General features: G+C 43.0%; 1 protein-coding gene and 1 long non-coding RNA gene across 10 annotated transcripts; one reads left to right on the top strand and one right to left on the bottom strand.

Annotated features, from left to right (window-relative positions):
• Positions 1 to 62,473: 62,473 nt before the first annotated feature.
• LOC128843676 (uncharacterized) lies at positions 62,474 to 66,792 on the bottom strand. Its single transcript, XR_008446329.1, has 3 exons — positions 65,559 to 66,792; positions 65,152 to 65,261; positions 62,474 to 62,548 (listed from the first exon to the last, which is right to left on the bottom strand). It is a non-coding gene; the product is annotated as an uncharacterized LOC128843676 (long non-coding RNA).
• A 198-nt stretch (positions 66,793 to 66,990) lies between these two features.
• Positions 66,991 to 203,509, top strand: KLHL13 (kelch like family member 13). 9 transcript variants are annotated; one of them, XM_054039796.1, is made up of 10 exons: positions 66,991 to 67,131; positions 84,017 to 84,125; positions 85,670 to 85,728; positions 104,861 to 104,932; positions 159,449 to 159,590; positions 166,560 to 166,692; positions 166,983 to 167,179; positions 181,949 to 182,744; positions 197,762 to 197,875; positions 200,447 to 203,509. In XM_054039796.1, exons 3-10 carry the CDS (start codon positions 85,709 to 85,711, stop codon positions 200,932 to 200,934), a joined length of 1,962 nt encoding a protein of 653 aa, XP_053895771.1. In that variant the 5' UTR covers positions 66,991 to 67,131; positions 84,017 to 84,125; positions 85,670 to 85,708; the 3' UTR covers positions 200,935 to 203,509. The 9 variants fall into 9 exon arrangements, with proteins under 9 accessions (XP_053895771.1, XP_053895773.1, XP_053895775.1 ...); XM_054039798.1 differs by lacking the exon at positions 85,670 to 85,728; XM_054039800.1 differs by lacking the exon at positions 104,861 to 104,932.
• Positions 203,510 to 271,320: the final 67,811 nt, after the last annotated feature.

The raw sequence follows: 271,320 nt of genomic DNA, 5'->3' as shown, positions 1-271,320 counted from the left end.
GTTATTATTGGCCTGTCACGCTGCTAGGCAGCCCTGCCTCAGCCAAATTCGCATGACTCAAGTTAAATACAAGGTCCCAAAAAAGGAAAATAAGCAGTTAAGTCAGTCAGCGCCCCACTCATCCCTTCCCCTTCTCAGCCCCCCACTGCCTCCCTTTCACCAACCACAGCCCGCACATCCCCCCACCTCCATCCTGAACAAGCAGCATGGAGCTAATGCACCAGTGCACATTGGCGTGCAGATTGCAGTGATGTCATTTCTGTTTAAAAATTACTCTCAGATTGATTGTTCCCGGTGTAGATTATCCAGTCACATACAAACATCTCGCAGCTCCCACTTACAATTGGATGCTATTCCTCCCTGACTGGTGAACACCAATGCAAGAGGGTGTACAGAAATATGTGGAGGATGATGCAGGGAATCCCCACCCACCCTGGATTGATTATTAAAGCAGATGGCTCAATAACACATAAATGTGGTTGGTTGTGCAGGATGAGGGGGGAGCTAGGTGGGTGTCCCCCAGGGGTCTGTACTGGGACCAGTACAATTCAACATATTCATAAATGATCTGGAAAAAGAGGTAAACAGTGAGGTGGCAAAGTTGGCAGAAATACAAAATTACTCAAGATTGTTAAGTCCAAAGCTGACTGTGAAGAGTTACAAAGGGATCTCACAAGGCTGGTGGCTGGGCAACAAAATGGCAGAAGAAATTCAATGTTGATAAAAAGTAATGCACATTGGAAAACATAATCCCTATACATACAAAATGATGGGGGTCTAACTGAGCTGTTACCACTCTAAAAAAGAGATCTTGGAGTCACTATGGGTGGTTCTCTGAAAACATCTGCTCACTGTACAGCAGCAATAAAAAAAAGCGAACAGAATGTTAGAAACCATTAGGAAAGGGATAGACAGAAAATATCATAATTCCACTACATCTCCACAGAAAAACCCATACCTTGAACACTGCATACAGTTCTGGTCCCCCCCCCCTTTCAAAAAAACATATATTAGAATTGGAAAAAGGGCAACACAAGCGATTAGGAATAGGAAACAGTTTCCATAAGAGGACAGATTAAAAAGGCTGGGACTGTTCAGTTTAGAAAAGAGATGACTAAGAGGGGCTACGGTAGAGGTCTAATAAAATTGTAAACAGGCAAGTGTGTTTTATCCCTTCACATAACACAAGAACCAGGGGTCATCTATTGAAATTAAAGGCAGCATGTATAAAACAAAACAAAAAAAGGGGAAGTACTTCGCACAATGCACAGTCAACCTGTGGAACTCCTTGCTAGGGGATGTTGTGAAGGACAAAAGTATAACTTGGTTCAAGAAAGAATTAGATAAATTAATGGAGGATAGGTCCATCAATGGCTATTAGCCAAGATGGTCAGGGATGCAACCCCATGCTCTGGATGTCCCTAAACCTCTGACTGCCAGATGCTGGGACTGGACGATAGATGTTGGAAGGGAGTCATAGTTGATCACAAGCTAAATATGAGTCACCACTATAACACTATTGCAAAAAAATAAAAAAATAAACCATCATTCTGTGATGGATTAGCAGGAGTGTTGTACGCAAGACACAAGAAGTAATTCTTCTGCTCTACTCTGTGCTATTAAGGCCTCAGCTGGAGTATTGTGTCCAGTTCCGGGAACCACAGTTCAGGAAAGATGTGGAGAAAGTCCGGACAAGAGCAACAAAAATGATTAAAGATCTAGAAACCATGACCTATGAAGGAAGATTGAAAACACTGGGTTTGTTTAGTCTGGAGAAGAGAAGACTGAGGGGGGACATGATAACAGTTTTCAGGTACATCAAAGTTATTTCAAGGATGAGGGAGAAAAATTGTTCTCTTTAATTTCTGAGGACAGGACAAGAAGCAATGAGCTTAAATTGCAGCCAGCGTGGTTTAAGTTGGAGATTTTTAAGAGCAGGTTAGACAAACACCTGTCAGGGATGGTCTGGATAATACTTAGTCCTGCCATGAGTGCAGGGGACTGGACTAGATGACCTCTCTGGCTCCCTTCCAGTCCTAGGAGTCTATGATTCTAAAATAATGTTTTCTTTTTATTTTTGAAAATGTAAATGTTCTGGTTTAATATTTTTATTTTGGGGGATTCCCCCTTTCTCTTCCTTTTTTACTTTTTCTACTGGAAACGGAGGGGAAATGGTAAGAATGTATTGGAAAGTGGGGAAAACACTTCTATATTTTATTTTTCAAGTGTCAAAAATGGATTTCCCACATTTTCTTACTGTTTTTCCCTGGTTTCCAGTGGAAAAAGGAGGGGAGTGTAATAAAAAGAGAAGCGGGGGGGGGGGGGGGGAATCCAAAAACAAACCACAGAAAACCAAAATGTTTTCGTTTCCGAAAGCCAAAAATGAAATGACACTTCAAGATGAAATAAAATGCAAAATTTCCTATAAAAAAATCTGAAAATTTTCAGTTGAAAGAATTGTAAAAGGAATTTTTCCTGTTGAAAAACAATGTTTTTTTGTGACCAGCTTTAGCAATGAACATTTGAATCCAGCGAGAGACAAATTCTTTGATTCTTCATTTTATATTATATATATTTATATTCCTGCCTATGAGATTCATCTTATGTGGACATTTTCCATCCACTACCAAATAATCAATGGATAAGGCAACAATAGTTCACTGTAGGGAGCTAACTTCTTTCTGACACATTAAACATTCCTTTCATTTTGCACCTGCACAGTAATTTTGTAAGTACATGTTACTGAACCAAAGCAGAATTAATTTATCAGCACTTGCCAAGATGACATGCTGATCATAATTGTCTTGTTACCTTGTGCTTCCCCCACAGCTATCTGTTAGGGCCACCTGTTTTCTTTTGTTGTGTTAAACTTAGGTTGTAAGCTCTTTGGGCAACCTCGTTATGTGTCTGTACAGCACATAACACAATGGGGGTGGGAATCCAGGCACTACTGCAATGCATTAGTAATTAATTCATAATAAGGCAAATATTTCTGGCCAGGGCTGGAAGCTGAATGGTGGGTCTTTGTAACTTAGGCTAAACTTCTTAACTTTTAAATACTTGTAAGGATCCTCATTCTTGAGGAGTGGATAGTCTCCTCTACTTCAGAGTTTGTAAGTAGTGCATTTTAAGATGATGACAGTCCTTCATCTTTCCATACAGTACCTTAGCCCTCAATCCTGCAAAGACTTGTGCATATACTTAATTTGATGCACTGTGAATATTCCCATAGCCTTCAGTGAGAAGTCGCCAGGGGCTTTCCCTACACAAGCGGCAGACCGGCTTTGAGAAGCACTGCTCTACATAGCATGTGGGTTTAGGCCAGTCTACACAGGAGGCTACATGGCATGCTCACAGCATACATCCAGAGGAAGGGTTGGGCCTTCAGCTCCAAAAACATACACCTCTAGCATTTGAAGACACACCTGGTAGGTTCTCATTTTCTCTGGACTTGCCAGTGACTACAGGGTGACATCACTCACCAAAAGGCAGTAATGGGTGAAGGGTAGCAGCCCACCAGATGACGATGGGTTGTGGGGGGTGGGGGGAAGATGAGGAGGGAGGGCACCGGGCACATCCTTATGCAGTTTTTGTACTTCTTCTAATAAATAGATAAGGTGGGACCTGGCTGGAACCCAGCACTTTTATGTAGGAAACAATAGGGCAAATATCCCATGCAGTAAATTATTGACTAATGATTCAGTGTTTAATACACAGCTCGTATTCCTATTCTGGCAGTCAGCATGACACATAGATTCCGTTAAAGACAATAGAGTGGTCTCTAAATTATTAAAGCTAACGATGTAATCTTAATTGGAAAGACAGACCTCTACAGAAGTTGAAAAAACATGAAGAGCTTCTTGAATTTAGTACTTTGCCAATAGCTGACAGAAATTGTGAAGCTGAGTATATTGTTGCCCAGAGGAAATGATATCGAAAACATTATCATCTTAAAGATCACCAAGAGCTCAAGTCTGGATTTTACTCAAGTATAACTCCATTTACTCCTGCTTTGTACAAGCTTAAGATTAGAATCAGGCCCAATTTCCTATATGTAGTGATCTTTGCCCTCACATTCTGAAAACTCTCATCCTGTGCATATCTGAGAAGATTCACAGTGTTAGACACTATAGGAGGTCAGTAGGATTATTACCACAGCACTAACAATCAGCAATCTAAATTTCCTTTATCAGTTTGGACAAGTATAAAGTTGCATATTACAAAGGATTTTTTAGAGAAGTCATTAAGCATCAGCAAATCTATTTGTTGAGTGGGAGAGGCTAGAAAGGAAGGCGTGCACAAGATTTGGCAGCCACAATGCTATGTTTCTGCCAAGTTCATGGGAGCAAAACAGAAGAGTGTCTTCTATGGTTTTAATCTCACTCATATTTCTTCAGGGTGCGGTCAGGTGTTTTCAGTTTGTTTTAAAAGGTGAATATTGTTAACTTTCCTGTTCCCAGTCCACCAGAACAGCACAGTTTGGGTGTAGCAGGAAGGGCCGTCTCTAGGGTGGTGCGGGGGCCTGGGGCGGAAGTGACAAATCCATCACTTCCAGGACGGACCCATCACTTCCAGGACCAACCACGCCAGTCAGTCGCACCAACCCCCCAAAGTGCAGGGCCCGGAGCATTCGCCTCGATTTACCGTACCGTAGGGATGGCTCTGGTAGCAGGAATACAGTTTCCAGAGATATAGTGTACAGTTCGTGACTGGTATTACACATTATTCTGCCTTTTTTCCCCCCAATCCAAGCAAATCTTTGCAGATAAAACTTCCGATTGGCATTGCACACAGCTGTGCTGAATGCTTTGGCAGCAGGTAAGGAGAATAATGATATCTGTAACTGAGAATTAGATTGTCTGGCTGAGGCTGGATTAACTACAATGCAGCCCCAATCTGGCATGAGGCTATGACCCCAGCTATACTGGTCTACCCCAGCAACCAGGCTGCAGCAAATGGCCACATGGCCCTGCTGCGAACGGCACATTTCATATTCACTGAATACTCATAGACGGCGAGGGAGTGGCACTCACCTAAGCCAGAGGTGAATTTGGCCCGAAAGAAGCAGAACACCTGTGTGCTCAAAGCAACTGTCACTGCAGAAAAAAATGAACAGGCCAAGGTTAATAATATGGTTAAAGTGTCCTTGGTAATGCCAGTAATCTTAAAAATGTTCCAGATCAGTCAGCTCTCCTGTGGCTGTGTGAAAGGGGAGCTGCACGCCAAAGGTAGAGAAATGAGTTCCCTGTAGTAAGTGCTGAGTGCACAAGACTTGACTAAATTTACGGCCCTGGCATTCCTGTCCAGGCAGTAAGAGTTCCCCGCTGAGGCGGTTATGACATTTTGGTCTAAGGAAATCAAACAATCTGTCGATACTGCCTTTCTGTGGACGTGCCTGAAACATATCCAAGGAATGCCCCAGGGGTACCGCTAGACCCTGGAGTACCCTGGGCCTCTTCACTGGCTGTCAAGGCTCCTGTCCCTTATCTAGCTATTAAGGCCCTCAGGTTGTGGCTGCCACTGGAATTCTCTTTGTAGAGGTGTGCGTGTGTGTGTGTGTGTGTGTGCGTGCTCACGCACACGTGCAGAGGAGGAATTGTGTCACAGAGTGACCAGAGTTGGGGGAGGGATTCTATCCCTGTGTGTGTTGATACCTGAATGCACGTCTGCTTTACTCTGCTTTTTACTAACATGGAAAATCTGAATAGAGGAATTGATTCTAATCTTTTCCTGCATAAGTCACGGGAATTGTAGATAAACACTTTGAAGTATGAGAGCCTGGCGCAACACAGGAACGCTGCTCTCCGCTCGCTTGGGCATTACATAGGACACTGGGAAACAGAATGCCTTCTGGGGTAATGGAACAGATGCTTCAAGAACAGGAACAAATGGGCTGATCTCAGCAACGCGGTCAGTCACACGGATGTCTACTGAAAGTTTTAAGGCAATAAAAAGGTTGATGTAGAAATGGGCTTTCTTGGCATGATGAGGATTATCATAAAACACTGACATAGCCAATTAACACAGCACTTTACTGACCACCTGGCGAAGTCCAGGCCCCAGACACTTGACAATCTACATAAGACATGACCCACCAACAGAAGGTGAAACGTCAGACAGCCGTGCAGGAGAGGCCCAGGGCAAGAGAAGAAGGGAGAAAGAGTTCCTGAAAAGGTGGGTTTTAAGGAGGAATTTTTGCAGGATAAAGTGGGTGCTTTGAGGCTAAGGGGGTGGGGAGGGGGACAGCATGATGGATGGCCCAGAGCTGAGAGCCAGAGGAGGAGGTGAAGGGTGAAGCAAGAAGAGCCACTTGGGAAGGGTGTAGAGCATGGCAGGGGGTGTGGAGGAAACAAGAGCACAAATGTACGTGGCCCGACAGGCAAGGACAAGGAGCTGCAGTTTTCATGTGGGAAGCCAACACAGCCATTCCAGGGGACGAGGTCACATGACCGGGCACAGCCCCCGGTAAGGGGGCACAAAGGTGGCTTAGGCTGTCCCGATTCTGGGCTGCTCCAGAGCCTGGGGTGCTGGGGCTGTTCTAATGGGCAGCAGCCGTTCTCACGCTGCCTATGGGCTGCACCACAGCCTGGAGCAGCGCACGTGCTCCACGGTGCTCCACACTGTGCATGCATCCCCTCCTCCCACAGGGCCAGGGCTACTGAGGGAGCAGCGTCGGGCCACTCAGTTGCCCGGCCCTACCCCTGTGCTGCGGGAATGCTCTCCCAGTTGCTTATGGCTGCTTTACCGCCCATCCTCCTCCAGGGCAGTGCACAAGGGCTGGAGCGAAGACAGGTTTCTTCGCCGTTTCCGTCACATACTGCAGTAGTAGCCTGGAGCACCTTATTCTTTAGCTGCCCGTTAAAAATGAAGATGATCTGATGGAATAGGGGTGAAGCTACACACCACTGGATGGTGTAATCCATTCACTGTCTTCTAGGAAATGTCACAGCCACCCACGAGCTCCCATCTACCCCAGCCAGTATATATATAAAAACAACCAATAAAAACCTGTAACACCAGCCATCAGAACCAAAAAGCTGCAAACAACAAAAGTAGCCCAAGCAGAGTTTTTACCCCCAAAAGGGAGGGGAACCAGAGACTCCACTAAGGCCCCTGGGGACTTTGCTATGGCTACTCGTTGCACATGGAAGGCACTCAGACACTAGCGTGATGGGTGGCAGCTAGGGTTACCATTCGTCCGGATTTACCCGGACATGTCCTCCTTTTGTGTGCTAAAAATAGCGTCCGGGGGGAATTTGTAAAGCACTCACAATGTCCGGGATTTCCCCCTCCCCCGGCAGAGCGAGCGGCTGGGAGGGCTGCAGGAAAGTCCCGGGCTGGACTCCGGAGCAGCTTCCTCCTCCCACCCCCCTCCTCCTGCAGCCCGCTCTGGCAGTCCTGTGCAGGGCCAGGGACCGGGTTTTGTTGTGCAGGGCCAGGGACCGGGTTTTGTGTTGTGCTGGGGAGCTCAGCCATGTGTCCGGCTGGCACAGAGCCCAACACCCTGTTCTGAGCAGCAGGGTAAGGGGGGCAGGAGAAGGGGCAGGGAGGTTCTGGAGGGGGCAGTCAAGAAACGGGGGGGGGCTTTTGGAGGGGAGTGGAGAAAGTTTTGGGCAGTCAGGGTACAGGTAGGGGGTAGGGTCCTGGGGGGCAGTTGGGGGGGGTCTTAGGAGGGGGCAGTTAGGGGACAAGGAACAGGGAGTCTTAGGTAGGGGGTGGGGTTCTGGAGGGCAGTTAGGAGCAGGGGTCCCAGGAGGGGGCAGTCAGGGGACAAGGAGCGGGGGGTAGGGGGCTGGGAGTTCTGGGGGGGGGCTGTCAGGGGGCAGGAGTGGGGAGAGGGATCGGAGCAGTCAGGGGACAGGGAGCAGAGGGGTTTAGATGGGTTGGGAGTTCTGGGGATGCTGTCAGGGGGCAGGAGTGTGGAGAGGGATCGGAGCAGTCAGGGGACAGGGAGCAGAGGGGTTTAGATGGGTTGGGCGTTCTGGGGGGGGCTGTCAGGGGGCAGGGGTGGGGAGAGGGATCGGAGCAGTCAGGGGACAGGGAGCAGAGGGGTTTAGATGGGTTGGGAGTTCTGGGGGGGGCTGTCAGGGGGTGGGGAGTGGTTGGATGGGGCGTGGGAGTCCCAGGGGTCTGTCTGGGGGTGGGGGTGTGGATAAGGGTTGGGGCAGTCAGGGGACAAGAGGCAAGGAGGCTTAGATAGGGAGTGGAGTCCCGGGGGGCAGTTAGGGGCAGGGGTCCCAGGAGGGGGCAGTCAGGGGACAAGGAACGGGGGGAGGGTTGGGGGTTCTGGGGGGGCGGGAAGTGGGAGGGGCAGGGGCGGGGCTAGGGCGGGGCTCCTCCCGTCCTCTTTTTTGCTTGTTGAAATATGGTAACCCTAGTGGCAGCATAAACCCTAAAATAGAGTTCTGGGGCTGGTTTTGGACCTCACGCTTAGCTGGAAAAGGTGCACGATAGGCAGCACGCCACAGCGCAGGGCATGCCCCTGTCCCTTCATGGACACCGAGTATCAAAACACTGCAAAATGCTATCCCTGCCATCTCCCGGATTAGAACCGCAGTCGAATCAGAAAGCTGTTGGGAACTCTATGCTTAATCTGTCCAGCTCTTCCAGATGGTACCAGTGTCCTCTTAAAGCCATGTTTGCTCTTTGCCCCACCAGTACCAGAGCAACTCTTAGCCTCCGCGGTACTGTGCCTGGAGGTGGGAGCTTCTGAGCAGGGCCGGCTCTAGGCACCAGCGTTCCAAGCATGTGCTTGGGGTGGCCCTTTTCAAGGGGTGGCACTCCGTTTTTTTGCTTCGGCGGTGGTGCTCCGCTTGGGGCAACAAAAAACCTGGAGCCGGCCCTGCTTCTGAGGCCCTTGACCTGCTCAGAGAGCAAGGTCTTTTCAAAGTGGATGCCTAAGAGAGGGGTTAGTGTTCCTCTTCTTGGGAGCCTTTCTAGGGGAGTGCTGAGCTGAGGTTGAAGAGGCATTAGATACCCCTGAAGACTAATGTACAGGGCGGTTCTCCTCACCTGGCTCTGAAGCAGATCGAAGGGAGGGGCCCATCATTAACAATTGCAGCTTGATTTCCTGGCTCTTTCTTGTCCTGGATTTGAGGGCTAAACAGACGTTACACTTCTGTGGGACTTGTGACTTTCCTAAACAGTGAGCGCACGTAGAGTGTCCATCACTGAGCAGGACAGCCTTGCGGTACGTGAGGCAGCGTTTAAAACCCAGGGAACAGGACATGCCTCTCCCAGCGAGGAAGGGCTCTGGCGAGGGAGGAAATAAACAATCCTCCAAATAAAAGTCAACCAACTAATAACATGAAGCTCAGCTAAGCTCAGCAAAAGCAAAGTAGCCAAGGCACACTCAATGCAGACAGGCTAGGCTCCATCTCAGGCCAACGCAGTTGAGAAGGAACTGGGGGCGGTTCACCTGCACAGCTCTGTATAGCCACATGCTTGAGGAAGCCCTGAACTTTGTGGCTCTGGTCCCACTAAAAGAAACAGTAGGGTCTGAAGTGGCTCAGCAGAGTCTGGGTCAAATGGCTGAGGTTTCCCTAGGCTAATTAGAATCATAGAACCATAGAATCTCAGAGTTGGAAGGGACCTCAGGAGGTCATCTAGTCCAACCCCCTGCTCAAAGCAGGACCAACCCCAACTAAATCATCCCAGCCAGGGCTTTGTCAAGCCTGACCTTAAAAACCTCTAAGGAAGGAGATTCCACCACCTCCCTAGGTAACCCATTCTAGTGCTTCACCACCCTCCTAGTGAAAAAGTTTTTCCTAATATCCAACCTAAACCTCCCCCACTGCAACTTGAGACCATTGCTCCTTGTTCTGTCATCTGGTACCTCTGAGAACAGTCTAGATCCAGCCTCTTTGGAACCCCCTTTCAGGTAGTTGAAAGCAGCTATCAAATTCCCCCTCAATCTTCTCTTCTGCAGACTAAATAATCCCAGTTCCCTCAGCCTCTCCTCATAAGTCATGTGCTCCAGCCCCTAATCATTTTTGTTGCGCTCCGCTGGACTCTTTTCAATTTTTCCACATCCTTCTTGTAGTGTGGGGCCCAAAACTGGACACAGTACTCCAGATGAGGCCTCACCAATGTCAAATAGAGGGGAATGATCACGTCCCTCCATCTGCTGGCAATGCTCCTACTTATACAGCCCAAAATGCCGTTAGCCTTCTTGGCAACAAGAGCATACTGTCGACTCATATCTAGCTTCTCGTCCACTGTAACCCCTAGGTCCTTTTCTGCAGAACTGCTGCCTAGCCATTCGGTCCCTAGTCTGTAGCAGTGCATGGGATTCTTCTGTCCTAAGTGCAGAACCAAACTCCTTTGTCGTGAGGGAAATATGTTTGTTTCTTTTGGCAAAGAACTGCACTAAGCATTCGAATAGCATCTAATGCCCATACTGATGTGAGGCTCCAAATTGCACTGCTACTCGCTTGCTGCTAGATAGAAAAACAAACAGCTGAGAGAACTCTCAGTGGAGCTACCCATCTGCCTCTTCAGCTGTCCTCCCAAAACTCAGAGTGCAGAAGTACTTATGTTTAAAGAGTTTCCCTGCTACTTTATCATCTTAGCCTTACAAATAAAAACATTTTAATTACACAGATTTGATGTAAAGACTTGTTCGTTATCCGTTATTACTGGCGTGCTGCCAACTTTTGCATGTGCAGATGAGATATATCTCAATCTTTGCGAATGCAAATATTCTGTTGTCAGAAGTGCCATTTTTTATTTTTGTCTGGAACAGTCCAGGCGCGCGTGTGTGTGTGTGTGTGTGTGTGTATGTGTGTGACTATATAATGGTTATCATTTTGTTTTCTGTGGCCTACCTCTTTAAATATCTAGGAGTCAGCTGCCATTTTATGAAGCAGAGTTGATACATCATTCTACAGCAGCACCACACAGTGTGGTCTCTCCTGGAAACTGCTTTTGTTGTTCCTTGTCTGTTTTCATGAAGCTAAAATAGAAGTTCTTCACACTAAGAAGTAAATGAGGTCACTGTTTATGCATGGAAAATTTGTGATACAGACAACTTTCTTTTAATCAGTGTTGGCAGGTTTACAAAGTTATAAAATAATCCAAAATTAAGAAATTCAAATACATTTTTATAAAATAAAGGAAATATTTTCTAACACATTTTTTGTAAAACAATCTCAGGCTTGAGAAAGAATATTAAAGATTAATAACATAATTTAAGCAATTGATTTTGTCCACATTATCCCCACTGGACCCGCACTCAAACCAAAATGGCTGTGTTCAAAAAATTCTCATGAAAGTCAATTGAACACTATGATTGACACCACAAAGTATTTTGAAATTATTGTAACTTTATATGTTATAATACTATAATGATCAGCATTAAGAAAATGTTCCAGTTCCCAATTGTCACAAAAGTGTTCAAGGACGTTGTAGATGTTTGTCTGGGAATTGCCTCCTCCAAAAGGTAGGTGGAGAAGGGGAACCAGGCTTTCTTGGGTTACAGTTGGAAGTTTAGACAAAGAGCTGTTCCTGTGATGGAGAGAGATCTGCTAGGCCAGCAAGAATGAGAGGACTTCATCACGCCACTTTGCTTCAAAGGACACAATGTTTGGGCTGTGTGCAGAGCCACTAAGAACACAAGAACGGCCATACTGGGTGAGATCAAAGATCCATCTAGGCCAGTATCCTGTCTTCCGACAGTGGCCAATGCCAGGTGCCCCAGAGGGAATGAACAGAACAGGTAATCACCAAGTGATCCATCCCCTGTCGCCCATTCCCAGCTTCTGGCAAACAGAGACTAGGGACACCGTCCCTGCTCCTCCTGGCTAATAGTTATCGATGGCCCTATCCTCCATGAACTTATCTAGTTCTATTTTGAACCCTGTTATAGTCTTGGCCTTCATAACATCCTCTGGTGAGGAGTTCCACAGGTTGACTGTGCATTGTATAAAAACATACTTCCTTTTGTTTGTTTTAAACCTGATGCCTATTAATTTCATTTGGTGGACGCTAGTTCTCGTGTTATGAGAAGGAATAAATAACACTTCCTTATTTACTTTCTCCACACCAGTCATGATTTTATAGACCTTTATCATATCTCCCCTTAGCCATCTCTTTTCCAAGCTGAAAAGTCCCAGTTTTATTAATCTCTCCTCATTTGGAAGCCATTCCATACCCCTATTCATTTTTACTGCCCTTTCTGAACCTTTTCCAATTCCAATATATCTTTTTTGAGATGGGGTTACCACATCTTCATGCAGTATTCAAGATGTGGGCGTACCATGGATTTATATAGAGGCAATATGATATTTTCTGTCTTATTATCTATCCCTTTCTTAATGATTCCCAAGATTCTGTTTGCTATTTTGACTGCCACTGCACATTGATCGGATGTTTTCAGAGAACTATCCACAATGACTCCAAGATCTCTTTCTTGAGTGATAACAGCTAATTTAGACCCCATTGTCATGTGACAAGCATCCACTCTCTAGTCTTTCAACTCTTTCTTCTAAACACACCTTTCACAAAGCCTATCACTGAAACCACCACCCTAAGCAGCTCCATTCTTCATCTGTATGACCCTCACAAGCTGCTGCACTGGTGTGTAACGAATGCACCTCCAGGTCATGCAGAGCACCATGACTCTCTGTTGTATGTTGTCTTGGACAGTAAGCTTCGTAGGAGTGTATGTGTGAGGGAGTTCATGGCCGTCCCTCCCCGTCAGTCTCAGAGGGAGACCACACCCCCTCGCTACAGTGTGGTATATGAACCTATATAGAGCAGATTAGCTTCATTTTCAAGGTGACATCAAGAGCAAAAAATAAAGTAAGTAGCTATAATTAACTACTTGTTTATACAGCTTGGTCACTGAGCTATGTGACAGTCTGATGTAGAGCTGCTGCACTCCGGATAAATAATGAAAGAGTGGCTGGAGCAGGGGGACGGGATCCAGGGTCACCCCCCGCCCAGGCGGGGGCAGCTAACCACTGGGCTACAGAGTCATTCTCTCTGGCCCAGTGACCACTCCACTGTGGGCGAATGGTTAAACAGTCAGTGAGCCAGAGAAAGAGAGTGAAGTACGCTCTGAAGAAATGTGTGGGCAGAACACTGCTCTGGATGTCACACATTCTAATGCTAAGGCACAATAGGATGGGTTAATTCTGAATGTGCAGATTTTCCTGGGTTTAAATCAGATCTTGATAGTTACTCCTATACCATGCATCCGCCTACTGGTTTAATTTTAGCCATGTACAGCTAAATGTTCACTCAATGCTGTATTATTAACTAATTTAAATGTCACAGTCCTAGATGAAGCACTCCACACTGGAATTAAATTAAGGGTTTCTGCTTTCGTCAAGGTCTAGGAAAGCACAGTTTGCATGTTCTACAGTAGCAGCAAAGCCAGAATTACAGCCTGGGTATTCCGTCTGCTTGCACGACTGACACGAGAGACAGCAACAGTCCAAACTTGTAAAGGCTGAAGCCAAGACACAATGGAAAGGCTGTAAGTGATTTTAGACCTAGCTTTGGAGGTAAGAGAAGGAATAGTTCCCAATGTTGCGCTGGGATCTGCTAGTGTGGACTCCCGTTCCTGTGCAGAGTACCACTGGGTCTCTGCCTGGGCATAGGGGTTCATGCTAGTGTGAGGCACGTCCCTCTTGGTACGTGATGCCCAGAGGAGCTGACACTGCTACAGCTCCCAGCTGGAAGACCCCCCTGGGAGTCCTTGACAAATCTGGCCCTTGGTGTTTTAGTAGCTCACATTCTGGGTCAGGGAGCTGCCAGGTTCAGGCCCCAGGTGTGACTGAGACGATCGTCACAACTCCGGCAGATGGCACGGCAGGATCAGGGGTTCAGTAAACATTAATTTAGCACAGACGAGGGATCCAAGCCAACCCCCTGGACTGCAACGATCCAAAGTCCTTTTCACGCAGGGAGAGGAGAAGCACTACGATGGCTGTGTGGGAGGAAAGCTAGAGCTGCGGGTAAATACACCCGTGCCCCGCAACGCTGGCGCTGCCCTGGTGGAAAAACACCAGTGGGAGAAGAGAAGGAAAAGACGAGTGTCGCTAAGGTTGTGTCTGTCCTGCCACTAGAAGGAGGCCCCCTGCCGTTGCCATCAGGCTCATCTACCCACTTGGGGGAAAGACCCTCTTAAGAGGGAATGTGTCATCCTCTGGGGATGAGCGCATGGCTGGTTTGTGCGATGGACTGCTCTCACAATAGCTATTGGGAGGCGGCATGGCCCAGTGGATAGTGCAGTATCCTGGCCACAGGAGTCTAAGTTCTCCCCTTGACTCTGGCCCTGACCTGTGTGAACTTGGACCCAGGCTGTCTTGTCTGCTTAGCCTGGGAGCTCTTCGGGGCAGAGACTGCGTTTGTCCAGGACAATGAGGCTCCACCCTTGTTTGGCATTATGCAGTAATACAAATAATAGGAAAATGGAACTGGATAGAAAATGAAGCCACTCCGCGTGCCTGATGGGAGGTGAGAAGATCCACCTGCTGTCAGAAGGGAAATGTTTAGCTGTATTACCACGAGAGGTCTGCCTAGGGACGTGGCCTGTTAACAGCTCTTTTCTACAGTTTGATACAATGTAAGAGCCAACCAGGACGTTTTCAGTTCTCAAATTGCCTTTGCTTTTTTTCTTATCCTCCTAGCCACATTCAGGACATAATGAAATTCCCCTTCCTTTCTTCAGCTAATACTTAAAAAAGACAACAAACAACACTAGGAACTTTTCCAAGTGGATATCATGTGCACGCACATACACAAGCTTGCTACAAAAATGCTTGAATAGACCTTCACTCCTGAATATCTCATTTCCCCCCCCCAAAACCCCTTTGGCAGATTCTGTAGCCCTTCACTTGTTCTGCAGATTATTCCTTTTAACTAGAGCTAGTCAGAGAAGGGTAAGTATTGGCTATGGAAAAAAATTCAAAAGAAACTCCCCCCCCCCTAAAATGTACATAGACATTTTCCATTTTTTCAATTAAAAATATTTTATGGATTTCAAAAAAGTTTTAGGCTTTTTCAATGAAAAACCAGAAGATTTAGAAAGTAAAAGTTTTCTGAAAAACTTTTGCTTTGAAAAAAGACCATTTCGGTTGCCAAACGTTTTTAAAAGATTTTGACCAGCTCTCCTTTAAACAGATTTTGTTTTCTCTGCACTCTTCTAGGCCAGGTCTGCCAGGAAGTTGCAATAAAGTTCCTAATAACAATTATAGGGGTCCTAGTGCTGCCTGGCCCATCCACTTTTCACTGGGGTAGACCCCACCCCCTTCCCCCCCGAGGTCCCACCCCCTGGCCAGGGCCGCGGGGAGTTAGGGGGTAGGGACACAGGCAGGGGCCTGCTTTCGGCCCTACCCCACCCTGGGCGGGATCCCTGGCTCCGCTCTGGCTTCTGGCTTGGCTGGGTGCAGGGCCTCAGGGGGGGAGAGGCTGGGCAGGGGTGGGGCCTCAGGGGGGCCCCCGGCCCCCCCACTTTTGTGAAGGCTCCAATGCCCTTCAAGGCCTGTCTTGGGCAGCGCTGCTGTCATGCTGTGTGATCATCTAACAGCAGGTCAGGATCCAACAGCACCCCAGGCTATGACAGATGCACACCCCCTGCAAAAGGGGCAGAAAGAATTCTTGCCGGAGCCCCCAGTTGCTGCCCCAACTTGCCGCCGTAGGAGCTAGGCTGCATGGGACTGTATTTGAGTTCCCCAACTGCAGCTAGTTTGACAAGTGAAGCAGCCATAGACAAGCAGGAGTCGATTGAGTTACACCAGAATCCATGCACGGGGATTCCAGCCAACCCGGAAAGGGTGACGTGCTCAGACCTGCGTCTCCAGTGAACCGGCTCTCCTTGTTTAGCCTCGGTCCTACCAAAACGATATGTAAACGGTGGGCCTTATCCAGCTGCAGTCACATGAACGGGGGCTGGATCAGGACCTAGAGACCAGAAAAATGCATCCTCCTCTGGGGGGAAAAGTGCCGTTTGTTTACCAGCAATCAGAAACACCAGCAGTGGAGATTGGAAATGGAGAAGACCACACCCTGCTAACATCTCCAAATGTAAATGATCAGGGCTGCAATGTGACTAGGGCCCCAGGACAAACATTCCCCACTGGTGACTAGAGACACAGAATTATTACTGGTTTCAGAGTAGCAGCCGTGTTAGTCTGTATCCGCAAAAAGAACAGGAGTACTTGTGGCACCTTAGAGACTAACACATTTATTAGAGCATAAGCTTTTGTGGGCTACAGCCCACTTCTTCGGATGTAGTCCACGAAAGCTTATGCTGTAATAAATGTGTTAGTCTCTAAGGTGCCACAAGTCCTCCTGTTCTTTTTGAGAATTATTACTGACCACAGGTCGGCAGGCCCTCAGACTTACACCTCAACTGAAAGTCCGGACAAAGGGCAGCAGAGTATCTCTGCAAGCAAGGGTCTAACCTAGCCTGCCGCCAAGGACCACAGAGCCTCCCTCCTTCCCAGGAGAGTGCCCCTCCACAACCCCACAATAACCTGCAAATTAGCTGGTTCCCAGGTGCCACGCCGGCCTGAGGGCACTGGCTACTTTCCAAAGGGGAAGAGCTACAAACACAGCTGCAAGGAAGGAAGGGGGTCAGTTTCTGAGAGGGAAGCTGCTCCAGTTTGCATGTGGATATAAGGGATCGATGGAAAACTATTCAGAGTTTGCTTTTCAATACAGCACCAGAGGGTGGAGCTCTGGCCTCATGCTTATAATCACACACGGGTTTAAAAAAGGAAACTTAGTGACAGCAAGAAAAACTACGAAGGGCACCAGGGTTTTCTTGGGTTATGTTAACAATGTTGGACAGAAAAGCAAACTCTAACTGTGAAGTACTGGTTTTTCCAACACCATGCAGACCTTATGATCTATAACAGTGCAAGACAGTAACCTGAAGGAGATTTCCTAGGGCAGTACTGTATTTAAAAGCCTACATTTAAACTGTGAATCCTAGGACACAAGAGAAAAATAATCTGAAAACCAAGGCTGAGTCTTAAAAAATACATCAGTCACGGAAAAAGCATAGTAGATGCCCATTAACGTGGTTTTCTTAGAAGACATCCCTGTGAACTAAGCCTAGACATGGTGGTGGTCTGATTGCTATGGAAAGTTGCTAGTGAATTTTCAGAAATAGCAATGGAATATTGTTTGCAAAGGTACGGTGTCATCTGCACAAATGGCAAACTAATGACTGTGCTGTGATTGCTGCTCTGAGAGATGAGATTGGAGGAGCAGGATGACTGACAGCACATACACGCATCCCTCTTTTAAAGCATTCAGGTGCAATACTGGGTCGGCCCCTGCACTTACTCAAGCAAAAGTCCCACTGAAGTCCAGGCAAATCTTTTCCGAGGAAGGACAGCAGAACCGGGCCCATTGTAAATATCTCATGAAGGCTCTGGTACCTTTCAGCACAGGGATAGCCAATGACACACCTATGGCGCGTCACTTAGTGCCTGATCCTGCAGCCCTTACACGCACCAGTGATTCTATGAAGTCGATAGTGTGATTTGCCTATGTAAGCACTACTTGTCTGAGTAAGGGATTGAAATATTGGGCCCTTGTTCTTTACCCAAAGCAGATTGGGGCAGCATTGTCACCTCATTTCAGTCAGATGTGAGGAACCATTGTGAAAGGAAAAAACAATATGTAGCTTCTTCCATGAACTGCAGACTAAGAGAAGTGATTTGAAGTCCAGGAAAGTTGTCTTGACTTTGCCTACTGACATGAGTAGAATGTGTCCTGCGCTTTGTGCCTGAAGACCTGTTTGCATGTTCATCATTGCCTTGTGATATCCAACAGGAACCTTGATTGCCTCTTAATAAATGGAACCCCAGGGGAGTTTCTCCTGCTCAGTTTCTATGATTAGGCTCTTGGGACCAATTGCAATAATAGAGCCAATGGGTTAGCAATAAAATGAGCTCAGGTTTGCCCCTGACAACCTGAAGTTTTGACTTATGGTTTATTTATTTTTTTAAATTTCAAGTTTAAAAAAACCCTCAGACCAGTTTGCACCAAAATTTCAGAAAGAGTGAAAGCTAAATTGTCCCTGTTCCCCTACAGAATCCATTTTAAACAGAGTAATTCCTAAAAGTTTAACTCTTATCCTGAATATCCTGGTGTGACGCATGGCTAGAAAGGGTTAAACATCCTGCAAAGTAAGTAACCCACAGAAGACATGTGGGGAGATAATGTTTGTGTTTTTGTGTATTTACATATGTATTTGTAGGGTCCACAATGTAATCAACAGTCCCTGTCTCTGCTGTATTCTGATATCATTTACATGAATTGTAAACACGGGATATCTCATCTCTCTTTGAAATGTACTGTGAATGGTGGAGGAACAAGCAAATGGCCTTACATTAATTCGCAAAAAGAAGAACAGGAGTACTTGTGGCACCTTAGAAACTAACAAATTTATTAGAGCATAAGCTTTCGTGGACTACAGCCCACTGCATCCGAAGAAGTGGGCTGTAGTCCATGAAAGCTTATGCTCTAATAAATTTGTTAGTCTCTAAGGTGCCACAAGTACTCCTGTTCTTCTTTTTGCGGATACAGACTAACACGGCTGCTACTCTGAAACCTTACATTAATTCGTATTGCTAAGTACCCACGATGGACCTCCTTCAAAGTCATCCTAATTCCCTTTTGCTCCCCAAGGAAATCCCAACTTGTCAAAGAGGACATGAAATTATGTAAAGATCCTTGGGTCCTGATTCTGTCATCTCAGATCTGCTTAGACTTCATCAGGGGACATTTGAGTCGCAAAACTGGGGTCCCAGTTATGCTGGGACACCCTGAATATGAGATTTGGACATTGGACTATGACCTATGAACTGAATTCTAAAGGAACTCTTTGTAACTACACAGCTCACCACCTCTGCTGTAAATCTGCACTTCAGTGAACTGAACTCATGTCTGTATTTATATCGATCTTTTAACCAGACTCTCTCTCTTCTGTTTTTTAATACATTTTAGTTTAGTTAATAAGAATTGTCTGTAGCGCGTATTTGAGTAAGATCTGAAACATTTGTTAACCTGGGAGGTGATGTGTCCGATCCTTTGGGATTGGTAGAACCTTTTCTTTTATAGGATGAAATAAGATTTACAAAAATTTTCATCATATTTGATGTACCTGGATGGAGGCCTGAGGCTGGATCACTTTAAGGGAACTGTGTTGTTTGGACTTCTGAGTAACCAGTGAGGTAATAAAGAAGCTGTTTTATGCTGGCTTGGTGAATTGAAGTATTGGAATATCCACCAGCTTTTTGGTGTTTATCTATCTTATTCTTTGAAGTTCACCCTAATTGAGTGACCACAGCTGGTCTCCACTAGGACCCCGGTCACACCTGGAGTAGAGGAAATATTGTCCATTGCAACCTCCTCAAAGGAGACAACGTATACAATAAGAACAGGAGTACTTGTGGCACCTTAGAGACTTATTGAGTCTTATTAGAGCTTATGCTCTAATACATTTGTTAATCTCTAAGGTGCCACAAGTACTCCTGTTCTTTTTGCGGATACAGACTAACACGGCTGCTACTCTGAAACGTATACAATGTAGGTTTCACCAGTGGGCTAAAGGATAGAGGAACACACAAGAGCAGGGAACATGCACTGCTGGCACTGGTGTGTAACTCTCCTTAGAGATTTCCCAAGGCATGGCATACATTGCATTACCCATTTCCTCAGGCAGAAGAAAAAAGGTAACTCTGCCAAGATAGAAGGGTGCAGCTTCTCCTGTAGTAACAGGCTGGCAAAGTGTATTACCGCAGGTTATAAAAGTGATATTTACTGTAAAGAAAATAGACCGAATATGTTCCCCAGAACATGGGATAAAGCATCTCCCTAGGTAAGAGAGACCAGGCTGCGTCCTGCTGGGACTCGAGTGCCTCGGGATGGAGGCTGGGGTTTTGTCCTCACCTCCACTCCCCTCAATAACCCATGAGGAGTGTGGCTTGGCCATGGTTTTGCCAGTGTTTTTCCCAAAGGGGGTGGCAGTGCTATTGTTGGCATGGCAGGCCTCACCGCATAGCACTGTTGCAGGTAACTGATGTATGTGTGTAAGTAAAACATTTTTATTAAAGCTAATGTTTAAAATCAAATGTACACAAGTTAAGAGAGAAGGCCCTGTACATCTGGGGTCAGGCTTGAGTTGTGAGGGATTACAAGTGCCGGTTACAAGGATCACGAGATACCTACATATCACATAACCAGCATAGGCCCAGATTGGGGAGCGGGAGTTTTTAGAGCATCAGTGGATAAGTGGGCTTGGGTATGCCACCCAAGCAATGTATTAAGTGTCCAAGTCAGTATTGGTGTAGTGAATAAGTACATGGGTGAAGTGCATCCCTTGATTTGTCAGGGAAGGAAGTGGGTTATTTCCCTGGTCAGCCTTCTCGGTTACTCGACCTGGTACTGGCGGTGTCCCATGATGTATTCCATGTAGATGTCTCTGGACCACCTGAGGGTGTCTGACACCATGAGCTGTCTCATGAGCCGGGCGTAGCGCCGACCAACTCTGCATACTCTCAGCACTGGCTTGTTGTGGGGGTCCCACGCACCCAGGGCTCCCACGATTAGGGCGTGAATCTAGACCTCGTAGCCATGGGCTCTCAGGGTTTTGGGCAGCGGGGTGTATTTCAACACTTTCCGAGCTCGGAAGGTACACTTAGGGGTTGTCCAAATGGAGAAATTGATCAGCGTAGCCATAGAGGAATAATTATACAGTAGTTACGCCAGTCAATTTCCTCAAGGAGCCGCTATTCCAGAGTTTATGTGACTTCTTCTGACTCTGCATCCCTAATTTCTGTTCACCCAGGAAGCTGACCTGCAAGGCTCCAGCCATCTGCTACTGCCGGGCGAAGGGGTGGTCCTGGTGTCAGAATGAGACACTGGTCCTGGAAGAAGGGGCAACAATATAATGTGGTAAGTCTGGCGTGGATCTCCCCGACGGCAAGGCGTGGTGTCACTGGGGTTCTTTGTCAGCTAGTTGGGTCTTGGTTTACTTAGGGTGAATATTGGTGACTTTCTGTAATTAATCCTTGGAAAAATGACATGAACTCAAATAAAAACAATTATAGCAAACACGCTCTCTCACACCATCACCTCCTGTCTCCTGAATAACAGGCCATAATGTAATAGCTGTTGTATTCATGCTATCCTAGCTGGGAATTGCTGTCTGCTCTCAGCACACTGCAGCCTGCGGGGTCCTAGCATCGAAGCTCAGAACTGGGCGAGCTCTGAGTGTTTGGAAGCAGAACGAATCTGAGGCAATTCAGTCTGACAGGGTGGGGGGCCGCCTGTAAGCGAGAGCTAGAGGACAGGGGAGGCTGACAGGGCTGGCTATTTAGCTTACATCACGCTACAAATCATACCCGGCGTGATCTTTAGTGGCCACTGTCCATTGGCAGTCAGAACCCCGTTAGGCATTTGTTTTGACTACTGACTTCCAGAGCGTACCAGCCTCCCCCCTGAACCTCAGGCCGCAGGGCAACACTGCCTATCTAAGCCACGGCCTGCATCAGAGAAGGGTGGAGACAGCACTAGGCTATGAGGGGCCGGGTGTGGGCAGGGCCTCCGGCAATACAAGGCCTCGAGCTGGGATGAGGGAACACACAGGAGCAGGAAGGGGTAGGTGCCAGCTCACATGGGCAGAGCTGATTGCTAACAATAGCAGTGTAGCTGCATCTGCCCAGAGAGGGAGGGGCTGGCTGCCCTGAGTCCAATCCCGTCTGAAACCCTAGGTACTTCCGCATGGCAGCTAGCCCATCCCTCAGCTAGCTACAGCCCAGCTCCAGGGTAGACTTACCCATTGGGAAGGGCCCTGCTACCCCCTTCCACAGGAGGAGATATGTACTCCTCCCGGCATGGGCTAGCCCAGCTCCGGAGCTGATGCAGAGAGAGAGGTTACTGTTGTCTCTGTGGGGAGTCCAGGGTCATTGTTTGCAGCAGACTGTGCCAGTCCTCATGCTCTAGAACAGGGGTAGGCAACCTGTGGCACGCATGCCGAAGGCGGCACGCGAGCTGATTTTCAGTGGCACTCACACTGCCCGGCTCCTGGCCACCGGTCCGGGGGGCTCTGCATTTTAATTTAATTTTAAATGAAGCTTCTTAAACATTTTAAAAACCTTATTTACTTTACATACAACAATAGGTTAGTTATATATTATAGACTTCTAGAAAGAGACCTCCTAAAAACGTTAAAATGTTTTACGGGCACGCGAAACCTTAAATTAGAGTGAATAAATGAAGACTCGGCACCCCACTGCTGAAAGGTTGCCAACCCCTGCTCTAGAAGCCTGTAGTTGTGTGTGGACCCTGCACAGGGGCATAAGCTAAAGGGAATGTGCACGTCCTCCTAAGCCCTAATTTGTTTTTACAATAAGAGAACGAAGGTCTAATTCTACCAAGCCCACAAATACGGCCTTGCCTATTTCTGAGGCCAGTGCCGGAATACCAGCTCTCTAGGCCAGTGATACTCAGACGGAGGCTCGCAAGCGGCTCTTTAATGCATCTCCTGCAGCTCTTTGCAGCACATGCTATTAAAACACTGTGTGATTTCATTCTTAACCCATCGACGTTATTAACCAATCTGGAGGCGTTTACTATATTGTCGTTGATAAAATAATAATACTCGGTCAGTCACTTTGCTGTGAGACTAATATATATGTATATAGACTAAATATTTCCCCATCATGCTGTTTCAATCTGACTATATCCAATGAAACAATGAATTCACACTGCTGAGGCTCTTTTGGGGAATGCCGATTGCTAATTTGGCTCCTGAGCCACTGAGAGTCTGAGTAACGCTGCTCGTCGGGCTTACATCTCAAAGCAATGGGTCCAAGGAGAGAAGAAAACACATTCATTCCCTGATAGCACATTGCATTCAAAAAGCCCAGTGCATGGCTGCTAGTATGAACTTACATCTTGGAGCAATGATGTCAGTCTCTTCCAACAGAGAAGTTCAGTAGCTTCACAGAAGTCAGCACTGCCCCCTCACTGGTGCATCTGGTTTATGAGGGCTCAGGCGTAAGGCCAAGTACCTGCTATTTTCAGCACTGTTCAGAAACAAACAGGAGTTGCCCGAAGCAGTTCAGAGTAAAGGCAAACAGTGACATTCTGGGGAGGGGAGCATAAAGTCGCAAACAACACCTCCGATGAAACTTTATTTAACCAGACAGAACCTTTACGCTTAGAAGCAACTGCCAAATCCACCAAAGACCAAATGTCAGCCATTGCCCTTTAAAGCCCAAGACAAATGACCACACTAAAGGACACATTACAATAAGTAAAGCTGAAATTGTCATGAGTGCTCAGAGTAATTGGAGGAGATGAATGCTGGTTAGCCCCAGCTTTGGGCTGATCACCGTGCTGTTGTGAGGTCCAAATGTTTGGAGTCAAAATTAAATACCTAGCACAAGACACTGTGACCAGTTTCCTAACAGAGCCCAAAGAGACAATTTCCTTTTCTTCTCTAGGGCATCATGACATCAACGATTCAGCTGCTTCTAGTCATAAACAAGCTGCACTAATTAATTTTCATAAATAGCTTTCTCAAAGGAAGAGTGCAGTGTATACCTTGGTGCAGTTATGTTGGGCCAGCCAGCCATGACTAAACACTTAAGATGTGAGCACCCACTGTTCAAAAAACCCAGAAGAAGCAGCGTGAGCTCCCACATACTTAATGTGCGAATTCTGGTTTGAAATTAGACAGCTATGAATGAGCTCCTTCATATACAAGATATGCCAAGAGACTGGTCCAAATCTCCCACCTGTTTGCCTTGTGAGAGCATATGAATGGCTTGGCCGACCTGTCCAATCTTACCGCTACCTGGTGCATTTCTATGGATGACGGGGGTTATTATTAATAGGATTGCACTGCCATACGCACTGCTGATCTGACAGGACCACCATTGCAATGGGAATGGTACAGTATTGCTTATATGCTTAGCAGTCCAAAAGGCCAGCTAGTTAAAATGTCTGGAAGGAGGTTAGCCAATGGAGCAGGAACACTGGGAGAAAGGCCATCACTACAGACACAGAACTAATGCATACAAAAGTCACCACAACTGACAGTCACCACCATAGAGATGTAGGAACTGGCCTGTGGACAGGTCTAAGGGTTAGAGTCAGGGGCATGGAATGAGAGCTGGGGTCAGAGCCCGGTGCCATGCCGGGGCTAAAGCTGGAATCAGCATCACAGGTAGGGTGTAGGAGCAGGGCTCTGGAGCAAGGCAGGGCCTGGGAACAGACAGGGCCTGGGATGAGGAGGGCAGGCAGGTCAGCAGGGCTCAAGAGTCAGGCAAATAAGCTTCATCTGCCACTGCCAGGGATTCGCTTCATTGCTCAGACAACTTCCCGTCCCTCTCTCTGGTTTAAGTAGTGCATCCCAGCCAATCGGTGGGGCTGGACGTCTCCCCAATCCGGAGCTTCATGGACGGGCCCTTTGTGAGCTAGAGTTTGGCTAGTCCCATTCTCCGGTGGTTTGGATGAGAGCCCCGGTCTGAGCGATAGCGGAGGATCCACCGGCCTGGGGTTGAAACTCACAATCCCTCCCCAGGAAGGCATATGAGTTCTAGATAATCAGGAGTCCCTCATGGTTAGCAACAGGACAGGAGGGTAGTTTGAGCCAAACAGCCTTCCAGTATTTGTCTACACTAGTCAGGGATAACTGGGTGGATACTCTTCTTCTGGAAAAACAGGGGCCTTTTTCCAATTTAGCTTAATCCGTTTTGGATTAAGCTAAATCCAATTAAGCTAAATAAGTATCCACATAGAGAGCTATTCCGCAATAGTTATTCCAGTCAGTGTCCCTGTGGAGATAAGTCCTAAGTCCCCAAGTACTCTAATCCAAGTGCTTCGTAGAGCCATTGCATCCAATGGGCTTCTGAAATCAGGGCAGAATTTGGTCCTATATATTCGTATAGTAGGGATACATTCGGTACGTACAAGGAATATACTTGGTTCTAGGCACTGGCAAAGCAGAGTAGATCAGCTGAGGTGGCTGGTTACAAGCTTTTGAAATACTTAGCATGAACATCCCCACTGCCTTTGTTACTCTCAGCCTGTTCTCCTGGCCAAGCACAGGACATGTTGCGCAGTCTGGCATGCAGTAACGCAGCTGTTCTCAAACTGTGGGTCGGGACCCCAAAGTGGGTCGCGACCGCCAGGGCTGGTGTTAGACTTGCGAGGGGCCAGGGCCAAAGCCTGAGCCCTGCTCACGATGCACTCCCTGCCCCAGGAGCAGTGTGTAGCACCTCACAGGGGGCACTGCCTGGCCCCTTTTAGCTGGATTGGCAAGTCTCCCAGAGGGCAGGTCTTTGACAGAGGGTGGGAAACTGTGTGAGAGAGAGAGATCCTGGGGCAGAGATTTGAACGCAGGTATCTCCCACTCTCCGGCAAGTGCCCTAACCACTAGGCTACCGGGCAGTCTGAGGTGGGGACTCCCCAGTCTCTCTTGTTGATACTATTCTACTTTATGTGACATACTTAATAGTCCATGGGCCAGGGAAAGCATGAGAATGACTCTTCAGCCAACGGAGAGGGGACTGTAGCTGGGCCATGGGTGCGTATCCCTGCTCCCCATCAGGCAGAGGGGGAATTTGAACCCAGATCTCACCCGCCAGCCTGGCGGAGTGCTTGAACCTCTTGGCTCTGGGTTGTAAGGGGGCGGGGGTTGCATTCAGGTTGTGTGCAGGAAAGGCCTAGCTCCAGAAGAGGATTCGTGGCTGTGCCGCCTGAGCAGAGGGAGGTGCGGAAGTGCCCTGGAGGGGTGGAGTTAGGCCCTTCTTCTCTCCAGGGCCTTTCCGTGCTGGTTTTGGTGAATCCCATTCTGCGGTGCCTTCCTCTCCCTAGGCATGGTGTAAGGAGCTGGAGCGCCTCGCATGAGGCTGGGGATTCCACTAGGGAGCAACGTGCCGAACCATTAGGCCTTGTGATGCTCAGTCCATCCCCACTGCGGATCTAGCCCCAAATCTGCAGCAGCCGAGAGGCAGTGTCTCCCTGGCATGCTGCTCCTACCGCCCAGCCCTGCTGTGAGAGAGCCCCAGACCTGGGGCCGGGGTAGGCCAGAGGACGCGTTCTGAGGGTGGGGCAGGAATAACCACTGGACTGGGCATGAGTTTCCCACCTGCACCACCAATGGCGCACGTGAACTGGGAGGGGACAGGAGCAAGCACTGTAGCCAGAGAGAGCCGTGCCGCCAAGGGAGATGGAGCGCCGCGTCCAGGACTCCAGATAGACGGGACCCAGAGGCAGGGTTCTGCACAGACTTCTCCACGGGTCCCTTCATCCTTTGCACTGGCCCAGCCTCCTTCCCCCTCAGGCAGATGTCCTAATTTTATAGGGACAGTCCCGATTTTTGGGTCTTTTTCTTATATAGGTTCCTATTACCCCCCATCCCCGTCCCGATTTTTCACATTTGCTGTCTGGTCACCCTACATGTTTTAGCGCCTCATGCAGGAATGTAAAACAAGCACCGTGGTTTTTTCACTCATGCTTGGCGCATGGGGAATCCCATAAGCAATGCACGCCCTGGCTCCCCTGTATCGGAGACCCGATCCGACTCTGCTCAGCGACAGGTACTAGCCGTAGTTCCAGCCCTTGTGGCACTTTTGACCTTGGTAATGAGCCATGAGACACACAAGAAGCCTAGTTTTCAAAAGGGAGATGCTGAATCCTGCTGCCTCAGCCTCGCCAAGCTCCCGCGGCTGGACGCTCACCCGGCTGCGGGTTTGGGTTCACGTGCCGGACCCACATACCCTTAAGCATCCCTTGCTCCCAGCAGTCTCTTCCCTTGGCCTCTCTGGCACACATGCTGATCCCTTCCCCAAAGTGGAAGCTCACAGTCCGGACAGTCCAGCTGCCCGAGGCCCCCAAGGCTGACCCCTCACATCCCCAGTTGTTGAAGCACACCCTTTTCCAGAGCTCCAGCCTTGGCGATGCACCTCTTCGGGGACAAAGGAAGCAGCTAGCATACAGGCTTTGGAAGGGTTCCCAAAACCCAACCACTCTCCCCTCTAGATAGCACAGGGGTGACACAGATCTAAACAACACAGCAAAAACCCCTGGATGCCACTCCCTGCCTCATTTCCCTCACCACTCTGGAGCATGCCTTGGGTCAGAGCCATTTGAGGAGTCCAGAGCCCACCCCCCAGCCTAGGCCTTCTCCTCTGCAGCCAGTTTTCTTCTTCCTCAGCTGGTCCCACCCTTAGAGGTCCCCTATGCAATGGAAGCACACCCTGCTGTTCCAAGCTTCCTTCATCTCTCTGAGGTTCCCCTGAGTTCTCCTTTTTTCATGCCTTCAGTCCCACCCCGAGCCATTGCCTCTCCCAGAGTTCAGGCCTGGAAGAATGAGTTTGTCCGAGCAGCAGCCCACTCTTTGTCCCAGCGGGCTTCCAGGTGACTAGGGGACCATCAAGGTTTAACCACCCCCTTTGTTCGCCCTGTCCAGGTGCCAGTAAGCTCCCTCACCAGCCCCAGTAAACTCAGCCTCATGCCCAGAGCTTTCAGGCTCTTCCCTCAGGACACAGTTTATGAATTCAGCTAAAACCCCCGCAAAGAAACCCAAACCAAAGCCATTCCCCTACCCAGCACCGCCTGCAGGGGCCTTTCCCTCTATGCCTCCTCATCTGCTCCAGGGCCATCACAGCGGCCAACCTCCCTCCAGCTGAGCTCTCCCAGCCCTTTATCGGGATTGCTTGCCCCCTGCCCAGCTGCCGCTAATAACTGAGTGGGGCTGGCTGGTCCCAGATACCTGGCCCTTAAAGGGGTATGCCACAAGCAAGAATTTCTCTGATTCTTTCCCGTGAGTTTTACCTCACCAGAGACGCAGACACAGCAGCCAAGCCCCACACCCGTACTGGAGTTTGCAGTTGGCACCAGATACACAGCCCCCAGCCTCACACAGAATTCATAAAGTGCATGGCCAGATTCCCGCTACTCCTGCTAAGTACCCTCGTGCCTGACCTGCCGGAGAGCAGCAGGGACTAGCGATCACAGAATCATAGCGCCAGAGGGTTAGAAGGGACCGCCAGGGCCAGCTAGGCAATTCCCTGCTGAGAGGCAGGATTTGTTGTGTCTAAACCATCCAAGACAGGTGGCTCTCCAGCCTCCTTTTGAAAACCTCCAGAGAAGGAGCCTCCACAATCCCCCTAGGCAGCCTGTTCCATTGCCGGGTTTTTCCTGAGATGAAGCAAATACAAAGCTGTGGGGAGAAGGTGGCAGCTGAGCGCCCAGTTCCCCCCTGCCACTCCCACAGTCATTGGCACTTGTGCAGAGTGGGTGCCCAGTGCCCTGAGTAAGTGGTGAGTTCTGACTGCCTGGCCCAGGCGTGAATGGCTGCATAAGGTACAGGGCCGGGGAGAGTCAGGCGCCAGAACACCCAGCCTGTGTAGATAACATGAGAAAATGAATTTGCTGCTGACGTCGTCCTACTTCCCTGAGGACACCAGGTCACTTGTTGCCCAGGTGTAAATGGGCTGAAATCAGTGGAGCTCCACAAGGGACAGGCGTGGGCCATTCTATCTGCATTCCCAAAAAACGGCAAAACAAGCCCTCGGAAGCAGCAGTCCTGCCTCCCAAGAGGTCCCTGCAGAACTGGAAGAGAGGAGGTGTTGGAGATCTTGACTGGCTGCATTGACAGCACAATGTACAGCAGTCACACTTAGCCAGCCTGTGCTCTGTCGGCCTCCAGCTAGCACTATAAATAGCTCAGGTTCATGAGTGCTGAGTTCATCACCGAAAAAGAGCAAACAGATGTATTTAATTCACACCAAGCCTTGCCTAGTCTTAGCCCAGAATTTAGCCAGGACTTATTATCACAGGTATTATTTATAGAGCACACAAGTGTGCTGGACAATCGAGTGCAATGGAACCACACAGGATGTCAGAGGGGCAGGGACTGTGCCAGGGGGCGACTCAGACAGCCGTGCCTAGTTACTTGTAATGACGTTCAGGGACAAAGTAAATGGCCGCATTTCTGCTGGAATCGGAGCTGACATTCTTTTCGATTCATAAAACGTCATCAGCCAACCGCTGAGGACATCTTCAGCCAACCGCAACCCACTGGGCGTCAGGATAGACCAGCGCAAACACACAGAGAAATGACCTCTCCCCAATGCAACCCCTGAGAAAACCCTGGCTAAACAAAGAAGCCTTCAGAACGCCCTAAAGGGCAACATACTCTGGCTCTCTCAGCCCAGCGCGAGAGAGTGCCACCGATGAGGGGGCCCCACCCAGAACACCCTGATCCCAGTCTCAGACGTGCCAATCTAGGCACTCTCAGGTATGCGTCTCAGCTAAACTCAGAAGCTGGGATGGAAAACGTGGAGAGAGGCAGGTCTGAGATACACTGGACCCAAACCATTAAAGGCTGTCAGCGCCAACAGTGATGAATTGGAGCATAGGTGAAACATGCTCAGGGTGAGAAGCCTGGTTAGCAGACTTTTGCATTCTGCACCAACTGGATTTCTGGAGTAGCCCCATCCAGAAACCATTGCAGTGACTCAGTCCAGACATGACAAAGGCAAGGACAACTGTTATGAGGAGCACCAGTAAAGTCACACACTCTTCTTGCCAAGCACATTTGCAATCTAGTTCAACTCTGATTTGAATCAAACCTCTTTCTATTGATACCTGTTCAACGAACAGTTCCACAGGCCAGTATACAGGTAAGAATAATAAATAATCCCTAGCTCGTTTCATCAAAGCACTTTACAAAGGAGATCAGGATTTTACGGAGAGGGAAATGAGGTACAGGGAGGAGATGTGACTTGCCTAAGGCAAGTGGTAGGCCAGTGGCAGAGCCAGGAAGAGAATGGAGGTCTCCTGAGACCCACTTCAGTGCACTATCCATTACATCACATTGTCTCCCCACTACTGGTGGCACTGAAGTCTAGTTCTGTATTGGGACCGAAATTAGCATTGAATAAAATTCTAGATGAGCTGTGGATCAGGAATAAACCAGAACACGGATAGGAGCCAGGCTGGATTTCTCTGGGTTGTTTAATTTAGACAGGTGCCAGGAAGAGAGGTGCTTTAGGAAATACTATGTGTACAATTCTGAAGGATGCATCTGGCCCTCGGCCTATTGAAATTTTAAACCCACTGTAATCTAAACCACTTACCTCTGATTTCCTATTCAGCCAATAGTGATTGTTTTATTTCCCCCTATTGTACTTTATTAGCTCTAAAGAGCAACTATACTGGCTCACCCTAGGATTCCTCCCATATTTTACACTGATTTATACCGACAGAAACCTAGTCACGAATGTGAAATGGGGAAATCTGCTTTGAGTCCTTATAATCCGAACTACTCTGAGGCCGAAAAGTGCCTGGATTTACATCCCAGCAGACATTTAGCTAAAGCAAAGATCACATACTATTGAGCTGAGTGCAGGCAGCCCAATTACAATGCAATGTTTATAATCAAAGGGCATTACAAATCTGATTCAAGTGCTTGCTGCTGCACATATACCGATAACCCAAAAAGTCCTGGTTTGCAAAAGGAACATGATGGGGAAAATGCTAATGTGGCTTTGTTGGCCTATTTCCACTGGTAAACCAAAGCCCCAAGAAACAGAAAATTGTATCGAAATAAAGAAAAGACAAGTTGGTTCTACAGAATGGCTTTACTGCCTTGTTTGAAATAATTGCAAAGTGATAGAAAGGAAACAGAAGTGGGGAGGAACAGTACACAACACATGGTACTCTGGGGGGATTGTTTCTAGTTTGGTAACTTGCAGCCCACAAAGAAAAGAGAGATCCTATGCACCTGGATCATAACTAAGTCTAAATAAGCCATATAAATGCAGGAAGAGAGGGGCTCACTTCTCAACATCCTACACTCACAGGTTCGCTCATTCGGTTGTACCATTCCAGGAGGCTCAGTTAGTCTGCATAGCTCCTTATAACAGCCAGCACTGTGAGGATCAGCGCCTTTATCGCTGTTCACTCTCAGGTTTCAGAGTGGCAGCCGTGTTAGTCTGTATCAATAAAAAGAATGAGGAGAACTTGTGGCACCTTAGAGACTAACAAATTTATTTGGGCATAAGCTTTCGTGGGCTAAAACCCAATTCATGCGCAAATAAATTTGTTAGTCTCTAAGGTGCCGCAAGTTCTCCTCGTTCTTTTTGTTCACTCTCAGTTACTCGAAAGCTCAGGACCACGTTGCAGTCTTCTCACCAGAATTACAGACAGTAAATGACGATTTACTCAAAGATTTGGGGGCTATTTTGCTCGCTCTTGCATTGTACCTTTCACGATACAACATCAAACAAAGAGCAACTGTATTTTGAAAAAACAGTCTGCTTGGTAAATTGAGAACTGTTGTTCTGAAGGTGGAGGATTCATCTTTATCTTGAAGGCTGCACTGTTTCTCCCCGGCGAGCAGCTCTTCCTTTAAACTTATCTTCTCTCCACAGGCTGGTACACTGGATGTCTAGCCAAAAATTCTGAATGCTAAAATACAACAGCTTCCTCTGTGAATCCCATTCAGGATTGAAAATGTTGTCAGATTAGGTTAAAGAAGGGGTCAGATTTTTTATTTACATTGTTATTTGCACTCCTATAATGTTATTCATTTGTGTTTCTCAGAGCACCATATAACTGAAATGTAGCCTTACATGACTGTGAACTACATGGGGTTACTGTATTATGAGGTATGCTTACTACAGCAGACCCAGATCCTGCAATCATATATGCACAGGCTTACTTCTATACATTATGAGCAGCCCGATAAAGGTCAATACTTCCACTCCCAGTGCATAGAGCGAAGTATGTACACAAGTCTTTGCAAGATTGGGGGTTAATAGTTTTATGAATGGGAATCTTAAGCCCAAATCACCCAGCAGGCTAGAGGTAGTGCTAGGAATAGACCTCTTGTCATCAGATTCACAGTCCAATGCTCAAACCACTAGATCAGCGGTTCTCAATCAGGGGTACACGTATCCCTGGGGGTACGCAGAGGTCTCCCAGGGCATACATCAACTCATCGAGATATTTGCCTAGTTTTACAACAGGCTACATGAAAAGCACTAGTGAAGTCAGTGCAAACGAAGATGTCAGACAATGACTTGTTTATGCTGCTCTATATACTATACACTGAAATGTAGGTACAATAGTTATATTCCAATTGATTTATTTTATAGTTATACTGTAAAAATGGGAAAGTCAGCAATTTTCAGTAATAGGGTGCTGTGACACTTTTGTATGTTTGTCTGATTTTGTAAGCAAGTAGTTTTTAAGTGAGGTGAAACTTGGGTGTGTGCAAGACAAACCAGCCTCCTGAAAGGGGTACGGTCGTCTGGAAAGGTTGAGAACCACTGCACTTGATTGCATCCCATTTGTCGTTATGGAAGGCTGATAAAAAAAAAACATGGGTAAAACAGCAAAAAGTAGTAAAAATAAATAGTTTTTGCACCTTCAATTTGTTTGATCTCTGAGAACTTGGTAATGTTGTTTATCCTGATTATCTGTCTCTATCTGCATTATACCAGATTGTAAACTCTTGGGACAAAAATTGTCTTTTTCTTCTCTGGTTTGTGCAGCATCTAGCCCAGCCCAAGGGGTCCTGGCCTACGGCGAAGGCTGCTGAGCAATAGGAAAATACAAACAATAAATACAATAGCAGCTTGATTTCTTTTTAGCCTTTAACAAATAAAGCTGCTTGAAGTTATGCTTTACAATCAGAAATGCCATCATGTCAGTTAAGCGGAGGTGGCTTATTTCAAATAGTTTATAAAACACAAATCAACTTCCCATGTTCATTTTTGTTTGGGGAATCTTCTTAGAAAGCATTGAGAGAAATGCTAATAAAAGCCAATGGATGTGAATTTGTTGTTGTTGTTGTTGTCGTCTTCCTCTAAGTATTCAAAAGCAAATATCAAACCAACAGCATCTGCGTATCAGGGACATTTATTTTGAGTAGAGCTGGATGAAATTTTTTTTGTGCAAAACCATTTTTTGCTAAAAAAAAAAAGACAGATTTGGGTCAGCCAAAACAATGTGTGCATTTGGGTGGATTTTGGCAAAACGCTTAGGCCGACATTTTTTTCATAAATGTCAAAACAGTTCACTTCAGCATTGCCAAAAATGAAACATTTGGAATTTTCATTTGGGAAAAGCATTTCTTTTCTGAATGTCCCTGAATTCTATTTTAAAAACAAAATGAAATACGGTGGGTCAAATTAAGTGCTTTGTTTGACTTGAAATGAATTTTTTTAGATTTGCTGAAAAAACTGACACATTTTAATTTTGGATCAACCTGAAACAATTTTTTCTGGTTCAGCCAGTATGTCAGGGGACCGGGTCGTAGGTGGTCATGCCTAGTGGTCGGTCCAGGAGTCAGGCCTAGTCGGAGTCCAAATGCCAGAGCCAAAGGTCAAGACAGAGCCTGAGTCAAGAGTTGGAGCTGAGGACTGGAACCAGATTGCCGAAAGTCAGGGAAGGCAGGAAGAGGCCGGAGCAAGGCTGGGTGCAGGGCAGGATCTGGGCTGGAACTGTGGAGGAGCAAAGCAGGAACAAGGCTTAGAGAGACAGTACAGGGAGGCAGAGAGTCCATGGGCATGTGCATTGAGCAACCTGTGAGGAGCTGGTGTTGCTGAGCTTAAGAATCAGCCTGCTGGCTTCCTCAGCCTGGCATCAGGCCCGCAGCCTCGCTGGCTTGCTAGGGCATCAGGAGTACTGAGCAGGTGCAGCTGAGGGCCTTATTCCTGACACAGTGAGGCAAAAAGTTGGATATTTGTACAGCTCTACCTGTGGGGTGCCTGGAGTCCTGTACGCTGGAACAGACCATCCGCTGCTGTAAACGGCTATAGCTCCATTGAGGTCAATAGATATATGATGATTTACACCAGCTCAGCTAATTGATTTTATTCTTGTAGTACCACTACAAATATCTCGCTCGAATTAAGAATGATTTCCCGTACCTTACCTTCTTTGGAAGGTTTGATACATGTGTTCTGCCTGATGTTTTTTGCTTTTTGGTTAGTGTTTGTTAATTATAAAACCATAGAAAGGTGGGGTTTTTTTTTTAAAAAAAGATGGAGCCTTTTTGTAGCACTGTTTAGGACAGTAAGTTAATTTGGGCTTCTTACGAGCCAGAGGCTAGCGTGGCTATTTTGAGTCACCCCACTATTTTTATAAAATGAGTGTAGTTCACCCTCTCACAGGGTTGGTTCATTCATGAATATTGCCTCTTTCCTAGATGCATTGGAACATTTATCTGACATTGCAGCCACTCAGTCCAGGTGCTTATGTGCAGAAGAGTGCGTTTCTGAGAATGCCATTACAGCATCTCACGCCATCAAGTACTCTGGTAATTTGGTTCTACCGCCAGGTGGGCCCGGATACCGTGCAATCTCTCTCTCTAGGAGCTAGCTACATACTGGGCACTCTAGCTTAATGCACAGCACTTCCCGAAGAAACAACAGTCATTTGCATGCTGAAAGCTCTCCGTTATGTTTAGGAATGAACAGAGCCTTTTAAAATTCCTTCTTTCTAAGCCAGTTCAAGTTTCTCCAGCTATCTTGTTGTGTCCCACCCCTATTGAGCAGAGACCTGCCCGAGAATGCTTTCTACAATGACTCTGAAAATTGAGTCAAAGCCACAGAACTATGTAATGGAGAGGCAGCGGAGATGGCCCTTCACAATAAATTCCTGCCCTCCACCAGCTAGAAATGTGGTGTTGACAAGATCCAGCAGGGCAATTCGATTGCGGTGTTCTGGGTGTTCATTGCTTATGCTGGCCTTTTTCTGCAGGCTCATGTCAAAAATCCCATCTTCTTTAATTTTCTTAGGAGTCCTGGTTCAAAGCTGCTTGTCACAGGGGTCTCCGCTGGGGCGCTTCCTTGCAGCTCATCTGGGGATTAGCTCTCAATGGGTCTGACACCCCCTCCTTCGGTTGCTCACTCTGTGGTGTCTCTCTGGACTCAGGGTGCTCCCTCTTCATGGCTTGGCCCTCCAGCCAAGTCACTATAGTTTTCTCCTTTTGGGGTGTCAAAGTCTCTCAGGACTAACTATCCCAGGCAGTCTTCAGCTCCACAGCCCAGACCATGGCACTTCCCCAGCGGCTGGTAGGGGAACCCAGGCCCACCCTCTACACTGGGTTCCAGCCTCGGGACCCCCCGCCCAACAGCCACGGTCTGTCTAATCTCAGACCCTGTTGCTGTTTCCCTGGGCTCGTTCCTACCTTCCCTTCTCTGCCTTCTGGCCCCCTCTGAGTTGCCACTGGAGCTTCGTTTGCTGCCTGTTGCTACTTCACCCTCTCTTGGGTTCTTGTCCGAGTCTGTGTTCCCAGGCAGGATCCCAGGGCTTCTGCCCCACTCCTCTCTAGGGAGTGACTGCAGAGTTCCTCCCTACACTCCCCTCTTACCACCACCTTCTTTATGCCTGTCTCAGCTCCTCCCCCAGCTGGGCTTCATCCACCATTCAGGCCTCGTCAACTCTGACTCTCCTCCAGGGGCAGCTTCTCATGGGGTTAACTGGCCCTTTTTCCCCACTCAGGCCTTGGTGGGGTAGACACCCCAGCACACCGAGATACTCTACATCACCCCCTGGGATAAAAGCATGAAGGAACGCTCAGTGCTAAGAAAAGCCCAGCTAAATGGAGCAGAGTGAACGGGTAGGTGATCGGCCAGCGTGGTGTGTAGTCCTTCGCATATCTGTTTGTATAAGAGAGGCTGCTTCCTCCTGGGCAATATACATGGAAATGTGGTCACGTTGTATTTCAACAGTAAATCGAGGACAAAAGTATAATCCAAACTCCTGGGTGTCACCGGGGGTGCTCCCCTCTGGAATTCACTTCCACAGAAATCTGTCTGAACCCGGTGACAGGTAGAACACATTATCTATGGTTCACATCCTGGGGGCTGGGTAGCAAGAGGAGGACTCTTTTTACAGAAATGCTGCCGCTAGCATTCAAGCCACGTGCAAACAGAATGACTTCTTCATGCCTCCTCCAGTGTCTTCTCTCCTGCCACCGGTGCACCTCCCTCCACATTCCAGGCAGGGTGCTCCGGTCCATGCCAACCTCTGTTTGTGGACTCAGGATTCCTGAGGAGCGGGGGTGGGGGATGCCAAGGAGACATGGTCACCTAGGTGTGCAGCATCGAACCACCTTAGAAGGGGCTGAGCAGTCCAGAACTCTGACAGGGATGCCTTGATATTCGGGTGTTGGGGAAGGAGAAAGCATAGGAAAATATCTGGAGAGCAGGCGCTTTCTGTGGATGTCCCAAGCTCTGTAGGGTTGGCGCCAAGATTTGCCCCAGATGCTCAGGCATCACATGGTCCCCAGGCCACAGCCCCACCCCGTCTGCACAGACTCTCACCCTTTTTCTAGAAAGGGAGAATGAGTCATGACGTTGCTTGGAGAGCTTCCTGCCCTTGGCCACTTATTATCTCGGTCAGGGAAATACCTAGAAGTCACATTGTGCTAAATGCTTTACAGACTTCAAATAAAAAGACTGACAGCACTTGTCTCAGAGAACTTAGTCTGATGTCAAAAAGGCAACACCGGGCCAAGACAAGCCAGACTTTGGCTGATTGTGTCTAAGTGATTTATGCAGCATTCCCGGCAAGCCCCGTTTTGAATTTCTTTATTGTTCTTTCTTGAGCAAATCTGGTTACAAATAAAGGCCCCCATCCTGCAATGAATAGCACACGGCCAATGCCCCTGCAGAGTTCGGTACAGGATCAGTGCCTCAGATTGGTTTATCTAATCTGGCTCCTTCCCAGCCATGTCCCCATGCAATATAATTTCCTCCTTCCCTGGCCTATAATTGGAGTGATTCACTTGAGAATGTGCAAATTTTGGTATTTTATAACCTTTTGTTAAGGTCAGATAAGCTGAATTCATTTCAGAATTTAGGGTTTTGTTTCCTAAGCAGAGTATGATTTCATTGACCTTCTAACAACTGGCTGCGGAGGCTAAATTCATATCCAGAATAATAAGAAATAGGAACCCCAGAAAGTTAGCCAGTCGGAGGAGTGAGGGACAAACTCTGGAACACATTTCTTTTTCCTGGCTGTGGAAATCACCTGCAGTTATAAAAACTGCTGCGGGGGTAGGCTGATTTGAATAGGGCCAATCACTAGCAGTTGAGGATTTAGTTATTCATTGTATTAACACTGCATGAGAAAATACTGCTCTCAGCTATTGAGCCAAGCCTCCGTTTCTACCTCCCTCCCCAGGGGAAATTAACCTCCCTATAGAGGAGCTGCACAGGGTTTTCTTCTGCTCTCAAACCAGAATGGAAGAGTCCAAAGGCCTTGGACTGGGGTGACTTTGACTCCAAGGGGACAGGTTTCACATCTAAACCATCACCAGCAACAACGGTCTTTTCAGGCTGGAGAGCTGTACTTCTTTCTATTTGCCTTCTGGGTTTTATTGGACCTTTAGGATTCATATTTTCAACTAGTAGGGCTAGAAATTTTTTTAAATGAAACCCAATATTCTCAAGTAATCAGATGACTCAAGGAGCCGGGGCTTTGAGAAAAAACACCAAAGATTGCAAGACTCATGATAAAATAGTGAGAGCTGGCAACACTTGAGTAGAATGACTTTAATCACCCTCTAGCATACTGTATAAGGGGAACAAGGCTACGGCTAGTAATGGGCCTTACGGTTTTGTTTAAAGATGTCAGGCTTCAATTTCTTAATAACCAGTCACACATCATACTAAGCCTGCCATTTCCTTAACTCACGTGTGCAGGAAAAACGGTAAGTCACAACAGCATCACCTACATGACATCCCAGACACTATGTTCTCAGCTTTCTTACAAAGCTGCTACTTTTCTCAAGTCAATTTCCCCAACCAAGCCCAGACAGTGGTACTAAACAAGAACAGTAATTAGGCTGGCCTTTCTTCCATTTTTAAGCTGGACAGTCCTGTTTTTAAATGGTTTGTCCCCGGTCTGGTATTGAGTCAAAACTGGTCCTGGTTTGTCCCATAGCATTTTGAAGTGCACTGCTATGGCCTCGCTGGTGTGTCCTTGCACGCAACGCTTCAGAATGGCATCTTCCACGTGGCGTGACTGGGGCAGGGTGCCCTTCAAAATGGCGTCCTCTGTGCAGTGTGACCTCATGCACACTGTGCATGGTCATGCCGGTAGGGTCAGGGTCATGCCATTCCTACAAGTCCCAGAATGTCCAGTGTTCTGGGGATATCAGTCTGAGTGGCCACCCTAAGAGTAATACATCACATTTTTCAACCAAGAATCTTAAGGCACTTTTCAAAGGTGTCTAAGCAGCCGTTTCATTATTCCCAAACTTATTTGTTGTGCATTTTTCAAGCAGCTTCTTTGCTGGGTGCAGTTTTGACGTGCCCTATTCTATTAGAACCGAACACTATTATTTTATAAATTGGTCCGGAGGCAAACACATCAGTGAAACTAGATATAACCCACCTGCAAAATGGGCAGAAGAAATAGATTGTAGCAGGATAAGCAGCCAACAGGAGGGTGTATATGAAGGTGTAAAATCCAGCACGTCTACCTAGCTTATATCTTATATTGCCTGGTGGTTGCTGCTATAAGCCCACCCTGCCCCGGCTCTGGCATGTAATCTACAACTACTTACCCTCATTTGTGCTGACTTTTCTACGTGTTACTTTCACTACATCTAGTCTGAATTTGGCCCCAATGGTTTATACATCCAGAGACTTGCAAAACTATTTTAAGTGACTGTAACCAAAATCTTTAGAAAAAAGTGTCAAAAGGTATGAAGGGTGCATGCAAGCAGAAAGGTGCCACGAGTTTTCAAAGATAATGGCCAATGGCTCTGCAATCACATCAGCCAACTCCCTCAGCACCCTCGGATGCATTAGATCTGTCCCCATCAACTTGTGCATGTCCAGCTTTTCTAAATAGTCCTTCACCTCTTCTTTCACCAGTGAGGCCTGCTCACCTCCTCCCCATACTGTGCTGGCCAGTGCAGCAGTCTGAGAGCTGATCTGGTCTGTGAAGAACGAGGCAAATAAACCTAGAAAATGATTAGGCTATTCACAGCCATGTTCTTTGAGGCTTCCCAGCAGCTCCCCATCTCCCCCATGCCTCCCGCAAGGTCCCTGCCAATGTGACCTGGGAGAAGATTCCTTCCTGACCCCAAATCTGGGGAGCAGTTGGTCCCTGAGCATGTGAGCAAAACTCACCTGGCAGGTATCTAAGAAAGAGAATTCTCTGTACCACCTCAGAGGTCTAGCCCACCAAACCTGAGGTCCCATCTCCAGTTGCAGCCAATCTCAGAAGCTTCAGAGGAAGGCAAAAAACAACCCACCAAATATATCTGGCCAATTGTACATTAGGGGGGAAATATCCTCATGCTTTAGGGGACAGCAAGACTTGATTATGGTCATTGTTTTAATGCAGAGCAGCAAGTGTTAAGAGCATGCCAAAGTCAAGGCAGAGGATCCCGTTCTCCTCATGGCCCAAGAAGGGAGGAAAATGAGCTGGGGTAGTCATATAGTCACAGGACAGAAAGGGCCAACCCATCCTCCCGCTCTGCCACACACACACACCATATCTAATCTCTTCTTAAAGAGTGAGCCAGGGTGAGTCCACCACTCCCCTTGATAAGCTGTTCCATTATTTAACTACCCTCACAGCTAGGAAATTATGTCATGTTTTAAAGCTGAATTTATCCAATTTCAGCCACTGGATCTTGTGCTGTCTCTGTCAGCAAGGCTGAAAAGCCGCCTACTATCAGATCTCTTTTCCATGTGTAAATATCTAGACCCAGTGATCAAGTCACCTCCCAACCTCTTCTTCGATAAACTGAAAAGACTGAGCTCCTTAAGGCTTGTTTTCTGACCCTGGGATCACTTTTGTGGCCCTTTTGAATTCTCTCCGGCATTTCCACATCCTTCATGAAGCACAGACACCAGAAGTGGACACAATATTCTAGTAGCAGTCTTACCAATCCTGTGCACAGAGGCAAGATCACTTCCTACTTCTGCTTCTTGATATTCCCCTTTTTATACATCCAAGGATTGTACTGACCCTTTTTGCCATACCACTGCAGAGAGAGATGATGTTGTGGCAATTGTCCTCCTAAATCTTCCTCCGAGTCTCTGCTTTCCAAGTCCCCTCCTGTGGGTGTAGCCTGCAGTCTAGATTCCCAGATGTGTTACCTTGCAACTGGCTGTATTAAGGTGAATTGTATTGGATTGTGACCATTTTACTCTGTAACAGTAATCTAACCTCCTTATTATTTACTACTCCACCAGTCTTTATCAGTTGCAAACTTTACCTCCACACATTTCACATTATTGTCTAGATCACAAAAAGAACAGGAGTACTTGTGGCACCTTAGAGACTAACAAATTTATTAGAGCATAAGCTTTCGTGGACTACAGCCCACTTCTTCAGATGTCTCTAAGGTGCCACAAGTACTCCTGTTCTTTTTGTGGATACAGACTAACACGGCTGCTACTCTGAAACCTGTCTAGATCAGTGGTTCTCAAACTAGGGCCACCACTTGTGCTGGCTGCTCTTCCTGCAGCCCCCATTGGCCTGGAGCGGTGAACCGCAGCCAGTGGGAGCCGCGATCAGCCGAACCTGCGGACGCAGCAGGTAAACAAACTGGCCCAGCCTGCCAGGGGCTTTCCCTGAATAAGCGGCGGCCCTAGTTTGAGAACCACTGGTCTAGATCAGAGGTTCTCAAACTGGGGAGCTGCACAGCTGGCATGAGAAACTTTAGGGGAAAAAAAAGCCTTACTGCGCACATTTTACCCACAGCAATGAATAACTGGCCAAGCTGATTCCTCCAGACTGATCAGGTCCTCAGAAAACACTTTGACTCTAGATGGCGCTGTGCATTTTGACGGATTTCTGTTAAGCTTCCATAGCATTATAAAAAGTCATTGCCACCTGCACATTAATCTGTTTGCTATGACGTAGTGGGCACATTTAATTATAAGCATCGACCACAACTGCAGTTTTGCATTTGCTCTTATTACAACGGACCCGTGGCTCTGTTTGAATCAATGCCTTACTGTTTTCAACATTTAGTGAGAGTTGCATGTTGATTTTTTTTATCAGTTTATGTACTTGTGTGGTGGTGGGGTAAACTACTACAGACACAAAGAAGGGGGGGGGGGGGTGCGATCAAATACATTTGAAAACCACTGGTCTAGATCATTGATAAAAGTATTAAATAGCATTGGACCAAGAACCAATCCCTGGGGCCCCTGCTTAAAACAGTTCTGGTCATTGATAATTCTCCACTAACAACTACATTTTGAGATCTGTTAGTGACCCAGTTTGTAATCCGTCTAATCTGTGCTGGGCTGGTTCCATATAATGCAAGGTTTTTAATCAAAATGTCATGCGGTACTAAGTCAAATACTTTGGAGAGATCCAACAATACTGTATTAACAAACACAGTTGCCTTTACCAACCAAACCTGTCAAAAAAGACTAACAGGTTTGACAAGAAATACTTTCGGTGAAACCATTCTAACTGGCATTAGTTATAATTAACCTCTAATTCTTTGTTGGCAAAGTCCTGGATTAACCATTCTATTATTTTTCCTCAGGTTGACTGTGGGCTAATGAGTCTATAGTTCCCTGGCTCATCCCTTTTACCATTTAAAATATCTGTGAAGTGCTTTTAATGGTCCTTAAAGGGCAGGCTGCCCTGTTACAGTGTGAATTAAAACGGATTTAGTTAATCTGATGTGTGCGGACACTCTCATTTCAGATTACCAGTCCCACAGGAAGATTAAGATTTATTGGGGCCCTGGGCACAAGGAACGTTTGGGCCCCCCACACCTCCATTGCCACAGGGCCCCGCGCCCCTGCCAGACCAGAAGCCAGAGCTGGGCTGTGGTAAATGCTGCCCAGGGAGCCTGGGCCACTATGGAGAGCCCTGGACCCTCCACCTGCCCTGGGTGGTGCACCTCGGGGGATGGGGACAGGGGCTGCTCTCGGGCCCTCCAGCCCTCTGCCCAGGGAAGACGGAGGGTCCGAGGCTCCCCTCAGCAGCATGCCCTCCCTGGGAGGCTCTTACCATAGCCTGGCTCCGGCTTCTCTGGCCAGGGGGTGGGGCCTCAGGGGAAGAGGAGGAGCATGGGGTGGGGCCTCAGGGGAAGAGGAGGAGCTGGGGGTGGGGCCTCAATTCCAGTGCCTGTGGCCCCACCACTTCTACCCAGGTTCCAGAGCTCCTTCCGAGCCCCCAAATTGGCCAGGGCCCCTGGGCACAGGCCCATGCGACTGCCAGTGTCCTGTTTTGAGTTAGCTTAAATAAACCCACTTCAGAGGAGAGCATCCACACACGGATTTGCACTGTAGCAACCAAGGGTGTGAATGAAAAGCAATTAGCTATTTCAGTAGTAGTTTATGTGGAGCACTGGAGACCAGCCCCAAGGCCCAAAATGAAGGCGGTCTCTCCCCCAGTGTCACATTGTTTGAGAGACACATTTTCTTCTATTGGTGGAGGAAACACTTCTTAGCGCCACAGGGTATAAATAACTGTGGCTGAGAGTGTAACAATAGCTTTGCCTCTTCTATGGTGGAGTCAATAATTTCACACCGAGTGAGCACAAGCCAGTGAAATAATAGGCAAAGCTGATAAGAGGTCCCTTCAAGCCTATAAATACAATTATTCTCTGCAGCTATATGTGGATGTTCAAATGAGTTCCAGTCTCAAGCCAATGGCAGAACAGAAACGGGCAGTCTTTATGTGCTGTTTCCTTGGGGTACTTACAAACAATTGGAACCTGCCCCAGAAGGAGTCTGAACGTTTTCCCCAGCGTAGTTTTGTTGCTCTAAAGATTCTGTTTACTTTTTCTGCTATAGCCCAGGTCCCACTGTGGTACTGATAAAGATGAGCCCTCTCAGTGCACACGAAGGCACTAATGTTCTGTTGTCGCTCTTGCCATGCAGTACAAACGAGCAGCCAGGTGTTTGTGCAGTTGGAGAAGTGGGGTGTCATTCCAATTGCATTTTCATTTTTTGGAAGCAGCTACTTTTTTTAAAAAAGAGGAATGGAGTGAACAGAAAGCAGCCCTGCAAGCAATCACAATGTGTTCGTAGCTCTGCCAAGATCTACAAGGCACAGCTGTGCCGCAGAACTATAGTCAGCAGTTTGTACTTTAACTAGACTCCAAACAAATGGCCGGTTAATGGCACAGCCTCCTGGCTAGTGCTGTGTGAACAACCAAGTTTTGGTTCTCTAGCAGTTCCGAAAAAACAAAAATTAATTTAGGATCAAATGAAACATTTAGTTCTCCCTGAAACAACAAAACGTTTTGTTTCAAGTTTGAGCTTTTTTAAAAGTTACATTTTTAAAAAATAAAATTGAAGGAAATGTCCAAATGACAAGCTATGTCAAACTGAAAAAAAAAACAAAAAGTTTAGCTGCGAAAATGTTGAAATTCAATGTTCAGATTTCGTCAGGGTTTTTTGTGACTCAGACAACTCAGCGACTTTGACGCATCGACCACAGAATCTTTCATTTGACCTCAGTTTGCGTTTTTGATGTACACAAAAAGTTTCAACCAAAATATTTCACCCAGCTCTATTCCCGACCTCCACTCCTTGAGCTCTGCCATACCTTCCTGGTTGTGCCCATTCAGATCTGCTTTTTATGAGGCTCAGGACCAGAATCCCCTAACCTCAGGGCCAGAGACATGTACAGCCTACACATTGGCTGATGATGCGTGAGTCACAGGCATGCAGCATGCCATAGTGGTACAGAATGACAACATTAGTGCAGGAGAAGGGGGGGATCTTCTCTGCCCCCCTTCTCCGTGTGTGGATGTTCATTGACAGGCCAGGTTGTGCCGTTCCATCCAGGCTGGCAGAACCTTATGTCCACGTCAAGCCACATTGACTTCACTGGGGCTCTGCAGAGGTGTGAAAAGCTGCCTGCAGGATTGGGGCCTTCGTTTGTGCTAGGTTGGCTTAGCTGCTTGCCTCTGAGTAACACTGGGCTGGAAGGAGCAGCAAGAGCCCTTCTCCAGCAGACATGTCAACGGGGACACTGTACATCATTCAGAGTGGAAATATCGCACTGGCATATTGTGGTCACTTTAGCACTAGTTTTCCTCTCGGAGCTTATTTCTCCAGTGGCTGTTTTTTCTACCTTCTTGGCTCTTCTTTGGACATATTTTGGGCTCTGTGTTTTATCTCTGTTTTATTAAAAATAATACTAGAGGGGCTTAGAGCACTTCTCCCAAACACAGCAAGACCCTATAGCTCTAGATTCAAATGCTGCAGGGTTGGTAGTGGAAGCCATTGGTGTTTTTGCAATGTTCTGGTAAAAGAGTGTAATACTTGTTTTTTCTTTAAGGGGTTACGGCTGCTATAGAAGCAGCAGCAGCAGCAAAAGTGGCAATGGACGCCTCGGCTGTCAAAGGCAAAAACCGCTCGACTGACAAGTGACCACCCACACGACAAGTTCACAGAACCATCCCTGTGAAGCTTATCTCAGCTGAGTCATTCTGTGAGTATCTCACATCATCTGAGGTCAGTGTGATAGGAAGTGGTCCCTATGCAGCGCTGGGCAAAGCGTGTAATGTATGACTTTATGTCAGGCTTTGAATGCAGCTGCATTTCCTATGCATGTTCCTCTCTCTCGGCCCGCTTTATTGCCTTACATTTTAAAGTACAGTTTTGACCTTTTGTGCCTGTTTTAGTTTATCAGGTTGCTGGATAGCCTCCAGAAATTGTCACAAAGTACCAGGCTGCCTGCATCCCCTGAAATTCATGCATCTCCTCTTGGGGATTTGCTTGATTTACCCTTTACATTTTCTCTCCTATAATTTGACCTGTTCTCCTCTTCATTTTTCACTCTGTCTCTTGTTCTCATTATTTCCCAATAAAGGAATTCATGAAATTGCAAGAAAACAGCTCTTTTTAGGTCTTCCTTACCTCTGCCCAGGTAATACCACCTTTTGATGTGAATGCTTTCCTTGGCTAAACGAAAGCGGATAATGCCAGTACAAACTCCAGAAGACTGGGAAAACACAGAGACTTGCAGGAATCTTTGATCTACCACATTTCTTTGCTTGAGGTATCATTGCTGCTTAGCAACAGTGATTATGACAGGATTCTTGTCAGCAGGACCGAGACCTCACATAGCAAGGATAATGACTGGCTTCCGAGCATTTAAAGTTGCTTTCAGTGTTGCTGTTGCTGTGTTGGTCCCAGGATATGAGAGAGATAAGGTAATATCTTTTATTGGACCAACTTCTGTTGGTGGATGGTACAAGCTTTCATACTACACAGAGTTCTGCAAGTCTGGGGAAAGAAATCAGGAAAGGATTTTAAAGGCAGCTGCTACCTTTGTACTTTGCACATGGTCCAAGAGAGGACCAGCAGATGTCCCTAAAACAACACAACTAAGGGGCACGCACAGACATATATGTAATACTGTGTGTAGAATCTTAAGGACATAAAGACCATGCTGTCCATACAGAAGAGGTATGAATACAAGAAAAGCCGTGGCATGCTTAGTCTCTTCAGAAATTAAGAGTGTAGATGTTTTCCTGCTCTAGCAGAAAGGAGAGTGACTTTACCAAGGTGATGCTCAAAGACTAGTGAAAGGTCAACTTGCAGACAAACAAACAAATATCCCACCCCGTAGACTAAAGTGGCCACTGCCACCTGGAATTCATTTAAGGTATCGCTTCTATTGATCATAGTTTCTCCTAAACCAAGGTCAGTGTCGGTCTAACACTAGCGATGCATTATTCTTCAGACACCTTGCTAATGCTGTGTTATGGGTCTGCGGCCGAGTACAACAAATTACATGCATAATTTCCAAATACTATGGTACAGCTTCAACCATTTGTACCAAACCAATTTCCATCAAGCCTTTCCAACCTACCCAGAGCAAAGGGCTTTGCTCCTGTGTCCTTGGCAACGCTCTCCCCCAGTTCAGCAGTGGACTGGATGCCAGTTGTCTGCCTGGATACTACTGCTACTCCCTATTCCCCCCACAATTTCCCAGAGGCCGCTGCACTTCCGTGTTATTATTATTGTTTGTATTACAGTTGCACCTAGAAATCCAACCAAAACCAGGGGCTTTCGGGCTAGGTGATGTATAAACTGATAGTGAGATTCATAGAGAGCTTACAGTCTAAAAAAACACGCAAGACAGCAGATGGGAGGGGAAAGAGTCACAGAGAGGTGGAGTGATTTGCCCAAGGTCACGTAGCAGGTCAGTAGCAGAGCCAGGAATAGAACTGGTCCATTTCACTGCTTTTATTCGGTGGGGGCAGCAGTGAAATGGACAAAAATCATGTCAGTTTGAGCTGTCAGGGATCCTGGGGAGCATATATAATTTTGGAAACACCATGTTTCAGTGTTTCTTAACCAAAATAGTTGAGGATTTTGATTCTGCAAAAAGTTGAGGTTTTATCTTCATCCCTATTCAGAACAATCCTCCCCCACCCCTGCCCAAAACTCGAAGTAGTCTCAGAATGGAAATTCAGTTTCCCAGAATCCTAAGTAGAACCCAGGTCTCCTGACCACCACTCCAGTGACCAATCTGCTAGACCACACAGCTTGCATAAAGTGTGTGTGTGGGGGGGGGATCCCTTGTGCATATGGAGCCTAATCAGGTGAGATTCTGAGCACCCTCAACTCCTGCTGATGTCAATGGAAGTTGAGAATGCGCCGCACCTTACAGGATTGAGCCTGTTGTGTACAAAGCCCTTTAAGATGAAAAGCGCTATATAATCAATTGATAAAAATGCCATCACTTTGACATGTGGTTTGACTGATGTCCAGCCTTGTGCATTTGTTAACCATTTATATTTAATGTAAGGTACGATAGCATTTTAAAAATGATGATAAAGTTCAGCATGTCTCACTCTTTCATTTAGGCTCTTTTATGCACAGAAAACAGTCTCTAGCTAATTTAAAATCAGCTGCATATCACTGACTGAGGAACTGGAAACCAGCAAGAGGAGGGAATCTGTCAGTTCACATCAGAATCCCAGTGTATACAAACGGGCATAGCCATTGATCTCCACTCAAGAGAAAGATGCTAGGGAGATATTAGCTCTTCATCTCCCAAATGAACAGAAACTAGGGTTTGATTTCTTGCCTTTTATTCTCTTTAGAAATTTTTCTATCTCACTTTTGGAGACCTCCTGTTCCCAGCCTCCCCAAGCAATGAAGTAGTTTCTGTGCACGGGGCAGCTATGCTGTCAAGATCACTTCTGAATTCTAATCCCGTATTGGGTCATTCACAGCACACCTCATGAATACAGCCAGCACTGGAGAATGGGAGGAAGAGGGGCATTTGTAATAGGGACATGCCATAGCAAGATGTAGAGTTTTTTTTTTCCTATACAACTGGCCTTAAGTGGAAGCATGGTTTAAATCGCTTCTCACCCCTACAGGGACCAGATTTCCAGGTCATAAAGGACTCGTTTGTTAGCTAGCTGGTATAACTGCTGCAAACTGGTCATTAACTTCTAAAACATTTTTGATTTAAATATATATATATATTCTAAAGCAAGGGCACTTCAAGAAGCTGGCCTATGAAGTTTTACCCGTTCATATATTCCATGAAGATTAAATTAGTCATGAAATATTAGTTTATTTTACGTGGGTTATTGCAGAAAGGTGCCGGACTGGCAACCCTGGAGGCTAGGCTTAAGTCTGTTCAAGTTAAGGTGACTCGGGGATACCAAGAAAGATACGTTCTCTAATCTTAGATTGCTTTTACTGCAGTGACTATCAGAAGACCAACACAGTCATGCCCTACCAAAAGGTAGGAATATAGCACACAAAAAGACATGATGTAAATGACCATAAAACAACAGAAATGTAAAATGCCAGAAGAATCTTATTCGCCTGGCCCCTCCAGCTTATAAATGGAATGACTTCCTCCCTGTATTAGTCATAGAATTATCTGAGGAAAGATGGGACAAGTGAGATGGACTGATTGAAAAAAATGACTATGTGGATAACTTCTGTAATAGCAATGCAGCAAAAAATGGAGCAATTGTTGAACTGCAGGAGTCACTTATTCAAATAAATGGGATCTCTGGGGTTGGGGGGGTTTGGAGGAGGGAGCGTGTCTGTGACAGTGGAAGCTGCTTCTACTTAAGCCCCAGCTGGGTCCAGCAACCACACCCTGGCCAGGCTCTGACCTTTAATCTTCCCCTTCCTAGCCTGTTGTCTCTGCTCTCCCCATTAGTTTGTTTCCTGTCTCCACTACTGACTGTCTGTTCTCCCATCCCTTCTCTGCTCTGTCCACTTCCTTTCCTTTTTCTCTGTCACTCCATCCCACACGGCCTGTGCTCTTTGGTCACTCTGGCTGAAATTTTCAATGTGGTCAGGATTTCACTCTCTTTTCCTAGCCACTTTCCCCACCCCCTTTTCTCCCTTTCTCAAAGGGTTTGGGGAGATGCCATCCCTTGCCACCCTGCTCCTCCTACCTCTTTTCCACACACCCCTCTTCCTCTCCTTCCTAAGGTGTTTGAGAGATCCCAACCTCCTCCCTCCTGGCAGTGAGTACCTTCCTGTGCCCTTTAAAAATAAATGGATAGAAACTATTTAAAAGTGAATTGATTTCTCGAGTTTGTATATTCCGTTATTTATCAAACCCAAGACATTGGTGGGAAAGGATCAGACATTCATATTTACCCAGTCATGTGTATTTCTACGTGACTAAGATTGTTATATACTTTCCTTGAGTTCAAATTAAAATAGAGTCTTTTCTGCCCCTCTCCCCATCCACCCCTATTCTCATTCTGACTTTATACATACTGTATATTAACTGAGAACAATAGAGCTTAAAGTGAACATGAAATCATGCATAAACTACTGCTCCATCTGCCAGGTCTTATTAGAGGGTGATTACTGGTGCTGTTGCAATAGCATTTTGAGTCAGGGTTATGGTTAAATTGTAGCTCTGAAGGAGGCAGAAGTATCCACAAACCACTGGCTTCACAGTTAGCCAGCTGAATGTGGTGCAATGCAGAAAATTTCTGTATACTTTCCTCCTGTTGTGTACTGACAGGTGTCTAGAGAAGCACAGAGAATGATGCATCCTGGCCTCACTTAATCTCTGGGGCATCTAGATAACGAAAAATGTTGGGAATGGGGAATATGGCCAATCATTTCTAGAATTTGTTCCTCTCTCTTACATTTAACTTTTATCTTTATAGTTCCTAGAAGGAAATATGTTAGAAACTGGAAAGATGATGAACAGACAAATGCATGTACAGATCAAATATATTTAGAGCTGCCACTGGTTTGTCGTTAAGCACTGATTGATTCCCAGTGACGTTAAGAAGGCCCAGGCTCACACATTGTTATGGTATAGCCAGCATTATTTAGCTTTCACACCACTGGACTTGCTTCTAGAAATTGTTTTGAGCCATCTTTGCTAATGGCAATTCCTTCCAAACTGTAGCAGCCCCAACAAAGTGCAGACACAGTTTGCCTGTCACTTTATGGTATAGGGGAAGAGTCTGGATTTACTCTGGGTGGAAGAGAGATGAAGGCATGCAAATATACAGGATGAGATCCAATATCTTGGGGAAAATTCTGTTTGTCTTTTGGTTACCTTGTCCTCCCAAACAAACCCCCGACCCCCTATTCTAGCCGCCTCTTGTATCCTGTCTCACTAACACCTAGGCCTGGTCTACACTGGGGGGACAGTGGGGGGTGGGGAGGGGGAATTGATCTGTCACGCAACTTCACCTACGTGAAAAAGCAACGTACTTAGATCTACTCACTGCAGTGTCTTCACTGCGGTGAGTCAACTGCTGCCACTCCCCCGTCAACTCTGCCTGTGCCTCTCGCGGTGGTGGAGTACAGGAGTCAACGGGAGAGTGCTCGGGGGTAGACGTGATAAATCGACTCCTGCTGGATCGATCGCTGCCCGCCGATCCGGCGGGTAGCGTAGATATACCCCTAGACTGTGAGCTCTCTGGGGGGAAAACTACTTTCTTTATTACATGTCTGTACAGCATCTAGCACAGTGGGGCCCTGATCCCTGACTGGGGTTCTTAGATGTTACTATCATAAATAATAATGACAAGGCAGCAGCCTCTCAACTGGGTGAGGTGGACAGGGGGTCTTTATTTCTTTCTGGGGAGCAATGAAATGTGGGAAGACAGTACTCCATGCTTGGTCCCCTCATCCTTCCTTTACTCTGCAGACACACCCACTGGAATTCCAGGAGGAGGCTTCCAGGGAGGAAATCTCAATGAGGATGGTGTTACAGAGATATTCCCTGATTGGACATGGGGCAAATCCTCAGAGATCTGTGCCCAGCCCAAGGGGATCTACAGAAGGCCAGAGCAGTGCTGCCAACTCTCATGATATCTAATGTTTTTCCTTAAGGCTCCAGCTCCTGGAGTCATGTGAACTCAACTTTCATTTTTTAAAAGATAAATTTCTGGCCCTCCTGGTTGCAGAGAAGAGCTTGAATAGTGACTCTTAGAGGTTCAGAAACCAGGCAGCATATAGAAGAACCCCAATTTTGTTATTTAAAAAAAATCTCATTATTTTAAAGCCAATTTCGTAAGTTTCGGGGGCCTGACTCATGATTTTTGAACACTTGGGGTTGGCTGTACTACTGGAGCCAACCAGATGGGGCCCTGCACCTTTGAACTGGTTCTAGCCTGACTCCCCCAGCTCCACTGGAGACACAACATGGGAGACAGCCCCTTACCCAGCTGCAGCTAGGAGCACCAAGGTGGGTATGAGTGGGAGTGAAATAGCGTTGAGGGCTCCATGGGAGTCCTGGGATGGAATATCTTTTCTGACCAAGCGCCCCAGGACCAGAGGGGACTGGCATCATACAGCCACATGGCCTAGCGAGGCTTTTCCCTCCCCTCTCCAAGCACGTTCCCTCTTGGGACTGGAGGATCTTGGGGGACACTATCATGGATCTCAGCGAAGAAGGGGGGAGACAGGGCCCTGTTGTTAAATAGATATTTCATCTCTGCAGGGCAGCTTTATCTGTGAGTCTCATGATTAACCTGGTGCTTTAGGACTGGCTGTGGATTGCATCTGCTGGAGTATTCTAACAGGGGGAAGTTGCTAAGGACTCTTTTCTAGAGTTCTGTTTGTCTGAGAACCTTCTGGGAGGGCTATGTTCCTTCACTATTGGCCCCAAGAGTAAATCATATTAAAATATCAGTTGAATAGAAAATGAAAGCACTCTGGCAGCATCAGTCTTGGGGGGATAGATTGAGATAAGGAGCACTGCAACCTTGTCTCAGTGTATGTGACTGGCCCATTCAAATGTATCAGAACGCAGCAATGGGCCCTACTGCTTGCAGGTAGAGAAAGTCATATTATTTGGAGTCACAATGCCACCAAAACCTTTCACATTCCCATTGTCTTCATGAGAGTATTTGCTGCTGATCTGAAAGCAAAACAAAATTGTAACTGTATTTAGAGCTGTGTAAGCCCAATAGATAAATATATACACCTGCCAGTTTGTAAAGAGACAAACTACAGAGACAGAGCAGTCCATTTGGTCTAAATATATTCAGTTATTTCAGCTAAAATTAGTTAGGGACAGCAGCACATGAAATAAACGAGATACCATCATTTGATTTTAATGTCTTGCTGCAGGCTAAAATTCAATTAACATTCAGATGTGCTGTGTTAAAGTGCAGTTCCCCCCCATCCCCCAGGAGCTGCATAATAAAGAGAAAATGGCATCCACAACATCTGCCTAGAATTCTGAACGTCAACAACAACCCCAGAAAGTGTGGGAGCTGCAGTGCTGCAGCAGGAGTAATTTATCTTTTCAGGCCCCCTTGCCAATAATATGGGGCATCAACGAAGCATTTTTGCAGAGTCAGAAATTTGTGTTTTTAAACCCTAGGCTTCTTGATTGAAAAAACATTGGAAATTTCCCAATTATTTTTCTCCCTCCTAAAAGGACAATTGATTATTTTAAACGTGAGTTGTGAACCAATAAGTGCAGTGGGTCGAAACAGGCTCAGCAATCCTTTGCATTCCTAGAACACAGAGGGGTGAGAAAACTACAACAAAAACTGCTCATGATAGATAAATGTTTGACAAGCTGCAGCCAAGTCTAACAATTCTGTTGCTGGCAGGATCGTCATGTGGTGTAAAAATCAACACCCAAAACCACAGCTTGCTCACCTCTATAGATTTTACTAGTTTAATTTATGCAGCCTCTAGTTACAGCAATTGCATCTGAATTTAGTAATATACAGTATTACCAACCCCAAACATCCAAAAATCATGAGTCAGACCTGCCACCCCCAAATCATGAGATTGGCTTGAATATCATGAGATTGGAAAAATGTGGGACTTTTTATCCTTCTGGTTTTTATGTCTTTAGGTTTCACATTTTCAAACTTTTCTCTGCAACACTGAGGGCTAGTAACTGATTTTTTTTTTTAATGAAAGCAGAGATTCCAGGAGTTGGGGCTTTAAGAAAAACGCCAAATATTATGACACTTGTGATAAAATGCCACAACAACAGCTGGAAACACTGCATAGAAAACATGGCAAAGAAAAATAAGATACAATACGCAAGTGATTCCTTATAATGGTAGCTTTGGTCCTACAACTAAGTTGTTTGCCACAGAAATTCAGTGTGTTTGAATGTACTCTGTATAGGTTCAATTCAAATTTTAATACAAACTGCTATAGAAATGACTTGAAAAAACAAGTTTAGTCTCCCTAACATCAGATAAATAATATCAAGGCAAAAATGTAGTGTGCGGTTTGTGCTGGGCAACCCACAGTTATTAGCATGGCGAATTTTTCTTTTCTTATAAACAGGTTTACACTGAGAAGAATAAACTCCGGGATTCAGATGTCACCATGCATAAGTCTGTGCTGAAAACCCCTCCCCCAGGATTTCCTCCCACCAGTCACAGCTTCTAGCGCATGTGTTACAATGAGAGGTACCTTCCCTCCAGCCTTGTGTGGGCCTGTGGGGAAAATGGACGCAAGACTTAGGTCAAAGAGGATCCTTCACACTGCTGAGAGCCCCTCTCCTGGGACTAGCTTTCCCGAAGTGGGCAGGAAGGGGATGGGTTCAGGTCCTCTATGCAGGCTAGAGCAGGTCTAAGGGTCACTCTGACTTGTACCCTGTTGCAATAGCTACAGCGGGGATAGCAACCAATGACACGAGCTAATTTTCAGTGGCACTCACGCTACCCGGGTCCTGGCCACCAGTCCGGGGGGCTCTGCATTTTAATTTAATTGTAAATGAAGCTTCGCTTCTTAAACATTTTAGAAACCTTATTTACTTTACATACAACAATAGTTTAGTTATATATTATAGCAGGGGTAGGCAACCTTTCAGAAGTGGTGTGCCGAGTCTTCATTTATTCACTTTAATTTAAGGTTTCGCGTGTTGGTAATACATTTTAACGTTTTTTTAGAAGGTATCTCTCTCTAAGTCTAAACTATTGTTGTATGTAAAGTAAACAAGGTTTTCAAAATGTTTAAGAAGTTTCATTTAAAATTAAATTAAAATGTTGATCTTACGCCGCCAGCCTGCTCAGCCCGCTGAGTGTGTGTGTGGGGGGGTTCAGGGCAGAGGGCTGGGTGTTGGGAGGACCTGAGGTCAGGGCAGAGGGCTGGGGTGTGTGGGGGTGCAGGGCCATCGCCGGCAGGGAGAGGGAGGGTGAGGAGGAGGGGCCGGACTGCACCACGTTGTGGGAAGAAATGGGGGAGGGGGGAAGCTTGGCTGCCGCAGGACCAAGCTTCTGCCTCCTGCCCCCGCAGGGGAGAGCGGGGGGAAGGGGGGATGAGTGGGGCCGGGACCCCCCCCTGCTCTCCCCTGCGGGGGCAGGAGGCAGAAGCTTGGTCCTGCGGCAGCCAAGCTTCCCCCCACCCCCGCTTCTTCCCACAGCGTGGCGCTTTCCTGCCCCTCCGCCTCCTCTTCTCACCGGGCAGGCAGCGTGCCACTCAAAATCGGTTCGCGTGCTGTGTTTGGCACGCGTGCCGTAGGGTGTTGACCCCTGTATTATAGACTTATAGAAAGAGACCTTCTAAAAATGTTAAAATGTATGACTGTCATGCGAAACCTTAGATTAGAGTGAATAAATGAAGACTCGGCACACCACTTCTGAAAGGTTGCCGACCCCTGAGCTACAGAATGGCTGGGGCCTAAGACTGTCCTGGCCACATCTTCCTCCCTGCCACTGGGCTCCTGTGGAGGTGGCAGAGAGAACACAGCTGCAGGAGGGCTACATGTGGAGTCTGCACAGCAGTGCTGCCCAATGGGCCCAATGTCTCAGCTCCTGCTAGGGCAGTGCATGTGAATGGTTAATTTAAGTCCACGGTAGGACACTGGGCAAGGGGCTGGAGAAGGATCTAAGCAGAAAGTGAGCCATGAAGGCCCAGCTTTATGGATAGAACTGAGTCTCTTTCATTAACTTCCATTTGGTGTTAGCAGAAAACTGCTCTGTCATGTGACAATCGTACAGAAACACTGCCCAGTAACATGAGTCTGTAGCTGTAGCTACCTTCAAGGCAGTAGGGCTGAGCAAACAACAGGAGGGAATTTCACTCCAAATGAATTCCTATTTTTTCCACTGAAATTCAAAAATGATACCTACAGCTTCTCTTTTTCTTTCTCTGTCCTACTACAGAGATTAGATTTGTTTCTAAGGTTATGTCTACACTGTGAGCTAGGGGAGTGATTCCCCTGCTTGGGTATACATACTTGTGCTATTTCTCATTGAGCTCGTGCTAGTATACATAGCAGTATCGCCATGGTAGCATGGCTAATGGCCGCACCAAGTACGTTCCCACTACACAACATTGCCTCTGCTAATTCCTGTAATTGGGAAGTCTGCTCAGTCCTTCTGAAAAACTCATACAGCTGCAGCACAGCTAGTTGGGATTTCTCGGCCCTGTTTCCATTACTTCTCAAAGGGATTTCAGAAATATTTGCTCTGTATTTGAAAACTGCAGTGGTCCAGACAAACTGAAGAGCAATCTAATAGGCTCTGGCATACTACCCATTTTACCTCTAATTTCAAATTTAAGGTATTTCTGCATTTCAGGCACAGTATAAACAGGATTTCACTGTGTCACACAGCTCATTATTTAAAAAGCAATATTTTAAGAAGACATCAGGGCACTGCAGCTGCAATCAGTACTAAAGTAATGAGCTTCTAAAGTGATTGACCTGTTCCCCCTCAGTGTTTAATGTGTTGCATATCACTTATAATTACTGTGCCAATAGCGATGGCCAATGCTTTACAACCCTCGCCCTGTGCTAATTCATTCTGTCTCTTTGATAGGAGTGTCACAGAGAGCTGGGAATTTCAGCCAAAACTCATAGGATTGCGAATCTTAAAATTCAAGTGTAAGTTCATATCTAGAAATGAGACAAGCAAGGATTTTTAGAGGCAGGCTTAGACACGGCCATTCCTTCAGATGCTAGCCAATAAAGTGGTATTCCCAGGAATAACATCTTAACAGTTTTACACACACTGATGTGCACTGGGCACTGCTGTAGTGAAATCCTCAGGGATACAATGCCACCAGCCTTGTCCCCTAAAACTAACATATAGACACACCGCAATGCTCACAGTTTGGGAGCTCCCTACTAGGTAGGGTATTCAGTGACGGCCTGATAGACTTGTCACTTAAGAGTATCTCCACTACCATATATCCATGTACAGGGCCAGATTGTGATGCCTTTACTCACGTTGAGCAGCATCTTTCCTGACTTCAGTGGAAACGCTTGTGGGGAAAGGTGCTATTCAACATGAGGACAGATTGCACAGCCTAGCCCACAGAAATTTTATATTCAAACATGTTGTAATACAAATCGACATCTTATTGGTTTGTAAAAAGCAACAGAGGGTCCTGTGGCACCTTTAAGACTAACAGAAGTATTGGGAGCACAAGCTTTCGTGGGTAAGAACCTCACTTCTTCAGATGCAAGTGACATTGGTTTGTGTTACTGTCTTTTTTACAGTATATGAACATCTGATGCCTTGCTTGACTGACCTGCCATCCCTAACTAAAATATTCCTGGGCTGAGGGGGGAGTAGCATTTTCCTTGCATTGGCTGGTACAACAAAGATGATTTTTTTTATCATTTTACAGTTTTAAAAATTAGGTGACAGAAAAAAACCAAGCACATAGGGTGTTGTGAGAGAGACCATTCAACAAGACACTTGTTTGGAGGGGTGAGTCTTTTATGGTTGCTTCAGTTCACACCATGCTGAGTCCAAGGATTTTAATTATCTTACAGGGAATTTTTGACCGGCTTCCTCATTTTTGAAAAAATCCTTCTTTTAAAAGTTTTTTTTTTTTGGTATATCTAATCCTGTCCCTATTCAATTCAATTGTTTGTAGGTTTTAGGATAACTTATTTATTTATCTCTCAACAAGAAATAACTTACCAAGGGCATGGCTACACTTGCAAGTTAAAGTGCATTAAAGCAGCCCCAGGCGCCCTAACTCCTGACCCATCCACACTGGCAAGGCACTTAGAGTGCCTGGACTCTGCAGCTGGAGTGCTCCTGGTAATCACCTCCACGAGAAGCATAACGCTTGTTGCGCTTCGGCTGAAACGCCCCAGCGTCAGTGTGAACGAGGTGTTGCATTACTGCACTTTGATCGACCTCTGGAAATGTCCCATTTTCCCCTTAAATCAAGTGGCCACTCTTCTCATTGTTTTGGAATCGGCTGTAGGAATGCGGATATCCCCTTTCAAAGCTCTGTTTCTGACAGCTGGCATGCTTATCTGCTCCAGGACAAAGCAACCATTAGTGTGGAATGTTGCTTGCTGTGAGTGTGTGAGAGAGAGAGGCGGGGGTAGGGGGGTCCGAACTTACAAGACAGCATACTGACACACTCTCAGCACCTCCAAAACCTACTCTCTTTCCCCCCACATAAACACAACACACTCCCTGTCACACTCCACCCCATCCCCCACATTTGAAAAGCACGTGGCAGCCACTTGAACGCTGGGATAGCTACCACAATGCACTGCTGTTTGTGGCATTCCAAGAGCTGCTAATGTGACCACGCCAGTGCGCTTCCAGCTGAGAGTGTAAACACTCGGCAGCGTTTTCCCTGCTGCCGTCTCCGAAGGCTGGTTTAACTCCCAGAGCTCTACATCTGCAAGTGTAGCCATGCCCCAAGTAAACCCTATACTGATGCTACTGCAATCTAGCCTGACAGTATTCACTCTCTCATTCTCTGTAACTGGTTCCTGCCTCTGACTGTGAGAGAGCCTGTGAGCTTAATATGTCCTATATTGCTCTTAGGATGATCATGATGAAGCACTGCTTAGTATCCTGCAGGACGTGTGGAACTTCATACCTCCTGCTAAAGCTTTGCCCAGAGCACACATAATGAATATTCTCTTACTGTCCCCATAATCAGGTTTATGAGTGGTATGGGGCATATTAAGCTCCTTCACTACTGGATCAGCCAGAACTGATTGATGGAAAACTCCCAAAGCATTGACATTTACTATATTTGGTTCACTTGGAGCCATCGATCTGTTCTTGTTTGGAGCTGGATTTGGTAATGTATTTCCTGGCAGTAATCAATAACACTGGTCTACAATTTTTGAGAAGTCGTCTGCTTCAGAGATAAAATGTGCTATTTATTATGTATTTTGATGTGCTGAATTCAAATATGACAATTAAAACAACTGATTGGCTACTGTTTCTAAGATATTTAAGTTTTTACATTTTATGTCTATGTATATTGTGTAGATAGTAGAGTTTTAATCATAAATTGTAAACCTAGGTCTTTTCATGTGTTTATGGTTGCTTTACATGATAATATTTCACCTGTCCTATTTATGTAACACTTTAAAAATCAGCAAAAGGGTTATATAAATAAAATGTATTATGAAACAAAAGGCAAAAAACGATTATGTACATAGTTTAGTCCTATTCAGTGTCTACTCGGCGTTTCTTGGCTTGTCTCTTGTATTCATTAAATGGAGCATCTCGTCACTGTCCAGCAATAATCTGCAAGCATTGATGGGCTCCATTTGCCCTGATAGCGTTTCTCCATTGTTGCAATGTCCTGGTGAAATCGCTCGCCGTGCTCGTCGCTCACTGCTCCGCAGTTCGGTGGAAAAAAATCTAGATGAGAGTGCAAAAAATGTATCTTTAGTGATATGTTGCAACCAAGGCTTTTGTATTCCTTGAGGAGGTTTTCCACCAACAACCTGTAGTTGTCTGCCTTGTTGTTTCCAAGAAAATTTATTGCCACTAACTGGAAGGCTTTCCATGCCCTCTTTTCCTTGCCACGCAGTGCATGGTCAAATGCATCATCTCGAAGAAGTTCACGAATCTGAGGACCAACAAAGACACTTTCCTTTATCTTAGCTTCACTTAACCTTGGAAATTTTCCACGGAGGTACTTGAAAGCTGCTTGTGTTTTATCAATGGCCTCGACAAAGTTCTTAATCAGACCCAGCTTGATGTGTAAGGGTAGTAACAAAATCTTCCTTGATTCAACAAGTGGTGGATGCTGAACACTTTCCTTCCCAGGCTCCAATGACTGTCGGAGTGGCCAATCTTTCTTGATGTAGTGGGAATCTCTTGCACGACTATCCCATTCGCGGAGAAAACAGAGTACTTTGTGTATCCAGTCTGCAGACCAAGCAAGAGAGCAACAACCTTCAAATCGCCACAAAGCTGCCACTGATGTTGGTCATAGTTTATGCATCTCAAAAGTTGTTTCATGTTGTCATAGGTTTCCTTCAGATGGACTGCATGACCAACTGGAATTGATGGCAAAACATTGCCATTATGCAGTAAAACAGCTTTAAGACTCGTCTTCAATGAATCAATGAACAGTCTCCACTCATCTGGATCGTGAACGATGTTGAGGGCTGCCATCACACCATCGATGTTGTTGCAGGCTACAAGATCACCTTCCATGAAGAAGAATGGGACAAGATCCTTTTTACGGTCACATAACATGGAAACCCTAACAGCACCTGCCAGGAGATTCCACTGCTGTAGTCTGGAGCCCAACAGCTCTGCCTTACTCTTGGGTAGTTCCAAATCCCTGACAAGGTCATTCAGTTCACCTTGTGTTATGAGGTGTGGTTCAGAGGAGGAGGATGGGAGAAAATGTGGGTCCTGTGACATTGATGATTCAGGACCAGAAGTTTCATCCTCTTCCTCGTCTGACTCAAGTGAGAATGATTCTGGTGCATCAGGAACCAGCAGTCCTTCTCCGTGGGGTACTGGGCGTATAGCTGATGGAATGTTTGGATAATGCACAGTCCACTTTTTCTTCTTTGACACACCTTTCCCAACTGGAGGCACCATGCAGAAGTAACAATTGCTGGTATGATCTGTTAGCTCTCTCCAAATCGTTGGCACTGCAAAAGGCATAGATTTCCTTTTCCTGTTCAACCACTGGCGAAGATTTGTTGCACAAGTGTTGCAGCATATGTGTGGGGCCCACCTCTTGTCCTGATCTCCAATTTTGCAGCCAAAATAAAGGTGATAGGCTCTTAACCACAGTGGTTATACTGCGCTTTTGTGATGCAAAAGTCACTTCACCACAAACACAGCAGAAGTTATCTGCACTGTTCACTTTGGCTAAACAGAAATGTGTCCCTTTGCAAAAATCAAACACTGACAAATAAGAGAGCACGACACTGTATGATTTCTAGAGCTGATATAGGGCAATTTGTTCAGCAGAGTGATGTAAGCTTCGTTATGATTGCATCATCCATGACTTCTAGGAATAACATGATGCAATTCATATCATGTATGACGCAATACCAGCTTCAGATTGCATCATTCATTGTTTTGCCTAAAAAGCAAGTACTGTCCAAACCCAGTCATAGATTTATTCATAGATCCAGTCAAAGATGTATTTTAGTCATTTCTGGTTTAAATTGAGATCCCTTCCCTTTATAACTCACTTATCCTCCGCCATTCCCAAGTCAAGGGTCGTATATACTGACCCAATAGCATATCTTGAAAACTAGAGCCAATCAACCATTTTAAGCATCATTTTCGTTCTCAGTGACCCAGAATTAGTAAAGTTTGACTACATTTATTTCAGAAGCATTTTGGCTGCAGAGCAGTGTAATTATTTTATATTCAGTATGATACTTAATTGTGAGTAAACCAAAAGACAGATTGCTTGAATATAAGAACTATTGATTGCCAGCAGAAGGCACACTTATCAACTAACTTTCTGAAGAGCAGGAATATGAAACTACTCTTCTGTATTGCGCTGATGACACTGGGAAAGTGACAAATAGCTCTTCTACTCAAGCATGAATGGATGGTATTGAATCAAACTTGCCACATCTTGGGTCAAATTCTACTTGCCTCATTCACATGAGCAGGGACATAGAAATCAATGGGAATACTTGAATAAGGCAAGCAGGGTCTGGTTCTTAATAGATGCTTTATTATTTTTAAAGTCATAGATAGCAATCTTTTTATCCTGCTTAGATACTATGGTGATAGATGATTTACTAATACCGATAACTATTCTCTGTTTCCAGTTTGCTACTCTTAGTGCACAAGGAAAAACAAGAGGCCATGCATCTAGGGCCGGCTCCAGGCATCAGCCTGGCAAGCAGGTGCTTGGGGCGGCCACTCCGGAGAGGGGCAGCACGTCCAGCTATTCGGCGGCAATTCGGCGGACGGTCCCTCACTCCCGCTGGGAGCGAAGAACCTCTCGCCGAATTGCCGCTGCAGATTACGATCGCGGCTTTTTTTTTTTTTGGCTGCTTGGGGCGGCCAAAACCCTGGAGCCGGCCCTGCATGCATCACCTCCTTCTGTGTGGAAAGAAATGTCCATAAAGAGCTATCAGTGGTGGCCAAACTATTCCTGTTACGCCTCCCCCCCTTACCAGTAATGGAATCTGTCTGTGACCTCCCCCCAACCCCATTACAGTACAGTTGGCTCAGCAGAAGAATTTGGGCTGAAGGCGGAGCTGGGGACGGAGGAGGAGCCGGGTCTAGAGGTGGAACTGACCTGGGGGTGGAGAGGGAAGGAGGGCAGAGCTGGGCTGGGGCCGGAGAGAGCTTTGGATGGGGTGGGAGCTGGGTAAGGGGTGGAATGGTGCTCCGACTGGGACCAGAGCTGGACTGGGGGTGGAGTGGAGTATGACTGGGAACAGGGCTGGGAGGTGCTCCCAACATGAGGACTGGCCCGGGCCCCGCCACGCACCCCCTGAACATTTCTCCATGACACTCTCGGGGGCACGCCCCATAATTTGGGGACTACTGAGCTAGATTGTGACTTTGCTAAAAGCCCTGTGTAAAGGGCAGTGCAGAACCAGATTTTGCCTCACTGAGCATCCGTGGTGTCCCCTTACACCAAGGGGAAATTATCTGCACCAGACCTATACCTGGCACAGATTCCTTCCCTCTCCACTCTAGATCAGCTGTACTGGTGGATGCACTGGGGGAGAGGCTCTGCCCTCTTCTTGCCCATCTCTACCCACTTGCCCAGAAAGGATGACAGCGGCCCTATGGAAGGTTCTCCCACCCTCCCCCTGCACTGCTACTGGCATTACGGATATGCCAAGGAGTAAGGATGCACCTTGTGCCCCCTGCTCCCCTGAGCAAGTGTCTAGCCAGCATCATGCCTATGCCTATAATACCAGTTTTGTGCTTCAATAGGAAAAAGCCTTTTTAGATATTTGAGCAATAGGATTAAAAAAATATATATTCCACATTCTCACAGCTGACCAAGAGTGATATGTGAAGAAGGAATATCATTTGTCACAGGGGAACAAAGGCATATAAGCATGTAATGCAACACTGTCTAGCCAGCTGAATACAGAGTTTAGTGAGATGAAAATAGTTTTCTATCACTGAAAGTAATTTTTTACAGAAGGTATTATAGCAATTGGTCAACTAGAACAATAAGGTCTTCCTCTGAAGACAGCAATTAACCTATTATTTTAGCTGACCCTTTGAACTTGTGCTCTGTAAATGAGAATGTGATTAGTTAACGAGTCACAAAACAGCCAAAACTTTCATTGCCATCAAACCAAAGCTCTGTTCATTCTGAATCTTGCTGTATGGACATTTTAGTAAAAGAGCCATTGATGGAACTGATGTTAAAAGAGCTATTGTAGTAGGATGCATATTTGAAACTGAGTACAGTACAGTTAGCCTTTTGCATTGACATTTGTTGGAAGCATTGCCATGCTGTTTGCCATTTGAATAACAAAAAACATTTTTTTTCATAATTTTTTGCCACAGTGGAAAAAGACAGAGAGGGAGAAAAACAGAGGGAAAGGGAGGATGAAGCAGCAAAGTTGATTTAAAGTATCACATGAAAAAATAAGATTTCCCATCTTGATAAAATCTTCTTTTGGGAAAGTCTAAGTCTGGATACAAATTGATGCTCTATTAATCAGTAACATTACTAATACAGTGTAAGGAGTGTGTATGGATGGATGCAATCAAGTGAGCTATAACTGAAATTTGTTGTAGGTGGTGGGAGGTGGGGGAAGTGTTTCTAGAATCAGAAATACTTAAAATTAGTGACCTTTTATCAGAAAATATTTTTTTTTGTTTTTACCTGTTGACAAATAAGCAGCTGGTTTCTTCCTTTAGAATTGTCTTCCTTTAGTTCAGTTGTTACTATGCCATGAATGTATCCACCTATTCAGCACAGAAAAGAGAGCATTCAGGCCCTGATCTTGTAGGCACTTATGCATATGCTTAACTTTAAACATGTGAGTACTCCCACTGACTGTAGCATGATCAGCAATTTAAATTGTAGTGTTCTTAATGAACCCTAAACATAATTATAGGTAGCTGAGCTGTAATAAAGCTTAGCTTCTCATTTAACAAAGCTTCTTGTTGAGCTTTGTAACAAGTAATATTGTAGTTTATGACTTAAATCTGTTAAATTAAACCAAGTTCCGTTTACACCATGTGTTGCTTGGGGCCTGGAGTGGTAGCTATGCTTTAATTTTGTTTTCTTGACTAAGCAGTTAAATAGTAAATACTGTTATATTAGGAACATCATTGACTGAACCTGGTTCTCTCTCCAGCCCTTTGCATAGTCAATAATACCAGGGCATAGCGTGTAATCCATTACTATTCTGATTAGTAGTGTTTTGTGCTCACTCTGTATTCACTTAGCACTGCTGTAAAGGACTACAAAAGTTACAGAGCCACAGAGAATCATGTGGTAAACAGTCTCCTTTGCTGAAAATACACAGATGAGTCTAAAGGTGGAAAAGCAGGTAGAGTGAATTAGCAGCCTTTTGCATCCCTGAGATTGGAGTTAAGACATCTAACAAAATGTCTAATTAATAGCCATTATGACAGCTAAATTTGTGTGGAAAATGTTAGCATTAAACTAGATAAGGGACATACAGCCTACCTCAGCTGTTATCTTTTCAGATTAATGATCAAGCATACTGGCAATTAAAAGGGGTACCTCAGAAAGCAGGAGTGATCTAATAAATGAAATATGGTTTTTGACAACAGAGTTAGGGTGTGAATATAGTATTAGCATGGATTCCAGCACATGCAGTGATACCTGATAGTAAAGTGGTGAATAAAGAAACAAAAATGCTTTAAAAATGGAGAAATTGATATAAAGGTTCCTTTGAGTAAGCAGGAATTTAAAAGTTTAGTTAAAAAGCCTTAAAAAAGAATAGCGGAAATTGTGGACTAAGGAGAAAAGAGGAAGAAGATTCTGTGAAGTATGCCACAAAATAGAGGATAATGTGTGGCTCCAAAGTTATGAAAGCATCAGTGAGGTGCCCATATTTAGACTGTTAACTGGTCACTGTGGTTTGAATAATTTATATTTATTGAATAGATACAAAGATGGGTTATTAACACATGTAAAGTTAAAGAACCAGCTGATCCCTTGATATGGGAATGCAAGAGAGTTCCCACGAAAGAAAGGATCTTTATGAAGAATGTAGAGCAGTTCTCAAACTTCACTGCACCACAACCCTCTTTTGACAACAAAATTACTACATGGGAAAGGGGGCTGGAGCTTGAGCCCCGCTGCCCTGGGGGCTGGGGTGGGTTTAGGCTTCCGCCCCGGTCCCAGCAAGTCTAATGCTGGCCCTGGCGACCCCATTAAAATGGGGTCGTGACCCACTTTGGGGTCCTAACCCACACTTTGAGAATCACTTAACATGACATAACATATTATGAGGGGTTCCGTGAGAGTACTGGGAAGGTGGGGTGACATTAAAAAGCTCTTTGTTTCTAGAGGATATACAGCAGGGTAAGAGAGTGTAGTGCCATAAATGTACAAGGTATATTGTATGTGGTGATTACAGACTCAGCCATAAAGAATAAAAAGAATCACATCCAATATATTTATGAAAGAAACATAGTGGGTGAGGTAATATCTTTTATTAGACCAACTTCTATTGGCAAAAGGGACAACCTCTTCAGCTTCACAGAGCTCTTCTTTAGGTCTGGAAAAGGAAATTAGACTGTCAAAGCTCATTATGAGGGGGCAGAATGTTTAGCATAATGATTTCAGATATGTTGTTGGGCACCACTTAAAATGAAGTGGGCAGTTAACACCTCTGCAGTCATTGGACAATGGAGGGTTAGTAGGTAGCAGGGTGTGTTACAAGTTGTAATGGGCCATAAAACCAGTGCCTATTACATCCAATATTTTTTAGTCTCCAGCAGAGTTATGAATTTAAAGTTCCCAGGCCCATCTTTTGAAAGTGTGATGCAGGTACAGAAGCTGCTCCAATAAAAGATATTATCTCACCCACCTTATTTCTCTCATCCTGGGACTAAGCCCTAGTCTACACTACACAGTTAGGTCGACATAAGGCAGTCTATTTCATATCTCATCCTCAGTGGAAAACTTACATGGTAACTCTGAACATAAAAATAACACTTCTGATCAATTTAAAATGCAAAGGGAAACAATTTATTTTCATTTGGCTACTATATTTCTTATTTTAGGCTCGGACTGTAAAACCATTCAAATTTGTACAGAATATAACAAGCTCAAACAAAATGAAATAGAATATCTGCCAAATATCTCATCTGATGTGACTATTACCTATTTGCTCTCTCTGCCTTTCTGTCTTGTGCACAAGTTAGTATGTAACACAAAAGGAGAATGTGACATGCAGGGAAACAGTGGACTGTATGCACAGTGAGGGTGATGTTAGACCACATGGTACTTCAGGGGGGACTGAAGAGCCTGCAATAAGCATTAACTCTCCTGAACAAGGCGTATATTGCCTCTTCTCGCATGACCTTACCAGCACTCCTCCATTACAGCAGGCACTCCCATAGCAAATACCTTCCTCTTTGTCCATCTCTCCTTTCTTGCACTATTGTTTTGTTATATTCCTTTCCCCTTGATACATATCTGGGGGGGGGGAAAAAGACAATCATCATTTTACAGGAATAGGTGAAGAGCACCTAAAAGTCTCTAGGAAAAGCTTAAAATATCACATCTTATAATTTACTGGTTTGTATATTGCAGAAGAGCCCTATTGAGGATCCTGGCCTCATCATACTGGGTATTGTATGAACACATACTTTCTTGTAAAGCATCACAGGTATGGCATGGCACTTTACAGGACAGTAAAATACAGATGTTTGCACTGACTAGGTTGCACTACAAAGCCTGCCACAAAGAACTCGCTGCAGGATCAAGACTTACAGTTAGAAGTCACATGCATGATAGAAGATGAGACAGTGAGAGGCCTGAGGAGGGTTGCCACAGGTTAAGTTTGTTGTACTCCTTATAGCATATGCATCGTATCGGGCCCTTTTGTGTCACAGGGCCATTTCATTTCCCGACTCTTGGTACCTCACATGGTTCAGCCCTGCTGACCCTGCATGTTACTTGGACACTAGGTGCTGCAACAAGCAGATCTGCTGATGCAGATGATGGGTCAGATGAAAACCCAGGATGAAGTTAGGCCACATGCATGACCCTAGGTCCCTCTTCCTCCTTGTACAGCCATCATGTGAGGAAGCGAGTGTGTCCCAGGCAGGATGAGTCCGTATCACTGTCCTGTTACAAGGTGAACTCCGAGGCCCAGATTGATCAAGGGCGATTCCAGTTGGAGAACACTTCAACCTCCCTGGACACTCAATAACAGACCTAAAAGTAGCAATTCTTCAATAAAAAAACTTCAAAAACAGACTCCAACAAGAAACTGCAGAACTGGAATTAATTTGCAAACTGGACACCATCAAATGAGGCCTGCACAAAGACTGGGCGTGGATGGGTCATTCCAAGAACTAAAAACTACGTTTCCTATGCTAATTTTCCCCTACTGTTACTCACACCTTCTTGTCAACTGTTTGAAATGGGCCATCCTGATCACCGCTACAAAAGTGATTCTTCCTCTTGTTGATAATAGCCCACTTTAATTGAATTGTCTCATTAGAATTGGTAAGGCAACCCCCATCTTTTCATGTACTATGTATACAAATAACTTCCTATTGTATTTTCCACTCCATGCATCGGATGAAGTGGGTTTTAGCCCACACAAGTTTACGCCCAAATAAATGTGTTAGTCTCCAAGGTGCCACAAGGACTCCTCGTTGTTTGTACCTCAGTATTGTGACACTAGCACAGGTTTCCCTCGTCTACCAAGGCCTACGTGAGTGATCCCATGGCGTCCGTGGCTGAGCTGGGGACCAGCAGTAACCCACTCTCAGGGGAGCGGGTGCCCCCCCAAGAACCCCAAGTCTCGGAGCCCCACGAGGAGGAGCCGGAGATGTCGTTACCAGCATGACTGGGGAGGAGGGCAGCCGCAGGTGTGACCCCACGGCCCGGCCGACCCCAGAGCCGAGTCCGTCTTCTCGTGAGTCCTTACGGGCCAGCCAGAAGGGGACGTGGTTTGGGGATATTGGGGGTTGAGAAAACAGGTGGGGAATTGCCCCTCCCCCCTTCCAGAGCCCCAGGCCCCTGTCTCAGGCTCGCCCGAGCTCCAGCCTAGGAGCTTTCCCCCCCCTCCCCTCGCAACCGCCTTGCCCGTAACTCAATCCCGACCCCCCGCGCAGGCGCAATGGCGCGCGGCCGCCATCTTGGCCGGGGGCGGGGCGAGCGGGTCCGGGCGGGGGGGGGGGGGAGTCTCCCAGTCCGGACTCGGGACTTTTGAAAAGCTCCGGAGCGGGGGGCCGCGGGCTCCGGGGCTGAGCCGCCGCCTGAGGCCGGGACCGAGCCGACCGGCGCCTGCTTCTCTCCGGCGGGGCAGCGCCGGCGCTTCGGCGTCCAGCGGGTGAGGCGGGTTGGTGCCGCGGGGAGCGGGCGCCCCTCGCCAGGGTTGGGCTGAGGGGGCGCCGCGTACCCCGCCCCCGGTGAGCGGGGGTCACTGCGCGAGGCGTGGAGAGAGGGTGACTGGGGGGGTCGTTGTGCGCGCCCGCCCGCGCGGGAAATGGGGGGTCGCCACGCGAGGGGCATGGGGGGAAGGGGTGACAGCGGGGAGATTAGAGGGGTTCAGTTTGAGCGCGCGGGGGGGTCACAGGGGGTGACTGGGAGGGTAGAGGGGGCGTTACTGAGCGCGGGGGGGTCACTGCGCGAGGGGATGGGGGGTGACAGCGGGGAGAGTAGCGGGGTTCAGTTTGAGCGCGCGGGGGGGTCACTGCGTGGGGGGGTAGAGGGGGTGACTGGGGGGGTAGAGAGGGAGGGGGCCCTGTGTCTGTCTGTCTCTCCTCCCCCTGCTCAGGAAGCTGGGTCCCTCTCCCCTTCCCCAGTTGGCAGAAGTGCCATGCTGCTTCCTTCCCCCTCCAGACAGACCCTTCACGGGCACAGCCCCCCCCCCCCCCGACTCCCCCTGCTGCCTTTCGCGCCCCGTTTCGGGTGCCGGGGGCAGGGAGAGTGCCCGGGATCCATTACCGCGGTGCAGAGTAAGTGGAGGGAAATAGAGGTGTCTGTGACAGTAATTGACTTGGCTGGTCTCCCTCCCTGCTCTGCAGTTAGGCCCCGCTCTGTTCCTCCCTGGGCACTCTTCAGGGCTGTTCACGGCTTTATGAAAATGTGCAATGCTAACTTGTGAAACCCTCTGAGCTTTTAGCACCGTTCCTCTGTACAACTTCAGAGATGCCCACATGCACGGCATTTACCTTGTTTGCATGGTAGAGGGGAGGAATCTTTTTTTCTAACAAGATACTGTATTGATACCAGCTTTCTGAGCTGCTGCAGTCAGCATCAGAGGTATTGTGCTTCAGATAGTCTAGAGGTGTGATTTATGTCTAAATATTGTACAGAATATTACAGAGAAGCCTCAGTAATTCTCACTTTGCTAGTCTATACATTTGGTAATCCTCATCAGAAACCTTGAGGAACTCTCCCCATTTCTCAACAGAGATTTCATAGCAAAGCCAATTCTGTAATCCTGTTTAATATTACTAAAGTGTACTACAGACTATTTTAACATGTTAAGTTTGGGTGATGATTAAGACTAGCCCACATGTTTCAAAATAAGTGTGTCTTCAAAAAAAAAAAAGTGTGTTCTTTTATTCCCTAATATGCAAAGTTCAGCAAACTGCAGTGGATCTCTAGCACACATTAGCATGCTGCGGTGCATCCAAGAATACTTACAGGGACATTGTCAGGTTGAAACTGCTTTCCAATAATAAGCTCACTGTAGTTTTTCCCTGAGTTCCAGCCAGTTTTGCTTTTACATTTCCTTTTTAAAATACTTTCCCCTACAGTTTTGTAATCAAAAGGGAAAATAGTAGTGATGAAGGCCCCAATCATGCAGAAAGAACCATGAAGTTGAAACCCTGTTCCCTCAGAAAGTGGATGCAAAGAGCAGACACTGGAGATCCCCTCTGTAGGAATGGGAAACTGACTACATTGTGGCAACAGTGACATTGGCTATACAGGGAGTGCGGTTGCATGTACAAAGTAAAGTAATTTTTCCATAATCTCTTTAAATAGTAGTAACCAGAGATGTTGTTTGTTATAACAGCAAGTAAAAAAAGGCACAAAAGTGATTTAAGTTGATGGTATCCCATTTGCAAAATCTAAGATTCTCTGCTTTATCTTTCTGAGCGCTTAAAATAAAATAAAATAATGGAGATATCCTATCTCCTAGAACTGAAAGGTCATTGAGTCCAGCCCCCTGCCTTCACTAGCAGGACCAAGTATTGATTTTGCCCCAGATCCCTAAGTGGTCCCCTTGAGGACTGAACTCATAACCCTGGGTTTAGCAGGCCAATGCTCAAACCACTGAGCTACCCTTCCCCCTGCTTGTACACCCTTCCACTTGTGTCAGTATAACTTATGTTGCTCAGGGATGTGAATAAGCCACCGAACTAAGTGCTGGTGTGGACAGTGCTGTCGGCTGTAGAGTCTTCCCCAGATGCACTATGCCACCACTGTAGTGCTTCTAGTGTAGACTAGCCCTAAATGTAACACAACACCCGTAGGAGGTATTAGGCAGTGGAGGTCAAACCCTGGACCTTTGGCTCTAAAAACATGAGCCTCTACTAGCTGAGCTAAAAGTCCCTGTTATGTTGCATCAAAGGTTGTAGAGATTTGAATCTCTGTGTGGGACAGCCATATTGATCATGGGTTATATAAACAATTTGAGAAATTAAAAGTTTGTTTTAAGAACTAGCTATATAAAAGAGGTGATGGTATTAGGTTTTAAGTATCAATGCATGTCAGTAGTAATACATAATTTTTTCATGGCTCTTGAATAGCTTATGGGAATTGACTCAGTTGGGCTCCCTCAGTCTAGGTTCCACTGAATAGGTGTCCACTTAACAATCTATCATCACCACATCTGACCTCCTCATGAGTCTCAGCAGAGGTACCAAGGATTGAACAGATGTGATGGATGAGTCCTTTTCTACCTCAAGACGGCGTCTATTCTTGATAATTTTTAAAAATTATCTCACTATGCTGCACTGGTGGAAGACTTGTTGCAGATGTTTTTATCACTGAATTTTTTTATTCTAGTACACCTCTACCTCGATATAACGCGACCCGATATAACATGGTAAAGCAGTACTCGGGGTGGGGGGCTGTGCACTCCAGTGTATCAAAGCAAATTCAATATAACGTGGCTTCACCTATAATGCGGTAAGATTTTTTGGCTCCTGAGGACAGCGTTATATCGAGGTAGAGGTGTATTTGTGACAAAGGATTACTAAATCTGAAAGATGAAGTATGGATAAATCTCAGAAGATTTGAGTGTCTCTGCTAAGTATGCTTCTTCTGTATCCTTTTGTGGGCTATGTCTTCACTGAAAAAAAAGGTGTTTACAATAGGGCTGTCACGCGATTAAATAAATCGCGATTAATCACATGATTAAAAAGTAATCACGATTAATTGTGCGATTATTCACACTGTTAAATAATAGAATACCATTTATTTAAATATTTTTGGATGTTTTCTACATCTTCAAATATATTCATTTAAATTACAACACAATACAAAGTGTACAATGCTCACTTTATATTTATTTTTGATTACAAATATTTGCACTGTAAAAAACAAAACAGTATATTTCAATTCACCTCATACAGGTACTGTAATGCAATCTCTTTATAATGAAAGTTGAATTTACAAATGTAGGATTATGTACAAAAAAAAACTGCATTCAAAAATAAAACTTTAGAACCTACAAGTCCACTCAGTCCTACTTCAGCCAATCGCTCAGACAAACAAGTTTGGTTATAGTTCGCAGGAGATAATGTTGCCTTGTTTACAATGTCACCTGAAAGTGAGAACAGGCGTTCACATGGCACTATTGTAGCTGGCATTGCAAGATATTTACGTGCCGGATGTGCTAAAGATTCATATGTCCCTTCATGCTTCAGCCACCATTCCAGAAGACATGCGTCTATGCTGATGACATGTTCTGCTTGATAACAATCCAAACCAGAGAGGACTGTCACATGTTCATTTTCATCCTGTGAGTCGGATGCCACCAGCAGAAGGTTTTCATTTTTGGGTGGTTCAGGTTCTGTAGTTTCTGCATCGGAGTGTGTTCTTTTAAGACATCTGAAAGCATGCTCCACGCCCCATCCCTCAGATTTTGGAAGGCACTTCGCATTCTTAAACCTTGGGTTGAGTGCTGTATCTATCCTTAGAAATCTCACATTGGTACCTTCTTTGTGTTGTGTCAAATCTGCTGTGAAAGTGTTCTTAAAATGAACATGTGCTGGTTCATCATCTGAGACTGCTATAACATGAAATTTATGGCACAATGTGGGTAAAACAGAACAGGAGACATACAATTCTCCCCCAAGGAGTTCAGTCACAAATTTCATTAATGCATTATTTTTTTAACGAGCATCATCAACATGGAATCATGTCCTCTGGAATGGTGGCCGAAGCATGAAGGGCATATGAATATTTAGCATATCTGGCACGTAAATACCTTGCAATGCCGGCTACAAAAGTGCCATGCAAATGTCTGTTCTCGCTTTCAGGTGACATTGTAAATAAGAAGCAGTCAGCAGTATCTCCCATAAATGTAAACAAACTTGTTTGTCTTAGCAATTGGCTGAACCAGAAGTAGGACTGAGTGGACTTGTAGGCTCTAAAGTTTTGCATTGTTTTGTTTGAGTGCAGTTATGTAGCAAAAAAAAATCTACATTTGTAAGTTACACTTTCACGATAGACTGCACTACAGTACTTGTATGAGGTGAATTGAAAAATACTATTTTATCATTTTTACAGTGCAAATATTTGTAATCAAAAATAATAATATAAAGTGAGCACTGTACACTTTGTATTGTATGTTGTAATACAAATCAATATATTTGAAAATGTAGAATAACATCCAAAAATGTAATAAATTTCAGTTGGTATTCTATTGTTTAACAGTGCGATTAATTGTAATTAATTTTTTTTAATTGCAGTTAATTTTTTTGAGTTAATCACGTGAGTTAACTGCGATTAATCGACAGCCCTAGTTTACACATCAAGATAGCTATTTCGATATAACATCTTAGTGGAGAGAAAGCACAATAGCTTTTATCTATATGTAGTTATTTGAGGTGCATGCCAAGTAGGGTGTGTAGATTTGACCATGACTAGCTACAGCTAGGTAAAAACTACCTTTATCTTATCTTATCTAGGACATTACATTGAGGTACATTGATGTAAAACCACGCTTATTTCTTACAGTGAAGACGTAACCTAAAATACCTTCCTGAGGTTGTACTTGTAGCTGAATTCAGATTTCATGCATCCTGAGGCTGTTTACTTACTGTGTGAGACTTGATATTGGCAGTGACAAAAGGGCTCCACTGACCTTCAGAGAGCTTTTCATAGATGGGCTTATTGGGGAACCATAGTGAGGAAGTAACTGACCTGTTACTAAGTGGGAGTGTGTTTGGGGGGGAGGGAGGGAAGGTCGTATTTGAATTTCAGTGGAAAAAATTTGCAAGATGGACCAAAATTTAGATCTGTGCTATGGTTCAAATTGATTTGCCTATATCTGCTGAAAACAAGGTGGAATGGCATCTCAAATAAGGCTCTCCATGGCCAATTCAGGGTGTTGAAATAGCCCACCCTATGGCTATTTATTATTTGTATTCTCTTAGTTCCTAGGAGCCCTCGTCATGGACCAAGGCCCCATTGTGTTAGGCACTCTGTGAACAGACAATTTACAATCGAAGTATAAGACCCGAGACAACAGATGTATACAGATTGGGGAAGTACAAGGAAACCATGTGATAATATTAGTCAGCATGATAGGTTGTGATCTCAGCACATCTGCAGCCTCCCTGCCCATTTAGAGAAACTTACGCCTTTTAAAAAAAGCAGATCATGTGCATGAGGTCTCTGGAGGGAGTGTAGCAATTGAGTTATGTTCTTAGAGCTTAGGCTTTTTTGCTGTAAGCTCAGCTATAGTTTAATTTAAACTCAGCTGTAGGAAACAAAACATTTTATTTCCTTTCACGGAAACAGACGTGCTTTGTTGTAGATACTAATGACACAGTACAGTCATATGATTTCTTGTGGCTTTTGTTTTAAGTTCTTCTTTGTGAATTATGCAGCAATTATTGGTGTATACCATAGTTGTGAAATCTTTGATGAAAAGCAGAGACTTGTAGGGGAGACTGGATTGGAATTGCACGAGCTGAAATTGTTCAGTTTTGGGCTTTATGGGGAAAGTCGGAACTTTAAAGATGCTTAGTCTTTTGGGAAAAAGGGGTAAAGAATCAAAATTAAGAGTATTTTGTTCTTTCAGTATTCTTGGTGTGAAAAATGAACTGACACTAAAACCAATTTTACCAGTGTATACAATTTAAAGATTGCATCCCAAGGCTAGGACTTGATAATCTGATAGAAAAATGAAAAGTTAGAATTTGGTGAATGACCAGCTGCAAATTGGCTTTACAAGAACTGGGGGAAAGTGGGTGGGGTTTTCTGAATGATGGGAGGTGGAGGGTAAAGAGTAATATGTAACTTTCACAGACCAGCAAGCCAAGCTGCAATGACTTAAATCAGGGGTCTCAAACTTCATTGCACCACAACCCCTTTCTGACAACAAAAATTACTACACAACCCCAGGAGGGGGGACTGAAGCTTGAGCCCGCCCGAGCCCCATTGCCCTGGGTGGAGGGGCCAGAGCCCAAGCCGCACCACCCGGGGGGCAAAGCCCAAGGGCTTCAGCCCCAGGCAGGGGGCCTGTAGCCTGAGCCCCGCTGCCCAGGGCTCAGGCGTCTCAACCAGTTCCTCACGATTTGTCAAAATCAAATCTAGAACAGCCTCTCCCCTAGTAGCTTTCTCCACCTTCTGAAATAAAAAATTGTCTCCAGTAAATTCTTAGAATGGATTGGATAATCTGTGCCCTGCTGTGTTATTTTCCCAACAGATGTCTGAGTAGTTGAAGTCCCTCATCACCACCAAGTCCTGTGATCTGGATGATTTTGTTGTTTAAAAAAAGCCTCATCCACCTCTTCTTCCTACGTAGGTGGTCTTATCACCCTTGTTTTTTACCCCTTTTATCCTTACCTAGAGACTTTCAACAAGTCTGTCTCCTATTTCCATTTAAACTTCAGTCCAAGTGTTTACATTTAATATATAAGGCAACACCTCCTCCCTTTTTTCCGTGCTTGTCCTTTCCGAGCAAGCTCTACCCTTCTATATCAAATATTCCAGTCACGTGTATTCTCCTACCAGGTCTCTGTGATGCCAACTATGCATAGTTGTGTTTATTTACTAGCATTTTGAGTTCTTCCTGCTTATTCCCCATACTTCTCGCATTAGTATACATACATCTAAGATACTGATTTGAATCCCCCCCCCCCCCCCAGTTCTGTCTTGTCTCTCCTTTATCCCTGCTATAACAGCCCAGGCTCCCCCCAAATTCCGACCCTTCTCCCAGGTCTCTGTTTTTGACTTGCCTGTGGGCTTTGGGCACCTGCACCCTTTGAACTTTAAAGCCCTCCTCACTAGGTTAGCCAGTCTGTATCCAGATATGCTCTTCCCCTTCCTCGATAGGTGCCTCACAGCCAGGCATTCACCTCCAGCATACATCTGTTTTAGTCTGGGTCCCTACCCTTGACCAGGTCTTGTACCCATTCAGAAAGATGGGAGAGGCTGAATGTTTTAAGTAGCAGCAACTGAAGCAAGAACTAGAGGAAATCAGAACTCACCATGTATGAATTCAGTGATTTAATTTTGTATCCATTTCAGTTCAGTGGGACTTTGTATCTGCATCCTAGATACCAGGGAAAGGTGTGCATTAGAAATGCCTGAAATGTGTGGAATGGTGGGACAAGACCGTCTTGCTCTTGCAGTGAGTAAACTGACTTTCCCTCAGGGCTAAGAAGGAGGTTCCACTTTTCCACTCAGAGTGGAGATCAGGCTTAAATAACTGCAGGAGTCAGTAGTTAACTCTGTTGGAAATGCTGTACCCTGGAGGTCTTTAAATAACATCTACAGTGAATAATAGCTTACAAGCCTATGTGGTGGTATTTTCTTTCTTTCTTCCCTGAGTTTTGTTCTGTGTCAAAATTAACTTGGATGTCTGGGACTGATGAAGCAGAGCTCTGTATCACAGAGGTAGTCCTGGATGCTGGCATAAGTGCAGCAAGACAGGTGTGAAGTTATGGCCACATACAATTCTTTTAGAAAGAAAGTAATGAAGGCACAATGAAATAGTTGATGCTGCATTCTTAACTACTCAATAGTGTTGGCCAGTCACATTAATACAGGTGTACTGTTATCTTTTTAAATAGCACTGAGGGATGATGTGGAAAGTTAATAATACCCAACATGTTTGTTAAGGTAGTGTATGTTAGTAATACTCAAAACATCTAATGCATTGTGTAAGGGTTACTTTGTTGGCTGCTAAAGCAATTTTTGGAATCCTCCACAGTTCTCATAAGATTTACATGAAGGAGCTAATGGGCATTTTTAGATGAGGAATTGAAAAATCTGCTTATACAGATGTTTAATTCAGCTAGCATGAGCATGGTGTTCTTCTCTTCTGGAATTTGACGTTTTATAGATGACCATTTCTTCTTGGTTTATAGAGTCCAATAGAACTAGCACTTTTGAAGGCATACTGTACTCTTGACAGACTTATGGAACTAAGTGATAAACTTTTATAAAGGGGGGCTTCGAATATTCTGTTTATGTTGCTGTTAGTGCTGCGATATTCTCAACTTTTGGGCTTTACAGTATGTGTAAAGTATGTAAGAAAATATCTCCCAATGAAATAGATGTTTCTACAATAGGTATGCACACTGCATGCTGTGTACATACTTTCCCCATATATACACATGTGGTAGTCGGATTCTTCTACTATAGCCATGGACCTCCAATCCCTTAATTTATATTTAAATTAACACTTTTGTTTTAGTTTCACTGGCACTGGAAGCAGCTATCTCAAGATGAATGATTTTTCTTTTTATGATGTACGAGATACTGCATGTGGACCTAGTGATGTACTGAATGTGGGGAAAAATAAGAATGGAATTTCAGGTTGTTGACACTAAATGTCAACATTCATGGGGATAGAAGCTAGAATAGCTGTTTTTTTATTCCAGGAAATATTCAGTTGGAAAAAGCTAGGTACACCTCTACCCTGATATAACGAGACCCGATATAACACGAATTAGAATATAATGTAGTAAAGCAGTGCTCCGTGGGGGCTGCGCACTCCAGTGGATCAAAGCAAGTTCAATATAACGCAGTTTCACCTATAACACGGTAAAATTTTTTGGCTCCCGAGGACAGCGTTCTATTGAGGTAGAGGTGTATTGGAAATTCGCGTTAGTACACAGATGTTGGAATGATTTGATATACACTTTCTGCAATGATACTGAACTGATATGTGTTGTTTAAATCATTTCTCCTTCAGGGGTTAAATGCTATTCCTAAAAGGCTTGCCCCATCTACAGCAATTGAGAGAGTTGAGTTTGTGTGCAACTTTCAAAAGTACCTTAGTGATTTAGGAGCACAAATCCCACTGAAAGTCAAGGGGACTTCATACTCCTAAATCACTTAAGTGCTTTTGAAAATTGCACCTTTTTATCTTTAGTTTGTTGCAAAAACTACTTACTACTCTGAAGTCCTCCTGTTAATTGGGAAACATTACTTATAGCTTGGTTACTTGTGGATTCTTAAATACTTGAGATGAGTTCAAACTTGACACAGTTAAAGGGGCCTGATGTTTTTCCAGAAAGTGCTGAGCACCTGCTTTCTGAAAATCAGATCCTTTAAAGTGTCTTAAATTGGCTAGCCAAACGTGGAAGCACCCCAATTGCTAATCATGTCAGTGTGTGCAAATGGTAATGAAAGCTAGTTACTTTAGAGGCTATATTAGTAATAGTATCAGTGTGGAAACGCTAATTCATGGATTAAATGGCTGTCTGATTAGTGGTGGTGGTCCACTGTTGGAGTCACAGGGCAGAAAAATAGTTCTTGTACTCTTTCTGTAACTTGTGCCCACATATATATGTGGTGGGGGTATTAAAAATGCCTAACTCTCTCATATATGTATATACAAGTACACAAACAAACACAAATTTAGTGTGATTCACTGCTACTAATGGGAGACAGGCTAAACGACATACATTAGGGTGTTTATACACCAATGCGAGAAGCCTAGGTAATAAAATGGAGGAATTGGAGCTCTTGGTCCAAGAGCTGAAACCGGATATCGTAGGAATAACAAACGTGGTGGAATGACGGTCACGACTGGAACACAGGTATGGAGGGGTATACGCTGTTTAGGAAAGACCGGAACAAAGGTAAAGGTGGGGGGGTGGCATTGTATGTCAACAGTGAAATAAGCTGTAAAGAAATAATAGTGGATGGATTAGATAACACAGAGTCCGTCTGGGCAATACTCACACTGGGTAATAGGACTACTAGAGCCTCTCCGGGGATAGTGATTGGAGTGTGCTATAGACCGCCGGGATCGACCCAGGATATGGATAAGGAACTATTTAATGTGTTTAGAGAAGTAATTACTAATAGAAACTGTGTAATTATGGGGGACTTTAACTTCCCGGATATAGATTGGGGCACAAACGCTAGTAGTAATAATAGGGCTCAGATGTTCCTAGATGTGCTTGCTGATCAATTCCTTCATCAAGTGGTAGCTGAACCGACGAGGGGGGAGGCCACTTTAGATTTGATTCTGGTAAGCAGTGAGGACCTCGTTGAGGAAGTGCTAGTGGGGGACAATTTGGGCTCCAGTGATCATGAGCTAATTCGGTTTAAAATACATGGGAGGAGTAACAGAATTAAGTCAAAGACTAGGGTTTATAATTTTAAAAAGGCCAATTTTAACAAATTAAGGGGACTGGTAAGGGAAGTGGATTGGGCAAACGTATTAAGGGATCTAAAGGCAGAAGAAGCCTGGGATTACTTCAAGTTAAAGATGCATGAGCTGTCGGAGGCCTGCATTCCAAAAAAGGGAAAAAGATTACAAAGCAGGAGATTTAGACCGAGCTGGATGAGCGACCGACTCAAAGGGGTGATTAGGAAAAAACAGAAAGCGTACAAAGAGTGGAAGAGGGGAGGGATTAGTAAAGAAACTTACCTTAGTGAAGTCCGAGAATGTAGAGATAGAGTGAGAAAGGCCAAAGGCCGTGTAGAGTTGGACCTAGCGAGGGGAATTAAAAGCAATAGTAAGAGGTTTTACAGCCACATAAATAGGAAGAAAGCAAAGAAAGAAGAAGTGGGACCGCTGAAGACTATTGCCGGAGAGGAGATTAAAGACAATCTAGGCATGGCGCAATATCTCAATGAATATTTTGCATCGGTGTTTAATGAGGCCAATGAAGGTATTAGGGATACTAGCACCGCTACAGAGGGGCATTCGGGATGGGGGATTACCGTATTCGAGGTAGAAACAAAACTTGATTGCCTTAATGGGGCTAAGTCGGGAGGACCGGACGATCTTCATCCGAGAATATTGAAGGAATTGGCGCGGGAAATAGCAGGCCCGTTAGCGATAATATTTAATGAATCTGTAAACTCGGGGGTGGTCCCGTTAGACTGGAGAATAGCTAATGTGGTTCCTATTTTCAAGAAAGGGAAAAAAAGTGATCCGGGTAACTACAGGCCTGTTAGTTTAACATCTGTAGTGTGCAAGGTGTTAGAGAAAATTCTGAAAGAGAAACTAGTTGAGGACCTGGAGGTTAGTGGCAATTGCGATAAATTACAACATGGTTTTACGAAGGGCAGATCGTGCCAAACGAATCTGATCTCCTTCTTTGAGAAAGTAACGGATTTATTAGATAAGGGAAATGCGGTGGACCTAATATACCTGGATTTCAGTAAAGCGTTTGATACTGTACCCCATGAGGAATTATTGGTTAAACTGAAAAACATGGGGATCGATATGAAAATCCAGAGGTGGATAAGGAATTGGTTAATGGGGAGAATGCAGCGGGTCGTATTAAAGGGTGAACTGTCGGGTTGGAGGGAGGTTACTAGTGGAGTGCCTCAAGGTTCGGTTTTGGGACCCATTTTATTTAATCTATTTATAACTGACCTCGGGACCGATTGCAGGAGTGGGCTGATAAAGTTTGCGGATGATACGAAGGTGGGAGGCGTTGTAAATTTGGAGGAGGATAGGGATATCCTGCAGGGAGACTTGAATGAGCTTGTGAATTGGAGTATCAGAAATAGGATGAAATTTAATAGTAAAAAGTGTAAGGTAATGCATTTGGGGATGACTAATAACAATTTTAGTTACAAGATGGGGACGCATTGGTTAGAAGTAACGGAAGAGGAGAAGGACCTAGGGGTCCTCGTAGACCGCAGGATGACTATGAGTCGACAATGCGACGTGGCGGTGAAAAAAGCCAATGCTGTCTTGGGATGCATTAGGCGAGGTATATCTAGTAGGGATAAGGAGGTCCTGCTCCCGTTGTACAAGGCGCTGGTGAGACCTCACTTGGAGTACTGTGTGCAGTTCTGGTCTCCCATGTTTAAAAAAGATGAACTCAAACTGGAACGGGTGCAGAGAAGGGCCACTAGGATGATCAGAGGAATGGAAAACCTGTCGTATGAAAAGAGACTAGAGGAGCTTGGGTTGTTTAGTCTGACAAAGCGAAGGCTGAGGGGGGATATGATTGCTATCTTTAAATATATTAGAGGGATTAATACAAGGGAGGGAGAAGAATTATTCCAGCTTAGTACTAATGTGGATACGAGAACGAATGGATATAAACTGGCCGTGGGGAAGTTCAGGCTTGAAATTAGACGAAGGTTTTTGACCGTCAGAGGGGTGAAATATTGGAACGGCCTTCCGAGGGAAACGGTGGGGGCGACGGACCTGTCTGGTTTTAAGATTAAGTTAGATAAATTTATGGAGGGAATGGTTTAATGGTAAAACATAGTAGTCAAGGAAAACCAAACAATGGTAGGTAAATCGTATAATGGCTGACAGGGGTCAGGCTGGTGACTCTTGCCTATATGCTCGGGGTCTGACTGATCGCCATTTTTGGGGTCGGGAAGGAATTTTCCTCCAGGGCAGATTGGCCGAGCCTCTGGAGGTTTTTCGCCTTCCTCCGCAGCATGGGGCAGGGATCTCTAGCAGGAGGGTCTCTGCCGATTGAAGTCACCTAAAACAGGATTGGGGACTTCAACAGCAGAGTCCAGGGAAGGGGTAGGGACGGTTTTATGGCCTGCAGCATGCAGGGGGTCAGACTAGATGATCATAATGGTCCCTTCTGACCTTAAAGTCTATGAGTCTATGAGTCTATGAGAAAAGTATCTCTCTTAGAAGTGAAGTAGTTTAGTAAAATTTAGATTTACTTTCATAAGGTACAGTAAAAGTAGGCAACCTTTAATCCATTTAACAAAGAGCCTTCAGTTTCTACTTCAAGGCATGTGGAATAATACTTTGTAAAGTAACTTAATGTCTAGCCAACTATTTTAAGACGTTTGCTCTTGCAAGGAGTAGGCCAGGTGAAATGTTTACTTAAGCAGCCGTGTTCCTTTATTCAAGAAAGGTAACTCTACTCATATTTCCAGAAGCACAACCTAGTGTTACTTAACCACTTCAGTTACCCATTTCAGTGCTGGCTAATATGCTTGAGATGTTGGACAGACCAACTTTTACCTCTGCTTTATGCTTGTGGAGTATAGGATTGCAACAGCATGTTGCTGAATGTTCCAGGAACATCTTCAGTCTTCTCTTCAATGAGTTTTAATTTTCATTATTATGGTAAGTACGGCACTGAAAAAGCTCTGAATGGGTTGATGTTGATAGGGTATTGATCCAAAAATTGTGTAGTAATCTTAAGTAACTTTCATGTCAGAAAAACATGGCTATGCTATTTCTGTGTTTAGGCAAAAAGCATCCAGGACAGGGGTGGGCAAACTATGGCCCGTGGGCTACATCCGGCCCGTGGGACCGTCCTGCCAGGCCCCTGAGCTCCTGGCCCGGGAGGCTCGCCTCCGGCCCCTCTCCTGCTCTCCCCCCTCTCCCGCAGCCTCAGCTCGCTCGCTCCACCGCTGGCGCAATGCTCTGGGCGGCGTGGCTGAGAGCTCCTGGGGCAGCGCAGCTGCAGAGTCCGGCTTGACCCGGTGCTCTGTGCTATACGGTGGCGGCAGCAGCGTGGCCCGACTCCAGCGCCGCTAGCCACCAGTGCTCCAGGCAGCGCGATAAGGGGGCAGGGAGCGGGGGGGGGTTGGATAGAGGGCAGGGGAGTTTGGGGTGGTGGTCAGGGGGTGGAGGTGTGGATGGTGGTCGGTGTGGGAAACAGGGTTGAATGGGGGCAAGAGTCCCGGGTGGCAGTCAGGAAGGAGAGGGGATTAGATGGGGCGGCAGGGGGCAGTCAGGGGACAGGGAGCGGGGGTGTGTGGATGTGGGAGAGGTCCCAGAGGGCCGTCAGGGAACAGGGGGGTTGGATGGGGCAGGAATCCCGGGGGACCAGATAGGAGGTGGGGGCCGGGCCATGACTCCCTCCCCTAACCGGCCCTCCATACAATTTACAAAACCTGATGCGGCCCTCAGGCCAAAAGGTTTTCCTGCCCCTGATCTAGGTTATCTTGTGGTGTCACATGGGTCCAGTTCTTACACTGAAATGGATTTATATCAATACTATTCAAAAATATAATTTTCACCTGTTTACAAATATATGGGGAATGTAACTGTAGATTCAAGGCAAGATATAAATGGGTACACTATAAATGAAGATAGCATTCAGATTGCTGATTGTGGTTTCTCTGTGCTTTAGAAAATTGGATCCGTGCTTCTTGAGCCTGGATTAATCAAAGCTAGGGACTTGTTCAGTTGTGCTGCCTTGAGGAAAGTATTCATGCTTAAATGAGCAGCTGAACTCTGGAATCTGGAGTACATACACCTTACTGCTCTTTGTAGTCCTCCACTCAAGTGAGCATATCCCACATGATCAGTTTTTCTTCAGATGGACTTGCATTGATAGACTCTAGCCATTACCATTATTTAAGCCTGCATATATAGTGAAACTTGTTTTTGATTACTATTGGGTTCCCTTTCTTGACAGTTACAATACCTGTTGGACTACTGTTAACCAAATCATCTTTCAGAGAATAGTTATTAATTTGAAGTCCTGTCCTTTTTTCTTGTGTTAGCAGTGAACAAAAACACATTTTTAGGGCATAATACTCAGCTGTTCCTTGTCCTGAGCCTTGGGGTATATCAGCACTTAAAACAGTACAGCAGGGCAGCTATAATGCTCAGTGTAGACACTACCTATGTTGACGGGTGGGTTTCTCCTGTTGGTGTAGGTAATCCACCTCCCTGAGAGGTGGTAGCTAGGTTGATGGAAGAATTCTTCTGTTGACCTAGTGTTGTCTGCACTGGGGGTTTAGTTGGTATAGCTACTTCTCACGGGTGTGGATTTTTCACAAAATCTAACCTGCCTCTTCAGCATTATTGATAATTCTACCATTTCCATCTAGTAAAGGACCATATTAGGTTTTTTTTTGTTCCTTATATATTTAAAAAACTTCCCTCCTTATCCTTAACTGTGCTGACTATCGATTTCTCCTTGTGTCCCTTTGCTTCCCTTATTAATGTCCTGCAATTCCTAGCTTCTGATTTATGTTCAATACTATTAACTTCCCCTTTCTTCCATTTGTTATTTTATTTTTTATAGCTGTCTTCCCTTCCCTTCTAAACCAGCTCATTTTTTTTTTAATCAATACAGCATTTGTCATATATTGTGGGATTTTGTAGTTTTGGGCATCTATTAAAGTGTTCTTAAATAATTTCCAATTATCACTTGCATTTTTCTGATTAAATTCTTCCTCCCAGCTGATTTGGCTCATAATTGTTTTCAGCTTTGTGAAATTGGCTCTTTTCCATGTGTGCATGTATATATCACTGGTCTGGACTGTATTCTGTTTGCACATTATAAATATGATCAAGTCATGATCACTTGTATGTAAGCGACGATTAATTTTTAGTTCTGTGATTAGTTCCTTTCTATCTGTGGAAACAAGGTCCAATATAGAATTCCCCCATGTTGGATGCAGTACTTCTTGAGTTACAAAATTGTCATCTATAATATTTAGAAATTCTAAGGCTGTTTTAGTATTAGCAGCATGAGACCTCCAGCATGCGTCACTCAATTTTAAGTCCTGTATAATCACGCTGCTTTTTTTGCCTACACATCATAGGTCTGGTCTACATTAGGGGGCGGGGGGGATCGTGAATAACGTAGCTGAAGTTGACATACTTAGACCTACTCACCATGGTGTCTTCACTGCGGTGAGTTGACTGCTGCCGCTCCCCCGTCGACTCTGCCTGCACCTCTCGCAGCGGTGGAGTACGGGAGAGCGTTCGGGGGTCAATTTATTGCATCTAGACTAGATGCAATAAATCGACCCCCGCTGGATCGATCGCTGCCTGCTGTTTCGGCGGGTAGTATAGACATACCCAGAGATGAGTAAGGAGCCAGTCATACTGTTTCCTAGTGTGATTTATTTGGTGTCTGCTACAGACAATCAACACCCCATGTTTTACTTTATCTGTTAAGAGATGAAGCATTCTTCCGAGTTTTCAGTTACTTGGAAACAGGTAATGCCAGAGGGCCACTCCCTTATCTTTTTTGCCCATTCAGTCCTTCCCAAATAGGTTATAACAATTGGTTTTTAGTAGAGCCCTGCTTGGACACAAAATTTGTATCTGAATCTGATCCGCAAACATGGTCCGCAGATTTGCAGGGCTCTAATTTTTAGCATTCCAGTCATAGGAATCTCCATTTGTACCTTGATCCAAAACTAAGCCAACCTCTGTTTCTCTCCATAATGCCTTGTCAGGCAGTGACTCTTGGGAAGGTTTAGGAGGGCTCACTACCTCGTTCAACCACGGATTACAAAGTTGAGTCTAGGGTTTTTGCCCTGCCAGATATATTTGGAAACAGCTCTGTGTAGGCCCCTAAATGCTACTGGAACAGCTAGGGGAATGTATTAGAATGAATAAAGCCATCAAGCAACAAACTCCATTCTAATTAGATTAACTTTTCTTGTCCATTATACAGACAGGACTTCACATCCAGGTTTGTTTTATGATTGTAATTTGGAGAACGGCATTTTGTTGAGTGTCTTGCTTTTGGAGAGTGAATTAATGATTTTGTTTTAGTGGTGAAGATTGATAGAATGTGATCTCTAGCAGCAACATTTTGTGTTTGTTTTTTTTAAAAATTTATTTAGTGGACTTCTTCTCTTTGACGTAGGAAAACCTCAAGGTCAGTTGAACCAGTAGCATGTCCTGAGGTGCAGCAGCAACAGAAGAAGCAGAGAACAACTTTGTTCTTCTAGCAGTGGCAACAGAAGTGACTACAGGCAAGTTAGAGGTTGTTAAAGGATTTCTTTTATATGGTGCCATTTTTGGTAATGCCATGTTCTAGGTGTTGCTTAGAACACAATGAATTAATAAGTAATGCTTTCATTTTATTCATGTGAATCACTTTTAATGTATGTGTCTGATTCCCAGTTCCCATTTAAGTAAGATTCTAGATTAGTGTTTATCATGACTCCTACTCCTGAACAGAAAGGCACCCCTTAAAGTTGAAGTTTTTTTTTTTTTTTTCAATTGGTATAGGCCCTTGTTTGCATGGAGGTATTGGTATAGGGAGCTTTATTTGTTAACAGAGGCTGAGTGCCTGAGGGATTTGCAGAAACTGCTAATTTTTTTTTGTAGGACTGATCCATGAGCTTTGTGGTGTATTTAAACAAATGTGCCATTTTATAAACTTTTTATGTGAAATTATTTTTCACTTCATGCACATGAATAATACAACTCATTTAACACCTATAAATGCAAATGAGAGAACAACCTGTTCAGAAGGTGTTTTAGGACTATACAGCTCAGTGTACCATCTTCCATAAAAGTAACCGATATAAAGTCCATATAGTAGCAAATTTTTGTTGCAGTTTCTTTCTTTATAATACAAAATAGGAAAGTAAATAAGTTCAGAACTAAAAATAAGAGTAGTTCAATGGTATTACATGCTTTGCAGTGTATGAGTTACAATTCTGTGTTAGTTGCAAATAAAAGTAGTGGGCTTTGGTAAGTAAAATTGCATCAGTTTGCCCTTTAGTAAAATCTGTAAATTTAAATTGAGTTATGATTGAACACTAGAATCAATCTCTCTCATTATTTTAAAGGTATTTTAAGATTAAACCTTTGAGAATGAAGAATGGGGGGTTGATACTGTAAATGATTGTGGTACATTTAAAAAATATGGCTCATAAAAATTGAGGCGTTTTCTTCTTTTAATGTGCATATTTTATATCACACTGGTAATTTAGGCTGGTTCTTCCCTTCACACCTAAGATAGTCACAGCTTAGGTTTTAGTAAATTGTTCATGGGATAGATAGGCAGGGTCAGGCACAGCTAGGTTAAACCATGAGATTAATTTGAAAAATCTAGGGCCTGTAGTTTCCCTGCTCACTTGATTAGTTTTCATAATTCATCCTCCTTCCCACAGCAGCAGCAGTAGTCAGAGGTGTTGGAACTAGGGGGTGCTGGGGGTGCAGCAGCACTCTCTGGCTTGAAGTGGTTTCTATCATGTACAGGGTTTACTGTTTGGTTTAGTGGCTCTCAGCACCCCCCCTATACAAATTGTTCCAGAACCCCAGCAATAGTAATGTAATATTTGCCAACAGAAAAGCATTTTTTGGTTTCTCTTTCATTCTTTTATCCCTAAGTGTCAGTGGGAACAGTTGGTGGAACAAGGAAGGAGAGAATCAGTTAAGTATGAATGATTTGGGCAGAGCTTGCCCTGCTTTGCTAAAATCTTTGGGATCTGGGAATCTACGCTCTATTTCTTGCTGTCAGTCTGTGACTTTCTGCTCCACTTTTTTTTTGTATGTTCAACTGCAGGTGTATGAACAGCACAGAAGATAATTTTGCTTTTCAGGGATGATGTGGAGGGACACTTTGTGAGTAACTGTGTTTAAAAACAAAACTTTACTGTGTAGGAACAGAAATGAAATTGAAATTGAATTTCTTTTCCTTATTCCATGTTTCATTAAATCTGCTTTCCATTTATGACAATTGATCATTCTTCAAGTCCTCATTAAGCTCAGAAAAAACATGAGTTTGAGGTGCAACTCTTGAAAAACAATTTAAGGTGAAGTTTGGATGGTGTCTTAAAGTTGTAGAACTAAAAAATAGATAATCTGTACTGTTTGATAAACAGCCATTGATGGCAGTAACCTTTCTATGGTGACTGATCCACTGATGAATTTTAGTGTTAACCATGCAACATAATTTGCTCTATAGATATGAATGATATATAACCTGTGAAGCTTGTTCTGTGGATGATCTTTGGCAGGATTAACAAGATACTTTAAAGAGTCCCTTCAAATAATCTTCAGTGGCAGTGCTCCATGGTAGAAGGGTTGAATTAGCCACCTAAGGATGAGCTTTCTTCACTACTGCTAATAGGTCCATGTCAATTTATGAATTAAATCTCTAATTCTGATTGAGGACTCTGACTTGTACCACACTAAGCTGGTATAGTAAAATTCTATAATACCATTCATTCTGAAAACCAGCTTTTCACCCACGCCCTGAAATGCAGCAGCAGTATGACAGGACACAGACACTACCCCACAGTTCAGCACAGGAAGTGAAGAAAAACTACCATAGTCTTTTCGCCTCTAAGGCAAAAGGAACGATCTATAAATTTAGTTCTAGTGCTTGGGTCACTTTTCTGAAACATTTACTCATGTGAAAATGTATGTCCTCTTTAATGACCTTAAGTGTTCAAAGCCTTGGTCTGGTGCCTTATTTGACACAGTAACTCTGTCAGTATGGTACTTCCTAGTGCCACAGTGGAATACTGAGTCATCAAGCAGCTCTTTCCTTCGAACCAGCAATTTCTTAGCAGTAATATTACTGTAGCCTAGAGTAACAACTCAAAACTGTATTGTCGCATTACTCTAGGACTTTGTAGTAGAAGAGTCCCCCAACAGCAATACTATCATTTTGCTTAATTTTACTTTCATATAGTATAAACATGCTGTGTTCCTTAGGGTGGCTTCTGAATATTCCTACTTGGGACATGAGTTAATCTCTTTCTTTCTCTCTCACCCCGTCCCCCACCGTGGGGTGGGAAAACCCAGTTGAGTTCTGGGAACATTCTAGAAAAGCAGTGCCTGTTGAGACAGCTTGAGTGCCTCTTCATGGCACTAAGCATCTGGAGCTGAAGTATTGTGAGGCCTTGTTAACCCCGATCACCTCCGTTCCTTCCTTTCTCACTGACTAAGTGCAGTGATAGGAACTTGAACTTCACACTCAGAATTTTACTTTTATCAAAAATTCTGGTTAGCTTGTTATAATTATTCTAAACTTGTATAGCGATTACGTAACCAGTTTTTAATTCATTTGGATCCCATTTCACGTGATTTTGAATTCCCGTGCTGGTTCTGCCTTTTCTTCTAGAATCCAGTCTTAAGATAAAAACAGACTTAAGCAGTATATTTTGTGCCTCTCCATGTTGGAGCTACATGCACAATTTCATGGATAACATTGTTCTGCTTACTGTTCTGTAACTAATAGAAAAAACAGATTTAATTCCTAGTAGTGTTAAATTAGATTAACGCTTGACTTCCTAATTTGGCGATTGATTTCAGCCAATGTAAACAATGGGTGCTATTCCCTTTGCTTTTAGTCAAGAAGGAATCAAGAAAGTATTGGCTTCCAGTCATCTTCCTGTTGGCCCCTTTCAGGTTCTGCTTGCCATTTCAGGAAGGCTGATTGACAGTTTTTCTATGTTCCATTGCCCCAGTTGGTACCTGGATTCCTTATGAATCAGGAGAAGGAATCGCTGCTTTTGTTGATCCAGGAGACTTCAGCTTCAGTCAATTGGGTTGATTTGATTTACATGGTGTTCTTGGGCCCATTCTTCCTGGCCAGGGCTCATGTGGACTTGCCATAGTTGGCAGACTGTAGAATTTAGTAGGGGCCAGCAACTAGGTGACTGCACCTCACTTCTCTGCCCAGCATCAGTTCAGAAAGACCAGGAGCTGCATCCTGATCAGTGGAGCCATCAGCGTGGATAGCAAGGAGGAGATTCCATCGATGGCTTTCATATTGAAATAGAGATAAAGGAGCTGTGCTACCATTATGCTTCTCCTTTTCAGTGAGGGCGCTCTTATACTCTGGAGTTTAGCCTACCGGAACAAGGCTGCTGCAGCTTCATGACCTCTTCCTAGCAGAGAGCTTTTTTGACATCCTTCCTGTTCTTCCCCCAGCAGAGGAACAACCTCTAAAGCCACCTCCCTTTCCACCACTTCTGTAGCATCCTTCTGTCTCTTCGGGGCCTGCCATTGGTTCCCCTGCAGTCAAGATGGTGCTTTTCAACACAGGAGGGTACCCACTGGTGGCTTATCTGGTTTCTCACATCTCTGAGGTTCAAAACATTACTCCAGTAGAGGTTAGGTCTCTGGTTCAAGGTGGTGAGCTATCTGTTTATGCAGTGGAGTCTCTAGAACTTGTCCTCCCCGTCTTTCCTCCAAAATAGTGAATTTGGGATACTCCATCTTTTAGATGACTCCGCTTAGCCGGGAAGTTAGGGGCAGTCAGACTCATACTTTGTCTAGAGTAATCACTCAGTGGATGATGACTGTTCACAAAGAATCATTTATGCTAAGCTTCCACAATTGGTTTGCCGGAATCTATCAAAGTTAAACTGCTGATTGCCAGAGGACATGGCCAAGCACATGTTTTGGTTTGTTCTGTCCTGACTCACCAGGTTCTGTGCTCAACTATGGAGAGGGACATGTTTTCAAAATTCAAGCTCCTGCCTCTGCTCTTCAAAGATTTGAGGCTATTTAGATGTGTCCCAGACTCTGCTCTCAGGATGTTTTAAAGAAGTGGTGTAGCCATGTTGATCCCAGGATATTCGACACAGTGGGTGAGAGATCTTTTATTGGACCAGCTTCTATCGGTGAGAGAGAGAGAAGCTTTTGCACTTACACAGAGCTCTTCTTTACAGGTCTAGGAAATGTACTCAAATGTCACAGCTAATACAAGGTGGAACAGATTGTTTATCATAAGTAAACACACATTGTCAGAGACATTCAATTCAAAGTGAAGTGGCCAGTTAACACCAAGATAACTCTCACTACCTAGTAGCCCATGTATGCAAGAACAAATCTACTTCCTCCTCCTTCCCAGAGAAACAAGCATAACTTCTGATGAAGTGGGTTCTAGCCCACGAAAGCTTATGCCCAAATAAATTGATTAGTCTCTAAGGTGCCACAAGGACTCCTCGTTGTTCTCTCTAGCAGTCTCTGGTCAGTCCAGACTGTAAATTTCTGGGCTCAATGAAGGTTGTACAACCTGCACTACTTTGTTCACTTGCAAGAGGGAGTGTCCGTTTATGACATGGAAAAAAAATGGCTAAGAGAACATAGTTCTAGTCCAGTATTTTCTAATTTGAATTTCTGAAAACAGTTAAGTGTAGTAAAATTTGAATTTGATTAAATTGCTTCATCAAAAGTAGAGTGAGTTAACAAGTGTCACATCAGCCTGGACACTTTGGAATTACTATGTGTTGAGATTGGATTAAAGTATTCTCGAACTATCAGGGGAATCTAGTTTTATTTAACTACATATAGTTTATAAAACTATTTGTTTTAATTAAAAAACCACAAATGTATTGATGAAAAAGAACAGCTATGAATCAGCATAACTTATAAATATTGACTTCATTTAACTATAGTAATTTTCAAAGCAGGGCTAACTGAAAAATAATCTTGGCATAGGAACATTTGGGCTAGTTATTTGATGCTAGCATTTGATGCACACAGATGGTAAATGGTTACTATTAAAGTCTTTTAAGTAAACAAAGTAAATAGATTTCTGCTTTCAGTAACATATGGTTACGTCAGGTATGCTCTGATTCTTAAAATGAGATATATAGCAGATAAGGATTACAGATATTGACACCCACCATTAAGAGTCTGTCTGGATTTGCATACAGTAAGACTATTCTGTTTCAGACAGCATAAACAGGTGCAATAATAGGTAATATCTTTGTGGCATTTCTTGCAAATTGTTATGGATCAAGATGTATGAGGATAAAATAAAAGTGGGGCAACTGTAGGTCAGGCTGATTAGTCCTGGGAGGTGGGAGCCAGCATATCTGAGTTGTTTTTCCCAATTCTGCTACTGACTTACCAGGTAACCTTGAGTTTAACTTCTGTTGTAGTATCTTTGTAAAATAGTGGTGCTGCTTATGCAGTTTTACAATGTACTTGATCTATGAAAGTGAATGTTATCTAAGTGTGAGTATTACCACTATTTTATTTTGAGAAAATAAAGCTTTTGGTAATATCTAAATTGCAGAAAGCTGGAGACCTCAAAATATTTAGCAAGCAAGCTTCAAAGACTTACTGAATGTCTGAAGAAATAAAAATGGATTTATAAATGAATATATTCACACTGCAATGTGTACTTGCTGAATTTGGAATCAATTTTTTTTTAAATATAGTTTAAAAAATAGAAATCTGGTGGTGGTGATAAATGTGTCCTCCTTCAGCAGTATTGTTTAGTTCTTAAATTCACAGCGTTTTTTAATGCTAGATCACGAGTGAACTAGATAGATGGTGTTGAACCTAAAGTTGTGCAAAGAAGACATCTGACATTAAAAATGCATGAAACTGCATTCTGTTCTAATGGCTCTGGTTCACGCATTGAGCTTGACATCTGAATTAGGGTTCCTCATTCTCCTTAATATCTGCCCATGTCTAATTAGGAGACTTATTTGTGTAATATGATTTGAAGCTTTATTTCAGCTGTGGCTAACAGTAATCAGTAGATTAAGGGAGTTTGACAGGTTGGACAGTAAAACTCAAAAGCTTGTGTTTCTCACAACAGACGTTGGTCCAATAAAAGATATTGCCTCATACGCCTTGTCTCTCTAATGTCTCTCTAATTATGCCATGCATAACATAAGCTGTTCAATTTGATGACTGGAATAATCGGGTCTTCTGGCTGTTCCTAATATTAGTAACTACCTAAAGATGTATTCTCTTAAAATAACTTACAGCACCTGGCTCATCGATATTGGTTTGTCTGACACTCTGCGGAATAAGATAACCCAACTCTCAGTTCCCTTGAATTAGCAGAGATAATGTGTTTGTTTTTTTTTCTTTTCTTTTAGCTTTTTACCATTTCTGTGGTTTTGCTGCAGTGTATTTTTTCCAAAAGGGACTATTCAGTTAATCTTGCCTTTGTCAATGGGATCCATTTTAGTGTGGTCTCTGCCTAATATACCTCTAATTATTTCATCAGATGAAACTACATTCATAACCGTATAGCTGTTGACTTGCTCTAGCTCTTTGACTGGTCTAAGCCTATAGTGGGTGAAAAGCAAAGACTCTCTGCAGAACATTTAAGGTGTATGTGTATGTAAGTACCTCATATTCTATAGCATATTTCCCATTAAACTTTTTAAAAATATTTTGTTTCAAATTTATTAGCAGCAGAGCCAACAAAAAAATCTGTGGAAAATATTGAGTTTAAGATTTTCATACATCTTGCCACATAAACTTGCTCTACTTTACAAATCAAAAATGTGTAATGTTGCTGATCAAAGACTTCATTAATAAGTCATAAGGACCATACTTAAATTTATAAATACACACACATGCTCTCAGGGAGATTACATCAAATGAAGACAGACAACTAAATATTGACAAATGTTATAAGTACTTGCATACAAATACAAAAAGTTTAAATACTAAGATGGGTGAACTTGAGTGCCTAGTATTAAATGAGAATATTGATCTAATAGGCACCACAGAAACTTGGTGGAATTATGATAATCAGTGAGACATGATAATACCAGGGTACAAAAGGAATAGCTCAGTGGTTTGAGCATTAGCCTGCTAAACCCAGGGTTGTGAGTTCAATCCTTGAGGGGGCCATTTAGTGATTTGGGGCAAAAATCTGTCTGGGGATTGGTCTTGCTTTGAGCAGGGGGTTGGACTAGATGACCTCCTGAGGTCCCTTCCAACCCTGATATTCTATGATTCTATGACAGAGTAAGTTACACTGATTGGGAAGTGCCACTATATGTGACAGAGCATAGAGGCAAATACAGTAAAAATCTTAACTGAATAAAGCAGTACCATAGAGACTCTATGGATGGAAATTTCATGCTTGAATAATAAGAGTATAGGAGTAGGACTATAGTACTGACCACCTGACCAGGATGGCGGTAGTGATTGTGAAATGCTCAGGGAGAATAGAGAGGATACAAAACCAGAAAACCAATAACAGGGTATTTCAATTATCTCCATTTTGACTGGGTACATGTCACATCAGGATGGGATGCAGAAATAAATTTTTTAGGCACCATTAATGACCGCTTCTTAGAAAAGCTAGTCCTGGAACCCACAAGGTGAGAGGCATTTCTTAATTTGGGGGGGGAGGGGAAATGCCAAAGAAACCCCCAAAGTAGCATTTACATTAAAAAGGGGAACTATACAATGAGGAAGCTAGTTCAACAAAAATTAAAATGAACAGTCACAGGAGTGAAGTGCCTGCAAGCTGCATGGAAACTTTTTTTAAAAACATCATTAGAAGCTCAAACAATATGAATCTCTTCTTCCACCCCTCCCTCCCCCCCCCCCCCAAATATGCCACCATGGCTAAACTGAGCAAAATAAGCTATTAGAGTCAAAAAGGCATCCTTTTAAAAATTGGAAGACAAATCCTTGTGAGGAAAATAGAAAGGAGCATAAACTCTGGCAAGTCAGGTATAATTAGGAAGGCCAAAAAGAACTGAAGAGCAACTAGTTTCTGTGTCTTTTGCTAACAGCAAATTTCAAGTACAGCAGAAGCAGAAAGTCTGCCAAAGAATCAGTGGGGCTACTGGAAGATCAAGGTGCTAAAGGAGCACTCAGAGAAGACAAGGCTGTTACGGAGAAGCTAAATGTATTTTTTACATCTGCCTTCACTGCAGAGGATGGGAGGGAGATTCCTGAGCCATTATTTTTAGGTGAGAAATTTGAGGAACTCTCTGAGATTGAGATGTCAGAGGAGTCTTTGTAACAAAGTGACGTGTTATACCGTAGTAAGTCCCCAGGACCAGATGGTATTTACTCAAGAGTTCTGAAGAAACTCGTATGAAATTGCAGAACTACTAACTGTGGTATGAAACCTATTCCTTAAATCAGCCTCTGCACTAGATAATTGGCGGATAGCCCCTGTAATGCAGAGTTAAAAAAAAAAAAAAAAAGAGCAAGCACAGCAGAGATGATCCTGGCAATTACATGACCATTAGTCTAACTTCAGTACTAGGTAAATTAGTTAAAACTATAGTAAAAAAAACCAGAATGATCAGACACAGAGATGAACATGATATGTTGGGGAAGAGTTGACAAGGCTTTTGTAAAGGGAAAGCATGCTTCATCAATATCAGAATTCTTTGAGGGGCTCAACAAACGTGAGCCAAGGTGATCCAATGGATATTCGTGTACTTGAACTTTCAGAAAGCCTTTGACAGGCTTTTATCCCAAAAAGCTCTTTAGCAGTCACAGGATAAGGGGGCAGGTCCTTCCATGGATCAGTAACTGCTTAAAAGACAGGAAACAAAGGGTAGGAATAAATGGTCTGTTCTCAGAATGGAGAGAGGTATAGTGAGGCCCCCAAGGATGTGTATGGGGACTAGTGCTGTTCAAGGTATTCTTAAATGATCTGGAAAAAGGGATAAACAGTGAAGTGGCAAAGTTTGCAGATATACAGAATTACTCAAGATAGTTAAGTCCAAGGCTGACCGCGAAGAGCTACAAAAGGATCTCTCAAAACTGGGTGACTGGACACCAAAATGGCAGATGAAATTCAATGTGGATAAATGCAAAGTAATGCACATTGGAAAACATAATCCCAACTATACATAAAATGATGGGGTCTAAATTCGCTGTTGCCATTCAAGAATGAGATCTTGGAGTCATTGTGGATAGTTTTTTAAAACCATCCACTCACTGGGCAGTGGCAGTCAATAAAGCTAAGAATGTTAAGAACCATTAGGAAAGGGACTGGTAACAAGACAAACTATCAGGCCCCCATATAAATCATAGTATACTCCCACCTTGAAAGTGGGTGCATTTCTGGTCACCCAGTCTCCAAAAAAGATATATTGGAAATGGAAAAAGTACAGAGAATGGCAACAATTACTAAGGGTATGGAACAGCTTTCATGTGAGGAGTGTTTAAAAAGATTGGGACTGTTCAGCTTAGAAGAGAGATGATTAAGGGGGATATGATAGAGCTCTATAAAATCATGAATGATGGGGAGAAAGTGAATGGGGAAGTGTTATGTAAAGGGGTACAAGAACCGGGGTCGCTCAATGAAATGAATAGGCAGCAGATTTAAAACAAACTAAAGGAAGTACTTCTTCACACAACACACAGTGAACTTGTTGCCAGGGGATGCTGTGAAGGCCAGACATATCTAATTCTTTTTTAAACTGTTATAAGTTCATGGAGAGTAGGTCGATCAATGGCTATTAGCCAAGATGGTCAGGGACGGAACACCGTTCTTGGAGTTCCAAAACCTCCAATTGCCAAAAGCTGGGACTGGATGGGTCATGGGGTGATTGACCTGTTCTGTTCATTCCCTCCAAAGTATCTGGCTCTGGCCACTGTCAGAAGACAGGCTCTGGGGCTAGATGGACCATTGGTCTGACTCAGAATGGCTGTTCTCATGTTCTTACACCCCCACACCCAACTGAAAACTTCATCAGACAGTAAAGACTCTCTGCCTTTTATTACTCCATGGTCCAAGAAACAGGAGTCCAGGGTTTGGCCCTGCCAGGCAACATATGCGGTAGCTTATTTTCAGTACTATTTTCCCCTATTCTTATAGAAGGGTAGGTGCCAGATTACAAATTTGAAAATAGCCAAGAATGAAAAGGAGAGGTAAAATCCTATAGAAAAACACCTGTCAGGGATGGTTTAGCTCAGTGGTTGTGAAACTTTCTTTCTGCCAAGGACCCCTTTGGCACCTGATTAAATTTCTCAAGCCCCCTTTCATTTAATATTCATAAATTTCATGTTTTTCTTCTATTAGTTAGGTTACTTTACTATTTAAAAAAAATAGTTAAAATAAGACTCACAAAGGAACCAAAAGAAAAATGTAGTGCAAAATCTTGTCCTGCCAACGGTAAAAGTTACAGATTACCATTCTGGTGTGCCCTACTGCAGTACTCCAAACCCCCGCATAACCCTGTGAAAACATCCGCTCAGTGTGGAGCAGTAGTCAAAAAAGCTAACAGTGTTTGGAATCGTTAGGAAAGGGGTAGATAATAGAGTAAATATCATAATGCCACTGTTTAGGGTGCAGCCACACCTTGAATTCTGTGTGCAGTTCTGGTCAGCCCATCCCCCCACCGCCCAAATATATAAGAAATGGAAAAGGTTCAGAGAAGGGCAACAAAATTGATTACAGGTATGAAACGGCTTCTGTATGAGGAGAGATTAAAAGGGCTGGGAGTGTTCATCTTAGAAAATAGATGACTAAGGGGGGAATGTGATAGAGGTCTTATAAAACCATGAATAGGGAAGTGTTATTTATCCCTTCACATGACGCAACAACCAGGGGTCTCAAAGAAATTAATAAACAGCAGGTATTAAATACACATGAGGAAGTGCTTCTTCACACAATACACAGCCACCCTGTGGAACTCATTGCCAGGGGATGTTTTCAAGGCCAAAAATATAATGGGATTCAAAAAAGAACTAGATAAGTTCATCAAGGATAGGTCCATCAATGGATATTAGCCAAGATGGTCAGGGATGCAACCCTGTTCTCTGGGTGTACCTAGCCTCAGACTCCCAGAAGCTGGGACTGGATGACAAGGGATGAATAATTGTCCTGTTCTGTTTGTTCCGTCTGAAACATCTGGCACTGTCCACTGCTGGAAGACAGGATACTGGGCTAGACAGACCATTGATCTGACCCAGTATGGCTGTTCTTATGTTCATGGTGGACTCCTGGGGGTCTGAGTATCTCACTTTGGAAACCACTAGTTTAGGTATACTTAATCTTGCTCCAGCAGAGGGCGGAAGCCTAGATAACATCTAAGGTCTCTTCCAGCTCCACATTTGTATGATTTTATGACAACTCAAAGTTTTGTGGCCCAAACAAGGATGACAAAAAAAATTGGGAGGCAAAGAAGCTAGGAAAAGGTAAGTTTGTCAGGGATTAATACAGAGTTATGGGGAAATATAAATTTGACTCTAAACCCTTAGAAACAAGGCCCATATATGTCTCCCAACGTGTTTCTAGAGGGCCTAGTGCAGCAATCCCCACTTTTGACTTGGGCCTCTTGGCAATATTGCTCATAAGGCAAAGCATTACTTAATAAAACCCTTCTTCCGCCCATCCCTTACATCTGCATAAAGTGAATCCTTCTGTGTTTTTTGTTTGCCTTGGATTAGAAGGTTAGTAAAATAATGGTCCCAAAAATACTGTTCAGAAAATCTCTCAGTTTAAATGGGGATGTTTCGTGATTGCTAGTTTTCTGCACTGCCAGTTGAAAACATTAGTATATTCGGAAAGCAGTCTCTAGTAAAATTGAGTTTAAATTTCATTTAGTACGTAACAAGAGAGCCACTCCAGACACTACAGTGCTAATAAGCGATAGTCACCTAAACACTACCCTGTACCGGAAACCTACTGACCGCTATACTTACCTACATGCCTCCAGCTTTCATCCAGACATTACACGATCCATTGTCTACAGCCAAGCTCTAAGATACAACTGCATTTGCTCCAATCCCTCAGACAGAGACAAACACCTACAAGATCACTAACAAGCATTCTTAAAACTACAGTACCCCCCTACTGAAGTGAAGAAACAGATTGCCAGAGCCAGAAGAATACCCAGAAGTCACCTACTCCAGGACAGGCCCAACAAAGAAAGTAACAGAACACCACTAGCCGTCAGCTTCAGCCCCCAACTAAAATCTCTCCAGCGCATCATCAAGGATCTACAACCTATCCTGAAGGACAATCCCTCACTCTCCCAGATCTTGGGAGACAGCCCAGTCTTTGCTAACAGACAGCCCCCCCCAACCTGAAGCAAATACTCACCAGCAACTACACACCACACAACAAAAACACTAACCCAGGAACCTATCCTTGCAACAAAGCCCGTTGCCAACTCTGTCCACATATCTATTCAAGGGACACCATCATAGGACCTAATCACATCAGCCACCATCAGAGGCTCATTCACTTGCACATCTACCAATGTGATATATGCCATCATGTGCCAGCAATGCCCCTCTGCCATGTACATTGGCCAAACTGGACAGTCTCTACCAAAAGAATAAATGGACACAAATCAGATGTCAAGAATTATAATGTTCAAAAACCAGTCGGAGAACACTTCAACCTCCCTGGTCACTCAGTAACAGACCTAAAAGTCGCAATTCTTCAACAAAAAAACTTCAAAAACAGACTCCAACGAGAAACTGCAGAATTGGAATTTGCAAACTGGACACCATTAAATCAGGCTTGAATAAAGACTGGGAGTGGATGGGTTGTTACACAAAGTAAATATTATTTCCCCATGCTAATTTCCCCCTCCTGTTACTCACACCTTCTTTTCAACTGTTTGAAATAGGCCATCCTGATTATCACTACAAAAGTTTTTATTCCTCCTGCTGATAATAGCCCATCTTAATTGATTAGTCTTGTTAGTGTTGGCATGGCAACACCCATTTTTTCATGTCCTCTGTGTATATATATCTTCCTACTGTATTTTCCACTCTATGCATCTGATGAAGTGGTTTTAGCCCATGAAAGCTTATGCCAAATAAATTTGTCAGTCTCTAAGGTGCCACAAGTACTCCTTGTTCTTTTTGCAAGCAGAGGTATTTTTAAAAAGTAGATAAAATCAGGATCAGAGTATTTCCCACTGGCCCTGGTTATATGCCTGAATCTTATTGATTTATTTGAGTGAAATAGCAGTCTGAAACACAAGTTCCATTGTACTTTTTGTATGGAGTCTGTCTACAGCTCAGTACTTAGTTGCTGTGTGAATAAGCAGGCAGTTTTTATTTTAAACTTCTATTTTGCATAAATCTTCCTTTAAAATTTGTCCAGAGGAGCAGAATTACTTGGTTTGTCTGATGTTTCTTGTTGCCAGACTGTGGCTGTTGGAGAGTTCAAGTTATGCAGTCTGATTCTCAGACATGGATTGACTTGAAAGCCAAGATCCTTTAGGGTACAGACGCCTACGTACTTAGACAATGAAATAATCCAATTTTTAGCTCGGCAGCCCAGGAGCGTGTTGTGTTAGACCAAATGCAAATACTGCATAGCAGCTGGATTTGGCAAGAGCAATTTCAAGCTTTTAGTATTCCATGGCAGCACAAAGTGTATATTGTTTTTTATTTATTAAACAGCTTTTGAGGCTTATTTTGTTATATTTAAGATGTCTTATTTTGTTAAATACAAGACTGCTACATCTACCATGAAATAAAGATTTTTGGATTATGGAATGTTCATGATACTGTACTGGATGATTTCAAGGCATATAATGAGAGGAGGGGCAGGCAACCAGGGTTACAAAGGTCTGTTATTCACATTGCTATCTTTTGTTTTCAGTGCTAACTCTTGTCCTTGGTATTAATAATTCAACTTTGAACTACTTAATGAATTGGATGCTTAAATTTGCTTTTAAAAAAAATGTCTTGCTGTAAAAGCTAGCTTTTAGTGTAATGGTTTATGCATAACTTTATTTAAAATTATATGTACCATCTTAAAAAAAAAGGTTTTGTATAACATAGTTCAGTTCAATGGACTATTCTAGTAGAGTAAAACAAAATTTTAGGTGTTTATTTCCTGAAATATCACTTGTGATCAATAGAATATCTGTTCAGATTTCCTCAACATATAATGCTTAATTGACTGTACATATGTTAAATGCTGAACCTGAATGCACGTTAGTGTGGACTGTGAAGTCTGCTGATGATGTGAGTGCCAGTCACTTCCTTAAATTATAGACCTTGGCTTATCGCAGCACAGATGGAAGCACTCTTCAGTGTTTTGAATCTTGAGTAGAGAAATCCTGAGAAAATAGTTTCTAAAAATTGTATATTTTAATTTCAAACACTCCTCTTACTGAAGGAAAAAGTGGTAGTGAAAAACCTTCAAAGATTATAGCTGCTGGTAAAATGGTTCTGGAAAATGTTTTTCTCATGTCTCCATAGTAGTCATTGATAAGTGACCTGACACAGTAAGTATCATAATACAATGTAGGATTTACATTTGACTTCAGAACATAATACCCTCTGTAAGAGAGAAGGGTCTAAATCTTTATATACTACTATCATGCTGGCTGAGTGCTCAGCCATTAACTTACATCTCGTGTCATGTTTTCAATTATTTGTACAGGGTTTTGGAAATATAAAGTGCTGCATTAATAGTTACCACTTACCCGTGTTTGTGATGCTTGCCTGTAGTATGTTAACCTGGCTGTCCTGGTTAATGAGAGGTTAAAAACAGTCTTTTTTGTAAAAGTACTTTGGCTTTACTCAATTTCTAATTTTTAAATCACTGTTCCTAATTAAATGACCATTGTAATTAAAGAAGAAAGACTTTGAGTTCATCTGCTTTTTTAAAGACAGTGTATAGCAGCTTGAAAAATCTACTAGCTCTGGGCAAGTGGGAATCTTGAATCTTCAAGCTCTGCAGAATCAAAGCTTTCATTAAAAAAAAAAAATCTAGCCCTTAAATATGAAAAGTGTACACCAATTCAGTTCGATATTCTTCAACCTGCAGAGAGCTCCATTGTTCAGGTATTACAGTAGTGTTAGGAGATTTCAGCTGGAGTTCATGATCCCACTCTCATGGGCACTGTGCAAACAAAATGAAAAGACTGTTTCTGCCTTCAAGGAGTTTACAAATCAAGTATAAGAGAGAACAGGTGGAGGTGGGGGAGGAGGTCATTATAACCACAATAAGCAGCGATAACAGCACACCAACTGCCAGTCCGTTATTAAGTGTCTTGTAAGCAGGCACCACAGCCTAGGTGAGTTAAGGTGAGATGTGAAGAAGAAGAATGTAGTGCATTTATGGATTTTTAAAGGGAGCTCCTCCCATATATAAGGGGTTGTATGGGCAAAAGCATGGCTTTGCTTGTTGGGCAGTTTGACTAATGGAAAATAAAGGCTGACATGCCTGGTGTGGCAGAAGAGGGCATAGATGACTCCGTACCATGTAAGAAATGGGGCAGAGCTAAGCCCTAAGGGCCTAAATACAGAATACAAATAGTTCATTCTTCATGTGGTGGAAGAGGAGGCGCCCCTGGAGGGATACACAGAATGAGGGTTATCATGCATGAGATGACAATCCAGGAAGATGTTTGCCCCAGTGTTTAAATGAATTTAAGGGCAGAGGGGCAATGTGGCATTTGTCTAGACCAGAAAGGAGTTTTCAGTAGTCAATTGAAATAGATCAAATTTAGCTGTGTAGAAGTCAAAGAAAGATGGCTTTTGGAGATGTTGTTAGGGTTAGGGTTGCCAACTTCCTAATTTCTCAAAACCAGAACCCTCCAGCCACCTCTTCCAACACTCCGCCCCTGCTTTGCCTCCCCCACCCCCCAAGGCACTGTCCCTGCTCGCTCCTTCCTGGTAACTGCTCTCCCCTTTCCTCATCGCTCAAGAGAGGATGTGACTAAAAGTTATTTCTGATGCCAACATGGCTTATGTGAAAGTTACCGTTCTTTTTCAGTGACACATGAAGAATTTGGCGTTCACCAAAACTCAAGAATACCCTAGAGTTGAGAACTAGATACAGGGTTGACATAAGTTACCTCTGATTTATCTCATGGTAGTTAAGATGCTGATCTTTGAGACTAACTGCTAACATGTAAGGATGATGGAGGAAATATTCACAGTTCAGTTTATGGTGACAGAAGGACTTTGGTGTATTGTTGGCCTCCATTTGAATGGAAGTAGCAATCTCTTGAGTGCTAGTTGAAATTTTCCTTACAGCCCTAAGGGTATGCCTGCATAGCAGTCCTGTTGTGTAGACCTATCCAAATTGGCTGTATCTAGCTTACTGGGTACCACAACATGGGCTTCAACTCGGGATGTACAAGCCTGCCTGGAACCCTGGATAGTTATATAAGGTAGACGTCGACAGTGAATGTGATTGGCAGTGTATAGGGTACATGTAGCTATGTGTTACAGTAAAAAGCAAGCTGCGTCCACACCATGGGGTATAACTACACATGAGTGAAAGGCTCCAGCAGTGAGTAGCTGCTCTAGCGAGCCTTTCCCTGTGATGGGGAAGGACTCTGGCAGCAGGACACTACACTGCTAAAAATAGTTGTGTGGACAGGGGAGGCATTGCTTGTTCTTGTAGAGAGATGCGTAGGGTACATAACCACAGGGTTCAGGCATGTCTTTACTTGCCTAAACAGTGCCTCACCAGCTACACTGCTCTTTGTAGCTGTGCTAGGGGGACATGCTTTGTATGTACTCTGTGTGCTGCCATAAGGCTTGCAGTGTAGACGTTTCTGTAGGCAGCTAGGTTGTGCTGAAGCCCTGGATTACAGCTAGCTGGGATGTGTGTACACAAGCTACAGTCACATGACATGAGGTGCAGACCTACCCTAAGAGTCGGAGGAGGAGAAATTAATGCTCTTGTAGTAGTAATCACAGAATTGTCACATCAAGAATTCAGAATAAAGCCTGAACTAAGTCGTCCCTCCCCCGCCACCTGGGATTCTCTCACCTCTGCAGCATTTCAGTGTTGTCACAAGTTATTTTGCTTTAATAAATTGAGCTAACTGGTATCTAAACCTTTCCAAAAATGGAGGTTTTTTTGCCTGTTGCCGGTAGGGAATCTCACCACAATTAGCCTTGCATATTAGTAAACATTGATTATTGCTTTAAAGACACAGATTTTTGCCCTATTTATTAAGTATATTTATTAGGTCACTTACATCTTGAGGCATCATTTATTCAAACTAGAGAGTATAAACCATGTTTAATGTTTCACTTACAACATTTTCAACAGAATGCAAAGTGTTTCACAAGCATACATTGAAATATCCGTTTCTCTGTGAAGAATATAAGCATCCGGATTAAAATTTACAACTTGGGTGTTGGTAAAAAATCAACCATTTATTTAGTTACCTAATTTTCAGAGGTTCTGAGTGTTCAAAATTGCCACTGAAGTTGCAGGGAGGTGACTTCAGGTGCTGACAACCTCTGAACATTTTTGGTGTTTTACACAATTGCCTGGTGTTGGGTACTCAAGTTTAAAACAAATTTGGCCTATAAACATTTAACATAGAAAAACTGAGAGTAAGTTGCTGAAGGCCACAGTGACTCAATGATAGAGGCAGTTGCAGACTAAGTGAGTTGACTTCTAGTCTCCTGCTGTAATCAGTACTATTATTCCTCTGTGGTAAATTGGATAAGGGCTTACTTAAGAAGGTGGTTGCAGGAAAAGTGGCAAAACGAGGCATCTCTATCAATTCTGTGAGGCTTTTTAGCCAGCTGAATTAGTTACCTAATGGCATCACATGCATGATTAAATGTAAATTCTGCTACTTGCAAGAGAGCTAGATACGTTTGGGAGGAGAGTGAAGAAGGGCCTTCATTCTGCTGTTTATGCATAGTTTGTAGGTTTGAATACTAAACGTTTTATTTCCTCTACCCTTAAACTATACAATATCCTGGACCATGTGAATTGGTCTAAAGAATCCAGTCAACTTTTAATTACCTGCCAGTTTACTGGCAATTCCCCTCTTCTCCCCCCCCCCCCCCCCCAACTTGTGCATACAGTATTTCAAGTTAGTATGAGGATGTGGTATATGCTGATTGGGTCATACTTTTTATTGCAATGGGAATAAAGTAATTGGGAAAATTTGTGGGTTTTTAACAAGTATATTCAATCTAGGGTATTTTTTTTTTAAAAGGTGAAGAAACCGAATGTTTTATTTGGCTAAAATCCATACTCTGACAAGTATCAGAGGGGTAGCCGTATTGGTCTGGATCTGTAAAAAGCAACAGAGAGTCCTGTGGCATCTCATAGACTAACAGATGTATTGGAGCATAAGCTTTCATGGGTGAATACCCATTTCGCGTCTGACGAAGTGGGTATTCACCCACGAAAGTTCATGCTCCAATACATCTGTTAGTCTATAAGGTGCCACAGGATATTCTGACACTTCGTTTGGAAATAGACCTCTGCTAGCAACCAAATTAAAAAATCAGTGTTCCTTTTGATATTAAATCTTTTGAAAATTATCCAAACTTTGAGAAAATCTCAGTCTTCTACAGTTTATTTGCTTATCCTGCAGAAAGCAAATAATTACGCAGTTCTCATTTATTTGTTAACTTTACATACTACTGATTGATTCTGCAAACACATGTGAGTAGTCCTGGTGAGTTCAGTGATACTCCTCACATAGTTACTCACATGCATAAGAATCTGTAAGGTCGTGGGGTAAGATTAAATTTAGCTCTTCCATTATAAACTTGCATTTCCAAAATTTAGTTAGTTTTGTTTTTGTTTTTAAATATGCAGTGCAAGATACTAGCTGAAGAATATTTCTTGGTTTGGATAAAAATGTTTGTCCGTTATTGATAAAGTTACCAATTTGTATTCTAAAAAAGGTATTTAAAATCTACAAGGGGTCGGGTCTTCATTTGTATTCTTGCATTGAAACTGTTAGCTGCATCCCACCCACGATATTGTACATAATGTGCACGAGAAAGGCATTAATTGTATTCTAAATAAAAATAAAGTTAGCATTTGATGATCTGATGTTAAACTTGCCCAGTAACTTTTTTAGAAACACATTAATATTAAAGTATTGTGTTCTTGAGATCAGTATAATTTTAAATACCAAACATACACTTTTTATACATAAAATCTATACTTTTTTTTGTATCGCACAGCTCAAGGAAGCTCTAATAATTGAGAAAGTTAGGTAAATATTTTAATGGTACAAAAATAATTGTGGCTCTGATTACCAAAACCCTGACTTCAAAGTTACAGCTGACTCTGTAGCTTAAACTGAAAACATTTTCGAAGTTCCACAACAGTAATAAAGGAGTGACATGGCTCTTTTTTTTTTTTTCTATTTTTTCACAATTTTAACTAACGCCCTTTTGGCATCTCAAAGATTCTTTTAGGAGAGAATTCTTAAATGGATATTTAAAAACAATTTCATATAACATGACTGTACAAATTGCAAATGGGACATAATGTGGTTTCAATTTTTGTTTTGTTTTTTAAATATTAAGATGAGGGAATATATTCTTAATGACTTCCAAAAATATTTTTGCTACTTCATTGTTGACAGGGCGGAATGTGACCAAACAGGCTAACCGGTTTCTTAGCAGTCCTTTCTAGTTGCACAGACAGGATCTAAATGCAGTACCTTGTAAAAAGTTCTTTGACTTCAGGTTTGCCAGAGTGACAGTTATGCAGGCACAATAGGTGAGGATTTGAAAGTAAAATTGTGCTAAACTGGCTTAAATATCTTCTATACATTCAAATTTTGTGAACGAGATGGGGAGAACATAGTTCTAAGAAATGTTTCATTATGGGGATGACTATCTCTACTGAGGATTGGCAATTTATTTCTATAGTGTTGTTTAGATATTTATACTTGTTTACTTGAGACACTTTAGTTCATGAATAGTAATTTATAGTTGTTTTGCGTTGTAGAAAAATGGCTTTTTCTTCAACAAGGTACTGAAAATAGTTTCTAAAAGACAGACAATGTTAAAAATATGTTAAAAAATTAAAAGGGAGGGGGCGGTATGATGGCAATAAGCAATGGTTCACTTTACTGTGCTGCAATAAATTAATTATATAATGGATCTATTGTTCATTCTGTCACTCTGTTGTGCTTCTTTCCATTTAAAAGAAAAGCCACTTTTTCATAACAAAACAATAAATAGGCTTCATGAATCTTCAACAGTGTCTGCATTTTTAATTCCCTCGTGTTAAATACACTTTAGGATAGCTGCTCTTTTTTAAAATTACATGTTACATTTTATCTCATTTGGTCAACAGGGGAGTTACTAACCTTGACGGCATGGATCATTCTGTGCTCAGAGGGGAGATGTCAGCAGTGCTTCATGACAGGTATGTTTTATATAAGTAGCTAAAATCAGGCAGCGTCTTCAGTGCTTATTGTCAGGGTGGCTGCGATTTTTCTTAACCTTGAAAACCTATTCCTTTTTTCTTTCTGGAAAACCTTGAAGAAATCTGAAAAACAAAACGAAACAAAACAAAAAAGCCCCCCCCCCCCCCCCCCCCAACAAAAGCAAATGTTTTGAGCAATAAAACACACAACGCATAATATGCTACTCACTTCATAAGTTTATTTGTTCCTCAGACATAGAGTATGTGATTTTTCCAAAATGAAAAGCTTGCAGTTCTATAAGTAAAATGCAAGGAATCAGTTTGAGATCCCTCCCCAGTCTATCTAGTTAAGTGCACCAGTCTTTTGGAGCTGCTCTTGCTCTTTGTCAGGAACACAATCAGAATATGCTAAAGACACTTGATTGCTGGGCTGGTTGAGGAGGAATTCTGGTGTTTTTAAAACAAAATTATGAATTCAACTGCCCTGTTTTCCTTGATTTTTTTTTTCTTTCTTTTTTTAACTTCAGCTTTCTATTATGGATGCAGTTAACAGTTACCCAACCTTTCTAGAGAAACGGATTCAGGGTAGGAATCTAGACACTTCTCTTTATATACTAGAAGATGATAAACTCCAGATTGTTTTAGCAGCTGCATTTCAGCCTTTTCTTTCTGTTTTGAATTCTATCATAAACTCTGTTTGGGATCAATCATATTTTATATAATTGGAATGGTTCTAGAGTCCCTTATATAAAATCATAGCAATGTAGGACTGGAAGGGACTTCGAGAGGTCATCGAGACTATCCCCCTGCACTGAGCTGAACCAAGTAAACCTAGACCATTCTGAAAGGTGTTTGTCCAACCTGTTCTTAATACCTCCAGTGATGGGGGAATTCTACAGCCTCCTTTGGAAGCCTGTTCCAGAACAACTATCCTTGTGATAAGAAAGTTTTCCCTAATATTTAACCTAAATCTCCCTTGGTGTAGATTAAGTACATTACTACTTCTCCTACCTTCAGTAGACATGAAGAACAATTTTATCATCCTCTTTATAACAGCTCTTAACATATTAGAAGACTTATCAGATTCTACTACCATCTTCTTTTCTCAAGACTTAAACATACCCAGGTTTTTTTTAAAACCTTTTCAGGTTTTCTAAACCTTTCGTCATTTTTGTTGCGGTCCTCTGGGCTCTCTCCGGTTTGTCCACATCTTTCCTAAAGCGTGGCACCTGGAATTGGACAGTGTTCCTGCTTGAGACCTCTCTAGTGCTGAGTAGAGGCTACCTCCTCTATCTTACATTTGACATTCCTGTTAATACATCACAGAATATTAGCCTTTTTCACAGCTGCATCAAATTGTTGACTTATATTCAACTTGTGATCCACTATAACCCTCAGATCCTTTTCAGCAGTACTACCGCCTACTCAGTTATTCCCCATTTTGACGTTATGAAATTGAGTTTTCCTTCCTAAGTGAAGTACACTTTGCACTTGTCTTTATAGAATTTCATCTTGTTGATTTTTAGACCAATTCTCCAATTTGCCAAGGTAATTTTGAATACTAATCCTGTCCTCCAAAATGCTTGCAACACCTCTCAGCCTGGTGTCATTCACAGATTTTATAAGCAGACTCTCCACGCCGTTATCCAAGTCATTAGAGAAAATATTGAATAGTAATGAACCAAGGACAGACATAGACCCTCCTGGTTTGACAGCCAACCATTGATAACTACTCCTTGAGTATGGTCTTTTAACCAGTTGTGTACCCACCTTACAGTAATTTTATCTAGATCACATCTGCCTAATTTGCAGGACTCTGTCTAAAACCTTACTAAGATATCTCGCGTCTACTGTTTCCCCCATCCATTAGGCCAGTAACCCTGTTGGCTATTTCTTATAACCCTATTATTCTTTAATTTGATTGTTTAATAATTTGCTTGAGTATCTTTCCCCATCTTTCCACTTTTGGCTGACTGGTCTGTAATTTTTCAGGTTCTTTGTTCCCCTTTTTAAAGATAGGTACAGTGTTTGCCGTTCTCCGGTCCGCGGAAACCTCATTCATCCTCCATGAGTTCTTCAAGATAATTGCTAACGGTTTTGATATTGTTTCAGCTAGTTCCTTAAAATAGATGCTGTGTTTTGATCAGCTCTCCACATTGATTACAAATGTCAATATACTTATTGTAGTTGGATGCAGTGTAGAGAGAAATCTTCCACTGAGTGTCATTAAGAAGCTAGGACGTGAGTATACCTTTAATTAATCTTACCATGAAGCTCCTGGTAGCTGAAGAAGAAATTTCAAACTTAAGTGTTACTAATTCATCAGCACATTATAAATAGGGTGCAAAATACTCTTACGTCAATGTTCAATTAGCAGGGTATGAAACATACATGTAAGAAAGGACATGAATAGATTGTTCAGATTGTAATAGTGGCTTCATTCCTTTCCAGTATTACTTGGAAATAATCAAATAGATGTTGGTAAGTGACACTTTGTCTTGCTCTGTTCTGTCGCTTAATCCTGATATTTGTACTCTGGAGAAACCACAGACTAAGTGGTGCAGGTCTGTGCACTAGAGGGATATTTAACTGAAGAGTGGATGTACCAACCATACAACTACAACTTTAGAGTTTTTATTAATTTTTTTGTCTCATAACTCATTCTACTTTTTCTAAAAACAAAACTCATTATGGTATTTTCAGATACTGACTATATTTAGAATTGCATTATCCTTCATATATTAATGCTTCATTTACCTCACATACTGAACTGTAAGTAATTTGTTCTCAATTTCCTACAGCGATACCCGTGAGGAGTTTTTTTTAGTTGTTTCTAAATGTTCGTCTTCCTTGTGTGTCAGCATAACAGTATTTCCTTTGGGTTTTCCTAGACTTGAAGAAGTAGTTGAGACAACTCACCAGGCAGAGAAAATTTAGTATGCTTACAGGAATTATAGGTGCACTCTGTTTATATAAAAACAAAATTCTCTGTCTTAGAAATATCAGCATGGAGGAATTATTCTAATAAACTGCAACTGTCACCCTTTAAAAAGTGGGATAAGTAGTATTTAAACTAGCTGTGGTTCTGGGAGCCGCTACAGGGATCCTCATAGCATCTGTCTTCCATTGGAGGGGAGAAGGATCAAATCTGTTAGATATACTTGGAAAGCTTTACTTTGAAACATCACTAAAAGGCAATGTGTCATATGCACATGTGTTTTTTATACATGGATCCAAGATTTGTAGCTTATAACGGGTACAATCCATAATCAGAAATGCTTAAAATTATTTGTATGAGATACACAACCATAACAAGGGCATTTATTACATAATAGCCAGGTGAACTGTAGCTGTGTGTGTGTGTGTGTGTGTGTGTGACGTGCGTATTGTGACAAAGTTCCTCCTCTACCTAGGTGGGTCCTGGGCTTATTGGCGGATTTGCTCGCCTTACAGATTCACCATGTGGGTTGGGAAACAGCCCAGAGACCTTCCCCTCTGGCAGATTCTTAAAGGGCAAGTTGCAGTTGCTTTACAGCTTGGAATCCCCAGGTCTTTCATACACAAGTCAGAAATCCCTTTAGCCTGGATCCAGCACTTCCCCCCGTTCAGTCTTTGCTCCTCTGGTGTTTCCAGGAGTCTTCTTGTGTGGGGAGTGAAGAACAACAGATGAGATCACTCCCTGCCTTCTATAGCCTTAGCATACGGCGGGAACCTTTTGTTTCAAAGCTTGATTCCCAGACCGGTTTGGAAAAACACTGACATCCCAAGATGGAGTCCAGAATCATGTGGCCTGGTCACATGTCCTTGTAGAGTCATAGCAGCCATTACTTACAGGCTGTCTGGAATGTTCTCAAGAAGGCTCCACAGGTGGGGGATAAGCTTCTCCTGAGGCCTATTGTTCTCCCTAATGGCTCATTGCCCTGAATAGATCTTTCCCAACCAGCTGTCTAGGCTGAAAGTATCTTGTCTAGTGGGTGTTACTCAGGTGTAACTACATTTGAAGTACAGATACATAGTCAGTATTTTTAACTTCATGAAAGATAAATGATACATGCATACAAATAGAATAATCATATTCAGCAAATCATAACTTTTCCACCTTATATCACCATTCTTGCCTAAAATACATAATTGTGCAATAATCATGTCATAATATCACTATGAAGAATATGGGGGGCAGTGTCAGTCTTCTCAAACAAACAGTTGGGGCTTCCCAGATTGAACTTCTATTTTGCATGACACTCCAGATGATTGTATCTTCAATAAAATCAGTCTTGACAACTCCTATGTTGGATCCTGAGCTAGTTTGAAATTTTCAGGAGGTTCTTTTTCAAGGCTGGCCAACCAAACTAATACTGTTTCCCTCTTAATGGCATTTTGTATTTATATGTATTTGTTGGCGGTGTCAATATCAAAATTCTCATACATATTTTAAGAATGTAAAGTAAATTTAAAAATAAATTGTCATGCTTGACTTGCATGATTGATCTTCTAGATCAGCTTCTTCCCCCTCCCCCCCTCCCACTTGTAATCTTTGCTTTGATTAATAGGAGCACCAATCTCCTGGACAATTAGCTAGGGTAATCAGGAGGGCTTTAAATCAGCCACAAAGTGGGAGGCATTCATGGTACGCCAGCCTCACGGTATCTTGCATATGGCAAATCCAAGCACTGTGGGGCATGTCAGGAAGAAATTTTGAAATTGTTTGAATACCAGTGCTAGGAAGGTAGGTAATAAAATGAGTTGGAGATGTTTTTGTATGAGAAGAAATACGATATGGTTGATATGATACTCCTGAGTGAAATCCAGACCACTGAGGGGCTGTCATGCAGCCTGGGGTGCCTTACAGTGCTTTGCTGTTGTAACTCCCAATGTGGGCTCCTCACAAACAGCCAAAGAGACATTCAGGATGCAACCTGCATGCAGTGTACAGCTACAGCCCTGGTCCAACAACTCTGACCCCAGCAGCCTGTCAGCAAATACCAGCCACACTCTGGCTTCCAGCAGCCTCTGATTACTACTTGCAGAGTGACCTCAGCGCATTCCCAGTCCCCAATTTTGCCCCCAAACATGTGTTCTGCACTGTCCAACTGTCTCCTGGACACTCCAGAGATATTAAGCAGAGACGGATTAAGGTTTCCAGGGGCTCTGGGCCAGAGCAAGTGGGGGGGGGGGGGAGTCCCTCCCCAACCCTTTTTGCCCCAACCCCGGGGCCCTGCCCCTGTTCCACCCAGGGTCCCTCCCATTCTGCCCTCTCACTGTGGCCCCTAAACCCGTTTGCTACTTTCTGCTCCTCTCCCTCCCCCTGTGGCCCCTAGACCAGAGAAGCTATCTCCCTCCACCATGGCCCTAGGCCGCAGCAGGGAGCGTGAGCTTCCCCAACCCTGAGGCCGTGGCAGGTAGCGAGAGCTCCTCCAGTCCTGGGGCCACAGGGGTCCTGGTGCAGGGGCTTCCCCCGCTACTCCCTGCACTGCTGCTGGGGACCAGGGTCAGGGCACTGGGACTTTCCTTGCTGCCCCACAGCTGCTGCCAGGGAGCAGGATTGGGGGACGGGACTTTCCCTGCCCCGCCCAACAGCTGGGGCTTCGGGGCTCCCCCCAGTTGGCCGGGGCCCCTGGACACCGGCCCAGTGCCTAATCCGCCACTAATATTAGGTCTGCTGCCCCACTAAGGGGATCAGTATACAGCAGTCTGCCATCTTAAATGGAGTTACCCAAACAATTCTGGATTGGTTTTAATTAAAGAATAAAACAAGTTTATTTAACTACAGGGTTTTAGATGATTATAAGGCTTTCATGTCAGAAATGGTTACAAGAGAAAGATGAAAATGCTTTCTGAACTTGACAAACTAGACTTGGTTCAAGGTGAAGTTCTTACCACAGGTTCCCAGTAACATTGCTGACCAAATTCTCAGGACAGGATCTGCTCCCAAAGTCCAAAGGTTGTTTCTTTCTTTTTTCTTAGGTGAAAAAGAGAGCGATGGATAGGGAGAGACGTGGGGTGTCTTTGCCTCTTGCTTTTATAGTTCAATCACCCTTTGAAATTGCATTTTCCTCAGGGTTATTCCTAGGTAAATGTTAGTCCCTCTGTGAGGACAGAGTCTCGTTGTGAAAGAGGTTTCATGATGTTTGCTAAAATGTAGATTTTGCCTTGTCTCCCTCTTGCTGTTTCAAGGACCTTGTTTACTACTTGTATGTAAATTGAAGTAAACACATTCCTTAGCTGAAGACCTGCTTGACCAGTCCTGCCTAATCTGGGCTACGTGGGTTTGAACATATGCTACCAACATCATTCAGGGGGAATTTATAACTTTACATATAATGTTGCTACATACATTCTGCCATGATGATATTGACTAGAAAGTTATTAATTTTCAAATGATATCTTACAAGGCATATGTTGTACAAAGACTATTATAGTGGTGTGTGGGGTGTGAATACAGGGCTGCATTTTGTCAGTTGGTATGGCTGATTTAGTGGGATGGGTCTTTAATGTTCCAGTTTTAAGTCAATAGATACAACTTGTTACATAAGAATAGAAAAGGAAAAAGTGGAGTGTGGTGGCACTCTACATCAGACACTGTTACCTGTTAAAGTAATAGTTCAGAATCACAGAATTTCAAATGTTTTTGGAGTAAAGTTCTAACTGGTAAAATTAAAGACAGGTGACTGGTGAACATGGATTATAGCCCACCAAATCCCGTTAGCGAATAGGACGAACTGTTCCTTAAACTGTTCCATTATGTGTAGGAAGAAAAGCTGTTATGGGTGAATTCAACCTGCGGGGTGTTTGCCAGACATCTCACATATCCAGTAATAAAAATTCCTCAGAGTTTCTAAAAATAATAGAGGATATTTTATTACATGTTGGTGCAAGACTGTGTTAACTCAGTATTGAACCTCATTCTGATGGACAAAGAAGAGATTATTGCTGACCTAAAAATTAACAATTTTCTAGGGACCAGTGATCATTATCTGGTTACATTTAATGTGTGGAAAAAAGAATGACATCTATCAATGATATATATATTTGGAACTTCAAAGGCTTAAAACAATGATTGGCATAGCTTATTGGGAACATAAATTTAAAGTGAGGCCTTGGCTACACTTACCAGCTAGTTCGACGGCTGGAAATCGAAGTTCTGGGTTCGACTTATCGCGTCTAGTCTGGACGCGATAAGTCGAACCCGGAAGTGCTTGCCGTCGACTGCGGTACTCCAGCTCGGCGAGAGGAGTACCGCGGAGTCGACGGGGGAGCCTGCCTGCCGCGTGTGGACCAAGGTAAGTTCGAACTAAGGTACTTCGACTTCAGCTACGTTATTCACGTAGCTGAAGTTGCGTACCTTAGTTCGAATTAGGGGGGGTAGTGTAGACCAAGCCTGAGATGTGTTAATGAAATTGTTCAAGGATATCCTATTAGATATCCCCAAAAGCCACAATTCCACACACATGGGGGAAAAAAATTATACCAGGCAAGAAGCCATCTGTCTTCTTTAAAGGGAGATGTGGAAATGGTGATAAAACATTAAAAAGAAAGATTGGAACAAAGAGGAAGTAAATGACAATGAATACAAGTTACTAACTTATAAAAAGTAGGTGACTGATAAAGGAAGCCAAAGGAATCAACGAACTATCAATGGCCAATAGAGTTAACAATAAGGTATTTTTAAATAGGAACAAGAAAAATACCAGATCAGGTATAGGTTAATTGTAAAGAGTGATGTAGAAAAACCAAATGTTTAATAAGTGTGTGTTCTGTTGGAACAAAGGAGATTATATACATCCCTTATGAAGTGGATGTAATAAAAAGGTTACCGTCTGTAACAAGGGAGGAAGTGAGGTAGCATCTGCTAAAATTAAACCTTTTTAAATGAACAGGCCTGGATAATGAACACCCAAGAGTCCTAAAAAAACTAGGTAAGGAGCTCTCTGAATCACTAGTGTTGGTTTGTAACAAATCTTGAGGAAATTCAAAAGGATTGGCAGTCTGCCAGCATAGTTCCAATAATTAAAAAAGGTAAAAGATGATGCAGGGAGATATAGACCTGTTAGCTTGATGTTGATCGCAGGCAAAGCAATAGAGTGGTTATTCCAGAACTCAACAGAGAATTAGAGGCTAAAAAAAATACGTAATATGAATCAGTGCAAGTTCATGGAAGGTAGATTTTGTGAAACAAACCTGTTGGTCTTTTCTGACAGAATTACAGATCTGGTTGATATAGACACCTATGTTGATTTTAATGTACTTAAGTTTCTCCAAGGTATTTGACTTGGTGCTATGTGGCATTTTGATTAGCTAACTTATAAGGAGTTAATAGGGCACAGATTGGATGGATTAAAAACTCTCATTGATCTCAAGATATAGTTGTTAATGGGGAGATAGCAATGACTAGGGCTGTTTTGAGCAGTGTCCTCAGTTTTTGATCCAACACTATTTAAATTTTTTATCCATGATCTAGGTGGTGAAATGAAATCTGTGCTGGTGAAGTTTTCAGATGACAAAGATTGGTGGGGTAGTAAATAATGAGGAGGGCAGGCTACTGTTAAAGTAACCTGAATCACTTGGTTAGATCTCAATCCAACAAAATGTATTTTTAAATACAGCCAAAACCAAGAGAATGTATCTGGGAACCAAGAACGCAGTTTAGATCTACAGGATTAGAAGACTGTCTTGGAAAACAGTGACTCAGAAGGATTTTAGAGGTCATTGTAGATGGCCATCTCAACATGAACTGTCTGAACAGTTCTGTGGCAAAAAGGGCTGATGCGATCCTTGGATGTATAAAAAGGGAATATCAAGTAGCAGAAGTAGGGAAGTGGTCTTGGCTCTGAACACAGCATTGGTAAGACTGCTGCTAAAATTCTGCATCCACTTCTGGTCTCCATGCTTCAAGAAGGATGTGGAAGTACCAGAGGGAGTTCAAAGAAGGGCAACAAAAATGATCCCCAGGGCTGGAAAACAAACCTTATTATGTGAGACATAAGGAGATCAACTTATTCATAGGCTTGGAAAGATTAGATTTTTATAGTACAACTTGATAAATGTCATTTTCATCATACACAGACAAAAATATTGTCCTGGATGATGATTTACAGATGGGCAAGGTAAGAAATGCTGCTTGAGAACATATTAGTTTGATTTAAGGTTACTTACTTTGTCAACATCTCATGTCAAAATATAAAATTTGTGTTTTGTTGGGTTGTAAAACTAACTTTTTTTTTTGAATCTCAACATGTACTGTCATAATAGTCTGACCCTCTCCTGTAATTTTCTGCAACTGTGAAAATTTAAATAGATAAAATTAAAAAATGCTTAAACATAAACATCAATATTTGTGTAAATTATACAAAAATATTGAAATTTTCCAAGCTTACTTATTCAGTTTATTGAAGATTGAGAGGTAATTTAACTACTCTGTCTACATACTGACACATGGAAAAGAGATCTGACAGTGATGTAGTGCTGGTGTTGGAGGGGTTCCAACCTTACTGACAAAGGCAGGAGAGGATCCAATGGCTGGAAGTTGAAGTTACATAAATTTAGCTTTGAAATAAGATGCAACTTTCTAGCAGTCAGTGTGGTTAAACATTGGAACAGCTTAACCAGGAGTGGTGGTGGACTCACTGTTGCTTGGAGTGTTTAAAAAGAGATTAGATAGCTTTCTGAAATATATGCTTTAATTCAGTTCCTGGGAAAAATTCTATGGCCTGTGTGTGCAGGGGTTCCTCCCCAGTTGACCAGGTGTATTCTGGGCTTTTTGCCTTCCACTGAAGCTTCAAAGATTCGCTATAGCTGGAGGTGGGACACCAGACGGGGTGGACTAGTGCTGTCTGGTGTATAGAGAATCCTTTCTAGATGCCTATTTGGTGTGTCTTGCTCACATTCTCAGAGTCTGGGGATGGGACACCAGATTTGGGGTTGGGGAGGAATTTCCCCCCCCCATGTCGGATTGGCAGAGATCTTATGGGCTTTTCCACTTTCTCTGTAACATGAGTGTAGTTTGTGTGCTAGGATCATTTCCTTGCCATTGTACAGGCCTTGGGCATTGGTGGCACTGTTTTCTGCTGTAGCTTGGTTTAGGACTGAAATGTTTTGGTCTGATAAATTTTTGGGGCTTAATATAGGTGAATCTGGGCGGAATTTAATAGCCTGTGATATATAAGTATCAGAGGGGTAGCTGTGTTAGTCTGTATCCACAAAACCCACGAGGAGTCCGGTGGCATCTTAAAGACTAACAGATTTATTTGGGCATAAGTTTTTGTGGGTAAAAAACCCACTTCTTCAGATGCATGATATACAGGAGGTCATCCTAGATGATATCATGGTCCCTTCTGGCCTTAATCTCCATGAAACTCTGTTTTCTTAGTGAAGATTAGTGCACATCATAATTTCTCAAACAATTTTGGTCACTTGGAAAGATCCTTCTGTTTGAGGGACCATATTGTTTTGGTCAGTAATGCTTTCATTTACATATTAGACCCACAGTTTCTGTTTTAAAAACAGAAATATGACTGCATGTAATTGAACTTGGAAATTGCTCTAACTGGTTTGGCCCAGCAATGGTATTGTAATCTAATCACATGCAGTTTGTCCTCCGATTTTCCTTTTGTTCTCCTGTCCCGACTGTTTTGTCAAACATGCATGAATTTGCATTACCTGTAATTGTTTATATGTGAACTCGTATCCACGTATTTACTAGCTAAAATCATGTAAGGTTGCAGATAAAAGTGTGCATTTGAGTTATGTAGGCCATATCTCTTCTGCTTGTTTCAGTATCTGCTGAACACACTGCAGCTTTAATCTAAGTATTCCATAATTCAGTGTAATCAATATAGTAGTGATCATCTTTAATTTATATTTTAGTCTTTTGTTCAATAACCAATTTCTCTTAAACCTTATTTTTGAATACAGGCTGGATTAGTTCTTGTCGACTATAAACTCAGAAAAATACAGCACTCTTACAATCTGTGCCTGCCTTTAAGATGCTTCCTATTCTACCAAAAAGGAATAGTTCTAATGTGCAGCTTTGTCTGCAGTACATTTAGGCGTTATCCACTTTTTATGAGCTGCAGTTAGAACGCTGCTTTAGCCAGCAGTTGATTATCTAAAAGAGCACTTCTGAAATAAATGCTGTATCTCTTTGACACAGTGTAAAAAGGAACATGCTATCCTTAAATCTTCCTGTAATCTGTTTGAGAATACAAGCTGTTGATAAATAAGCATTTGTTCTCAGGTTTATTATGCCCCCAAATTAGTCTTTTGGTGCTAGCTTTTAACCATGACTTGTAGTTTGACATGAAGTTGAGAATGGAACAGTTAAATTGATGCTGATCCATTTGGAATACCCTCTTCTGTAAATGGATTTGTTGCATTTTTTCCCCCATTCCTGGCTAGAATCCAGTGAACTACTTTTCAAAAGCAAGATGACTTTCTGTGTGGTGGTGTTTAAACTACAGAATTTCTCTAAAAGCTAACAAGGGATTTCCTTTTAAGTTGCTCCTTTAAAAAAAAAAAAAAAAAAAGTACTTGCACCATATGGAATACATTGAGGAATATTTTTCTTCCTGTATGCCTGTATTGTTCTAAGAATATTGAATCCATTGTTTTTAGACACTTAGGAGATGTCTATGATTCAGTTTGTAGCTCACTTGAATGCATAGTGCGGCACACTTTAGGATTAGAAGACAACTGTTCAGAGTGGCAGAGACTACAGAATCTAAAATATATGAATCTGTGCTGAAAATGTAAGACTGTGTGTTTCTAAAGTAAGAAATGTTCCTTCGTTGTGCAAATGCACTATTAGACTTTGCCAATATGGTGTCTATCAGATTAACTTTGACTTGTCGTGAACTACAGTGCAAACTATAGAGGAAAGGTTTTACATATTTTTGTATTTGTAATTAGCGTAGGTATCTTTGCAGGAATATGTTACTCTGAACAGCCTGCATTGTGGCTGTTACAAATAATAATGCTCCGCATTTAGAAACCTAATTTCTTCTTGAACATAATGTTGCCACCAAAGCATATCTTCAGACGTTATTTATACTATTCTGATTGTTTTAGTTCCACTATTTTTATGTATTTTTATCCCTGGCCTGGCAAGACCACTCCTCCATGGGTATACTGTCAATTTCACTCCATCTTCATATCTCATTTTAAAAGAGAAATTTTAGCTTCCATCTCTATCCCTTTAGACCACTGTTTCCACATTCCCAAGGCCTATTACTTCATTGCCCTGCTTCAAGGTACCTATTGCAGCCTGAGGTCTATTAGCAGGAGGTCTGGAAAAGAAATGCATATGAGACGAGTGTATTAAACCTCATATGTTCTCCTTGCGTCTCCTGTATTAATTTTCATCTTAAAGATAGCCTCCTAGAGGTAATATAGAAACAGGCTGACAGGTCTCTCAGCACCCCTTTTGGACAAAGATGGCAGAATAGCAACCCTGTTTAAAGCTTATCAGTGTTCTCCTTAAATTTGCCAATAAGGACGGGGATGTGGCTGGAGTGAAGTAGACAACGCGGGAAGTGAAGTGGAGAGGAGTTGGGCTGGCTTTGTAAAGCTCCACTTCTCTGGCTGTCCTGTCAGAGGACAGCTCTTGGCTGGGTTCCTCTTCACCCTCATAGCCCCAGTACATTCATGCTTTGGTTTTCCTCATCTGATAGGACCAGTGTAACTGGGCAGCAATAAGTCCCGGTCCTGTTGCAGGGCATTAATAAGAGCTCGGCCCAGCTAGTAGATTTGGGTAACTGGCTCTGACTTCGCTTGCTGGCTTTGCCTTGGCATGGTAGCACAGCTGTTACAGTCTGTGTTAGTCTACTGAAAATTCTATACCGTGCAGCTGCGTTAGGGGTGAGTTCCCAAGTGTAGACTAGTGTGGTTCTCCTGTTCAGTTCTGTGAACATGCCATCACCTATATTGGTTTAACTTGAAGCTAGACTAGACCTCCATCTACCGTGGATGGATGGCTTAGGGGTAATGATATTCATGCTTGATGGGAAATGCAAAAACCTCATCCTTTCTATCAGTCTAGGAGAACTATCAGGTTAGAATATGATGGGATGGAGAACTTTGTGAGGGGGGATTTATTGAGCCACTTTATGATTTAGTGCTGTTAAAAGAGCCAAACATGTAGGTGTGAACATAAAAACTAACAAAAAACCCCAACAAGAAAACCCACAACTCTCCCCCCAAAAGCTGGAGAGTCAAATTCAGATTTAAAATTACAAATGCACTTTGAAACTTACTCCTGTCTATAGAACTTCAAGCTGTTTGGGTTCTGTGTTCCTCCTACATTAGATTATATATCAGGGTGGCCAAACCATGCAGCTCTTTTACCGTTAAAGTGTGGCTCGCGGAGTCCACCTCCCCCATTCTCCACCTACCAGACTGGGGGTGAGGAGAGGTCGGGACCTCTGCCTTGCAGCGGGGTGGTGGGGTAGGGGCTTCTGCCCAGTGGGGAGGGAGGTCTCGGGGCTTCTGCCCATGGGGTGCACCTGCCGGGGCTCAGGGCTTCAGAAGGAGTGGGGCTGAAACCCTGAGCCCCGACAAGTGCCTCCCATGGGACTGAAGCCCCGAGTCCTGACAGGTGCACTCCGGCTCTCGATTGTCTGAAGATTGTCAGATGCAGCTCGGAGGGTCAGTACGTTTGGCCATCCCTGTTACATATCACTGTAACTTAAGACTATTTGATAAGTTTCTGTGCAGCTTGGTGGTGGTGGTATAGTCCCATGTAGAAGAAACAAAGCAGAGTAGCTAAATTCCAGTTTTTGCAGATCCTGGTTACTTTTCGTTAAAGTATCTGATCTGGTGGTTGTGGTCCTTGAACAATTATTTTAGCAGTTTGTTTCAGCTCACCTTTAAGTGAGGCTTTGAAGAATTCTTTTTCTTCAGTGAATTAGATTTTTCTGCTGGAATCAGTTACTGCCACTGTTCATAAATGCAAAAAAGCTCATGCTAGGATCCAGCTTTTTGCCTGCAGTTGTTTTCTATGCAGAATGGTCTCGATAACGTAACTGAATTAGAAATATAAACACATCTTTCTCTCTCTCTGAGCCGTGCCTCCACTCATTATATTCTTTGTATTCCCTCTTGTGTCATGATTCGCTAAACAAACCCACATATATTGATTGTAGAAACGCTGATGTAATATTAGCTGATTCTCTAATAATGCTTATGTTTAAACCAATATAGTCTAGTAGCCTATTTTATTTATCTAGTTTAGGAATTAATTTTCTTTTCACTCATCTTGCAGTCAGATTCCTGAGACCATACCTACCAGTCTGATTAAATGAGGATTATAATCTTGGCTAGAAAATAGCTTTAATTTTTACTTTCTTTTGTGTGCTCTCCTCTCCACTTTGTTCCCCAGTGCTCTGTATATGATTATATATCGCCTTCTTAGTAACTAGTACAAGACATAAATTTATCTCTGATTGGTGACTGAATGTTGATGACTAAGTAGTTTCAGAGCCTCGTGCCCTGGGATGCAAAGTTGGCTATTGCTTTAATCTCAAGTGTGGTTCTTCACTGAAAAGTGACTGTAAAGCTGCCATTGTTGCATTACATATTTCTCAGTTTTTGTATCCGTGATCAGTTTATAAGTAAGAGGTTTTTTAAAATAAACTGCTAGCCTTTCAAATTCAGCCGGAAATCTGACAGTTCAGCTGGACTCTTTTTGCCTTGTATCAGTAATACAAGTTTTGCAGGTCTAATTCTACCCTCAGCTACACCGGTCCAACTGCACAGGTTCCAATGGGAGTAGCACAGGTACATCTGGCTCTGTAACAACTACTCTGATGCACAAGGAATAGAATTCTATTCTCTTCCAGAATTATGTTGACTTTGGTATGTTAACAATGATAAAAGCAGTAGAAGCTTATCTTAGTTAGTCCATAAGACTGAACACTTACTATGAGCATATCTGTTAAATGTATTTAAATACTGGTGGAAATGGGCTGTGGTTTGAGGATGAATGGATAGAAGCCTGTGTGCTGCCTACGCTATTGTGCTGTGTTCTAGTGTCAACTGACCTCTCACAGTAGGGTTATTTGTGTTCTAATTTGAAATCCATCTGAGGGTCACCCTGTCCCAAAACCACCACCCAAAATTTACTAATGGTCTGTCACGGTGGTATAATTCACTCCGCAAGTGAGCGGTGGCGGTGTTACACCAGTATAAAAGGTTATTTAATGGTAGACAAGAAAAAACTGGTTGTCAAAAAACAATGTAACCAGGGATTTTATTTAAACCGGAACAAATGGAACTGGATTCTGCCTACCTACAATGACATTACATAAATGAAGAATATATATATAATCAATCTCTCTCTCTCAACTAAATATAACCCTCGAAATTAAGAATATCTATATCTCTGTATGCACAGGCTATTCTCTATGGGGGAAGGGATAGCTCAGTGGTTTGAGGATTGGCCTGCTAAACCCAGGGTTGTGAGTTCAATCCTTGAGGGGGCCATTTAGGGATGGGGTGGGGGGAACGGTTGGTATTGGTCCTGCTTTGAGCAGAGTTGGACTACATGAGGTACCTTCCAACCCTGATTCTCTATGAAAGGTTGTTGTTTTAGTTCAAGATTCCTCTTTCCCCAAATATCTTACTGGATGCTGTCTAATGCTCAAGTCAGTCTTTGAGCCTCAAGCATCTCTTGTGACTTCCTGAAGAGATGGACTTAACTCCAGTGATGCTTGCTTGTGGGCCAGACCAGACCAGACCCAAGGTTGCTGAAGGACCTTAGGTACTCCTGTTCTGGATCTCTGGGACCACATAAATCGATAGGGGATGACTGGAACAAATGATCAGGAACCAATAAGAATGTAAGAATGGCCATACTGGGTCAGACCAAAGGAGCATCTAGCCCAGTATCCTGTCTTCCAACAGTGGCCAATACCAGGCGCCCCAGAGGGAATGAACAGAACAGGGAATCACCAAGTGATCCATCCCCTGTCGCCCATTCCCAGCTTCTGGCAAACAGAGAATAGGGACACCATCCCTGTCCATCCTGGCTAATAGGTCTATCAATGGTTATCGTTCATAGAACCATAGGACTGGAAGGGACCTCAAGAGGTCATCTTGTCCAGTCCCCTGCACTCATGGCGGGACTAAGTATTAGTTAGACCATCCCTGATAGGCGTTTGTCTAACCTGCTCTTAAAAAATCCAATGATGGAGATTCCACAACCTCCCTAGGCAATTTATTCCAATGCTTAACCAACCTGACAGGAAGTTTTGTCTAATGTCCAACCTAAACTTCCCTTGTTGCAATTTAAGGCCATTGTTTCTTGTCCTGTCCCCAGAGGTTGTTAAAAACAATTTTTCTCCCGCCTCCTTATAACAACCTTTTATGTACTTGAAAACTGTTATCATGTCCCCTCAGTCTTCTATTTTCCAGAGTAAACAAACCACATTTTTTCAATCTTCTCTCATAGGCCATGTTTTCTGGACCTTTAATCATTTGTGTTGCTCTTCTCTGGATTCTCTCCAATTTGTCCACATTGTTCTTGAAACATGGCGCCCAGAACTGGACACAATACTTCAGTTGAGGCCTAATCAGCGCGGAGTAGAGTGGAAGAATTACTTCTAGTGTCTTGCTTACAACACTCCTGCTAATACATTCCAGTATGAGGTTTGCTTTTTTGCAACAGCATTACACTGTTGACTCTTATTTAGTTTGATCCACTATGACCCTCAGATCCCTTTCCGCAGTACTCCTTCCTAGGCAGTCATTTCCCATATTGTATGTGTGCAACTGATTGTTCCTTCCTAAATAAAGTACTTTGCATTTGTCCTTATTGAATTTCATCCTATTTCCTTCAGACCATTTCTCCAGTTTGTCCAGATCATTTTGAATTTTAATCCTATCCTCCAAAGCACTTGCAACCCCTCCCAGCTTGGTATCATCCGCAAACTTGAGAAGTGTGTTCTCTATGCCATTATCCAAATCATTGATGAAGATATTGAACAGAACCGGACCCAGAACTGATCCCTGCAGGACCCCACTCGTTATGTCCTCCCAGCATGGCTGTGAATCACTGATAACTACATTCTGTTCAGTTTTTTGACTGCTGCTGCATGTTGAGTGGATGTTTTCAGAGAACTATCCACAATGATTCCAAGATCTCTTTCTTGAGTGGTAACGGACAATTTAGACCCCATCATTTTATATATATAGTTGGGATTATGTTTTCCAATGTGTATTACTTTGCATTTATCCACATTGAATTTCATCTGCCATTTTGTTGCCCAGTCACCCAGTTTTGAGAGATCCTTTTGTAACTCTTCGCAGTCTGCCTGGGACTTAACTATCTTGAGCAACTTTGGATCATCTGCAAATTTTGCCATTGCACTGTTTACCCTTTTTTCCAGATCATTTAGGAATGTATTGAATAGGACTGGGCCCAGTACAGGTCCCTGGGGGACACCCCTATTTACCTCTCTCCATTCTGAAAACTGACCATTTATTTGTACTGTTTCCTATATTTTAACCAGTTACCAATCCATGAGAGGACCTTCCCTCTTATCCCATGACAGCTTACTTGGCTTAAAAGCCTTTGCTTAGGGACCTCGTCAAAGGCTTTTTGAAAATCTAAGTATGCGATATCCACTGGATCCCCTTTGTCCACATGCTTGTTGAGCCTGTCAAAGAATTCTAGTAGATTGCCGAGGCATGATTTCCCTTTACAAAAAACATGTTGACTCTTCCTCAACAAATTGTTAATCTGTCTGACCATTTTGTTCTTTACTATAGTTTCAACCAGGTTGCCCAGTACTGAAGTCAGGCTTACCGGCTTGTAATTGCCGGGATCGCCTCTGGAGCCCTTTTTAAAAATTGGCGTCATATTAACTATCCTCCAGTCATTTGGTACAGAAGCTGATTTAAATTATAGGTTACAGATGAGTTAGTAGTTCTGCAATTTCACATTTAAGTTCCTTGAGAACTCTTGGGTGAAAAGCATCTGGTCCTGATGACTTACTAAGTTTATCAATTTGTTCCAAAACTTCCTCTGACACCTCAATCTGGGACACTTCGTCAGATTTGTCATCTAAAAAGAGAGGCTCAGGTTTGGGAATCTTCTTCACATCCTCAGCTGTGAAGCCCAATGCAAATATTTCATTTGGTTTCTCTGCAGTGGCCTTATCGTCCTTGGGTGCTCCTTTAGCATCTCGATAGTTCAGTGGCCCCACTGGTTGTTTAGCAGGGTTCTTGCTTCTGATGTACTTAAATTTTTTTGCTATTACTTTTTGAGTCTTTGGCTAACTGTTCTTCAAATTCTTTTTTGGCCTTCCTAATTATATTTTTACATTTCATTTGCCAGAGTTTATGCTCCTTTCTTTTTTTCTCACTAGGATTTAATGTCCACTTTTTAAAGGATGCCTTTTTGCCTCTCACTGTTTCTCAGGAACACACCTTCAAAGATGGACTGACATGACCAGCCAACTTTGAACTAAAGGAACCCTCTTCTGCATATTTGTTCTGTTCAATCTGTCTCTTTACTTACTGTGTTTCTCTCTGTCCTGGTTTCCCTCTGTCTGCCTTCTCTCCCTGTTTCAGACTACATAGTCTCTCTGTTTCTCTCTCTCTCATTCTCTCTCAGGCTCCCCTCTGCCTGCCAGTGTCCCCCCCCCCCCCCACTCCTCCATCTCCTCCAGCTGTCAATCCCCCTCCCTCTGAGGGCAGGGCCATCTCCTCTCACTTTCTCAGAGGAAGGGGCTACTTCTCTCCGTAGAAGAGTGACAGCACATTTACCCTGAACACACCCTAAATCATTTACCCCATACAGGGTAGAGTCCCTTTACCATATTTACATTAGGCAGAAAAAAGTAAATACAAGGTGTTTCTAAATGCATCGTAGAAGAGCTTCTGAGGTTAGTTTCTTTGCCTATTGATGTGTATTCACAGTAATTCTGTAGTAAATCTATACGTAAATTTTTAGAGGCCATGGGGGTGGAGGGTTATATTACCAGTGCTTACAATGTCTCAGGGCAAACTTTTTTTATTCTATATCACTAAGGGGTAGGGACTGGCTATTTGTCTTCAATGTACAGTACCAAACTTATTGCTGCTTAACGAATGTTGTGTGTGTAATTGGCGATGGCCCTTACAGAGAAGTGTGACTGCTATATCCTATAGTTTGGAATAGAGTAGGGGTCTCAAACACTCAGCGGCCCACGGAGCTCTTCCCTGTGGCCCACCAAGCTCCCTGCGCTCTCCCCCCCACCCGAGTTATTTTATATGGCAGCTAAGCTCCCTGCTCCCCAATGTTTGGGGCTGGGTCTCTCCCCCGGCCCCGCCTGCCACCCCCACGCGTCTTCCCCGAGTGTCCCCCCGGCTCACTTGCTGCCCCCTCACTGCCCAGAGAGCCTGCAGCTCACGCTGACTCCACTCCACTCTGCCGGCTTCCAGCATCACCTGCTGCCGCAGGGTCCTAGTGCCCCCCTCTACTAAGGCCAGGGCACTGCCCTTCCCCTTCCCCTTCCCTTCTGCCTTAGTACTGAGCCTCTCCAATGCCCCAAACCCCTCATCCGCAGCCCCACAGTCCTCACTCCTGCACCCCCTCCTATCCCCAAACTCCATCCCAGAGCCTGCAGCCCCCTCCCCACCCAAACTCCCTCCCAGAGCTGTAGGTAGGTGGGGGCGGAGTTTTGGGGGGGCAGGTTCTGGGCACTACCAAAATTTCTACAAACCTGCCACCCCTGGAAGAGGCAGAGCAGGGGTGGAGTCGTGGTGCAGCCCAGTGCAGTGGGGGGGCTTTAACAGAAGTAAATCTAACTGTGTGTTTTGTCCTTTGAGTGAGGTGCATTACTGTTAGTGGCGCTTAGCCCTTTCCAGGAGGGAGGGGGAGGAGGTGGAGAAGAGATGGGGCAGGGGTGGGGCCTCATAGAAGGGGTGGAGTGGGGGCGGGGCCAGGGGCAACGAGGGGGGATGTCAGTGATGCAGCCCTTGGGCTAATGCACTAGTCCTCATATGGCCCTCATGGTCATTTGAGTTTGAGACCCTTGGAATAGAGTATGTCTGGCTCAGCTATAAGATTTCATGGATGTCTTCACCAGCAACCAGACCCTGGACAGAACATCGAATAGCACTTCTGCCATCCTTTCATGCTTCCTGTGAAATGCCATGTGAAAATGGACTGGAAGACTTCAAAGGCTTCAGCCTTCAAGCGATCCCAGAATCTAGACTCATGGAAGTGCTGAATATATCTGAATTTAAGCTGGTCTCTACTGAGTCATTCATTGCCTAAGCTTTGAAGCCTGAAATGTAGCATGGCAGTCCCTAATGAATAGTAGATCCTTTGCTAAACTGCAAAAAAGCAATTATCAAATGTTATGAATGTCTGAAAACACACAGCTGTACATGCACAATGCAGTGACTTTACAATGGCAATAGATGATTTGTGTCACAAGGCTTGATTATTGTAACACTTTCTAAACGGGACTTACAGCAGAGCATTTCTGCTGACTACAGTTTGTTCTGTATGCGGCAGTGTTTGCTCCCTGATCATGAATGACAGTGGTCATATGATGCCTACCTGTACTTGGCATGGAGCAGGAAAATATATAAACTTCCCTGAAATATAGTTGGTGAACTTGTTCAGATCTACAAAAGAAAAAACTAATTTGGTTACATTATCCTCTTATTTTAAAATCTGATCTGACTTTGTATTGTAGTTTCCCCATTGACATGGGGACTTGTGAAAATGAGTGTTAGGTATGCTGAAACAAGATGAGTGAGTAATTTTTATGGGACTAATTTCTGTTAGATATGCTGGTTAGTTCACATAGTCACCAGAGGGTGGCATAACTGATTTTTGTAAAGACTTTTAAAGAGTGAACAAGAGTTACAGGATAGAAAATACAGTAGCTACTAGCATTCAAGTGTTTGGCACAGCTAACCATATTCAAATATTTAAAGTTTAGATCTGAAGGAAGTCATACCAGTTTAGCCTTCATATTTAAGGGACAGATTATAAAGATACATACGTTCTGGTCGCTTTTGAAATGTGATTTCTCTATAATAGGACACCTCTTTATTTTTATAACTTATTTGCATTTCTGTTTGAATCATAAGATGGAAGGAAGGGCATTCTTGTCACAAGCATAGGTAATTGGGAGACCTAGATTCTCTCCTAGATTCTTCTACATACTTCCCGTCTTACCTTGAGCAAGTCATTTAAACACTTCTCATTTTCCAATCTATAAAATGAGACTAAAATACTTGCCTGCATTACAGGTGAGTTTAGGTGCTTCAAGCTCTTCAAATGGAAGGTGGCATGCAAGTACAAATTACTATTAATATGGAAGTACATTTTACAACGATAGTAAATTTTTGAAGATTAATGTTCAAGCGATCTGGATTTTAGACATAGCTGTACCCTGGATTTTAGAAAGACTATTATGATATAGACAGTGTATACTGCGAAGATTAATATTCATAAAAATGAAAATCATTTTCATTGTGAGGTAGCATAAACCTTTCATAAAGCCAAAATAAATTAATATTTTCTGCAAAATAGCAGCGTTAACATCTCCGGCATCAAATATTTCATCAACATTTCTAAATTTTATGTACAACAGTCAGTATTTTAAATAACTTAAGAATACTTTGTAAATTTAATAACTAGTATAGAATAATAGCACATGGAAAGTAAATGTGTATGGAAGTTTCTATTAATTAAATGATAAATAATCCCTAATGGGCAGTAAATGTTCCTAGGGGTGCACTCGCCATCTGCTATTTGTACTGTTCATTGTACAAATTTGTGTTTGTAACTTTATACTTTATGCCTTTGTGTTTTCTTGGTAAAATAAGCATAGGTTTGTCCTCAAGACTTCGAAAGATAGAAAAATGACCCAGTGAATTTCATGGGTGCAGGGGTTCACTCTCACTACATAGGTGTTTTCAGAGACTATCTAAATTTGACTGACCCATCTAGGATAAGTGCCAACTGGCTGGTGCTTACATCAGAGTCTTTATTTCATCTACTACAGAGCAAACTTTCCACTGAAGATAAGCCATCCTTAGATAACTAGTGCGAACTACAAAACGTTCTTTGCAAAGTTTCTTGGGCTTTACACATCTAGTTTTACAGCAACATGTACTTGTTTGTTATAGTACTGATTTACTTCTAACTCTTCTGAAAAATTAGATTTTTAGATTAGATTCAGTGCTTTATTTTTCATGCTGATTGGTGCGCAATTTTTCCATATAAAGGTGTTAAATCCCCACTCTAATCTCAGCTATGGAATCACTACTGAAATCCATAACACTTGAGTGGAATCCAGAGAGATTAAGTATCCAAGTTCTATTTAGGTATATCACTTTATTTTTTACTATATCCTCACTAATGCTACCAGAATTTTTTGTTCATTAGCAGTAATTCTTTCCTTTGACATCTGACCTCCGTAGCTAAGTTGCCATCTAGTTATTTAATGTAATTTTTGCTAAATAAATAAGGCAAGAGTACTAAGTGCATACATCAAAACTGCCATTTTAAATTTACTTTTGGAAATGAGTTAATGAATAAATTTTTGCCATAACAAATTTGTGTGCAATACCAAAATAGCTAGCATCTTTGAATATGCATCTTCCTTGTTGACTTTAGTTTGATTTTGAAGCTTTTCAGAAAATATAACTCTTAATTCTTTCATAGTTACTGAATTAAATTTCCTTTTGTGTTCAGGACTGTTTTTGAAATTTGGTAATAAATACCTCCAATGTGGAACATGAGTACAGATAATTACATGTTTCAGGATAAACTGAGCCATCAGTTCTGAAGACATAATTTTTTCACATGTACAAAGAATATACTGTGAACTTTGCTAGATTTTCTTTTTAGTGAGAGTAAACTGGTTAGTCAGTTTTGTACACTTAAAACATTAATCTATCAAAGCCATCAGTTGCACCGTTAAAGGATTTTATTTCTTTTCTTAATTAGACATTTAAAATGAATGAAATAATATACTTTGTTCAAACAGATCTCTTAATGACCAATATCTGCAAGAATGTCCTAACTCTGTTTAGTATGGATATGTTCATTGGTTTTCTGTAATCTTTGGTAGTGTCCATAATGGGTACTTACAGTAAGAGCTACAACAGGGTTTGTGAAATCAACTTTCCTGTGGTGAATAGGCACCTTTGGATGAGTCCATCAACTTCTGCAGAATCTAAGCTTTTGTTTAAAAAAAAAATTGTTGCACAGGTTGCAAAGCTGCTCTTCCAGACATGAAGAGAGTATACATCATCTTCAATCTACAGACTGGTCTAGTGCCTCTGCTGCTGCCTTGGCTTCCCCAGGAACTTGTGAAAACTAACCATGTTTTCAGTGTTGCTCTTGGGAATATGGGAGTGGTGAAATTGATGAAAATTAGGCTAGCTCCACTTTGCTGCAGTTTGGGAACATTATTAGCAATCACTGGAGCTGTTCACTGAGGAGGGGGAAGCAGAATAGAAGGGTAGATTAGTGGATACCCTCCGATTATTGTCTTCATAGCAAGGAAGAGGCTTTGGGTGGGAGAACAAAATGCTCCTACTTTCTAGCAACCACAGGGAACTGAGGGGGTGGGTGTGTGTGCACGCGAGCCCTCAGGTTTTTCAGATATCAACACACAGACAAGGAGTAGGAGTGAAGGAGCAATCTGAGATTATATTTGGATTTTCATTCACTTACATGTATAATGTTCTTCCTTCTCCCTGTCTCCAGACAACTCAGACTACTATCTCAGTTTTGGTAAAAAGCAACAGAGGGTCCTGTGGCACTTTTAAGACTAACAGAAGTATTGGGAGCATAAGCTTTCATGGGTAAGAACCTCACTTCTTCAGATGCAAGTAATGGAAATTTCCAGAGGCAGGTATAAATCAGTATGGAGATAACGAGGTTAGTTCAATCAGGGAGGGTGAGGTGCTCTGCTAGCAGTCGAGGTGTGAACACCAAAGGAGGAGAAACTGCTTCTGTAGTTGGATAGCCATTCACAGTCTTTGTTTAATCCTGATCTGATGGTGTCAAATTTGCAAGTGAACTGGAGCTCAGCAGTTTCTCTTTGGAGTCTGGTCCTGAAGTTTTTTTGCTGTAAGATGGCTACCTTTACATCTGCTATTGTGTGGCCAGGGAGGTTGACGTGTTCTCCTACAGGTTTTTGTATATTGCCATTCCTGATATCTGACTTGTGTCCATTTATCCTCTTGCGTAGTGACTGTCCAGTTTGGCCAATGTACATAGCAGAGGGGCATTGCTGGGACATGATGGCATATATAACATTGGTGGACGTGCAGGTGAATGAGCCGGTGTTGTAGCTGATCTGGTTAGGTCCTGTGATGGTGTTGCTGGTGTAGATATGTGGGCAGAGTTGGCATCGAGGTTTGTTGCATGAGTTGGTTCCTGAGTTAGAGTTGTTATGGTGCGATGCGTGGTTGCTGGTGAGAATATGCTTAAGGTTGGTGGGTTGTCTGTGGGCGAGGACTGGCCTGCTTCCCAAGGTCTGTGAAAGTGAGGGATCATTGTCCAGGATGGGTTGTAGATCACTGATGATGCGTTGGAGAGGTTTAAGCTGAGGACTGTAGGTGATGGCCAGTGGAGTTCTGTTGGTTTCTTTTTTGGGCCTGTCTTGTAGCAGGAGGCTTCTGGGTACACGTCTGGCTCTGTTGATTTGTTTCTTTATTTCCTTGTGTGGGTATCGTAGTTTTGAGAATGCTTGGTGAAGATCTTGTAGGTGTTGGTCTCTGTCTGAGGGGTTGGAGCAGATGCAGTTGTACCTTAGTGCTTGGCTGTAGACGATGGATCGTGTGGTGTGTCCGGGGTGAAAGCTGGAGGCATGAAGGTAGGCGTAGCGGTCGGTGGGTTTTCGGTATAGGGTGGTGTTAACGTGGCCATCGCTTATTTGTACTGTGGTGTCTAGGAAGTGGACCTCCCGTGTGGATTGGTCCAGGCTGAGGTTGATGGTGGGGTGGAAGCTGTTGAAATCATGGTGGAATTCTTCCAGGGTCTCCTTCCCATGGGTCCAGATGATGATGTCATCAATGTAGCGTAGGTAGAGAAGGGGCGTGAGTGGACGAGAGCTGAGGAAGCGTTGTTCCAGGTCAGCCATAAAAATGTTGGCATGTTGTGGGGCCATGTGGGTGCCCATAGCGATGCCACTGGTCTGGAGGTATATATTGTCACCAAATTTGAAATAATTGTGCGTGAGGATAAAGTCAGAGCTCAGCAACAAGCTGTGCTGTGTCATCATCAGGGATACTGTTCCTGACAGTTTTGGTAGTAACTTCATCTGCTCCCCATCACTATCAGGTGGAGGGGGGTTGTGCCTTTGAACTGGGGCTCCCTGGAAGGTATTGTTGGAGGACTGGGTTTGCCTCATTAAACGTGTTGATTACCAGACTTTCCTGGGGACTCAGCAGGGTTCCTCTCAGCCCATCTTTGTCAGACATTAAGAGCTGCTTATCCATTCATAAATTGATGACCAAGACACTGGATCTGGTCTGGATTCCTAATAATTTATGCCTAAAATTGGCCCTCTAATAGTTTAATGAACATGCTTATAGACCTCTTAATCCTTCTTAACTGCAAAATCTGTTGGGTACTTAGATGAAACTATGGATTGGTTACAGTCCTGTTTTGAAGCAGTCTGCTTGTTAGATATCTGCAGTGTAACGGTAGCTGTGTCAGTCCCAGAATATCAGAGACACAAGGTGGGTGAGGTAATATCTTTTATTGGACCAACTTCTGTTGATGAGAGAGACAGGCTCAAAAGCTTGTAAAAGATATTACCTCATCCACATTCTCTCTCTGTTAAATATTTGTCAATGATAGAATGGACTGCCATAATCCAGGCAGATGCGGCTTCTTCAATCATCTTTAGAAAGTCGCAGAAAGTGCTGTGTGTTATATTACTATTGGTACCCTAAATGATATAGCCTAGGATGTTATCACATTGGCTGCAGCCACTCTGGCTTTGTCTGATTAGAAGAGATGGAGATTAGGTTGTGGTGAGTTAATGCATATTTTCCCCAGGATGACCTTGACTAGCTAAATTAAGGTGTTAGATCTTGTCTGCATTTAAAACCTAGGTTGATATAGCTACAGCACTCAGGGGTGAAAAATCCACACCGCTGAGTAAGGTCGCTATTCCAAGCTAAGCCCTGGTGTAGATTCTTCTGTTGACCTGGCTGCTCTAACTCATATCTAATTTCTGTTTAAAATTGGCCAAAAGCAAGTAAGATTAAAGAGGAAATGTATCATCAATTATAATTTGACTTCATTTTAAAAAATAAGGTAAACAGAGAAAAGATCCAGAAAAAGGGAATGAAAACTAACATCTGCAGGACACTATCCCATTTCTAACTGACCAACACTCACTTCTGTCTCCCTCTTAATTATTGAACTCTTTAATATTTTGGAATCATTCTGGTATAATGGGTGAATGTGTTTAGGCAAGCTTTAGTAAATAGAATTGTTTGGCCAATAGACTATAACAGCTACAGAGAAGTTGTAACTTTCATATAAATCCCTTGTAGTTCACAGATTGATCTAATAAAATGAACTGTTGCTTTGGACCAATTACTTGCAGCACTGTCAATCTGGCTGCCATGTATGTATGTTGAGCGCTCAGAGTGCTTTGGAAACAGTTAAATATATGCATGCTGCTCTGGAAAATGAGCATACTACTCTGAACGCTTTTAATGCTAATTGAAAGCAAGAGCATTTCTTATTGAGCTGCAGTTCACTGGTATAGTCGCTGGACTGAGATTAAAAGAGGGTGAAGGGGGAATGTGCTTACCTTTTTTTACTAAAAAGTAAAAGAAAGTGACTTATGAAGAAATTATTTTACCTATTGCTCTTCTGTAAGAAGCATTGTGACCAAGTAAAACTGAATTTTGTTTATACACCTCTACCCCGACATAATGCGACCCGATATAACACGAATTCGGCTATAATGTGGTAAAGCCGCGCTCCGGCGAATCAAAGCAAGTTCAGTATAACGCGGTTTCACCTATAATGCGGTAAGATTTTTTGGCTCCTGAGGACAGCGTTATATCGGGGTAGAGGTGTACCTGTGATATAAATACATTAAAATAGCCATACTGGGTCAAACCAATAGTCCATCTAACCCAGTATCCTGTCTTTTGACAGTGGCTAATGCCAAGTGCTTCCGAGGGAATGAGTAGAACAGGCAGTCATCGAGTGATCCATTCCCAGCTTCTGACCATCAGAGGCTTGGCGACACCCAAAGTATGGGGTTGCATCCTTAACTGTTGTGGCTAATAGCCACGGATGGATCTAGCTTCTATGAACTTGACTAATTCCTTTTTGAACCGCATTATAGTTTTGCTCTTTATAACATCCCCTGGCAATGAGTTCAGGTTGGCTGTGCGTTGTGTGAAGAAGTACTTCCTTTTGTTTGTTTAAACCTGCTGCCTATTCATTTCATTGGGTGACCCCTGGTTTTTGTGTTACGTGAAGGAGTAAATAATGCTTCCTTAATCACTTTGTCCACACCATACGTGATTTTGTAGACATCTATGATGTCCCCTTTCAGTCATCTCTTCTAAACTGAAAAGTTCCAGTCTCTTTAATGTTTTCCATATATGTTCCATTTCCTTAATCATTTTTTAAGCCTTTTCTGTTGCCAGGATTGCCTCTGGAGCCTTTTTTTAAAAGCTGGTGTTACATTAGCAACCCTCAGTCATCTGGTACAGAGGCTGATTTAAATCTTAGGTTACATACCAGTTAGTAGTTCTGCAATTTCATATACGAGTTCCTTCAGAACTCTTGGGTGAATATCTGGTCCTAGGGACTTACTACTGTATAACTTATCAATTTGTTCCAAAGCCGCCTCTATTGACACCTCAGTCTGGGACAGTTTCTCAGGTGAAAGAATGGCTAAAAAGAATGGCTCAGGTGTGAGAATCTCCCTCATATCCTCTGCATCGGTCTTCACTGCAAAGAATTCATTTAGCTTTTCCACAATGGTCTTGTCTTCCTTGAGTGCTTTTTTATTACATTTGATCGCCCAGTTGCCCCACTGGTGGTTTGTCAAGCTTCCTGCTTCTGATGTACTTAAAAATAGTTTTGCTGTTAGTTTTTGTCTCTTTCTAGCTGTTCTTAAAGTTTTTTTTGGCCTTCATAATTATACTTTTACACTTGATTTGCGTGAGTTTATGCTCCTTTCAGTTTTCCGCAGCAGGATTTTACTTCCAATTTTTAAAGAATGCCTTGCATCTAAGCACTTCTTTTACTTTGTTGTTTAGCTATAGTCGCACTTTTTTAGTCCTCTTATTATGTTTTTAATTTGGGGTATACATTTAATTTAAGCCCCTATTATCATGTTTTTAAAAAGTTTCCATGCAGCTTGTAGGCATTTCACTTTTGGGACTGCACCTTTTAATATCCATTTAGCTAGCTCTCTCATTTTTGTGTAGTTCCCATTTCTGAAGTTAAATGCTTCTGGTGGGCTCCTTGGTATTCTTTCCACCCGCCCCCCGCGAAGGATGTTACAATTAATTATATTATGCTCCCTATTACAGAGCTGTTCAGCTAGATTCACCTCTTGGACCAGATCCTATGCGTCACTTAGGACTAAATCAAAAATTGCTTCTCCCCTTGCAAGTTCCAGGACTGGCTGCTCCAAAAAAGAGTCATTAATGGTGTCTAGAAACTTTATCTTTGCATCCCATCCTGAGGTGACACATAACTAATCAATGTAGGGATAGTTGAAATCCCCCATTATTACTGATTTTTCTATTTTTATAGCCTCTCTAATCTTTCGGTGCATTTCAGAATCACCATCCTGGTCAGGTGGTCGGTAGTATATCCCTACTGCTATATTCTTATTATTCAAGCATGGAATTACTATCCATAGAGATTTTATGGTACAATATAATTAATTTAAGATTTTTACTATATTTTACTTTGTGCTTTTTCAAATATAGTGCCACTTCCCCACCAGCATGAGCTACTCTATCATTCCTATATATTTTGTACCCTGTTATTACTGTGGACCATTGATTATCATCATTCCACCAAGTTTCTGGGATGCCTATTATATCAGTATCCTTATTTAATACCAGGCACTCAAGTTCAGCCATCTTAGTAGTTAGCATTTGCATACAAGCATTTCTAGTATTTGTTGCTTTTTAGCTGTCTGCCATTATGGGATGTAATTGAATGGGACTCTTTTTCATTTGACTGTTTCTATTCAATTCCTACCTTTGCATCTATCCTCTCCTCCTAACTAGGATATAGAAAATCCTTGTTAATAGATCCTTCGCTAAGGGATGTCTCTGTCTGAACTGTGTGCTCTCTGTCTCTATTGGATTTCCCCCCGCCCTTAGTTTAAAAACTCCTCTACAGCCTTTTTAATTTTACAAGCCAGCAATCTGGTTCTGTTTTGGTTTAGGTGGAGCCCATCCTTCCTCTGTAAGCTCCTTCTTTCCCAAAAGGTTCCTCAGTTCATAATAAACCTAAAACTATCTTCCCTGTACCATTGTCTCATCCATTTGTTGAGACTCTGCAGTTCTGCCGGTCTAACTGGCCCTGAATGTGGAACTGGAAGCATTTTAGAGAGTGCTGACATGGAGGTCCTGGACTTCAATCTCTTACCTAGCAGCCTAAATTGGGCCTCGAGAACCTTTCTCCTCCATATACCACGACCACCAGCTCCTCATTTTAGGGAGAGGTGTGTTGTTAAGTTTGAAGTTTAAGTTAAAGCTTGCTATAAACTTTCCTTAAAATTTCGGTCATAATTGTGGGAAGATTTTTCTTTTAACCTGATTAAAATTAGATGTGAAAATGGAGAGTCCAAAATCAGATCGTATTGCTTTTGAATGTTATGTCAAAACAAAATTCAAGTAATAGCAAGATATTTAAGAAAATAAGACAGACTTTGATGGTTCAGTAAAATGCTCTCTCAACTGGAAATACTTGTTGGGGGAACATTTACAGAAATAACTTCTCTAATCAGTATGCATAGTTATAATGTAACCTATATTAATACATTCAGAACGCTTGTTCAAATAATTCTTCCAAATGCTGACTATCTTCTAGAATAACAAACATGCAGTGCCATTTTTTGTCACCATTTCTGGTATCTGGTTACATGACTTGGAAAAATTATTTTGCTTGTTTTAAAAGGTTACGTCTCTGACTGTCTTGTATTAAATAGATGTTTTACAATCAAAGTGTTGCTGCCTGCAGTGTATTCAGAAATTCCTTGAGCTATTAAAGTGTAAAAGGTTTGCCTTATTAACATGCCATTACAATTGAAAAATGTTTTTATTTTGTTTTGTTTTTTGAAAAACATGTGTAATCCACATAATACTTACACTGGTAATGCTGCAGCTTATTAGTTAACTTGGTTAGTTTCCAGAGAACCAACTGTTATCGCAGTTCAGTTAGTTGAATGTCATATATTTTGCTAGTCTGAAAACCAGATGAGGAAAATCTCCAAATAAATATTCTTTTCCTGTGTGTGTGTGTGTGTGGGGGGGGGGTGTTGGAGGAGAATGACTTTTTATTCTTTGAAGTAAAATTTCCTTGTCAGATAAAGGGGATCTGCTGTATGTAAGTGGCTGCAAAGTTGCTTTCTCTAACATGGTGCATCCTAGACAGACAAGGGTGGGTGAGCTAATACCTTTTATTGGACCAACTTCTGTTGGTGAGGGAGACATGGTCCAATGAAAAATATTACCTTACCCACTTTGACTCTCTAATCCTGGGACCGCCACAGCTATAACAGTACATAGTGCATCCTAAACTGTTGCTGAAGAATTTGCTGCAGTAAATGTCTAGTTTATGTGGGAAAACTGTTGAAAGTGTGGGTGAAAAGCTGCAGTATTTCATGTTTAAACATGTGATGCATACCCTGAATGGAAGTCTGACTGATGCTTCACTTTTAATATTTAAGGATTTGTGTTTTCCTTTTTTTAGCAGTAGCTCTGCTTACATTGCTATAGAGACCGAAGCTTGTCCCATAATAGTGTTTTGACAGCACTAAGAGTAGGCTACAAATCACTTTTGTATTACTCTCCCCACTCTCAGCCTACTCTTCTCCACTCTCGATTGTTCCTCATGTTTTTGTTTTTATTTAGGGCAGCCAAGCATATCTGAAAGTATTAATCATCTTTCAAAGTAACTTTTGTAGACATACACTCTTCAGGAAGTGAACAGAAATATGTCAGAGTGATCTAGAAGCACTACAGCTTTAATAATATATTGGCACCTACATTCAGTGTCTTTGAGAGATTATTTCTTTTGTAAAAGTTCTTTTCGGGATAACTTGTGATCTTTTCAGTTCAAAATACAATCAAAATATCCTTGCTTAATTCTCAGTAATAAATTACAGCTCCTTTTGCTTTTTATTTCTTCTCTCATTCAGTTTTTAAAACAAAAACACCCTGCTAAATGAGACTGTTAGTTCCTAATGCAGAGCAGAGGCCTGTTGATATGCTGACGTTTTAAGAGAAGAACTACCTAGTTCACATGCCCACTCTTTCCATAATATTTTAAATGTTTTTGCATGTTATTAGCATCCTTGCAGTGAGAATACACATATTTCCATTGGCTTCAATAGGACTCGACATGCTTTAATACCCAGGCACAACAGCGTGAGTTAATTTGCTTTACTTAGAATTGAACAATATTAACTTTCAGTTGTACAGCTTAAAAAAAATCATGTTTATCAGCTGATTGTAATATAATAAACTATTGTCAAGGTAATGGGCCAGCTCTTCAAAAAACCAAAGGTAGGTACAGTTAGATGGATTGTAGGAAGGAAGAGGGAGAGGCCTGGGGGAAAGGCTGAGAGTGGGGCGTAGGGTGACCAGATGTCCTGATTTTATAGGGACAGTCCTGATTTTTGGGTCTCTTCTATAGGCTCCTATTACCTCCCACCCCCTGTCCTGATTTTTCACACTTGCTGTCTGGTCACCCTAGTGGGGCGGGGAGATGATGGGTAAGGAAAATGGTATGCTAACATTTTGTAAAGCTTTTAGGGATCCTGACTAAAAGTGTTATGTAACATTGGTTGGTCTCTTTCAGTGTCTAGGCTTGTGTCTTGAGACCTCAATTTAAAATGCTGGTTGTGAAGTGAAGATCACATTTGAGTTTCATGTCTTTGATGGAAATGCCTTTTGAGCTTTAGTTCTACTTCAGTTTTTGTTGATTAAAATAGCTTTTCGTGATAGTTCCTGTCAGTTCAGCATTTTAATAGCTCTAGAACACACAATCCCAATTTTTTTTAAATTTGAAGTTGGGTTTCTAAATTTAGTTTAAAGCAAAGTATTTTTTTTTTAGTCTTTTTGACTCTGATGTTCTAACAGGTTTAAAATGGGGTTTGAAGTGCACAAATTTTTTTTAGAACAGAGAAATTGGGTGGAAAAAAGCGAAAAACAAGTACAGTAAAAGCCGTTTTATCCAGCACTTCACCAACCGGAAAGCTCTCTAAACCAGCATTTCTGATCTTCATTGAAATTCCGGTTTATAGTCTGGTTGGCACGGGGTCGGCAGGTGCCCAGTTGTGGCGTGGGAAGGGGTGTGGAGTGTGGGCTCTGGGAGGGAGTTTGGGTACAGGAGGGAGCTCGGGGCAGGGGTTTGGGTTGCGGGGTGCTGGATCCAGGGTCCACTCACCTCAGGTGGCTACCTGCAAGAGGCGACCTGTCCCGGCTGCTCCTAGGTGGAGGCACGGCAGGTGGCTCTAAGCACAGACCCTGCCCTGAGCGCTGCCTCCACAGCTCCCATTGGCTGGGAACTGCAGCCAATGGGAACTGCAGCCAATGGGAGCTGTGAGGGCAGCGCCTGCGAGCGGAGGCAGCGCATAAAGCTGTGTAGAAGCAGCCGTGAAAGGTCACCATCTGCAGGAAGCCACCCCAGGTGAGCACCCCCTGAATCCGGCACCTCCTCCTGCACCGCAACCCACTGCCCCAAACTCCCTCCCAGAGCCCGCGACCCGCATGCCCTCCCAATCCCCAGCCCACACTCCTCTCCCCCTCCCCCGCACCCAAACTCCCTCCCTCTTAGTTAACAAGCATTGGCACCCCCCATTCCCTCAACATGCTGGATAAAACAGCATTTTCAAACAGAGGATGGAATTGGTATGTTTTTAAAAATGCTAATGGCAGTGTATTATGACACTATTACTAATCAGCACTATTATAATCCTATTACCTTTTAATGTACAATAATGGATTAGTCTAAAATGCTTCAAAATTAAAGAAACAAAAAACCCGAGTATAGTTAATCAAGTTCTTAGGTGGTTCTGTTCATTGGTTTAACTTAGAGGGGTCAGAGCTGATCAGTGCATTCTTGCTCTTTGGCAAGAAGTTGGTTTCATCAAAGCCCCTGTAATTGCAAATATTAGTTCAGGTACAAGGGACTGGCTGAATTACTTGTGTACATTTAAACTGGCTGAGCCAGAGCGTGACACAGATGACATCTTGAGGCCGTTGTTGTTGTTTTTTTAAATTAGTCTGTTTATTGGCTTTTAGTATTTTCTGTTAATCCATAAACAGAAACTCTTTAGTCCTCTTGTTTTTAGATATTGCAGGAACAACTAAACCTTTCTACATTCAGAGAAAAAATCCATAGTATACTGTGGTGGGGTGAGGACTCACTGGCGCGGCGCCTCCTGCTGGTCATCTCGGGAATTAGCTCTTCCAGCCCAGAGCGTCCTCTGCAGGCCAGTGTCTCGCCTGCTGCTGGCCCCGTGTCCTTCCCACAACCCGGTGCCCTTTGCCCAGGGGTTCTGCCCACTGCAGTACCCCCTCACCCTGGATCTCCTCTCCAAAGGGAGCCCCCAACCCCCTATCCCCACTTTACCTCAGTGGCTACTGCCAGTCACCATCTAGCCCCTGCTCCCTGGGGCAGACGCAGTCTGTAAACCACTCATCGTTGGCAAGGGGGGTTTGACCAGCTGCCTCTGCCTATCTCTGGGCTGACCCTCTGCAGCCCCAGTGCCCTTTTGTGGGCCCTTAGTTTGGCCTGCAGCCCGGGGCTTTGCTAGGCTGGAGCTCCCCAGCTCTCTCTGCCCTTCCCCAGCACTGCTCCACCCTAGGTACCCTCCTCAGCTTCCCAGGCAGTCAGGTCCTTCTCTCTCTCTCTCCACAAGCTAGAGAGAGAGTGTCTCTTCTACAGCCTCTGGCCCTCAGCCCTCTTATAGGGCCAGCTGTGATCTGATTGGGGTGTGGCCCCCCGTGGCTGCTTCCCCTAATCAGCCTAGCCTTTTTCCAGACACAGCCCTCTCCCAGGGCTGTTTTAAGCCCTTCAGGGCAGAGCGGGGTGACCACCCCGCTACATAGACATTAAGCATAAGGTGGGGCTTAAGAACATTGGATTGTTGTGCTTTAAGGCTGTATACATTAACTTACATTATTCTTGCCATACAGTTTTGTTTTAAGTCTAGTTTCTTCCATGTGGTTGTGTTAGCAAATATCCAATGACTTTTTTTTTTCTAATTTAAAAGAATGCTAAAACATGGATTCAGGTAGGGCAAGATCTAATCTATCTAGTTGTATGTATGCAAATCAGTCTTTTCTGTGCATTGCTGGTAAGTGTGTCTGTGTGTATACAAGTACATAACTATAGTCTTAAAAAAAAATAGGGCCTGTTGTTACGCATGTGTCTTATTTTGACAGACTCCCATCAGCTAAAATGGAATGCTTGCAGCTTGCAAGACTTTAGTTTTTTCTATAGGATTACAGAACATAAATCTCATTCTTCCATATTCAGCAAGTACATCTGGATAACTTTTGCCAGTTTCACACTGTCGCCAGTGTACATTTTTTTTTTCAAAATACTAAGAGATTAGCCTCTTAATTGCTTGCCGAGTAAGTGCAAACTGTTCTTGAGTTAGAATAATGAACTCCCAAAACTGCTTTAGTTTATGTCCCGTGTTTATGCTACTGTAACTTTAAACTGCCCAGTGCCATTTTGGGGAAAACTTGTAAAGACATGCAGTGCTAAGTTTTAGTTTAGAACAGATTCTTAGAGTAGTTATAAATTTGAAAATAAAGATTTGTAATGGATGTGTTAACAGCCTCTTTACAGTAGTGCTTCCAAGCACTGCTAGAACGTTTGAGAAATTTACAGAAAAGCCTGGCAGAGATACTAGTGATAAATGTAAACACTAGTACTGTTTCTGTCTTTTCCCAGTATGTCTGAAGAGGCTGTTACTGTGCTGGGAAAGAATAAAGCCTTGCTGATAACCAGAATAACTAGCTTGGCATAGTAGCATGATGCCACATGTAAAAGAGACTACTTTGGAGTCTGTACCATCAGTATTCTAAATATATTAGTTTAGCCTACCCTGCCAATACTAACATTGGTTTAAATAAGGTGTTATGTGGTAGTATCCTTAAAACAAATATTAAACAATGATTTCAGTAAAATAGGATTTTTTGTGTTTGTGCTTTTTCTAGGTACATAAACTCCTTATGCAAAATAATTTTCATACAGTGCCTAAACGTCTGGTTTTTAGCAGCTCACATTTTAAGCATCCCTGTCAGTCATCAGCCCCTGGAGGGCACCAAACAGACCACAGAGCTGCAGAGTGGTCCCTGATGGACACCTGCATGACCGGCTGCTTCGTCAGTATTTCAGGCAATTTGTGAGCTGGTGGGGGGAGGTGGGGGGGGGGGCAATGAATTAGACTGTTGATAGCGTCCCTAGAAAGACTGCTATTAACAGCATGCTATTCTGTGCTTCTCTACTGCAGAAGACAGAGTGATATTCGTGTTCCCACAGCATGTTGTAAAATGCATGAGATTTTGCTCATCCTTCATGGAAATAAGAATAGAGCAACCTGAACCAGAAGCTATTAGAAGAGCATGCAGAAATCTGCAGCAATTTATACTTATTCTTACATTTTGCCTCCCTAACTATGGATTAGAAGGACTGGCATTTTTGCAATGGGCTTTTTCTATAATGGCATTTTTGTATTGTCTGGCCAGAGCTTGCACAAGAGGAAAACAGGCTGCTGAATTTAGTCACTGATCTCTATTAGCCGTGGCCTAAGGCTATGCTGAGATTCATATCCCATTTGTATTGTTGCAGCTCAAAAGAAGAATGTTCAGAGGATGACAAGTGTATTCTGAGTAGGTATGTTGTTTCATTTTCATATGAAACCCATTTTTTTTCCTGCTACCATTGGTCAGAAATCAGGTTAATAGGAACAGAATGAAGCACAGTGCTGCAAGCACAGTACTGCAGTGTCCCTGTTAAGGTAGAACAATAGCATTACAATAGCTTTAAAAAAAATCTTAGCTGGTTTAATTAAATAAAGCTGCATTGTGCTGGTTTGCACAGTGCAGTCTTTTTTTTTTTTTTTTTTTTTAAACATATACTGCAGTCAACGCTTCCCTAACGAGGTGGCACTATTGTTGAGTTAGAATGATAGAATCATCATATTGCTTTAGGGGACAGCAGGATTTAAAAGGAGATGCCTCACAGCCCTATTTTACAGATTGGAAGCATCGGTTTAAGGGCATTGGCAGAATCGCTTGCTTGTTCTTAGCAGCAGCCACTGCTGTGTCAGTAGTGTGTGGAATGGAAGTCCTAGTTGGTAGTCTGTTATGGAAACGCTGTTTACTGTTATTGTAGTACCGTGGTGACAACATGCCATTGAAATGGAAAACGAGCTCTCCTGCTATCTGGAAATTCCCAGTTCCTGTGCTTAAAACATCCAGGTCATCGCCACTTTCTCCAGCATACATGTAAGTGAGAGAAATGAGGATAAATAAGGTGGGATTTCTTTCATGAGACTACCATGTGGCAAAATACCCTGTTATATATTTAATGACATTGGCACTCAGAATTTTACCTTATATTTTCTTTCTAGATATACAACCTCAAATGTTACCTTCTTATTGTTTTCATGGTAGGTGTTGTCAAGTCTTTCCTTTGTTGAAATGCAGAGAAATTGTGCAGATTTCATCATATTTAGAAATATTTTTAACTTTTCATTTGAAAAGTTCAAGTTATCACTGATTTGTAAAACAGATCTCGGATCAATAAGTCTAAGCATCTAGGCAGGCTTTTATTTGTGGCGTATATTCTAACAATAAATAGCTCTCTGATTGTTACTTCAACATTGAATATAGAATCACCTGCTATATTGTTGTGAACTTTTGTGTGTATTTTAGTTTTGGGATGGTACATCTTGACTTAAGTCTTGCTTTTATCCTTTACAGTCAAACTCTAAGAATTTAACATCACATTAAAAAAAAAATACTGGAAATAAAAGCATGAGGGTTAAAACATTTGTTTATTTTGTATAATACTTCCATGTAAAATGTGTACACATTTGTTTATGCAGTTTGTTCACTCACAGTAGGTTGTAGATAACTGCATGTATTTTAACAGATACATCAAATCTATATGCCTGAATTTATCTTGGCAAATCTTAGTAAAGCTTATACTTGAGCTTCTGATTATTGTTGTAAGTTTTGTATTAGTGTATACAAGTGGCTTGTTTTGCTTTAGCAATGTGAAATAAAGCTAAATCTTGATTTGAGTACACAGTTTTTCCTCTTTTTTAAGTGCTGTTATAGCATTTTTCTTTAAATGAGAAAGATTATTTAAAACAAACAGCTTAAGTACATTTGCTATTGCACACAACATAAGCTATGAAGAAAATTAATGGAATAAAAAGTTACTTTTAGTAGTATTCCTTAGTACAATAGCTACATTATTAATGCTTTGTGACTTGTGTAAAATAGGAGATGTCATTACTCAACCTTGTTATACCTAGGTTTTACTTTATCTCTTATGAGGACACGGTGTGACACGTAGATGCTTACGGGTTCCATAAATATTTTTCTGTTGAGGGTCCGTAATAATTCGTCAGTAAGATTAAAGCAAGATAAGGCACCTCATATGCATAGTCCCTATTTTTGTTGTGAAAAAGCTAATGTTTAAAAAGCTAAAATTCTCAGATCTGATCTACAATATATATGCCCTTTATTTAAATTTAATTTTCGTAAATGCAAGTCAGATAATTTTCTTAGCTAAGCAAGTTGTTAGCTATCAGAAAGTATCAAGGTCTTTCTACTAAATGGGGGATATGAACTTATGTAGTAAAATATAAGACAAGGTCAAATATAAAAACAGTAGTATGTCAGAAGAGTTTGAGGCTTTTGAACCTATTTGGGGAAAAGGATGACTAGATATTGTCTGATAGACATTTTTGTGGATTTTTAAAATCACAGGATTTAATAAAGTTAAGATTTTAAAAAGCTCCATTCCATTCTTGTCTGTCTACAGACATCCCAAGAGATGTAATTTATTTTATGCATCATCTCTAAATTGTTACCTTTGTTTTCTATGTGCTCCAGCACTTTGATTTGGATGTGTTATTGACTTATACTGATGTATTCAATGTATGTGGAGCAGTTCAGTGATCACATATTAACTATCTTATGTTAGGTACGTCTGCAGCATGTGAAATACATGAACAGCTGCTTTTAATTAAAAAAAAAAAATTAGTGCTACAGTAGGCACTGATTGGTGTCTAAGCAGACATATTTCTTCATTGATGCACACAATCCTGGCATTAGCTGGAATATTCTATCTTAAATATCATACTGAAATTATACATGCATTATATATACATATTAAATGAGAAGAATTACAAAATGGATCCAGTTTGATTAGGCAATATATATAAAATGCTAAAAATAGCCTTCTGAGCTAGTTTTAAGAGTGAAATAGATAATAGACACTCACTACTTCCATTGCAAAGATTACGATAGATTTGTTAAGTGTGTAATATAGTATATGTTGGTTTTCATCTCCATACATACATTTTTTTCTTCTACCTGAAGTACTTGTGTGTATACGTTTAATAAAACAAATCACAAAAGACCTAAGAACTGATTATTTTTATTGTGTTGCTACAATTTCTTAATACTTTGGGGAATCCGGAGTATTTGCACCAGTATCTAGTATTAGAAAACCAATGACAGGAATTAAGATTAATTCTGACATCTGAATAGTGAAAAAATACTAGTTTATACTAACTTCGTTCATATACTGGCTATACTAGTAACGTTTTTTTTAAATTTCTCTACTTGGTGAGGTGCAATTCCTCATATTTCAGTTGTTCTAGAATAGTTAACCTTGACTTTAAATATTGAATCCTATTTGCTGTTCTAACCATTAGATAGTCATTCAGAAACAAGAGTAGGAGTCAGGATACCTAGGTTTTATTCTTGGCTCATCTACTTATTTGTGGTGTTATGGGCAAGACACACTGCCTCAGTTTCCCCATATGTAAAATGGGTTTACTACACCTTACCCATCTTGTAGATGAATATTAAGTCTAATGTGTGGGCATTCTGAGCTTCCTTGATGAAAGTTGCCATGTTAGGTACAAAGTATCATTGTTAAATATGTATTGCTTCCCAGAATGGCCCTGTAAGCTTTTTGTAAACTGACTCAGTTTACGGAAGATTTTCTTATTTAAAGTTTGCTACCTAGTTGAAAGGCTACAGAAGTATTGTGTAGAGATCATTTTAAAAGAGAGCCCTCTGCTGGAAGAGACCTGTATACATTTGGTGTGTGAAACAAGCTGTTTGTTTCACCGGAGCTGATATCATTGTAGACTGTAAAACTCAGACTGTTTCAGAGGTGAGATGACACTTCCTTGGTAGTGGGAAGGAGAGAGAGCACCACTTTTTCAAACCCACTACCTGCTGATTAGTGGTAACTGTGACCTTAAAGGAAGCTTCTTTCCCTACTAGTTAAAGCACAATGAGTGCAGTGATTTACATAAACACTTCTAGATCATACTGGAACAGCAAGAGGTAACTGTTTAAAACTGTAGAGAGCAGGGCAAAATTTCTTTGAGTGAAGAGATGAGTGAAACCTATGAGTTTTGTTTGAATTGGTCCAAAATAGTTTCAGCTTTTTACCTGGTCTGCTGAGAGATCATTTGGCATATCCTAATTATGGTTGGGTAAGATGAGAACTGGGGTGTTGGCCTATGAGAAATATTTTTTCAGTATCATGCAGCTTTTCTTCATAAATACACAAATTATAAATGTACTGGGAATCTCTGTGTGTGCGTTTTCAAAAACTACCTTTCACTGCCATCCCTTTAATCTTCCTGTTTTAGCATCAAAGCTGATATTATAGATTCCTGTTCTAAAATCGGAGGGTTAGAGCTATTGAAACAAGTAAGCAATATCATTGGCAAGAATGTACATTCGTATTTCAGTTATTAATGCTGACTGCTGTTGGCAGTACTCATCAGTTAATGTTAGTGGGGCAATGTGTGCAGTTTACCAGTAGGAGTATCCTAGAAAAAGGACAGGCAAAGTTAGACCATTATATGCCTTGCAAAAAGTGCATTTGTTGTAGATATGCAGTGAGAAGAACAATAAATATACATGGCTACCTCGATATAATGCGACCCGGCATAACACGAATTTGGATATAACTCATTAAAGCAGTGCTCCGGCAGGGGGGGGTGGGGCTGCGCAATCCGGTGGATCAAAGCAAGTTCAATATAACGCGGTTTCACCTATAACGCGGTAAGATTTTTTGGCTCCCGAGGACAGCATTATATCAAGGTAGAGGTGTATTTAAATGAAAGTGGATAAAGGACATCTAAAAATTAATACTTCAGTATGTAAACACCATCCTGGAGGAAGGGTAGGAACAATTCATTGCTAGTTTGGTCATAAAAGGCACTACTTTTGGGGTGTTAAGAGGAGATGTACTGCATCAGTGTTTGCTAACTAAGTGGTCTGGTTTGCTGAATGTTTCTTGGGTTCTGCATCAATTACATGAAATGGAGAAAAATTCTTCTCAGATCTGTACAGTAGAAACTTGACTTTTATCTTCTGTTCTCCCAACATGTGCAGGTCTCCTATTGGCATTTATGGATATCTACACATGTACAATATGAGAGCAAAGTCCTACAGTGCCTATCTGAAAGAATGTATTTTTGCATTAAATGCTTTCAGCAGATTTTTTTAAAAATGAGAACACCTATGTCTTGATTTCATACTGGAAGAGTTTCTATGAAAATGAACACACTGCTAACTGAATAAATAAGTCTTCAATATGTCTTTTTGAAAAAATTAAGTAAAATTTAAAAATTACTAAAATGCAAAATATCTAATTTGTTGTACAATGATTTGATTTTATGATTAAAAGAATACATTTTCAATACGACATCGATAGCTGAGTGGCTAATGTTAGGAGAAGTAAGCTACTTTAAGTGATTCTACAAATACTTTGCCATCAAATGGTGTACAAAATAGTAGTTATTGTGAGTCACCCTTTTTGTTTGATGGAGTTTGAAAATATTGCTGTGTAGTTATGAAAATCCTTTACCATGTAGAAAAGTAGAACCAGTGCTAACCCCCAAGAGCAATTCAGTGTTAGTTTTCAGCTGGTGATGTGGCATATGTTTTTCTGTTTTCTCCTATTAAGTCTCCTATTGCCCTATAGTGGACACTGGGGTTAACTGATGCTACAAAATATGTGTATATCTTTACAAGTTAGGAGTGGAAATAGCACTTGTCCTGCTGCCATTTTACATGGGTCTGGCATTTCCTTGAAATCAATAAAAACGGTAATATTCTGTTATGTGGAGTGACTATTGTAAAGCTCTCAGAAGATTTCTATTAAAGATCAGAATTTGCTAGTCCTTACTACAGAGTTGTATCCGAGATACTATTGCTGCCCTCTAAACATAGAATGGTGTTAGCAGGGAGAGAGAGGTTCTGGGAGTTGTAGTTCCCTTCAATGGGCAGTCCTCTACCTGGACATAACAGACAGGAGAACTGCCAGTCCCAGAGTCCCTTTCTCCCCCTCCCTCCAGTGGCTTCCTAGGAAGTGTAGTCTCTGGTCTCCCTCTCCTCCCCCCCTCCCCCCCCCAGATTGGAGCAGAGAGAGACCCTTCCTCAGAGCCTGATTATTGAACCTGTTGTTTTGAACCAGTTTTGGGGTTTCGTTCTAGTTTTCAGTGCGACCGACTGCTTGTCTACACTTAAAACTTCACAGCCCTGAGCACCGTAGTTATGTTGACCTAATTTTCTATTGTAGATCAGGCTGAGACGTTTTCAGTTTGGGTTCAGTTCCAGTTCACTCAGTCCCCTCTCTGAACCAGTTTTCAGATTGTTTGACTCCCTGGATTGAGTATTTGTAAGGGGATGCAAGGGCTGTGGGCTACAAGTCATGCCTGAGGCAAACCTTGCATTGTTTGTATCCTCAGGCTCCTAGCTGGTTTTGGTGCTCTTCTAAAATAGAGAAACCTGAGGAGCAAATGGGGAAAGAAGAAAATCCTTTCTTTACCTCAACCTTGGAGATCCCACCCAAACAGGTTGGCAGTATTGTCTGTGAAGGAGTACAGCACGCACTGTTGGGCATTCCCTCTTTTGCTGCTACTGCTGGGTCCATGGGAGCTGTTTTGTGCTGGTTTTGGTCACAGTGTGGAGTGGTCAGATGCTAAAGAACACAAGAGGGAGTGCATGTAGTGTCATGCAGGGACCATCTTGCTCCTCAGTGGCCTCCAGCCTTTCAAACATCTCTGTTTGAAGCTACAAAAAATCAGATCCTCTTAGTATCCCCCTTTCTCATTTTCTCCGTTTCAGCCTGTTGTGCATGACTTCTTGACTACAGATTTTTATGCTAGGGCTTTGTTGCTGGGGCCCCACTGGGGATCTAAGCAGACTCCACTTTCCCCCCAGTATGTTAAAGTGACATTCAACCCCTCCCGCAATTCTGAATGGCTGGACTCTTTTTGTTTTTAATGGGTTAATCCCTGAAACTTGCTCCTCTGTTTCTAGGGTAATCTGCCCTGAACCTGACCCTGCTGGCAACAAGGCACCAAACCCGAATCATTCAAATTACTGTCCGAGCATATCATTATTCCTAAACTGTCTCAAATTGGTGGGTAGCCTTGAGTATCCCACTGGTAGCCCAGTGATGATTCCACAGCTTCCCAAAGCAGCTTGCTTCATTGCTCAGCAGTTTCTATTTTGAATCTACTTAAAATATGGCCAAAATTGTAATAAAATTCGGATAACAATTTTTTAAAACTACATATGTGTCTTCCCCCAGTGATTCCTCTCTGTCTTCTAGGGCCAGGTAAATCACTCTTCTCCAAAGGGCTGGCTGTCTCCATTCCTGTGTGCCAGCTGTCTTCTCTGTGTGTGGACATTCTCTCTAGCTCCCTCATCACCTTCTTCCACCCTCCCACCTGGCTTGCCACTGGCAGCAGAGGGGTGTCTGTGTTCAGCTCTGCATAGAGATGGTTGCTGCAAGATGGCTGGGGCAGAGAGGAGGAATGATCTCCAGTTTAATCAATGGTCTTTTCTGAACCTGAAACCAGGTGAAGGGAGCAGAGCACTGACCAGTCAGCACAATCAGCATTTGATGCTGCTATTATTTCTAGGATCTAGCACAGGCAGCGTTTCCTTGCTGGGACAGTGGGTTTCATTTTTCAGTGAGAAAGGGCAGCAAATGCCCGATTACGTAGATTTTTTTTTTAGTCTCTTCAGTATAATGTCAGTTTAAATAGAACCATATAAAGTTAGTTTCGTAACATTTAATGTAAAATGCCACCACTGTAGCTTAGGCCTATTTCTGCTTGTTTTGTCGTCTTTGATTGGGTGAAATAATTGATACAGTTCTTCTTTATAGAGACAGCTTTGTCATAAATTTAAAATGTGAATAGAGCTGATTTCCTTGCATGTTATAGGCAGCAATTGTTTTACCTTTATTGCTTTCCTGTGGAAGTGAAATAATTACCTGGTGTGTTTTACACAACTTCTGACTATTACTGTAGTTCAATACAGTGTTACCATTGGTATCACGTTATTGGCTTATTCAGTTTAGCATCCAATATACAAACTAGAGAGCCTTCTCTGTGGTTCTAATGCTGAACTGCTATTCTTTGGTATATCTCTTCACTTCCTTTATTTGTAAGCTATTAAAAAAAAAATCTAATTCTGTTGATTTATTCCAGTTGTTAAATTATTAAGATTACACTGCACTTATTTTTCCACAATTAGTTGTGGGTTTTCTTAGCATACTTACAATTCAATTATCTGAGTCACTTATGAAAATGTCAGTAGAATTGGAAGTCTTCCCTTTTCCTCTCATAAGTATCATGGGGGTCAGAAAAGAGAAGAGGAACCACAAGTGTGCAGCTGAGAGTTTCATGGTGTGAAAAGAAAAGTCTACATGCACCTACAGTTGGGACATGTAAAGTTCATTCCAGTTCTGCAGTTATTACCCACTTAAAGGTACTTGGGAATGATAGACTTCTTCGCTGCTCTCTTTGGTAGGTTTTGAGAGGTAACCAGAGTTGGCAGCCCAACTGCCAGTGCTGCCTTCTCCTTCATCCCAACGTGGCTTGTGGTTGGCCACCCTTCTACAGCAGTTTAGGGATTTTGGAACTCCAGCGCTCTGTTATCTTTCATGTCAGCCTTTTCTGGAGCCTTGGGAGAGAGAGAAACCCTTTCCCCATGGTAGTGTCAGCAGAAAGTGGTACTCCGCTTTATACCGCCTGGTTACCTCTTTGCTTCTGCTTTGACATCATAAGAGCAATACCCCTTGCCTCTGTCAGAAGGTAGAAGCTGGGAATAGAAAAATTGGTCTCAGTTTAAATTGTTACTTAATTTAACACACAACTGGATTTTATTTTTGTCCTTTTCAATTTGTGTGGGTTTTTGTGACCTACACTCTCAAGGGGCACATCTTCACTACCCGCTGATCCAGCGGGTAGCAATCGATCTATTGAAGACTCGATAAAATCGATCCCTGATCGCTCTGCCGTCGACTCCGGAAATCCACCGCGGCAAGAGGTGGAAGCGGAGTCGACGGCGGTGTGGCAGCGGCCGTCTCGCTGCCGTCCTCACAGCCAAGTAAGTCGACCTAAAATACGCAACTTCAGCTACGCTATTCATGTAGCTGAAGTTGCGTATCTTAGGTCGACACCCCCCCCCCCCCCGTAGTGTAGACCTAGCCAAGGATGCAGTAGTAGCACACCCAGACAAGTACAGCATTTATACATTGCTCTTTTGTGACCCTAACACATTCCACAAGCAATTTCTAGTTTAAAAATAAAAACTGGGATCTTCAAAAGTAGTTAGGCACCCAAATCCTGTTTAAAAAAAAATCTATGGAATTTCTGCACCTAACGCTTGGATAGCTTTGAAAACTCCAGCCGAAGAAGTTAAGCTCTAGAGTTCATCTGTTTGACTTTGAGATAACTAAAAACTACTCAGAATGCTGCTGATCACTGAGACTCATTTTAAGAGAACAGCACTCAAAGGTTATAATGAGGGAGGAGGTAGAAGTTGAACTTCAGTAACTTGGTGAATACAGGGTCCAGATTATTCCACCACAGAACTTGCAACTTCTGTTGAAGTCCATGGAACTTGGGTGTGCAGCTGTCAGGATTAATAAGCCCTTATATTTGATCATAGAAGTTAATGTTTCCTTTTAATTTTTCAGCCAGAACTGTGTGTGTGACGCCTACAAATGAATAGGTTGTGACTGGACACCTCATCAGAAAAGCATTCCAAGTAGAAATGTATGCGTTAGTTATCATGTAAAGTGTCAGAGGTCACTGCACTGATCTCTGCTAGTGTGATGCTTTCATGCATCTTAACTCTGGATATTTCACAGCAGAGGAGAGCACAGAGTAGAGAACCCTATTATATTGTGAGTCAGCACCTGTGTGTTCTAAAAGAGAAGATGAACATTTCAAGTGCTTGTTTGCTAAATATTGCAGTTGATCTGTTAAAGATGAATAAGACTTGCTGTCAGTGCTCTTCTATATCATAAAATTAGTTCCCCCTCTCCCCATCTCATTTATACTAGCAAAACTTTTATTTCTTGTATTAATTGATAAGAAGTTTTCATTATAAATAGGCATTGGCAAATCACAATGCTGACTACTTTAAATTGTAGTTCAAATGCTAGAGGAGTTGTGTGTTACAAAACTCTAGTTGAGTAATATTAATTAAAGGACAAGACTTCACTATTTTGGAGGAGGACAAGAAGAACAATAACTAATACATTTAATCTAGTAATTTTTTTGCCCAATTAAAGTGCTTCTTTAAATTACACAGATGAATGATGCAGAAGTGTGTATTTTAAAAAAAAGTGAAGAACTATGCATTATGTAACTGGATTCATCTGTGTTGCTTATTATAACAATATTAAATTCCCTAACATCTGAATGATAAAATATTCACTTTACAGTGCTGCCCCATCACTGTTCAGCTTACTCAGCTCTTACATGGCCATCTAATTTATTAGAGAATTCCTAAATTTGCTAGTCAAGAAGTTAGAACATCTATTCTTAATGGGAAGACATTAAGGTACTTAATATTTAAAAATCATTTTTGGCAGGCTAAGGACAAGCATTACTGTATTTTCTAATAATACATGAAAGCTTCATTATATTTAAATCAGCCTCTTCATTAAGTTAATAGTTTCATTAGCTAAACATACGCTTGGCTACACACATATATACCAGAGTTTTGGTTAGATCATAAAATAGTAAAGATCTGTCGTGAGATAGGATAATCTTAATATGAAATTGAAATTTAGATCCTTGCTGGCTGATAAATACCATGGTGCTGGCACATGACAAGAGTAATTTCAGAAGATGCCACTTACCAGTGACCGGAACACTTGCAGTCATGGTTCATTGGAGAATAATTGGACAAAGAAAATAAGGTTATAATCCTTTAAGAAACAAACTGCTGAGCTACACAAAGTTATCAATATACTATCTGGACTATGTTGCTTTGGTAAATTTTTAATGTATTATGTTATGTCATATTTTTTAAAATTACCCATGAAAATATGTACTCAGTATGAAGAAAATTATGCTAGAGAAAATTTAGGCCAATTCAGTATTTTGTGTCAAAAGAAGCATACATTATAAAACATTAAAAAACAAATGGAATTATTTACCTAAATTCATAGATTCATAAAATTATTCATTCTCGTAGTTGTCTTGCTGATATGGGATTAGAATAAATCCAATTTCGTAGTGAGAGCAATGCAAAATGAAATAATTGTTTTATTGTTGTTTTGACAATAAGTGATAATATAGTCAACAAGAAAAAACTCTCACTACTTCCTGCTAAATTTTTAATGGTACACTGTTCGTTGCATGGGCTCACTCAGCAGGCCAAGATCTAAAGGGAATGCAGGGTTTCAGTTCCAAATATTATACATACTGTTTTTAAAAACTGTTAAAGGAACATTAAAGTTGCAAAGTCAAACACTCTGGTTAAGAAATTCCAGAAATAAATTTGCTCATGTAACCTTAATTTGGCCCCCTGTGCACCTGCATTATGGTACAGTATTTAATTACATCATCACTTGCAGTCTTTTGCACCAGAGCCCTGAGTCATTCAGGGCATGGGATGGATGATGCGCTGGGAATGATGAATCAGGATTGTGTAACAAATGAGGCAGTTGTCTCTAATACACCTGCTAGTCAGACAGTCTCCAGTCTTCCTGCTCTCAGTTCTGGTGCCAATGCCACAGTTGCCATGGGGTCTGCAAGTCCAGGAAAGCCTTGCTCAGCCTTGGGATGAACCAGGCTTGGTTGCTCTCCAGAGGTGGTGCATGCACAGTCTGATTGGCACTTAGGTAGGGCCCTACCAAATTCATGGTCCATTTTGGTAAATTTCATGGTCATAGGATATTAAAAATAATAAATTTCATGATTTCGGCTATTTAAATCTGAAATTTTACAGTGTTGTAATTGTGGGGGTTCTGACCTAAAAAGGAGTTGTTGGAGGGTCGCAAGTTAATTGTAGGGTGGTTGCGGTATTGCTACCCTTACTTCTGTGCTGCTGCCGGGGCTGCCTTCAGAGCTGCACAGCTGGAGAGGGGCGGTTGCTGGCTGGAAGCCCAGCTCTGAAGGCAGAGCTGATGCCAGTAGCAGTGCAGAAGTAAGGATGCCCTGGCATGGTATTGCCACCCTTCTGTGCTGCTGCCGGGCAAGCTGGGCCCTCGGTCAGCAGCCGCCGCTCTCCGGCCACCCAGCTCTGAAGGCAGCAGCACAGAAGCAAGCGTGGCATGGTACGGTATTGTCAGGGTTACATCTGTGCTGCTGCGTGTAGAGCACGGCACCCAGCCAACTGCCACCGCTCTCGGGCTGCCTAGCTCTGAAGGCAGCACAGAAGTAAGGGTGAAAATACCACAACCCTCCTAAAATAACCTTATGACCCCCCTGCAACTCCCTTTTGGGTCAGGACCCACAATTTGAGAAATGCTGGTCTCACCCTTGAAATTGGTATACTGTAGTATAGGGTAAAAGCACACAAAAGTCCGGATTTCACGGAGGGAGACCAGATTTCACAGTCCAGGACATGTTTTTCATGGCCATTAATTTGGTAGGACTCTACACATAAGACCTGTGTAGAATGGACTGTGCTCACTAGAGATGAAATCTTTGGAGCATTTAGCTTTCAAATTCTAACGCATCTCTGAGCATGTGCAAACAGATCTTCAGAGGCTTTATGATTTGAACAAATTTGGACATATTTTCACAGGGATGGCAAGACACAGCCCTAACACTAATCAGTTGTTGAACAACATGCAGTACTCTGCGGGGGAAGGGAGGGAGAAGGAACATGTACATAGTTGTCCATGCACACTTCCAAATATATATACAGCTAGGAAAAGTGTAGCAAAGACTATCTTCTGCTATTTAGAGCGTAGGGTCTGGTGATGATTTTAAGGAAACTGGAGATAGGAAGCTAATTTGCATTTTAATTCTTAAATCTGATGCTCTGATCAGTCAATACACAGGATTAACTAGTTTAGCAGATTGTGCAGCAGGCAATAAGTAGCAGCGTGGTTTTTTTTTTTTTTTCCAGACCACATATTTGGTTGTCATGGACGCCAGACAATGAGAGATTTTTTAGTCTGGTATAGTCTGTGTTACCAAAGGAAAGTATTTTGAAACTTCCTGAAACAATTTAATAAGAATTGTTAGCAGTAAGCATTTCATGAACAACTCGTGTTTTCCTTTGTGTACTCCATGCCTGTAGCTAAGACTTTTGCTGTATTATTTAGCCCTATCAAGTTTGCTCATGAAATGAGGTAAAAATGCAGTTGATGCAAACACATTACCTTGGCTATTGCAGTTAGCTGGTTTAGTGCAAGGTCATCCTATATTATACAAAGTGATTGTACAAAACTTGCAATTCAAAACAATTTGTTTTCTATTCCAGTTGTAAAGCAGAGATGTATGGAGAAAAGGGTAACGGAGTTGTATCAGTTAGACTGCTATATGCTAGTAGAGACAGAAAATGCAAGCAGGAAAGAAACCTGATGCATGGATTGGATGATGAGAAATATGAAGTGTAAAAGGCTATATAGTACACAACAGAGAAGACTCAGCGAATGGTGATGGGATACATGATATATCTACAAACATTTTCAAGGAAACAATATAAACAAAGATTATATATTCAGTCTTGGATGGTTGAGATAAGAGCAAGGCCCTGAATATTTGGGGAAAAAAAGCTTAAAATACGCATTAGGAGAGCTCTCTACTAGTAAGAGCTGTTGGATAATGGAATTGCTGAAGGACAATAGCAAAGATACCTTCACTGCAAATATTCCAGAACAGGTTATGTACAGTGTTAGTGTAAATAATGTAGTTGGTAGTCATGTAAAGCATTTGGGTCACCCCAGTAACTGTTGGGTGTTGGGAAGAAACTTCGCTGGGTATTTTATAGTTGTCCATTAATTAGCTTCCTGCACCGTTCCCTGAAGCCATGGTACTAACCTCTGAGAGGTGTTACTGAAATAGGTAGACCATTGGTCTGATCTGGTATGGCAGTTTCTGTGTTCATTTCACGGTTAACTCAGCATTCATTTGACCATAAAGCTATTCTAGAAAACTGCCCAGTGTTTCTCCAGACTAACTTTTTGTGATTAAAGTAGTGTTAACATCCATGTTTATATCAACTTGTGAATTCTCATGGTCCATTATTGTCGCTGCTGTAGCTTTGCCTTTATCAGCCTTTTTTATTCTGATTAAAAATGCTTCTGCTGCACTTTTTACTTAATGACTTATTGATCAGAACAATAAAACTAATTAGAAAATGAATTAACTTTCTTCTTTGCAAGTATGCCTAATTGTGATATACTGTACTTATTATAAAGCACCGATCAATATATTTACATTCATTATTACCCAATTATAGTGCTTGGCAAACCACATTAATAAATGTAAGTAAAATTACTTTGGTAACAGTGCCTATTCTACTTACTTTGTACTTATTTTGTATAATTAGGAATTAGATATTTGGTTACCATTTATTCAGTACTTAAAGTATATTCACCTGCAAAAAAACACCAAATAACTAGTATATCCATCCATTTAAAAAAAAAAAAACAGTTGATTGACATGCCTGGTCTGTTAAATATGTGTAATGAGAGATTTCACTCAATTTAATAAAATCACTTTAAATGATATGTCATAAGTGTTGTAATGATGTTCACTCTGTAATATAACCACCTGTTAAATAGAGAGCACTGACTGTGTTCTATGTCTCTTTAAACAGCCACCTGTTGTAATGATTTTGTTTCTGATATTTACATGGCAAGGATTTGTAAACCTGTTAATATAAGATTAAATTAGTCATGTGTTTCCAGAAACTAATAGTAAAGAATCCCTTTTATGGAAGTTTGGTTTACAGGCCTAAAAGTGCAAGTTAAATTAAATTTTGAATAAATCTGAATTCTGATTGCAGGCTCAGGTATTTTTTTTTTAAATTACTCACAAGTATTTCATGCCTTATGATATCTCTTTATTTGCTGTTATCTTGCATACTGATAGAGTAACTGAAAATATATAGGGAATACTGCAGTTTCACTTTGTCTTGCAGAGATGAGTTTTTAATGCTATGATAGCATATATGTAGTTTACACCATGTCAGTAACAAAATCAGAACTCTATCATTTTGGGAGGCTGTATTTTGTAGTGGCTATGTCAAAAGATTAGGAGTCAGGAGACTAGAGCCATATTTCCAGCTCCTACCACTGACTTGCTATGTGACCTTGGGCAAGTTGCTTAAACTCCTCTGAACATTACTTTCATTGCCTGAATAATGGAGAGAGAACTTACCCTTTCTAAAGCATTTTGAGATCATGAAAGATGCTGAGTGCCCACTATCTTTTTTTCTTTTTTTAAATCTTTTTCTTTTATTGATGGTGATATTAAATTGAAGTTGAGAGTCCACTTCTTTAACTTGACTGTCTGGGAGATAGGGCAATCTTGTTATTTTTAAAGTGAAAATACAAAATGTTGAATGGATTACAATTTTGGTACAATGAATTTGACTTGCTTGGCAAGCAGTAAAATCAAATCTTATGGTTGCTTGCTTTTGTTTCCGTAAGTTAGATCTAGATATCCAAGAGCTTACTCAGTTCCTGCTAGTAGGTCACTAAATTTTATAGTGTAAATGCCAAGGGTGCTGTAGGGCTTGCTTAACTATACTGTAAAGGGTAATACCTATTAATCCATTCTGCAACACACATTTTAAAATGTGCAAATATAGCCAGTTGCAATTAAATGGTTCTAGTTTACAAACGTTGCCATGAGGTGTTATCTTGTAAATACATAAATTGTTCTAATTTTATTGTAACATGAGAAAACTCTGTACAAACTTGCTGTTATTTGTTGCATCTGTGCCAGTGACCAGTAAGAGCCCATACTTTCCCCCAACTGTTTAGAAATCCATAAGCAGTAACATTCCAGACGAGGATCTTTGCACCTCTTGGTTGAAGTTACTGTGACAAGATTTGCTTTTCTAATGTCCCAGTGGTACAGCTCCCCCTGTGGTAGCAATGATCGAAGTACTAGTAGAGACATCCACTGGCCCTTTAGCTACCCTCTTATCAAACCTGCTCAAAAGAGATCTGGGTGTTCTGGTCGTTAAAATGGTGATGCTCACCAGTAGCCTGACTACAATAGTACTTCCATTATTACTTCCACCTAGTCTAGTGTAGACAAAGCCTTTACCTTCATTTCAAATCTTTTAAGGTTCATGCTAAGTATATATGAATATTGTATGGAATTGTGTCATATATTATGGCTGAAATCTTAAAAGCCCACTGAAAATGTTGGCAAGTAAGTGGGTTTGTCTGTTTTTCTAGTTATTGCATATTAACTATGTGGCAAGTTTTCCTTGGAGTTGAAGAAAAGCCTTTTGAAAGTTACTGCTTCGTTGGTTATCTGAACGGATACTTTTAACTATTCTTCCAGAGAAGTAACCTGTCAATGTAATTTTAAAAGGATCTTTGTAATAATTCTTTTTCTCACAACACAATTCTTTCCTCCACATCAACACACATCTGTTTGAAAGGAAGGACACATGACATGTAAACATCAGGAACAAATGTCCCTCAAAATCACATGAGACAATATACTTGATATGAGTACATTCAGATTTTAAAAAAGAGAGCCAGAGCAAACGGACCATAGAATATCAGGGTTGGAAGGGACCTCAGGAGGTCATCTGGTCCAACCCCCTGCTCAAAGCAGGACCAATTCCCAACTAAATCACCCCAGCCAGGGCTTTGTCAAGCCTGGCCTTAAAAACCTCTAAGGAAGGAGATTCCACCACCTCCCTAGGTAACCCATTCCAGTGCTTCACCACTCTCCTAGTGAAAGTTTTTCCTAATATCCAACCTGGACCTCCCCCACTGCAACCTGAGACCATTACTCCTAAAACATTCAGGTCATGCACTAGAAACTGCTTTATCTAACCTCTTGTTGAATGTTGTTTTTGACTGTTGTTTTTCAATGACATAGTATGGAGAGTAACTTTCTGATTACAAAATACAGGGTAAAATATTGACTTGTATTTGAAAGAAGAGTTCCAGTGAGATTTAAAACAAACTATTTTAATTGTAAACAAACTGTACCATAGTGCATGCTAAAATATATTTACATTTATTACAGCTTGTTCAAATTTGTGTGTATTAGGTTTTTACATGTGAATTCAAACCTCTGAAGCATACCCTGGTTCCTTTACTGTGTGTTACTGTTATGTCTGTGTACGTAAAAGCTTACTGTTTCAAACCCATGTGCATTGTTGAGTGATCAAAATGATTTTGTTTTGAATTTTTGTTATAACTGACATTTTAAAAAAAACATGGGTTTGAACATACAAAATATATTAACCCTATCAGAAAAATTCTTAAGTTTCAGAAACTGCTTTTACTAGAAAACTTTAAATGTGTATATTGAGAAAAAAATATTTGTTAAAAGGCAATTCACATTTTAAATTGGGCTTCCTCAATAAAAGTGCAGTGTAAAAAACTGGAGATCAAAGTTGAATTATCTTCTGGCAATGATTTTTAAAGTGATTTCTGAAACTAGTTTGGAGGCCAATGTTTATACCTGCATGTTACAATGTGGATGAGACTCAAATTGGTTACGTGTTATGAATGCTTTACTCAAATACTCAGTTTCTTTTACGGATAACTTCAGTTCCATATTTGGGTTTATAACACATTTGCTAATGCCTTCTATTGAGCCATGCCGATATGCAAATTGATAATTTACAACGTTCAGTAAATCATAAAATACTGTAACTGGTTAATATGGATAATTTTCTGAAGACCTAGCACCAGGTGATTAAAACCTAATTATTAAAATCTCTATTATTAATTTAATATTAGTGTACCAAAGCCTAGTTTACATGTCTTTTTATTATTTAAATACATAAAATAAGTAGCATTTACATAAATATAAGATCTAGACATCCCATAAAGTTTAAATGCACTTTACATCACAGGATGAAAGTAGTAAGCTAGCAACATTGCAGCAATTGAAAACATTAGCATTTTATAAAGTTGCTCCACCATTAGATTTGGATAATAATTATTGGGAATTAAAAACCCATGTGCAAGGATATCTTTTGTGTTAACAAACTGTGGCACCTTTTCAGTATTCTTTTCATACTGGACTATGACTGCAGTAACCAATACAAATGAAAGTATTAAACTTTAAGAACATATTTTGCACTAATAACCTCCAAATGTTGTGTTAGTCTGAGGTAGTAAGACACTTGATTGTCAAATTAAAAAATAAGAAAATAAAGGCATCTTAAATAATTGTAACCACAAATACAAATATATTTTAGGGAAGTGTCTGGTTTTTTTTTTTAAATAATTTAAAGAAAATGAAATTGACTGACTAACTTTTTTAAGACCACTTATATCAAAACCCTTGCTGGTCTACTTAATCAAAAATCTAAAATGAAATGATGAATTTTTAAAATCATGAAATGTTACATGCATAACCAGTGAACACACAACATTCCTGTTAAGTAAATCTGATGAGAAATAAGGACCCAAAACAGCTCCCACTGTAATCAATAAAAACAAGCTCACGTTGATGTTGGCTTGGAGCCTAAATCACTATGGGTTGAATGTTTATCAGCAATTAATTTAAACAAGTGTGTGCTTAAGCTTGCTTTTTTTGTTTTTGTTTGTTTTCCCCATTTTCTTAGATCTCTAGTGGAAGAGGAAGATCCTCACATGAAAGTGTCTCTTGGTAGCAGCGATATGGGCGTGTCTGCCCATCTACAGTCTTCAAAGACAGGGACCACACGATTTTTCACCAGCAACACTCATAGTTCTGTGGTATTACAGGTAATCTAACACAGTATATTGTAATATATATACCAGTCTGTTTTGAAGATTTTCAAGGCTTTGAACCGTATCTGCACCTAAGAAAGTTCTCAAACCTGGAAAAATGCTCCAAAGACCTTATTAAACAAAACATTTGTTTGTGTCATGTTGACAATGCCCTTGTTGAATAGACAGCATGGTTTTGTGTTCTTTATTTTCTCTCTGAGAACTCATGTCCTCTGTGAAAATCAGATTTTTTTCAAGTTAAATGTTCAGATCACATCAACAATTTGAAAAACATGAGCTTTCTCTCTAATTATAGACTTGTTCACTGTTAACTTCAAACAGGTGAATAAGGCTTGCTAAAGTGAGGGACCACCGTCTCAAAGAAACTCACCTTTTTAATACAGTCAAGCAACTTTTTCAGGTGAATTTCCTCTTCTGGCCTTTTCTGAATGAATGCTGTGTTAAAGATGTCGTAACGAGGCTTAACTATTCCTCTCTTTGTGCCCCTAAAACATGTATCAGTTGGCAATTTTATTATTTGATCTGTCCACATACTGTGCTGGAGTCTGAATATTTCCCACAAACAATCTTAGCAGCCATCTGTAGTTTCTACGTGGTTTGGAAGCCCGACTCCACAGTATGTGACCTACATATAAAATCGTTATTAAGACGCTTGCATTTTCTGCACGTAGAAAAACTGTTACATTATCCTCTGAAGCTCATCAATATGCCAGCTCTCACTTATTTTTTAATAAACATGCCACCTGTCTTTTACAGACCAACCATGAAATAGCCTTCAGTTTATCTTATCTGCCCTGTTCAGCTAGGGAAAGATTACCTTTGTTTAATTCACAGCTATCAAATCAAGCAAGTTTCATGTTTTTACAGTGATAATATATATTATACATACAGTGGTACCTAATGCATAGAAGGAAGTAAATGGCTTTATTAATGTTTGTGTCATGGGTGTACACACTTCAAGAAAAGCACACAAACCCCCTGTTGATAACCTAATAACCATATATTAGCATATACTTGCTCCTTTGAGTTAATTCTTCCAAACTCAAGTTGCATTAAAGTGGGTATGCAAACTGAAGAGGAAGAAAATGTTAGAGGGTGGTACTACTCTGAAAAGTGACTGTAAAAATGACACTTCCATCCCCTATGTTTATTCAGGATCATATCAGTTGACTTCAGTGACAAAAATAAAATTGTAGCACTTCTTATTTCCATGAGCTCTACAGAGCTAAGGAGTTAGCCTCTGTTTCATCCTGCACATGCCAGATTTGGTTAGTATATCTTAACCTATTAATCTGGGCAGTCACTTAAAAGGAAATAAGTAACTGTGTAAATGAAGGTGCATAGGTATAAATGGAGACCTAATATGAAGTACAGAACTTTTATCATTAGTGATGATGCACAAAATGGAGAGAACTCCGCTGCAGGGCCTAGCAGGCAGGGGAAGACATCTTTTTACTTATAAACTGGGCACATGTGAAATGGAAAAAATGAGACAAACTTGGAATTCCATAGTGCTGTTTTTGAAGCATAAGTTTTCAAAGCAGAACTGCACTTTAAACATTCACCCTTGTGGTTTTCTCATCCTATTGTATGTAGGTGTTTCAGTCTTATTTTTGAACTGAGACCTTCCACTTGCCCAGCAAAACAGCATCATTGAGCTTTAGCATTCACTTCGAATTTTCTCACGTGTCTTTTCCATTTTAATTAAAGTGAACTAAAGTGGTGGCCTCACCTTGTCAGTTTCCTATACTTTCTATCTAAAGCAAACAGACCTTGAAATGTAAGATTATTTTATTCCAAATATTTGTTTGCTTATGTAAACCAGTTGGCACATTTACCCTTAAACTTGCTAATTGCTTTATAGAACTATACAAGTACTTGCAATAAGATAACCTCCCATCGCTGTTCCAAGACTTTTTTATTTAAAAAATCCCCAGAATTATTAAACCCGAAAAAGAAGAGAGTAGAGTAGTTATAGACTTCATTGGTTTCAAAAGCCTGTTGATAACTATAGCTCAACATATATAACTTGAAAAATGTTCTCATTACCAGCAGATTTCTGTTTATACCCCTGCAGCACAGAGACATAGCTACAGATAAGAGAATTACACCCCAATTGTTCCAGCCATTGGAATGAGGGGCTTTGAGTCCTAGAACCACTTGGGGTCAGTGAGACTGGGAGTTCCAAGCAACAGAGGGTCCTGTGGCACCTTTAAGACCAACAGAAGTATTGGAGCATAAGCTTTCGTGGGTGAATGCCCACTTCATCAGACGCAAGTAATGGAAATTTCCAGAGGCAGGTATAAATCGGTATGGAGATAACGAGGTTAGTTCAATCAGGGAGAGTGAGGTGCTCTGCTAGCAGTTGAGGAGTGAACACCAAGGGAGGAGATCGTCTACAGCCAAGCGCTAAGGTACAACCACATCTGCTCCAACCCCTCAGACAGAGACCAACACCTACAAGATCTTCACCAAGCATTCTCAAAACTACAATAGCCACACAAGGAAATAAAGAAACAAATCAACAGAGCCAGACATGTACCCAGAAGCCTCCTATTACAAGACAGACCCAAAAAAGAAACCAACAGAACTCCACTGGCCATCACCTACAGTCCTCAGCTTAAACCTCTCCAGCGCATCATCAGTGATCTACAACGCATCCTGGACAATGATCCCTCACTTTCACAGACCTTGGGAGGCAGGCCAGTCCTCGCCCACAGACAACCTGCCAACCTTAAGCATATTCTCACCAGCAACCACGCATCGCACCATAACAACTCTAACTCAGGAACCAACTCATGCAACAAACCTCGATGCCAACTCTGCCCACATATCTACAAAACACCATCACAGGACCTAACCAGATCAGCTACATCATCACCGGCTCATTCACTATCACGTCCACCAATGTTATATATGCCATCATGTGCCAGCATAGCCTCTGCTATGTACATTGGCCAAACTGGACAGTCACTACGCAAGAGGATAAATGGACACAAGTCAGATATCAGGAATGGCAATATACAAAAACCTGTAGGAGAACGCTTCAACCTCCCTGGCCACACAATAGCAGATGTAAAGGTAGCCATCTTACAGCAAAAAAACTTCAGGACCAGACTCCAAAGAGAAACTGCTGAGCTCCAGTTCATTTGCAAATTTGACACCATCAGATCAGGATTAAACAAAGACTGTGAATGGCTATCCAACTACAGAAGCAGTTTCTCCTCCCTTGATGTTCACACCTCAACTGCTAGCAGAGCACCTCACCCTCCCTGATTGAACTAACCTCGTTATCTCCATATTGATTTATACCTGCCTCCGGAAATTTCCATTACTTGCATCTGATGAAGTGGGCATTCACCCACGAAAGCTTATGCTCCAATACTTCTGTTAGTCTTAAAGGTGCCATAGGACCCTCCGTTGCTTTTTACAGATTCAGACTAACACGGCTACCCCTCTGATACTTGGGAGTTCCAAGTTACTGCATGAGAGAGCTAGCAGTGCTAGAGGTGTATGTTTGAATGAGTCAGATGCTATCATTAAGAGAGCTGAGGTATTCTAAAACCTACTAGAGAAGGGGTAAAATGTGCCCTGAATTGCCACTAGCTCCATCTGCAAGATGGTCTTTCACCTCCACCCTCTGCCCTACCCCACAAAGGTTGATGAAAGACCCATCCCATTCAAAACCCTATTTCTTTTCCTTGTTACAATAGCTGTGACATCACTCACCAAAGAAACTAGGAAGCCTTTAGCTCTCACTTTTTAGGATCTGAGTACAGTATTTCATATAGTTCTCTAACAACATTTTGAAACACTTTGAGCCATTTTTTCTTTGTTCAGAATATTACAAGTTTGTAATATATACAAAACCTGCGCAGATACTAATTTTTAAGCAGAGGAACATTTTTTAATTTGATCAGTTTTTCTCTACAGTTACTATTAGTCAGAAGTAAAGTTTATAGATCTACTAAAAGGTACAGATGGATTAAACAAAATGTATCTGTTGAGCAACTCCTGGTATATTCTCTGTTGCATCTATTTCCATGAGGGGAAATTGTCTGGTCGGAGCTTTGTATTCTGTTGGTGATAATTTTCTAAAAATGGTCTTCTGGCCCACCCTGAACTAAGTGCTCTTTTTCTGTCGGAGCAACCAAACTAAGGCACTCTGGGATACTGTCACATGGTGTTGCTCTCTTCTGGCAGCTAAAAATGTAATCCTCTCACAGAAGCTCACAAAGCTTTAAAACGTTATAAACTTCAGAAAAAAGTTCCTTTGTGTTCTAGTTTCTGCTTGAATCGTGTAGGCATCACTAGAATTCTTCTATATCCTATGGATTCAAGCCTACAACCCATACAATCCTTTGCTATCTCCTACTAGAACTTTACACAGAAGTGCTGTGTGTTTTCTTGTATAGGGTGAGGATTCCCTAAAGAATTACGACTTATTTTAGGACTTGCTACCAGTACAGCTTAAGTGGATCACAATGGGTTTTCAGACAAAAACAAGGCAGAGCTTTTTTTTCTTATTTTAGTTTTGAAAGCACCAGTAGTGTCTCAATTTCAAACTCCTGAGCCTCTGCTTGGTATTCTTTCATCTTCAAATCTTAGCACAGGTCAAACTTTTCTAATTTTTTCCTCAGGTACCCACAGTGTTTATAGTGCACCTCTTACCTCGCTGGGAACTATCACTAAGTCTCTTTTTCTGTATGATTGGAAATGGCCTCTCTATGGAGCCTTTACAAAGCTGGAGTTAACTTTCTGGAAAGATTTCCCTCAAGGCAGAAGCCAGGTTACTGTATAGATAAATTGATTACCATTCCACAGGATAGTATATGCTCAGGCTATAAGGATCCCCATGTATATACAGTGGATTCTGTGTTTAAAGGGGCTTTCACAGAAGCAAAAAAATTGGTGGCAGGTTGCTGTCTGTTCAGTTCATAGTTTATTAGAAAGTGACTCCAGTCATCAGTACTGCAGCAGAGAGATTTTTTGCTTCAGCTTTCAGCATGGCAGCTTGTATAGCAGCAAATAACACTGGCAAATAGACATATTGAACACAGCTCGTTGCCTTCAGATTCCAATTGCAAAAGAATAATTTTTCTGCAAAGTCTTAATACCTATTCTTGCAATATAAATTGGAGAACTAGTAGGGTGCCTCCTTTTTTTTTGCAAGGACTAGTTTCAGAAGGCCTGGTAAAAATGCGCCAGTTGAAGGTCATTTGATTACTGAAATGCTTCATTCTGGTACTTGGCTAAAAAGTAATAGATGGATTATTTTATATAATTGTATTAGAGCCTTGTCAAAATGCTATGTCATTGTCAAAAAATTAAACTCCAGTCAGGTGCAAAATATTTTGTCCTGTCCTTGGATCACACTCTGGTTTGCCTGGATAGGATGGGAAGGACAGCAGAGAAGGCAGGAAGACTCCCATATTTCCATACAACCCAAAGGCTCAATATAGAGAAATTCACTGCTCTCTTTGGATATGTCCACACTACAATTTAAAACCCTGTGGCTGGCCCATGCCTGCTGGCTTGGGCTGCAGTGTATATGCCTGGGCTTGGGCTGGAGCCCAAGCTCCAGGACTGTGCAATGTGGGAGGGTCCCAGAGCTCAGGCTGCAGCCTGAGCCAGAATGTTTACACCGCAATTAAACAGCCCCATAGCCTGAGCCCCACGAGCCGAGTCATTTGGCACAGGTCAGCCGTGGGTGTCTTCCTGCAGTGGTAATCAGGTTTGCAGGGCACTGACTAGCCACTTTGGTTATGATTATAGCCGTAAATTTTGGTTCAAAGCAAGAGGTTGTCTTCATATCTTGGGTTATCGAATATCTGAGCTGGGTTCAGAACAGGGCTCTGTCAATATGTTGAATGTTAGAAGAACGTTATGAAGGATTACACTGAATTTAACTATGCCCATATTTATGCTTTCCTCTGGTTCTTTTCTGTATTCCCATTGCGTTCTTTCTTTAGGACAAATCTGAGTTTTCATCTCTGTATTTATGTTCACCACAGCATTAAAGTCCTGGCTTCTTTTTTAATAAAAATAATAAATAAATTCTGGAATTTGGAGCGGAGACTCTCAAATGTTATCTGTAAGGCTATTTGCATCCTTTCCCTCCCCCAACGAACTTCGACCTTATCAGTATTGATGGGTTAGGTGACCTATGACTAATGAAATTGATCTAAGTCCTTCCCTCATTCTTGTAATGCATGAAAGGGGCCATTATTTTTATTGATCTTTAAATATTCCCGAAATTGACTTTTTCCTCTCTATGCAAACCTTTCTTTTAAGGTGCCATTGTTATCTGAGACCCAGGTAGTTGTGGTTTGCCCCCCACAGACTTCTCTGGAGAAGCAAACGACATGAGAAATACTAATACAACATGAGCCTTCTGGGAGGTTTTACATAGTTAAAATTGGTAATAAAATTGACAAAAGTTGTAGTTAAGTGACACCCTTCCTTTAAGTCCCAATATCATTCAACCTTCCAGGTTGCAGAGTACTTTGAAGGAGTAGTATGGAACTTAAATGTGTCCTGCACATGTTGAATTTTTCTGAGAAGTGATGCTGATCCAAATGGGCAAATGTCAATTCCTACTTGAAACCATTTACATCTGGAGAATAAGTGGACAAAAAACATGCCCTTTCTGAACAAATCTATCTTTGTTTTATGATTAAGAACACGTGAGTCAGACTGTACTTTGCACTCCGTAGTCACTCATGGAGACTAATTGAATTGCTCTATTTGATTTAAGTTTTTGAATGATTTGATTATACTTTAAAGTGTGAGCCTGTGATGGTTATAGTATGGAAGATCACTACTCAGACTTCAGTTTCAAGCAATTGTCCAAGAGTGTAGACAATCTTAAAGTAAATAAATAACTTCCCTTAAAAAAATCCAAACAAACTTTTACTTTCCACTTCAGATGACTGAGCAGTTCAAGTTGTGATCTTGTTTTAGGGTTTTGACCAGCTGCGAATAGAAGGTTTACTTTGCGATGTGACGCTAGTGCCAGGCGATGGTGATGAAGTATTTCCCGTTCACCGAGCTATGATGGCATCCGCTAGTGATTACTTCAAGGCCATGTTCACAGGTAGTGCTTTTGTTTCTGTAATAAATTTGGACTCTTGAGCTGTTTTTAAACGTGTCTCCTGTGTCAGATACACTAATAAATGTCTAATATACATACTAGAGCAAACCCTTTTTTCCGCATATGGTTACTATCATCATCATAAAAAATCAAAATCTTTTCATTTAATTGAAATTAAAGTTCAAATGAATTAAATTAGCTTTTTAATTGCGTAAGAATACATATCTTATTAGAGTGAACTCTTTCAAATGTAATTGAAGAACTCATTTTAATTTATCTAATTTCTTATTTAGGTGGAATGAAGGAACAAGATTTAATGTGCATTAAGCTTCATGGTGTGAACAAAATAGGTCTGAAGAAGATTATTGATTTCATTTACACTGCAAAACTTTCTCTTAACATGGACAACCTTCAGGACACTCTAGAAGCAGCCAGTTTTTTGCAGATTTTACCTGTTTTGGACTTCTGTAAAGTGTTTCTGATCTCTGGGGTAAGGTATTTTGATTTGACATTAATTTCATGTTCTGACTTTTTTTAAAAAAGCACAGTGATTGTGTAATATCCATAGGCGAGGATTTAAGCATGACACTGGATAACTTGGATTCACATACAGTAAGTTCCTTTAGCTTCAAAGGAACCATAAAATTGAATCTTATTTACTGTACCAATCGCACTAAGCTTGTGATTTAAATATCATGGCACATTGCAACAAGGTCTTACATTTTTTAATTTCTAATTTTACTGAATGAACTAGAAAATTATTCCAGTAAACAATAATCATCATTCATTAGTTGGTTACTGGATTTCTCTCACTGATGCTCATTTTTATAACATACCATAAGAAAGTTACTTGGTGAATTAATAGTAACATAATTCATTGTACAATAATGACTATTTGCCATATTCTTTTTATACTTACATGTTTTGTATATAACATTTTCTTATGGGGGATATGAAGCACATAATTACAGTGGTTGTCACTGAAATCTTTACAGTGTTATCTTTGAGTTGATGAGGTTAGAATAATGTTCTTTAAACAAAGTGCAGTATACCCGAATACAAGGAATATGTAGGGGATGCTACAGTAATGTTAGTTACGTGAGAAGGTAATTATAAGGATTTTAATGGTGACCATTGTATATTTCTGCAGTACACTAAAAGAAAAAACTTTTACCTTGAATATATACTTAAGTATTTCACCACAATGACTTCAATAATAGGTTTTGTAAGGGACAGAACTCAGTGAGTTAATAGTCTGTTCTCTGCCCATTAACTAATCAGAGGATCATTTTTATAGTTTTTTTTAATATAAAATGTAGACCATATATATGCTGTGTAGATGTAGCGCTTAGCAAAGTTATCCCCCTGCTCTCATTTGGTTGAACAGTTTTTTAAAATAAAATCACAGTATCACAAGATGGGGGAGATCTGTACAAGTATACACAATAATAGATCTGGAGAGACTTAACTTCTGAATCTCTGGAGGTTTTCCCATCACTTAGTTGTGACCTGAAAGAGAGCATAAAAGGGTTTATCTGCACTAGGAGTATAAGTGGTGTTTTTACAATAATTGAAAAACTCACACATTTTACAGCACTACTTAGTGCCCAGTGTACATAGACAGACAGGAGCATTTAAAACCCAAGGAGTGGGAAGGATGCTAGAATTGATCATGACAAGTGACCACAGTTTTAAACACTTTTCTTCAGTGTAGCAATATGTCTACAGGTGGAAAAATGAGGTGTCTTGGAAAAGCCATTGGTCATGTCCACACTAGGAAAAAAAGTTTGTTTTTAACTCGTTAGCTCACACATTAACGTGTGTAAAACCCCAAAGTGGATAAAACAAGTTGTAACTTTAACACTCAGCTGGTCAAGATGGAGCCTATGTTCCCTACTAGGGCTTTACCTCAACGAATGTATTAAAACTGTAACTTGTCTATGCTAGGATTTTACCCTGTTACCTAACACGTTAAGAACAAATCTCTTTTCCTAGTAAATATGAGACCATTGAAAGCAAAGGGACTGAAGCGGACATTTCTTTGTCTGTTGAGATCACTTTAATTGCAATCAGCAAGTTCCTCAGGCTGGCAAGCTTCTGGCTTATAAGAAAGGAGGCTGCAGGCAAAATGTTCTCTCTGAGGGATTCTCACCTCTGGAACTTACTTCCCCATCCTTGACTCAGCAGTGTATGGACTTTTTATTTAAATTATTATTTGTTAAATAATTCCCTGCCAGAACTCTCAAGACATCTCTTATACAAGAGGAGTTGAATGAGAGAGTTGGGTTGATAGTTTGGGAGTCTTATTTTTTGTATGGTGGACAAGATATTCTGAGTATATTATTTTGCATTTTACTACATTTAGATAGGTAATACTACAAAGGCAAAGGCTGACTTCCACAGGTTCCTTCAGAGTGCTTCTCAATAGTTGCCAACTTCTGAAACATTAGCTCTTCACAAGGCTGACAGAAATATGATTATAGGGAAATCTAGCTAGAATAATTGATCATATAATTAGGTTGTAGTAAATTCAGTAAAATAAGCAAGCAATTTAAATGAACATCTTTTTTTTGTGCAGCTATAGGGCATGGTAGTGCAAATTTTGACTGTGTATTAGATAAAGTGGTAATGTAGATAAATTCATCAGAATTAGATTTAAGTCTGTCTTCTAAGGCATGACATGGTGTCAGTGTTGCAAATGTGATTTCCTCAAGTGACTGGTAACCAAAGGAAAATGGATGTTTTTGGAGATAAGCAGTCAGTGCATTTGTGAACAAGAGTCCGTTATTATTGTTTTACGAAAGGGTTAAGCATGTGCACTTGAGTTTTAACCATATATTTGAGAGTTGTCGGATTCATTTGGTTTTTTTTATATTTCAGTGTTATCCGTTTTAAATATGTAAGGAAAGCCCCTAGCAGAACTACCAATACAATGTTCTGCAAAAGCGTATTGAAATAGTAGAGGCCTCTCATCCATGATGTCTGTTAGTGAGGACTGTGGAAAACATTTTGTTACTCAGGAATCTTGAAAACCGAATGCTAATTTGGAATCCAATCCCCACCTGTTCCATAGATGTTCATTACCTCCCATCAGGATTTATAAGCATATACTCCATATCATGCATCAGATACTGATCATCATGCTTTCAGTTACTTGCTAAGGTTCAGTCTTGCTGAAAGATACTAGTATCTCAATCTATCCTTTTGCTCGTGATAACAGGCACATTTTTGACAAACATTTGCTAGTGGAATTTAGACACAAGAAGCTGATTAACTCTGACTTCAGAGTGTGTTTTTTCTTCTACATGAATATGAGAACATACAGATTTTCTGTTAAGGCCCCATCTACCTGGAGCTTGTAACTATGTTTGAAGCCATTTTCAAGCACTGTTATAGCATAACTCTTTGTCAGCATTGAATATGTTACTGAATGTGGTACAAACCATGCTACTAATTGCAATATAGCCTACGGTGGTTCATGGTTGTTCCATAGTGCGAACTGGGAAATCAGTTAGTATATCAACCTTGATCTCTGAAGCTGGGGAGGAGCACCAATGGGGAGAAGGGCAGGGGGGGCAGGGTTCGGGTCAGTCCTCCTTTCTGTCCTTACCCTCTCTCCCAGGGATAGCCAGCCTTAGTAGAGGACTCTCATTTTGCCTTCAGGCAAGAAGGGAGGACTCACCCATCCTTCAAATGAAGGAGACATTGCAAAAGTGGGGAGATTCCTTTGACCTCTCCCCTCACCTTGCATCTTGCTCTTTCCTCACTCTGGCTTCAACCTCCTCCTCCTGTAGTATGGATGGTGACAGCCTGGTGGCCTTTTCCCTTTTCTTCCTGTCCTCCCCGCTTTGCCTTCAGGAATGGCTGGCTGGCCTGCTCTCTGTTCAAAAAAAATATTGAACCAATCTGGTCAGTTCTGGCCAAATAAATTGGGGCAACTGATAATTCCTACAAATACAGTTAAACAAGAAGAACACTGTTCTGTGAAAGGGAGATGTGACGTCTTCTCTGGGAGGACAGGCTATTGCATAATCTACTCTTACTAGGAACTTTTTCTTGCAAAAAAACCTTCCCTTTCTCAGCTTCTTTCCATTGCTTTTGGAGTGATTTCTTCTTGAACCTCTTACGACATTTTTTGATCTCAGTCTGAATTGCCTGTTTACATTTCTAGGAAGTTATTCTAAAAACTGTAGTAAGGTAGGAGAGTGTTATGTAGGATGTTGAGCACTTTATACTCTTATCTCTGAATTACTAAAATTGGTGGCTGGAATAATAAAAATCCGATAAGTTTTCTTGAGTTGAGGGGTGTCACTCTATTTATTACACAGTCTTACCACGACTTAAGCAAGCAAGAAAACTCAATGTTGTGAGAATGAAGTATTTTTTCTGCAAATAAAATACTAAAGAAAAGCAGGCAATTAAACAATTTTAGTTCACTTACAATCTTGGCATATCTTATTCACCAACTTGCTTAAAGAATTTGAGATAGGCAGATTACTGAAAAATTAAACATTTTAAATTAAATCCAACATCATCTGTTACCTCAGCCAATTTATCTCCTCTCCAAGAATATGCTGTCCAACTACTCATGCTTGAACAAAGAAGCTGTTAATAAACCTTAAATTGCAATAAGATTTCAATGTATAGTTAAATCAATGTCAGAAATAAAGTTGGCCTAATTCTTGCCAATGCTTATGCAGAGTTTCTCTCTAGCAGAAACTTGAATTTTAGTGGTGGCATGTTCTTCCAGTGCAACGCCGAAGAGCTTTTGCACTCCTCTGGTCCTTGCTTTGTTTGTGTTTCACTGTGTTCTGTGAACTCTCCTTTTGAATACTGTCTCGGGCTGTTCATCATACTTTCTTAGGGAAAAGGCTGTTTTTGTTGATTCTAAATAGGATCAATTTAAAGGAATTTTTTTATCCCCTTTCTCATAGATTTTATTGAAGGTGGAGAACACATCTCTCATGGTTTTGGTTAGATTCTGGGATCAATGTTTCAAGTTTTTTTTATGGGTTCCTCCTGTTTTTGGATGGGCTCAATACTGTGCTAAAACATTTGTAGTAAAAGTTTTACACTGTTGTCTTCTATGGTGTGCTTTCTGGCCAAGATGGGTCTGAGAAACTTTTGAAGTTTTGCTTTTATTCACTCCATTTGCAGAAATATTTTTATTCCAAAAACATCTTGGGGTACTTTTCATAAATTCTAAGGCCAGAAGGGGACCACAGTGATCTCTAGTCTGACCTCCTGTATAGCATAGGCCACAGAACCTCACCCACTCATTCCTGTAATAGGCACATAACCTCTGTCTGAGTTATGGAAGTCCTCAGATCTTGATTTGAAGACTTCAAGTTACAGAGAATCCACCACTTATTCTAGTTCAAACCAGAAAATGACCCAGGCCCCACGCTGCAGAGGAAAGTGAAAACTCTTCAGGGTCCCTGCCACTGTGACCCAGGGAGAAATTCCAGCCTGACCGCAAATATGGTGATGAGCTAGACCTTGCTTATATGGGCAAGACCCACCAAAAAGACCTGGGAAAAAATTCTGTGTAGTAACTCAGAACCCAGTGTCTCATTTCTGGCCATTGGGGATATTTGCTAATAGCAGGCATGGATTGGTCGTACGCCATTGTAGGCAGTCTCATCATACCATCCCCTCCATAAATGTTTTAAGACTGAACTTGATACAAGCTAGGATTTTTGCTCCCATGCTCCCCTTGGAAGGCTGTTCCAGGACTTCTCTTCCTCTTGTAGTTAGAAACCTTTGTCTAATTTCAAGTCTAAACTTATTGATGTCCAGTTTATATCCATTTGTTCTTGTGCCCCTTAGACATAGTTAGTTACTGCCCCCTGACGTCGCTAGTTATCACCCATCATTTTGTACATGTTGGTTCAATTAAAACATTTTTATTACGTACTGTCATCCTGACATTATCTTTTAGGAGGGTTAATGTGTTCCTGTTAATGTTTTTGTACCATCTTTAATATCAGGATGTTCTGGTGCCACTTGATATCAGGATGTGTTTGCGTGAGCACTCTGTGACTAGCACTTCTTAGGAATGTGTATTTTTGCAATATTAGCCCTGTTCTTGCCAAATTCTGTAAGCAGGTCCTGCCTCATACCAGGCCTTTAATACAAGGGCTTATGTCTCAGGCTCTCTTTCTACTACAGAGCCCGAGGATGTCGCTGTCAGGGTGATGCTCTACTTCTTCCATGATCAAACAATCTGAATTATGCCTTCTTTTCCTTAGCAGTCCTACCTCGGGTCTTCTGGAAGATTCATCAGGACAGGGCACAAGTCGTCCTCACCACCGCCATTGGCCCAGACAATTTTGGTTCCCGAGTCTCCTACTCATGTCACCTCAGTCTCTGATCAACAGTCAGCCTTTTTCCAATCTCCTGACCCAGGAAAAGGGCAAAATCAAACATACCAATCACTCCATCTCAGACTCTGGTTTTAGGATGGGTGTTGACTTTAGAATGTTTGTACTCTGAAGCTGTACAAAGCATCCTTACTAATAGTAGAAAGGATTCCACTAGAAAATGCTACATAGCCAAGAGGAGGCATTTATCTAGGAACAATAAAAATGTATGTCCCCTAAGCTGTGGATATTCCACTTATTCTGGACTATCTTCTTTCCTTCAAAACAGCAGATCTTTCTATCAATTCTTTATGGATCCACTTGGCAGCAGTCAGTGTATACAAAACACCTTCTTAGGGTTACTCAATTTTCACTTACTCCCTGGCCAACAGATTCTGGGAAGGTCTAATCAGAACCTTTCCTACTCTGAGGGAACCTACTTCTCAATGGGACCTAATTCTTATTCTTTCCGTGCTCACTAAGCCTCCCTTCAAGCGACTGGGTTCATGTTCCATGTTTCTCCTATCCATGAAGGTTGCATTCCTGTTAGCCATCTCCTCAGCCAGGTGGCTGGGTGAGTTCGGAGCTCTGATGGTGCATCTGCCTTTCTCTATATTTCACAGAGACACGGTCTCATTGTGCTTATAACTTAAATTCAGCCTCCAAGTAGTTTCAAAGTTTCACCTGAACCAGCCAATTCACTTATCTATGTTCTTTCCAAAGCCACACGCATAGATTCATAGATTTCATAGATTCATAGATTCTAGGACTGGAAGGGACCTCGAGAGGTCATCGAGTCCAGTCCCCTGCCCGCATGGAAGGACCAAATACTGCCTAGACCATCCCTAATAGACATTTATCTAACCTACTCTTAAATATCTCCAGAGACGGAGATTCCACAACCTCCCTAGGCAATTTGTTCCAGTGTTTAACCACCCTGACAGTTAGGAACTTTTTCCTAATGTCCAATCTAGACCTCCCTTGCTGCAGTTTAAACCCATTGTTTCTGGTTCTATCCTTAGAGGCTAAGGTGAACAAGTTCTCTCCCTCCTCCTTATGACACCCTTTTAGATACCTGAAAACTGCTATCATGTCCCCTCTCAGTCTTCTCTTTTCCAAACTAAACAAACCCAATTCTTTCAGCCTTCCTTCATAGGTCATGTTCTCAAGACCTTTAATCATTCTTGTTGCTCTTCTTTGGACCCTTTCCAGTTTCTCCACATCTTTTTTAAAATGCGGCGCCCAGAACTGGACACAATACTCCAGCTGAGGCCTAACCAGAGCAGAGTAGAGCGGAAGAATGACTTCTCGTGTCTTGCTCACAACACACCTGTTAATGCACCCCAGAATCATGTTTGCTTTTTTTGCAACAGCATCACACTGTTGACTCATATTTAGCTTGTGGTCCACTATAACCCCTAGATCCCTTTCTGCCGTACTCCTTCCTAGACAGTCTTTTCCCATTCTGTATGTGTGAAATTGATTTTTCCTTCCTAAGTGGAGCACTTTGCATTTGTCTTTGTTAAACTTCATCCTGTTTAACTCAGACCATTTCTCCAATTTGTCCAGATCATTTTGAATTATGACCCTGTCCTCCAAAGTAGTTGCAATCCCTCCCAGTTTGGTATCATCCGCAAACTTAATAAGCGTACTTTCTATGCCAATATCTAAGTCGTTGATGAAGATATTGAACAGAGCCGGTCCCAAAACAGACCCCTGCGGTACCCCACTCGTTACGCCTTTCCAGCAGGATTGGGAACCATTAATAACAACTCTGAGTACGATTATCCAGCCAGTTATGCACCCACCTTATAGTAGCCCCATCTAATTTGTATTTGCCTAGTTTATCGATAAGAATATCATGCGAGACCGTATCAAATGCCTTACTAAAGTCTAGGTATACCACATCCACCGCTTCACCCTTATCCACAAGGCTCGTTATCCTATCAAAGAAAGCATCTACAGAAGAGATCAGGCTTCATTCCTTGACGCGCAGTGAGCATTAGCTTTGTATTTGAAAAGAACAAAACCATTCAAAAAATCTCCCAGACTTGTCATAGCAGAAAGAGTTTGAGGTCAAGCTGTGTCCTTTCAAAGAATCTCCATGTTGTGGATTGCTGTAATGACTTTCAAACGATGGAGGTCTCAGGAAGCTACGTAAGAGCGTACCTTCCCTTGACAACGAGAATGCTTGGTGAGGAAGGCTGAAGCTGTACAAAGCATGACAAGCATGTTGGGTGGTTTGGTGGGAGTGTGGGATCCGGCCATTGTGCAATTGCTTAAGAAGCTTCACACTAAAAATCCTGGGTTCCTGAGGCTGGTAGCTCAGCGAGAAGTGCCGCTCTAACTTGCCTTCTGGATCCACCCAGCCATAAGTTCTGTGAGGGTGAAGGTGAGTCAGTCCAATTTCTGAGCTGGCCTGAACACTTATTTTGTGAAAGACATGCAAGTTCTGAACTTCTCTATATGGGAGGCCAGGCAAAAAACTGGGAGGAAAAGCAATCTGAAGATTTTGCTCCCAAGTTCAGCAGTGAGGAATTAAGGTTTTCTGTGCAAGTTGTAGCTGCAGAGTCATTGTCCTATGATCTCCTCAGACCTTGTGTTCTGTTGCTCCTTTCCCAATTTCCGATAGTCAGCTAAGTTTTTGATTAGGTTTTCAGGATTGCTATCATCAGTTACTTATTTCTTTGACTCTTTTGTTTTACTTGCAATAATTTTCTCTGGAGCTCTCTGCCATCCGTTCACCTCAACAGGAAAAAGGTGTTTTTTACCACTCTTCTCAATAATATGTTGCAGCTATCTAGCTCAGGGGTTCTCAATCTTTTTCTCTCTGAGCCCCCCGTCCCCCAAACTATAAAAACTCCATGGCCCACCGCTGCCACAACTGTGTTTTTCTGCATATAGAATAATAGAATATCAACGTTGGAAAGGACTTTGGGAGGTCATCTAGTCCAACCCCCTGCTCAGAGCAGGACCAATCCCCAACTAAATCATCCCAGCCAGGGCTTTGTCAAGCCTGACCTTAAAAACCTCTAAGGAAGGAGATTCCACCACCTCCCTAGGTAACCCATTCCAGTGCTTCACCACTACCAGTGAAGTAGTGTTTCCTAATATCCAACCTAAACCTCCCCCACTGCAACTTGAGACCATTACTCCTTGTTCTGTCATCTGGTACCACTGACAACAGTCTAAATCCATCCTCTTTGGAACCCCCTTTCAGGTAGTTGAAAGCAGCTATCAAATCCCCCCTCATTTTTCTCTTCTGCAGAATAAACAATCCCGGTTCCCTCAGCCTCTCCTCATAGGTCATGTGCTCCAGCCCTCTAATCATTTTTGTTGCCCTCCGCTGGACTCTTTCCAATTTTTCCACATCCTTCTTGTAGAGTGGGGCCCAAAACTGGACACAGTACTCCAGATGAGGCCTCACCAATGCCGAATAGAGGGGAATGATCACATCCTTCGATCTGCTGGCAATGCCCCTACTTATACAGCCCAAAATGCCTTTAGCCTTCTTGGCAACAAGGGCACACTGACTCATATCCAGCTTCTTGTTCACTGTAACTCCTAGGTACTTTTCTTCAGAACTGCTGCCTAGCCATTCGGTCCCTAGTCTGTAGCAGTGCATGGGATTCTTCTGTCCTAAGTGCAGGACTCTGCACTTGTCCTTGTTGAACCTCATCAGATTTATTTTGGCCCAGTACTCTAATTTGTCTAGGTCCCTCTGTATCCTATCCCTACCCTCCAGTGTATCTACCACTCCTCCCAGTTTAGTGTCACCTGCAAACTTGCTTAGGGTGCAGTCCACGCCATCCTTCAGATCATTAATGAAGATACTGAACAAAACCGGCCCCAGGACTGACCCTTGGGGCACTCTGCTTGATACCGGCTGCCAACTAGACATAGAGCCATTGATCATTACCCATTGAGCCCGACGATCTAGCCAGCTTTCTATCCACCTTATAGTCCATTCATCCAGCCCATACTTCTTTAACTTGCCAGCAAGAATACTGTGGGAGACTGTACCAAAAGCTTTGCTAAAGTCAAGGAATAACACGTCCACTGCTTTCCCCTCATCCACAGAGCCAGTTATCTCATCATAGAAGGCAATTAAGTTAGTCAGGCATGACTTGTCCTTGGTGAATCCATGCTGACTGTTCCTGAACACTTTCCTCTCCTCTAAGTGCATCAGAATTGATTCCTTGAGGACCTGCTCCATGATTTTCCCAGAGACTGAGGAGAGGCTGACTGGCCTGTAGTTCCCTGGATCCTCCTCCTTCCCTTTTTAAAAGATGGGCACTACATTAGCCTTTTTCCAGTCATCCGGGACCTCCCCTGATCTCCATGAGTTTTCAAAGATAATGGCAAATGGCTCTGCAATCACATCTGCTAGCTCCTTTAGCACCCTTGGATGCAGGGCATCTGGCCCCATGGACTTGTGCTCGTCCAGCTTTTCTAAATGGTCCTGAACCACTTTTTTTCTCCACAGAGTGCTGGTTACCTCCTCCCCATGCTGTGCTGCCGAGTGCAGTAGTCTGGGAGCTGACCTTGTTCATGAAGACAGAGGCAAAAAAAGCATTGAGTACATTAGCTTTTTCCACATCCTCTGTCACTAGGTTGCCTCCCTCATTCAGTAAGGGGCCCACACTTTCCTATAAAACCTAGGGCCAGCAACTGCCCGGACCCCATGCCATCAGGGACCCCACAAAGTTCAGTTGCTCAGGCTTTGGCTTCAGTTTCAGGGTCTTCCGCCCCTTGTGGTGGAGCTTCAGCTTTCTGCCTTGGGCCCCAGGAAATCTAATGCTGGCCCTGCTTGGTGGCCCCCCTGAAACCTGCTTGCGGCCCCCCAGGGGGCCCCAGTCCCCTGGTTGAGAACCACTTCTCTAGCTGGTTGCTCCCTTGATGTGCTCCTTTTAACTGAAAGTTTTAGATTTTGGGGGTTAATTTGTTGGGTGAATTAACCTGAACTGTTTTGCAGTGTAGGCAAAAACATCCAAAGTGTAAAGAATGCTTACTTGGAATGAAGTCTCCCTCCGCTCCTTCTGGTAGAGAGTCCAATTATAGCCTTTCTCTGTCTGTGTATAAAATGTCTTTGCTGTTCAAATATTTCATAACTTTTTTGTAAGAGAAATCTTACATTTTGCCTTAGGCTGTTCCTTTAAGTCCTCAAGCTTTGCCATTCACTTCAATGGGAGCGCTTTTGGGGCCAGTAATAGTGGGTGAGATATTCCATTGCCTGTTAATGAGCCCTTTCATTCTTGGGTTCCAAACAATAGACGCAGCTTCTGTGTCTACCATAGCTGTTATAACATAAGCCATAAACACTGAAAGGAGCTTAAATTATCATGTAAATGAAATTCTGTAAAGTACGTTGCTCTGTATCTAAGCAGTATTTGGAGAAGATTGTATCTCGTACTGTATCTTGTCCAATTTTTGAACATTTCAGTGCAAGTGATTATTAGACACCCTGCTGTTTCCAAGGTTTTTTCCAGATGAAAACCAAGTATATTTTATATATTTTAAAAAAGGGAATAACTGTAAATCAAACTAGGATTAGTCTATACAATATAATATAGCCTGATAGCTGTCTCAATGCTCAATAAAACCAATCAAAAATTACTAATTGGGCTAATGGAAAGGTAGCTTTCAAGAAATTATTTAACATTTTAATCAAAATTGAAGCTAATAAAGGAAATTAATTTATTAATCAAAACAAGCACAGAACAGGACACAACCCCATTAATGCACCTTGGGAATAACTGATCATAATGCTTAAAAGGATTATGCACAATAAAGTTGCAATAGATCAGATTTAGACCAAGTAATCAATTAAACCATTAAAACTATTTAAATTTAAAGAGTAAATATTTTGCAGAATAGATTTGAGATGGTCTATTTTGAGACCTGCAGATAGTGTTCAGCAGAGTATCATTCAAACAGTAGCAATATACAAAATGGATGAGTCAAACAGGAATTGTAAAATTCACAACTAAAGGTGGCAAGTGCATTATGGATATTAATTAGATCAAACACAGAAACAAGATTTAAACCTTCTAGTTTAAAAACAATTTTTTAAAAATCTACATGTCAAAACTTTCTAACAGGCATGCATTCTACTCTGTCTGCATGCTTCAGTGCAACATAAACTCCCTGGATACCTACCTGTACCTCTTTTGCCCTGCATTTGACTGAAAGCAAATGCTTCCTGGACCACTTCCATAACACCATTTTCTGTCTGTCCTTTGGAAATAATCCTACATCTTTCTGTTTGCATGCAAGTTCTCTCATTGGATAGCTGTGTTTTAGCATGTACCTCGATATATACCGTATATACTTGTTCATTGGCCCATTCGTTTATAAGCCGACCCCCCAAGATGGTTTGCTAAAAATAGCAAAAAATTGTATGACCCTTTCATAAGCTGACCTATATTTCAGGGGTTGGCAAACTTGGGCTCCTGGCCTGTTAGGGTAAGCCACTAGCGGGCCTGGACATTTTGTTTACCTGGAGCGTTCACAGGCATGGAGCCCCTCAGCTCCCAGTGTCTGTGGCTTGCCGTTCCCAGCCAATGGGAGCTGTAGGAAGTGGCGCGTCACTTCCCGCAGCTCCCATTGGCTGGGAATGGCGAACTGCGACTGCAGGGAGCTGAGGGGCTCTATGCCTGCAGATGCTCCAGGTAAACAAAAGGACAATGTATTAGATATTCAATTCAATGAGTACATGATGTATGGCATTTTACTATATAAATCCTGTTAGCCTGCCACCTGTTAATGTTCTAGTTTTAAAAAAAATAATTACAGGGCTTGGTTTTACAGAAGATTAATAATGGAATATGGAACCTTTCACCTCTCACTTGTTTGAGGGCATTGCAGGCCATCTGTGAATGAAGATTATCATCTGGTAGTTCTCCAGTGGCCTATGTAAAATGGGTTAGTGTTCTTAGGCCCTGTTCCTGATGAAGAAAAACAGTCATCACCACTACAGTTTGCTGATTTGTAAATTGGTCAAATGTTGAAGGGGCCGTACCACACTCAGGAATGACATGCACATGATACTGATAAGATCCCACATGGTGAACCCAAACAAATGGGCAGCTCACATTTCTAACTTAAAACCTTCTGCTATTTCCCTGGACAAGATCTTTGAAAAATCCCAAATGTTCTGCGGTTGCTAATGGGCATTGCAGTACTGCTACTCCCAAGCATTCAACAATCGTGAGTCAGACTCCAATGATCAGATATGTTTGGGTTCTTTTTCTTTGTTTTCTGGTCTCTGGGTATTTAGGCTACACTCAGGTGATGTTGTCCAGCTTTTTCCCCTGACCACAAAGGTAAAAAAAAAAAAAAAAAAAAAAAAGACATTCTTGTGACTCTCAGAACTGGGGCTTTAAGAAAAAAACAAATATAGTGAGATTCCCCTCACCAGGTCCAGAGATTGGGCTCCAGCCTGAGCCCAGAAATGTTCACAGCAATGAAACCGCTCCGCAGCCTGAGCCCCGCAAGGGCAAACCAGCTGGCCTAGTGCTTGCTGTGTCGATGTGTGCTGTGTCTTCCAATACACCACATACTCCTTATTGAAACTAAGCTTTCCAGTTCAGTTTTCTATACATTAGCGATGGTTAGGCTTGGCAGAATTCAATTTTTATTTTTTGATCATTGTGACAATGTTTATTTTAAAGATTTTTTTTTTTTTAGATTTTATGCTATTTAAATATTCACAGTTGCACAGAATTATGAGGAGTCAGGCAATGGGGGTCAGAGAATTATTTAATGACAGCAGAGATTCAAAAAGCTAAAGCTTTATAACTGTTAAAACACAAATTGTCTACATCACATGTCGAAATATACATTACATATCCTTAAGTCAAACCCTAATAAGTTTTCAAGCAGCATTTTCGTATTTTGCTTCTTTGTAAATTTTGATTAACAAAAATATTTCCCTCAACAGTTTGTGTGTATGGTAAAATCAATATTTATCAATATGTACCCAAAAAAATCTAATCCTTCAGAGCCTGGTTATGGTGCACAAGTAATCTTTTATAAAGAACATGCCTAAGGAATTAAAAATTCAGAGTAAAGGCTGACTGTATGAAATGTGTAGCATTGGAGAAACAGGCAGTGTTTCTTTCAAAAACTTGCTGGTTTTGCTACTGTTAACTTTGATCCAGAGACTTTGAACTGTAGACATTTCTGTGCTTTGGCGCATGTTAACCTGTCTGATCACTAAATTCTTAACTATTATTTTCCTGCTATTGCTTTGTATAGGGTTACCATCATGTGCAAGTAAATGTTTCTTAGGGAACATCTTGCATAGTAAAAATTATATGCACTGTGGGTACTGTTTATGGAGGGTGGCTTAGGTGTGGAGGAGAATAGTCACAAAATAGTACGGCTTACTTTATTGTAAACAAAAATTAATGAGGGGGGTGATGGTGTAGCTGTCTGAGTGTGGGAATGTGTTAGGAATTTGAGGCCAAACCTCAGTTCACATGATAATTCACTCTGACAGAGTATGCATCCCTCCTCTTACCACACTTTCCCCATTCCAAACATATAAGGATGTTTGCAGAGCACTTTGAAGATAGTGCCTTATAATTGCTATGTATCATCATTTTATGATAGCAGATCTGACGTATAATTAATATATGCCATCTGTTCTCCAGTAGTCTTATTTCTTTCTTCAAAACAACAAATACCTTATTGGATCTCTTCTTGTAATCATGAATATACACATCTGACTGAATATTTATTTGCTCATATGCGTAAATCACCTTGAGCATTGCAAAAAGGTTGCAAATATTGCTGGTTCCATAGTATTCCTTAAATTGTGTATTATCCTAATATGCCTAAATGAACAGCAAATTAGGAAAGTGTTTTGATTCCTCTTTCTACTCACTTAATAGGTTTCTTTGGAAAATTGTGTTGAGGTTGGGCGGATTGCCAATACGTACAATCTCACAGAAGTGGATAAATATGTTAATAATTTCATCCTGAAGAACTTCCCCGCATTATTAAGTACTGGTGAGTTTGTGAAACTCCCCTTTGAACGTCTTGCCTTTGTGCTTTCAAGCAATAGCCTTAAGCACTGCACTGAGCTCGAACTGTTCAAGGCTGCTTGTCGCTGGCTACGGTATGAGGAGCCTCGAATGGAATATGCTGCAAAACTAATGAAGAACATCAGATTTCCACTGATGACACCACAGGATCTTATTAATTATGTACAAACAGTGGATTTCATGAGAACTGACAATACATGTGTGAATTTGCTTTTGGAAGCCAGCAATTACCAAATGATGCCATACATGCAACCAGTCATGCAGTCAGAGAGAACTGCCATTCGATCAGACAGTACTCACTTAGTAACATTGGGGGGAGTGTTAAGGCAGCAACTGGTTGTCAGCAAAGAATTACGGATGTATGATGAAAAGGCACATGAATGGAAATCATTAGCTCCCATGGATGCACCAAGATACCAGCACGGCATTGCTGTGATTGGAAACTTTCTTTATGTAGTTGGTGGACAGAGCAATTACGACACGAAAGGAAAAACAGCGGTTGACACAGTCTTCAGATTTGATCCTCGCTATAATAAATGGATGCAAGTTGCGTCTTTAAATGAAAAGCGTACCTTCTTCCACCTAAGTGCCCTCAAAGGACATTTGTATGCAGTTGGTGGTCGAAATGCAGCGGGTGAACTAGGTAAGTGTATTTTATCTTGAATGTATGAATTTTGGTCTCTCTTTTCAGGTCTTAAAATTATGCTGTTCTGTGAAAAGGGGGAGAAAAACAAGTATCCTAACTTAATTTGTTTTCAAATTATTTCTTTCCAGCAGCATCTATAGAGATTAATTTCGACACTGTCAGTGAATTTCAGGTACACTTTTGTGAAGAAAGCTCAAAATAAATTTAACCTGTAGAATAAAGTGACACGTTGCTGCCTGATTTAGATATGTAATATCCAATGTTTTCATCTTTAGCATCAAACTATTTTTAAAAAAATCTCACTGCCATTTATTTAAATGTTTGTGGAAGCTTCTACTGAGTTTTGCAAAGTTTCTTTAGAAGGAGCTTTAAACATTTGACTGAAGAAATGTTTGCTTGCAAATAGAGTAACCTTTTCTAGTTCTGCCTCCATATAACAGTTGCTTTTCAAACACATCATGATTTAGTAACCTTGTATACCATGTAAGCCAAAATAATTTAACACATTTTTATTTGGATAAGAATGTCTCTTGTACTTGAAGGAAACCTGTGCAGTTGCTCTCAAAAGATGTGACTTTTTCTTGCAGTAATTGCGATAGTGATTTTGGAATATCAGTGTTTTAAACATGTTTGCTGCTTAAAGGCAGGCTAATAACTTATCTGTGAGACTAAAAATGTTCTGACACACTCCACTTGTTTGTCACTAAAAATTACTTGTTCTTTTCCATAATCTCTGCCCCTCATGGTTAAGTGTCTCACTTTCTATTAATCCTCCTTTCTTCACTCCCTCTTTGCCAAAAATTGTAATTCATTTTACTTGGAGAAAAAAAGATCTAAATAAAAATTAAAAGGAATAAAAAATCCTCAGACTACAATAGGCAGTAGCTAGTCACTACTACAATAGCCAGTAGCTAATTTAGCATAAGCCATCATAAATGTAAGTTTATTAATCTTTCTCTCCAAAAGCAGGTGGTGTTCAGAGTTGATACACAGATTTGACTATATATACTTATTTGTAAATTTTGTCTGTGTATTAGAAATACAATGAGATACAGTATTATACCTCACATTTCTGATTGCGTAATATCATTTCACTTACTGAAATCACACTAAGTGTACACATACAGATGTTTTATTTAAGCTTGCAGTCTCTATCTCATCCCCATTCACAGCAGAGACTTGGCAGCAGACATGGCTTTGTACTGAAATCTCCTGTTACTAAAACTTCATTACTTAATGTACTGCAGTGTATTTTATAAATGTACCGTGAAGTATTGTCTTAATTAAAACTAATCCGAAAAAATGACCTGATCGTTTTGTGATGTAGCATCTGATTCCTTCCTTCATCCTCCTCCCACCCCATTTTACTCATCTACAAGTCTGCAAAATTCAGATGATCTGCAATGGATTTCCTAGTCCTATAAAAAACTTCCTTTTTGGGAAGCATATAGTGCTACAGTTGTAGACTTTACTATTCAAAACTTTGCTAAAAGAATTAAGAATTGATTTTGTGTGTTTTTTGGTGTTCTAATATGTTAACTGTGTTTTTAACATAACTTGGTTCTTTCATGCAACCATTTCATGATTTATATCTAAATGCATTTCTAGCTAAAATTATTGTGATTGGTAACTTTTCACTTCATCTGCCTGGTGGTGCAACATGCAGTAAAAGTTTAGTGTCTTGTCTGTGTACCTATTGTATAATTAATGAATGAATATCAACTATCATTCACTTGTGTGAATTCGTGTCAGGGCACCTGGGCTTCAGTGGAGGACCCATGTTAATGGTTCACCCTAGGAGGATAATCCATTCTGCCTGTTACTTGGCATGGGTGGCACCTTGGTCTCTCCTATTCTCTGCCTGTGGCACCCAACAGTTAAGTCTCCTGAGAACTGATATGCTTTGGTCTAACTGAAATAATTGAGCGCAGTATAGGGGTATCTGGGTAAAGCTTAATGGTCTGTGATATACAGGTCAGACTTGATGGTCTTTTTCTGGCCTTAAACTCTGATTTTCAGTTCCAGCAGACACCTACGGAGCTTTAATCACTCGCATACATAGATGTTCCTGAAGTATAATATTTTGCTGTCTGCCAGCACAGATTAAATGGCTTGTAGATGTCCTTTTCCTTTGCATTAGGGTTACCAACTTTGAAATTGCACAGAACCAAACACCTTGCCCCACCCCTTGTCCGAGGCCCCGCCTCTTGTTCACTCCATTCTCCCTCCCTCTATTGTTCGCTCACCTAGGGTTACCATATTTCAGCAAGAAAAAAAGAGGACGGGAGGAGCCCCGCCCTAGCCCCGCCCCTGCCCCTCCCACTTCCCGCCCCCCAGAACCCCCAACCCTCCCCCCGTTCCTTGTCCCCTGACTGCCCCCTCCTGGGACCCCTGCCCCTAACTGCCCCCCAGGACTCCACTCCCTATCTAAGCCTCCCTGCCTCTTGTCCCCTGACTGCCCCAACCCTTATCCACACCCCCACCCCCAGACAGACCCCTGGGACTCCCACGCCCCATCCAACCACTCCCCACCCCCTGACAGCCCCCCCCCAGAACTCCCGACCCATCTAAACCCCTCTGCTCCCTGTCCCCTGACTGCTCCGATCCATCTCCCCACCCCTGCCACCTGACAGCCCCCCCCAGAACTCCCAAACACTCCCCCCCTGCTCCTTGTCCCCTGACTGCCCCCTCCTGGGACCCCTGCTCCTAACTGCCCTCCAGAACCCCACCCCCTACCTAAGACTCCCTGTTCCTTGTCCCCTAACTGCCCCCTCCTAAGAACCCCCCCCCAACTGCCCCCCAGGACCCTACCCCCTACCTGTACCCTGACTGCCCAAAACTTTCTCCACTCCCCCCAAAAAGCCCCCCCCCGTTTCTTGACTGCCACCTCCAGAACCTTCCTGCCCCCTGACCTCCTTACCCTGCTGCTCAGAACAGGGTGTTGGGCTCTGTGCAGCCGAGCCGGACACGTGGCTGAGCTCCCCAGCACAACAAAACCCGGTCCCTGGCCCTGCACCACAAAACCCGGTCCCTGGCCCTGCACAGTGCTGCCGGACTGGGCTGCAAGGGAGCTGCCGGCTCAGAATGCAGGGCGGATCCGGCTCCTCTCCAGCTGCTCCTGAGTCCAGCCCGGGACTTCCCTGCAGCCCTCCCAGCCGCTCGCTCTGCTCTGCCGGGGGGAAATCCCGGACATTGTGAGTGCTTTACAAATTCCCCCCGGACGCTATTTTTAGCACAAAAAGGAGGACATGTCCGGGTAAATCCGGACGAATGGTAACCCTAGCTCACCCCCACCCTCACTCACTTTTCCAGGGCTGGGGCAGGAGGTTGAGGTATGGGAGGGGGTGAGGGCTCTGGCTGCGGGTGCAGACTCTGGGGTGGGGCCAGGGATGAGGGGCTTGGAGTGCAGGAGGGGGCTCAGGGTTGGGGTGCGGGGGGGGGGTATGGGCTCTGGCTAGTGGTGTGGGCTGTGGGATGGGGCCAGGGATGAGAGGTTTGGGGTGCAGGAGTGGGGCTCAGGGCTGCAGCAGGGGTTGGGGTGTGGGCTCTGCGAGGGGGTTCCGACCTGGGACAGGTGGTTGGAGTGTGGGATGGGGTTCGGGGTGCGGCTCAGGCTGGCCGTCGCTTACCTCAAGCAGTTCCTGGAAGCGGACGGCATGTCTAACTCCTAGGCGGAAGGGCCAGGGGGCTCTGCACTCTGCCCATGCCCGCAGGCGCCGCCCCCACAGCTCCCATTGACCACGGTTCCTGGCCAATGGGAGCTGCGAAGCCAGTGCTCAGGGCGGGGGCCGCCTGGGAGGCGGATATGCCAGCTGCATCCGGGAGCCGCATAGAGTTAGGGCTGGCAGAGAACCTGCTTTAGTGTGCCTCCCCCTCCTCCCCCCAATGCCGCTGACTGGACTTTTGGCGGCCTGATCAGCGGACCTTGGCAGTGCTGATCAGAGTCGCCAAGGTCCCTTTTCGACTGGTCGTTCCGGTTGAAAACCGGACACCTGGCAACCCTACTTTGCATCATCTCCACAGCTCTTTGATTTAATTGTGGGTTGTGGGAACTGATGCATTTAGAGATCAGACTTGCATGCTGGTGGAGAACTCGTTTGTAGGCTGATCATCTTTTCATGCATTGTGCTAGAAGCCAACAGTTTTTACCTCTTCCCTGAACGTGAAGGATTTAGACATTGGAACCATTTTGTGTTGGTGATTCCAGTTGACCTTGAGGAGAAATATTCTTCTTTTTTTTAAAGTACTTTTTACGTGCTAAGGGCCATGTCAAGATCTCACATGTAAAGTGGGTATCTCTACCTACAGTCTGCTATATAAACATCAAAGTCATAAAATCAGTCTCATACTTTCCCTGACTCCAATACAAAAACAACAAGGAGTCTGGTGGCACCTTAAAGACTAACAGATTTATTTGGGCATAAGCTATATGCATATAGCTATGCATCCGAAGAAGTGAGGTTTTTACTCACGAAAGCTTATGCCCAAATAAATCTGTTAGTCTTTAAGGTGCCACCAGACTCCTTGTTGTTTTTGTAGATACAGACTAACACGGCTACCCCCTGATACTTGACTCCAATACAGTGGTTTGAGTTGATCTAAGACACTGATTAGATTTGATATACATGAGACTGCTCATGTCAGTGTCAATACACAAAGTTGCAGCAATTGTATCAAAGCCTATCTTCTGTTAAACTGATGCAATTTTGTGTGTAGACCAGGGTTTGAATTTACAGAGAACACTGAACCTATCTCAAGCGCTAACATTCTGACCTAAATTTCCTCTGTAGTCTCAGTTTAAAACAGGAAATGAAGAATATTCTGTGTAACTTTTGTGTAGAAGTACTGTTAAACTGCTGCAGTGATTTCCATGTAGATCTGGCAAAGTGATTTTGATCCTTTGGCATGAAAAGCTCTGTATCAATGTTAGGTATTCTGGTTGCCTAGGATTTTGATTTGAGGACTGAAATATTCTGTTTTTCTTCCCATCAATTGCTATCCAACTCATGTTTCACTTTAATGTTTCCCTTCATAAAAACTGGCAGTCTAAAGATATGAAATCCAGTTTAGCTCTCTCCCCACCCTAAATAAAAAATCCTAACCTTTCATAAAACAGCCGGTTAAATGTGCATTGGAAAACTATTATGGAATTTGCCCTCTGTGATTCAAACTGATTTCAACTTCTTAGTTATTGTATTTGATATGAATTTCTGAAAACTTGAATTCAACTTTCTAAGGAGATCGGCTTTAAATATTAGCTCTCTATATGTTAAACTATCTCTAGTCAATTCTGTTGTGCTGACTGATTTACCATCCACTTAAGGCACAGCAGGCTCTAAGGGTCAGAGTTATTAAAATACATATCATTTTTTTTTTTTTTTTCAAAAAGTCTCCTTTAATCAATAATAAAAGGGATACTTCTATGGGGTCCTTCCGCCAAGGTACCCAAAACATTTCTCAAATATTTTAAGCTTATCAAAACGGTGTAGTGTTAGACATTTCTATGGTGACAAGTGTTTTTTGCTAGTGGTAAGATGATGATAGTAATTTAACAATGTATACTAGTACCCATTTGAAACCTTCAGAGGAAAGTTACCAGAACTGGAATTTGGTAAAGACCTCAAATACCATATGTTCCAAAATTGTAATGAGTTTCTTTCAGGCCTCATTTTCAAAACAGCAGAAATGCAGGGCTACATCTAATTTGAGCATAAAATTACCCCAATTGTGCATGGAAATTAGATATGGCTGGCTAAGTGGGGATGCTATCGGATAGAGAAGGGAAGCCAGAATCAAGGGAGAATACTCCAGGGAGCATATCTGTCGGAACAAACAGAGGAGGTGACCGAGAAAAGGAAGACTCCTAAGGAAAGAAAGTGTGGAATACAAATTGGGAGGTGCCTTACAGAAAAGTCTGAGGAATCAAAGGGTGTACAGACAATCTCCAATTAGGATAAATGCTGGTAGATTGATAATAGCAGGGGGGCCAACCTGTGGCTCCTTGCATAGCCACCAACTCCGGGGCTGGAGCTATAGATGCCAACTTTCCAATGTGCCAGGGAGTGCTCAGTGCTCAACCCACTGCTCTGCCCCAGGCCCTGCCCCCACTCCACCTCTTCCCCCGAGCCTGCCATGCCCTTGCTCCCACCACCACCAGAGCCTCCTGCGCACTGCATAACAGCTGATCGCGGCGGGTGGGAGGCGTGGGGAGGGAGCAGGAGGCATTGATTGGTGGGGCTGCAGGCAAGCAGGAGGCGCTGCAGGTTGGAGTGGGGAGAGCTGATGTGGGGCTGCTGACATACTAATGTGGCTCTTTGGCAACGTACATTGGTCAATTCTGGCTCCTTCTCAGGCTCAGGTTGGCCGCCCCTGCGTAATAGGCTCCCTTTCTTGGAAGACACATAAGGGTAGCCAGAGCTTGTTGGGAGAAAAGGTGGTTGAATTGTGAGACTCATGTGGCCTGACGGGCTGGGGTGGTGATACAGGTTAGATAAGCATCCTGCAGTTTCGATGGTTGTACTCAACATGTCCAAAACTCTAGAGATTCTGGGTTCTCCAATAACTAGTTTTATATGCAGTCTTGTGAGTAGGATCTTGTGTGCTTTCATATGTATTTTTAAGTGTACTGTTACAAAACATCATCTTGTATTGATATCAAGTCATGATACAACACGGGGGTAGAGAATACTGGATTTTCATGAGAGAACATAAAAGAGCAGCATGGAAATTTCAGTTGAGGCCCAGTTAAATAAAGAGATTCATATAAAAACAAAATAAGTCACCAGAATTGGATTGGAACACCAGCGATGTGACAGCGGAGAAAGCAGTGGTATTCAATTTGTTTATTCAGAGAATTGTCCTTGTAAAATGTATAAATGGTGGTAACAACCATAAAACCCCTCCGTAGTATCCAGCTGGGTCACTCTGCGACAGTAACTCTCCTACCAAAGAGAATGCTGCACGAGAGATCCTTTCAGCGTGCTAGTAGGAGGAGTAACCGTGTTTGTAAGGGAACCATTGCTATCCTATATTTGTGAAAAAGATGCAGCACTTTATAAGAACAGGCCATACACTCTCCTCTCTGACAGGATGATCAAATGAAAATCCTACAAGTGGGAACAAAGTAAAGTTCCATTTCCCAGTCCTGGAACACCCATGGACGGGTACAATATGTCTACAGTGCATCTGGGGGTGAGCCTCCCAGCCCAGGTCCACAGACTTGTGCTAGTAGGGCATGTGCTAAAATAGCCATGTAGATGTTCTCACTTGGGATGGAGCTTGGACTCTCAGGCTCACCCCAGCCCCCTAGACTTGAGCGTAAGAGCTGTAGCCTGAGCTGCAATGTCTACGCAGCTATTTTTAGCATGCTAGCTTGAGTCCCGGTAACACAACTCTTGCTCTGGGCTATGAGGCTCACTCCCAGATGCACTGTATACGTGCTCTGGGTGCTCCCATAACACAAGTAAACAATAGCAATACATCTGGGGAGAGAGAGCTCAGTGGTTTGAGCATTGGCCTGTAAACTCAGGGTTGAGAGTTCAGTCCTTGAGGGGGCCACTTAGGGATCTGGAGCAAAATCAGTACTTGGTCCTGCTAGTGAAGGCAGGGGGCTGGACTCGACTCGATGACCTTTCAGGGTCCCTTCCAGTTCTATGAGATGGGTATCTCAAGACTCATTCGAAGCTATTGGGACAAAACTGATAAATGTCTACATGCTGCACAAACAATACCACAGGTGGCCATGTGAAAATACAAGCAGAGTTGCATAATTTGGGACTGCTCCAGGTGTGCCTTTTGAAGTATGTATTCCTTTAATTCTATCAAAAAGATATTCTGGGCTGTTTTATGGGATACATGCTGGTAAAAAGTTCCTCTGCTCCAATATAACAAAACCTAATGGGATCACTCAAGCTTTTGAGAGAGAGAGAGAGAGAGAGAAGGAAACCTTCTCAATCTATTTAGAATGTACCAGTCTAGTTACTAAATTACCTTCAAGAGAGACTCTCTCATGTATGGTATGTACTATATCTGCTTTCAAGAGACACTGTCATCTTACTGGGGGTGGGGCGGGGGGGGGGCATTGATAGACTAATTTTAAAAAAAAAATCCTTTTTTGACAAACACCTTTAAATAGTATGTGCTATAATTTTTTTAAAAAATATTTTTTCTGATGCCTTATTGAGGTTTATATGGGCCTTGTTATCTAGGGAGAAACTGACAGACTGTGCATGGAAAACAGTGAATCTGACTATAGGCAATGTAAAAAATCCTGAAAAATAGGTAACTTCTGTTAGTTGTGATAATCTTAGAAGTTAGTTGTGAGTGTAGCATCCACAAGATTTTCAGTCAGAGTTATGATCTTCAAGTTTATAGTCTTCATCTCAAAAATGAACACTGCAGCTACATAGCTGATCAAAAATTAAGGATTTTATAACTGACAATAGTCTGTTCTCAAACCGGCAATTCTTTTATAACTTTGTATGAACCATAATATTGTACACTAGCTTCTGCATGCTGTATCTGCTGTCCCCTGTCCTAACTTGCCTGTGCGTCCTCATCTGTAGATCTTCCCTCCAGTTGGTGTGGGATGTACAGCTGTCTGGTGTGTTGGAGGCAGAAGAATGAAGTGATGTGGCCATCAGTTGAATTTTTGGTTCTTGCTAGGTCATCTGCGACTTTTTTTTTTAGTTACTTAGTCCATAGTATGCTTAGTATTTTACTAGAACTTGCTTTGTTTTTTGAATATTTTTTTTCCAGAATACCAAGAAATGCCAGGAAAAAACTTTACATATTGTCCATATGTTCACATTGTTGGGCCAATGAAATTGGTAGTGTTGATCCACTACTAGGAAGTAAACAGTCAAATTAACAGGGTGGATTGATTTAAATCATGGATTTTAATTGTGATTTAGATCAGCAAGCAGTTAACTTTGATTTAAATCATCAATTTTAATTACATTTTGCATTTGTACTTAGTTATTTTCCTAAAGAAAGATGATTCTCATTGGTGGTAACCATTAAAACGTGATGTATTGCAACGAAATATAGCCTTTATGTTAAATTTGGTGCTGCTTTTTGCAAATCAGGAAGACACGCTATATCTATACACTTTTATTTGAGCAGTTATGTAGCTTAACTCACATCCTTAATTTTACATGTTTATTATACTAGAAAACGGTGAATAATTCATTTCTTGTTTACTAGATGGTTAATTTTTTTACTTGTGCAATGTGTCCAGTTCTATTTGGATGGAAATTCAAACACAATTAAAAATGCAAAAAAGCAGCATTTTAAAGTTATTTATTTTTTTAGTTAAATAAAACTACCTTAAATGCCCTGGATACATAAGAAAAAAGTTGATCAAAAATTATTAAAACATGTTTTACATTTAAAAACTAACTGATTTACGAAGTAAAGGAACTATTATCTACAGTTAGTGAACCAAAGTGATTGTTTCTTGTCATCATGTCCTTCCAGATCTTAGAACTAGTAGATCTCATAGATTGGAAGAGGAATACAAGCTGTTTTGCTTTTTTCAACTTCCTATTGATTTTTAACTTTCAATTATTTCAGTTCAATTATTAATTCATTCAATCAACTGAAATGAAAATGTTCTCCCTGAACCTACAGATGAGGTTACTGCTCTCAAAAGCGCATTTAGCATATCAGGAAACTCTGGATCCAGGTGCTTAGCCCTTGGCTTCCACCAGTTCAGTGCTTTGATTTTCTTTAAAACTTTGGTGGTAAAAATATACTGCTTAATTTTTTTAATGTAAGTTAAATTATTTTAATCGATTTGAGTAAGTTTAGACCTTAACGTAGGTTGTCATAACTTCAAATTTAAATTTAAGTACATTTGTTTTTAAAAATAAACCTGCATTTAATTTAAATAAAATTGGATTTAAATTACAATATATATATTGATTTTTATCCTCCCTGCAAGATAACTGTCGCTCCATTTGGAGAACAGGCAAAATTGGAATGGAAGGATGTTTATCTAGCAATAGGCAGGGGGTGGAGTTACCTACGTCAAAGCCAAGAAGTTGCAATATTTCATTTCCATTCTTGGAACTCCTTAACAGAAAGTAAATGTAGACATTGAGAACCAAAATATTTTTGGCTCCAGATATGAACAGTTTTATCACTGACGACATCTTAGTCTCATGCATACACATGTTGCTGCATCCATTGATGACTGTTAACTTTTGTATTTCAACGACTTGGCTTAACTTAAATATTATTTAACCAACCCAAAAGTCACTTAACAATTTTATTGTTTATCACAACTTTAATAAATTGTGATATGCTATAGCATAATTGATAATATTTACCTTATTTATAAATTAATTTTGTTCCATATTTTTGGTCCATTTAACAGACATCAAAATGTTTGGCACAACTGGCAGCATCTATTCAAGAGATTGATATTAAAACAGCAGATGCATTTCAGGTCAAGACTATTGGTATTTCCTCATTTTCATAAACACTAAATTAGCTCACAAATTATACCTGTAAATCAAGTTCGCAGCTTTTTGTGAAAGAAATGGAAGAGGGATGGGTTTTGTCTTTTTTCTGTCCTCCAACAATGACTTCTTGTGCTATGGCCTTGTCAGACCTCACAAAGTATGCAGAGTTGACTTGGACAGTACTTGGATGAGAAATGTCCAAGGAAAATCCAGGATGCAACTGGAAATAGGGACTTGTGTGAGTAATTTAATAGCTGCCACTTTCCTTCTGAGTTCTTGCTGAATCGGTTGTTCAGCACACTGTTCAGGGTATTGTCATTGGAAGTGTCATCAGTCCTAAGGTAGTGATGAATTTTTGTTTAGGGAGCTGCATTCTGTGCTGAGCTTCCTGGTGGGTGGGTGTATGGGTGTGTGTGAGAGAGACAGTGAGAGATGCCCCTTTTTGCTAGATTCCCTTTGCTAAAGTGCACTTTGGAAGTACTCTCAAATTCAGAATTACTGAGACAGCTATATCTTGTCCTTAGAAATTGTCCCTAAGGATTTTTTCAGACAATTGAAAATAACCTGTGTGCTTGTTTTAAAAATAATAACCAGAAAAATTAAATAGTCCTTTTATAGTCCTTGTATCATGGTACTGAGATACTGAGTCACACAATAGATTCCTGCCAGCACTGCAGCTGTCAAACTTTTAGAATGTCAAGATTCTCAGACTTTCAATTTTATATATTTGTGTGTCATGCCGATGACATGAGATGACAGACTTTAAAATTAACCCTGGCCCATCACACCAGTTTGGGAGTTTCAGTACTTGTCTAAGACTGAATAAAAGCAAGTCCTAGGGTAACATTTAATCTCTGAAAACTGAAGACATTTGTAGTCGGTATATACAAAATGTGATTCAGTTCTCTGACAACAGAGTTAGCTAACCTGACCTGATTTATTTAAAATTAAGAGGTTTAATTTGCTTTCAAGACAACAGGAGTTTTAACGTTATAGGTTGCTACACCATGCATTGTAGTCAAACTATATTGCTCCCTCTTAAGTCTCTGGTTACATCTCTTCTCAAGCTGCTATTCTGAATACCAAGTATCAGGGGGTAGCCGTGTTAGTCTGTATCTACAAAAACAACAAGGAGTCTGGTGGCACCTTAAAGACTAACAAAATAAATGCCCAAATAAATCTGTTAGTTTTTAAGGTGCCACCAGACTCCTTGTTGTTATTCTGAATACCTCATTCATATCCTTTTCCCGGGACCATGTCTGTGCCTTTCGTAAGGCTCCTAAATCTGGAACTCCCTTTCTGACCCCATCCTGTTTCCAAGTACCTCCTCTAAACTCTCCACCAAGGAAACTTAAACTATGGTTTCTTTTTAAATTATTGTACTGTTCTCAGATGCCTGCATTACTTTCACAAGCAACCAAGTGCTAGTATTTTTGCCCTTGACGTCTTACAGTTTGAATATTCCCTTAGTCCTCAACAAGGCAGATTGATTTATATCAGTGATTTAATTCAGCAGCAGGAAATCTTGATAACAATAATCAATTTTAATCTTGTTTTTCATTTATCAGAGGGGTAGCCGTGTTAGTCTGAATCTGTAAAAAGCAACAGAGGGTCCTGTGGCACCTTTGAGACTAACAGAAGTATAGGGAGCATAAGCTTTCGTGGGTCAGAACCTCACTTCTTCAGATGCAGAACCTCACTTCTTGCATCTGAAGAAGTGAGGTTCTGACCCACGAAAGCTTATGCTCCCTATACTTCTGTTAGTCTCAAAGGTGCCACAGGACCCTCTGTTGCTTGTTTTTCATTTGTACTTTTTATTTGCCTAAAGAAAGGTTGATTCTCATTGTTTTTAATTTGGTACTACTTTTTGCTAACCAGGAGGATATACTACAGCAGTTGTATAATTTGACATATACTTATTCAGATTCTTAATTTTTACTTTGTTAGAAAATAGTTAATTATGCATTCTTATTTCCTAGATGATTAAGTATTTACTTGTGATTTCTGTCAAACTGCATTTAGATGGAAATTGAAATTCAATTAAAATGCACAAAAATAATAAAGTGGCTTATTAATAAAACTATCTTAAATATCCTGGATACATGAGGAGAAAAGCGAGTATATGAAAACGTTTTGCCTTTAAAACTGATTTATTAAACAAGGAAAGTATTATCAATAATTAGTGAATTGACGTGATTGTTTCTGGTCACCATGTCATTAAAGATTTTGGAACTAGTAGATCTCATCCTCTCTCACCTTATTTTTATTCATAGTAACAGGAAAACAAACTTTCATGCTTTTTCATTTGGTTTCCCAACTCTGAACGAATGAATAATTTAACTGAACTAGTTGAATAAACTGAGATGAGTGAAATACGAGTCAAAGCTTTTGATACAATCTCCCACAGTATTCTTGCCAGCAAGTTAAAGAAGTATGGGCTGGAGAAATGGACTATAAGGTGGATAGAAAGCTGGCTAGATCGTCGGGCTCAGTGGGTAGTGATCAACAGCTCCATATTTAGTTGGCAGCCGGTTTCAAGTAGGGGCCGGTTTTGTTCAGTATCTTCATTAATGATCTGGAGGATGGTGTGGACGGCACTCTCAGCAAGTTTGCAGATTACACTAAACTGGGAGGAGTGGTAGATACACTGGAGGGTAGGGATAGGATACAGAGGGACCTAGACAAATTAGAGGATTGGGCCAAAAGAAACCTGATGAGGTTCAACAAGGACAAGTGCAGAGTCCTGCACTTAGGACGGAAGAATCCCATGCACTGCTACAGACTAGGGACCGAATGGCTAGGCAGCAGTTCTGCAGAAAAGGACCTAGGGGTTACAGTGGATGAGAAGCTGGATATGAGTCTACAGTGTGCCCTTGTTGCCAAGAAGGCTAACGGCATTTTGGGCTGTATAAGTAGGGGCATTGCCAGCAGATGGAGGGACGTGATCATTCCCCTCTATTCAATATTGGTGGGGCCTCATCTGGAATACTGTGTCCAGTTTTGGGCCCCACTCTACAAGAAGGATTTGGAAAAATTGGAAAGAATCCAACGGAGGGCAACAAAAATGATTAGGGGGCTGGAGCACATGACTTATGAGGAGAGGCTGAGGGAACTGGGATTGTTTATTCTGCAGAAGAGAAAAATGAGGGGGGATTTGATAGCTGCTTTCAACTACCTGAAAGGGGGTTCCAAAGAGGATGGATCTAGACTGTTGTCAGTGGTACCTGATGACAGAACAAGGAGTAATGGTCTCAAGTTGCAGTGGGGGAGGTTTAGGTTGGATATTAGGAAAAACTTTTTCACTGGGAGGGTGGTGAAGCACTGGAATGGGTTACCTAGGGAGGTGGTGGAATCTCCTTCCTTAGAGGTTTTTAAGGTCAGACTTGACAAAGCCCTGGCTGGGATGATTTAGTTGGTGTTGGTCCTGCTTTGAGCAGGTGGTTGGACTAGATACCTCCTGAGGTCCCTTCCAACCCAGATATTCTATGAAATAGCTTCTGCAGTTGCAGAGAAAATATCAAAAGCTGGTTTGTCACTTCAACAGACTCTGGTTCCAAGTGTTTAGCCAGTGACTTCCACCAGTTCAGTGGTTTGAAGTTTCTTTAAAACTTCAGCAACAAACATGTACTTCTTGAATATTATTTTTATTTAAATTATCTTACTATATTTTATTAAGTTTAGGCCTTAACACAGGTCATCATAATTTTAATTTTAAATAGGTTTATTTTTAAAAAAAATTGCATAAACGGAGCCCTGTTCCCACACACAGCTGCCTTTAAGTCAGTAAGGCCCTACATAGTTTTCTTTGCATGCTTGGATCCTGGAAGCAATTTGGGTTAGACCTGTAGTCTTTTTTGTAAGTGCCATGCACTTCTGTGGTGCTGTATAAGTTGTAAATAGCAGCCACTACAAAAGGTGGTACCACATTCCCAAATCAAGAATTCATGTGTCAGGTGTCCTTTCAGGCAAGCTTTGAGTGAGTGGCATAATGGGATGCTAATGCAGTAGGTAGAACACAAACTGGGTCTATATCCATATGTGCCTGGGTGGGACACTTTTAAAGAAATGTGACTAACACAGGTCCTTCTGATTCCCTAATGCTTTCATCCTCTTAGACATATTTAAAGTTTGCTTCATATCAGTTTGCACCCGATGCTGGAAGGGTTGTATGAGAAGGAGGATTAGAAAATCAGTTATACCTAATTTTATTTTCACTTTTTTCAAGCACACCACAGTGTGTACAGAGCAAGATAAATTAAAGCTGTGGCAGGCTAAGCAGCAACTGTATTGAATGCAAACCAGGGGAAACAATTGGGCAAGAGTTCTTTTTCTTCTGCACCTGTGGGACAGAAAACGTATAGGCTATTCGAGGATATCTTTAACTACACGGAGTACCTGAACGTATCTCTGAAACTTTCTTATATGAAGAACACATTTTTCATTGGTATATTGTCTATTTATGAATGTATTAATTTCACTACTACTGCACTCAAAATCAAATTACCATGCTAAATTCAAGCACTCTTGTTTTTGTTTTGTTTTTAACAGCCACAGTGGAATGTTACAATCCAAGAATGAATGAATGGAGCTATGTTGCAAAAATGAATGAGCCCCACTATGGTCATGCTGGAACGGTGTATGGGGGATTAATGTATATTTCAGGTAAACCTTTCTTATAAGTTTATGAACAAAATCCACCACACATGAGGCATATTGGCTCCATACTTGTTCCTACTCCAGTGGGTGAAGAAAGATTAAAAGAAGTGTTCTCAGATATAAAACATCTGCATGTTTCAAACAGTGATTCATAGCTTCATACAAAGTTAGTCAAATAACATATACTTATTAAAATCTCTAAAAGAACCATTTTAGATAAAAATACCGCAGTTGTTAGATACTTATTTTAAACATCTCTAATTTGCAATGCTCACTAGAACATCTTAACCTTCAATGCTGCATTTTTATGAACACAAACACTCATATAGTTGTCATATAGAATTCGTCATTTTGCCCTTAGATAAATAGTTACCTCACTAAGGATTGGAAAGGTTAGCTAATGCTACAAATACTGAGATAAGTGTCAACTTATGAAAGACGAAGTTGGAAGGATTTTAAGATTAATCACAGTACACCTCTACCCCGATATAATGCAACCCAATACAACATGAATTCGGATATAACGTGGTAAAGCAGCGCTCCCGGGGGGGGGGGCGGGGCTGCGCACTCCGGCGGATCAAAGCAAGTTCAATATAACGCAGTTTCACCTATAACACGGTAAGTTTTTTGGCTCCCGAGGACAGCATTATATCGGGGTAGAGGTGTATGTGAGTGGTGTCTTTACTTCTTTCACTACTTCTCTGTTGCTGTGCCTCTGAAAGGTGATAATGTAATGCATGCTGTTCAAATCAGGAGCCGTAGTTATTCCTGAGAAAGCAAGTTCTCCGGTCTCCCAGATAATTGTTCTCCTTTGAAGGGAATTCCATGCCAAGTCAATAAATGGTCCCACCTGACCTACTCTGATTTCACATGCTTTTCATGGGTAGTGGCATTTAGTAGGCTCCATGCCCACATTTTTGCCTCATGCTTGTTCTAAATAACACTTGGCTCAGAATTTCCACTGACCTCAGAGAAGGACACTTCCTTTTTTTTAGCGATAGTGCAGTTGAAATGAGTGCATTATGCACTCAGGGTCACTGGCCTACTATTAAAGTTTACAAACTTATGTAAATGTCCCATTTACACTTCTGTTTGTAGGAAGCGATCTGAGAAGCAGGTAAGTTGCCCCTGAAATTTGCGCTGTTTGAGGGTATGTCAAAGTTGCTGTTCAACATCAGCTGAGGTGGCAGCAGTGATATGACTTGAAAGTGAGTAAGTACTGCTTGGAAATGGGTCAAATGGAACAAAAATCCTTCCCCAGGCAGCTCTGTTCATTTCACTCAAAGCCACCACTGCTGGTTCCGCAGCTGATGTCACAGTACCTCTGATATGCTCTTGACAGAGGTGCTCTTCGGATGGAGCTTACACTTGGACAGGTGTCTGTCACTAGAGAGCAGGTAAAAGGGATGCTAATTTACACTTGTAAATTGTCTGTCAGATTGGGACCACGAGCAGGGACAGTGTGCTCACTTTTCTCAGAACTGTTGCTGGTTCTTTAATTTCAAGAGCTTGAAATAAATGAAAGTGGGGGAAAGTTTGCCAAATCAGAAAGTGTAAAATGGGAAAGGAATACAACTATTTTCTCTCTTTTAAAAGATTCATATAAGCAATGGAGAATTAGTCAGAGAGCCAAGTTGCCTCTCTCAGATCCACAACTAGAGAGGGACCTTAGCACATGTATATCTCACAGTTCAGTTCAGAGGGAGGGCTCAGCTGCCTCTGAGGAACAGTACTCTCCCCTCTTCAAGACCCAGCAGAATCCTCTTCACATAGTCCAAATTCTGTGTTGGCAAAAAGGTAGAAACTGGGTGATTTGTAATGAGGAATGGACAGGATATAGATGGAGCCAAGGGAGATGCACGTTTTCCCCAGCACCATCTATGGCTACATGGTGCTTACTCAGAAAAGAGAATACAACCCGGGGCTATATTATCTTGTTGATTGAGCCATTCCCCCAGAATTCCCGGGTGCGGCCACACTCGTGGAGCGTCCCTACTAATGCAGGTGCCATGGTGTGGAGATGTGTGTGCTCCACACCAATGTTTCTGGTCTCCCATATCTATATCCTTGGGCTGTGGTTCTCAACCAGGAGTACGTGTACCCCTGGGGGTACGCAGAGGTCTTCCAGGGGGTACATTAAGTCATATTTGCCTAGTTTTACAACAGGTTACGTAAAAAGCACTAGAAAAGTCAGTACAAACTAAAATTTCATACAGACAATGACTTGTTTATACTGCTCTATATACTCGACACTGAAATGTATGTACAATATTTATATTCCAATTGATTTATTTTATAAATATATGGTAAAAATGAGGCAGCAATTTTTCAGTAACTGTGCTGTGACACTTTTGTATTTTTGTCTGATTTTGTAAGCACATAGTTTTTTAAGGGAGGTGAAACTTGGGGTACGCAAGACCAGTCAGCCTCCTGAAAGAGGTACAGTCGTGTGGAAAGGTTGAGAGCCACACTCGTTGGAGATCTTCTAGAATTAGTTGAAATACTGTTACATTTTTGCTATGACTTGTGTTTACTCCAGGGTCAATATTACTTTGATTTCTTTCCATCTTTCTATAGGCGGAATTACCCATGATACTTTCCAAAAAGAACTTATGTGCTTTGACCCCGACACAGACAAATGGACTCAGAAGGCTCCAATGACAACAGTCAGAGGTCTGCACTGCATGTGTACTGTTGGAGACAAGCTTTATGTTATTGGCGGAAATCACTTTAGAGGAACAAGTGATTATGATGATGTTCTAAGCTGTGAATATTATTCACCCACCCTAGACCAGTGGACTCCAATTGCTGCTATGTTACGTGGGCAAAGTGATGTTGGGGTTGCTGTCTTTGAAAATAAAATCTACGTTGTTGGAGGGTACTCTTGGAATAATCGTTGTATGGTGGAAATAGTCCAGAAATACGACCCGGAAAAGGATGAGTGGCACAAGGTCTTTGACCTCCCAGAATCACTTGGTGGCATTCGAGCCTGCACTCTGACAGTTTTCCCACCAGAAGACAACACAGGGTCACCTTCTAGAGAGTCACCTCTTTCGGCACCTTAAAAAAAAATCCTTTGACTTACGGTGTTGTGGTAATACCTTTGCACTGCATCATGGAGTGTCTCATTTTTCTTCAGTAGTATCTGTTAGGCTTAGCCTACAGCAATTGGTACAGTTACTGAGGGAGAAAAAAAGACTTTGACATTACTTGTGCTGTTTGTTTGGCCTAGAATGTTTATTGAGTGGTTAACAAAGATTATGGAAAAATGTACTCAACAGAGCCAAATCTTTAACAAGTGAGAAACAAGATATTGTCTATAAAATATATGAATTAGGTACGTTTTTAATGTTGTGTATTGGGTGTGAGGTACCTTGCAACTTACATTAGGAAGCCCAGTAAGTCAAATTGGAAGGGGTTGCAGTGAACGTGTAATTATGTTCACTAAACTTCATATTTGAAAGTCTTTCTTCCTTTCATCTTTGATTGCAGATTTTAAAGGGAGGCAGCCTGCACCCATGTGAACTCTGACAAAAGGTTGCCAGCAGGCCTGAGCTACCTCCCTCTTTTCACAGAGTATTTTTGACATATCTCTTTACTGCCCAGCGGGGTGGGTGCTTTAAGAGCATATGGAGTTTCTTAGGCAGACAGGAGAAATCAAATAATAATTTAAAAAATATTAATATTATGCAACAGGTGGACCCTGTATAGGCCCGGGGTTTTTTAATAACGTATATTGAGGGTTTTTTCCCTGACTCAATTAAGTGACACTTCAAACAGAAGACTTAAAATGTTTGGGCTTTTTAACTTTTGGTCTCTTCCCCCTCCCCCACACACCCAGTAATCCGCTTCTGCTTGTAAGGGAGCCTAAACTATTAATAAATTGGAATTCAGTACAGTTGTATGACCTGTTGTATGCCTGTATTGAGTTATGTGGATAAGGGCTAGAAATGTTAATTCAAGCCACTACATTTGACCAAATTGTTCCTTCAGATCAAATTTAATCTAATTTTTCTCCTTTGCTGTTGAGATAACTTACATATTACATGTCCTTTGTATAGTCTCAGTTAATAAGGTTATTTAGCACAAAGTGCAGCTTCAGCAGGAGAGCTGCTGTTTGCTCAGTGAACTCAGACTACCATGTTTTACCTTCTTTTGTTCAATAAAACTTTTAACTGCAATTATTCAGCCTAAGATACCTCATTAATGTTACTTGGATCTTCTTCTTCTGCTCACTGTTGCCAGGGATACACATTGCGTATATCTGTGTGGGTAGATTAATTTGCTAGGAAACCAATGCACAAGTGGTCTCGAATGGGTACTTTGACCTACTTTCAAGGAACTATTTTGGCCATACTTGTCTATTGTAATTTTAAGGACTGAAAATGTGGAAATAATATCTGAACAATTGTGCATAGAGTGAGCTAATATTTAAATGTTCAGCAGTACAAATGTACTAGACTTATTGGTTCCAACATAATAATTTGCTTCTGAATACGTTTTTTTTTAAAGTTCTGGTTTTAAATCAAATTAAATTAAAATGCAGGGCAAATAATTGCAAATGTTAGTCAGTTTTGATTATCTAAACCCCAAATCCTCATTATTGTTTTTGGCTTTCCATTATAAAAAGCACAAGAATTTGTACTAATTGCTAGCAATCACGGTGGCTTTTGCAGACATCTGGAGATGGTTGTTTACATTATTTAACTTATTTTATTATGGTATCTATTGCCAGTTACAATATCAATCTCAGTAGCATGCTCTCAGCATAAGTGTTCTTTTCCACGTTTTTCCACTATAACAGTATTGGGTTTGAACCCTAAATCTTCTAACATCTGGTGTTTGTTTTTCTCTGATGGAATTTAATTGGTCATGTGTCCTTCACTCATTATTCAAATGTACTTTTATCACAGGTTTCATATTTTAACATTATTTTGCTTAAAAGCAAAGTGGATCTTCCTAAAAACATTTTCTAACTCTGAGCTAGTTATGTTGAGTTGCTACAGGTGATCCTGTATGGAAATGAAAGATTGAATGCTCTTGGGAAATATTTGACCTATTGAAGATCAAATTTTACATAGGTAAAATATTTTGTTCCACTCATAGGAGACAGAAGATAAGAAAATATTGCTGTCACTAATGCAGATATTTAACATACTTTACCTATTTTTAGATTAAATGCCAACTCTAGAGAACTATTGTGAACATAAAACCCAGAGGCCTGTATCATATTTACTTTATTTTTCAACGAGAAAAGAAATCTTCCTCCTAGAAAGAGAAACAGCAACTCATTTTGGATGATTCAAGTATGTTTTTGGTTTCTGAATCCTTAGGGTCCACTTCTTGAAAGTGGATCTTAGCCCCTGATGGTCTGCACTCTGAAGATGCTGATGGTGGAAAGACCCTTTGGAGATATCTTCCTGAAGGTTAGAAGAGGAAGTCTATCAGCTTCCCTGTCTGAGAGCAGCCAGGTAACTGGAACATGGCAACTCTTTCAGTTTTAGGCATTCTTTTTAATGACAAAATGTTAGCTATAATCCTTAAATGCAACGTGCTTGTGTTGAATTTCTGCACCAATGCTGGATGTATATGGGATAATGGATTAGATTTGTCCTTAAATAAAATGCTTCTCCTTTTGAATTTTTTTCCTGTTATTTTTATGGCTAAAGAATTCCACCACACAATGAAATTATTTCAGATCAATTCACCAGGATTTAAGAGTAAATCTCAAAGACTCAATGGAGATGGCAAATTGTTTTTCTTTCGTGGTGTGCTGTTGAATAACTTGACACTGACTGCATCTCTTTTCATGATAACCCAAGAGACCCTCAATCTGTGAATCTAGGGGTCCGTTTATACTTGCCTCCGGGTCCGGCGGTAAGCAATCGATCTTCTGGCATCGATCCCGGAAGTGCTCGCCGTTGATGCCGGTACTCCTGCTCGGCGAGAGGAGTACGCGGAGTCGACGGGGGAGCCTGCCTGCCCCGTCTGGACCTGCGGTAAGTTCGAACTAAGATAGTTCGACTTCAGCTATGTGAATAATGTAGCTGAAGTTGCGTATCTTAGTTCGGGGGGGGGGGGTAGTGTGGACCAACCCTAGAAGGAATTATGGAAAGCTACTTCCAGGAGAAGGATATTAACCCTCCACTTTTAGGAAGGTTGCTTTCGTGGAGCAATTGTGAGCTATCCTGGCATAAAATGCTCACAGTACACCGATGATGCCCAACTCCTTTACATCAGTTGTTAACAGTAACATCTTCTAATTGTCGCAGGACGGGAATTGAATGCAAAGTTGATACTTACCCTGATTTGGATGCAAGGGATGTTAAGGGGACAGCTGGAAGAGCCATGGTAACCTCCAACATTCAAAGGCCAGAGGTGTCTGTCTTCCAACCATTAAGGCAGTTTGTAATCTCAGGGTCGATCTGGACTTCTGTCTTGGTTCCCAAACAGCAGCTGTTGCTTTTGTCCATTTACAGCTGGTCAGGAGACTGTCGCTATCCTCTCAGAAGCCACACGTTTGACTTCCAGGCTTGACTGCTGCAATGTGCCATACGTTGTCCCAAAGCCATTCCGGATTTCATTTGTTGCTTTGAATAAATTGTGGTGTTGCTGTACTGTGTTTACAGTTTGACGGGTTTTTTTTTTTGAAGATGTATGCTTACTAGTTGTCTTATTGTAGCCTCTCCTTCCCATCTTATTCTAAATAGTCATCCCCTATTCCACTGATGTCTACTCTTTTTGTTCTAGCCTAACCACTGGTTCATGTGAGAAATGTCCTTTGCCGGGAGAGGTTAACCCGTGTCCAAGGTACTGTCTGCCTTGTTTCTGAGTTAAGACAGAGCTCACATATGTTTATAATTCTCTTAATACTTCTATGTTTTCTGTTTCTAGAAGGTGCACCAAAATTTGTAAAAATGTAATGACTTGCCTAATTTAGGAAGGACTGAAGGGCAAAATGCACCATTACTGATAAGTAACAACTCACTGTTTTCCTAGGAATAAACTTTGGAAAGTTAATGAGTCTGATCATAGCACAACTTTCAGACACTCGGAAGTCAGCTGTGTGAGACCAGTAGTCTTGACTCAACATTACTGACAGTGTTTCTTGAAAAGCAGATATTTGCTTATCTTACTGCGGGGAAAAATACTGAGTCATACTCCACTGGCTTGCACCTTGCATAGTAAATCACGCCTATACAAGGTGAATGTAGTCTGCTCCCCGCCTTGTAGAGGTGTAGAATCTATGCACGAATCAGGCCCACTGCTTTCCAGTGCTTTCCATTTTCAAAGCACTTTACAGCTGTTGGTTTCTTTCTACTTAAGCACTGTGTAGTTCCCACTTAGCCGCAAGAGAATGATAGTTCTTAAAGCGTAGCTGTTGTCAGAAAACGTCTATGTAAAAATACAACGTTTTTATGTTTAAGGAGAAAATCTGTGGACTGGACAGTTATATCAGTTATGCTTGGTGACAGAAATAAGCTTTGTTTCTTCTTACTCATGTCAGTACTGCAGAACCAGTATAGCGATGGAAAAGTGAGCCTGGTCTGGGAATCAGACCTTTTCTGCTTGGCTGCCACTGCCGACTCATGTGACTTTTGGCATTTACTCTCCCGGTACATCTTTACCCCTGCTGCAAGTTAGGGCTCATGTCCACCTCCTCACAGGAGTCTGGTGAGGTCTAATGGTTGTAAACTGCCTCAAGTCCTCCAGAGAAGGACACAAAGCAGGTGGTTAGTTAGCGGGGTGATATTTTTGGACACAAAGCAGGTGGTTAGTTAGCGGGGTGATATTTTTGGACACAAAGCAGGTGGTTAGTTAGCGGGGTGATATTTTTGGACACAAAGCAGGTGGTTAGTTAGCGGGGTGATATTTTTGGACACAAAGCAGGTGGTTAGTTAGCGGGGTGATATTTTTGGTTTATTTCATCCATCAGCAGGGTTAAGTGAACTTAGTACCTTATTTTTCAGCCCCCATTCTCAGTGTAATCCCATTTGTCTTCCACTACACTCACTATTTCTGGAGTACCATGGAGAATACCACAGTAGCCTCACGTTTCCATCTTCAACAAAATGTTTTGCCTAGTTTCTTCTGTTTGTAAAGATGCTGCCGGTTAGATATTAGGAGGGAATTAAGGCAACCGGTGGCAAAAGTGCCCTTCTGAAGTGTTTAGATAACTAGGCTGTTTGCATGTTTTCAGGGGATGCACGTTCATATAGCCTGGGAACGGTGCTGCTGTAGAGGTTTGTCTGTACTTCATCTGGGGGCATGCCTCCCAGCCCTGGTAGACAGACACACGCTAGCTCTTCTTGAGCTAGCGTGCTAAAAATAACTGTGTGAACTTTTGCGACACTGGGTGGTGACACGGGCTAGCCACCCAAGTATGGACCCTGGTGGGCTTATACTTTGGATCCTAGCCCAGGCTGCAAGGTCAACACTGCTGTTTTAGCATGCTAGCGCAAACAGAGCTAGGACATGTCTGTGTACCCGAGCTGGGAGACTTGCTGTCAACCTGCAGTGCAGGTCTGGAATGGAGTTTGCCCGTTTATTAGGGCAAGTAGGGCTGATCTTGGCTGTTATGGTTCATGACCGTGGGGGACACATTGAACCTGTTGCTGCCTTTTGTTTTTCAGATTTCAGCCATGAATTGGATAATGCCTTTTTTCCATCTGTGGTTGGACTGGAAGCTACAACTGGTCCTTTCTGATCCAGAAGTTGCCAGAGCGTTCATGTGTTTACAAACTCCAAAGACAGGTTTCTGCAATGTATTCTAGTGAGGGTTTAATTAGCTAAGCACTTGGAAGCACTGAATTTAAACGGTGGAGCCAAGATCCTCTTTGGAATGGAAAAGAGTCCTCGCTGAATGTGTATGGTTGATAAAAGGAACGCTTAAGACACTCCAGAAGCATTCCTCTTCAGTTAACAGATGATGATGACCATCATGGCCAAGATATTCACAAGCAGCTAGTGATTTTGGATGCCCAACTTGAGACACCTTAAAGGTGCCTGACTTCTCAGAGGGAGGTGTTCCCTTGCGCTTTGTAAACATCACTCCCCCTTTGAGCTGTCTCAGATGGGCCACCAAAATCACTCGTTACTTCTGAAAAATCTTGGCCAAAGAGTGTAGAGTGGGGAAGATGCCTCTTTAGGATGAGGTTATTTAAAATATCCTGTGGGCATGCCATAACCGAGCAGGTTTGATACCAGGTTTGAAGTAATGTTTGCTAAGTTTAATGCTATGCTGTTCATTACATCAATTCACATCTTAAAACTGATAGAGTTGAGTTATTTTCAAAATCCCAGTGCAAAAGTTTGCTACATAACGAGGCTTACATACATGATCTTATCTGCCTATATATATCTACTAATAGGACTACTGTGTATCAGAGGGGTAGCCGTGTTAGTCTGGATCTGTAAAAAGCAACAGAGTGTCCTGTGGCGCCTTTAAGACTAACAGATGTATTGGAGCATAAGCTTTCATGGGTGAATACCCACTTCATCAGATGCAACAGGACTATAATAGGACTCTACTTCTGTAGTAATGTATTTTTCCCCACAGCGTGGGGACAGGGAAGTAGTAGTATCCCCATTTGACAGATAGGAAATTCAGACCAGGTGACTTGACCAAGGTCACTGAGGAAGTCTGTGGCAGAGCAAAGGATTGAACCCAGGTCTCCCAAGTCCCACCTTGCATCCTTACTACTTCCTACTTTACCGGAGAACCTCAGAGTTACGAGCCCCTTGGGAATGGAGGTCGTTCATAACCCTGAAAAATGGTTACGGTGGTTCTTTCAAAAGTTTACAACTGAACATTGACTTAATACAGCTTTGAAACTTTACTATGCAGAATAAAAATGTTGCTTTCCCTTTTTTTAGTACTGTCCATTTAACGCAGTACTGTATCGCGCGTGTGTGTGTGTGCACACATGCGCACTGGTGCCGCCTTATTGTGTACTTCTGGTTCCAAATGAGGTGTGTGGTTCACTGGTCAGTTCGTAATTCTGGTGTTTGTACTGGTTGTAGTCTGGTTAATAAATAAATCAAATAACTGAGTAACTGCAATGCAAGTCTAGTCAACGTACATTTTCAATATGTTATATAATACTAATCCCTCTAAATGATTTTATTTTTAATTATCCCTCTAGTACACAAATGACACAAGAATCACGAGCCCAGTACTTCTCTCAATATCTGTAACTCTCAAGGGGGCGGGGGGAACAATCTTTGTGTTGTACTCCATGTGGTATGACACAGCACTGGAAACAGGAGGCCAAGTGGAAATCAAGTTTTGGGGGGGGGGTTTGCATTACATGCACCTGTGGAAGTTTGCCTCTCAAATGTACAGCTGCCTTTGAAATATTATCAAACCAGTGTGAGACAGAAAGATGACTCCCCACCCCCCCCACACACTATTTCTTGGCCTATATTTACAGCTGCATCTCCAGTGGCATTCAGTGCAGCTGCAGGAAGCTCATGTAACTGTCACTGCCGTCTGATCCTTCACAGTTCTTGCTGGATGGGCTGTGTGTACTGGCAGGGGCTGTTTCCTCAGGGCTCCAGTAAATTTCTAGTGAATGAGGTTACACATCCCCTTGTTTCCAATGCTTATCCAAATACTGCATTTCATTTAATTGTGGTTTTAAAGTGAAATATTTATCTTGTATTCTGCCATTTTAATTTCAATGCCTAAGATGCATTTTTTTCTTCCTCAGCTTAGCAACTAGTTACTGGCCATGGGCACTATATAAATACCTAAGATTTGTATTTCTGATACAGTACTTTGCTCAGGTTTGGCATCTGTTGTAGAAGGCAGCACCTTTCCAATTAGCTGTGGCATGTCAGAGGAGGTTGTCCCCCTGCTCCCAAATCATCTTGTAGGGAAGGGATCAAGTGTTCTAAATCTCTTCAGAAAGCAGCACTTCTCATCTGGTTGCTGCTTCCTGGAATAGACTTGCTTCCCACTTACTGCTATGCCTGCGTGGAAACTTGGAAGAGGAAGGGTTGGTGTTTGGTCATCCTGCCATCTTGGTTAATCAATCTTGAGTCAAAACATCAGAGGAAAACAAGCTTTTGCACTCTAATCCAGATGTGTGCCGCCTTACCAGATGTAGAGCTGCCGTAATGTTTCATTTACTAAAGCATTGCTCCAACCTGCTGAACACAGCCATCCTTGTAAAAGCATTTAAAGCCAATCCCACTTCTGGTGCATCATCCCTGATGTAACATACTTGTTATCTGCTGATAAGGTCTTCCATTGTGCCATAGAGATTCATTAGGCATTTAGGGAAAGTGATCACTAAACCATTTAAACCATTACTAACATTATCCCAGCAAGGATCAAGAAAAAGACGTGAGGAGTTGGAAGAGAGTGCACTTGAGTGAAGCCTCCTGTTCCTGAAAAGTCTGTACCAGGGACAGGGAGAGCTTAGCTTAGCTTAACTTTGATGGAAAATCAAAGGGGCACCTTGGTAGCACCCAAATAAAATAAAATCAACATCTTGATTTGCAGAATTGACCCTATAGAAAGGGTCAGGGGAGTTTGTTTCTCCTTCTAGTGTTTGTCTTGAGTGAAGGGTATTCGTAAATTAAATCTGATCATTGTAAATAAAAACATTTTAGGAAATCTCTCAGTGCTGGCATAGAGTCTGTAGCTCTGAGATCCAAAGCAGATGACTTCTAGGTCAATATGCAATACTATTAAATTCCTTGACAAAAATATATTCAGAAGTGTCTGACAAGTGCTTGCAGGCACAAGCAACACCTATTTTTCCCAGTTATATGTTCCTGTAATTTTATTTGTTCAAGAAGTTTAACAAGTTATCATCAATCAAAGCCATGTGCTCCCTTTGTGATTAAAACTACTGAGAGCCACATTTAAGAATATATATCGGGTACTGCTGAAAGTGATTTGCTTTCCATAGTTTTGTGACTCTCCTTTTTTCAAGTGAGTTTCTGCAAGTGGCTGTTACAGACCCGTTGTGGTTAGTGTAACAGACAGACACTGTGCTAAGTGTCAAGGCTTGGTTTATCATTCATTTTTGAGCATTGCCTCCTTTTTGCTTTCTGGACAGTATTTTTAAAGCCATGGTGGTTTCTTCCTATTTTTTTCCTTGCCACAGTGAAGAGGTGGGGCAGTTTTTAATGTAGCCTTTATCAGTGTATAGATTCTGTCAGCAGTTGTGCAGGTTGGGGCAATTTTATGATTTTTCTACGGCTGTTAAATGTATCTTGTTTAACTCAGAAGGTCTCTTTTTGGCTTGCAGTAACATAGTGCTGAGAGAGCAAATGCCAACATCTCTGAATTCCTCCAAGAGCTGTGGCTTGTTGTAGCGTGTTTTAGAATAACAGCATTTACCAATGAGGCAGGAAAACTGAAATTCCATCTCCGTACGCCTGCCTCTGGGACTATCTTCCCCTCCATCAGCGAGAAGAACATCCTAATGCCAATGACAGAGTCACGTAACTTTATATTCCCCAGCTGAGACTCCGGCTGATGGCATCAGGAAGCTGAAGGTCAATGCAGTAAGCGTTTGTGCATTAAACCCCACTGCCAGCTGAGGCTGTTTAGAGCGGAATTACACAAAGATGAAAATATAAAGTAGTGTGGTGAACGAGGATCATAATGTCGGCACTAAGAAGAGGGAAGAGCTATTAACTTCCTACCACCAGTCAAAATAAAACATGTTCATTTCATCTACCTGATCTCTCATAGAAATAATCTGACTCCTTCCCCAGACAGATCAAGCCAAATTTGAGCTAGGAATCTTCTTTATATAAAGAGCAGAAAAGGTGCTTTCCTTGATGGGAGATAAATTCTGAATTTTGACAGTTTCCCATCATCAGTTTTTGTGTCATTCTTTACCATTCTCTGTTACCTCCTAGGGCTTTTAACATCTCACTCAAGTAGTTTGAGAGTTACTCCAGACACTTCTCTCACCCTCATTTTTTTAATCAATTCCAAATTAAGACCAGTTGTTGTACTGTATTCCACTTAAGGATGTGCAGTCAGTACACCGTTACCTTGTTTTGCATGAGAGTACTACAACAGGAAACCCAGTTACTCTTAAGGAAATGCATTTGTCTTTTTCCCCAAGTATGCTGGCTATTTGGAATTTGTCTAACTGGACAAAACTTCCATGAAGCTCCATCATGGATCGATGATGACACGTGCCACATGGCAGCTGAGACAGGCTGTCACTTCATTAACACATATGATAAACCAGTATGGAGGCAGATTAAATGGCAGCGTCAGAGGACTGTAGACAGCCTACTCCGTGTTCTCTGAGCCATTCTGCCATACTGACTTCACCACCTTCCAACACCTGGCAGCGATTCCCTCCGTGGCCCCTGCCGAACCGACCAGACCTGCTGTCACAGGATCACGTTGCACCCCAACCTCACGTCCCTCCACCTCACGGTGTGGATGTTGCATGGCTGAACCCTGAGGAATGGGCCTGTTCAGGCGGAGTCCAGAAGGTCCTCATGAGTAGAAAGCCTTCGACTAGACAGACTTACCTGGCAAGTGAACAAGGTTCTCCCACTGGGTGGCCGAACGGGACATCTCCCCTTCACATTCTTCAGTGCAGTCGATCTTCGCAGTCTGCCTGCTTCATTTGAGGAGCCCAGGGCCTGGCACACTCCTCTATCAGGGTGCATCTGGCGGCCATTTCCGCCTTTCATCCTGCAATTCAGGGGCAGACGGTGTTCTCCCACAACATGATGGTCAGGTTCCTCAGAGGTCTTGAGAGACTTTTTCCACAAATTCGATCCCCGGTCCCTCAGTGGGATCTCAGCTTGGCTCGACCCAGGCTCACGGGCCCGCCCTTTGAGCCTTTGGCCTCGTGCTCCCTGTCTCATCTATTGTGGAAAGTAGCTTTCCTGGTAGCGGTGACGTTGGCGAGGCATGTCTCTGAGCTGCGAGCCCTGACCTCAGAACTGCCATGCACGGCCTTCTATAAGGACAAGGTTCAACTCCGGCCTCACCCAGCCTTCCTTCCCCAGGTGGTGTCCGCTTTCCACATGAGCCAGGACATCTTCCTTCCAGTCTTCTGCCCTAAACCCCATGAGACTGGTGAAGAGAGGCGCCTTCACGCTTTGGACATAAGACGGCCTCTGGCTTTCTACCTAGAGTGGACAAAACCTTTCCGTAAGTCGACTCAGCTTTTCATCTCTACAGCTGATAGGATGAAGGGCTCATTAATGATCTGGAGGATGGCGTGGACGGCACTCTCAGCAAGTTTGCAGATGACACTAAACTGGGAGGAGTGGTAGATACGCTGGAGTGTAGGGATAGGATACAGAGGGACCTAGACAAATTAGAGGATTGGGCCAAAAGAAACTTGATGAGGTTCAACAAGGACAAGTGCAGAGTCCTGCACTTAGGACGGAAGAATCCCATTCACTGTTACAGACTAGGGACCGAATGGCTAGGCAGCAGTTCTGCAGAAAAGGACCTAGGGGTTACAGTGGACGAGAAGCTGGATATGAGTCAACAGTGTGCCCTTGTTGCCAAGAAGGCTAATGGCATTTTGGGCTGTATAAGTACGGGCATTGCCAGCAGATCGAGGGACATGATCATCCCCCTTTATTCAACATTGGTGAGGCCTCATCTGGAGTACTGTGTCCAGTTTTGGGCCCCACACTACAAGAAGGATGGGGAAAAATTGGAAAGAGTCCAACGGAGGGCAACAAAAATGATTAGGGGGCTGGAGCACATGACTTGAGAGGCTGGGGGAACTGGGATTGTTTAGTCTGCAGAAGAGAAGAATGAGGGGGGATTTGATAGCTGCTTTCAACTACCTGAAAGGGGGTTCCAAAGAAGATAGATCTAGACTGTTGTCAGTGGTACCTGATGACAGAACAAGGAGTAATGGTCTCAAGTTGCAGTGGGGGAGGTTTAGGTTGGATATTAGGAAAAACTTTTTCACTAGGAGGGTGGTGAAGCACTGGAATGGGTTACCTAGGGAGGTGGTAGAATCTCCTTCCTTAGAGGTTTCTAAGGTCAGGCTTCACAAAGCCCTGGCTGGGATGATTTAGTTGGGAATTGGTCCTGCTTTGAACAGGGGGTTGGACTAGATGACCTCCTGAGGTCCCTTCCAACCCTGATATTCTATAATTCTGTGATTCTGTAAGGGCTTCCCAGAGTCCACGCAGAGGACTTCTTACTGGATCACTTCTTGCTCGCACCTGCTATGAGTTGGCGGGAGTCCCTCCACTGCTGATCGTCAGAGCCCACTCGACCAGAGCGCAGGCGTCTTTGGTGGCCTTCCTTATGTTCTTGTTATGTTATGTTCTTACGTTCCTTCCTGGCACACTTCCCAATCCAGGATATCTATGGTCACATGTTCACGGCCCACTACACCATCACTCAGCAGGCCAGGGACAATGCTGGGTTCGGCAGAGCTGTATTGCAATCTACATGTCCATGAACTCCTACCTTCCGAGGGGTACTGCTTGGGAGTCACCTAAGTTGAATGGATATGAGCAAGCACTTGAGAAGAAAAGACCAGTTATCTTTTTCCGTAACTGGTGTTCTTCAAGATGTGTTGCTCATGTCAATCCCATGACCCGCCCTCCTTCCCCACTGTTAAGAGTTTCTGGCACGAAGGAAGGGGAGGGGGAGGGGGGAGCCGGCGGCACCCTATATACCGCGGCATGTGCACACCACTCCAGGGGGCACCGGAGCTGGTCCCCTATGTATACTGCTGAGGGAAAAAATTTCCAGCACCAGTGCATGTGGCGAGCGCACACACCTAAGTTGAACGGACATGAGCAACGCATCTTGAAGAACAGCAGTTACGGAAGAAGGTAACTGTCTTTTCCCAAAGCCCCCAGTCAAGATCAGAACCCTGTTGTAGTAGGTGCTGTACTAACACACTTGGAGACATGATTTTTGTCCTGAAGAGCGTAATCTTTAAAAAGGAAAGACTGGTACATCTTGGTCTTCACTTAGTTCATTTCCCCCACACTACCCTGAATGGTGGGAGGGTGGAGCACGTCCCCATCTGGGCTGGTAAATGCTGTTGGCACTGCCGGCTATGCACACACTTGCAACACATGCTGGCTGCCTCCTTTGTAGGTGTGCTGCTGGGTTTTGAAAAGGTTTTCTGCCCTGTCTTCTCACTCAGTGTGCAAGAGATGCTGTGTTTGCACCTTACACATGAATGTTACGGTGAGTGCAAGTATGGTAACGAGAACGAAGTCGGAGAACCTCCTACACAATAGTATTTTGAAATCAATGGTATGAAAATCTAAATGTCCTGAGTGTCCCTGATAAGTCTGTTATTTACGATGGAATATTTACAGTGCAGTATTACCTAAAGGCCACAACCAGCTTGGGCCCCATTGTGCGAGGAGCTGCACACCTGTAATAAATGACCGTGTCTGCCCTGCAGAGCCGTGTAGTGACCGTGTAATCTCTTCCCTCCCGTACGCACATTTCAGAGCATAGCAAAGCTCTGCTAGTGGATTGTGACACCAAGCTCAGCAGGTCCTTTGTCCCCTTCCGGCCCTGGAATGTGAATAATGTAAATATCGGTGCAGCTATCTGCCGACTTGATTAATCGGGACCTCCTGGGCCAGAGCCTAAAATATAAGGGAATGTAGGTCTCAGAGAGCGCAATCATCCATTAGGGAGCCCAGCAAGAGCAGATTTTGTGATGCACACAGCTACTGAGGCTGAGGTCTACCAAAACAACCGCTACCGCAGGGGCCGGTTATGCCTGGTGCTGTTCAGGGTCATTGATTGCTGGCAGTTTCTATTTTAAACTGTATAAAATCAGCCTATTTGTTAGGGAACAAGTCGAAGTTGCAGCTGGTTAATTTTAGATTGGCCTATGTTTTCATAACCCTAACACGGAGATCCGCTACCGTGTCCTTAAAACAATGTTCTAGCCTATTTATGGGGGTATCTCTAGGGGGGTCTGTCCCATTGGCATTTAAACTCCGGGTTTCATGGGAGGTGGCCAACTGACCGAGTTTAGACCTGTGCAGTGCAGTGCGCTGGCAGCTGACTGTAGTACCGAGTAGCTGGCAGGGTTTAAACGATATGATTTGTGTAGGGATAGTAGGTAGATGGTAGGTGCTGCTACAAAGTGTTTGCTGCTTACAGAACTAATGCTTGGAAAAACAAGGTGGCCAGGCTGCATACAGGAGTGACTGGATGAAATTCTGGGGTCTTTCTTGGATCCTGGCCTAAGTTCCCCGTAAGCTGCGTGGCTGCCTCCTTAGCACCGCCCGGCCTGGACCTCCCCGCAGCCAAGGTGCCCCTCCCCCGGCCCAGACCTGCTGGGGGAGGGGCGTCTATCCTGCGGCCCCAGCCCTGAAGCTGCCGGGGCGGGGAGAGGGGCCTCTCCCCCACAGCTCAGGTGCTGCTGCAGGGAGTCCTCTCCCCAACATAGCCCTGGAGCACCCTCCTACATCCCAAACCCCTCATCCCCGGCCCCACCCCAGAGCCCGCACCCCAGCCAGAGCCCTCAACCCCCTGCACCCCAACCCGTCTGCCCCAGCCCTGAGCCCCCTCCCACACTCCAAACCCCTCGGCCCCACCACAATATGGCGATCATGTGTCACACATCACCTCCACATTGGTGCACATAACAAAATTCATTCTGCACATGGGTGGGAACTGATCCTGGCCCAACGCGCTATGAATCTGAGTCCCCAATGCAGGGTGGGGGAGGCTGAGTGCGTATTGTGTGAGCACCGTGACTTGTGTGGGCCGTTTGTTCTCTGCTGTGTTCAGGCGTCCCAGTCGGGTGATGGAATAACTGCACTGGGTGGAGTGATGCATCTTAAGGAGCTGGTGGCATCTCAGCCAGCTGAACTCTCAGCCAAGAGACACTTTTCTCTGCCAGTTTATGCCTCAGCCAAGATTCTGCACATGTCCTGTCTGCATAACATGCACCATCAGCTAGTACGTGGGTCCTATCCAGGACACTGCACATGTTGTCATTATGGAGTTCTTTGTATCCTCCAACCCCCATTGCCCTGGAGCTGGGGGTTCACTTTGGAACTGGGGTCTTTGCCAAGTGATCTCCTACCCCCTGGCATTTCAAGTGGCTAATGCAGGATGCAGCATTGGCATCTGCTGGGAGCGGAGTGGTTCCTGAGCACAGAGGCCGCTGAGCCCAACCCAGGGGGAGCTGGGACATCCCTGGCCTCACCCCCAATCCCTGAGGAGCCAACCCAGAGCCTTGCCTGCCAAATCTGCGCCACGCTCACCCCACACCTTCCAGCCTGGCCTGCCCTGCCCTGATGCAGTGTCTCTCCCCATCCCCGAAGAAGCTGCTCTCCCTAGCTCTGCCTCTGCCAATGATATGCACCGTATGTAACATGCATACAGTTGCAAGAGCCACTGAACGTGGGAAATGTTCAACTTCAATCAGGCGTGGAGGGGTTGGGGGTCAAAGTAGGACTGCCCCATAAAACTTGGGACTGCTGAGAGGGCTGGATCTGCCTGGCTTCCTGAAGACTAGACAATGGGACTGGTAGGCGATACATTCCGGTAGAAATGTTTCAGTGACCCCTCCCTCTATGACCTTGTTTGCCACTGGGCTTCTGGCAAAACATTCAATTGCTTCTTTAAATTCATGTTCATTTTCATATCTATTAAAACAGCAGCGTGTGGGAGCAGCCTGCGCCACTGCAAACCCAGGGAAATAGCACAGTGGGGTGCAGCAGCCAACAGGCCGTTTAGCTGCTTACCGGGAAATGCTGCTTCGTTTTCAGATTGTTCGATATAAAAGTTACTTTTGTATGTTCTAAATGTCGACGCCGACAAGTGGCTGCCAGCTAGTGGGAGCACAGGGCCCCGCCGGAGACCACGCCAACAATACAAACTCACTGTTCGAGCAGACACGCACACAGGGTTCCCACGGTGATTTCGCACCGTCTCTGCAACTTGCTCCTGAATCCTGCCCTTTCACTAGCAAGAGATGTGAATTACCAAGGGAAAGGTCATGTGCCTCTTGCTTACGTATTCCTCTCAGCCACTGAGCTCAGTGTGTGAATACGTCAGCATGGAGACCAGCATTGGCTATAACCGGGCTTCCGCTGCTAACGAGTAATTGCAGCAAAGCTTCACTGGTACACAGCAAGCCAAATGTTGATGATATCAATTATTTATCTGCACGACCTGGCTCCTAGGAGCCCCAGTTGTGGGCTAGGTGCTGCTTTGCGTCTGCAGCTGTCCATGGACAAAAACCAATGGTTGTCAAGGTGGAGTGGGACATCTGGTAACCAAACCGAACCCCACCTCCCCTCAAATAACTGAGCAGAATGCATGTGAAGGGCTAGATGAAAGTGCATGTCCTGTTCTCCGGGGAGGGATGATGGGTCAGAGACCAACCTTCCATTTGTAAAATGTGCATTAAGATGGCAAATCTACAATAGCGAGGGTCCTACCAAATTCACAGCCATGAGAAATGCTTCACAAACGGTGAAATCTGGTCTTTGGTGTGCTTTTACCCTATACTATGCAGATTTCATGGGGGGGAGACCAAAGTTTCTCAAATTGGGGGTTCTGACCCAAAAAGGAATTGCAGGGGGATCACAAGGTTACGTTAGGGGGATAGTGGTGTTGCCACCCGTACTTCTGTGCTGCCTTCAGAGCTGGGTGGCTGGAGAGCGACAGCTGGTAGCCAGAGAGCAGCGGCTGCTAGCCAGGCACTCAGCTCTGAAGGTGGCGCCCTGCCAGCAGCAGCACAGATGTAACCCTGACAATACCATACCTTCTGCGCTGCTGCCTTCAGAGCTGGATGGCTGGAGAGCGGCGGCTGCTGACTGAGGGCCCAGCTCACCAGGCAGCAGCGCAGAAGTAAGGGTAGCAATACCATGCCAGGGCATCCTTACTTCTGCACTGCTGCTGGCGGCAGCTCTGCCTTCAGAGCTGGGCTCCCGGCCAGCAGCCGCCGCTCTCCGGCCACCCAAGCTCTGAAGGCAGCGCCACCGCCAGCAGCAGCGCAGAAGTAAGGGTAGCAGTACCACAACCCTCCCGCAACTATAACCTTGCTACTCCCTCAAAACTCCTTTTTGGGTCCGGAGTCCCACTATTACAACACTGTAACATTTCAGATTTAAATAGTGGAAATCATGAAATTTATGATTTTTAAAATCCTATGGCCGTGAAATTGACCAAAATGGACCGTGAATTTGAGAGGGCCCTAACTATAGATTTCAGTTCTGTCCTCTCCCATTGCGTCTATGACGGGCTTTACCCGGTGTCATGGACACACGGTCCCGTCTTTGTTGTCTATTAGCATGCCAGAAAGAGGTGCAGGGGCTTAATGGGACAAGTAAAATGATGAGTTTTTAGAATATGTTGACAATAGCATGTATTCATCCCAGCACTCGAGTCTACTTGTCCTCGTGAAATTGCCTGACCTTTTATTTGATGTGCTTCATTTACAGTGTTGGTACTGCAGTTCTCCACTTTGCAATCAGCAATGTTGACAGGCAACAAGCTAGTAGCGAATACATTAAACAGGGAAACAGCTTTCCTTAAGCTACCTTATGCTGATCTGGTACCAACTATAACAAGGTCTAGTCCTGTTTAAAATCTAAATGATCAAGGTAATGTACGAGGGAAAGCCCCAACCCTGGTGGAAATCCTATTTCTCAGTTAATCAAAGTTCAGATCAGATATTCAGATTCCACCCTTGGTGATTTTGTGTTGGATTTGGTTTGGTTTTGGCAATAGGTGGGGAGGAGGGAGACAATATTTCCTTAATATGTGATCCCTCCTACTTTAGGTGGTTCCACACAATTACAGTGGTAAGTCTTCACATGTTCTACAAACTACTTCCAATAGTATGCTGTCATGCTCTGGAAAAGAACGAAAGAACTTGTTTTAAGGTTACCAATGGTGGGATCTCTCGTGGGCAAGTCAGTTTTACCAACGCTATGATTTGCTTTTAGCTAGTTTGGTAAATCTCTAATTCATTATTTTTAAGAAGAAAGAGCTAAGCTATAAAGACGGGAGCTGCAAAAGCAACGCACAAAAGACTCAAAAACTAAATAGCAAAAAACTTAAGTCATCAGAAGTAGGAAGCCTGCCAAACAGTCAGTGGGGCCGCTGGACGATCGAGATGCTAAAGGAACACTCATTGAGGAGAAGCTAAATGAAGTCTTTGCATCGGTCTTCACTGCAGAGGATGTGAGCAAGATTCCTACACCTGCGCCGTTCTTTTTGGATGACAAATCTGAGGAACTGGCCCAGACTGAGGTCAGTAGAAGAGGTTTTGGAACAAAGTGATCATTTAAACGGTAATAAGTCACCATTAACTATCCTCCAGCCAGCACGTAGATGATGCTTTGGTGGCTTCTGGCATATTTAACACCACATAATTAAACTGGCTTCAGAGACTAGTTGAGTTGCTGGTAACAATGGGGGAACTTCATTAAAAAGTTCCCGACTGTAGGGAACAGAACCCAGCCCCTCTCCTCCATGCTTCTGTAAAGGCAAAGGGTCTTCTGATCCTAGACCCAACAGGCCTCTCTGTACAGACCCTCAATAGCAGTTTTATCTTCTGCTAGTACAGGGGGTGGACAAGGGTGCCTGAGGCTGCTCCATCTAAGGAGCAGAGGTGGCACCTGCACGTTACCTGGTGCCTATCTAGCTCATCGGTAGTGCTTGGAAGTGGAAGCTATCCCCTGCTTCAGAAAACATCTCTAAGTCTAATGAGTGGTGCAGTTACTTTCTGCTTACCCCAAAAGCAGTGCCTGAATCATCCGCTCTTCTGTACACCCAGTCACAACAAGAAAAACTTTGCAGAGACCTTGGCTATTTTACAATTTCCCTCTTGCCCATGACTACGCTGGAAAAACTCACCTGCCAGTACATTGTTTTTTCTTTTAAAATGCCAGAGCGAATTAGAAAGAGAGGGGCCAGAAAACAAAGGAGAGAAAGGGGAGAAAAAGAAACACGCAGCTATTTTAAACGCCACCCAAGAGCAAGGCCTAGCCCCGGACGAGGAGGCCCCCACAGCAGCCCTCTCTGAGAAGGATGCATTGAGGGTCTAAAAATGCCTAATTGCTGCTCCTCGTTAATACAACAGCTCTTCCGAACTCATGCTTTCCCAGATTAGCCTCTCATGTGGAAAAGCTAAGCAAAAATTCACTTTCCCCGGGCTACAGTAATTCTACGGGAATGACACACAGCTGGAAGAAAAAGAAATGTCCAAACCGGCGATTTCTACATGTTCCTCGGGTTGCAAGCATCCGGCGGTCCTAGGGGGACATCGGGGAGGCACAGGTTAAGAAGCCAAGGAGAACCTGACTGGTAATTAGACCACTTAGGAAGTATCTAGGTTATTTCCAGCTGACATGTAATCGTGCCAGCACCGGGCTCGGTAAGAGCTGCTTTGAGGAGTTCCAAGAGGCATTTTAAAGAAAACAAGGACATAATTGTCAGTATGATACATGGTTTGAACATAACACAAGGCACATTATAATTTATACATGCATATTATTATCACTAGTTTTCAGAGCCAGGGGTTTTTTGGCTATTACATTGTCAAAGTAAATAATAAAACAGCACATTTTGGCTGTTTCTTCCAATCACTGCGCCATAAACTGATCCTCCAGTTCCTTTGATTCATTTTCCAGTCGCTGCTGCTCTATTAGATCAGACTTATCGTGATTTTCTAGAGAACTTTACAGTCTTCACAGAGACAAACTAGGGGTATTTAAGCAAGAGCATGGACTAACAGGAATGGTCAGACATACACATTTTCTTTAAAGATTGCAATTTAGGGTACAGACAATGCAAACATCACTGATACAAGCGACAAAGAGTCCTGTGGCACCTTATAGACTCTCAGAGGTATTGGAGCATGAGCTTTCGTGGGTGAATGCCCACTTCTTCGGACGTCACATGTGTCTGACGAAGTGGGTATTCACCCACGAAAGCTTATGCTCCAATACCTCTGTTAGTCTATAAGGTGCCACCGGACTCTTTGTCGCTTTTTACAGATCCAGACTAACACGGCTACCCCTCTGATACATAACTGATACAGTCATCAATCCAGTGTGCATTTTCCAAGCAGGATAAACAACACTTTCAGATTTTATTTGAGTGGGTGAATATATTTAATATAATTGCATGTCCTAGACAGTATTAGTAACTGATGTATCATTCATGAAAAACATGCTATGATAATGCATTCTAGATACAATATGTTGTGTCGGAGTCTAGGTAAGAGCTGAGAATGACGTTTAGTAAATTCTATTATGTAGTAGGACGAGTTAAGCATAAAGGGAAGTAAATTTACTTTTGCAGCACAAATGGAAAAAGCCCATTTTCTGTTCAAATAGACCAGGCTGAAATGTCGAGCACTGTACACAAATACATGTTCCCTATTGCCTGAGCTCAGCTTCATGTGTAGCTTCCAATGCATGTGAATAAGCTGGGTGTGCACACCTGCCTCGGACTGTGCCTGTATAACATCAAATGTCGGCATGAGCATTAGCTGTTGCATGCACATTGAAACGGGGCGTGCAGGGATGTGGATGGGCAATCTTGAAAATGCGCCCTCCTTGCACTGTGCGGGCATTTTGTTTAAGGAAGAATTGCATCTCCTAAAGCCTGTTACAATGATTAATCTCTGGTGCCCCACTGACTGTATATTACAATGAAAAGGCCTCTTGCAGCTGATTTCATAAGCGAACGTTGTGCATGTTCACCGCACAAACCGCTAACGAGATAAAAGGACAACACGTACAATAAAAAATGCACAATGTAATATGTAATGAGTATGTCCATGCCATTAACTAATGAATCCCACAGCAAGGGGATAAAATTAGTGTTCAAATCCTCCAGCTCTGACTCAGGCAAAACTCCCCTAGAGGGCTTGTGAAAACGTGTGCTAGGTATCAAAAACCTTGTATTCCTTAAAAAGCCTGGGGGAAGAAGCCCTACTTTAACAAAGAAGTGCTAAGTGAGACGGGCCCAGATTGTCCCCCCTCTCGGGAGAGAAGGTCGAAGCTCCCCAGGCCCTCCCCACGCACTCAGTGGCTATGAGAACGGTAGGGATAGCTGGAGAGCCGTTGTGCGGCGGCTCCCCTGAAACATGGGCCCCAAGCAGCGGCCCGCTTCTGTCTTCCTCCCTAACGGCTGCCGGTTCTGTGCTGTGCTTCGGCCTGTAAGTGCAGCAAGCGTTTAGATCCCAGCATGTGCCACTGTGCCCAGGTAGGCAGCAGCAGGCTCCCCTGCCCTGAGAGGATTCGAGTCAGACACCACCTGAAAGTCTTGGGCTGAGCAGACAGGTCAGTTCTGCAGCGTTTCGCCTCGTCGCTCTGAAGATGCTGGTGTGCACAGGGAGGTGGTAAGGCAGAGGCTGGGTGGGCGCTCAGTTGCATCTGCCCACAAATGTCATCCTCTCCTCCCATCTACGCCCCACATGCTCTCTGTCTGCATGGCTGGATCGTGAGCAGAGCCGGCATCCTGCCTCCATCAGGATAGTGCATGTCCTGGAACGTCCCCCCTCCCTCACAGGTGGCCTGGTGGACTCAGATCTAGACTGACTCTTTGCAGAGCTTTTAACGACTCAGCAGGGGACAAAAATGTCTTAATTTATAATGCGGCATCTGGCATCTAACGAGCACCAGTTCCTCATTCTCGCTGCTTGTTGGCCAGCTGGTTGGTGTTTTGTTGTTTTTTTTTTTTTTTTTTTTTTTTTTTTTTTTTTTTTTTTACCCAGCCCAACCCAATCCTATTAAGTGTCTTTCACTGCACAGCCCTACATGCTAGCAGGGGGATGGACACCTTTGGTCCCCCTTATTCCCAGCCAGTGAACTTACGGGGGCCGGTTATAGCTGGGGTACCCAGCACCGGGTCCTCCCTCCAGAGCCGGCCTTGTGCGAGGCTCTGTGATGAGCCTTGATCATTGAGGGAAACGTCCTATTATGACATCTAACTGGATGCTTGGGGAAGAGCAGCTGCCCATGCAGCACCGTAGCCAAAAGAGACCGTGGTAAAGTGCCGCCCTTCCTGCAAAGATCTGGGTGTGCTCCCGTTATACAGTGCCGGCAGAGCTGCCTTTGGCCCCTGCTGTTGTCTGGGCTCCCCTGTGGCTGCCTGGAATGGTTCTCGTACAGGCTAACTGCTGCAAAGCACCTACACTTTCCCATTCACTGAACCTCGTCCACAAATGCCGTTCAGCCGCTGTCGCATTGCTTCAGCGATCGCTTGCCGTAGCTAAAAGCTGCTCCGCGGCAGGCTGAGATGGGGCTCGCATTCCCTCCGTGCTGGGCTTTCTCTCTGCGCTGCGACGGAGGACAAGGCGCCGTCACCGTCGGCTGCCTGTAATTAGGCTGACGGAGTGAGGAGCTGGGAGTGGGGTTCAGGTTTGTGACACGCTGACTGAGCTGCGCAGAGTTCGCCATTCGCTTTGATAGGCAGCTGCCCACTCCTGCAGACCGCCCAGTGTCTCGTCAACATGCCGTTCGTCTGCAATGGGCAAGTGCGAAGTAATGAAGCGAACTGCCTCCGAACTGCCTTTGCTTTCAGCCCAAAGCACTCGGCTCAGTGCAGGGCTGGGCCTGCCCACCCGACTGGTTACGAACGCGGTTCGGCTTCGGCTGCGGGGCCTGCATTTCCCAAAGTGCCGTTGTCGGGAGAATTACGGGTGCCTGACTTGAGACGCTCTGAAAGAACCAGATGTCCCTGCGCTCCCAATCAGGCCTTTTTTAAAGCGTCTTGAGCAGGACCTGACTGCAGCTCCACTGGGAGCCCAGGGAGCTCCTGGTGCTCTGTGCCTCTGGAAAGCGAGCCCCAGATGTCAGCCAGACTCCAGGCCATAGCTGTGATAACGGGAGAGCCACTTTTCTCCTTTCCCCTTCCCTCTAGTCACCAAGCGACCCCGTATTTTGGGTGCCCCGGCTTTGGGATCAGACTGTGACTGCGGCTGGCGTTGCGACTGATCAGTACCTTTGCAAAGCAGGCGTTGGTGGGGACGGGGCAGGGTCGGAGCGCTTCATTTGGGCTGCCAAAACTATCTGCCATTTTTGAAAATTGTCGCCTAAGCTAATGCCCAACTCCCCTTGTTGTGTCCCTCGGTCCCAGCCCTGGGAGTCACAAAGTGCTTCCCACTCTATGGCGGAGCAGCTCTTTCTTTGCCGTTTAACCCAAGGGTTACAGTACAACGGCCCTCCACTCCGGGGCTGGAACCAGCATGGCCCTGCCTCGGTGTGCCAGGGAGGGAAGAAGGCGGCGCCGGCCCCATGCCCGGGCTTTGTGCTAGGTGAGTGCTTGCAGGATAAGGACTGCTAGCACCATGGCCGGTGCTTGCCTCTCCTGGGGGAGCTGAGCAGGCTGACGGGGGCACTGCTGGAGGGTGACGCTGCGGCTGCTCTCCGACTGCACGCCCCAGAGCTCTGGGAGATGTTAGCTGGCTGCGCTCCTCTGACCTTCCCCCAACATGCTGCTGGGTCTTAACATGACCACAGAGCCCAACTGTTCAACGGACACATGAAAACGGCAGCTCGCTTCAAGTGCGCCACTACCTGCTTCTCTGGCAGGCCTGAAGCTAGGCCACAGACGGGATCCGCTGATGGAATCACGAACCTGTGTGGCACCAAGCAGGAGCAGATTGTGCTGTTGGAATCGAGGCTGAATATCCTGAGATGGAGAAAGGTGGTGGTCAGGGATGGGCCTATTGCTAATGCTAAAATTAACCGTATGCTCAATTTTAACATGCATATTTTGTGCTCTGTGTTTTGTCAGTTAAAAAAGAGATCCATTCAGAGATCAGGAACGGTACCGTGTGACCTATATAACTAACATGTTGCAAACTGTGAATTTTACAATCCCGTGCAATGTGAAATTTTTGCTCTTGGTGAACTATCAAGGTTTATACTTAGTGTATTTCCACTAGTAAAACTCAAGGGCTTGAAAGGTCAAGGAAGCAAGCATGAAAGGGCCATGGACAGAGTCAGATCAAAATTAGCTTCCAAATCTCACAAGCATTCACAAATAGGAAGTTCCACTCGGACACAATGAATGGTTGTTTCTGACTTTCCAGCTTTTTAAGGTCTCGCTATCCTGCTAGCTCAAAATGCTAACGCCAAGACACCGACCGCAGGCCTGCACTTCCTCCCCACAATAGTGTGTTTTGGATGCATTCATTATGCAGAGGTACTGGAGTCGCTTTGGTTGGGGCTTTAAATAACTCGAATGGTTCCCTGAGGCAAAAGTTTGCTTTTATAATTGCTAGAAAATTCCATCATTCAGTGATATTTACTAGCTATGAAAACAACAACAGACCATTAGCTGGCATTTGACAGCATGGATTAAATCTGCGGTTTCACTGAAAAAATAACCAGAGGGGCTTTAAAGAGCTCAGGACACCGGTGAGCTGGCCTGGTACCTGTAAAAGACAGAATCCCATCAAACGTGTATAAGCAATGCCAGTGGATCACCCAGTGATGGACAGCACCTCTCAGAGGTGTAAATGCCACCAGGGCTCAGCCCCACAGCCCCATCCTCTCCTGCTGGGCTTTCCTGCTGCAGAGCAGAAGGAAACAATCGCATAGCAATGCTAGACAGACCTCCAAACCAGATTTCTCCCCTCTTTGTTCCTGAGCCTCTAGGAGAAATACGGTGCGTGCATCTGGGGAGCTAATGCCTGCTGTCAGCCTGCTCCTTTTCCAGCCTCTCTCATGCCTCGGCAAGGGGATTGCATGATGCCATGATCTCATTGGGAGCATTACCTCGGGGGTCAGCAGCGCTTGGCGCTTCACACTGAGCTGTGTGAAATGTTTTGGCTGGGCAGGGAGGGAAATGTTTCACTCTTAATGAGAGTGTCTGCAAGGAGTGAACTTAGAAGGGCTGGTTTGCCAGACTGTGTGTAGGAGGCATAGAAGGGAATTATCGGAGATCTTTTCCCCTCCCCCCCCAAACCTTTAATACAGCTTTGGAAGGGCACAGTAGGGAGACAGTGTGGCCCCTGGGACTGGGAGCCAGCTGACCTGGGCCCCACTCTTGGCACCGCTGTCACTGTATACTCTTAGGCAAAGCACTGAACTAGTTTGTGCCTCCGTTTCCCCATCTGCAAAACAAAACTAGTAAAACTTGCCCTCCGCCGGCCGGTGACCAGCCTGACTAACGAGCCAGGAAGAGGATGAGCCGTGAGTTGGCAACACTTGCAGATGACCTCAAATAAAGTAGGTTCGTCAAGCTCAGAGAAGACTGGAGAACCCACCAGGGACCTAGCCGAGGTAGGCAAAAGGGCAGCAGGATGGCAGATGAAATCCAGTGACAAGTGCAAGCTTATGGCCAAGGAGAGGAATTGTTAGAACCATTTGTACACGTTCCTAGGTCCTAAACCATCTGTAACCGCTTGGGAAAAGAGCAGGACATCACCTATTGAAAACGTATTGGGATGTAAAAAGGGACAGACAATAGCTCTGAGAGTATTAAACTGCCATTATATAATGTGAGGGCTGCTCTCACCTTCACCAGCCTGGCCACGTGTCTGCAAAGAGAGACAGCAGAAAGGGAAGAGGCGTGTTGACATAACTACTTAGAGGCCTGGAAAGTCATGTTCATGAGAAGAGACTGAAGAGTTTGGGACTGTGTCATTTGGAGCGTATAAGAACAAGGCGAGACCTGATGGAGGTTTGTACAACGATGAAGGTAAATGTGATGCTCTGGTACGAGAACAAGGGAACATTCAATGGAAGTAAAAGGCAGCTGGGTTAGAATGGAAAACAAGAAATCGGGTTTTTTACTCAAAATATGATTAACTCGCAGAACTTCTTGTCGCAAGACACTGCTGAGGATTTAAAAGAGGGACTGGACATTTATATGAGAAAAGGGAACATCCGCAGTTGTACCAGATAGGATAAAAATAAGGGTACAGAGCTGTGCTGTATTGAAAACACTGTGAAAATTACAAGCAAACACTTCAAATTATAAGGGGTTTCTGGTCCTGCTTGTAGACTGGGGGCTCTGAGGGAAGTTGTCTCATCTGGGTCCATGTGGGCAGTCTGAAAAGAGCCAGCCTCAAGCAAGGTGGGATGAGTTGAGCCCTAGGGAGCAGCCTGCTTTGTCGCTCTGTTTTTTGGGGGTTGTGTGTCGGGGTTCTGGATTCTAAGTAATCCAGTTGTGTTGTGTTATGTTGGCAACCTTCTAGGAAGAGTATTGATGTTTTTCTTCTACTTGGCTGTGTAGATGTGTGCTGTGAACATAACCAGAGCTGCATGCTTTGAGGCATAAGCCAGTTGTTCGGAGTAGGAAGAAGCTTTCCCTGTGGGTAATTTATTACACAAGTGTCCCTTTACACCTTCCACAGAAAGGGCTAACACTGGCCACTTTCAGAGAGAGGAACAAGTACTAGACTGCTGGTCCAGTCCTGGGTTTCTGTGAGTCTTTGGTTCCTGGTACAACCCCATTGACATCAATGGACCCCTATAAATCACTTGGAGCTCTACAGATGGAAAGTTTTAAGTAAATATTATTTTAGAGATAAAATTAGATGTTGGGGGCTTCTAACATTGCTCCGGTAGCCCTTTGTGATCCAAGTCCAGTGCTTGGCACAGGGAGAAAATAGATTATTTATAGTCCAGTTTAAAATATAATCTCTCCTAACAGAGGCACCTCTTTGGTACACCCAGGTCTCAGCTGTTTTAGCTGATGCTTTTCTGTCACCACAAACATGGGTATAGAGTTCCCAGTGTTTCTTGGCAGTGCTGGGTCGTCTCGGTCCTTGGATGCTCCCGGTTCTTTAGCATGAATCCAGCTCTGGGGTCATGTTATTCAAAGCTCTGATGGCTTGGAATTTCTAACCTCTGTCTGCAAGGTGTGCACAATGGGCCAAGCAATGTTCAGTCTCACGGGTGTAACTCCATTGGGCCAGTGGTGCAATGGAGAGTAGAGCGTAGCCCTGCGTCACATGATTGCTTCTGCATTGAACAACACTTGTGGTCGTTGAGCCTCACAAAATGATTCTGCCATAATTAGCTCGTCAGACAGAACACAGGGTCACCATTAAAGGAAATTAATGAACTTCCAAATCTGTGTCTTAAAACTATTTCTCGTTATTTCCTCCGAATACAGCACAACACCTGCAGCATTGTAATTTCTAATTTCAGCAAGTGCGGCTGGCAGCAAATATGAATTCGTTCAATTATCAAGGCAGGAATTAAGCAGACGTTTGATAAAAAGAAAGGGCTCCCAAGGAATTAGATAAGATGGTTACATTAAATGCCAACCTGTATTAGGGGAAGAGGGGGCACACAGCTTCAGCTTGGGAAAACACGCCACAGTCTAAGTGACTGACAGGTAAAACACTCCTCCATGGCAACTCTTAGGCCTGGTCTACACTTGGGGTGGGGGGGAGGGGTCTATCTAAGTTATGCAACTTCAGCTGTGTGAATAACGTAGCGGAAGTCGATGTACTTAGACCTACTCACCGCGGTGTCTTCACGGCGGTGAGTCGACTACTGCCGCTCCCCCATCGACTCAGCCTGTGCGTCTCTCGGCGGTGGAGTACAGGAGTCGACGGGAGAGCGCTCGGGGGTCGATAGATGCGATAAATCGATCGCTGCTGGATCGATCGCTGCCTGCCGATCCGTCGAGTAGTGTAGACATACCCTTAGTCATCGGTTAACGCTGTTCCCCACCCACCAGGGTGAACATTCAAGAGGCAAATGCCCCTGTACAGTGCCTATCCCCTTGGCCATCTGCTAAACTCCACTCTTGGTTTGGTGTCAGTGGGCAGCACAACCCCAGAGGCACGAGGTCACTCAGACAGGCCGGTCCCTTGGGAAGTGCTGCCTGGTCCTAGCCTGAGGCTCCACCACCTAACCCATTGTCCAAATTCAGGGCAACTGCACCTGCCGTCCCCCGCAGTGGTCCAGCCGGGGCACCCAACCGCAGCCTTGCTGCTTCCCAGCTATTGCCGTTCTTGGGTGGAGACCCGCGTCTCTCTCTCTCTCCTGATGGGGTATTTCCAGCCCGCTCAGTTCCCTGCCTTCACAGTGATGCTCCCAGCGGAGACGAGCCAGGCAAACACACCGGCTTGCTTTCTCTTCAGAGACAGCTAGCACAGGGATTGTCAACCGTTAGAAGTTACCACACAGCTCTTTCTGTGCAAGACTGAAGTGAAAAGCATTTAAGAGAAAACATTTTAAAAACAATAGAAGAAGCTACACGCATATGAATAAGCTTATCGGCACTCACCCCAACCCTGACGTGGGCTCTGGCAGGAACAGTCCTTCAACGCCCCACCCTAGAGGTTTCCTTATGGTTACGAGTTAAGCTTCACCTCAGAACAAGAACCTAGCCTTACGAGGCCTCATCAAAATAAGATTAGTTTCCTGTATAAGTAGGGTCATTGCCAGCAGATCGAGGGACGTGATCATTCCCCTCTATTCGGCATTGGTGAGGCCTCATCTGGAGTACTGTGTCCAGTTTTGGGCCCCACACTACAAGAAGGATGTGGAAAAATTGGAAGGAGTCCAGTGGAGGGCAACAAAAATGATTAGGGGGGCTGGAACACATGACTTATGAGGAGAGGCTGAGGGAACTGGGATTGTTTAGTCTGCAGAAGAGAAGAATGAGGGGGGAATTTGATAGCTGCTTTCAACTACCTGAAAGGGGGTTCCAAAGAGGATGGATTTAGACTGTTGTCAGTGGTACCAGATGACAGAACAAGGAGTAATGGTCTCAAGTTGCAGTGGGGGAGGTTTAGGTTGAATATTAGGAAACACTATTTCACTGGGAGGGTGGTGAAGCACTGGAATGGGTTACCTAGGGAGGTGGTGGAATCTCCTTCCTTAGAGGTTTTTAAGGCCCGGCTTGACAAAGCCTTGGCTGGGATGATTTAGTTGGGGTTGGTCCTGCTTTGAGCAGGGGGTTGGACTAGATACCTCCTGAGGTCCCTTCCAACCCTGATACTCTATGATTCGATGACTCACTCTGCCCAAGATGGTCGCAGAGAGGGGCGCAGGCCCTAAAGGTCTCATCAGGATCCTGGTTTGGAGACTCGTGTGGTTGCAGGGGGTTCTGGATCGCCTGTTGATTTTGGACCAATCCTGACTCAGAAAGCTTTTTGTAACAACTCCCTGCTCACCTCGCTGTCGCTGTGCAGCATGGCAGGGCCACTCCAAATGTTGGTGTCAGGAGACATGGGAATCAGGGGAGGTCTGTTTGGGTACTTGGCAGCAGGCGGTCAGATCACTAGCTGATGTTTCCGTGAACAAAGGCAATTGGAGTAGCTAAACGTGCCATATCCCAGGATTCAGAATGGGACAACCAGCCGCATTTGGAGGGGGCTGGAGCAGTGTTACTGAACCATCACGGGTTGGGTTCTACTTTACTAATGCGGGAGTCCCATTAGGATGTCCAATTTCCCCTGCAAAGGAAGTGGGACTTGATCCTGCAGGATGCTGACCACTCTGGCCTGGCCCAGCAAAGCACTTAAACAAGTGCTTAACTTGAAGCACATGAATTAGTCCCATTGAGTTTTATGGGACTGCTTAAAATTAAGCATATGCTTAAGTGCTTTGTTGGATCACGCCACAGTGTTCAGCACCTTGCCGCCATGAGCCCCAGGGACTGCGGGTGGCTAACAGTGATCACGGGTCAGAGGAATTCATGTTAATAATAGCTGTGGCCAGAGGCCCTAACTCAGAGACGTCTGTGTCGTCGCCTGCCCTGGAGTGGCACTCGGCAAACCAACTTCTTGAGGCTCTGTCCCAGGGTTACGTCTGACCCCAATTTGGCAGTGAAAGCCTGAGTTATATTACAGGAGACTGAGTGGTAAGTGTGTCCAGCAAACTGAGAATAAAGCCCTATTTGTAGTAAGGAGATTTTAAAAAGACAATTATTTGAACAAAGCTCATTCCTATAGAGTCCCAGTCCATTCCCTTCCATAATTACTGCTTACAATCTGGCAAGCCATGCCAATAATAAAGGCCCTAATAAGATGGAAGCAATCTTTACCGCTGTATGTGCAAATTCACTCATTTCTCCAATGTCTTTATAGGGCTGGCATAAAAGGCTTCATAGATCTGTTGTTCAGGAGATAAGGAAGGAAGCAAATTAAAATCATAGGAATTTCTTCTGGGAGTTTTCTAGGGCAGAAGGAGGTTTTAATTGAGGTTTTTACCCCATTCTTTGCTATCACTTATGTTCAGTCCATTGTTATTCTGAACTTCTTTAAACAAATACAAATTTACCGTGTGTGTGTGTGTGTGTGTGTGTGTGTGTGTGTGAGAGAGAGAGAGAGAGAGAGAATCAAATGACTATTCTGGAGATGCCAAACAACAGAAGGTAAGCAGAGAAGACCAATTGTTAAAAATGAAACTGATTTGATATGCAATATTTTAGTTTGATGGATTAACCCCATATTGTGTTATATATCAAATGAAGTATGAAAGGCTGCTAACTATATTCTTAATTATTAAACACTTCCCTGGTGTTCTGTAGCTGGTCTGGGTTTAAAATTCTCAATTAAAGCCTTTAATTTTTGCTTTAATTCCACATTTAAAAAAATATCTTTCGTTCCAAATGTCTTGATTTATATAGGTCTGATGCAGCATCAAAAGTTTACTCTGTTAATTGCAGTACATACAAAACTGCAGATGTCTTTCTTATTGATCTCCGAGCCTTTTCTTCTTGTCAGTCAAAGACAGAAGATTGCGTAGGCATGAATCACTCTGCAACCCACTCAGCAACAGGAGTAATGATCTTTAAGTGAACCACGTCAAGACAGCGAGGTCTTGTGTGTGTAATTTAGACAAAAAATTGGAACAAATCTTCATTTCTTTCAAATGTCACTCTAATTTTCTGCTTAGTGGGTGCACACAATCCACTCGTACGAAAAACCACATCCCAAACTCTTAGGAAGCAAAGTATTAGCTATTTATTATTTTTAACAAAAAACATTTATTTACCCAGCTTCCCCTCGAGAGATGAGATTTTTTTCAGATCAGCGGTTTCCAGCTTTGTTTCAGCAATAACTTCTGCAGTTGATGTATGGGTAAATGTGGAGTAATAGACTGGTTCTTTGTTCATTGTTCTTTATTCTGTATTAGTCTTTTTTACCACTTGAAACCAGTATATGGACCTGATCGTAGACCCACTGAAGTCAATGGAAAGGTTCCCAGTGGACTTGCATTAAGAATCTATATGGTGAATTCTGTTTACCTCCAGTCATTAGCACTCCAAACAATAGAGCTGTTAAAACCAGATGGAAAAGCAGTCAGAGTTGACTTGACAGAGTAACAATACACTAGCATAAGGGACTAATGGGCAATTCCTCTGAATTCAGTTGGCATTACACCAAGAATGAATCCAGCCCAATTATACTGAAGCGGATTTGGAAGAAAGAAACCACCAGCTCTCTTTGGGAAAACATCCCAAACCAAAAAATATCTCAGTAGATATTGGAACAACACAGGAGAGAGTTGTCCACATTGATTCTCTCTGCTGACTTGCTCTATCGCCAAAAATGATTTTCTTCCCAAAGTCTGAGGTATTTTCAAGCATTCCCATTCTCTCCTGGTGTTCACATTTGAATACCTCTGATGCACACGACTCAATAGTTCAGTTGTTTCCCTCAGCCAAATTGTTGAGACTGGGATATTTTATTGTGCAATAATAGAGGTGATTATATGGATAATGACTATCTAGATGGAATTGCAAGCTACAAATAACAATCTTTTTATTAGTGTGACCTGCATTGCTACAATAGAGCTAAAAAGCCTCATGTCTTTTGTCCTAGAGTCCAACCATCCCATCAACTAGGAGGCTAAATCGCCCCGATAGAGCCTCAAGCCAAAATAGGAACACATTTGCCCCAACTCTTTAACCATTTGCAGTTAGCATGACAGGTTGCACCGATACCCTGACTGGTAGTGCAGTATGTGCCCCTCTTGTCATTCAAACAGGGCCCAATCTTGCCAGGGGCTGAGCGGCCCCCGTCAGAGCAGGAAGAATGCCGTCATTAAGCTGGTCGGATTTACTTTTCCAAATGCTGGCAGAGCAGAATATAAAAACCTAACCTGTGGCGCCAGATCCCCAGCTGGCATGAACTGGCTTCCCTCCGTTGTAAACAATGCAGCGTTGCCAGTTTACACCACTTGAGGAACTGGCCCCGAGTTGGCACAAATCTGTTCCCCTTGTCAGATATTCTACAGAAAGAATTGTGAATTTACCCACTTAACCTAAAACCGTGCAGCAGTGACCTGCCCTGCCATGCATCTGTACAGCCCCAGTGAGGTGCACAGCACTTGACGTACGTGGATGCAGATGAAGCCCTTGGTTTTGAGAGCTTGCAGTGTAAGGCCCTGATCTGGCAAGTGTGTGTGTGTGTGTGTGTGTGTGTGTGTGTGTGTGTGTGAGAGAGAGAGAGAGGGATTCACATAACACAAGAGTCAGGGGTCACACAATAAAATTACTAGGCAGCAGATTTAAAACAAACATAAGGAAGTACTACTTCACACAACCCACAGTCAACCTGTGGAACTCATTGCCAGGAGATGTTGTCAAGGTCAAAATATAATGGAGTTCAAAAAGCATTAGATAAGTTCACGGAGGACAGAGGAGGGATAGGAGTGGATGCTTCTGCTTCTGCCTCTTACTTCCATGAATTATAAGGTTGCTCAATGGGTAGGACGCTGAGCTACTGGTGCTCGTGTGCGTAAGAGGATCACGTCTGTTTTGTGGGATGGGAGTGTGCCTCCCTTCAGTGGATATGAGGATGAGGTTCTTTCTCTGGGATACTCACCAACTGAGTGGCGGTGATGCGTGGAGGCCTGCGAATCCAGTTGGTCCCATGAACTGACATCAGCCAGTTTAGGATCCTAGTGCTTGTAACTATTAATGTCGAGGGACTGCAGGACCAGCCCCTTCGGGCAGGGTGGTCATTGGATGATAGCGGGGTGTTACCGAGGTTAAAGATTGTAATATGAGCTGTAGTCATTGCATCGGGGAGTTTGTGGGGAGGAGTTGAGATCCTCCTTCTCCATCTGCCTTTAAATGTAACCTTCCTGTCTTTGCCATCTGTAATCCTGCCCCTCCCTCTCTGCCCAGCTCACAAGTGATGGGAGCCTCGACACCCCGTTCATCTTTCTGTTTGACATTTTCATGCCACTCTAATCACATGAAACACCTTTTCCACTCCGATCTTCCTGTTTAAATCTTTCCTGAAGACTCCGCCTTTCTGTGGTACCCAAAATAAGTGAATCACAAATATCTGTGTCATATAGGGTTGCCAACTGTCTAGTCTAGTCGCACAAAACCAAACACCCTAGGCCGGCCCCTTCCCGAGGTCCCTCCCTCGGTGGCTCGCTCTCCCCCACCCTCACTCACTTTCGCTGGGCTGGGACAGGGGGTTGGGGTGTGGGAGAGGGTGAGGGCTCCATTTGGGGGTGCGGGCTCTGGGGTGGGGCTGGGGATGAGGGGTTTGGGGTGCAGGGAGGGGGTTCCAGGATGGGAGGTGGAACTGAGGGATTTGGAGTGTGGGAGGGGGCTGTGGGTTGAGGCAGGAGGTTGGGATGCAGAGGGAGGTGAGGGTTCTGGGCTGGGAATGAGGGGCTTGGGGTGTGGGAGGGGGCTCTAGGCTGGGGAAGAGGGGGTTGGGGCTCAGGGTTGGGGTGCGGGCTTACCTCGGGTGGCTCCCGGCCAGCGGTGCAGCGAGGGGGCTAAGGCAGGCCACGCACTGTGGCCCGGAAGCGGCCAGCAGGTCCAGCTCCTAGGCACTGCCCCCTCAGCTCCCAATGACCAGGAACCAGCCAATGGGAGTGTGAAGCCGGTGCTCGGGGCAGGGCCAGTGCGTGAAACCCTATGGCCTCCCCGGCTAGGAGCCGGACTCTCACCCAAGTCACTTCTAAAATGTAGCCCCTGGTCTAATGGGACTACGCATTAGAATAAAATTACTCAGGTTCCTAAGTGTTCATATTGGAGAGAGAAGGTGGGGGAAGGAATATCTCTTATTGGAGCAGCTTCTGTTGGAGAGCGAGATGAGCTTTCGAGCCACACAGCTCTGCTTCAGATCTGGAAAAGGTACTGCCGGCATCAGAGCAAAGTATTCATATGACTGAGCTCTTAACTTGTAAACTCTTTGGGACAGGTTCTGTTTTCTTTGTCGTCTGTGAAGCACTTAACGTGCTTTGGGGTGCCATGAAATAATAATAATTAATAACTCTGGAAGGCCCGATTCAATTAAAGAAAAAGCTGACAGCGAATCCGTCACAGATGGTACCTGGCAAAGAGCAATGTTTTGTGAAGGAAATGATGTTCTACAGAACTACCTTCTCTCCCTTTGATTGAAGCCAGCACGCCCTAGCCAGGATCTCCTACCCCTCCCATGTCGCAGCAGTGTGCTGGATTCACTGCGCGGCCTGCAGTGTGCTTTGTAGCAGGGATAAATTAATCCCTCTCTGGGCTCGTGTTTGGTTTTACAAATGAGGATTTACGGTGGGTGCCGGAACAGCTCTGCTTTTAATAAATGCACTGTTTGTCTGAATAGATTTTGTAAGGTAAATGGAGCGAAAAATCATAATGACACCAACATAAATTGGAGAGCATTACATCAACAAACCACATTAATTTTAATCAGAGGCTAATTAAGGTGAGCGCTCTGCTGGTGCAGCTCACCGCCCTTCCCTCTCACCCCAGATCGAGAGTTCACCGGCGCTGCCTGTGCCGCGGAGAGCCAGGCACCAAACCGCCAGTGCTGAGTGCGACATAGTGCCCCTTTCTCGAACGGGACAGATCTGGCTGCTGCGGAATCCAGTGGGACTTTCCTATGGGAGCAGGACTGGAACGTATTGGAACCGGGACTCAAACCTGGAGAAGGACACGATGCGCTGGAGTCCCTCATTCGTGAGCCTTCGTGCCCCAGAGTCCCTGGGTGTGATTTCTCAGGTGCCTTGACATGTACAAATCACTGACATTCATCCCTGGGCATGGGCCCTTGGGCCGTGTTTGAGTGAGTCACTATTTCAAACAAGCCTCTGACCCGCAAGTACTGCTGGAGTCACCATGCTGGGGTAGGGGATGGATGTCTCCATGGCGATGCTGCTGCTCTTTCTGATTGACAGTTGTGCTTTGAGGCCCCAATCCAGACAGGGCTCCATTGTGTTGAGCAGGGTACAGTCCCTGCCCTGAAAAGCCGGCAATAGAATTCTCTTTCCTGGCTGCCCGGTAGCCTTTGGGAAGTCTGGCTGTTCACTATGCACTCACATGCGTCTCCTCCAGCACATCAGTGATGCATGGGGGGGAAATAGGTGACTTTTGTGACTCTTCCAGAAAGAACACATGCTTGTCTTTCAGAGAGATCAGCTGATGGGCTTCACTTTTTACTTTTTTTAATTAAAAAAGAAATGTTTGAAACACTGGTGCGGGCAGAGAGATGGGATTCCTAGTTTGTTTAGAGATGAGTTTATCACAGCCTGGCTGCTCTTACCTCCGGAATGGTCTGAAGTTCCTCAGGCACACAACAGAATGACCAAAGAATGGTACCTTCATGGGCAGGGCCTATCTTTAAAAAACCAAAACACTTCATCAATCTGTGAATACCTTGTCAGGCCAATACGTCTCCGTGAATTGAACAGCTGGGACTTAAGGGATCAGATGAAAAATGGCTTCCAAGAATCCAATGTGAGATTCTACTGAGGATGTCTTAGTCTGGGATGTGTTTAGATTGTCGGTATGAGCTATCTACCGGGACTTCAGGGCATGACTTAGTAAAGCCTTTTCTGTACTCTGTGGCCCCAGACTAAATCAGTAGTAATGGTTTCACTGTATTGTCTCTAGCCCCTGGCTTTATCATTTCTGCTCTGTGCTCTTTAGCTTAGCGGTGCATGTACAGAGGAATGACTAACTCGATCTATTCTCTTTCTCTAAATATTCAGTTTTCTAGAGTAGCCAGGTCCCAAGTGCAGTGACACGACACAGCGAAACACAAAATGGCACCAGAGCGGAGGTTTGTGTAAGTGCAGTGACTCTTAGAAAAGGCAGCATAGTGCGCGAATGGCAGAATGCACAGACCTCATCTGGGGAATGTAGTAAGCCCTGGGTTCTGGAGATGCTTAATCTTGGGCAAGGAGGTCGGGGAATGCATAGCCCTCAGTCCAGGGGTGGGTACGAAGGGAATGACTTACGGTACTGTAGGGACAACTTGGATTCATAAATTCTAAAACCGGAAGGGACCATTGTAATCATTGACCTCCTGTATCGCACAGGCCATAACTTCCTCCAAATAATTCTTAGAACAGAGCTCTTAGAAAAATCTTTTTACATCTTGACTTTGAAATGGTCAGTAATGGAGAATTCATCACCCTTGGCTAATTACTCACGGTTAAAAATGTGTAACTTGTTTCCAGTCTGAATTTGTCAAGCTTCAATTTCCAGCCAGTGGATCCTGTTAGACCTTCCTCTGCTAGCTTGAAGAGCCCATTAGTAAATCTTTGTGCTCTGCAGAGGTACTTATACACTGTGATCAAGTCATGCCGTAGCTGTCTCTTTGTGAAGTTAAATGGTTTGAGCTCTTTGAATCGATCACTATAAGGCAGGTTTTCTAATCTTTTAATTATTTTTGTGGCTCTTCTCTGAACCTGCTCCGGTTCATCAACATCCTTGTTGAATTGTGGGCACCAGAACTGGATACACGATTCCAGCAGTGGTCGCACCAGTGCCAAATTCAGAGGTGAAATAACCTCTCTACTCCTGCTTGAGATTCTCCTGTTTATACATCCCAGGATCTCACAAGGCCCGGCTTGACAAAGCCCTGGCTGGGATGATTTATTTGGGGTTGGTCCTGCTTTGAGCAGGGGGTTGGACTAGATGACCTCTTGAGGTCCCTTCCAACCCTGATATTCTATGATTAGCTCTTTTGGCCACAGCATCACACTACGAACTCATGTTTAGCACCAAATCTTTTTCAGACTCACTGCTTCCCAGGAGGAGGACGCCAGACATTCTTCACTCCTAGATGTACTAAAATGCATATTGTTCCTTACGCCCTATTTACCAAGTGATCTAGAGCGCTCTGAATCAGCGCTTTATTTACTGCTCCCCCAGTTTTCCCCCAGTGGAAGCTGGAGGGGTAAGAGAGAGAAAGTGTGTGTGTGTGTGTGTGTGTGTGTGAAGATGATGCCAGAAAGAACAATGCCTGACCCTCTGAGCCAATGCAGCACTGATGCATAGAGGAAAAAGTATCTAATCTTAAAATATACATCTGGAGTCTTTGAAAGACAATCAGCGGAAGGTTCAGTTATGGAGCTACAACAATTTACACTGGCTTAGGACCGGTCCTGAAATCGCAGTCATGTCATGTTTGAGGGAGTTTTCCTGCTAGCACTACACTCTAACGATGCAAGGTGGGATTTTTCAAAGCACCTGGGAGTCGGGAATGCCCATGTGAGATCAGTGCTCGGCTCCTCTTTGGGGCTTGGGGGAAATCTCACCCACTGTTTCAGAAGAGGCGCATGCAAGTCAAGTTGTATCTGAATGGCTTAAGCTCTACGTACACGGTGAGCATAAGATGTAACCCACTCCCCAGTGATCACATTGCGCTTACTGTCTCCTCAGTGAGGGTTTGATCACAATGGCTCCCCTGGTACATTACACTCTATAGTTACACTTCCCTGTATTGGAATCCCGCCAGGACTACAAGTTGTCCTTCGTGATATAAATACTTCCCTTGTCTTTAGATTTTGTTAAATTTATGTTCCCATTTATTGCTTCTTATAAAATAACTAGTCCTGTTTTCACAGTCACACATTCCCCAGTCTTCATATTTTATTAAAATGATAGCCTCTAGTTGTTGTTTCACATAACATGATCGCTTTTCGCTGATTTTCTGTTAGACAGTAAATCTTCTGGGTCTCTTAAATGGCTAGATTTTAGGTGTGTGTGCGGGCGTGTATGTTACTGATTTCCATAAATGAACATTAGCACATAACTAGGGTTGGCTTAGAAAAACATCGTGGCTTTTCATTGAAAACAGAATTTTAAACATGCTTGAAAAGTCACTTTACTCAAACAAACGTTTCAATGAAAAATTCCCCCCCCCCCCAGCTTTCAGCATACATTGATAGTGTTATATTGTCATTTTCCCAGCAGCACAAAAAGTTTGGGATCGTCAAGCTTCTCTGCTCTCTGCTTGAGTTATTTCTCCTCTTAGAGACTGAGACTGACTCTTCTTCCTCTCCTGTCATCACCAAGAGCAGACACAGCTTTTGTTAATGGCGCCTTCATAGCAGAGGCCTTTTAGACATCATCTGCAGCGGACGAGATGAAACTTCTTTTCTTCCACCCTTTGCCTGTCTTGTCTATTTAGATGAGCTCTTCAGGGAAGTGACTGTTTCTATGTGCTTGTACAGCTCCTAGCACAATGGGTCCCAAATATTGGTTGGAACCTCCAGGTGCTACTGTGAAACACATGATTATCCCAGTGGGGTGCTGAGCTGGGCTGGTGATGTTGGGCAAATGATTAATAACAGTCACATATTCTGAGCACTCTTAAATCGCTGTCTTGGAGCAGCTTAAAGAAGGGTTATATATTGCCTGTTTAGTTTTTGAATTCCTCCTGGGCATGTGCTTTCCCGCCAATGCTCACCCTTCTGACCTGGAGTAAACGTGGTTACACACGGCACTGTTTCCAAGCAGTGGAATTTGGGAAGTCTAGCCCTAGATCTAAACTTAAAAAATGTCTTTTGCCACCTCTTTGATTACATTTTTCTGTGAAAGGTGCTTATGTTTTCTTGATCACGGGTCTGGTTCAGTGAGAAAGGTGATCACTGCCAGAGATGGAGGGACATGGGCATTATCAGACTCCATTGGCTACATGGAAGATTTTAGATAATTTCTCATTAATGTCTCTATCTCTTCACAGGCTCAGATAGTGATCATTTCAAGACAGACAATGCTCACATCTACAAGTGCTCTTCAGGTTTTACATGGGCTGGATGCTACATGTTATCAACATAAGGCAGCTGTTTCTTCGCTGTTGCAAAGGATTTTTGTAATCAGCACTGATTTATGACCTGGATATGTCCGAACATTTCTAGTCTCTCCTGCAGGAGTGATATCCTCCCTAACATGGTCAGAGCAGAAAGATTAGCTTGTTGTTTTGATACTTGGTGCTTCAGGAAACAATAGTGCAAAGAATTAATTGTTCCTGGCAAGTGGCGCAATAAACGTGGTTCATTCCCTGAATCTGTAATGCCTTCCATATTGCTGAGCCGCATGGCGGGTAGGGAACAGAGACCATGTTTTCCACTGAGCTCATTTAGAAAGAAATTTACTATTATGTTCCACTGCTATCATATGGCGCTGATAGAGTACCCCAGAATAGAGTTCGCAGTGACTACATGGAAGAAAACACGACAAGGCTTCTGTGACTGAAGAAGGGAGAACATGGCTTTATAATGTGAAAGTAGTAAGTCTTTAAAGTTTAATGTGTGTGGTGGAAGCGGTCTGGTCTAAAACTTTGCATTGGCTACTCTGTTTTAATGATCAGTTAGGCTGATGAATAATATATGCTCCTTCAAGGTTTATGACTGGAAAAGGCTGGTGTTTTTGTCATGAAAAAAGTGGCATTTTTTAAACAGCCCCTCTAGCTATGTCAAAGGTGCCAAATGCTCAGTTTCGAATGAGGACATTTCCTCTATTAGTTGTTTAGGATTTGGTAGCAAACTACATGTTAAACCCACTGGAAACAATGGTAACTTCCAGGTAGCCCTCGGCAGTAAAACTACTGCATTTACTCATGGCAACATGGTAAAGCCTTGATCCTGCCATGTGCTGAGCACTCTGTACCCAGTGCGATGAAGCTCTCAGCACATGGTTTAATGTTAAGCTGCATAAGCGTGTAAAGTCAATGGAACTACGAAGTCAAGCGCTTGTGTCACCACTTGGTTGGTTCAGGGCCAAAGGACTCAGCACTGGCACTGGGTGACATTGTTCAGCAAAAAAATGCAGATTCAGTGACTGACACGTTTTATAGACTCACGTCGCTTTCGCTGAATTGTTTGTGTCAGGAAACAACCCCCCCCAAAAGTCAACATTTTGATTTTTCAGTTTGAAATGTCCTTCAGTGGTGGGGATTTTTTTAAATGCTCGAAATCAAACATTTTTGTTCAACCCAAAACAACTTTTTCCAACTTTTTGATTTGCTGAAAATTGGAAAAAAATTGTTTTCGGGTCAACATGAAACTATCCTCAACCTCCCTCCCCCACCCCTCCCCGCCCAGAATTACCAGGGGACTGAAAAATCAGTTGTTAGCTCAGCACCTTGCATGATGGAGCCCTTAATAATGTGTTTCAGCATGGAAGGACGCAGGAGAAAGGAATGAATACGTGTGAACCCCTGGGCCTCTCCGTACTGGTAATGTGGCCCTGTGTCTGGGGTATGTTCAGTTCCCTTGCTTTTGTCTGTGTGATTTGTACATACACCTGATAATCACCATTAAAAGCAATATTGTTGATCAAAAGGTATTTGGATTAGCTAACCAGCTCTGCCCCAAATAAATCAATAGCACAGGTGGATGGCTCACCCCAAAGACAATTAAGGGGCAGGCTAGGAAGTACATACACTTGCAGGACTCCTTATTGAATACTAGATCTCTCATTGCCTGTCTGTAGTGGTCCCTTGCTCTCGAGTGAGGAGGGAGGCCGTGCTGCCTCACCGTAGCAGGCAACAATAGTCAGGCTGTAGCCTGCGGCAAACAAAAATTAACCGTCTGTGGCAAGGCCTTCTGGTGAGTAGGCAGCCAGCCCACAGGTGTGGGGAGTGGTGGCAGGTAGGAGTAGGGGGATCCAGGCCCACCCTACTCCACGGGGTCCCAACCCCACCCTACTCCACCGGGTCCCAGCCCATGGCCCTAACAGTGATGGGTGGTCCTGCCTCTGGGTCAGTGGAGACATCACTGGAACATGGTGCCTCACTTCCCAACAGCACAACTGGATCAATGACTAGTTCCCCAGGGCTACTTCTTACCCCACTCAGGCAGTGTTGCTCCACTGAAACCAGGCTCAGTCTGGCTGCTTCATAGTCAGGCAGTGTCTGCTCTGGTGCCTTCTGCCTCCTCTGTCAGCAGGGAGCTGGTCCAGTATCCTGCAGAGGGCTCAGCTCCCTGGAAGCGATATCCACTCCTTCCCTTGGTCCAGCACCAAGTGAGCTCCAGAGCTCTCCTTTTACACTTCTTGTTCCGCCCTGGTACTTCGGTGAGATGGGGTGGGTTTGGCTCCACCCACTGGGGGAATGGAGTGGTTCCACCTCCCTACACCAACTCATGATCTGACCTGTGAAAGCTGAGCAAATACTCCCAGGTTTAGAAACAATTGAGGGGTGAAATCCTGACCCCATTGAAATCATAAGAGTTTTGCCATTGACTTAGGTATATCTCCATATATATATCTCATAGAGCTATAAGGGACCCTGAAAGGTCATTGAGTCCAGTCCCCTGCCTTCTTTAGCAGGACCAAGTACTGATTTTCAGGCCAGATCCCTAAGTGGCCCCCTCAAGGATTGAGCTCACAACCCTGGGTTTAGGAGGCCAATGCTCAAACCACTGAGCTATCCCTCCCTCCTATTCAGTGAGGGCAGGATTCACACCTCTCCAGTACCTGTTTTTCTTTACTTTGTAAATCTAAAATGGTCATCAGGCTTTTTCTTTTTTTCCCCCCACTGAATTTAATCTTATTTGTCCTGAGTTTGCTAGTAATACAGTGTCGCATTCATAAAGAGTCTAAGGGAATTTCTATTAGGTTAAAGCAGCAGTGTATCTTCTTGATGCTCTTTACAATGGGTAATTTTGCTCTGACAGAACAACACGGTTTCTCTCCTTCAGTTCGATTTATCACAAATGTCCAATCTCAAGTACTGACAATCAGAAAATGTGTGTTTGGGAAGTTTTTTGCCCAATAAAATACATTTTCAAAAAAGTAATAGAGTGATTAACAAACCTGCAACAATATATGGATAAATCCAAACCTGTCAAATATGGGATTTCTCACAGTAAACAGACTAATGAAATCTGGGTTAGTCTGAGTATTCATTATCATCATGACACTTTTTATAAGGTCGTGCAACTGAAAACCAAGCCTTTTGCTAGCAGGCTGATATGACCAAATGCCAGGGAGAAATAATTGACCCAAGTATTTAAAAGCAAGCTGCTCTCTCATGGTAGTGCACAATAATTACCTTCAGCGAGGCAGACTAGTCAATACCTAAACAATATTTTGTTTATATCGCCTGGCATTTGTCTAATTTTATATGTACCTCTTTAAAGTGCATTTGTTGGTTCTTTGCATTGCAGTTGGGAACAATAAAAATCTTCTTTATTAGCAGTTTTTATTGATTCTTGTATCAGGCAGTAACCAGGTTGATGGCATGGCATATTCTTCAGCCATTACTATCAATGAAGAGGCAATAAAAGCTTTTACAGTGAAGAGTTATGGACTAATATTAGAAAAGGGGATGCATTGGGACAACTAACATTGCGGGATGGGTTAACACTTCTTTTCCGAACACACAGAATTAGCTTTATCTGAATACTGGATCCAAAGACCACAGCCACTAGGCTGTTTCAGAACCAGATCCGGAGTCATGCTTTTGCCTGGCTTTCCCCTTTTCCCTAATGGGCTAACCCCGACCCCCAGCTCCAATCAACCCTGAACTTTAAAAAAAATTGGTCTGAGCCCATCTCTAGTTAGAATATGCTGCTATTTTGCATTTCTTCTTCTTAAATGTGTTTTGTGTTTGGATCAGACCATTGGTCTTCTGATTGTTTAGGGCATTTCAGTGTGAACGATTTCCTCAGTCGTTTACGAAGATAGTAAGCTTAGAGAATCCATACACATTGCAAATGTTCTTGTTTGGGCAGCAAAGGCTAAGAAGGTTATTTCTGATTTCAGCTAATCATTAATGGGTTTTTTGCTTTGTTTCATTCTATAACAGTTGGCAAGAAACTGGGTTATTGTTGTTTTAGGCTCATGTTTGAAACTATCAGTTCCATTGCTAATTATGTATGAAACAAGACTGGTTTTTTTAAACCACTTTGAAGTTTTTATAACCATGTCTTAGAGTGAGAATAATAATAGCCTAATATTTCCCCTTACTTTGAAGTTATTAAAACCACATCTAATTATGAAATGATTAAGACTATGAGTCACCATTTTGTCTCCCTTCCCAATGCATCTTTCAAGCAAATATAAATATGTACAAAATATGTAAATTATAAAGTTAGACATTTGGTCTAGTCTGAACTTTGTGAGAGACTATAGGTTGCTTTTCAATGAGTGATGCAGTCATGTGAAACATCGAAAGCAAACGCTGCGCAATGTGGAAAGCAAAGATCTGCCTGCTTACAAAATAAAATCAGTGACAAAAGGGCCTCAGCTATATTGTTTTTATCTAAAACTTTTCCTTTCCATTTTATTAGTCATTAATTTATATTTTATAGGCTTAATAGAGATGCTGGTTTTAAAATATGCTTCCAGGGACTGACCAAAGTCAATAATTCCATTTTTATTTTCATGATGATTCTTCAGTTATTAAAAGTCATAGCAGTTAATGATTACTCAGAACAATAGATAATTTAATAGATTTAACAGAAACTTGATTTTAAAATACTTGCTTTGAATTGTTCATCCTTACCATATAAACATTGTTAAATAAACAATAGATGGATTGTTAAATTTAACGTAACTCTTAGTGTAATTCTAAAAATGTCTGAGTGTTCTAGACAAGGAGTAAATGAAGACCAGTATAGATTTTTGTTTCCATATATATAGAAGTGCTCAGTCTGTTCCAGCTAGAGTAGGCGCCATTATGCAAGGTGAAGTCAAATGTTCAGTGCCTGACTGTAACTGGAGGGGAGAATATACTTGTTCTTGCCATCTTGTTATGGCCATTTACTGCTCTAAGGTAACACGTAAGAACCTGGATTAACAAACAGCTTGTCGGCTTGAGTTGGACTTTAGAGTACAGCTTCCTTTGTAATGACCAAGAAAGAAACTGCTGGGCAAAACTTCGGTAGCAATCCTCGACGTTCCAAACCACTCGCCTGAGGCAGCTTCATGAAATGGGCTGCTAAGTCCCTGCTGCGGGAGGGTCAGGGTTAGGAACCAGGAGTTGTGTGCTTTTGGCAGAAGACACCGCTCAATAAGCCAGCCACATCGGCTGCACCAGCTTCAGTTTCCATACTGGTTTAAGACACGTCCCTAGGTACTGCATGTTGCGGAAACTGAGTCTTGAAGTAACAAAGATGTGGCTCACAGTAGCTCCCAAAAGGAAGGACCCGAGTTTCTAAGCCAGGCAAAGATGAGAAAAGCCATCCTGGATAGTACCACTATATTATAATCCAGTAGCGTCTGGGGATCCAGCAACAGCCCTGGACTGCAAACTCTAGTAACAAACGGGGAATTCATCCACAACGAGGCCATGGCTACGCTAGGGGGCGTTGATCGGTATTCCTATCTCAGCGCACTGTACCAGCTGTAGCCTTTGAGGATGAGAGTATGACCCCACAGCAAAGCGCTCCTAGTGTGAACACAGCTGTACTGGCAAAGCAGTGCTCTGTACTGGTACAATAAAACCGTCCTCCAGGAGCAACGCAAAGCCTAGCTTTGGCAGCATCGCTAGGGGCTTCTGCCGGCACAGCTAGTCCAGCCACAAATCGCACCTCTTCACTTGCCTGACACAGCTGTGGTGGCAGAAGTCTGGGGTGTAGACCTGGCCCAAGAATGACAGATATAAACCAGGCCATATTTTCTGATGGCTGCCCCCAGTTTAGCAGCATGGTATCACCTGAGTCTTGTTCAGAATGAGCTTCAGCCAGCACACCCAGTCTCTCCTCGGGGTGGGGTACGTGAACCCTGCATTAGACCTGTAGCTATGGGTTCAGCAGCTCTGCCCCACTGCACCTGTGAACCACGCTGGACGCGGAGGAGGAGTGTTAAAAGGGAGAAGCCCAGGTCAGAGAGCGCTGGAGGGGAGGGTGGACTGATCTCTCATTGCTCTCAGAGACCCAAGCAGCCTGAGGTTGCCTGGGGACGTGGAGCAGTCGGGTGGATGGCTGAAGGACCCTTGTGTGATAATAGGGCTGGTGCCGCTCGTTATTTCTGGTCGCTTAGTTTTCTTTCCCCTGTTACGGTGGGAACTGGGATGTGGGGCGTGACCCTAGGGCAGACCCCTGCTAACAGCATGAGTCCCCTGAGGAGAAGGCTGGGTTACAAGACTAAGGAGACCACCAGTGCGACTATCTGGCAAGTCAACCAGGCTATGGAGAGTGAGAACCCGCAATGCTGCCTCCAGTCACAAGACGGCAAATTGGCTCGTGAGGTATCTTGTCAAACACCCTTATTAGACCAGGAGTTGGATGCATTGGCTGTGTCAGATAAGAGTGTGTGTGGGGGGGTCATCAGCCAGATGAGGGTGTAGCAAACTGGCTAAGTGTCATGTCTCCATTTCCTGGCTTTTCATTCTGTTGTTAGAGGCTAGGGCAGTGGTCTGGGGATGATGCGGGGGGCAAGGGACGTGTTTTGACTTCTATTTGGAGGAAAATATTATGTTAATTACAATAGTTAAATGGCATCTAGATACTAAGGCGATGGTGCCCTATAGATAAATATAATAAATTATCCTTCTCGAAGGGAGTTAGGCATGAAAACCGGCTCTCATACTGAACTTCTGACCTCTAGAGTTTTTCCAATCTAGTTGCTGCTGCCTTGCTCTCTCGCTCTCTCTCTCGCTCTGTATCCATGGGTGGCTTCTTGCTGCCAGCACACAGTTGCATGCAGTGTATATGTAGTACACAGCTTATGTCAGATTTATTTATTATAAGATTCTGAAAGATGCAGTGTCTTTTTTTTGTTCTTTTCTTAGAATCATAGAATCCTAGAATCTCAGAGTTGGAAGGGACCTCAAGAGGTCATCTAGTCCAACCTTCTTTTTGATGGTCACTTTTTAAAAAATACCTGCAAACTCTAATAGGTCAATTTTTAAGCATAAATGCTGTTTTAATATTTGCCTTTTCAAAAATTTCTTAACTTCTGGGGAAGGCAAATTCTCCAAACAAGGAAAAACACCCCATGTTTTCCTCTGTTAGGTAGTGTTCCTGTTGGGTAAACCAGGGATGATCATGCACTACTTTCATAGCAAGTATGTGTTTTCTGTTTTTTCTGATTCCCTTGTTATGGATTTGGTTCAGAGCCATGTTGCTTCTGCACAGAATCATCAAGATCAAGAAAAGAGCTGTTTTCAGCCGCCAGACTGGAATGATAAACAAGTCTCATCAGTTGCTTTTCAGGGTCATGGGTTAATAGGATCATAAATCTAGGAGTAATTTCCCAGAAAGCCACAGTCTTCAGTTTAATATGTCAGCTTTATGGTGAATCTACTGCCTGTCTGAGAAACAGAGTTATAGGTAATTTGTGAATTGTGCAGAAACGTTAGGTCATGCATAATTGCACGTATTAAACTTGTGTGTGTCTTTTTTGCATAATTACTAAAGCGGATGATCCAAGTTATTCTCAGATACAGCTCGGTTTTGGCTGATTGACATTGTTTCGATGGTACTGCCAAGAACTATACTGGGTAATGTCTTCTGATAGATTTAGTGCACAATATCTCGGCATGGTAGTAGGATCCTTAAATTGATGACAAAAAGATTGAGGCAATCATAAACAGTAATATCTGTTGGAAATTAAGGTTGTGATTCCAACACTGGCATTTACTCAGTGTTATACACATGTAAGTGTCATCATCCGTGCCAGTTACATAATGGCTAACACTAAATGATTGATTTTATCACAGCCATTAGACTGCGTCATCTAATTCTGTGGGTAAACTACATAATTTTATTGAAATGAAATACTGTTGCCTGGACAATCAGTAGCCATATGCGTTCCTAGATTGAATATTATTAAAATTTTTCATATCCATTTCTTACACTTTCTTATTGAAAAACAGTTTTATTGGGGTTTTGTTCATTTAATTTGACCTTGCCTTACAATATTTAGCTTCATTAAAAATAGAAGTAAACATTATTTAACATCTTACTATACAATTTATTGTTCCACATAGAAAAGCCAAAATTGTTTGTTTAATGCAAATATTATGGCTGATCAAATGACTTGTTGCTCATTAGTATGAGTGAACGTTGGTATTTTTCAGTTTTCACACTGTCACACAGGCCAACTGGCAAAGGTAGGAGAGAGGGATAGCTCAGTGGTTTGAGCATTGGCCTGCTAAACCCAGGGTTCTGAGTTCAATCCTTGAGGGGGCCACTTAGGGATCTGGGGCAAAATCAGTACTTGGTCCTGCTAGCGAAAGCAGGGGGCTGGACTCGATGACCTTTCAAGGTCCCTTCCAGCTCTAAGAGATGGGATATCTCCATTAATTTAAATTTTAATTTAAGGGTTCACTATTCTGTATCAGCAACACTTCTCTGGCCTGACAAAGCTACTACACCTAACCCGCCACTTTCATGGTATTTATCCATAAATAGTGCCTTGTAAGGTATCAGATGAAAGCTGGTGTCATGCTGGTCATAAATATCATTGTAAAATGCATGTACTGATGGTGTGTAAAATTTGTGAAAATACAGAAAATATATCTTGAGAGTCTGTATCAAGTTCTGAGGCACCAGCATAGAGGAGCTTTCTTTCAGAGAAGGTATGTGTATTCACCCGTCCCCATCTCTGATGTAAATTAAGCATTGTAAAGCCAACACAATGGAAGCCCTAATTACATGTGAAAGTCAACAGGAAAAGCAGGTCAATGAGGGGGATAGGAGGCAAACAAGAGCATGGAAAGATTCCTTGGACTCAGCCCTCCAGGAAAGGAACCAGAGGGTCACCCTGTCTTTGTGGACAAAACAATGAGTTTTGGGAAATATAAAGAGAAACCAAAAGATATGTAGCAACCATGACTGGGGAAGTAAAAAGGAGGATGATTTTTGTATTCATGAACGTTGGATCCTGGCCACTGGGGCTAGTGACTCTGGGGAGGGAGGTTGCTTTGGGTGAGAAGCATCCAAAGATTTTACCTGTTAAAGTTAAATTTAGACTCTAAGAAGCACATTATACCTTTTTGTTTTATTTGTAACCTGGTGTTAGCCTTGCCCACTATCTCTTAAATCTTAACCTTTGGTGTTAAACGTACATTTGTTTTTGCTATAAATAGATTAGTGCTATCCTGCGCTGTACCAGTCAAGCTGTGTGTACACTGTTCCTCTGGGGACAGCTCCCCTGGTAATTACTCTGTGCCCACTGATAGGGGCTGGATACTACAGGGGGACACTTCTGAGGAGTTCAGGAACTGGGATACACCAAGAGTCAACCTGCAAGACAGAGTGGGGGATGGCAGAGCTCCGTGGATGGTGCTTGAGTGGCTGAAGGGCTGGCAGTGCCAGAGACCTGGCATCCAATGACCCCAGGAACGACTTTCTCTAGCTGGAGGCAGGGGAGTAACAAAGTGACTTACAATCCTGGGCACCCCAGGTCAGTGTTGCACACACCACACACCCAGCTGCAGATGCACTCATCAATATCAGAGGAATAGTTTGTGAACTGATCTCAGCATATGGATTATTTGTAAATGGTTCATCTCGGCTGTTCTCACTTCATTATTTGTGATGTGTAATTTATCCCCTAATGAGGTTGTTTTTACTCCCTGATTGGATTTATGAAACTTTGAAACAGGAGAATAAGTAGTGTGTGTAGATGGAATGAATAACATGGATGAATAACATACTCTCTGTTGTGACTTTTCAGATGAATAATCATTTCTATTCACATTTGTTATACCAGACAGAGTCCATCTCCCATGATGCATGACAACAGTTCAGCCAGAAGGGAGACCAAAGTGCATCATGAGAGATGGAGCCTGGCGCGTAGAGGAGAATGGGGGCCTGAGGCACCCAAACTTCATCTCCTCTGAGGCACTGTGGTGAACATAGATTAATGCCTCACTGACCTGAAATAAAACATTTCGATTTGCGTTGACAAACTGAAATGTTTCTATTCGGAACAACCCAACCCCCAACAAAATCTGTAGTTTCAATTTTCCCGATTGAAATTTTTCAGGGAAAGCTAATTTTCCTTTGGAAAATTGTTGGAAGGAAAATTCGCAACATCCATAGCTAGTGACACGGGAAAGTGAAGCAGCAAAACTGATTCAAAATGATTAGCCAGTAACAGAGAGTTTCAGTGACAATGTGTAATTGCTAGACTAAGGCATCTGATGAAGTGGGTTCTAGCCCACGAAAGCTTATGCCCAAATAAATTTTTTAGTCTCTAAGGCGCCACAAGGACTCCTCGTTGTTTTAACCTGTAACGACATTTCAAAGGAGCACACAAGCATGCTTGTGTTCTGTTAGTTCACATTCCCTTTTGTTGTTGATTGAATGTCATGCATTAAAAACATCAAACCAACATGATGGAGTCCTCTGGGAATGTGTCCCTGGCCTTTTTTCCTTATTTAAAATAAGGGGGTGGGAGGGAAAGACAGGGACACCTCTGCTGTTAACTACCCATTATGGTTTGTGGAGGGAGGACATTCCTTCACTCCACACACCTTATTAGCAAGCTGAGAGTCTGCTTAGACAATGTGTTTGTAGATACACCCCTCTTCCATCCACATCCTGTCCCTTTGATGCTCTACCCTCATGCTGAGTAAGGGCTGGGTTATCAAGCGGCTGAGAAATACTCTGCCAAGTGTTCCACTGTACCGGGGTCAATGCAAAGCTTCTGACCACATTTCAGAGTAGCAACTGTGTTAGTCTGTATCCACAAAAAGAACAGGAGTACTTGTGGCACCTTAGAGACTAACAAATTTATTAGAGCATAAGCTTTCGTGGACTACAGCCCACTTCTGACCACCCTTTTGCTGGAGAGCTCACCGCAAACAGCCTAAAGGGTCAAGGAGAAAATGTAAGCTTGCTTATTGTGTGTGTGACAGTAGATATGTATTTAGACCCAGGTGTGTTGGTATGACACATGACTTCATTATCTACATAGAAAATGTGTCCATGAGGCTTCTGAGTGTAGTGGAGCGATCTGGTTTAAATGAATGCATGTATGAGAACAAATGGAGGCTCGCAGAACCCTGCAGGCCTTTCCCCTTGAAAAATTCCCTGTTTTCTTATGACTACAAATGGAAAGGTGTAAAGCAAAAAAGAAAAGAAAGGAAAAAAACAAAACAAAACACTGCTTGCGGTTTTCTCCAGACAGCGAAGTTCATATCTCAGCCTGACAAGAAGACTGGCACTGCGGATGTGAGAAGAATTGTATTTATTTATTTATTTAAGATTTTTTCCCCCTCCTCCCTTGGAGATGTGTTCCTCCATCGTCATGGTAACCTGTGAATCTGACTCTGGTAGCTGTTTTAGCCATAGTTGCTTGTGTTTATGTACAACCACAAACAGCAAAATAATCATTGGTACTTTCATTTTAAGGGACTCTGATTTTAATCCTTATACATGTCGTGTAAGGAACTCCAGTGCCAGTGTCTCCTAACGTGTGCTTCTCAGTTCCACTAAGTATCCAGTTCTGTAGTCGGCAAAGGGCCCGGGGGTTCTCCTAGATAAAGACCCAGGCGGGTTCCACCTCCTCTGTATTCCTGCTCCTTCTGTACATCCTTTTTTCCATTTATTCTCTCCCTAGCTGATCTCTCTTAATCTGAAGCTCTAACTTTAAAGCCCAGGCTGTGATTTGAGGCCCAACCTCTACTACGTCTAACTTGGCAGCATAGCTGTTCTGCAAATCCTTCAAATCTCCCAGTTCAGTTACCCATAAACCTCAATTCCTTTCTCTTCTTGCTTATCCCTATGGCCATATAAAGGACACAGATCTGCTTGCTTTACTCACCTCTGTTGTCCCATTGACGTCACTGAATAAGGCAAGTAGGATTTAATCCCAGATCTTGACATGTTTAGCCCTTGTTCCCTTTATCTTCCAAGGCACGTTTTGTTGAAGTCATGGTGTTATGACGATCTCCTGTGTGGATAACTTTCTATTTCCATTATTACCTTCATACTGGTTCTTCATATACTGTTTGAGACCTTGATCCTTCCATCTTTTCCTTGCTCTACTAAACACTGAGCATTGCCTCCACCATCTGCTACCTGACAATTTCCTTAAAAGGGAGGTGCTTTCGCATCTGCTTGACTGATGCATTCTTCCTCTTCCACCTCTTATGCAGCCACCCAGCTCCTACCTCCACCCCAACAACACTCACCTGCTCTTGTCACCTTCATCCTTCTCATTCTTGATCATTGGTACTTCTCTGGTGCTTTGCTCAGGTGGAAGCCAGAATACTTACTTAACCCCTAACCTTAACCCCTAAGTAGTCCGTGGCTCTGACTGAGAATCTGAGCTGGGTTTAGGCTCAGTCAGTGGTTGAAGAATAGTTTTCCCCCCCTTGTAATCCCTCTGGAGAGAGGATGAACCTACTCCATGTGACAGGTCTTAGTGGAAGGATCTCAGAGACCATGAAGATGAGGGTGGTATTGGAACCTGTATAGAATAGAATGGAATTCCCCTCTGCACAGCAACTCCACTGAGTTTAAATAAACCAAACTTCATTCACTACAGAAAAACAGAGACCCAAAGTAAACAAAAATTTTTTGCCAAGTTTGTTTAAGCAGCATGAGGTTCCCTCACCACTTGCTGGTTGGCAGCCAGCAGGTAACGCTTTAAGCAGAAAATCCTGGAGTCAGCCATTTCCCTGCTTGTCCATTTTGCTTGTCTACCTAGCTCCCAGCTCAGATATTTGCTTATCTGTTAAATTCTCCTTTTGTTAATGCCAGTCAGACCCCTGTCTTTCTTCTTAGATGCTCCTAGGCTATCTCAAATTGATCTTTGAATAAAGCAATTACCACCCCCTTTCCAAATTGGTGGGTGACTATATTTCTCTTCCAATCCCACCCCATATGTTTGTATCATAATTCATGAACTCTTTGCATATCCCTTCCTTGACACTGCCCTGGCGTTTTCAATAAAGATTGTTCATTAGCACAGTTGGGCTAGTTTTTAATGCTGTAGTAAAAAGCCCATTACATAGTTAACAAATGTCTTCTGTGCAGACACTGTATCGACTTTAACCAGGCTGGGTGTATATTTAAAAAAAAATCCACAAAAACAAAAGTATCTCAAATACATAAATATGGAGAAATCACGTCTCCCCAGGAAATATAATTCTTTGCTGGCAGTAACTCAGTCCTTTGCATCTTGGCACATAGATAATTCATAAAGAACTAAGAACCTTTCACCTCTCCAGTTTTCTGATCCACTGAATAATGTTGGTATCATGATGGAATATCTGCTAAACAAAACCACTCTTGGCCAAATCCCGCAATTATGTTTCATACCGTGCTCTTGCTCGGTGAAGATATATTAAACCCAAGATGGACATTCCCTGGCATTTCTGCTTAATCTGTACTGCCAATGTCTTATTAGTTCTATAAAATGATGTGCCTGGTGTTTCAGAAGGATAGTGATAGAAACGTGTAAATTCTAAATGTCTCAGGAAAGTAAGTGTAATGGCAGCTATTTTCAAGATTTCCCCGAATGCTTAAATGGCAAAGCAAAAGAAGTGCAGAACAAGCCATTCTTTAAACTGGGGCAGTGATAGTAAGACGGCTCCTCATAACCCCAGAACCCATGCGTATACTTAATCAGCTGTCAGTCCACAGACTTTTTCGCCTACAGCTGTGCCATTTATCAAGCTAATGAGGTCATCATAGGTAATGGATTACTGTGGATGGCAAATCTTCCTGTATCTTACTTGGGCACAACATGATTCAAACGGGAATTAAGCACCTTGTACCAAGTTAATGTCAATGCTAACATCGTCTGTCATTTCCAGAATCTGATCAGTGTCTTCTGTATCTTTAAGTGGCTTTACATTAATATATATCTATTGTGTGTGTGTGTGTGTGTGTGTATGCACCTTGTATCTGTAGTATATGTTGGGTATTGCCTGGTTTCATTTTATGATTTTATGTTTATTAGATTAAATGTAAATGAACTGACTAAAACTATTCTATTGTGATAATTTATTATTTTTCCTCTACCAAAATGTTGGGGTTGAGAGAATATTGGGGAGAAAATTTTCCATGCACATTCATTAGAATTCAAAAATCTGCTCTGACTTGACAGTGTTCATGAATTTTTGAATTCACTTTCAAATAGCATTTGTGTGTTTGGGCTCTGCTACCCTGAATACTCCTACAAACACACGGTAAGCCTAAGTATTTACCAAAAATGACTTTGGATTGTGTATTTCTTTGTGAAATTGAGTTGTTTAGTTACAGGAGACATCCAGAGAACAGAAATAATACCACGTGACTTCTGTAACATCCAAAGCACAACACGAAAACATTTGCAGTTCACCATATGTGGATGCTCAGAATACCAAGAAATATTTTACGAAATTTGTTGCTGGGCAATTTAAACATTTGTAAATAGAAAACTTACAAGACAGTAAAAACAGAGAAAATTGTCAAGTAATTTCTTCTTGTTGCAAGTTATTTTTCTCAGCTCTTAAAAATACCACTGCCACCAAAGTGCTGAGATATTACCTTGAACAATAGCATTAGAAGGATCATTGTGTCATTCATATTTCTACACAAATGGAAACTATTCAGTTAGCAACTGGATTGAAGAATGTGCCTCATGCAGATGCAGAGTGGAGTCTTTGGCTGTTTAACACTTGGGGCAAGATTTTGTCATTAAGATGCAGTTCAATTAGGGATGTTGCATTACTATTGTTCATCCATTGAGAATTGCATTATTTTCTTTATTTACATGAAGTAGGAAGACCCAGATCATGCCCTGAACAATTTACAATCTAAATTACAACTGATCTTCAGATATCTCTGGGAGAAGGTTTTGGAGCAGGGCAGCTTCCTCATGCACCCCATGAAGCACATGTGTAGCAGCTGGCCAACATTTGATCCTTTATTAGTTTCCCATTCTTCTGTACACCTTTGGGACAGACGGGATCTCACTTTGTCACAAAAATTGATCTCCGCTGTTCCTTTTTTTTTTTTTTTTAACGGTCACTTTATTCCTTGCCAAATCGGCATTGCTTCTCTACAGCTCAGTATTTCAACCAGGAGCCACTAGGCCATTCCTTTGTGGGTGTTTATTGCCTCAGATGTTTTTCCTTTATTGCACACTTCAAACTCACTCAAAGAAAAATGATGCACAACCCTGGCACACAGCTGTACAAGTTTGGTTGATAAAGAAAACTGTGCTGACATAACAGACTTCTGAAAGGCATTTAATTTAGTCTTATGTGGCATTAGGGTGACCAGATGTCCTGATTTTATAGGGACAGTCCCGATTTTTGGGGCTTTTTCTTATATAGGCACCTATTACCCTCCACCTCCTGTTCCGATTTTTCACACTTGCTATCTGGTCATCCTACGTGGCATTCTGATTTAAAAAAAAAACACTCTACAAAATCAGTGTGACCCATATTAATTGGATTAAAAACTGATTGATTAATAAATTACAAAATGAGAAATTGTCATCCAGTAGAGGTGTTTCTAGTGTTTAGCAGTGTCCACAGGGATCTGTTCTTCGTCTAATGCTGTTTAATATCTTTACTGATGATATGGAAGAAAATATAGACTCATTACTGGTAAAATGTGCAGATAACCACAAACCTGATGGAGCTGTGAATAACTGCAAGGATAGGTTATTTATACAGATTTACCTGGTCGGATATCCCATCTCCTAGAACTGGAAGGGACCTTGAAAGGTCATTGAGTCCAGCCCCCTGCCTTCACTAGCAGGACCAAGTACTGATTTTGCCCCAGATCCCCAAGTGGCCCCCTCAAGGATTGAACTCACAACCCTGGGTTTAGCAGGCCAATGCTCAAACCACTGAGCTATCCCTCCCCCCCTGTTTTTTTGCCCCAGATCCCCAAGTGGCCCCCTCAAGGATTGAACTCACAACCCTGGGTTTAGCAGGCCAATGTTCAAACCGCTGAGCTATCCCTCCCCCCTATGAGCTTCTTTGAACAAAATGTGGCTTTTTAATACAGCCGAAGGTGAGGTCATACATCTAGCTGTACTTACAAGAGGGGAGACTGTTTCCTACAATGTGGTGACTTTAGAAAGGCCTTGCAGGTCATGGCACCCAACTGTTTGACCCATGTGATGCTGTGGTTGAATGCAATCCTTGAATCTATAGGCAGAGGAATACCAAGTCGGAGTAGGGTGGTGGTATTACCTCTGTACACAGCTTTCGTGAAACCATTACAGAAATACAGTGTTCAGTTCGGGTGTCCACACTTCACATGCTGAATGGGGCTCAGGACTGGGGCTATAATGAGCATGATGATTACCTATCCCAGAAGGCTACCCGTATAATAATGCAAGCACGGGCTTTGTGTGGGTAGCTCAGACACATCCCTTTCCCAAAGGTCAATGTGTCCATGTATTATTTTTTATCAAGCACAACCCTATATAGCTATATAGCATTAAGCTCCTTCACGGACACATCTCTGTATTGGTGCTTAGAAGGGTCAATGGAGATTTAATTTTTCTGTTAACTCAAACAGCTCATTGGTGTCCTGGAGCTGTAGGTTTGCCCCAATCCAAATCATAATTAATGCACTTGGTAGATAGAAGGAAAGAGAGAATCCTCCAAGCTTATTTTGATCTATCCCTGGAATAGGGAAGAGTCTGCAAATGCTAAAGAATTTTCCGTGTGATAATCTATATAGCAGCCCTCCAGGAAAAAACACATTCAGCTTTCAAGCCCATTATGGCCATTCCAGTGCGATATTGCTGTATGAGAACTGTCGATAGCAACAAAGTTATAGATCGTTAAAAGCTGAGGGTTGCTGTGTAGGAAATATTTATGCAGACCTTGCCTTGTGTATCTGATCTATTATTTGTGTGTAAGAGGGACCAGGGCATGGGAGAAGTCATGTCCGTTGCTATTCCTGTTCTCCTTTGCTCCACATGGTACCCCCCAGCTGGCCTATAGGTTATAGTCCTTTTTCTAAAAGTCAAGGCGAATATGGTATGCTGATTTTCAGCTGTGTCTGGCTACAGTAGGTTGCAGTCCCTCGTTGACTTTTTAGTGTTCTATGAAGTCACCTAGAATCAAGGTATTTTTTTTTCCAAATCTATATTTTGTTGTGAGGACCAGTGGGCTAGGCAGTCCCCATTGCTTGTGTATGGAGCCACTGTCTTGTAGAGCCTGTAAGCCAATGATGCAATTGAGAATATATCAGAATAGATTTGTAGAACACAACTGTGCTGTTCACTTCATAAAATGCCCCAGGGAATGGTCTAGAGACTGTAGGAAACGTAAAACACTGCCAGGGTCTCTCTCTCTGATGCACTGTGATGGTTGATGGAGAAATTAAAAGGAATAAGTGAATACTGAGGAATGATAAAACTACGGGAGGTGCAACACACACTGCTAGCTACTATATAGAATCATAGGACTGGACGGGACCTTGAGAGGTCGTCTAGTCCAGTCCTTGCACATATGGCAGGACTAAGTATTATCTGGACCATCCCTGACAGGTGTTTGTCTAACCTGCTCTTAAAAATCTCCAATGACGGAAATTCCACAACCTCCCTAGGCAACTTATTCCAGTGCGTAACCACCCTGACAGTTAGGAAGTTTTTCCTAATGTCCAACCTAGACCTCCCTTGCTGTAATTTAAGCCCATTGCTTCTTGTCCTATCGTCAGAGGTTAAGAAGAACAATTTTTCTCCCTCCTTCTTGTAACAATCTTTTATGTACTTGAAAACTGATATCATGTCCCCTCTGTCTTCTCTTCTCAAAACTAAACAAACTCAGTTTTTTTCAATCTTCTGTCATGGGTCACGTTTTCTAGATTTTTGTTGCTCTTCTCTGGACTTCTTCTAATTTGTCCACAACTTTCCTGAAATGTGGTGCCCAAAACTGGACACAATACTCCAGTTAAGGCCTAATCAGTGTGGCATAGAGCGGAAGAATTACTTCTTGTGTCTTGCTTACAACACTCCTGCTAATACATCCCAGAATGATGTTTGCTTTTTTTTTTTGTAACAGTGTTACGCTGTTGACTCATATTTAACTTGTGATTCGCTATGACCCCCAGATTCCTTTCCTTCCTAGGCAGTCATTTCCCATTTTGTACGTGTGCAACTGATTGTTCCTTCCTAAGTGGAGTACTTTGCATTTGTCCTTATTGAATTTCATCTTATTTTCTTTAGACCATTTCTCCAAATCATTTTAAATTCCATTATTAAAAGTGGTGTGACACAATTGTTTTCCTAATTATGAAGCACTATGTCTCTGTTCGGGTTTATTTATGAAAATGCTGAGTAGGTGTATTCAGAGGCCTCTGGTTGCACCCTCCATGCTGAGGACTATGGTCTCCTGGAGGCTGAGATAGTCATCAGGAAGCCACCAGCCTCCCCTCAGTGTAGAGAAATAAAACAATGGGCAGAAAGAGGCGGGTCCTATGGCTAAGATACACCACTGGGACTCAGAGAACCTGAGTTCTAATCCCAGCTCTGCCAAATGCTTCCTGTGGGACCTTGGACAAGTCCCTTTTCCTCTCACTTCCCCCATTGTAAAATGGGGACAATACACCTCCTGCTGCTGGAGATGTGAATTCAGGGGGTAAGCTCCTGAAGGTCAGGTTTCTTACTAGGGGGTCTTAGAACACTGCCCACCCTGGGTCCCTGATCGCAGTTGGGGCCTGTGGGTGCTACTATAATACAGATAATAATAATAAAGGAAGAAAGGCCAGGTGCTGCCTGGCTCCTGCAGATGTCCTGGCAACATCCTATGGGTTACAGCAAAGCTGATTCCTACAACTCAAGATGCTTTATTTCCAAAAATTGAAGAGAATAATTTCTGGAAGTGAGAAGCCATCTAACCCCATGGTCCACACATGTTTCTCCACAATCTTTAATCTTTGATATTTCTCTCAGCGCTTTAGTATTTTATTATTTATTTTTGTGATTTGCTAGAAATCTAATTTCATCCCAACACCTCTTTGCTGGGTGATTCCAAAATCATTAGATGCTCATTAAAATGGAGTCTGAGTTCACAGACACAAAAATCAATCTTAATATCCTCCCTCTCGCACCTGATGTGAGGCATAGTAAAATAGCTACACCGTAAATAGAGATTTGCTATTGATGATAAAAGGAGCATGTCTGTCGTATGGGTTTGCTTCATCTCTGACTTGAGGTGGCAGCCAGGTTCACGCAGAAATATGTGGAGAAACGTGTACCCATGCATCCGACGAAGTGGGTATGCACCCACAAAAGCTTATGCTCCAATACGTCTGTTAGTCCATGAGGTGCCACAGGACTCTCTGTTGCTTTTTACAGATCCAGACTAACATGGCTCCCCCTCTGATACCCTCAGGGGCTGCTAGGGCTTTTAAAGGCAGCTGAGCATTTTATGGTGTGTGTGTGTGTGTGTTTGTGTGTTTGGTCAAAGGTACTTGGATTAAATGGAGGGTGGAGGGGACTGCTCTCTTCAGCACTGTCCTTCTACAGTGCTGGCCTGAGAATATTAATAAACTCTCACATGGGCATCGTCCACTGCTCCCACTGAAATCAGGGCTAAAATGATCACGGACTTCAATGACGGAAAGATAGGGTGTCAGTTTGTTTTTCTTTAATCCTTTTTTTCCCTTCTAGAAATGTGAATATTTTCTTCTTCTCCTTAACTTAGTGTAGTTCTTGAAGCCACCTACAGTCTCTGTAATTATCTTGAAATTATGCCTTTTAAAATGTTGTTCGTTCATTTTGACAAGCTTAAATCTTTTCCAGTGGCATTAAGTGCTCCTACACCTTCCTTTCACAGATTGTTTCTTCTTCTCTTTTTCTTTGGCACTGCCCTTAGAAAAGTTTCTGATAGGTGATGTTCACCATAAAAGAACCTATTTATTATGCGCAGGATAGCATGAAACAGAAATATGCATATATCTTCCGCTCTTACGAGTAACTGCAGCCTAAGGATTTATCTCCAAATCTCTGCTCCTCACAGGCAGTTCATTAATGGACCAAAAAATGCAAGATTGAAGCCTTGATTGTAAATAATATTGCCACTTCATAACAAGCATTTGTTTTGCGGGTTTTTTTTTTTTTTTTTAAACCACCATCTCCCTCTTTTCTTCTCTCCAGAATGGAGCCTGGCTACTTTTAGAAGCAGCCAAAGCTGCAATACTATCAAAACACTAGAGATAATGAATATTTTGGCACCTTTACTTAGCGACAACACAGGTTGCCCCTCTGTTAATGAACAGTATGTTGTCAGTTCAGTGGAGGAGTAAATAAAACCCACAGCAAGACACAGCTGATACCACAGGCTTCCACTCAATAGAGATTGATAGTAAGCTTGATGGAAAGGCAATTCTTTTGTGATTCCTAATGAACAATGAACCCACCAACTAATGAATAGATATTAAAAATGACACAGCTGCATGCAGATTCTGATAGAATCATACATACATTTCATTCATGTATGTATTAAATACTGTCTGTTTAGATGCTACTGTCTGTATCTAATGTGGGGTCCAATACAGGAAATCTTTACTACCAGGTGTAGTGCTTTCTGGAGGGAGCACTTCCATTCCTTTCAAGGAGAATTTTTATCTGAGTAAAGTTACATGCTTATTTGCAGGATCTTAAACTATAAAGTTAATAGTGCATATTCTAATATGTTTTTGCAGCACCAAACACTATTGATTTTCCATAAATAATTATAATAAAACTATTCAAATTGTTTTAAACAAATACCCCCCCCCCGCCCTTTTTTTAAAGCCATTAATTCACAGAAGGTAGTGGACATTACTGAAATGTTTCATGAAAGTTTTGTTGAAATGGTTATCTGAATTATTTATTTATCAAGAACCCAGTTTTCAGTAAATGACTTTTTTTTACAACCATTTGGCTAAAAATAGATTTAAAAAACATCACATTGTGAAAAATGAAAGGCTCCATTTTGAACCCTACACAATGAAAACTTCAATGTTTTCAGAAATTCTCTTTTCATTTTTGACCAGCTCTAAATGAAAATCATTTCTCTGCTTATTTAAAAATACACCATACAGAATACATTAATTTAAATCAAATTGTGCTTGCACCAGGATCTCTGTTCCATGCTATGCTGTCAAGAGGAGTTGGATGCTTCCCGCAGTCACAGTGATCATTTTGAAAGGGTGGTCATGAATTCAACATCGCAATCGGGGTCACATGCTCCCTCATTTCCTTGATAACAAGGCCTCTAATACACCGAGGTCCTTTCAGTTTTCCTAGAGGCAGAACTTTGGCTCTTTCCGAGGGTTGAGTGAAGAAGCAGCTTGAATACGACTAGAATGTGTTTGCAATGAAATCATCAGACCCCATCTCATTATGTTATAAAACTCACCAATGTACATACCGCTAAGAACACTAGAGAGCATTGGGCCCCTCCTGAGAGGCCCAAAGAATCCTTTAATAAAATGCTTTACATTGGATAACCAAGTGCCTTTCGAATGACTGGGTCTTAAAAAACTGATTTCTGGTTTGATTGAAAAGCTCGTTTTTCTACTCAAGCGAAATAGGAGCTCCCTGGAGCGCCTTAATCATACCACTGACTCACTGCCGTTGTTCTGCAAGTGCGAGCACCAGGTGTTCTAGGCCATGACATGCCCTGGGGTGTGGGGTCGAGAAGATGGGCCCCAGTGCTAACAGCAGGATCTCTCACTCAGGTATGGCCTTACTCATATGGCTGGCCAGTCACCAGTTGCTGCTCTAGTCACCTAGGGGGTCATTACAATCAGGTCACAGGTGCCTTCTGTTGGCGTGTTTTGTTTTTCTTACGTTGGATGTGGGGGGAGCAGCAGCAGTCAGTCCTGTACCTTCCATCAGGCTCCCTGCTCTTCCCCAGCACATCCACCCTGTCTGCTTATATAGGTCTGCGGTGAGTCCCAGCTGCTCGGTTTGCTGCCCGCTCCCTCAGCTGCAGCTCTGTTCAATTAATTCACACTCTGGGTCAAGGCCCTAGCTTCCAATCAGGTGCCAATGGCTACATCCTGGTGGGGGTTTGAGTGACAGGCTGGATTCAGCACACCCCATTACACAAGCCCAGAGCAGTTTCCGTACACGCTGGATCTCCGTGACGCGAATGCACGGAGCCGCCAAGCAGCCTGCCTGTCCGCGGCTGGGTCAGGCGCCACCTCTTTGGGCTGTCTCGCAATGAGCTGACTTAACCAAATGATTGATTGCTGCTTAATTGGGACAACATTAATGGCGGTTCCACCTAACGAGGATTCATTCAGCCAAGGCCAAGTCATTAAGGAGTATTTAACCATGTGTTAAATAGGCCTGAAATTCTAAGCTTCCATCACTTCGCACGGATGTGGCTAAATAAAGATGTCAAGAAGGGCTAAAGCTCAAGGAGAGATGAAATACGGTGAGTATCGTTTTCATGCTGGTGTCTTTATTTGATGCTGTATGTTACTGTCCTGCTAAGTCTTTAGACTTCATTTTGTCTTCCAGTGACTCCTCTTCTCTGTTAGGGCAGATACTTGGCTTTCTCCAGCTAGAAAGCTGTTCTTGGGGGCCAGGTGATGCCCTTTTCAGTCTGTTAGGCAACTGTTTGAGTGGCGCACAAGCTCTCCTGGGTTAGGCTGAGCGGAAGGCAGCAGCATGGTGCTCTCAGGAGCTGTGCTGGAGAATACTCCATTGCAGTAATGGAACAATAATCTTTAGAAGAGCTGGTTGAAGCACCTTTGCTGGGGCCAGACTGCCCTCCCAGCGAGAAACCTGCTTCAGGGACACAGGTAAGTGGAAAACCCCAAGGGTTTGTTGTCACAGCTATTCTCCTGCATTGCAGGTGAAAACCACAGCCTGGGTAGGGTGACCAGACAGCAAGTGTGAAAAATTGGGACGGGGGTGGGAGGTAATAGGCGTGTATAGAAGAAAGTGCCCCAAATATCAGGACTGTCCCTATAAAATAGGGACATCTGGCCATCCTAAGCATGGGCAACCTAAACTGTATTGAGATCCACTGGGAAACTTGTAGCTCTTAGACATCTGCACGCAGCCTCAGCCTTGGATTTCCTCCTCTGGCCCCAGGGCTTCATCTAGACAGCCATTTATCTCCGCCAGCGATAAGTCATCTCCATGCAAGTAACTAGCATAGTGCAGAGCATTAGGTGAACGTCACCAGAGGCAGGAAATTCACTACAACGTCCCTGTTTTTGGTGGCAGATTTTTAACATGGTAGCGCTTACCACCTGCCACCCAGCACAGCACTGGGGAGGGGGAGTGCCGGCCCGGTCAATCGAGCTCTGTGTCTGTCTCTGAGAAGGTTCAGTGGGTGAAAACACACTGGCCAATGGTCGTTTTCAGAGCGACAGAAAGGGAGGGACTCAAGCAAAATGCTTTTGGCAGTTCTATTCCAGCTCCCTGTGCAGACGGCTGTGTTGTCCAGGGAGACACATTACATTCCCTACTCACTGATTGAGTTCGTGCCATTTAAACTCAGAGTCATGAATGTTTTGTTCACTAACCCTCCCCCAACCTGTTCATCTCTTGTAAGGGGATCGACTCCCAGTGCAGCGCTCTTTCTTTGCTGGGCTTGTTGTCTGTTCTTTCATTAGCACGTTATACCATCTGACACTTCATCAGGATGAGGGCCTGTTTGCTGTATGCAAATAATACCTGAGTCATGCATGAATAATTACGAATTTGCACATCAGATTCCTGTGCTGGCATAGTGCCGTGTAGAATTAGCTTCACTTGAATGGGAGCGCACAGAAACGAGCAGGCGCAGTCAAATACTAAACCCAAGGAAGTGTGAGATGCACAAAGGCATCAAGCCACCACTAGGAACTGGGGGGAGTGCAGGGGCAGTGGTCAGGCAGGCGCAGCCCACAGGCTAAGATCAGCACCGGATAAGAGTCATGGAAGAGTTTAGGGATCTCTACACAAGGACATTTCTGTCTCTACCTCCCCCCGCATTCTGGGCACTATTCTTCATGTCCCAGGTATGGCAGTTACTGGACTGTGTATGATCCATCGACACACACAAATAGATGGTGGGCCAGATCTTGCTGGCATCTCTGTAACTTAGGGTGAACGTGATAAACCATGGGCTGGATAATTGCAGAACCAAAGGATGGTGCTGCTTTAGTGGACAGAAGCTTTTCAAAACTGAAGTTAAATATTTAAATTCTGCTTCTCTGCCATTACACTGGTCTGCAAAATATAATTCTAAAAAACCAATCTCTCCTTGAACAGATAAATCAACAGGGATAAAATATTTCCAAAGCAGAAAGCTCCAGTTTTTTTCTATAAGTACCTGGAAAATACTTCATACAGAGACACCAAACTTCAGTTCTGACATAACTGTGTAAGAAACATCACTGCTGAGAAACCTTTACTGGACTCACTTCCCGTAAAAAGACAAGGAGGGAAGGGTATATTTTTGCAGACCCTTCACGTGGTAGAGTACAAGAACTGAAGCTCTTTATATTTCCCCCAATACATCATAGAATATGTTTTGAGGGAGTTTGAAGACACTGATATTCAGTCTTTCTGGCTGTTGCTCATGCAACCCTTTGGAGAAAACAAATAGTTCTCCACTGGCAATATGTGCTAATTTAGGTCTGAACATCCGCTGTCCCTTCTAGTAAACTCTTAGCTGGTTCTGCATTTAGTAGTTTCAGGCTCATGTGTCACTGTATAAACGTTCCAGTTACCGTTTTCTCTCTGCATTTCCTTCAAGGCCAAAGCTATTGATGGAAAAGCAAACGTTTAAACATCTTTTGAATCCATTGTGTCATATTGACATTCTCATGTTCTGTAGCTGAATTACTTGATAAAGAGATTTAATGTGGTTGTAATATTTTGTATTTATTGAAATCCCGGTACAGTACTTCAGTGGATCTGGGCGTGCTTTCATCCTTCATTATAAAAGTCTTTGGCTCCTGTTTGAGCTTTGTTTTTCATTGCCAAACCAGAATTAGCTTTATGGTGGTAAGTCACTTTAGGATGTAGATCCTCGACTGTAGTGATCAAAAGGATGATGTTTTCGCGAGCTTCAGTTGGCAAACAAATGACCTATCCCTTTTCTTTAAAATCAAGTAAATCTTGCAATCACACACACATTATTATCCTAATGAGCTTGTCAGTCATTGAGAATGGACTTCAGTACAATCATCTTCATTAAGAAAGAGAGAGATCCGTAGGAAATTCATGATATGGTTTTATTATTTTTGGTGTGAAGCCAGTTGCTCAGCAAATGGAGACGTTATGTGTGTGCTTCCTCTCCCTTGCACACTGAAACACCATTTCATTGAGAGCAATAAAGTCAATGATATCTGTAAACAGGGCTGTTCCAAGCACTCCGGCTTTTTTTTTTTTTTTTTTTTTGCTGCGGTGGCGGCACTCCGCCCCCCGCCCCTCCCCCTTTTTTTTTGCTTGGGGCGGCAAAAAACCTGGAGCCGGCCCTGTCTGTAAAAGTTATTGTTTGTGGGGAGGGATAGCTCAGTGGTTTGAGCATTGGCCTGCTAAACCCAGGGTTGTGAGTTCAATCCTTGAGGGGGCCACTTAGGGATCTGGGGCAAAATCAGTACTTGGTCCTGCTAGTGAAGGCAGGGGGCTGGACTCGATGACCTTTCAAGGTCCCTTCCAGTTCTAGGAGATAGGATATCTCCATTAATTTGTTTATTCATTGCTGTACCCAGCAAGTAGCAAAGATAACTTTAAATGGATCTGAATGAATCCAAATCAGTGGTGAAAGTGACAGGGAAGTTTATCCATGAAGCTTGCAGCCCAGATATACCTCATATATGACATTTCCTTTTCCTACATTAATTAAAACTGGTGGGAGAATAATCAGGATATTTTTACTTTTTCCTTTATTCATAATCTTCTCCTCCCATCAGACTCCCTCTACTTAGAATGCAAGTACCTTGACCCAGGGGTTATCTTTTTGTTCAGTGTTTGCACAGTGCCTAGCACAATGGGGTCCTTGTCCAGGACCAGGTCTCCTTGGTGCCACTGCAATACAAATAATGAATGTTAAAGTCAGTGATGCCATTGTCCACATGACCTCAAAACCCACACCTCTGTGCTGCAAGTGAACCTACTTGATCGGCAGGTAGTGATCGATCTATCGGGGATCGGTTTATCGCGTCTAGTGTAGACACGGATAAATCAATCCCTGATCGCTCTGCCGTCGACTCTGGAACTCCACCCCGGCAAGAGGCGGAAGTGGAGTCAACGGGGGAGCAGGGGCCGTCAATCCCATGCCGTGAGGACGCAAAGTAAGTGATTCTAAGTCGATCTAAGATACGTCGACTTCAGCTACGCTATTCTCGTAGCTGAAGTTGCGTATCTTAGGTCGATCCCCCCCCATAGTGTAGACCAGGATGATGTGTATTAGAAAAATCCCTGTTGATTCCTGACTTTTCTTAACCTCTGTCTATTCCTCTGTCTGTCTGTCCTTAGACTGTGAGCTCCTCGGGGCGCAGACCACCTCCCTTCTGGAAAGTGTTTAGTAGTAACTATAGTTACCTTCATAAGAATAAACTGCTGTGAGTCTCTCACGCTATATTTTGACTCCGCTCAATGAGTCGGGTAGAAATAACTGGCTAGTTAGGAAGGATGAAATAGAACTGAAGGCAGTATTTTGCCTCGCAGAGCACAACCCCAGATATGGAAAGACCCAGTGACTGCAAGGAAGAAAAGGAAAACGTGGCATTGGATTGGATGACGCAGGCAAACAGCAATGAGTCGGGGAATCTTTTGCAGCTAGGTCACAGGTTTGAATCTAACTTAAGTCAATGGTGACCAAAGGTTCTTTGACTCCCACGTGATAGCTAATTGGGGTCTATGTAGAAAGAGTTGACGTCCTCCGTTGTTCCCCAAGTATCTACACCAGGTAGCAGCTTGTGGTACTCAGAGGGGCAAGCTCAGCTGAGAGCCCGGTGGCTGAATGGGCTTGTATTCCTGGGCACGTGGCCAGAGGCTGATCTCCATCGCACTGGGGGTGGTCTGTAATAATGCCACTGAAGAGCAAGATGGCAGCGTTGGAGTTGAGAATGCAACCTGGCACCTCAACTCTTCACCGCAGAGTATAAGCGGGTCGGTGGGGCATGTAGGGACGTATCGCTGCCTATGTTACATTTCTGCTGTGCATAACTAGAGGGATCCCTCTGTCTTTGGGGACATCACTCTGGCATCCTTCTCCTGCACTAACTTCACCAAACAAACAGAAAAAACCACAGAGTAGTACAGAGCGCTTGTGATGAAAGGGATGTTTGAAGTATACCACCGTAGAGTGGTGACTGCTTTTTAAAATTGTTCAGGACTACAGTACTGCCTCGTTAGCAGAGGGGGACATTGATAGAGAAACTAAAGTGCACATTTGCATAATGTCTCGATCTGCCTTTATGATGATGCACTCAGTTATTTCTTGGTTCAGGCGCAGGACGCGATTACGGCGCACTGCATAGGTTGCATCTCCAGCCTGTCCTTTTTCTCATGTACAATTTACTGACTCTGAACAAAGTCTGTGACATGGACCCCAAAGGAATTGGAGATACCCAACATCCTCAAGTATGGCAATGCAGACTCCCACCTGGTCTCTAGTCAGACAACTGATCAAACAATTCCCATCCTCCTCAGTTCTTAATTCATCTTCAATAACTCTCTGCCTTTGCTGGAACCAACTTTGTCTTCTGTCTGTAAAAGTTTATAAAGATTCCATTAAAAGAAATCTGTGACAATCGCCTGGAACACCAATATGCACGTGCTTTGTGCTGGGAAGCTCAGATGTAGAAGCAGAAGCCTCTGGCAATAAATTGAACAGCAAAGTCTAGTAGGATGTAGGAGAGACAGATAAAAGGAGGAGGGGAGGGTTTTTTTGAATTATTATTTTTTTTTTGCCCCCAGGCTTCTGTATCATGCTCTGGTTTGAGCTCTTTCAAGGATAACCCTGGGCAGTGACTCTAGGCTATGTCTTCACTGACAAAAAGGGTGTGTTGTATATACGTTCCCATGGGATCACCCTCTCACGCTCGCTGTCTTGCTGTACGAACACAGTGGAGACCAAGCACAGGCAGGTGGGCTGACCCTGCCTGGCTACTTAAGGGTTAACACTGCAAGTGCTTTGTCTCCACTGGGGACTTTATACCAAGATAACTACTGTGCATTTGTTACCTTGCTGTAACAACCCTCCAGCACCTTAAGTTGGAGAAGACCAGGCCCAAGAGGGTGGTGCGGTTTAACGCTATTTCAGTGGCGTTACCCCTGACTCTCAGTGGTGTAAGTGACATCTTAATTACACTCTCGCCTTCCAGGGCCTGCTGGGTCTGTGATGCTGGCTCTGATGCAGTCAGTTGTGTTGGGAGGAAGGCGGGTCCAGTGGCTACAGCACTAGGCTTGGAGTTGGGTTCAGGTCCCTGCTCTATCACTGACTTCCTGTGTCCCCTTTGGCAAGTCACTTGGGTGCCTTAGTTCCAGTTTTAAGCAATTAGCATCCACAAAACTCCCGCTTGGCTGCCGCCTAATCCTGTAGATCCCTAAACTCCCTCCGCGCCTATGATTTTTCTGTAGAAGTTCCCTAGGGGTCTGTATTTCTGCCTCTGGGCATGCAGGCAGCTGCCTCCCTCTAGGCGTCTATCTCCTGCCTCAGCCCCAGAGCAACCTACAAACCAGGCCGACGGGTTTGTCTGCCTGACTCACAGGCAGGGCCTGATTTGGGAGCTGTGCTCAGAGGCCATCTACTGGTTCGGGTCCCCAGCAGGTGAGAGACCCAGGGTCCAGTCCCCACAGCTCCAATGACTATTCCATTGTTTATCCAAAGTGGAACAGCTTCCCCCGGGAAGCCTGAGAGTGCCCCACATCACCCTGTCCTGGAGCTCAGCGATTACCACACTCACCTGGGAGGTGGAAGGATTTGAACGGGGGCTTTCTCCCCTGCAGGCAGAGGGGGGGAATTGAACTCAGCTCTGTCACGTCCCAGGTGTGTGCGCTAACCGCTGGCCTAAAAGGGAGAAGGTGGGCAGCTGCCTCTCTCCTCCTCCAATCCCCTGTGTGTGAGACAGGGTCTAACTCATTCTCATAAGAAACACCGTAGACACCTCAGCCATCTGGCTCCAGGAGAGGGTTCCCAGCTGTGGTTCGCTAGCGGAGATAGGCAGCTGCCTCTGTAAGGGGGTGGGATTGACCAGACATCTCCCACGGGCTACCTTGGGCAGCTCCTTACCTATTGGGCTGGCTTTGTGGCTTGCACTGGGAGGTGCCTATCTTGCCCCATGCATTGTCTAGGGAGCCCATGGGCCTAACCCAGGCTTGGTGGATTGCAGTTATTTCTGGGCAGAGCACCAGTGACGTGTGGATTGACCTCAAATGAAGAGCTGTTCCTATATACCAAACCAAACTGATGGTTAATTGTAATGTAAATTAACAGACTACATCTTTTTCTTTTCTTTTTTCCTGAAAGCAAGCAGTGATTTGAGCTTTGCCGAAAGCCGAAATGGTTTTTCAAAACAAAAACATTCAGCCTATTCTGCTACTCCTTCAGCTCTCTCTATTTCCTAGAGTTTTTTCATATGCTGTCTGCTAGTCTCATCATGCCAATAAAAGCATGGCAGCCAGCAACCAGAGTCCAATGGAGCTGCAGATAAAATCGTAAAGAGCCTGCAAATGAAATTCCATAATCATTCAGGAGCCACAGTTTCTATTAAATACCAGCACTTTCCACCGCAGCTTTCAAATGTGGATGGGTTCTATGAAATGTAATTATATTCTCATGAGGATTGCAGAGTAAAGGCACAGGATAATTGTGCAGTTTATAAATGAGGGTAGCTTCTTAAAATTGCTAGGAAGAAGTGCAGTTGCTAACTATATGTATGATAAAGGCACACTGGTATTGCCTCAATCTTTTATTTCCTCTTTGAAAATGTGCCTCTCTTAAACTGGCTTTTCTCCAGTTTCCAGGTCCTCCCAGTTGCCAAAAAATGTTTAAAAAATAATGGTAGGGGTTATATTAAGGTCATTTCCTAATTCATGCTTTTCACACCCCAGGGAACATCTGTACCTCCCGCCTGTTGGCCCACTCCAGATCTCACTGAAATTGAGCATTCCCATTGATTTCAGTGAGAGTTTGATCAGGCCCTAGGTGAACGTTTCCTAAATCCACTTCTCCACGCATCTCAACCACTTCTGAGTCACTAATTTCCTCTCCTCCTCCTCACCTGAGGACTTACTTCCTAGTGCTGCTTTTCCTTGGAACGTTTATAAAAGCCCTTCTTATTCTCCTGGCCTTTTTAGTTCATATTAACTCATTCTTCTCTAGTTCCGTCCCATTCCTCCCCCTGCCCACCTGCAAGACTCCGCTAACTCCCTGTTCTTGTTTGGTTACCTGACTCTCTTCTTTTCCAGTAGATCTCCTCTGTCCATATTGACCAAACGCTGGTCTCTGCAGTGTTGTTTTTCAGATGGATTATAAGAGGCCGTGACTTTATTATGGTATTTTGAAGGGTTGCTAGTTGTCTTACACACGACTTTATCTTACTTTAGTCACTACATTTCATAATTTCTCAACATGTTCTCCTGCAATCCAGAATGCTTCTACCGAGGTGTATGTGATTGCGAACCCATTCTATACTATGGTGAATTCAGTCAGCTCACTGATTTAAACTCTTTGACAGATTTCAACATAAAATAATATCCATACACAGCTGTAATTGTTACCAGTTGGGCTGAATTTTATAATCCGATTAAGCACACTATAAAGAGTTACATTTATAGTGACCTAGCAAGATCCACTAGTTATTAATTCACTTTTGTGTCAGTCAAGCTGGTTGTCATGTTTATAGGGAAGCCATTGTAAATGTAACCTCATCTTCACTGGTGCATATAATAAAATCAGGATAACATTCACTCTGTGACTCTGTATACACTGCGCTCTTAACTGAAAGATGTGCTCTAGAAGACGCAGATACGAAATGATTGGAAAATCTCTGTCAGCCGTGGTTACCATCAAACTGTGTCCTACCAGTAAAAATATCAGGGCTAAAACTTATTTTTAGCCTTCGTTTTACATTGTTATTTGTTAGCAATTCAAGCCACATTTTGTCTGGATTTTAAAATGTGACTCGGACACCATAGTTATTTGAATAGTAGAGAGAATTTTCGGTGCTTCCCAGCACACGCCACAGCACTAGGGCTGGTGCAAGCGTTTCACAGGAACATGGGTGTGGCAGAAGGTCCCAGAGAGAGCAGCAATAGTGCTAGGCTGTTTAGGGCTGTGTCGATGGCGACAGGCACGATGAGCATCACCTGTAATGGTGTTGCCAGCTGGTGCTGTGTGGAATAGAGGTGCGATGTCCTGCTGCTAGCCTTCAGCTACGTTTAGAACACACGGCAAAATGCAGCTTTGCCCAATCTGCCCGTTTGCTATGGGCTCTGGACTCCCCGGCGGTGAGCCAACTAGCTATGCTGTAGTCCAGTT

Source organism: Malaclemys terrapin, chromosome 9, assembly GCF_027887155.1.
Source record: "Malaclemys terrapin pileata isolate rMalTer1 chromosome 9, rMalTer1.hap1, whole genome shotgun sequence".
Classification (NCBI taxonomy): domain Eukaryota; kingdom Metazoa; phylum Chordata; order Testudines; family Emydidae; genus Malaclemys; species Malaclemys terrapin.
The sequence above is the reverse complement of the archived record's forward strand: the minus strand, read 5'-3'. Positions and strand labels throughout refer to the sequence as shown.

Coding starts and splice junctions, on each gene's coding strand:
- KLHL13 (XM_054039794.1), top strand. CDS start 141,543: ATGCCATTGAAATGGAAAACGAGCTCTCCTGCTATCTGGAAATTCCCA. Junction 166,693..166,982: donor CTTCAAGGCCATGTTCACAG/GTAGTGCTTTTG, acceptor TTTCTTATTTAG/GTGGAATGAAGGAACAAGAT. Junction 197,876..200,446: donor GGGATTAATGTATATTTCAG/GTAAACCTTTCT, acceptor ATCTTTCTATAG/GCGGAATTACCCATGATACT.